Source organism: Carettochelys insculpta, chromosome 2, assembly GCF_033958435.1.
Source record: "Carettochelys insculpta isolate YL-2023 chromosome 2, ASM3395843v1, whole genome shotgun sequence".
Taxonomy (NCBI): domain Eukaryota; kingdom Metazoa; phylum Chordata; order Testudines; family Carettochelyidae; genus Carettochelys; species Carettochelys insculpta.
Genome location: NC_134138.1, coordinates 113517180 through 113799606, shown reverse-complemented (window position 1 = coordinate 113799606; position 282427 = coordinate 113517180). Strand labels below are relative to the sequence as shown.

General features: G+C 42.7%; 1 protein-coding gene across 1 annotated transcript; it reads right to left on the bottom strand.

The window, feature by feature from the left end:
- Positions 1–59617: 59617 nt before the first annotated feature.
- On the bottom strand, positions 59618–249280 carry CTDP1 (CTD phosphatase subunit 1). Its single transcript, XM_074987564.1, has 13 exons — positions 248705–249280; positions 228865–228948; positions 227292–227385; positions 225368–225496; positions 224268–224418; positions 201285–201375; positions 200217–200383; positions 197795–198883; positions 182744–182885; positions 179311–179541; positions 156644–156806; positions 125278–125453; positions 59618–60872 (listed from the first exon to the last, which is right to left on the bottom strand). Exons 1-13 carry the CDS (start codon positions 249007–249009, stop codon positions 60731–60733), a joined length of 2964 nt encoding a protein of 987 aa, XP_074843665.1. The 5' UTR covers positions 249010–249280; the 3' UTR covers positions 59618–60730.
- Between the last annotated feature and the right edge of the window lie 33147 nt (positions 249281–282427).

Below are 282427 nucleotides of genomic sequence, written 5' to 3'. Positions count from 1 at the left end.
GAATGGATTGTGTGTAAGAATGGTGAGTCAGAATGCAAGGGAGGGGTCAAAACCTCAGCGTCTCAGACTAAGACTGATCTAATCTCCACAGCTTCTGTTGTGGGAGAGCTCCCTAAATGTATTGCCTGGGTCAACAATAGATGTGAGAAGTGTGAGTGCACTCAGGGTTCATCTACACTACTCGTCAGATCGACCCAGTTAGGATTGATCTCCCAGTGTTCGATTACCCATGCCTAGTGGGGGATGCACGAGATCAAACTATCAGGGTCAACAGTCCTCAACCTCAGGAGGAGTGAAGACAGCCAGATAAGTCGATTGTAGATATGTTGATTCCAGCTGTGAAATTGCCATAGCTGGAATTGCATATCAATGGTGGACTTTAAGGCTGGCCTCAGACTCAGACATCCTGAGTTCCCTTTCCCATAGAAGGGCTTATTCTGCTAAAACTTTTCTTTTTTGTATTTAGTATTTTGTGGAAAGCATTTTTTTTATTTGTAGTTAATTAAAATCGTAGTTACTGGTACCCATGAAAATAATTCCTGATTATGGGGGACTGCATCATCATAATAGTGTACCCCTTTTCCTCTTCCTCCTCATTTCTCTATTGTCTTCTCCTTTTTCTTGGGACATGCATCCACTGAAAGCCACACCCACTAGACAGAGAATGACATGAACACCTGCTCTGGAGCATGTTGGACTATGACATTCAATCCAACGTGGGGCAATATTTGGAAAGTCACAGATACACATGAAGCTCCAGAGATTATTACTGTGTGGTTCACAACATCATAGATCAAAATGAATGACATTTGGAAACCGTATGTGTCATATTTTGCTCCAATGAGCGTGCAAAGAACAATCACGGTTGGAAACGTGGGATGCAAAAAAAATCCTGTAGTAGTTGCTACCTGCTGATGTCAGAAATATTCCTTTTTTCACAAGTATCTTAAATTGGAATCTCCTTCTGCATTATGCTCCAAACAGCACTGTGTGGAATTAACATGACTTTAGTTGGTGTGGATAAGGCCTAGACTATAGGGCATAATAAATGTTTAGAGCAGGCAATCAGATCCTCAACTTCCTGCTATGATCTCAACCTTTACCTTGTTTTAGAAGAGATGAGGAATAACTTACCTGAGCAAGGAGAAGAATAAGGATATATCTACACAGCAGCCTTATTTTGAAATAAACTGTTCTGGAAGAGCTATTGCAAAATAGCTTATTTTATAATAACACAGCAAGGCCACATCTATACTAGCACTTACCTTCAAAATACATTTTGAAAGGAGGGGGTGATTTTGAGAGTCCCCATGGAGTGTCCAAACACAAAACTCTTAATTTCAAAAGCCAGTTTGAAATAACACAGCGCTCATTTTGAAAACCCTACCCGCCTTCCCGTTTCAGGAAGAGCGCCTCATTTTGAAAGGCTATTGCAAAAGAGAACATGTGTGGATGCTCGCGGGTTTCTCTTTCAGAAGAGTGGGTCTTCCATGGTGTGCATGTGGAGATGCCCCTGCCAGCACAAGCGGGGCGCTGTGCTCTGAACTGCCGACCATGTTTAAAGATGCAGGGACCCAGAAACCCCTAGGCAGAAAGCTCAGAGTATGCTGACAGCAGACAGAGCACGATCTCCCACCAGCATTCCCTCCAAAGCAGCCAACCGGTCCCTGAGCTCCTGCAGAGCATTAATGGCCAGCAGCCAGGAGTCTAGCACCCCCCACACAGGAGCCCTCCTCCACCCCATCAGAGGGGTCCCAGCAAAGCAGCCGCAGGCAGAAGGAGGGCCCCCTCATGGCGTGAGGCCGAGATCAGAGAACTCTTGTAACTCTGCGGGGGATGAAGGGCTGCTGCTTCACGCAGCCGGGCAGGGCCACAATGCAGCAGCCTTCAACCAGCTATCCACCAGGCTGATCTCCGGAGGCCACCCTGCCTGCACTGGTGCAGTGCAAGGTCAAGATGCTGTGGCAGGCCTATTGCCAGGCTCACGACACATCCAACTGGTCAGGGGCAGGGGCCACCACCTGTCCTCACTACCCGGAGCTCCATTACCTCCTGGGCCCCAAGGAGGCAGCTCTGCCTACCTACCTGCTGGACACTGCCGTTCCGGAGCCAGAGCCAGAGCCCGAGAGCAAGCTACAGGAGATGCCAGGAGCTGCTGCAGGCAGCAGCCCCCCCGCACCCCTCCCGACGGGCCCAGAAACAGAGGCCCTGAGCGAGTACAGGTTCTCAAGTGATGGGGCCCTCATTATCGTGCTCCTCTCCGAGCTGTCCGGCCGGGCCCTCTTCAGCTGGGACTTCCCCAAGCTCCTGGAAGACCTGCAGGTATGTTCCGTGTGTTTCAGGCACCCTGGTACGTGGGGAGGGGGTGCCCACCTCTGCCACAGCTGGCAGCAGGCCATTCACTTGGATGGCAGCTGTGGTCGGGACACTACCTAACTGGCTGTTCTCCACAAGCCCTGGCAGGGGCAGCTCACAGCACTCAGCACCCGCCTCTGTAGCATGCACCACAGGCCATGTGCCCCGGTGTGAGGCAGGGGGACTGCCACCTGCGTGTGACCCACCCCCATGGGGACTCCTAGCACCCCAGATCCCACAGGGCCCCCCATGGCAGCAGACAGGTGGGGTGGGGGTGGGAAGAGGCACGGCGTCCGAGGCCAGGACACGGTTCTGATGGCCCATCCCTCTGTCCCCTTCTGTCTCCACAGCTCCACGGTTTGCGGGCAGGCCAAGCCCCGTACATGGGCTGCGGAGCCCTGAACCAGGGAGCGAGGGGGCTGGGCCCACACCCCAACCACCACCTACACAGGGCCCGGGGCCGGGCCATGCAGCAGCGTCACCATGGGGAGGAGGAGGATGCTGACAATGCTGCCCACTCTGCCACCGTGTGGGACATGACCGCTGTCACGCAGGAGTGGCTGGCGATGGAGTGGGTGGCCTGGGATCAGGTGGCAGCCGGCCTGGACACACGCGATCATGCTGTGACCACCTGATTGACTTAGGCTCCTGGTCCCTCAGTAGCCATTTTCACAGCCCCACTTGCAGCCCCCCCTGCAGTGGAAAGCCCTGCTACCACCCGATCTCACCCCAGCCTCCCTACTGGCTCTGGCCCAATGGCTCACAGCCAGTGCTGCTCAGGACAAGCCAGCCCCTACTTCTCCCTTCAGCCCTCCCTGCCTCTCTTCCTCCTGTGAGCCCAAGCCTGCAGGACCCATACTGCACCTCAATCTCCCTGTACTCTTGTCCCCATCCCAGCCCTGACGGGGACCCTAGACCTGGGGTGGTAAGGGGTCCCATGGCCAGCGTGGGTCCCAGCCCTTGACCCCAGTGGAGTGGTATGGTCCCCACCCCCGGACGACTTCCAAGTTCCATTGCCTCCACCCCCAACCCCAGGACCTCATTGTATATAGTTCCCCCCAGTCTCTCTTGTAAATAGTTACAAAACCCTTTCTCAGTTTGTAATTGTTTGAGAACAGTTCAGTAAATAGTTTATTTGCCACCACTCCTGTGTCCCTGGTGTGTGTCGAGGGGGTGATGGGGGTATGGGAGGGAGTTCAAGGTGGGGGGGCGGTGAGGGGTGGGTGTGCAGGAGGAGGATTGTCATTATGAGTGCATGGGGGCTGTCAAAGGGGCCCCCGGATGAAGGCCTCCCCCAGGACCTCTCTGACCTGCATCCTGTCCTGCTGCACCATGAGGCAGCGGCCAGCTGCTCGAAGCCCTGGCTGACCTTGGCAGCCTCCCCCTGTACAAAGGGATTGTGCTTCACCTCCATCACGTAGTGGAGGATGCAGCAGGCCCCAACCGCCACTGGCTTACTAGGGAGGCCGACCTCCAGCCTTGTGAGGAGACAGCGAAGGTGCCCCTTGAGATGGGTGAATGCCCACTCAACCCTGTTACGAGCCCAGCTGAGGCGCTTGTTAAAAATGTCCTGGGTGGGCCCAGTATGTACCATGTCGGGCTGCATGAGCCACGGGTGCAGAGGGTGTGTGGCGTCAGCCATGATGCAGGGGGCATGGTGATGTCCCCGACTGGGAGCTCCCCTGGGGGGATGTGTCCCCCTCCCCCCGCATCCTGTGGCTGAGCCAGGAGTTCTGAAAGATGCGCACTTTGTGGGCTTACCCAGACCAGCCCACGCACACGTCCATGAACTGCCCCTTGGCATCCATGAGGGCCTGTAGCACCACAGAGTGGTACCCGCTGTGGTTTATGAAAGGCTTCTGCACTGCGCTCCGGGACCTGGATGGTGACATGGGTCCCATCCAGAGCCCCAAAACAATTGGAGAAGCCCAGCTCCTGGAACCCCGTGTGGGTGACATCGAGGTCCCCCGTGCAGATGACTTGGTGAAGTAAGATGTGGTTGATTGCCCAGATGACTTGCATGGGTTGGAGGACAACGCTCCTGTTAGTCATGGAGGGGTGCTCCATGGGACCCTCCTCCCCTCCCCCACACACCTGGCCCCATCCATCACCCTGCCACCTTATCCCCAGCCCCCACTTATGAGGGCCCCCTTCCCTATCCCCAGGCCCCATGCTCCAGCCCCCTACCCAAGTCCCGGTGGGTCCCCCTTGCCCAGAACGCCCTCCCCCGCATGGTGGGTGTGTGACCCAAGCATGGCTTACCTCCTTGAGGACAGCCCTGACTGTGGCCTTGGCCACCCCAAACTGGTGGCCAATCGACCAGTGGCCGTCTGGGGTGGCCAGCTTCCATATTGCAATGGCAACTCTCTTCTCCAAGGGCAGCAAGGGCCACATCTGAGTGTTGTGGTGCTGGAAGGCTGGGGTGAGCCAATGGCACAGCTCCAAGAATGTCCCCATGCTCATTCGGCATTTCCAGAGCCACTGGTTGTTGTCCCCCAGCACCAGCCAGCGCCACCACTCATGTGGGGTAGCACTGTGGGTACCAGAAGATCTGGGAGAGGGGGTTCCAACATCACCCCACAGGGGCTGCCTGTACGGGGGCAGCCATCAGGGTGGACCCCCTGGAGCCACTGGAGGGATGGTGACTAGCACCAGGGCCAGAAGGCTGGTCATGGCCTTGAGGATTATGGCATCAGGGAGTTGCTCAGGTTCCATGGTATGCCACAAAGTGTCTTCTCCACTTGCTCGGGGTCTCGGTGCTGTGGGTGGCAAGCCAGCCCTCAGCATGTGCAAAGCTCATCTCCTAATAAACTGGGTACTTTCAGATAGGCCCAAGAAGGTCAATAACAGAACACCACTTGTCATTACCTGTAGCCCCCAGCTCAAACCCCTGCAACACGTCATTAAAAACCTACAACCTCTTCTAGATCATGATGCTACATTCTGGAAGGCCACAGGTGACACACCTGTTCTCGCCTATAGGCAACCTCTTAACCTAAGAAAGATTCTCACTACTAATCACAGACTACACCACAATAATACTAATCCTGGAACTTTTCTTTGCAACAAACCCCATTGCCAACTTTATCCACATATTTATGCTGGGGATACCATCACTGGACCTACCCATGTTAATTACAAGATCAGGAGCTCATTCTCATACACCTCAACCAATATTATACATGCCATTATGTGATAGCAATGCCCCTCTACAATGTACATTGGATAAACTAGGCAAACTCTTTGCCAAAAATGAGTGGACACAGAGCAGACATTAGGAAGCTCAATACACATTAGTCTGTCGGTGAGCATTTCAATGGAGTGGGCCATTCTGTTAAAGACCAGAGAATATGCCTCCTACAACAAAGAGACTTTAAAAACAGATTACATACGGAGATTTGTGAACTGGGGTTCATACTCAAATTCGACACATTAACACTTGGTATGAACAAAGACAGCAATTATCTCACGCATTACAAGAACTACTTCCCTTACTTTGATGTTCGTAATTATCCCAGGCAAGACACTTAACATCCCCCCCTCACCCACGCACCCCCATCCTTCAGTTCATGTATTTGATTTGTCACTTTTTATTGCAATTTTTTTGGTCCTCTGTGCTATATAAATGAGTCTGGACTGGAAATTCTATAGATCTGAAGAAGTGGGTCTGTCCCACGGAAGCTCATCACCTAATAAATCATGTTGTTAGTCGTTAAAGTGCTACATGACTGCTGGTTTGTTTTGTTAGAAAACAGACTAACACGGCTACATCTCTCAAAACAAAAAAGCAGTCCAGTAGCACTTTAAAGACTAACAAAACAATTTATTAGGTCGTGAGCTTTCGTGGGATAGACCCACTTCTTCAAATCTGAAGAAGTGGGTCTATCCCACGAAGGCTCACGACCTAATAAATCATTTTGTTAGTCTTTAAAGTGCTACTGGACTGCTTTTTTGTTTTGATAGTACATAGACTAACACGGCTACCTCTCGGCTACCTCTCTGTTACTATGCTACATAATGTACAGTCATCTGTGGACTTCACTTCAATGGGTCACCACAACAAGTAAATATAGGGGATCTTTGAAAGGCCAGATGACTTTTTGACTATGAATAATATTTTCGGCTTCCATGTGTAAGATAGGAATGTTACAGAGCTATGCAATCCTAATGCCTGACCATACAGGGTTCAAGAAGGAATGTTCTGACTCTGTTTTTAGCATTGCATCAATTGGCCATAAGCATTATTGTGATTTCTTTTTTAGCCTTGTATCATGCAAATGGAAACAAAACATAGTTTGATGCCTTGTTGTATTAATCATTATGAAAATGCAATAGAAGTGCATGTCACTTTACAGCAATAAGAATGACAGATTTACATTGTGTAGGAAACACAGAAGGGCATAGTGCTTGTGTCTTTGCTTGTTACACAGGATTAAGAATATGAGGAAACCACATGGACATAATTGAACGAGTACATACAAACACACGGTGCTTAATGACGTATATTACCTGTATGTTCATATTACAATCCAATAACATGTACACACACACACACAGAGCTGCTCTGGCAGGGTTCTGGCAGCTTCTGCAATAGAAGACAGGGCGGCTCACTAGATGGCTCACAAACTATTTAAACCCTGTCCACTCTACCATCAACCACTACCTGGATCAGTCCACACAAGAGATCCACTTCCTGGATGCTACTGTGCAAATAAGTGATGTGCAGGTGAAAAAGCCCCTGGTGGTGGGGTTGATGTTAGGTCCTGTGATGATATCGCTGGTGTAGATATGTGAGCAGAGTTGGCAGCGAGGTGGAACGTAAATACCACCCTATAACAAAAACCCAAGGACCACAGTGCTTACCTGCACGCCTCCAGCTTCCATCCAGGGCACACTGCATGATCCACTGTATACAGCCAGGCACTAAGGTACAACCACACTTGCTCCAATCCCTCAGACAAACATCTACAGGACCTTTACCAAGCTTTCCTGAAACTACACTACCCACCTAAGGAAGTGAAGGGACACACTGACAGAGCCAGACGTGTTCCCAGAAGCCACCTGCTACAAGACAGGCCTAGCAAGGAAAACAAGAGCACACCACTGGCCATCACATACAGTTCTCAGCTAAAGACTCTCCATGCCTCATGAGTGATATACAACCCATCCTGGACAATGATCCTTCACTCTCACAGACCTTGGGAGGCAGGCCTGTCCTCACCCACAGACAGCCTGCCAACCTTAAACAAATGCTCACCAGCAACTATAGACCACACCACAGTAACTCTAAACCTGGAACCAATCCCTACAACAAACCTCGGTGCCAATTCTGCTCACATATCTACACCAGTGATTTCATCACAGGACGTAACATCAACCACACCATCAGGGGCTCTTTCACCTGCACATCTACTAACATAATGTATGCCATCACGTGCCAGCCATGCCCCACTGCAATTTACATTGGCCAAACTGGACAATCTCTACGTAAAAGAATAAATGGACATATGTTTGACATCAGGAACCGTAACATACAAATAACCTGTAGGACAACACTTCAATCTACCTGGACACTCAGTAACAGATTTAAAAGTAGGTGTCCTACAACAAAAAAATGTCAAAAATAAAATGCAGAGAGAAATGTCAGAGCTGCAATTCATTTGTAAATTTGACTCCATCATGGTTCACACCGCCACATTAGCAACTGAGAATGGGCCACATCCCCCCTGACTGAACTGACTTGATTTCTCTTATCTTGATGTTCATAGCTCCACCTTAGCTGCCGATAATGGGCCACACCCACCCTGACTGAATAGACCTTGTCAGCGCTCGCCCTCCCCTTTACCGAGACTCTGTCTTTAAAGCCTCCTCTGAAACCCCCAAATCATGCATGTGTTGAAGCAGGTCTTTGTCCACAAAAGCTTATGCTCCAAAATATCTGTTAGTTTATAAGGTGCCACAGGACTTTTTGGTTTTTTTGAAGATACAGACCAACTTGGCTACCCCTCTGATATTTAAAGGGTGAGTACCTAATTTCTGTACACTGTAATGGCAATCAGAGAAAGAAAGGGGAGGAATGTGGGAGAATGAAAGTTAAAACAGGAAACAATAATGAGATGCACTTTGTATTATGTATGCAGTAGTTATAATCTGATTTAACCTTCAAAGGGTATCAATTAATTTAATAGCTTAGATTTAATGGACAGTGTCCAGGCCAGAGCGATGGCCAGGATGAGGGGAGATTGAGGAACGGAAGGCAACTTGGCAACTCATCTCAGTGTGCTTCCTACAAGTACTGCCAAGGTTCATATTAGCAGCGTGCTCTGAAAAAGAAATGGGAAGGAGAACAGCAAAACTGTGAATTGTGTTCTGAGGTTGGGTAGATATGGCATCAGAGCTGTGGGATGAAGCGCTGTTTAAAATATTGTGCTGGTGCCAATGGCTGAACTGTAGGGGAAGGCAGAGCAGAGAGTTAAAGCCATCCCTGTCCAAAATGTGAAATAGTTAACCTAGGGCTATGTCTACACTGCAGAGATCTTTTGAAATAAGCTCTTCCAGAAGCTCTCTTCCAAAGAAACTCCTGTCAAAAGAGCGCATCCACACACAAAAAAGCAGATTGAAAGATTGATCTGCTCTTTCAATAGAGAGCATCCACACAGCCCCAATGCTATTTCAAAAGAACAGGCCAGCGATTGAAATATCTAGCACCATGAGGACTGCTCTTTCAAAAACAAAGCCTGCAGAGAATCTACACAAGGTTGTTTTTGTTTTTTTTTGTTTTTTTTTTTGAAAGAGGCTTTCGAAAGGAGGTGCGCTTCCCGATCAGTGAGCGGAAGAAGGCAGCGGGAAAAAGACCTGCGTTCTTTCAATTTCAAATTCAAAGAGCATATTTTGTGTGTTGGCACTCCACATATTCTTTTGAAAAGGGCCTGATTTTCCAGAAGAATTTGCTAGTGTATACATGGCCCTCGTGTATTTGCAGAATCACTTGTCCTAGGCAACGTGTGCTAACACATTGTGCATCAGTGTCATGGCCCACACCGTCATTAAAAACAGCTGGGAATTGGAATTTCCATTTTGTGGGCAAATGTATTATTTTGAAATTTGTTTCCATTATGAATCAGAACAAAACATTTTGAAAGCTCCCACAAAACAGAATGTTCAAAATATTTTATTCCGAATTAAAACATTTGGCAAAAATCAAAAGGTTCAAAGTAAGCATCTTTTTTCAAAAGTTCCATTACCTCTCTCACGATGAGGGGTAGCAGAACTGGAATAGCGTGCTTGAAATAGCAGTGGTAGTCCAAGCGCAGGGAAAAGCCACAGGGTGCTATTTCGGGATATCGCTGTATCTCAAAAATAACACCTGCAGTCTAAATATAGCCTCTTAGACAGGCTTACAGTCATGTAGTAGGTTTGCCAGTTGTTTGGTTTTTTCACCTGTAACAGCCAGTTGAGAAGTGACCCTGGCAGCTACGGTCAACACTTCTGACTGGGCCATTAAAAGTCCAGTTGGCACAAGCACAGTGAGGCTGAAGCAGGCTCCCTACCTAGCTCTGCCTGGCTCCCAGGAAGGCCGGAAGCAGCTGGCATGTCTGGGAGGCATGGGGGTTGAGGGTGGGCAAGGGCTGGGGGTTGAAGGATTCCACGTGTTGTCTCTGTCCAAAGCATCAGCTCTGCAGCTCCCATTGGCCAGGAACTACAGCCAATGGGAACTGAAGGGGTGGGGCATGCCAATGGGGATAGTGTGCAGAGCCTTCTTCCACCTCCCGGACATGGTACACACTTCCTGTCTTCCAGGAGCCACCTGAGATAAGTGCCACAGAGTCTGCTTCCTGAATCCCCTCCCATACCCATCTTCTGCCCCAGCCCTGAGGCCCCTCTCGCAAGCCAAACCCTTTGGCCCCAGCTTGAAGCCCTGTCTTTCATCCCAAACCCCTCATCCCTGACCCCATCCCAGAGCTGTCACCCTCCCACACTCATGCCCCAGCCCAGAGCTTCCCTCCACAGACCTCATTTCAGGCCCCACCCTAAAAGCTGCACACCCCCCCCCATTCAGAGCTCATACTCCCTCCCACACCCCATCCCTCTGCTTCAGTCTAGAGAAGGTGAGCCAGGGTTGGGCTGGGGCGGGGGGCGGGTGGAACAGAGTGAGCAGGGGGCATTGTCATAGAAAAGAGGCAGGGCAAAGGGCTTAGAAAGTTGGCAACTCTATCATCTAGTGCTTGGGAAAGATGTAAAACATGGTGCTTGCAAAATGTGCAAAACTGATACACTCTCATACATGGATGGTAACTAAGTCTGTTCCCACCCCAGGCCATAAGTTTTTTGAGTAATGAACTCCTATGAAGTTGAGCTGTTGCCCAAAAGGTGAAAGATTCACCCATTAGCATTGCCTCAAGCCATAATGGAAATATGGCTGTATCATTAATTTAAACAGTGCTTTTATAACCGTTTCTCCACTATTTGAGAATCCTTTTCTAAAGAAAAGCTCTCTCACATCCCTTTTCCTATTTGTTAGATGCTGCACACTGAAACAACATTTTTACTGAAGTGTTCACAATAATCCCTCAGGAGTTTCTTTTTTTACTCAGAGGTGATAGCTAATTGGGAGCCTAACAGGGTGTGTGAAAAATTAAATGAATTCTGCTACCATGCTCTGAGCAAATATCCCAACATGGTGCAAAAACAGACTTTGCTTCGCTGAGGAAGGAGACCCTAGAATAGGGTGTCTCTTTTCCCTGGGGTTCAGTCATGAATAATACCAAGGTGATGGATTAAACTTCACCAGCAACCCTTACTCTTTTCTCTGTAATTAATGGCTCTCGGAGTGACTAATGAGATACAAGTCATTAGCAAATCACTCATAATAAAGACTATTATCTCGTGTTTCATAATTTCAGCTCAAGACTGAAAAACATCCTTCTGTAACCCAAGCACAGCCACAAGCAGAAATTCAGGTCCCTTAAATACAAAGTCTGTTGCCACAAATTGTATAGCAATTGAGTTTTGGTCTCTCAGGAACCCAAAATAATTTCCTAAATGTTTCAAACTGAGATGCTCAGTGATAGATTTAGATTTAACATCTAAATGAGTAACTTGATTTTCGGAGGTGCTGAATGCTTGAAGCTACAACCAGCTTCACTTGGCTTTTTGGGTGCTCAGCAATTCTGAAAGGCAGGCCACTCTTCTTCTGGTACCTAAGTGTAGGATTTAGGAACCTAATGTTAACCAAGCATCTATTCCAGGCTGTAGAACTTCCTCAGTCTTATAGTGCCAGTCAGAGTGTAAGCTGCAGGCCTACCGAAGTGTTGCTTATAAAGAGTAGAGAGACAAGCAGGCACAACCTTTCTATCCTTTAATAGAGTCAGATAGAATTCTGCGGGTCAGAATTAATGGATTGTAAAAGGAGGTGAAAAGCCTGTACATTTCAGCAACTGGGCAGTTGGCAGAGTAAACATATAGGTGGGATCAGAGCATATGGAGGCATTGTTGAAAGAGGACAGAGTTAAGGTTGCACGGACAACCTTAATTGTGCAATGATTGGTTTTCAGAAGTTTGAATATTACTGAGTGCAGTGTTCTGCAAGGGGATGACATACCACAAAACAACTTTAAATGTGTGTTAATGTATTTTGCCATTGGTATGATATAAGATATAAAACCATCTGCCCCCAGCACCACTTTTACCTTGTGCTATTTGATGTGGATTTCAGTAATAGCTTTTTAATGATGACAACTGAAGTGGCCATCTCATTTCTAGGCTTTTTCTTCATCATCATCATCAATAACTGTGGGCTCAGCACCCATTGGTGCTTGATGCCTCTCTCACTCTTTCCTTCCATCTTTCCATCCAGTGCAGAGTGGGTTAGTTTCTGTAGACTAGCTCTGCACCAATCTACTATATCATCTATCCATTCTCTATGGGGTCTGCCTCTCCTATTCAAACAGTCCATTATACCGAATACCAGGGTCTTGATATTTCATTCGTTGTTCCTTCTGCAAATATGCCCAAATAGTTGTAGCTTCCGTTTTATAACCTTCTGCAGCAGGTTCTCTTTTGGCTGTATCTTTCTCTATAATTCCTCATTAGTGACCTTCTGTATCCATCCTATTCTCAGAATCTTTCTATAACAACTCCTATCGAATGCCAATATTCTTCTTTTCGAATCTTTTGTTATCACCCATGTCTCACATCCATACAACATGCTGCTGAATACGTTTTCAAGACGCTCTACTTCGTTCTTAAGCTAATTGCTTTGCTTTTCCAGATCTTAACCATCACCTTCAAACTCCCTCTTGCTTTCGCTATTCTAGTCACTATTTCCTTCTTACAGTCTAGATCATACGTTATGTTGCTCCCCAGATATGTGAACTTCTCTACATTTTCTACTTCAATACCATTGACAGTGATCTTCCTTCCTATTTCCTTACCTCCAAATACCATTGTTTTTGTTTTATCAAATGTTCATAATCAGCCCGTACCATTTTCCTTCTTCGTTTAACACCTGCACCATTTTTGCTCGCTTCTCCTCATCTTCCTCAATGATAACTATACCATCCGTGAACCTCAAGTTGTTAATTCTTTTCCCGTGCACAGATACCCCTTCTACCTCTTCCTTGATCTTGTCCATCTCTGTCTCCAGATGTGCGATGAAGATACTTGGCAATATTGGATCTCCTTGTCTCGTACCTCTCCTTGTTTTGAACCAACTTCCCAACTCCCCACATGTTCTCACCGCTGCCTCCACATTGTCACTGATACCCTTCAACAACCGTATTAGTCTGCTATCCACTCTGTATGATTCCAACACCATCCAATTCACTTTCTGATCTATACTGTCAGATGCCTTTTGAAAATCAACAAAGCAAGTGTATATGTTCTTGTTCTGTCGTCCAGCTTTCTCCGCTATCAGTCTTGGTGCCAATATCTGCTGTATGGTACTTCTATCTTTTCTGAACCCCGCTTGCTCATCTGCTCTATGTTCTTCTATCTGCAATCTTAGTCTCTCAGTCAGTATCATCATCAGCACCTTGCCTAGATGAGTCGTTAGGGCAATTGTTCTGTAGTTCTTGCACTCCAATGTACTTCCTTTCCTGGGTATTGTCACTAGCACAGATCTTGTCCATTCCTTAGGCATCTTCCCTTCTTTCCATGATATATTACATCGTCAGTGTATTTCCTGAATCATGTTTTCTCCTCTGTATTTGATCATCTCTCCCGTGATTTTATCATTTCCAGGGCTCATGTTGTTCTTTAGTCATTTCACTGCTTTTTCTCCTTCCTCCTTTGAAATATCAGTCTTGCTTTAGATGCTTGGTGAAGATGTCTCTTTCAGTTCTTCAATCAGTCTCTCTGAGGCACTCGGGTCCAAGTGTGCTTTGTACAGATCAGTGCAATATCTCATCCATCACTGCACTATCTTCTCCCTGTTCATCAGCACTTCTTCGTTCTCACCTTTGATCGCCATCTGCTTTGGTTGCCATTTCCTATTAATATTCCTAATAGTCTTATACACCTCTCTGGTCTTACATTTGCCGTAATATCTCTCTGTGTCTTCACATTGCTTCTCTAACCATTTCTCCTTATCCTTTCTGGCTGCTTTCCTTATCTCATTGCATTTCATCCTATATTGCTGTTCTGCCATCTCAGAAACATCTCTTCTGATCTTCAACGCTCTCTTCTCTTGAACCAACTTTGGTGTCTCCTGGGTAATCCACTTCTTATTGATCTTTTCTTCTTCTGGAACAGTCTGCTCAATTGCCTCTTCTATGATGATGGCTATCCCTGCAACTCTTTTATCTAGGTCTTTCTCTGTGGCGATATTCTTAATCTTCTCATTGAGCGCTGTTCTGTATGCATTCCCTGTTTCTTCCTCACTTACCTTCACCACGTCTCTTCTTTTCTTAAACTGTGTCTTACATTTTCTTTTGAGTTTTATCTTGATGTTTGTGATCTGTGGTCTTAGTCTATATCTGCTCCTTGGAAAGTTCAGCACTGCTCTACTGATGTTATCCATCTTCTTCTTATCAAAATCATATCTATCATGTTCTTGGACTTCCCATCATTTGATCACCATGTCCACTTTCTACAGTCCTTTTTTTGGAATCTTGTGTTGCAGATCACCATCTCATGCTCGTAGCAAACTCTAACAGTTTCTCACCTCCTTCATGTCTTTCTCCACATCCAAACCTTCCCATGACTCTCTCCCAACCTTCGTTCTCTGTTCCAACCTCCACATTCCAATTTCCTCCGATGATCAACACATCATTCTTCAGTATCTCCTCCATCGTCTTTGTCAGGTCTTTATAGAATAGCCCAATCTCTTCCTCCATACCGTCCGACATGGGTGCATACACCTGAATGATTGAGATGTTGAACAGTTTTGCTTCGAATCTCGCTACCATCATTCTTGCACTCACCAGTTTGTATTCTAATAATGCTCTTCTAGCTGTTTTGCTAAGAAGGAATCCAAATCCTGCTTCACACTTTGTTTCGTTTCCTGGCCAAATGACTTGTCAACTGCATATCTCTCCTGATCCCATCCAATGCATTTCTGCCAGTCCAAGTATATCGCACTGGTATCTCCATCTCCTTCCGAAGCAGCTCTAATTTTCTGGTCGCCCACAGTGTTCAGACATTCCATGTTCCAAGGGATAGCATATGCGTTAGTTGTAATTTTCTTGCTTTGTCTTGCTCTACATTTAAACAACATACATACAAAGGCTGTTGTTATCCTAATACTCAGTTCAGCTTATAGTGAGATAATGCTGACTAGCCAGCAGAATTTACTTTTGATGTACTGAAAAAAAGTAACTTGCCCTACAAAACTTAAAAGCAAACATTACAGTGCAGGCCTTAAACTTTTCCTGAAAACCCTGTCAAAATTAAGGAAAAATTTTGAAAACAAGGGTATGAAAACTTTCTTTGAAGGCACGCTATTCCATGCTGTTTTATACATGGTACACAATTATATATTTTATCATAGTATATGAGTCTTTGGGAAAAAACACTTAAAGTTGAACTAATGCTTCTCAGCAGCGCCTCCTTGGTGAAGGGTGGTGGAACATTAGGTGTCAAATGGCATCCATTGAAACACATCCCAAGAGCGTATTCTTTAGAAAGGACAGCAGAACAATATGCCTGATCAGGTAGTTTTATCACATTTATGTAGAGGCCTGCAAGTCTAAATTAATGGGATTGAATGAAGATTCTTCTCTTTCCTTCTCAGGTTAGTTAGCCAGCACAGATGGCACTGACACCAAATGGTTCCACTATTAGTACCCTTATTGCTAAATGTAGCTTAATTACTAGATCGGTGTATTGAGCATGTTTAATCTCTTAGACAGCAGAAATCAGTAAGAGTTGAGTCTTCTGAGAAACTACAGCCTCAGGAAAATTATTACCCTTATTATTAAATGAGAGACCCAAGAACACAAGAAACAGTTGCAATTTATTTTCATTAACAAGCCCATTAAATAAATGAACAATCCCACAAACACTGGAACAGTGTTCAGCCCTCACTCACCTTTCATCTCGGGAAACCCTAGAAGAGAACATTTGAATTGTGAAATTGCAACAAGAAGCGTCACACTGGACCATACCAAGGCCCACTTTCATCAAGACAGAGTCACCCCACCCAACTCCAAGGACAGACAGGAAGCTGGATCCTAGACCATGAATTTGAACCTTGAAACAAGGCAAATTTTGAGGTACAAGGGCACAGAGAAAGATCTGGGATCATGATTTACCTGAGGAGACTAGAGACGAGTGTTGACCAGCTATTGCTGGGAAAGGAAGTTCAGGGAGGAAATGACCCAGAACAAAGAATGTGGCATAATTTAGGTTTCAGCTATTAGAAAGTATACTTTTACTTTTGTTTGTAACCAGTATCATAATTTTTCTACTTGGCATCACTTACCCTATAGCCTTTTGTTAATAAACTTCTTTTATTTTTACTGTAAACCAATTCAGAGTAGTGCTTGAAGGGAAGCATGTGTTTAACACCTTGGTAAGTTAACAAGCTGTCATGTACTGACTCTTTAAAAGAGCAACAAAATTAGCATCTTCTGTATACAGTGACAAGAGTTGTGTATCACACAGGCACATCACTGAACCTCCTGAGGGCTAGAATTCAGGGACTGGTACCTGCTAGGCAAAGTTAAAACTGGTAGTTCTAGAGGCATTTCCTGGTGAGGAAGACAGACTGGTATGGCAGGGAACTCTAGAAAGTCCACATCAGTCAGCTCCCAAACATGGTCTTGATAGAAAATTTTGCTCAGTGAATTTCCAGTGGTACTTTGCAATCCTGGAAGATGGATATTTATTTGCTGGGCTATGCACCAGATCCGTAGCTTCACTGATTCTTCACAAAGGGATCCAACTTTTGCTCCTTGGTGGTAATTATATGTTATGGTTGCTCAGTTGTCCAACATCTCTTTGACACACAGGACCCCAGAGGAGAGGTAGGATATGATGGCAGGCATAGGGGATCACTCAAAGTTCAAGGATGTTGAAGTACAGTGACAACTCTCAAAGACTGCCTCAGCCTACGATGGGGTTAGCTTGTGAGTCCCTCAGCCTAAACAGGAGGTGTCATCCGTGGTGACGTGTGTGGGAGCTAGGTGTCAGAAGAGGATCCACATGCAGACTTTTTGAGGGCTCTTCTTCTTGCTGATTTGAGTACTGTCTGCAGGACTGACTCCTCCCTGAACAGCTTGCACTGAGTCGTACAGAGCAGGCTGCTGAGGTTGTTTCCAGTAGCCATTAGTCTAAGGGAGATATACTCCTAAGAAAGGAGGAAATGGGAAAATTGGTCTCTAGAAGATGAGTGACTGGATGCAGCTGAAGATCTCATGAAAGAGTTTGTTGCCTCGGTCAAGGCATCAGAATGATCATTTGGATGAGGTAGCCATGGAAAAGGTGACAGTGGAGGATGGGCCTTTCCTGTGTGGCCTAAACTTCTGTCTGGGTGCCTCAGTGGTTCTTCTGGTGCCTGATAGGGGTAGTCGCAGGACTGCAGAAGTGTGTATGGGAGAAGCAACCACATCCCAAAAATCCAACTGAAACATTAGGCTTTTTTACTGTATTCAAACCATTTATGAAAATAGCTACATTAGAACAGTAATTATGAAGAAAGTGAAGAAAGACAGGAAGCCACAATACAGTCAAGCCAAAGAACTTCCTGGAGTCATTTACTTTTTAATTATTACTATGTAACTTAGCCTAGAACTCTACAATACCTGAATGCTGGTCCCTGCACTGTACATCTCATGGAAACATAACCTACATGAGAAAACATTCCAAACTATAGTTGAATATGATTAGACTACTAAAGTAAGCTATATTGCTTTGCAATACCATTCATTTTGGATAGTACTACTACTAGTAATATTAAAAGCAACTTAAATTAACCTGAAAGTCTGTGACTTCCATTGTTCTGTCACTGTGGAATTCAGTCTTTTCAGTCTTTCCCATAGCTTCAACAATCATCCACCCCTGTTTGTAGAACCATGGGGAACAATATACAAGTAACAAATGGTTAAAATTTTGTCTTCTTTAGTGTCCTAATATAAGAAAATATTTCTAATTAATCCTGCTTGCCATGAAAATCTTTCCTGGCAAAATTAAACTCACAAAATTACCTGCTGATGTCTAAATGTAGCCATCATGTCCTTATATTTGTTGAGAAAAATTACACAGTTCATTCTTTTTTGTGACCTTGTAAATTGGAGGTAATTTTTTTATTCTTTGCATGCCAGAGAAGCTATCTCAACTATTGTGTACATAGGTACTATGAAATGGAGGTGAATGAGTTAGTCCACTTCAGAAATGTTGACATGCCCTCTCATTAGCACGAGCTATTTCTAAAATGATAGACAATTTCAACACTTTGTTTATGCTGGTTGTCCCTTGTTGGCATTGGTTGTTTTGTTTTCAGCAAACCCTTCATTATCATCAAATGAACATATGGGCAGACAAAATCAAAGTAAACAGCCTCTAAAGTACAGATTTCATTCAAGACTTCAACGATATCACCCCTGTCAGCTGAAATCACAAGATTCTCCATTTGGTGAAGCACTTGGAGGATTTCCTGATTAAACTTCCAATACAATGGTAAAATGTCAAGCAGTTGAATGACTTATTTATGAAAAATGTCTTCAAGCGTATTAAAGACATATGGTATACATCCAACACCCAGGTGTCTTGATTGTTGTCAGATCTGTTTTGGCAATGAAACTGGGTTAATCACATCATTTGAAGCTTACCAAGCTCCTGACTGAAGTTTAGCAACGTATGCTTCTGAACATAAACTATTTAAGTGTTCATGAAGGGTGACAACACAAACTGGGCACTCAGCAGTTCTGCTGTTTGTCAGCAGTACTTAAGCTACTTCTTGACAATTGGAAAAATACGTTAAAGGAATACGTTCAGTCCAAAGCATACATCAAATTTTTTATACGTTAACTCGATCCTACTTTCCCTCTATTGCTTTAATTTGGTTTTTCCACCTTTAATGGCAACAGTATCCAGAGTGTCAAGGTTTGCCCAATAACTTGTCAGCACAGATTTGATAGCTTGGATTCATGATGTCCACTTTGAGACGAGGATTTTAAGGACTTAAGATTGGCTAATGAAAATGCTGCCTGCATGATTTTAAATATGGATAGCCTTTTTGCAAATATGTGGATTGTGTTATGGACTTAATGAACTACTTGCAATGTGCTTCTAGCCATTAGCCAACTACTTCTTGCAAAACAAGGTTGAGGCTATAATTTAAGCAATGAATCAACACAACTTGCCAGTTTTATTTCTTCAGAGGTGGTCACCACCATGTCTGAGACTATCAAAAGTCTTTTCCCAAAGTTCACTGATATTGTTGGAAGCCTTTTTGTGGATGTTTCTGAGGTCTTATCTCATTCACATTAGTATGTGTACAATTATATTCAAATAGAGCTATTATATTCATTACTGGGCAACTATACAACCCAATACATTTTTCTGCAACCTCAATTATTACAGCAACCACATTTTTTCCATGACTACTCACATCAATAGTTTCATCAATAACAACAGAAAATATTTTGATTGCGTGACTTTGTCCATAAGTTTCAAAAATGCCTGACAATAAATTTCTGTAATTTGTGGAGTGACAATGTTGTGCAAAGTCCACCAACATTTATTTTTTCAACCATTGCATAATTTTTTTCAAGGCTGTTGTTTGTTGAAACAATGTCAAAAAGCTTCTGAAAATTTCTTTTGGAATCCATATGCTCCCTTACAACCAGCTGTTATTCATAAGCTACTGGATGCACCTGAGTGATTTGGATTTTACTTGACTTCTTTATTGCGTGCTAGCTGAACATCTTCATTTACTTGACTGGTGTAAGTGTGCACCTTAGAAACAATGTCCCTGTGGTAATTCAATTTCTCATATACATCTAGTTTTCCAGGACACTCCTTCCAGTTATTCATGCCAATCACAACAAATGCATCAGCTTCTCACTTACCAAATCTTGGTTTCTGAACTGTAGCAAATCAACACATTGTACAGAAGAAGAAGTTCTTGCTTGTTTTACAGAGCACAAGCCCACTCTATACCAGTCAAAACTGAAAAAGTTCCCTTCTGCACTGACAGCAGGTCCATATTCATTGAAGATTGCTTTTGAAACAGTCTGTGTGTTGACCCCCGAGTTATGCATAGGTTGCATTCCTGGGCAACCATGTGTATGTAACACAAATTTCGTGCAAGTTGACTGGCTAACAATCAGTGCTGGTTATTTTCCTGGCTCCAGGGAGTGGTGGTGAGCTGGGAATCAAGTGGCAACCTGGCTCCCAGCTCCCCTGCGCTTGCAGAGCTGGGAAACTGACCAATGCAGTGCTGATCAGTTTTCCAGTCCCAGAGTGGAAAACCACTCCTGTTAGGGGTGGCTGCCTGACAGGAGCATGGAGCCTGACAAGTGCAATGGCTGGTCAGTTTCACCGGTCCTCTGAGTGGTGGAGAGCTGGCACAGGGCAGCCCACAGCCAGTTCCCACCACTCAAAGTTGCATTAATCCAAGGTACACACAAGTTGAGTGTGCATATCTTGAGATTCTACTGTATTTTACGGAAGGACAACCCAGTGAACAAATGGTCAAAAATGCAATGCAAAGTTAAATAAGAAATAGAACTTTGAGCCAGCCACCAGATCAACCTGAAAAAGGCAGAGGAGTGAGAAATGCTGCAGAGCAATGATGGGAGTGGCACAGATGGAGGAGGCAATGCCACATCTGATCTGCTTCATGCATGTGGCTTTTCCTTCAACAGAAATAACAGAGATGAAGCTTTCCAGTCCAAAGCAGGAAATGTGCAAGTCTGCCTGATGTGTGAGTAACAGCACATATACGTTCATCTATTGCAGGGATGTGCAAAGTCGGGGGGATTGGCCACTTTGGGGGGGCATGACATTTCATAAGGGGGCGCAGCACAATTGGCTGCTGGGTCTTAGGTTCATGCATGTCATTAAAATATTGATATAAGTTACTGTTTTTATGTATGTGTATTCATATTTGTCAGTTAATAAAGTTTTTACAGTCTACATGCTTATTTTCTTACATGTGATGAAAAGGGATTTTTTTTCATATGAATCTAAACAACTCTTCTGTCAGTTTGGATTACATTAGACAGGTTGGGGACCTAGACAAAAAGTGGAGCCCAATATAAAAAGTCTGCTCGCCCCAATCTATTGCACATTTAATAGTTTCTGCCTAGCTAAGAACTTTCCATTTGATTATTTTCTGTAGATGAAACTATTTGGCCCCTTTTAAAAAAAATGTGATTCCCACCCCCCTGCCATTAAAGCTAACAGTCCCCAGCTCATGGAAGACAAAGAACTTGCCTCTGGCTGTGGGTGATAGATGGTGTTATATTTTTCCTATTGTTAAAAAAAAAAAAAAACTGAGGAAATCCATTCAGATGCAAAAGGAGCTTAGTCTGTTTACTCAGCACTAAATTTAGATTCCAGCGCTAAGAAGGGCAGCCACAGACTGATGAAACATTGTGATGGCAACCACAAGTGGCCCAAGGGGAAATATTTTGGACACTCATATAGATGACACAAAAACGACTTGAGAAATTTAAAAAAAAAAAATCAATACTGAATAAGATAAGGTGGTTTGTGCTTTGCCCCAGGCTAGTTCAGACAGTTTTTATTCAAACTATCATTTGAAAACGAATGGGTGTTTTGCTTGGGTAAGGAATGAGTAAAAAAACTAGGCGCCTTAGGCTTGGACAATAAACTTCAATACATAGTTGATAAAAGTGATAATTATAGTAGTAAAATGGAATGGCCTGTGTCCCTTCCAAAGTAAGCACCAAGAAAGACTGGTCTAGAAGTCTAGTCCACAAACTTAGGACAATTAGGTGGAGGTAAGTACCTTAACTTTGGTTTCTTAAATGACCCTCTAATAAAATTTCAAAGACAGTATACATGGGCCCTTTCTTAAAGCTTCTCCCTCCAAGCTCAGTCCATTTTAACCCAAAGCTTGCACCTTGTTACTGTCAAGCAGAAATGTAACAATGTAGCATTTTGATACATGATACGATGGCTCCCACAGCTATCTGGTGAATTCTTAAAATCCTGCAGCCCTAGATTACAGGACGCAGCCCAGCTCTATCAAATAACAGCACTAGGTATGGAGGAAAGCAAGGATCTAAGTGAGGATTAAACAGATTGAAATGTGGGGGCCCACAAAAGGTGAACCCTGGCCTAGTGAATGGAGAGGCTGTTGGAGCCTGAACCTTCTTTAGCTGTGCAGCTCAAGCAGTGGGTTGGCCTGGGCTCTGAGATGCCTTTCAGCAACGTTCTTTGGTTTTAATTTTTTTTTCTTTCTGCATAGAGATAATCCTGTTGGGAAAGAAGCCCCATTAAAGTTCTCGCTGAAAATGTGGCTCCATTGAAGTCACTGGCAAAACGCCTGCTGACCTCAGTGGGACCAGGATTTCACCCAGGTCAAATAAGGGTACGGCTCAGGCACCAAACGGCCGTGTGTTAACGCTGGGGAAAGATGTGAATATGGAGCAGCTGTGCGCATGCCGAAGTTATCTGTAGTGGCCTGGGAACTTTCTATAAGTGTGTGAGGGGCTGACATCCCATCCTCATTTCTGTCCTTCCCCCTGCCCAAGCTGAAGATGGGAGGAAAGACCTGTCATGCAGGGCCAGCAGCTGGGACCTGGGGTGTGGGGCTGCCAACAGAACACACAGGGCTGAAGCAGAGTCTCCTGGTGTAAGGGTGGACAGCTGGAACCTCAGACCAGGAGCCATCAGCAGAGCTCCAGGCACATGTAGCAGCAGCTGGGTCCCTGGGCACAGGGCCGGCAGCACAGTCTGCAGCAAGCAGGGCGGTAGCTAAGCCCCGGGGAGCTAGTTCAGGAGCCCAGGGATGCTGCGGCAGCCTCCATGATCCGAATTCCCATGCCTATGGATATCTATGACCCTGAATGCTCAGGAAGTTTCTTAGGCATGAGGGAAAATGTACTGAAGCAGACATCAAGAAGGAGCATTATGTTTGCCTTGAAGTCATCTCCACACAATGACACGAGGGGCACAGCTGCTGTGACGGACTGACAATATCCTGAACAAACCTTATGGAATGAAGATAAATTTTAGTGACTTTGCATTAATACCTCTGGGTCCAATGCATCAAAATATAATGGGTAGGTGCTATTGTGTGCACCTTCTCTCATGTATGTGGTAGTGGTGAGGAGAGGCTAATATACTCCTTCTGTTGCAAGCCTTTGAAGTCCCCACCTGAGATGGTTCAAATGGAATTTTCCAGTGGCACAATGACAAATAAAAGACCTTTGAATAAATAGCCTGAATTTAAATAGACTTGGAATCTTCTGCCTGATCCAGTCAATTGACAGGGCTCTGATTCATGGACGGCCCCAGCCCTTCGGCAAGGATTGGAAGGACTTGGAGTTTGTAAGACTGCGCTTGTTCTGAGCTGGACTTGTAAATCACAGAAAACCCCCATGGTGTGATCTTGAAAATCTGTTTCTGACAGAGCCCATAAATGCGAGTAAGCTTATTAGCAGGCAGGCCCAGTTTCTCTCACAGTTTGCACTGTTTTATCTGCAATGCTTTTTAACCTTAAGAAAGTCTCAGTTAGAAAAAAAAAGTGTAGTAACTTACAGGTGTCGCAATCATTAGACTCCGTAGAGAAGGCAAGCAGCTGCCTTTGCTAGGAAGGAGAGTCTGTAGGACAAGCAGCTGCCTTTGCTAGGAAGGAGAGTCTGTAGGACATGCAGGATCTCCGAGAGGTGGGTGCTTGGCTTAGTGGAACCCATTCCAACAATCAGCCCATTGCTATGCCCCTTTCTTACCTCATTTTTGTTCCGTTTTGGTACTCAGGCTGTCATGGACTGGGGCACAGATGGTCTGGCATAGTAATAAGAAATCAGGAATCAAGGATAAGAGCCAAGGGTCAGAGCAGGAGTCAGGAACCAAACTGGGGAGAGGGCGGGGCTGGGGAAAAGGCAATCAGAAGAGTAAGTAAGGAACAGCTAATTACCCCATCACGTTACACATGAACAAGGGGACACGAAAGGAAGTTGTTAGGCAGCAGTTCAAAACAAACAAGAGGAAGAACTTCTTCACCCAACGCTAGGGGCGATACGTGGGCTGCCTGTTCTGCACGGCTAGGGCCCGGTTCCACACCTTCTGTCAGGGCCCCCTCCAGCCTCCTTCCCTTCCTCTTCAGCCCACTCCCCTCCCCCCCAACCCCCCAACCCCAATGTGGCTGCCTGCCCCAGCCCTGGGCCACCTCACTGGAGGGATTCCAGCCCAAGAGCATCAGGTGTCACAGCCCCTGTGTCTGAGTGCAATGCACCCTCCCCTGCCTCCCCCCAGTGCTGGACAGGCCAGCCTGCCCTCACCCCAGCCTGCTTCCATGAAGACGAGCAGCCTGACTTGGCAGGGACAAAAACAGAAGACAGCCTTGGCATGAAACACAGGCCGGACTACACAGGGTTGTTTGTGGAGAATTAGCCTCCCCTGGCCTGTGATACCTGTTGCCCATGCACAGCATACAGTCAGGGATGCAATCGCCATGCTTTTAGTGTCCTGAAAAATTGATCATTACAAGTGGGCCCTGGATGACAAGGGATGGATCACTCAGTAATGGCCCTGTTCTGTTCATTTCCTTTGAAGCTTCTGACACCAGCTACTGCTGGAAGACATGATACTGGGTGAGATGGACTATCAGTCTGATACTGCCTAGCTCTTCTTATGTTCTGACATTTACTCTCAGTCTACTCGTCGGTTGTGAATTTGCGAAGCACTATGAGTGCATACGTGACTTGAGTTCCATTTGAAAGACTTACTTTCCATTTTATCTTTCAGCGGCAAGCCAGGGTTTTACACTTCCATCTATTCAAACGTTTTGTTCTATTTGGTTAATTAATAGTTCCACATCAGGGTTTATCCACCTTAATGATACCAGGGACTGGTATCTGCCTTCCTAACTGTGTCAGGAAGATCTCAGGGACTGGTGTCGGTCAACCAGTTTCCGACAAACACTAGTTTATATCACACATTTTAACGTCTTCAGACTTCCTTGTTCGACGAATGCCTGGGTACTCAGATGTCTGTCGAAGCACGGCCATGGTCTCTGATGATTATGGGGAGCTCATACTTTTGACGTATGAAATAACCCTATGCCTCATTCTCCCTTATCCCACCTAAAGCCTGTCACTTAACTCCCTTTTCTCAATCTCCTCCACTGACAGCACCGACAATCTCTTCCCCATGAATAACACATTTGCCCTCTTGGCATTAAAATCTCACCTGTCACCTCCCATCTTCCTACAGCTTCTTGCCATGTGGGCCTTTCTGTTCAGACTGTCAACAAGGATGCCAATTAATGCCAATAGCTGTGATGGATTTTGTTATTTGGACACCTGTCTGCTGGGACCTGGGCTCAGCCCACATAGGTCTTAGTACAGATGGTTTGAGCAAGTGCCCTAGAGGTAAAAGGCACAACCTCGCGTTACCGAGCCTTTCTATCATTTACTCTTATTAGTTATGCAACTTATCCACCCTCCCTGGTGGCCTAGAAATCATCTTATGAATAAACATTGAGAGATTATCACAAAATTGTTTATTGCATGCTAAGAAGTGCAAATACTCTCCAAAACTGGAGAACAGAAAGAGCATCATATAATGCAAGTATCAGGCCAAAGGGTGATAGAGTGGCTAGGAAGAAGAGAAGCTCTATACCTATATTCTCTCTCTCTCTCTCTCACACACACACACACACAAAAAAAACAGTCTTTTGGTAGTTACTTTTCAAATTCTATTTTGGCTATTCTTTTACATTTGATTTGCCAGAGTTAATGCTCCTCTCAGTTTTCCTAGGTAGGCTCTGACTTCCGATTTTTAGACCATCTTTTTGTCTCTAACTGCCTTGTTTACTCTGTTTAACCTTGTGGCCATTTTTGGCCCTGTAACGGGGTGCACCTGGCCTCTCGTGAGCAGCATGTACCTGCATTCTCTCTCTCTCTCTGCTTGAGGTGGGTCTTCCGTGGCTCATTCCTCCAGCCACGTAACAGGCAGTCTGTACACGAGAAGAATGGAATCCCTGTGGGATATAAACCCAACCGAGCCTCTCTCAGTGGTGTCTGTAAAGTCCCTTAAGCTGCAGCCCTATCTCTGGGCTTGCCCTTTGATCAGCAGGGCCTGTTGCAGATCCTACTTGAGTGGTTTCTCAGCCCCTTCTGGATTCCCTTCAATTGTCTGTGCTCTTCAAGAGGTCACCCTGGTGTGTGGGCCTGTGTCCCCCTAGGTTCAGTCCGTGGAGACTCTTCTCCTCCGTGGGCCTTTCTGGCCCTAGCTCTTCAGCTGGGCCACTCGAGTTGAATTCCACTTCTGGGGTTTATCAAGGTCCAGGACACTTTCCCAGTAGCTGGGGTGGGGGACTCAGGACTGCCCTCTCCACTGTGTCCCAACCTAGGGACCCTAAAGACAGCAGCCCTCTGCCACATCCCAACTGCATTGCAGCTACAGTTCCTTGGACCCCTTCTCCATGGCCCCAACTCATTCTTTGCCCTTACCTTGGGGTCCTTCCTGGTCAAGTCCCAGCAGCAAGCCTGGATCACCTTTGCTTTCCCCCTCGTTCTCTGCCAGCCTTGCTCTGTCCAGGCTCCTGTAGCTCCCTCAGCCATGTAGGAACAGGTACCTACCAGCCACACTCCTATACCTCCAGCAAGGAACAGATCTCACATTGGTCCCACAGCTGTTCTTACGCTAGCCTGCTGTGCTCTGATTGGCAGTTTCTCACACAGCCACTTGGCAGCTTGAATGACCTCTGTGCTGCCCCGTTTTGGGGGCAGAGCTTGGCAGGGCCATCAAACCTCTGGTGGGAGAGGGCCTCCAAACCTACTCCACCCAGTCAGAGGTCCTCTTAATCTTTTGTCTTATTTATGGTATAGTTTGAGTGCATATTAAATAGTTTGTAAACACACTGCATGCATATCACTCTTGTGACGGTTTCTTTTAATTTCTATTTAACTAACTTCTTCATTTTTGTGTAATTACCCCTTTTTGAAATTAAACGTTGCTATGGTGGGTTTCTTGGCATTTCCCACCCCTGCAAGCATGTTGGATTGAATAACATTAAGACCGCTGTTAATGAGCAGTTCAGCCATATTCATCTCTTGGACCAGTTCCGATGTGCCACTTAGGACTAGATCAAGACTTATCTTTCCCTTTATGGTTCTAGGACTAGCTGCATCAAGAAATGGGAATTAATCCTGTCTAGCAATTTTCTCTCTTATCCCATTCTGAAGTGATGTGCCCAGTCCATATGGAGATAGTTGATATTCCTTGTTATTACTGGGTTTTCTATTTCTGTAGCCTCTCTGATCTCTCTGAGGATTTCACATTGATGATCAATCATCTTGGTCAAGTAGGTGCTTGTATATTTCTCTTACTATACTCATTAGGCAAGCATGGGATTACTATCCATAAGGATCTTATGGTACAATTTAATAAATTTAAGATTTTGACCATACAGTAAACCCTCAAAAGGCACCACTTCGAATTGTGATTAACTCATATTAATGCCAGTTAAGCACAACTCAAAGCTGTTCTGCAGCTGTCTGCCCACCAGCCTGCCCCAGCTGGAGGAAGCCAGTCAGACAGACAGCCACCACCACTGAGGGAAGCCAGGGAGAAGCGGTGCCTGGCTCCTAGACTGGTGGTGAACAGGGAACCAGCTGCCTTGTTCCCTGCTCCCTGACACTGTGGGAGCCAGGAAACTGACTAGCCCTGGCTCCAGCTTGTTTCCGTCTCTCCTGGGCTTGCAGGAGCTTGGAAACTGACTGGGGTCCCACTAGCAGCAGGGAGACAGGAACCAGGTGGTAGCCTGGTTCCTGGCTCCCCTGCACTGGTGGGACCCAGGAAACTGAGCATCCATGTGCTGGTCAATTTCCTCTGTCCCACAAGTGGTTGTTGGGGGCAGAGCTGGGAACCAAGCAGCGGCCTGGTTCCCAGCTCCTGCAAGCACAGGAGAGATGGGAAATGGGCTGCTTCCTGGTTCCCATCTCCCCCAACTTGTGCAAAATTTGAGTAATGCAGGGATTGCAAGGAATGCAACCCCTGCCTAACTTGGGGGTCTACTGTATTTGGCTTGTGCTTTCTTTCATAGCCAGCATCCCACTCCTACCAGCACTAACTACTTTGTCATTTGTATATATTTTTTACCTTGATATTACTGTGTCCCATTATCTCTATTCCTCCAAGTTTCTGTGCTCTCGATTACATCAATATCAGCATTTAATACCAAGTTAGAGACTTGGAGAAGAATGTTGCATTTGAAAGAGTGATGTACAACAAGGCTATAATCCCTGTATGTAATAAAGTGGCAATACACAAGCGGAACTGAATGAGAAAAAAACAAGATAGGTTCTGGCTCAGTTTTTCTGAGTAAATCAAACTTTTCGGGCACATCCACACAGCAGCGGGGAGGTGATTCCCAGAGTGGACAGACATATGCAAGCTAACGGTGAACAAACTACTGTGCTAACTTCTGCAGTGGGTTGGGCTGGCTGCCAACTACAACCATGCATACTGCAGAGACTAGCCTGAGCTGCTACCCTTACACAGCTATTTGTAGGCACCAGCTTGGGCAGAGCTAGCCAATGTATGTTCGCCCACACTGGAATTAAACCTCCTAACTGGTATAGGCAAACCTTTAGCTAATTGTACTTGGAAAAGTCACTAAGGCAAAAGTTTTCCCTTTTGTATATAGTTTGCCCTACACTGTGCCTCTACTACTAATCCTTCAGCCACATTTGTTATATCAAGAGAAAGTGTGTTAATATCTTCCTTGCAAGAATTGCATTTAAACACAGTTTGCTAGAGGCATAGGCACTGACTCTCTCTGTAGCTGGTTAGTTCTTGATGCCCCAACCCCAGCCTGTTCCAGACTGTACCTACCGTCCATCCCTCCCCCCACGCACCTGCACTGCCTCTTGCTGCCCTTACCCCACCTCTTTGTACCGCCTGCCCCAAGCACACCACATCCAGGCTCCTCCCCTTCCCTCCCAGAGCATCATGAATGCTGTGAAACAGCTGTTCATGTGCTGGGAGCGGAGGGGAGTTGATCTGCAGGCTGCCAGGGTGTAGGACGGCAGAGGGGGAGCTGGGCACTTGTGGGTTCCTGATCATTTTTCTATGTGGGTGGCTACAGCCCCAGCAAACCCACCAAGTCAGCACCTATGGCTGGAGGAATGATGACAAGATTGCCGAAGGGCTGTTGGCATAACTACAAAGCCAGAAAATTAACTTGAGAAAATAGAAACAACATAATTTAAAATATGTCTCAAGAAAGTTGTTGAAACAGCAAAGCAGCATAGCTAGGCCCTTAGAGAGCAGGGTTTAATAATTGGGTCAATATTCTATTTTTAAAACTCTTAAATGACCTGAGCATTTGTTCTAGAATGGGAAGTCACGAACAGGTTGTGACTCAATTTCCAAGTTGTTTAGGAAACCGTCTTGGATAACAGGATTCGATTTTCATCATTGTAATTACCAATCTGCCATTGAAACTGATCTAACAAATTGGCCATTAATTTAGAAGTTTCTGAATTTTGATTATAAGATTAACAAGAGTCTTGCGAGACAAAAGTTAATGAAATGTCTCCGAACATCTGTGCAATGGAGAAAACAGCAACATTTACAATCTTCTGTGTACCAAGGAGATGCATGTTTCATCCACTACAAATTCACCACATTAGTCAGAAAGATCACGCTTTCCTTTGTCTGGCCACAATTCAGCAAAGCGACAAAGGACATGTTAATAGTTAAAGTACAGCTGAGGTGGCTTATGTAGTGCCACTTAAGAAACAGGGCAGCTGAATTCAGAAAGAAGATAAGATTCCCTCTCAGTTACCTATTTGAGAAGCATAACAGCACATCAGAGACCCTGGATGTAGGCTGCTGCCCTGCCTTTAACGACTTCTGTTTGTTTGGGGTTTTTTGTTTTGCCATTTAAATGGTTTACTGTTTTAATAAAGGGAGGGGGGGCGGCATGTAAAAATAAAGCTTGTAGGGGAAGGCAAATGATTGCATTTCCTGTGTAAGCATCCTGGATTGAGGATGCCGAGACAGGAGGTTGAGGATAAACAGACACAACCTTCTAATCAAACCTACCCTGCGCGCGGTAGTGGACTGAGTGGGCAGAGAAGCTGAACACCGGGACACCACTTGTGATGGCCACTCAGTGCTTGTTAATTGAATGTTGTGTCTGGTTCCAATGGGCTATGCATGAAAACAAGAGCTTCACAGCACTCTGCCCAATCTCAACCCTTACAAAAACTCTGCCACCCAAGCCCATGCACCAGCTAGCTGGGTTCAGACCGAGCTGTAAGTAGTACACTTGCTTTGCTAGTTCTTCAGTGCTCATGTGATATACAGGACTGAGTCCCCAAGGTTCAGATCTTCCATTTAGCCATACAATGGAATGACCCAGGCCATGCCAACGCCCCCCTCCCCCCCCACAACGTACAACAGGGGTGGCCAACTAGTTAGGGGCTAAAAGCCACAGACAGATAAAAATAAATATATAACACATAGCTCTTTGCACTCTATCTATTTCGTAGATGGATAGATAGATATAATACATGGCTCAATGCACCCCCATCCCCCAGAGCCAGGCACTCCCAGCACCCTGCCCTAACCCGTTCCCCATCCCCCTCCTCCAGAACCCCCCAGTTCCCATGACAACCCAATCCTCCTTTCCCAAAGCCAGGCATTTCCAGCCCCCTAGCCCCCCCAGCTCTAACTCAATGCCCTCCCCGTCCCCCAGAGCCAGGTAACCCCACTTCCCTGCTCCCCACTGCTCTAACTCAAAGAACCGCCCCCCCACTGCTCTAACGATGCCAGCAACTCAGTGCAGCCACCACATGGTTCTCCCACTACGCGCTAGGGCACATGCACAGAGTGGCGGATGGCACTTCCCATGCATGGATCTCAGGAGCCGCATTTAGTGGCTCAAAGAGTCGCATGCTGCAGGTTGGACACACCTACTGTATCACAGAACAACTCAAGCCTAAGACTGACAACATCTCAGTTTACTTTGCTCGGATGGCTGTGTTGTGTTTGTTGTGTGGCTGTATTTTGTTAGTGCAGTTTAGGCTCCCTTTTCTTCTTTAGAGTTGGGGGAAGCAGAAATATGCAAGGCTAAGCATGGGCTGTCTTCTCAGACGTTTTATTATTGACCTATTTTATTATTTACATGATTAATTTTTTTTTAAATGGCAGCATAGAAAGAACAGCTAAGGCTGTTATATTTTATAAAGGTATTTAAAAATTGATAAATATTAGTATACAATTTAAAGTATAAATACTTCAGGGCAGGGATCCAGGCTGCATTTTTTGTTTTTACAGCGTTTAGCACAACGTGGTACTATGGAAAACGAGCATATAATAATTAACTATGATCATAATAAATACTGTGCCTTGGCCCAATGCAGTATTATTGATTATTTTTACTATCAAACAAGACCTGAAAAACCCAAAATCAATATCAGAGGGGTAGCCGAGTTAGTCTGTACCTTCAAAAGCAAGAAGTCCTGTGGCACCTTATAGACTAACAGATTTTTGGAGCAAAATCTTTCGTGGGCAAAGACCCACTTAGTCAGATGCATGAGTTGGCGGGGGCGGGTGCAGAGTTCCAGAGGAGGGTTTAAAGAGGGAGTCTCAGTCAAGGGGAGGGCCAGAGTTGACAAGATCAGTTCAGTCAGGGTGGATGTGGCCCATTATCAGCAGCTAATGTGGAGTTGTGAACATCAAGAGAGGAGAAATCAGGTCAGTTCAGTCAGGGGGGATGTGGCCCATTATCAGTAGCTGATGTGGAGGTGTGAACATCAAGAACATCAATTTACAAATAAATTGCAGCTCTGCAGTTTCTCTTTGGAGTTTGTTTTTGAAGTTTTTTTGTTGCAGGATGGCTACTTTTAAATCTGTCACTTTGTGCCCAGGGTGACTGAAGTGTTCTCCTACAGGTAAAATTTGACACCATCAACCAAAGATTGAACAGAGGCTGGGAGCGGTTGGCCAACTACAAAAGCAGTTTCTCCCTTCTTGATGTTCATACCTCTGCATCAGATGCTGATAATGGGCCACATCCTCCCTGACTGGACAGACCTTGTCACCTGTGGCCCTCCCCTCGACCGAGACTCCCTCTTTAGAAAGACCTCTGAAATCCCCCCCTCCCACCCCACCACCCATGCATCTGACAAAGCAGGTCTTTGCCCACAAAAGCTTATGCTCCAAAATATCTCTTAGGCTATAAGGTGCCAAAATCAATAGGTGTCTTCCAATTGCTTTTTACTGACCATAGTCACTAAGCAGCAAAATTAATTGGACTACAAGTCTCCTCCATATTAGCGCAGATTAAAGAAGTTGAAATCTTTGGTGCAATCTTTTCCTCGCAGGAATAATGACTGTTAGTTCATAGCCTTGGAAATGTGTCATGTGAGGCAGCTACACATTATTATGGAGAAAGAGGAAACACAAAGTCAAACTGAACTAGCAGGATGATGCTCTATTATTTATAGATTTTCTCCTGAGTAGAAAATCATAGCTGACTTGAGAGAAAATATTTCCTTTGTGAGACCTCTCTATAGAATTAAATGAAATCAAGGTCTAACTCACATGCATTTTCAATAATGGCTAATTATTACCAGTGGACTATTTTAGTATATATTAGTGATTGGTTGCCACTGAGAACATATCTTTTAGATCTCACTATTTACTCAAAACTAACTCCAACCTTTATTGCCACTGTGCATTTTTGAACTGGCATTTGATTTTACAGTGGCAGTTCTGCTCTGTTTTGGAAATGCCCAGTTGTCTCTTTGGGGGCCTACAAACCCTTACTCAGCCAATATGACAATTTGCAGGAGTGAAGATTACTCAGCATCAAGCTCTTAGATAGTTTAAAACCTCTTTTTACTGGTGTTTGCAAGAACAACAACTTTATTATGCCATTCATAAATTATAGAGGGGCTGAAATGAATGCTGCATGGGAAACGTCTGCGGTACTGAATTCCAGCTTAGACAATCTGTTGTCAACAAGAAAAATAAAGAACTGAAACTTGGACAAATAAGAAGGAAGTGCATTAAAAGACATGTTAAGAAGCTGATTTGTAAATACACAGGCAATCAGTATGAATGATATGCACAGTGGGGCACTACTACAATTTAATTAAAGTCAATCCAAAGTCTTCCGTTAATGTCAAAGGAATTGAAATGTGCCACTGCTTTTAAAAATATCTTGGATAACTCAGGGAGTGCCAGATTAGAGAAAAGCAAATACAACAGTGGATTTTCAAAAACAAAGCGTGCAATTCTACTCCCATGTTGAATTTCTGCCCCAATAACATAGTTGAACAATTAACACTGACGAAACTGCGCTTCTAGATGCTCAATTTAATGACCTGGGGTCTGTCTGCTTAGAGCTGAAAGGTGCAATTGCAAGCACAGGTAAGCACTCCTGCACTAGCTCCAATCAAGCCACCTTGCTAGAAGCAGACAGCTAGCTCTGGCAGTGCAAGCTGCAGGAAGGGCTGGCTACCCTGTGTACCTACTCCCATGTGAGACAAGATTATTCTTGGGGCAACTAGTTGCTCCTGCTGCCCTGGTGGCCGTGCTCCTATTTTTAGAGCTCTGGCACAAATGGGTTTACAGCTTGCTCAATGCACCAATCCAAGTGCCCCTTCCCTACCTCCTTCCCCAAAGCCACCACCCTGTTTGCTCTATCCCATCTCTGTCCATTGCTCGCTCTCCCCAGCCTCTCTCATGTTCTCTGGGCTGGGGCAGAGGGTTGGGATGGCGGGTGGCAGGAGTTGAGGGCTCCAGCTGGGGGCGGGGCTCTGGGAAGGGATCAGGGGTGAGGACGTTGGGGGTGTGGGAGAGGGCTCTGGGCTGGGGTGAAAGCTTGGGAGGCAGGAGGGAGTTTGGAGTCCTGACAGCACTTACCAGGGCTCTCAGGGAGTAATTGCCAGGTCCACATGGCCCCAAGGTACAGGGAGGCTCTGTGTGCTGCTCTTGTGCCTGCAAGCACCACCCTGGCAGCTCTCATTGGCCACGCTCCCCAGCTAATGGGAGGTGCGGAGCCAGCACCTGCGGCAGAGGCTGCACAAAGTGGCCTCCTGAGCTTTTGTGCACAGAGCCGGGGACCTGCCTCAACCCCAGCTGCTATGCTGACCGGACTTTTAACAGCCAATTAGCAGGGTCTCCTTTCGACTGGGTATTGGGGTTGAAAACTAGACAGCAGGCAACCTTATAGCACAATGACAGCCAGGGTGGGCATACCTACCTGAGCTGGGAATTACACCTCCCAACTCCAGTGTAGACATAGCACTAGACTCACGGGGGACAAATTTGGGCAGCGTTTTTAGATAATAGAGTCAAAAATCTCAGGAAGAGAAAGTGCCACGAAGATGTGAGAGAAGGAACTGGTGTGGCGCAAGCAGTCTCCCCTCACCTGTCAGGCTGGAAAATAAAATGTTAAATAATACTGTGGGGAAAGGGTATGCTAATTCTACTCCCTGAAATAAATGGCACAAACAGCCCTTCCTCGCTGTTGTTGTATGGTGGGGCCCATCTGCAGGATAAGATTTTGCCCTGGCCAGATCTAAGACCAGAAACACAGGCAAAGTGGCTAGAATTGGGTGTTAGCAGGGAAATTAGGGAGGTAGAACAGAGGAGCAATACTGAACTGAGAGTCTGGAGCAAAGGGGCTGATGCTGAGTTTAAGATCACTTTCTCTTCATTCTCCCCCACCCCACCACCACCCCACCCAGTCTGGGCTGCTTCATGGAACCCAGTATAATTTAGAAAGCCCCGAGGACCTGTCTAAATTACAGCAGCTTTCCCAGGCAGTCTGTGGGCTGCGGCATTGCCCAGAAAGTCCACAGTGCAGGGCTCTGTGACTCTGCTCAGCCCATCCAGGACAGACTTTCTATGCCAGGACTTGAAAGGGGGCCCTTGGAAGGTAGCATTATGGCTGTCAGATATTCCCACACTGGGGGATTCCATCTGACAGCATCCAAGTATGAAATCTTGGCCCCGCTCACATCAATGGCTAAATTTCCATTGATTTCAGTGGGGACAGGCAGGACTTCACCTTAGAGGAGGATTTCCAAAAGTGCTCAGTGTTGACCTAGCTCTGCTCTCACAGAAACCAGGGCAGTGTTCCCAGAAACTTCAGTGAAATCAGAGAGCCTAGTGCTGAAGTGTTTTTGAAAAGTTCAGCCATAGAATCCAAATTTCTAGCTATCTGGAAGGGTGGTGTAACAAAAGCAAAGTGATGTTTTTTTCTCTGCAGGTGAACATTATCCTTCTACAAAACGAGAAATGTTACCTCCAAAATACTCATAGGTTGCTTGCTGAGGTTTTGTTTTGTTTTGCTAGATCAACAAACAACAGTAACAGTAAAATTACGAAATTAGTAGCTTCTGGGAAAACAACTGATGTAATGTACTGAACTATTGTTTATTGTATTATAATAGAGCACTCTATAGTATCTTACAAAATCAGCATGAATTGAACCTGTCACAGCTTTGTGAACAAGGTGGAGTATAAATAAATGGTTACTACAAAGAGCAAAGGATCAATTAGTGTGTCTAGGGAGGTACGGCGGAGACCTCTTCACTTTTATATTACATAGCAGTTTTCTTAATCTACTAGAATAAGGAAAACAAAGCACATTTCCAGATGTACTAAACTGGGAAGAACTGCAAACACCAATGATTGCAGAGAAATAACAGAAAGGGAGAAAGAGAGAGATAAGAAACGTAGGAAGAAAGCAAGAAAATGGAATTCATTTTGGAAATAAAGCAGTTACTCTAATTCAGGTAGGATGGGAAGGGAAACAATATGAAACCTCTACAGATAACAGGAGAAACCTGGAAAGGAGTATATTTTTAGTACATTTACAAACAATGTGGCACAAAAAAATAGCCAAGGTCTCATAGCAAGAAATGTGGGATTTAAAAGTTCTTCTGTATGTGGCAATTGTACAATCACATCTGGAACATTTTGTTCATTTCTTCAGGTCATGCTACCTGAAAGACACTGGACAAAGTTCAGAGACAAGTAGTGAAAATAGTTTGGAGGACAGATGGATTGGTTTACAAAGAAAGATTAGAAGACTTAAACATGTATAGCTAGGCTAAGTGATAGCTAAGGCCAGGTGAACAAAGGAACACATTAGCTATCTGAAAGAGGAATTGTTTAGCAAATTCAAAGGAAGTGGAAATAAGAGTGAACAGATGAAATTAAGAAAGGAAAAATTAAGAATGTCAGGAAAATCTCCCTGAGAATAGATGATTCTGTCAATTTGAAGAAGAGTCTCCCAAGAGATGTGGAAAAAATGTCTCATAAACCCCCCTCTCCCCCACCCTCAAAAATAAGGGCCACAGACAAATACTGATAAATGTACAAGGGAAAATAATATTGCACTAGCAGATATAGATGGGATAAATAGCACAGTGGTTCTTCTCCACCTCTAGATTCTGTGGATGCTGAAAGTTGTAATACGCTGTGTATCAAAGGCCTGGAGTAACGTAATTATCAAAACTTGTTAATAAAAAGCAAAGTTCAATTGTGAGCAAGAGGTAGGCCCTGCTCACAGGAGATTCTGGCAAGAACAGATCTGACAGTGCCAAAACTCACATTCCTAAGAGGTACTAGGCACCAGTCATACAAAAACATTCTGGGATAGTTCCAGAACACCCCAATCCCAGCACACTCCCCAAAACATAGACCAAGAAAAAAGTAGGAGGTTAACAGAATACAAGACCTTTGCATAGGTTGTGTCCTCATACAGCTTGATAAGTCAAAGTTCCATAGATGACCCAGCATTCCTGCCAATACACAATTTGCACTCAGAAAGCATCATTCTTATTCCCTTCTTCAAGTGGAATTTTGCATTTCCTGGCTATGTTGATTCCGTCAAATTTTCTTTGATCCTCATAAAGTTCAAAGTCAGGCTAGTCCGTAAACTGTGAAATGTTTGGACCTCAGACTTCTATTACTTACTGCAGCTTGCTGCTCCATAAGGCAGCCCCAGAAGATGTGTCTCTCTCTTTACTCTCAGTTTCTCAAGACATACGAGAAAAAAAGAAAAAAAAAGAATGCAGAAGCAAAAAATATGGAGCTGTTGGTACCCGTTGTCCATATTTTCTCTTCAATAAATAAAGCCCGTTGGTTTTCTGTTTTGTTGTTCTCTGGTTTTCTGATGTAGTTAAAAGAAATCCCAAAGTAGACACTATATTCTGACAGCTGGACAACATGCTTTGTTTTCTATGCAAAATTCAGAATTGTCTAGTCCAAGTCCAGAAGTCAAACTGTCCAACAGATGATAACAGAATTTGAAAGTGTGGCAAGAACAAGAGCTTTCATTTAAAACAATGTTAAATTTGAACAAGAGCTCATGATTACATACTTTAAATAATGACCCCATCCTTACATAGAATAGCAGCTTTACGTCTGTATTAAAAACAAAAGATGAGGGCAGGGGACAGAGACTGAGTTACATAATTAGGGTACCAACAGTGGTGACATGGTTTGGTTTGAATATGTTACTGAACCCAAAAAAATGCTTATTTAACTCCTGCCATCAGTGATAGGATTAGAATTTAAGCAACAGAGGATAAAGAGTTGCTGTGGGTGAAATCTGGTTTATTCAGCTCCCTGATCCAGAGGAATCTATTCCTAAGTCTTCATTAAATTCAGTTGTTTATTTCTATAAATATTTAAGCACCGAGAGCTTGCTACTGGATTTCCCAGCTCATTAGGGCCAGCAAGAATATACAACGTACAATATGCCACAGCACCACAATTTTTAATTCCCTGGGACAACTTTTTGTAGTCATTGGAAAATGTATTTTGTTCTTCATTATTCCTTTTATTAACACTCTGCAGGCAATCTCTAACTGCACCTGCTGTGTTAATGATCGAATAGTGTATAATGGCATATGTACTTTGGGAAATTAGGCATATAATGTGGGCAGGAGAACAATTGACTGGACATTTTAAATTACTAGCTTATAGCCTTGCTACTAAGAGAAAGTCAATAACATTGAGTGAAAACCCTGAAATATCATTTTGTGAGGAAAAGTTTGCTGTCAATGAGATTTAAAGCAGCAGCAGAAAACAAAAAAGACTTCTTGGCCTAGATGAAACACTTTCATTGCCTTGACAGTGATACTCTGTTTATAGGTAGGCATTTTTTGATTTTCAGTTGTTTAGTACAAGGTTTTCAGACAATGACCAAAGTAAGATTAAGTGACCTTTTAGTATTTTTTCTAGTGAAAAGCCTGAATCAAACCCCCAAATCCAAGTGTCAAGGCTGATCCCCACTCTGACACTCTGGGTGCAGAATATAGGGGCCCACAAGAGACCTCAACAATACCTTGCTTCTATAGGCTTCTGCTTAGAAGCTTCCCAAAGTCACAGATTCCCTGACCCTAGGAGGGAGCTGCCACCACCCAAGTGAGAAAACTCCTTTTAAAATTCATGAAGACATGCTTGGGATATCTCCCTGTGGTAACCCCATGCTCTTAACCCTCCCTCAGGAGAGACCTTGAAAACAAAGAGAAAACAATTAAGTTGAAATTTGGTCATTGACATTTTGGTCTTAGTCAACAAACCCTTCTCTAGGACACAGGAATCAAATCATTGCCTTAAAGAGGCAATTTAATAACAAAAGATAAAGTATACCGAGAAAGTGAAAAAGCATATTTGGCTGCTAGGTGTTAGAGAACAACTTAAAAAATGGTAGATAAAAGCACAGAGAATTACTTCCCCTGGATTCAGTTTAGAAGTTACAATGTACCAGGAGATACACCAGCAAACCTGAGAAGGCCCACACCAAACCCAAAATAAAAAATAACCTGATTTTGTCTGACAAAACTTTTCTACTTACTTATTTAAATGGCCAAACCGCCTAAATAGTTTGTAGTGACTTTGCAATTGCTTTTTATGTAGCCTGTTGTAAACCTAGGTAAATACCTAGATAGGCTTAAGTACCCCCTGAAAGATGTACCTCCAAGTGTACATGCAGCCCTGGTTGAGACTCGTGGACCTACAGTATTCATTTTGCCAGAATCACACTCGCTATTTGCCAGGGCAGAACTGTGAGTTTAATGGTAGTCACAGGGCATAGCATGATACTTTTGTGCATCCAGGCCAAAATTGGTTACCCTCTGAGTCTATTTCCTTTTTTGCTTATTGTTATAATAATAGTAACTTTAATTATTGCCTTTAGTGAAGGTGAAACTTGGGGATGCACAAGACAAATCAGACTCCTAACAAGGTAGTCTGGCAAGCTAATGAGCTTCCCGGAATGGAAAGCAACCGTTATATTTTTCCCATTGTCCATTGCTGTAGGTTAATTACTTGGAAGGGTGATTTAAGGATAATAATGGTGGCCACTGGGGGGCTTTTGCACAATCAGCTCTGGAATTATACTCCTATTTAGCAGCAACATGTATTACCAGGACAAGGCTATCAAAATAAGCTACAAAATGAGCAGGGGGAGTGATTTAGAAGCACTGTCAAGCCACAGTTTGGTTGTGAGGCACATGACCACCAGCTACTTGGCATGTCAAGAATGTAACCGCTCAGGGAGGAGGTGGAACTGCATGCCTAGCCAAAGAAGGAATACCTAGGAATAGTGGAAAGAAATGGAGGGGAGAAAATATAGGCTGAATATTCCTGAGTGAGCGTTGCTAGTAGTCCAAGAAGGGGTTGACCTTCCATCACTTAGGAGTCCTTACATTTGACCAGACAACTGTCAGGTGACCCTCTTTCCCAGCTCCACTGCCAGGGGAAGACAAAAGGGGCGGTTGCCCAGGGACCCAGTCATACAAAAGGCCCTGGGCTCCCAGCCGCTGCTGTGGCCAGGACCCCAGGACCTTTAAATTGCTGCTCGAATGCCACACCATACTGTCTGGCCACGCCCAGCCCCGCCTCTTCCAGGGCGCAGAGCAGGAGCCCCTCCTCCACCGTGCCCAGGCAGTTGGCTCCGTTGCTTTTTTGGAAAAATGTGACACAATGGGGCAGTGGTAGCCCAAGCCCTGCACCGCCATCCCCAACTGAGGGCTGGCATCAGTCCCTGATTGGAGGGGCTCCTCCCCCATGCCAGGCCATGCCTCCTACCCCCTGCCTCTGCCAGTAGCATGGGGCAGTTTGCACCACTCACCCCACAGCCTGTGCCAGGACGAACCTCAGCTACCTGCCCCACAGCCAGGCCAAACTTCTCACCCCCAACTCAGATTCGGGCAGGGCCTGCCCATGCCACTCAGGCCCTCAACTCAAGCTGCTCCTCTGAGCCCTCCCTCCCGCTGTCCCTTCCCACACTGGGTGACTTCACTCCCCTCCCCACATCCCTGCATGTTCCTCTGCACCTGGTAGAGGTCACTTCCCCCCACACACACACACTTTTTTTTTTGGCAAATATGAGCATTTGTTCTGTTGTCTTGCCCGATGAAGATCTGCTGCCAAGAGCGCATATCACAAACGGCCAGTCTTGCCCAAAAAATCAGGATGGTCAGAACAGACCTTAAAAAAGGGACTTTGCTGGCCAGTCTGGGACATATGGTCACCCTGTGGACAAGGCATTAGCCAATGAAGCGTCGGGAGTAACGCTGCCATAAGAGGAAGCTGGGATGGATGAGCTAACACGCCCCGGGCAGTTGTAGCTTTTATGGCTCTAGGCAGTCCGTAAGAAGATGGTGCTGAAGGGGCCTGATGGAAGCATCATCCTGATAAAACTTTGGGCACAGCTATTCCTCCGCATGCAGCTTTGCACGGATGATTCCCAGTCAGGCTCTTTCTGTAGTTGATCGGTGGGTGTGTGCAGGCATTAGTACCAGAAACGTGCTCACAGAACGAGGCACGTGCACAGAAGCAATTTCCCAGGGGAGCCGACAGAGTGCCAGGCCCCTGGGCAAGGTGGGGGCCGGGCCTGGATCTGTGTTCCCTGAAGGGGCAGGGCCTCAAGTGGAAGGGGAGGGGCTGGGACAGCCAGGCCTCAGTGTTGCCTGGAGTGGGCCACACCAGCACCCCTCCCCCCCCCCCACACGGCCTCAGAGATACCTGGAATGTGCCACGTGGCTCTGGGGGCAATTTAAAGGCTGCAAGGCTCCAGCTGCTGCTACCATCACAGTAGTGGCGATGGTGGCCCCCTCCCACATCAGCAGACTTGTTCCTTCCTAATGTACTGAAAGCACTAAAGAATAGACAGCAGTGTCAGGAAGTCACCTGTAACAGTGGGGATGGTACAGATGAGCTTTAGCCATTTCTGCTTCTAACTACCCTAAGGTACTTAAAAATAGCATTCCAAGCTATGGGCAGGTACAGCTCTTGGATTTAAATGCATCTTTTTTTGGCCAGTCACATTGCCATTTATCAAAGCTGTGAGAGATGCCAGAACCTATTCCCTCTAGATATTTATGCAGCCTCCAGCACTGCAGTACCTGAGCGCCACAAATAGAAACTGCAGCACCACTCTCTCTTTCTCCCATGCCAGCCAAGAGGAGAAATACCTTGACAGGCTTACAGGTGCGAAGGCTTTCATGTGGAACACACACACCGACTCCATGTAAACCCAGGGGGTGAACACGGAAAGCCTGTGATCATTTCTCCCCCCTCAGGTACAGAAGTGTGTAGGTTTGGTCCCTATAAGAGTTCTGTCTCCTATGCTAACGCCCCTTTTAATGTGTTTCGTAGAATCATGGGCCCAGCTAGACCCAGCTGGGCTGAGACATTGAGGAAAAGGCAAGCTTCCAAAAAAGCTGTGAATTGCGAGAAAGATTTTGAATTGGAGGGTACATTCCAACTGCTCCAAGCCAAGAGAGATTCCTGCTGTGAATAGCGCACTCAGGAGCTGTGCACTGGCATACACTAGCTTTTAAAGTTATAAGATCAAATCTTGGCCACATATAAATTAATGGGAGGTCAACTGGACTAGCATTTCACCCATAGCATGCAGAACACAGAGGACGCCATTTGCAAACCTGGGTGCCTAAACCTAGGTTCCCAGATATCAGGGACCTGATTTTCCTATGCAGCCACCACTGACTTGTGATGTAGAACAACATGTTGGGACAATAGGAGTTGCAGTTGCTTCAACACCTATGTACATCAGACCACTTCTAGAAAAGCAAACAAACATTGTGACAGAGTCAAGCCAGAGGGCTACAGGAGAGTCAATAGCAGGGAAATAGATTAGCCCCAGGTTACATAGGGCCCTGTTCCCAGGATAAACTACTAATAGAGGTTAATCAAGAACTAGCAGGAATTTGCCAGAATCTATCAGGGCAATCAAGCTAATTAAAGCACCTGTAGTCAATTAGGAGGTTTCCAGAGTCAAGTGAGTCACACTAATCAGAACATGTGGGGCCAAAGAACCACCAGCTGAGACTGGTTAAAAAGGGATCCTCTTCTGTATGCTCAGTGTGTTCCAGGAGCTGAGGAGAGAAGGTGCTGTGGGGGCTCTGGGAAGAGCAAAGACAAGTAGGTACCAGAAAGAAGAGCCTGTGGTTAAGAAAGGTATTGGGGAGAGCCATGGGGAAGTGGCTGTCACAAGGCTGTTACTGGTGACATTTCCAGGCAGCTTCTTTTACAAGGTTCCTGGGCTGGAACCCAAAGAAGAGTATGGCCTGGATTCCTTCCGCCAACCTCTCCCCATTTAAACATGGGACAGGGGCTGGCTTTGATAAAGGGTTTGTCCTGCTCTGTGCCACTTGACTTGGAAGGGCCACAGCGACCATGGAATTTAGTTTCCCCGCTTTTCCCGGGGAGTGATGAGAGTAGCTCAACGAACAGCAAGCTGGTGCCCTAGAGACAGTGCCTGAACTGAAGGGCTGCTGTGAGCTTCTGAGGCCAGCAACCCACCTAGACGTGTGGGACCTACCATGGTTGAGGAGAAGCTTTGTCACTACATGTATTTGGGCACCTAACTCTAGGCACCAGGTTTGGAAAGTACAGCCTTTGGCCAACAGCTTGCTAAATTCTGGTCTGCGCACTACACAGCCCCAAGTTTTGGTCCTCTCTGGCATGACTATGAAACGCTATTGAGACACTGATAGAAAACCAAAGCAGAAATTGGCACATGTAAAAATGTTTAAAAGCAAACAAGAAACCAAAAGAGCTCAGACCTGGGAAAAGTCTCCACTTCTTCAGGGGCTGCCTAAGCATTTGTGAATCAGGAGATGCCACTGCAGCAGGCTCAGCTGCAGAATCAGCCAGTCTGGCATTGGCACCTGGCAGATACACTGATAAAATAACAATAAAATCAGATGCAACTTCTTGTTAGTTTGTGCAATATTTACCGTTGCACGTTAAACATATTTCTTGGTCCTCAGCAAATGCATTCATAAAAGAGCTGAGTGCCTGGAAACAGGCTGGGGGGTTTCAAGCAAGTAGCAGAGTGATCCTTGAAAAGGACGTCACGAAGGGAATGTCAGGCAGCCTGCCTGTCTGATGCACCAGCAGCTGCCTTCAGCGCCTCTTGAAAATGATCTGTCGGTATCAAAAAACAAAGCTGCATTGTCAATCAGATCTTTGCTGCTCTGCAGAGAAGGCAACAAGAAGTTTCCTGGCCTGAGTATCAAGTTAAGGTCAACTGAGCTCCATGATGCACTGGTCTCTCCACGCATAGTGTGGAAAGCTCTGGTGATAGAAAATGATGGCTTTTTTCTTAAGTGCTGATCTACATTACTTCACAGAATCATAGAACACTAGAACTGGAAGGGACCCTGACTGATCAAGTCCAGTCCCCTGCCCTCACGGCAGGACCAAGCACTGTCTAGACCTTCCCTGATAGATGTCTATCTAACCTGCTCCTAAACGTACTCTGTTGTTTACATTACTGGCTTTGCTGTCTAGCCACGCCTGAGGTTTGCCTATTCTTTTATATTTTCATATTATACTACGGTACCATTCTGAGAATAGACAGGCCTGAAATATGGATAGGCATCAAAGCCAGTGCTACAAACTGCAGCATTCAAGTGGGCATGATGCAAAGAGACATCAGTACAAAGGATTTTGAAGTGTGTGTTATATGGGATAATTCACTTTTGTTTCTCGCAGAAGACACTGGCCTCACTCTTGGCAGGTTGGATCTCACAATCCCAACTGTACATAGAGGTATTGCAAATTAAAATTACCCTGCATCCAAACTTTGGAAAACATGTTAGCTCACCCTGAATGCTGGTAATCGTTCACATAGCTCAGCAGCTGCACAATGCAGAATAGGTGCCAACTACAAAGGCCCTGCCCAAAAGAGCTGAGAAAAAGCCCATTAAAGGAGAACAACAAACAAATCCGAACGGAGAGTAGGAGGAATAGTTGTGGTTAGGACATAAAATTGGGTCTCAGGGAATCTGGCTTCCATTCATGGCTCTGCCACAGATTTCCTGCGTGACCTTGGGAAGGCCAACTAGTCTGCGTGCCAAGTATGCAGTACATGCTTACTTCACAGGCTGTTGGGAAGCTAATCCATCACTCTTTCAAAATCAGTTGGAGACCCTTGGAAGGAAGACGCTGTAAAAGGGCATAACGCCATCATTCTCTCTGGAATGCTTCAGGACAGAAATGGGCCCTCCTGTGCTTCGAAAAAAACAGAGGGGTTGGGGGGATGGCCCTTATCACATGGAAACTAACAGGCTTTTCCAGGTGTGGGAGGTGGCATGAAAGCAGGTACAAGCTTCAAGAGGGGAATTTGCATGTGGGATTACAACAGCAGGAAACCACACTCAGTATAAATGCACATGTACAGAAGATTGGCCAAGTCGCGATTTTCCACAAAATGAAACGTCTACTGAAAAAAAAAATCAAATAAATTATCAAGTTCAAAGTCACTCTTCAGATCAATTTGAATATGCCACAGGTATCTTTGCATAAAGCCCGGAAGCTAGGAAACGCTTGCCAATGCAGCGGGTTTGGTGAATTAGCTGATAACAATAATCCACATTGGAAGATGCTAACATGATAAGTCATGGGGCAGGGTAAGCAGCAAAAACATTCTATTATTTACCCTTCAGGTGCTGCACATCAGCAATTAGAGGCTAATGCGTCAAAACTAACCCAGCTCAGTACTTACTTCAATTCTCAGTAAGGAAGAAGGAGCTGAAAGTAACTGAACAATCTTGCAGAAGGAATCCTCCCAGTGCTATTATTGTAAAAGTATAGCTCTTAATAATCATTCCACTGTCGTCTTCTGGAACAACCTGCCCACACACTCTCCCTGTCTGTCAGGAAGACTGGGGAGAGAACCTTATTTTTATGTATTCAGAAATCACTAGCTAAAGTTTGCAACATTGACATTATTTAACATAACGAGCCATGTTTTTAGAGGGAACCTCATAAGGGGCCTGAAAAACAAAAGATTGCTGAGCAAACAACATTAAGATGACTAGCTGGCTGGTTTTGGGCACCCACAGAGAGCTAGCTAATACATGTTGTGCCCACTAATATGACATTGCATCTACATTGACTGTAGGCATGAAATAAAAGGATATTGTTGCTCCTTTTCAACCTGAGAAGCTTGCAGAAGTTTGAGGCTTGGGGCATGGTCCAGTTGGGAGGAGAAACTGACACTAGGTATTTCTCAAATGCAATCTTGTTTATTTACAAGGACTGTACAAAGTCCTGCGTCTCTGAATGCAGAATGAATCAAACAGGAGGAAGCAGCTCCTTTAGCTCCCTGCACAAAGAACACCCTTTCCAGTTTTTGCCAGACCCAAAAATCTCTCCCCAGGTGCCTCTGAGTCAGACCTTCAGCTGTCAGCTGCTCCTCCTGTCTTTCGCCCTCTCCCAAGTTTTTGTCTGTCCTGCCTTCCCTCCCTCCGCCAATGCCCATCTGGTCACAGTGCCCAGTTGAGCCCTCTGCTCATGTAGCGCTAGTTTCTGAGCAGACTAGTGGGTGTGTTTACCCTGTGCCTCTCAGCCTGGGCAGACAGACTCAGCATGCTAGCTCTGGGTGGGGTTTGCCATGGCCTTGTAACCAAGTCACCATCATGCCCCCGCCCCCATCCTACAATTGCCTGGCATGCAGGGGGCCTCACGCTGTCTCTGATCCAAAGCAAATTTTGGCAATGGAGAAAAGTAAGATTCCTGCCATGTTACAAATGAGGTGAGTGTAAAAGTTCTCTCTCTTTTTTATGCCAGCGTCTGTCTGTATGCAGGGTTTATCAGGCAGCAGGCTGGGGTGTGAAACTGAAATGCATTATTTGTAGCATCTCTAGTCCAGCACCCTCAGGACCTGACTGGTGCCGAACGAGAGAATTGGCCAGACTACAGGAGGTCAGTATTGTCTAGTAGCATTACCAGCACTTCCACTGCTTACTGGGCAGCTCTTAGGGTAAATCTATACTTACTGCGCATTCGACGTGCTGCGATGGATCCTCTGGAGTTAGATTTTGCCACATATGTGAAGATGTGGCAAAATCTCTCTTGCTGGGCTCGTCCCTCAATCCTCGTACCCCAGGCTATTGTGTGGAGTAAGGAACATCTGCACAAGCCCAAAGAGCCCTGATCTACACCAGGGAACGAAGTTGATACTGCTACGTCGATTCTAGCTACGTAGCTAGAATTGCGTATGCAGGATCGACTTTGTTCCCTTGCGTAGCCAGCTTTAGAAGACATTTAGGGCTAAATTAGAGCTAAATACCAGCACAGAACACTGAGAGCCAGGACTGGAAATAAACTTTATGGGACCATGGGAAATTTGGCCACACCCATGATAAGTGGTTGTCAGGGTAACTAAAACTATGCTGGAATAGGGATGTTGTAGGATGAGAGAGGTTCAACTCGTTCTTTGAAGTGGAATAAGGAACTTTTACTGCCCCGTAACAGTCACATGTTACTTTATGCATCACAAGGACAATTCCCCCACCTTTGATATGCTCAGGAATATCAAGGGTGGGGAAATTGTTCTTGCAAGGTGTAAGATAATTGAGATGTCTGTTAAGCCCTAGGTTAAATGTGATTTCTGCTAAGTTCCACAACGATGCATTCATTACTAGATGAAAGTGCCAAGGAACCAGTGATATGGTGGTGTCATCAATGCACCCCAGAACTCTAGAACAGTGTTTCTTAAATTATGTTCTGCCTAACACTGGGTGTTCCTCGAACAACTCACAGGTGTGCAAGGAGTGTCTGACAGTTTTTTAATATCATGCACTGATGATATATTTTCTTTTCCTATTATTAAAACCATATACACTGTAACTTCTTCATTGCTATGATCCCTGAATAAATTACCATTGTGGTTATCCTATATGTGTTGCTGTTTGGTTGGTGGTTGTTGTTTTGGTCTGACAATTTTTTTTGAAGACAGTATTGTTTGGTGTTTTGTGGTCTCAAAAATGTTTAAGAAACATTGCCTTAGAGCACCTGCTACTTTTGTGGAACTTTGTTTTTAGGGAAAAAGCTAGCATCTAAAATGATCCAAAGAGTGCTCTCTCCATTAGCTAAAATATTAGGCAGATTCAGAGGCGCATCTTTTCTGTAGTAAGAGAGTTGAGAAGGCTTTATTAGGTGACCTCTCTCTTCAGGACTATTCATATTCCTTGAAGGTATCAGCAATCGCGTTTCTCTCTCTCTAAGGTCTGAAAAACTCTTGATATATGACTGTGCCATAGCACAAATTACAGTCTTACCCAAACCCGTATTGCTATTCTCCTTCACTGAAGCCCTGAATCAGATCAATGTCTCACACGTACACCTCGGGCCTGCTGCGATAATAGTCTTGAAATTCTCTTCTTTCTAGTGTTCGTTAATCCCAATTGCCTAATATGGGCATCATCCATACTGTGGGGGCCTTACTAACAAAAGCGATATGGAACTGAAGAGGCACATGTGCATTCCATGCTTCATGCATTAATATGGTCATTTCTAACTAGGTACTTATGATGACAGATATACAAATCTTACAGCAAAACCCACTTCTCGATCCATTATAGGTCCCACTGCCATTTGGAATATTCTACTTCAACAGCTTGTGCTGGGGAAGCAATCCGCTATTGATAAGCGTTGCTTTGTGCTACTTATGCATGCCATTTGAATACATACTTGCTGCTCCATCTCCAAAGCAGAATTTTCTTCTGTGCTGGGCAATTTCCATACCGTCGAGTGCTTTTCTGGTCTATTTTAACTTCTCAGCTTGCTTACTGAATTTTAAAAACGCAGAAGTGAAGGCAATGCAAAGAATAGAAACTTCCAGAAAAGATAATTACACAGTAGGGATGACAAAAAGAATCAACTCTTAAAAAATGCTATCAGGGCTCCATGGAATCAAGCTGACAGATCAGTTTAGGTATTGCACAAAATACAGTTGTCGAGAAACTAGCTTGCAGTAGTTTCAATAGCTGCATACCGCACAGCCATGGTTCAGGAATGCATTCGGAATTTAGCCATTTATCAGGACGGCAGCTCAAGCCAGAATTAAAAAGGATGTTAGGTGAGTGACCTTTTATTGTCCAGCTAGCACAAAGTTACTGCGCAAGTGGCTGCCCGGGGCACAGGCATAGCTTGCATGGGAGTGTGCGTGTGACAAATTCCATGCCTACCCTGGGATTCCCTTGTGAGCAAATAGAGAAAGAGAATCGGTGCATTCAAGGACAGAGGGAGACAGCGTACAGACAAGCTCAGCTTTTTCTTTTCCACTTGTCATTCAGTGTCAAGGAAGAGAGAGTTTTATTGTGGAATGCTGCAGAAAGAGGAGAAGAGACAATTAAGTGATGATAAAGTGTGTTCACCCAAGCACAGGTTGAGCCCTATAAAGGCAAAACTACATCCATTTAATTAAAACTAGCGAACTTAAAAGCCATTTATGACACACATTAAATACTTTGGTCCAAAAGGGCCATATATTTCCACGGTGATAGATATAAGCAGAAAATGTAAAAAGTTTACCTAACGTCTCACCGAAGTCTGTGCCAGCAGTGTGAGTCCTTGGCCTGACAGTGACTGATGCCTACAGGCTGCTGACAGATGATGGATAATTTTTATTTAGGCATGTGCAGCTTGTCTCCTGTGGGAGCATGCAACCGACCAAAATCTGGGAAGCGAAGTAGACAAACATTCTTGGCAACTTAGTGGTGCCGATCCGACCATTCAAGGGAAATGATGTAGGCTTGGCCCTTCTCAGCATCATGACTTTTGCTAATATTGCTTCATCTCTCCTGCAAGCACATTGGCCTACATCCATAAAGGAACTTCAGTGCTGCAATGATTGAGGTGCCTGGAAAAAATCAAAGGAACAATGTTGCGACCTACAAAGCCAAGCTTAGCTCCTCAGTTCCCCATACAACAAATGAAGAGAGACAGGCCTGGGCAACGTGTATAATAGGCCAGGGAAGCTCTGCCTCCCTCTGGTGCTGCTACAGTCACCAGACCCAGCATTGTGAGGTTTGGTGTGTGTGTGGCGGAGGGGAGATAGTTTTTGATTTATTCTGCTCCATGCACTTTCTGGGGAGGCTGGGGCGGCAGCCTGTCTTGTTTAGCTCTTGGGCTCATCAGTCAGAGGTGCCTCAGTAGTTTTGTGGATGAGAGCCACTGTCACTCATTTTTCCAAGAATGAACCTTTTTGAATACTCTAAAGAAGACTATCCCCTATTCAAAAACAAAAAACAAACAAAAAAAAAAAAACCAACACAAAAATACCCCAACCAAACAAAAAAAAAAAAAGAGTTTAAAACAAAGTGATAACTCTCCTGTAGAATTCTGCATGACGGCTAAGGATAGAAAAGCTCTGCTAAAGTTACAGGATTTTGCAGTAATTTCTCTACATCCCTAGTGATCACATAAAGTTCATCTCTTCATATACACACATATATATATATATATATATATATATATATATATACACACACACACACACAAAACTGTGATCTATAGGGTTCATTTTATTGGTGCAGGATATAATGGGATGACATACTTTACAAACCCATGCAAAAATGGTCTATAGAAAAAAAATTAAATACTTGAGAGTAACTGCAATATGGTCCTCAAAGACAGATAATAATGGAAAGGGACTCATCAGACATTTCTTTTGTATTGTCTTTGCCCACCTTATGAACTGAGAGAGGCAAGGGCAGTCAGGCTATATCTACATGGTGAAATAGCAATGTCGTGTTTCCCCCCCTCCCGTGTATGAAATAACGCTGCCATTTCACACATGGTATTCCATTTCTAGTACTGCTCGTTGTACAAGGGGTAACAGAGCTTTTGGAATAGCTGCTTATTCTGAACTTTGGTGCCATTTCGACAGCACCAAATTCAGGATAATGAATTTTGAAATAATCTACACAATCTGCGTAGCAAAAAACCCGCATACATTGTTTTGAAAACAATTTGCTGTGTAGACGTGGCCTCACTGAACAACCAGATGCCTGGAGAAGGGCTTACACCTTGCTATACTCCTTAGGGGACTTTTCTGCTTCTTAAACAGAGGCCCTTGACAGCTTCTAGACATAGATGGCTGGGTTGCAAAGGTGTCACCAAAATGCACTCTCTGGCCAGGCAGTTTGATGGCAGCTTGCCAGTCTGCAGCCTTCAGATCCCACACAACTGTCTAACTGTGCTACATTCTCAGGACTAAATTGTAATATGTTTATAATCTACTGAATGAAGAGCTCCTCCTTGTGAGGAAACAATCAGAACAGAGAGTGGGAAGAACAATGGTCTCATCACGGTAGGAACATTTTCTGTCATCGCTGGCTGGCTGGCTGAGAGACTGCATTGTATCTTGGCACAAACTGTGCTAGCCTCATTAATACAGCAGCACACTCTATCTGGGCATAAAAGTTACAGGCTTGAGACAAGTACAACTGATACAGAATGAAGCACTGCATATCCTCAGCAACATTAATGCAAGCACCTCAGACCCGTCTTCTGTTCCCTACACATGGGTCCTGTCAAATATTAACTTTAACTGTAGCACTAGGGAACAGTCTTTTAGACTGGCAATAGGACAGTACAGAGGCCTGTGTAGAAAGGGTGAATAAAAACCTCTTCTGATGTAAAATGTAAATGTCTCTGCTCACACAAATGGCTAGCAGGAAATCTAGAAATAACTGATGGGATTCTGATGTACACAGTAGGTGCTATTCCTATATGGATTATGCCTCTCTCAGAAGAGAGCTTACCTTCTCTAGTCATGATGCCCTCAGGGAGAATATCTGAGAACTGAAAATACCCTTCAATGATTTTCTCAGTTAGGATGGAGAAGATCTTCAGGAATATGTCCAGGCTTGTCTTATTTCTTCCCTGGATTATCCCACATAAGGAGAGCTTGGAAGTCCTTGGCATGCCTTAGAGACTGATTGTCTAAGAACCAAGCAATTACCTGAGGGAAACACATTTTTGTTAGTAATTATTGATCCTTTAAATAAATTTGGTGGAAACTTTCCTTCTGTAGACCCAAATAGTATTAGCCATGGCTAAAGTCTTGGTAGCCCACGTGTTCCTGATGGAAACTACTGAGGTAGGTGGATCAAACCAGGGGATCCTTCCTTCACCAGAGATGATTTAAAATCCTGTACAGCTCTCTTGGGACCCTTCACGTTCCACAGCATCCAAAGGCATCTGGGCCAAGGAAACAAATTACACCACAATAATGTTGAGGAAATTAGTGGGGCCAAATGGGGAAAAATAGCATGTGATGTTATTCTAATTATTCTGATGGGTTTGTAAGCTACTTCAGCAGCCATTGCTCCCATTTGAAGCTGTGACAAGTACTGAAATGAGGCTTCCTGAACAGTGAACATGGCAAGCAAATCCAAATCAAATTGAAGGAGTGAACTGGATACTTACCAGCAATAACTGTGGGACCACATACATCAGAGGCATTTTTAAATTGCAGTCAGATTGGGGAACGCCCATACCTATTTTGATATGGGGCACACATTTGGTAAGTCTGTACCAGGATATGCTATTGGCATAGGCTAAACCACCATGCAACTTATGTCCTCACTATGTGTTGATAAATTGAGTTCCTCTGTGTATGAGATTGAGATCTAAAGAAGAAAGAAGCAGGTAGGCAGAGTATACCACAGAAATCAACTATATTTGTAGCAGAAAGAATTCTTTGCAAGCACTACAAAGAGTTGGTGCCCAACCGTCAGGGAGCATCCAGACACTGTTCAAACTGCTGCAACAGCTGGAGCTCTGCCTCTTTCTGACGAATAATGTTAACTTACAACCTCCAGTTTCCGAAACTGAACTGCAGCTGGAGAAGGCAAAAGAACATTGCTCTTGGACTTTAGACAGATTTTCAGAAGCAGCCTAAATAGGAATACTTGTGCAGACTATTGTTTCCACAGTTTGATGTAGAAAATATCCTGCTGCTTTGAGATCAGAATAATTACATTATGATGCAATGCTTGGATGAAAATACAGAAGACCTAAATGACATGTTCTAACCCAAGTTTGAAAGGGTGTTCCCTTGCCTACTTGGACTAGGAGAACATTTTGGTTAATCATCACCAATGTTGTATATTGTGTAGATATTGTGTTGATGTAAAATTGGGATTGGATAGATCTGAACGATTTGTCAGGCAAAGAGATATGTACTAGTAAATCTTTTATGGAATTCTGAAAATAAAAACAATAGATTGCATTTGGAAACCCTTGGTGTAGAATAATTCCCGCTTTACCTTTGTTTGCTATCGTGCATCAAAAGGTGGGCAATATGTAGAAAATAACAGCAAGAATTGGAGAAAGCCTTTGTTTCCATTATTTTATAATGGAAAGAACAGAACTGCCTTTTATAGACTGGAAAATCGTCTTCACTGTTTTCAGCTCTGTTAAGGGAGGTGGTTGCAAGACTTGTGTGTTCAGGTAATGGTGTAAGTTCTGCCTAATGGCATTTTGTCTAGTAGTTGGAAGAATTGAATGCAGTGCAAATTCTGTCTAAATGTGGAATGACAATCTTTCATCCAATAGACCTCAAAGAATGAGACTTGTAGTCATACTAGGCCTTTTGATCCCATCAAAATTATATGTGATTTTTGGTAAAGCTCAAACTGCCTTTAGCCAAATATGACCATAATAAAGAAAAAAATGTCAAAATGTCTGCAAGTAGACAAAGGTCCAAATAATGGCCTTATATCACTTACTGATTAATCAGCCTCAATTTAACCACATTCCAGTGAGTATAAGCTTTCTTACTGGAATATGAAGGAATTTTCCTTTTGCAAGAATACCAAAGTAGCCTCATTTTTTTTTTTTGGTACTGCTTGGGGATAATTTATTAGCAATGAGTTGAAGATATGTTCCAGTTTGGGACTTGACCACACTCATCATCTCTAGTCTCCTAGAAAATGAGAGGAATTAAATACCTTGGGAAGAACAGGATCTTGTTTCAGGTTTGTGTAAACCAAGAATGTCTAGTTGGAATCATGAGGATGTGGACAGAATTAAAGAAAGAAACAAAAAATGTTAATTATGCATTGCAACAAGAAAGCAACAAAGTACTTAACCCACTCTTATGGCATATAGTTTGGTTGGCTCAAAAAGACGGATTTACAGTGTTTAGTTTGTGTGAAATTGCTACATGGTTAAATTAATGAAACCCAGATAAACATTAAGGAATTAATTGCAGTCCACGATGATCAGACCAAGAAATTACATGAGAAAAGAAATAATTTGTTCCACATATGAAGTATACATCATAGACATAACGACTCAGACATTACCAAACATGGAACTGGGAAAAGTACTTAATCTGGTTAAAGATAAACAATTGTTGAATTAGTGTGGGCCTAACTGCATTTATAAATATGAAGGAAAAAAGTCTGGATAACTGCAAGATGAGGCAGATGTCATACTGCTTTCACTCTGGTGGCCTCCACTGCCCAGGTTTTCAGACTTCATGAACCAGAGCCAGAAGCTCTGGTGCCTTTCAGATCCATTTATTTGAGTCCCAATCTTCTGTCACTCTGAACACCTCAGCCTGAGAACATGGAAATGGACGGGAGATGCAACAGAGCGGAAGGCTGATGGAAAAGTGTAATGCAAGGCATTGTAAATTACCCACAACACACATCTGTATCTCTGTGATATTTGCTTTTCAGGGCACAGCAAAGGAGTATCAGCATCCGTTCCTGTTCTCTGCAAGATACGCTGGACTTCCTAAGAGCTTCAAAAAGTGCCTGCAGGTCATGGACGTCACAGGCCACTCACTAGCACTATGTACTGCCCATGTGAGCAAGGTGGGTATTGCTCAATTTCTCTCTTTTGGGTATACCTGCCACCTGACAGTCTCAGAGGAATGTCATGTCTCTGGTCAGTCAACAACTCCTCTTAGGAAGGCAGGAGGCTACTGATCTAAGCATCTGATGCTTTTCACTATTGTGTGGTACCCAGATGGTCTATTTTTCTCCTTTAGCCAGCGGTGTGCTTCTACAGACTCCAGTACCAAAAAAAAAAAAAAAAAAATCACATACTTTAAAATCATTTCCCCTTTATAACACTATACATTTGTTTAATGCAGCTGTTTGCACAAAGAAAGCACTGTGAACTGATAGGCGACTGCTTCAGAACACTGCCATTCAGTCCAGAGCTTGTCCAGAATTCTGTGAGAAGTGAGTTTGCTCACCCGGTGCTTTCTGGACTCTCTCTCCTCAGTGAAGCCCCAAATAGCTCAACAGGCATCTGAGTCTTGCCGCAGTTCCCAGCCTTTATCTTTAAATTATGTGCTCCCAATTAATTACATCGAGATAAGAAACAGAACCCAACTGAACTCTCTAGGTTTGAGCCTCTGGGGCAGTTACAGATCATTTAATTTAGTGGAGGGCTGTGAATGACACAATGAGTAACAGAGTTAAAGACTTTATTTAAAAGAAAATAGTTAAAGCAAATGGGCATAACAACATATCCACACACTTCATTTAAGCTCACATTCCAAGATGAACTGGAGCATCCACGCATGGTCACTCCCTGCAGGAGAATGGGGGGTAAAAATCATACCACTAACAGTACCTGGATGGTGGAGTACACCAGTGTTCCCTGTAATCTGAGTGCTTGGGAAACAGCCCGGAAGAGATTAAGGTGCTGCTCAGCTGATTAGCAGAGTGCCCATAGCATCCACAGCTCGCAGTACCTATTTCCCCATATGCCTGAGTGCACATAATGATATTTGTGCTGTCCATGAATGGAGAAAGTTAGAAGGAACCCTGGAGTCTGCTAATCCAAAGTTAGTGAACCACCTTTTTCATAACCTATTATAAACCACCCCTTAATTAATTAACCCTACCCTTTACTCTCTCTCTCTCTGTATATATATTTTTGCTACCATATTTAATCTTCCATACTGTAAAACCCCTTATCGTCTATTTCTTTCTCCATTAACATCAAAACTCATTGTAATTACAATTTATGTCAACAAAAATTCTGTGGGTACCAGTATTCCAAAACATCCAAACATTCCCCTACAAGACCCCTTTAACATAAAAAGCATACTTACTACAAGACCCAAGGTTATGCCTTGTGTTATTTCTATTAATATCTTAGTCACTCATGCTAATATTCTGAGCTTTAGCTAACATGAACTCTAATCTTTAGGTGTACATGCTTGTTCCTTCTTGTACTTCACCACATTTTCAATTAGCATAAGTAAGCACTATGACACAGGCTGCAGTTAAAAGGAACCCAATGGCCATCTGCACTGATAATGACCGAAAGATTTGGGTCATATGAACAGGAGTCGGTTAAAGCGTATGATAACCAAGACTAATGGAAAAAGGAGAATAAGACTTAGCAGGAAACAATTTCCTCAAGAGACAAGAATGCGTACAGCATGGCAGGAGGCCAAAGAATGGGATAAGCCCGAGAAAGATGATCGAGGTAAGCCATGAAGTGACTCAGTAGGTGGAGAATGGAAAGGGTTTGAATAAATGAGGAAGACAAGTTACAGGAGACTATCCGGAGTGGACAGAGAATTGAAATCATGCACTTTATGTGCACAAGAATCTACACAGGTCTATGCATGGGCTTTCAGTTTTCTCACTGAAATACTGGAGAGCAATTAAATATAATGTACTTTACGTATTTATTTTACCTGTGTTAGCTACAAGTAACTATTTCTGTATTTAAAATTCTGCTTTATAGTATTTCTGCTTCAGGAATGTTATAAAAATAAATGTATTATAACATAAATAAATAAATATTTATACATTTTTCTACTAGATAAGCATAAATTAATAGTTTATGGACAGGCAGAGTTGCTAAAAAGGAAACTGGAGATTATTCAGCTTCTGTCGGTTGTTACCATGTTGCAATGACCACAAAACCTGCTAGCAGAAGTATCTGTATACCTCAAACTTTTCATCTCAGTCTTCTACCATTGATTAAAAACCCTTCCAGTTACTTCTGAATGGATGACTGCATGGGCATCACTTGATATCAGCTTCATTATAATACCAGAAGTATCATAAGGCATCCACTCAAAAATATGAAGACATGTCACAGTTCTATTAAAATAGGAATTGTTTTTAAGTATTGCTTGAAAAAAGGAGGAAATATTGAATGCAGCTACAGATCTTAGAATGAAAAAAATTGTTCTTTTTTCTCTTTCTTGCAAAGTTGTTAGAATTCAAGAAAGCTGTCTCCTCAGGAGAATTACAGAAGTGACATTGCTCAAATTGAGAGCTTAATAGGGCAGCATATAGTGTATCCTTGTTCTGTGGCCGTTTCCATGCCTGATACCACTAGCCAAAGCCGCACTGCACGGTCAGTTAAACTCAGATAATCTAAGTGTGATTCTGCTTTTTTACATTAGCACTAAGAGTACCCTTCTGGCAGCAGGCTATTGTTGAGGCTCTAATGCACAGAAGTAGGTCAAGCAGATGGCTTGTTTTTTCTAAATAAAATTGGCTCTTTGGATGTAAAATTACATTTACCATAATAAGCCAAGGCACATATGTCATTTTAATAGGTATTTTAGAAGCCATTTTATAAAGGACATTGGTAACCTGTGTAGATTACTTCTTGTAACTTGAAAAAAGGCAGAAGTTAGTTGTAGCAAATGACAGTTTCATACATCTATTGTCTTTATAATGGCAGTTTAATAAGAACATTTTATTTGTGGCCTCCTGAAAGTTCAGTTACTATCACAAAAGATATTTGGTGTCAGGCTTACAAGAAACACCTCTTGGAATGAAAGTGACATTCTGCTTTCAGACAAAATGCATGATTAATCTCTCCTGAATTGCTCAGATAGGCCATTGATTGGTATGTTCTGAAAACCCGCTGGTAGCTCCACGTACTGAAATGTATTTATGCTATTATAGCTATCTGAACACATCATGCCAAAGAACAAAATATTCTGTGAAATACCTCTAGCCTTTTTGTAATTTGCAGGACTGTCTGGCTTTGACTTCATTTGCGTTCCATGGATCTGACTTCCCTGGCACTGGCGTCCAGGCATGTATTTGGTATGAGATATTTTGTAGTGCTAGCTCTAGGCTCTTCCAAATCCTGTATCCTACTATAGAAGCTGATGTTACCATGGATGTAATTTTTACTCTTTGATGGAGATTCCTGTTTCAATGTTTGCATGGGACTCCCTGTGATCTTGAGCCTGACTGAAGCTTGATCATTTATAACATCCTTGCTTAGACACTCACTACTGGTAAATCCTTAAGTGGTGATCATCAACAAAACAAGGAAGGGGAGGAGAAAATCTCTTTTTCGGTTCTTTATATTATTCCTCAATCCAAAAAGCTTTTCAAACTTAACAGGAATCATTCCACCCACCAATGGAATGCAGTAACCTTGAAGTCAAATTCAACATCCACATAGCAGCTTTCAACCATATGACATAACATTGCTTCAATGCTATCTGACAGTCATTGTGCAACCCCTCCACCCCAGATACGTAGGACTTCTTAAAAATCGTGTCACAAAATTAGCCTGACTTTTTTTCAGAGGTTCTTAACCTCATCACTTCATGCTGAGAGATGGCTTTAGAACAGCACTCTACATTACAGCCAGAAAACAGCAGGAGTGTTTATCCTTTGAGACTCAACTAATTGAAGTTTAGCTGTGTGGTCCCTGTGAGTCTTTACACTAATCTCAAAAGCCCAACATCATTGACATAATGACATGTGCCAAACTTGACAGGCCATTCAATGCTAAAGCTGACATTCCATCCTTAATAAAAACCATTGTGTTTCTAAAAGGTAACACTTATTTAAAACATAAAGAAGCAGGGAATGCAGTCTAAAAAATGATGCTTTGCTTAACCACAAAAGAACCTCATCTATTACCTGAACAGGATGCATGATATTACATAAAGCTTTTTGACTGCTATGGGTCTTCTCATTTTGCTGACAGATGAGTTAGTAAGCATTTCTAGATGCCCTTTTTCAATCCGCTTGAAGAGGCATTCAGTGTTTTCAGAAAGCATTTCATTTGATAGGTCATTTAAGGCTTGGGCTGTATGGAGAATGGTATCACCCTTCATTTCTCAGAAAGAGGATATTAAAATTAGTTACTAACAAATTCACAAATACTTCTGATTAAGAAAAATATTTTCTAGTGCTCCCCATTAGGAATATTGTTCTTGTATCTTGCAGATATGCAAGGCAAATGGAACTTCTAATCCTCCAAGTGGCTCTAAACCACTTTTCCTCTGACGTACTTCACCAGAGAAAGGACACTGGCCTGGCTCAAAAGGTAAAAGCTTGATTGGAGCACCTGATGTTCGCTTCTTTCAGATACTATTTTCATTCATCTGTTTCCTATCCAAAGTCATTATGTCAATATACAGTGGTGGTAAAATGGGAAAATATTTTCCATATGTACAACTTAGTTCATACAATGGATGGAAAACAAGACCAGAAGTTCCTAATTTGAGGGAAATATAGCTCCCAAATGCAAGGAGCCACCTTTTAAAAAAAAAAAAGAGTTTGGGGATAAGGAATTCTTATTTTTTTAAAATAAATAGCTTTGGACTGTGTTTCAAATGAATCTTTTCTCCTGTGACTTTCCCACCTCTTCAGTGAAATCAACTTTGCTGTAAAAGCCTGGCAGAAAAAGGCATGCTACTGGTAATTTCAGTGCTGCGCTGCAGCAGAGTACAGCCAACTCTTAAGCAATCTCAGTGATGCCTAATTCATAAGACCAAATTGGCAGCCTGCTCTACAGCTGATAGTAAATCAATACAATGTGTATAATTCATTGGCACAACTCCCCCTTCTCAATAACATAATATATCAGTTCAGTTACATACATATCCTTCAAGGAGTTAAAGACCAAGCCAGCCTCTTTTTTGCACTAGAGTCAGTACTGGTTTGCTGTACTAGTCTCATAAATATCAATATACTTCTTAGTCCGAAACCAATTGCAGTAAGGGATGTAAAAATGAATGAGAATCCAAATGTTATTTCATACTGATACAGTTTTCACCAATGACCCCATAGCATGTTTTATGCATCCACTATATATATAATTTTGCATGTCAACAAATGTGTTTCATCTGACATCAGAAAAAAAAAATAGCTGTAGCATTTTAACTCTTTGCTTCCTCTGCAAATACTCTTCAGTATACCTGGGCCTTCTATATTTTAATGGCAGTAAATATTTATATTATCTGCATCTCTTCGACAACTTTATAACATGTTATACAGTACTTACACATTTTTGAAATTACTGAAAATATATGAAAAGAGCAATAAAAGTGCTCTTCTTAAATAATCAAAGAACAGATCGTCTGGTTGAATTACGTTGTAACTGTTCTGTGTTAGCTTAGATAACAAGGACACAATGTAATTTTGGAAATTTTAGTAGCTATAAAAAAACCTAAAGTTTGCTGTTGCTTCAGATGATACAGAATAATGCAAAGCTGAGTAGGTGAGTAGTTTCTTGTGTGATGGAAACGGGTGAAATTTAGTAACTGATTTTTGCAATTCATGAAATGAAAACAGAATTTACAAAATGGATTTTTATTAAATGAAAGAAAATCTGTTTTGTGGGTCAAATATGAAATAGAATATACAAAAACTTTACATCAGCTCTCTGACAGAAATAAAACCCTATCTAGAATGAAGCAGCACACATTCCTTCCAAGAACAACACAAATGGGTGAATAAGCTCCTTATGGCAGTACAGGATCACACAGTATGCTGTGCTAATATTCCAGGTTACAGAGAAGCAAAGTTAAAAAACTAAGTGGTCTCCCTAAAGAACCCAACTAGCCCACAAAGTAACTTAAGAGCATGAAATTCAGTCATTTTGTATTCTCTTAGAAGCCAGTGACAGGTAGGTCAAGTGCAGAGTTCACAAAGCTTGCATATTACATCTTCAGTTTTTATACAAATATAAATTGTTCTTTTTTATTTTAAAAATCCTTTTATATTTGATAGCATTTAATTGTGGAAAAAAGTATGACCAGATCATCAGGTTCCTATTATTCAAGCAATTCCATCCTCTTTGTGGCCTCCTTTTCTTGAAGCCTGTTACCTAGAACCACACATACAGATATTTAAAAAGTTACTGTATGTTAAATCATAAACCTTTGTACTACTGTCCTGGTATATGAAGGTTTCGCAGAGCTCATAACATGTCTTTGGCATAGCACACCAAGTCCCCCTTAATACTTTTCCTTTTAAAAAAGTATATTTTCCTTTAATAAAACACCTTAAAAACATCTAGTTCTGATTTTGTAAAATAGTATGTCACCTCTTGTGCTGCTTTGCAAAATATACACACATTTTTGGAAAAACCTTGAGTACTGACATAAGGGGCTCATTTGAAATTAGATCTGTTACAAGAAGGAAAACATAGTTACAAATCCCCTCTCATATGAATGTCACATGAAGTCATTCAATTCAGCTTCAAGTGCTGCTGCCATTTCATCTGCCTCAGAACTGCTACCTTCCTCATCTTCATTGCTGGACTCTTTACTGGATTCACTGGCAGCATCATCTTCACCCAGCTTGCGCTTGTGACCCCTGTTAAGCACAGACAGAGAAAAATACATGAACACTATAATCTACTTGCCCACAAGAACGGCACTTCAAGGGAAAATATGCAGATAAAGGTTTTTGAAGCTTCTATCAGATCTAGACAAAAAATAAAACATGTACTTCCTAGAAAATATAACTAGATCAAACATTTGGCCTTTGAATCACTACTCTAACATTTTAAGCTTGATAATGTAAAATTGAGCTTCTGTTAGTTTAATATTCCTAATTCTGAGCAACCAACAAATCAAAGTTTCAGAAAGTTGTTTTAATTTCCTTCCATCTCTAGTCAGAAAAGAGAAAGAAAAGAAGTATTTGTTCTATCATTTGAATACCAGCAATAAAATACAACTAAGGTAATATCTGACATATACTTTAGATCTATTTGTAAAATCAAATTCAAACTGTAGAGCAAAAATATGACTGAGGAGGTAAGAATAATTAAAATGGTGCTATGTTAGCACGTGCCTCATAGAAAATACAGAGCAACGGGCATAGATAAAAATATCAAAGAACAAAAATGGAAGCAAGAAAGATTTGAACTGAGATTGGAGACCTTTCTAGACAATGAAGAACTCAAGCGAAGTCAACAGTTTTGTATTTGAGAGTCTTGTAAACTTCTAGTCTAAGCGGTAATTAGAAATGAACCTCAAAAAGATGAATCATCTCATTCCCATTTAAAATGTTCGAAGCAGGGTGGATTGCAAACCTGCATCTTCAGTTTTACTTCTCACCTTGAAGTGAAAGAGGCCTGTTTTCCTGATTTTAAGGTACAGCTTACAGAAAAACGACAAATCTCTAAAGGTCAGATTTTTGCCATTTTTGTTCAAAAACTCATAAGATTTTGATGATGTAGTTCAGTTTAACACCAAACCCTGGTCAGTCTCCTTTATTCAGCTCTCATAGGTAGTAAACCTCATAAGATACGCAGAACTCGCGATTCTTAGGTTAACATGACTGAGAGTCAGGCTGCTGTCCCTGACAGGAGCAGGGACAGCTGAGATGCCACCCCTGACAGGAGCAGAGAAATCACTCCTGTCGGGGTGGCAGTGATTGGGCTGCCCCTCCTGTCAGTGGCAGCTGCCAAGAGTCAGCTGCCACCCCTGACAAGAGTGGGGAAACTGATGATGGCACCAAGCCCGGTCAGTTTCCCGGCTCTGCAAGTGCAGGGGATCCAGGCTGCCTCCTGGTCTCTGGCTCCCCTCCACTTGCTGGAGCCAGGAAACCAACCCGGGTGCTGCTCTCATCAGTTTCCCGGCTCCCCTGAGTTGCACAGGAAATCCGACTTATGCAGGGGTTGCGAGAATACAATCCCCGTGTAAGTGTGTGTGTGGGGTCCCACCGTAAATGCAAAAGAATGAACAGTATAGCAATACAGTCCTTCATGGGAACTCAAACACATGATAAAATCCAAGGGAGCAGACAGATATAAAGAGAAGAATTAATGATCCTCCCAACAAAAGCTACTTTAACTGTCAAAGACAATTTGTTAGGGAGGAGCAATTAATCACTTCAGTGTCCTATAACAGACTCCTCTGGAGCAGCCCAAAAAACAGCACAAATCAAACTATTAACTTTCCGTTTTCCACCCTGACAGGAGGAGCAGTACTTTTTTGTGAAAACACCAAATTTGGGATGGAGAGAAATACGTTCAAATGGAATTTTCAGGATTGGCAACGCTAGACTTTTTGTGCATAATGCAACACAAGGTGCCAGATGTTCAGAATGATGGACACAACAGTTTCAAGTTGAACGGTGTCCATGCTAGGCTTGCTATGGCATCTGCATGGACAGCCAGCTAAAAAAGTGTGCAAAACCACTGCCAATGCTTTCAAAAGGGAGGGAGGGAGGAGATAAGTGCACTAAGGGAGGCTGAGGACACGTACCCAGAACCACCCACTGCACTATGTTTGTCTCATCAGACACTGGGAGGATACGCAGGAAAGCAAGAACAAGAAGTAGTCCTGTGGCACTTTACAGACTAACAGATATTTTGGAGCATAAGCTTTCGTGGGCAAAGACCTGCCTTGTCAGACCCTGATGAAGGTCTTTGCCCATGAAAACTTAAGCTCCAAAATATCTGTTAGTCTGTAAAGTGCCACAGGACTACTTCTTGCTCTCGAAGATACAGACTAACACAGCTACCTCTCTGATACAAGAAAGCAAGGGGACAGCAGAACTGTGGTACAGGTACCCACAATGCATTGCTGACAAAATCATCATCATGCGTACAATGGGGACATGCACCCTCAACTTTACAAAACAGCATGCTAAAAACACCCAACCTTAATAAATTTGACCTAGTCTCCAACTGTAGACAGACCCTAAGGCAATAGCCAGTAGAAAGAGACGCTTCAAATTCTCTGGTCATCAATAATGTCACCGAATTCTGAAATTTTTCTAAGCTTTGTGGGAGGTCCTTTCTATAACAGAGTCATTAGGCGGTAGGCATGCATGAACTGTTGTTCCTATTCCTAACTGCTGTCCAAGGTAGAACTTGCATGTTTTCAGGATCTTTTTTTCTCCTCTACACAAGACAGGCAGTTCTGTCTTGTGGGGAGGTAATCCCCCTTGAGTTCCTGCAGTCAAAGAAATACCTGCTTTGCCAGTCTCTTGTTTACAGAGTGCAGCTGGACCTATCTGCAAGAGATTCTCCTTGTCTAATAGAGAGTTAAATTTTCTAGTAAAGCATAGTGTGGGAGAGGTTTTTCTGCATATTGGCCAATTTCTAAATTTGTGGGCTTCTGCACAGGAGAGGATTTACCACGTTCCTATCTTATGTAATAGCCAATTGCTTATTTTGTCTGTTTGGATTAATTCTGCTAGACTGCACATCAAATTTCTGAGTACCTCCGAAGAATTAAGCACAATCTTTACAGGAGGTTGAAATGCATCCGAGACTCCGCAAAGAATCATGTTCCAAGGTATGAAAAGCTCACCAAGGACGCTCCTGTGTATCAACCATGACGTATCCATAATCAAAAGGAAATGGTAATGAGACATTGTGATGTGTTTCTTTTGCCAAAAAGGGAATTTGATGGCCACACCAGCCAAGGACAGAGCTGTGTGTACTTTGGTCTGTTTGGGCTTGAAATGTACCGGAAATAATACGGAACCTTAGAGATGTTATCGCCCTGGTGGTAATGTGTACCAATAATGAAGAGAAACATGTACAGTAGGTTTCTCAAATTAAGGGACACCTTTTTTTTAAACCACTAAGTAGGGTAATACGGACCTGTGCACATGTCCATAACACACAAAACAGTGAATACTCCTAGTTCAGTCAATATTTACCAATGAATCAGCAAAAAAGGAGAAAATAAAGACATTTATTAAGAGTGTTGACTGTGTAGCTTCAAGAGTATAGAGATGTAGTATACTGCAACAAGGACACCGTGAAACACGTTATTCAGAACAGTGCATTCCAAAAACAAAGAAACACGAATAAACGCTTGTAAACTTGTCAGAAAGAGAACTTGAGGGAGATTCAATATATTTTTCTTTTTTGGGAATGGGGCACACTGGTGATAATGGCATGTGCAGGCATGCTGAGTATTGATGTTTAATTTTGGTCCAGAACACCAAACAAGGCAACAGAAAATGAGGTGAAAAGCTTTGTCCAAAGCTAATTGTCATACTTCATTCCTGTAAGGAATCCTACCCTTTTTCAGGATTGGGGCAGGACGAAGGGTAATGCAGTGCACTGGATACAGCCTTGGACACAAGAAAAATAATTTTACAGATGTATTAATCACTCTACACAGCCTATATCAGTACACAATTAAGATGAAGAGCACTGTGACAAACTGCCCAATAAATATCTTTCAACACTCTCATTAAACACTGTTTAGACATGTGTAGTTAGAGTTTTGTTTGCTCACTTCATGTTGCTTTCAGTCGTGGAAGACACAGTACTCTTTTGGTCATTAAAGATACCTATTAGTTGAGCAAATAACTTGTAGACTTAACATTTTTAAAAATTTCCACCCATGTGTAACAACATTAAACAAGTAACTTTTTCCCCCTCTGAAAGGGAGTAAAAAAATCCCTTCAAACATAACAAACATGAAATGAGATAGGAACTAATGTCAGGTCTTCACTACTGAGCTAAACTGGTGTTACTGTAATTGTTGCAGTGGCATTGATTAGTGGGAGTGGTGAAAATGTGCTAAATCAATGGGAGAGTGCTCTGCTGTTGATTTATGTACTCCACCACCCTAAGAAGAGTAAGGGAAGCTGGCAGAAGAGCATCACCCACTGACACAGCACAGCATGGAGACAGTGGTAAGTGGATCTAGCTACACTGACTTCAGTTATGTTATTCGTGTAATTTAAGTAGCAGATTTTAGATTGATTACAGTGGTGGTGCAAACAAGATCTAAGAAATCTAAAGAGCTACTACTCAACAAGTCAGGAAACAGAAAAGTTGGCTTTCTTTAGCAAGAAATAGATGGAAACAAGCAAGCTTCTCGGTAACTGAAAAAAAGATATGGAGAGCTGCTGTCATAACAGTACACTGGTCCTAGTTAAAGTTTCTATGTAGATTCTTACTGGCACTTAAGAGATAACGGTAAATACAGATGGACTCAGCATTAAGTACAAGGTTGACAAGCTGTAACAATATCCTCCTTATCTGTATAAAAAATCACTATATAAGATCTCATAATTAAGATTTGCAATTGCTGCAGTAAAGGAGCTGGAACAAGGAGATTCTGAGAGCCAGTCCATAATATTTACAATGGAGAGCACCTGAATTGAACTCCAGGGTATTGTGGAATAAATATCTGGGGGGGGGGGGGGGGGAATGGTGTCTTAATGCCAGTTACTTTCTCCTAAAACTAAAGAACTATTTGTCTGTTAAATAGTTAATTTCTAAAGAATGGAGATATTACCTGCAAATGATTTGGACTCTTAATATAAAGGTTAATAAATAGCAACTAAACTTCACTTCAGATCTGACAGTTTTCTATTTTCAAACAATGCACATCTGGATAAACTTCAAAATACAGAAACTTGTATATTCTTTATGACTAGCTTATTAAAAATCAGAATTCCATTCTACAAATTAATTTTCACAATGCTTATGGAATACTGCTGACATTTCTTTCCCCCACTCAGCTGTACTGAACTGTGCCTTTGGAAATGTAAAAGATTAAACACAATATATCCTGTCAGTTCACAGTCCAATAAAAAAAGGATAGAATGACAGCTCCACTCAGATGAATTTAGATTTGAAAACTTCCTAACTCACTGAAAAAAACACTTTCAAGCCAACCACCAGTCTTCTGGTACAATGCAGGAAAAACTCATGAGATGTGTTTGCTCTTTTGAAGACAAACTTCACAATTTGTGCAGTACAAAATGTACCTTTACAGCCACTCTAAAGCGATTAAATTAATATTATGAACTCCAACTACAGCTAATTTAGGTAGAGAAAAGAGGTCATCAATAAAATAATGTATTTTTATATTTTATATATATAGACAACAGATAACACTATGTGAATAATTTACCATACCTAGAGGAAAGAAGCACATTCAATACTACATAAAACAATCCATTAACATGCATGTTGAAATGTGTATTTTCCTCATGATTTCATGTCCACTCCTTGTTCTTTCCAATTTATATGCTATGTTGTATTACACTTTAAATGGAAAGGATTTTACAATAGGGTTCTCTCAACAATAGACAGAATAGATCAGCCTTATGTGTGCAGAGACTATATTAGCTTGCCTTGCTGTTAACAAAACAGAATCATAAAATAAAGAAACAAAATAAACTGACAGGTATTCCCATAAGCTATCTTGAGCATGCATTTTAAAATCTTCAATAATATTTACTCTGCTAAGATTAGCTAATTGCTATTTTTTTCTTTTAAACTCCAGGACTGATGGATTCAAATGGAAGATTTGCAAAGAAACCCCTTCTCTTCCAGAAACTACTCCCCCAGATTTTCACTCAGTTTATTCATTTTCTGACAGAATTATACCTCTGTGTTCACACCCCAAGCACTATTGCAATCACATCAGTAACAGGTGTACCCTGCGAAAAATTATTTAAAAACTCAATTTGCTGATCAATAATATGGCAAAATTCAGTTAGCAATATTGTATGTGAAGTTATAAACATGAATTAAAATCATGACTGTAAGTTTCCTAGCAAAATCTGGGGAGTGGCCAATCCGGTTCCTGAGAGACCAAGGGAAGCTGATGTCAAAGCCACGTGTAAACAAGTCTGATGGACTATTACCTGCTAAGTGGACATTCTGTGGCAGGAAAGTGGACAGAGGGGAAAGAAAATCTGTATCTTTAGCAGAGAAACACACAGGAATTTCCTTCCGAACAGAATGCCTGTAGCCTTGCTTCTAGCTGGAAATGTCTTTCAAGATGGAGACAAACTATAAATAGCAGGGGCAAACACCCCAAAACACCACTCTCTTGCTCTCCCTACCCATGGCATACCCTCTACATCTTACAAGACAAATGAAGCAGCTGTTGGGACTCCGGTAAGGGAGTTACTGACATAAAGAGCTCGGTCTGTAAGACTACTGCAAGCATGTGGTGAGAACTTTTTAATGTAATTTATTAAAGTAAGCACCAATAAGCATTTTATCTTTGCTTATTTATTTTAAAGGAATAATTGGATTTAATATATTTGTGTGTCCACAATATGGCTGGGAACTAAAGCTCATACATTTCTGGGGGATGATCCAGGAGTGGGGGGGTGTTGGTGTTACCAGTCTTGGTTACAATGCTGGGTAAGAGCCAAGGTTTGCTGGCTGGCCACAGCACACAAACATATGATTTACATGCTGGAGTCTTGTTTATATACAATATAGATAGGAGGCTATTGCAGCAAGACACTGTAAAAGACACTCCAGGTTACAGGGCAGGTGCAACAAAGCTACTCATTTGTCTGGAGTATATCCCTAGTATGTCACACTTGTTTAGGGGAAAAAAATTTTGTTTTTATAAAAGGTTATGCTAATGCAACTGTACTACGGTAAGCTGATATTTAGAGGCAAAACAGGAGTTTTGCGCTTCAGAATGATTTTGCAGCTGTGGAACTGGAATCTTAATGGAGTATTTATCTCTTTAGGGTCAGCTATGTAATGGTTACCATTAGTTCTCATGCTGACTTATGGACAGTGTAGAGGCCACCGAACATGTTATGTGCGTCCGTCTACAATATTCTGCCTGAACCAAATCTGGCCTGTTATGGGATAGGATATCTGTTCTCTATCAATGCTGTCCAGCCATTGTGGCTTAGACCTTTGGGTTGAAGTTGAAGATGATTCTCACAGGGAAGTTGGTAGGCGTTCAGAGCAGCTAAGCATAGCACATTAGAGTGTGCTGAGAAACCTTTTGAGAGTGGGACCTATTTAGTTAGAAGAACGATCGCGTAGTTTGATGGTTTTGATCATTCAGAGATGCTTCATCTAAAAATGCCGTCTAAACTCTCTGCAATTTTGAAAGTGGCTTTACTTCAGTTCCATAGATCCAAATACTGAACACTATTTATCCTCAGCATCAGCTCTCTGCTCAGGTGATGGCTTGCCAAACATGTTCTTGGCGAGGTACCCTAGTACTGATGATGGGTTTTGCAGTGTGGACTTAAAATTCTCTCAGTGCCACCCATCTTATGGGCCACAGAGTTGTGGTAAATGCACCGCCAATCTTGACTGGGTGTTCACCTGCTAAGAAGCTAGAGTCTGCTGTGTGTTTGAAAATGTTGGTAATTTTCAGGCAGACTTTTGCTGCTGATCTTTCTGGGGCTTTAAGTGCCACAACTAACTATTCCATTGATTTGGTAACTAGCACGAAGCTGAGTGTCTTGAAAACGTGTGTATTCAGCAGCATGTTGTACAGATGCGAGACAGGGGTGACAACAAAAGATTCGAAGAGAAGAGTATTGGCGTTCGAAATGAGTTGTTATAGAAAGATTCTGAGAATAGGATGGATGCAGAAGGTCACCAATGAGGAATCGTATAGAAAGATGCAGCCGAAAGAGAACCTGCTGCAGAAGGTTATAAAATGGAAGCTACAACTATTTGGGCATATTTGCAGAATGAATGACGAACGAAAAAATCAAGACCCCAGTATTTGGCATAATGGACAGTTCGAACAGGAGAGGCAGACCCCACAGAGAATGGATAGATGATATAGTAGATTGGTGTGGGGCTAGTCTACAGAAACTAAGCCACTCCGCACTGGACAGGGAACGACGGAAGGAAATAGTGAGAGAGGCATCAGACACCAACAGGTGCTGAGCCCACGGTTATTGATGATGATGATGATTATGACTATGTTGCTGGAGAAATCTACATCAGTAAGGTTCTTACCCTCAAGATATAACCTAAAATGAATTTGCTTAAGGTATGGTCAAACACATAGACTATAACAGCACTGAAGACTCTGGGGTTTGCAACACATCCTTGTCACATCTGGAGGAAGGAGGTTCTTTTCTGATTTATGAGACCAGTGCTTGAACAGCCATCCCATGGGAGACAGAACACATAGTAGCTATGGACTAATTAAATTCTGTTCAGGTGGCTGGAATCTGACTATACCTTCAAGTCTTTGAGAAGACAAGGGCAGGTATCTGTTGTTGACCAGCAGCCACAGAAATCTTGTAGGGAGCTGCACAAGTCCAAACCGAACAATAGGCTGACAGCTCTTGAAGTGGAGTTGGCAGCTAGGTTGCAGGTCTGCCCCAATATATCCCTAGGCAAACAGAAAATGGAGGGAAAAAGGCAAAGCCCCTCAGCCCTGTAAAGATCACTGCCCTCTGTGGCAGTTCCATAAGAATTACTACAGTATCAGAATTCCTGTAACCTCTGAGGAGTCTTGAAAGGATAATTTAAAGGCTTGGTAGGGAGAAACTGTTTGGCATGAGTTCACTGCCCCTTCCTGGGTTACAAAGGTCCAGACTGCAGGCAACAGAGAAGATTTACAGCACTCCTTTCTGTTACTAGATTAGTTTGTCTCATGTGGAGATCCTATACATGGAAGACAAAGATGCCTCTGCCTTTTACTTCCATGTAACGTGAGTCATGGGCTCAGCCCTTGGCATTTTTGAAGGGCACTGAACTGATATCCCTCCTACAGTTAATCTCTGGACAGGTAACACACAGACAACAGCAATCAAAGATTGCCTACACTGCCCCAATCAGGTTTCTGAACTCTAATCTGTAAGTGTTACCTCAGTCTACATGACCAAATAGTCTATGGCAGTGGTTCCCAAACTTTTCAGCATTAACGCCCCCCACCTTTTGACTTTTGAGAAACCCACACACCCCTCCCACCTCTTCTTTACCACCATCTAACCCCTCTTTTAACATAAAATTCAATTAATAATTTAAAATAAACAAAAACTTGAAATAAAAATGTTATTTAAAATAAAAAATAAGCACAAATAATTTTTCTTGGCCCTTTGCAGGTGCCTGCTGCAGCTCCAGCTGCCTGAGCCCTGTGCTAGCAGCCAGGGCTGCAGTCAACCACCTGAGCCCTGCACTGCCAGGGCCAGCCACCCGCTCCAGCTGCCCGAGCCGCTCACCCAAGCTCCATGCCGCCCGGGCCAGCTGCCCTCCTGCCAGCCTCAACTGCCCAAGCCCATTGCTGCTGGGGCCAGCTGCTGGGGCCTGCCAGCCATCTGAAACCCACGCTGCCGGGGCCAGCTCCCTGCCCCAGCTGTGGACCAGCCACCTAAGACGCCCACCCAACCTCACACTGCCCATGCCAGCCACCTGTCTGCCAGCCCAAGTCCCGCACTGCTAGAGATAGCTACCTGGGCCCTGCAATGTTGGTGCCAGCCGCACAGGCCCCATGAGTCCCACAAGCTGGCTACCTGCTCAAGACCCTCCCCTCCCACAAAGACAGGCACCACCAGCTCCTGGCTCTTACCCCATCCCTGTCACCTGAGCCAGGCACCCCAGCCCCGCATCTAACCCCTCCTCGTCCCCAACCCACACACACTCACCTTTGCAGGAGGCAGCTAGCTCCCCATGGGTCTTTGCTGACTGCCTGCTTTTTATAGCGGCTGTGCCGGGTCACCCATGTAAAATGGCAGGGGCTGAGAGCAGGAAGCAAAGGCCGGCTCTTTCTTCAGGTGGGGAAAATTATGGGGGGTGGGCTGGGTTGCCTTGCGTCCCCCCTGGAATTTCTTTACACCCCCCCCAAAAGGGGGCATGCCTCTCAGTTTGGGAAACCATGGTCTGTGGCCTTCATATTGAATCAAGATACAGAAGAGAAAATAGCAAAGGTAAGACTGGTGATATGTTACCCAGTGCACTAGGAAAATGACTGACGGCTTGCAGACACAGTGCTTGAAGCTATATCTACACTACAACCAGGATCATTGTTCTGAGATCAATCCACCAGCAGTCTAGTTAGCGGGACTAGTGAAGACCTACCAAAATGATTGCAGATCAGTCTCCTGTTGACCCTGTTACTCTACTCTGGATGACAAGGACTGAACCATTTCAATATAGACCCACTGTAACTTAAGGTATGTTGACACCAGCTACATTATTTATGTACCTGGTGTTGTGTAGCTTAAGTGGACTTTCTGCTGCAGTGTAATTGTAGCCATAGTCTGCACCACAGGGATGCAAATTTATGTCCACGTTAGCATGTCAAATGCTAACTAGTCTGTGTTGACCCTGCTGGTATGCACTAAAAATCCCTTAATGCACATGTAGCCTACCTTCAAATAGTACAGGTTGACCCTCTCTACTCTGGCACTCTCATCCAGCAACATCTGTGGTCAAGCATGATTTTAGTTAACCAGATGTCCATGTGTCATGGGAGTGGCCAAGTATCCACAGTCCCATCAAGTTTTACAGCCACCAGTCCTGCTTTTCAGTGTTCTGTGCTGTAATTTAGCTCTTCTCTCTAAGGGTGTGTCTACACTTGCATCCCTCTTTCAAAACAGGTGTGCAAAGGAGGTAAATCGAAAATGCAAATGAGGTATAAAGTTGCATATTCCAAACCTCATTTGCATATTCTAATTGCAAAAGAGCTTCTTTCGAAAGGACTGTGTCTACACGGGCACAAATCTGCGAAACAGCCTTATTTCGAAGATTACAAATGAGGCGCTGAATTGACTATTCAGCACCTCATTAGCACACTTCCCGCCGCGGCGCTTCGAAAGCACGTGGCTCGGTACGGCTACACGGGCTCCTTTTCGAAAGGACGCCGCACCTTTCAAAATCCCTTATCCCGATCACTGATTGGAATAAGAGGATTTCAAAAGGTGAGGGCCCTTTCGAAAAGGAGCCCCGTGTAGCCACACCAAGCCCTGCACTTTCGAAAGTGGCGCTTTTGAAGCGCCGTGGCCGGACACGTCCCAATGCTTATGAGGTGCTGAATGTTCAATTCAGCACCTCATTAGTAATCTTCGAAATAAGGCTATTCAAAGATTTGTGCCTGTGGAGACACAGCCCTTTTGAAAGATGCTCTTTCACAATTAGAACATGCAAATGAAGTGCTGAATATGCAAATTCATACCTCATTTGCACTTTCGATTTGCATCTCTCTTTCAAAAGAGGAATGCAAGTGTAGACACACCCTAAGTGTCTTCTAAGAGCCCAGTAAACAGTCAAAGTGTTAGTAATGCGCTAGACCGGGGGTCGGCAACATGTACCTCTTGAAGCAGTCAGTTGCAGCTATGGGCACGGCCGCTGCTGATTCCTCTTGCAGCTCCCTGCCCTGCCAATGCTGAAATAATGGAACTAAATGTAATTGGTTTAAGAGCCGGCAGGGTGGCAGGAGGGATCCGGCTGTTAAACCAATTAAATTTAACTCCACTATTTCAGTGGTGGTAGGGAGCCACTTGTCCTGCAGGTGGGGAAGCGCTAAGCCCTGCAGAAGACCTGGGAGGAGGGGTGGCCAAGTCTGCCCTGCTGCAGCCAAGCATCCTTACTGAGAAGGAGGCAGAGGCTGTGGAGGAGCAGCAGCAGGAGCTCATCGGCTGAGGTGGGTTAATCCTGGTGTGTGGGGGGGCAGGTTTGGGGCTGAAAGGGGTTAGGCCTGGGGATGGGTGGTAGGTTTGGGGCTGAGCAGGGTTAAGACTGAGGGGGTGGGAGGGCGGGTTTGTGGGATGGGGGCCAGATTTGGGGGCTGTGGAGGGAAAAGCCTGGGGGCAGGCTTGTGGGCTAAAGGGGGCAGAGTCGGGGAATGGTGGGTGGGGGGACAGGTTGTGGAGGGATGATGGGAACATTGCTCTTTCCTTCATAAGAGACTGTCCCCAGGTGCAGCATTTTCCTCGTCCTTATGTGCTCTCCAATCCAGGGGGGAATATAAGTTTTCTAAGTAGTACAAATCATTGTGTGCACTGTTCTTAAAATAGGGGCTGCAAAAAGTAAGGTTTGACATTACTTGTTAAGGACTGTCTCATATTCACGTGCATTGCAGCTCTTGAAGTATGAATTTGGTAACTGAATTTAAAAAAAAAAAAAGTGTCTCTTCTTGCTACTTTGGTTGCAGACCCCTGTGCTAGACAATACTGACCTCCTGTGGTTCAGGGAATTCTCTGAATTGGCACAGGTCAGGTCCTGAGGGTGCTGGACAAGAGACGTACAACTTGTACTATGTTAATAGTCACTGCTCGTTAGGGAACACTAACTATGCACCAGCAGATTTATCTAGGCCAATTAGCAAACACCACTTTACCTAGAAATAAAACATACACCCTCTGATGGGGACTAAAGCACCAAGTAATTAAGCCATGTGTGAAAACTCATTTAGAGAGCCCAGCCCTCCTGTAGTAACATTTACCTTTCAATCACTACTGAGCTGGCATAAATTAGCCCCAATCAACTGACCAAAAATGTTATTTCGTACCATTGTACAATTCAGCCACTGCCCAGCACTTGGCATGGATTAAACTCAAGAAGCAGAAGCTTCGAAGGGATGTTGGCTGTACACGTTCTGGGCATTAGCAGTTTTGTCTTTTTTAGAGGACAAATTACATAACTAGCTAACAACCAGATACGCCAATTTTTATTTTCTTGACATAAGATAAGCAACACTACCTTTCATGTATATTTAATGAAATTTTAGCTAATAATATACAACGTCAAAGGCACAGTATCACTGAATGAATATTATATATCTATATCCTCTAATCTTGTTACATTTTTTACCTCGCAGGCTCAACTAAAAATTCCTGCAGGACTGGAGAATGGTATACAAGAAAAACACTCAGAGAATATTTATGATATGCTATTAGCCCTGGCAGAAACTGATTTTTTTAAAATAGTATAATTGAATAATGTTGATGGTTATTTTAAGGAGTTATTTCAACTTTTATCAATGTAAATTTTTGAATTTGTGCAACATTATAGGTTTTAAGTCATTTAATTTTTATCCATTTAAAATTTCACGCTTCTGTATCATTATGGGGGCAGGTCAGAGAATTTTATGACACTAGACACAGATTCAAAAAGTTAAATTATCAACATCACATGTCAAAATATGCAAAGTAAACACCCTTAAATCAAACTTGAATAGATTCATAGCAACATTTTTTCTCATTTTGCCCAGCCGTAATTTTCATTCATCATCAATGGAACTATTTTTTATTGGTTTGTGTGGGGCCAGGTTAAATCAATGTTTACTAACACCTTCTGGTAAAAACCAGGTCCTTTCAACCATATACATAAAGCACTCCGAAAACTAATCCTGAAATTAGATCTTTGCTACCGAGATTCTTACTGTTCTGCATGTTTCTAATTTTAACAAATTTTAGAGAAATAGTCCTCACAGAAACATAGTAATTTTACATGACAAATGGTGTGTCTGTTTTTACCAAGTATAACAGCCAAACATAAGCAAATTAACTCTCTCGGGTATGAACACTTAAAATGATTTCAGCCAGTATTCATGCTTTGAAATTGTTAAAAAAACTTAAACATATGCATTACTTCAAAATTAAAAAACTATGCCTGGTGAAAAATTTGTAATGTATTATTTTAATAATCATTATTATGTTTTAATATAAATTCTAAACAACAACTAATTTGAATTAAGCATGTTAAATCAGCAATCAAGTTACTTAAAGTTAGTTCTCTGGTTCATAAAAAACAAAAAAATGTAAGAAAAGTTCATACTTGAATACAATGTCTTTTTAGGTATACTTCATGAATTTGGCCGAACTTTTCCATTTTGCAAATGTAAGTTTTTCTTGACTACAACCAAAGTGTTTCCAGAATTCAAATAAGCTACATCTTTAAAATTTTACTCAAATTTTGACAACCACTGATTATTAATAAAGTGTTAGAAAAATGTTTTACTTGTTACTAAGTGCTGATCTTCATTTACTTTTTGCAATTATCTTAATGGTTAAAGAAAGAGAAGTTACTCACCTGTAGTAATGATGGTTCTTCGAGATGTGTCCTCGTGGGTGCTCCACAACAGGTGTCAGGCTCGCCCGGCGCCGCAGATCGGAAATCTTCCAGCAGTTTCTCCTGGATCGCACATGCGCCGGCGCGCGCCGCCCCCCTGCGCGCCCCCAGCCGTGTGCACGATCCAGTCCCCGCCAGTTCCTTGACCAACCGCCTCGGATGCTCCTGAAAAACACTAGACAGAGATCCGAAGCAGGGAGGATGGGCAGCTGGTGGAGCACCCACGGGGACACATCTCGAAGAACCATCGTTACTACAGGTGAGTAACTTCTCTTTCTTCTTCGAATGGTCCCCATGGGTGCTTCACAATAGGTGACTACCCAGCAGTAACCCAAGTAAGGAGGTGGGTAATCGGTTTACGTGCAGCTTGCCCCCGAGAGGACTGCTGTCGACAGACGGGTATCCTCTTAGAATACCCGAGGCAGGGCATAATGCTTGGCAAAGGTGTCATAGGATGACCAGGTCGCCGCTCTACAGATGTCTGTTAATGCGATGCCCTTGACGAAGGCTGTTGACGCCGCCACCGCCCTGGTGGAGTGAGCCCTGGGCGGGGCCAGCAGAGGAGTCTTTCGAAGTTCGAAGCACATTTTTATACAGGACACAATGTGCTTTGAGATTCTCCGGGAAGAGAGACCTCCTCCTTTTGACCCGGGAGCAAGAGAGACTAGAAGCCTGTCCGTTTTCCAGAAGGACTTAGTTCTGTCTGTGTAGAAGGCCAACGCCCTCCTCACATCTAGGAGATGCAGGCGTGCCTCCTTGCTGGAGCTGTGAGGCTTCGGGTAAAACTATTGGCTCGTTAAGATTGGACTCCGAAGAGACTTTTGGAACAAAGGCTGGGTGCAGCCTTAAGATTACCGCCTCCTTTGAGAATACTGTGCATGCGGCGTTGCCATCACTGCCGCGAGCTCACTCACCCTGCGGGCTGACGTAGTTGCAAGGAGGAAGGTTGTTTTTATCGTAAGGAGACGTATGGGAACTGTGGCTAATGGGTCAAAAAAGTGGACCCGATAGCGTGCTGAGCACCAAGTCCAAATTCCACGATAGTGGAAGCGGTTTCCGAGGGGGGGTACAGGTCTACCAGTCCCTTCAAGAACCTGGTAACGATAGGATGGGCGGAGACCGTGAGCCCTTCCTCCGTATGCCGAAAGGCTGATATAGCAGCGAGGTGGACCTTTAGCGAGGATAGAGAAAGCCTGCCTCTCTTGAGGTCCAATAAGTATTCTAGTATTACAGGTATAGGAACGTCAAGGGGAGCTAACTGCTTGGCGGAACACCAGGCTGTGAATCGAGTCCATTTCTGCTTGTAAGTCCTCCTGGTGGAGGTCCTTCTGCTACACTCCAGGACTTGTTGTGCTCCCTCCGTACATGTGCTCTTTAAGGAGCTGAGCCATGGATTAGCCATGCTTGTAGGTGCAGACCCTGAGGGTGCAGGTGCACTATGGACCCTTGAGCCCCCGTGAGTAAGTCCGGCGCCACTGGTAGAGGGAGCGGTGGGCGGTCCGACATGCGCAGAAGCAAGGCAAACCATTGCTGCCGATCCCAAGCGGGACTATGAGTATCATGCGAGCTCTCTCCCTTCTGGCTTTGTGCAAGACCTTGCAGATAAACGCTGCAGGGGAAACGCGTAAAGCAGAGAGCCCTTCCATGAAAACATGACCAGGGACTCCTGCCCCACTCCTGCCCTGGAGCAGTACTGGGTGACACTTTTTTTTTTTTTTTTATTGTACTGGGTGGCAAACAGATCGATCTGGGGAAAACCCCCATGTACGAAAAATGCGCTGTAGCAGATCAGAGCGGATCTGCCATTCGTATGTGATTGCGAAGCGCCTGCTCAGCTGATCTGCATTCACATTGTGAGCGCCCGGCAAGTACGAGGCTTTCAACGTTATGTTATTGGTGATGCACCGATTCCACAATCGGAGTGCTTCCACACATAGGGTACGGGATTGTGCTCCTCCTTGTCGATTGATGTAGAAACATAGAGGAGGTATTGTCGGTATTGAATCCCGACTACTTTGCCATGTAGGTAATCTCAAAAATGTTCGCAGGCGTTGAACACTGCTCTGAGCTCCAGTATGGATATGTGCAGTGTCTGTTCTGCAGGGGACCATAGCCCTTGCGTTACCTTGTTGCCGATGTGTGCTCCCCATCCCACGTGGGAGGCGTCGGTAGTAACAAAAATAGAAATGTGGTTGGTGAAAAGGCACCCCCACTAGCAGATTCTCGGGGTTCTCGCACCATGCCAGGGATCTGCGCACCTCTGTTGTGGGCGACACCACCCTGTGGACAGTGTGGGATGCCGGTTTGTAAATGCTCGCCAGCCAATGCTACAGGCTTGACACGTGCAACCTGGCATTCTGTACCACAAACGTTGCTGCCGCCATGTGGCCCAGCAGCCTAGGCACGTTAAGACCGGCACTGTGGGGCTGTATGTAATGACTTGCACCAGCGAACTGATTGCACGGAAGCGGGCGTCGGGTAGGTACACCCTTGCTGTGATAGAGTTTATGCATGCCCCTATGAACTCTATATGTTGTGTGGGTTCAGACTTTGACTTTGCGAGGTTGATGACTAGGCCCAGCGAAGAAACGTGTCCGCTGTGACGCGTATCATGTGTGAGACCTCTGCCTTCGAGGTCCCTTTTAGCAGGCAGTCGCCCAGATATGGGAAAAATAAACACCCCCGTCTGTGCAGGTAGGCTGACACCACTGCCAGGGTTTTGGTAAAGACTCTGGGGGCTGAGGAGAGGCCAAACGGAAGAACCCTGTGCTGGAAGCGCTCCTGGCCGACCATGAAGCGGAGGAAGCATCTGTGTGCTGGGTGGATTGTAATATGAAAGTAAGCATCTCTTAAGTCGAGTGCTGCAACCCAGTCTCCATCGTCCAGTGCCGTGAGTATCAAGGCAACTGTGATCATCCGAAAACTGTTGCTTGCGCAAGTAACGGTTGAGGCCCCGAAGATCTAAGATGGGCCTCCAGTGTCCTGTTTTCTTCCCTGGTAGGAAGTAGCGTGAATAAAAACCTTCCCCTGGAATTATTCCGGCACTCTTTCCACTGCCCTTATGAACATAAGGTGAGTCACCTTGTGCTTGAGCCTTGCCTCGTGGCAGCGTCCCTGAGGTGAGGCCTGGTGGGAGGCTTCGTCGGTGGAAGCGACTGGGAGGGGATCACGTAACCCGTGGCTATGATCTCCAGCACCCATATGTCTGTGGTGATCTTTTGCCATTGGGAGTGGAACGGTCTGAGGCGATGATGGAACATGAGATGAGAGTGGCATTGAGTGAGGGTACTGATAGTGCAGCCCCCGACATACCCATCAAACTTGTTGCCTTTGGGCCTGACCTGAGGGCGTACGGCTTTGTTGAGAACGTCACCTAGGAGTTCTGTACTGTTGCCGCGATTGATAGCACCCTTGGCCATAGCCCCATTGATATTGAGCACGCTGTGGTTGTAAGCGTAGCATCTTTGAGGATAAAATTTTTCCCTCCTGTATGGGGGAGTATAAATGCGCGAGGTTCTAAGTGTAGCTCTCGAGTCCTTACTGGAGTGAGGGACTGAGTCGGTTGAGCCTGCAAACAGCTTTTGTGTATCAAAGGGAAGGTCCACGATCTTCGCCTGTAGGCCCCTTGAGATACCCGACGTCTGGGGCCAGGATTCTCTACACATGACCACTGCTGTAGCTGTTGAACGTGCCGCCATGTCCGCCACGTTCAGGGCGATCTGGACTCCTGTCCGCGATGCTGCGTAGCCCTCTTGAACAATCGCCTTTAACACTGGCTTTTTATCTTCCGGAAGTGGATCCATGAGGGGAGTAAGCCCGCAGTAATTATCAAAATTATGGTTTGCTAGGTGTGCCCATAATTTGCCATCTCAATAGCAGGATAGGAGAGGAATATACCTTCCTGCCAAACAGCTCTAGCTTCTTAGCATCTTTGTCCGATCCCCCGATTTGTACTGAGAAGCCTTTGACCTCTGCTGGGACGACCCGACCACCGAAGAATTTGGTTGTGGGTGGCTGAAGAGGAACTCCATGCCCTTTGCCGGGACGAAGTATTTTTTATCTGCTCTCGTTTGTAGGCGGAACAGTGGCCGGAGTCTGCCATATAGTAGTGGCTGACTCCAGAATGGCTTCGTCCAGCAGAATAGCAATTTTGGATGAAGCCGGGGGTCTCAAATTTTTCAGGAGTTTGTGATGCTTCTCCTGCACCTCTGCCGTTGGAATGTCTTGCGTGAAAGCCACCCTTTTAAACAGCTCCTGAAACTGTTTAAGGTCATCAGGGGAGAAACATCCCTGGGGGCCATGGCCTCATCTGGGGAGGATGAGGAGGAACCACTAAGGTAAACCTCCCTCGAACCCTCGGATTCCCGCGGCCAATGATACACTTGCTCGCTGGAGGATTGTGAAGGAAAGTCTCGGGGTTCTAAAATTAACTCCCCTTGAGACAACTGTGTTTCCGTCCCCGATCGGGAGTGCCCACGGGGGTATTGAGCGGCCGGGGGGGTACCTGCCCCTGGGTGTAGGCCTGTGGTTTGTCTGTGTCCAGCATGATAAGGACCACCATGGCAGCATGGGCAAGGTTCCGGGGATGGAGACCTGGACCACTCACGGGGTGTGTACCCCCGATGTCTGGGAGAGTGAGACCTCTGCGACGACACAGAGGTGAAACTGGCTTGTGATAGCACTCCAGCGGATCCAATACCAGAAACGGTGAAGGTGGCCCAAGCCATGGTGACATTGGTTGGAGGAACGGAGAGGGAGGCTTTTTTTTTTTTTTTTTGTTTCTTTTTTCCGGATGGGCCGGTGGAGACACAGGACTTTGGTGCGGCGTGTGTACCACAGGGGGAGGGCTTGGTGCTAACAGCAGTGCAGGCCTGTCCAGAGATGGACTGCGGTGCCGGGTTTTTGATGTTGCCTTGCCTCTCCGCTGCGGGGCCGGCACCGCCCCCTCCTGTGCCGGGGATCTCGGCCCCGCTGTCAGCGCCGCGCTCGGCACCGTCAGCTGAGGTGCCGCACGGTTATCCCCCTCCGGTGCCCGCAGGCTCCGTGACTGGTGCCCCTGCACTGCTGGTGCCGCGGGGTCTGTGCCGCTTGTGGTGGTGCCGCCGGTTCCGGCGCTTGCCTGGCTGATGCTCTAGGCACCGCACTTGCCGGCTGTTGTATAACCGGAGGCTCAGCCTCTGCGACGTGCGCTGCCGTGCTGCTGCTTGCCTGAGTGTGCGGCTGGTGGCTGTGTGCTCCGCTCGTCCTGCTCGCTGCAAACGCACGGCAAGGATCGAGCCAGGGAGAGTTTCCTCCATTTCTCCACTGAGGGGGTCAGAGAAAAACTGCCCTCCTCTTATGCAACCCAGCAGGCCGTTCTGGGTGAGGCTTCTCCGGCAAGTCCGGCTGGAGAGCCTTATCAACAAGAGCATTTTACGCCTCATCGCTCTGTCCTTCCCGGCCCTGGCTATGAGCTTAGCACAGTGAGAACGAGTCTTGGTAGCCTGTAATTCCCCCACGCATCGGATGCCTTTGCTATGCCCCACGGAGCCCGGCATAGCTTCACAGCATGACTCCCGCTTTGTAAAACCTGAGGAGGCCATTGCGGTGAGTCCTTTATTGTTAATAGGGTACTTAGCACTTAATCCGTGCCTTTCCACCCCAAATAGTGATCACCCGCCTGCGGCAGCGGGTGGCCTAAATGGCCTTCACGTCCGCTCTTCTCTTCTCCACTCCTCTCTTTTTCCTTTTTTTTTTTTGCTGATATTCTCTTTGTCTTTGCTTTCTCTCCTTTTTTTTTTGTTTAATAACCGAAAACAACAAAATTACACGTGGAAAAAAACCACTAAGTAATCTGACTCTGGCCTTAGCCTGAGTGGATTCCGTCTGCAGCCGATGGCGGTTGAGAAGGAACTGGCGGGGACCGGATCGTGCAGGCGGCCGGGGGCGTGCAGGGGGGGCAGCGCGCGCCGGCGCATGTGCAGTCCAGGAGAAACTTCTGGAAGATTTCTGATCTGCGGTGCCGGGAGAGCCCGACACCTATTGTGGAGCACCCATGGGGACCACTCGAAGAAGAAGTGTTTACAACATAAAATTTTGAAGTTGAAAATACTCCTTTAAAGGGAAAATGAAAGAATGGTTAGTTTAAATAAAAACATGAATACAGCCCTGCACAGATGCAAAACTGGTGTCCACATCTGCATCTGCAAAATGATCTGTGGATAGCCACAGATGTGCAGGGCCCTAAATACAAACACCTGGAATAAAAACACAAAATTACATATTCCTTTCAAATACGCTGTTGTTCATCTGACACTGTGTAACTGACGTTTTCATAATGGCAATACAGGGATGCACTTGGGCATGTAATCTCTCAATACTATTCACCTTATCTATGCACACACCTGCTCTTGTGCAGAGCAAGCTGTTTTTATTTAAACTAACGTCCTTACATTGCAAAGGTACAGCTAGACAAAAAATACAGTCTGCTAATCTCTCCTTTAAAAACTACAACACAACTGGCATTCCTTATTTGAACAAAATTCTCTCTCTAACCATATCTGCTCCACAAATATCTGTTGTTGACAACAGGTATCAGTTACTGTTGCAACAGACCCAGTGCTGACCACAAAATTAGTTGCCAGCATAGAAAAAACACAGAACATGCTTTTTGAAGACACCAAACACCCTCTGTCCTTGTCTGTACTTGCAGTTAAATAGCGCCTAATACTAGTCCCACTGCACCCACTGTGAATACCCATTTCTACCAATAGGCAATTTCCATAGTGTAGGTAAGTCTCTGCATATTAGCATGGGCTAATGGTTATTTTATAGCCTTCCCACTGCTCTCTCTCAAAAGAGCTAATTACTACCCTACTAATTATGGAGCAGTGGTAGAGTAACTGTACGTCCATACGTCAAGGGTCTTCAACTTTTTGTCCTCCCAACATGCAGTCATACCACTGATACATGCCTGTGAATTTGGATAAGAGCCTCACTCCTGCTCCAACCCCTTTAGCCAGGTAGAAAAGCCCCACATTTGGCGGAAGATTCTCCTGGAACTGCAAAAGATACATTGAGCGAATCCCTCTCAAATCTTGGCACAGAGTACATACTGTGAATACGACTGTAGAGTGCAGCACTCTGGCTATTCACTAGAGACGCTGCCAGAACTTGGACAAGTACAGTAAACCCTCAAAATACATGTCTTGAAGTTGTGCGTAACTCACTTTAATGCGAGTTATGTACAACCTGAAGTTGCTTTGTGGCTCTCAGCCTGCCTAGCTGCCTGCAGAACCCTACAATGAACCCCTGTGCATCTCACACCCAGGTTGTCCCACCTACATCCCTCTCATTACACACCTGGATGCCCCCTATCCCTATTAATTCTCTTCAGTCTTAGATGCCATCGAACTAAGCCTTCCTGCCTGCACTTGTTTCTGGAAGAGGCCTGGCATCTGAGCTGTATCATGGTCAGGTGTAGCCTCTGCACCAAGTCTGTCTTGGAGTTGGGGGGCAGGGGGAGGGAGCTGTAGAGTAGTTTCCATCCTTTATGCAGCCAGTGGCTGGTGCCCCCCCCCCCCCCACTGTCATACTGGAGTCTTCACATTTGACAAATAAACTTAATAGAATTTTAAAACACTGTGCACAGATTTTTATGTATTTATTTTTGGCCCTGGAGTAAGAGAATACGACCAACTGACAGTATGTTTATTATACCTTTCTGAAATCTGTTCAAATTTTCATTCACAGCTTTGAACAGACAGCTTGGGTTTTTGATTTTCTTACACCACGTTTACAACTTGAATGACCTTTTGAAGGGGTATACATGCTAGCACATACAAGTTATTTTTTCCACCACCATCACCACATCATCTGATTTCTTAACCAGTCTCCCACACTCAAAAGCAGTCTGTTCTTCGCTCTAGCAAAATGACAACTGCATTTGACTATTAAATGTCTGGCTGGAGGATTCAACTGGAAAGATTCATGGTATGTCTCAAATTAATTCTATTCCACATCAAATATAATTAGCATTAGTTTGTTGATTCAGCCTGTCCTAGTTAGGAACATGAAGTCGAACAAACAATCCTTTTCTGAAAGCTCGTGCTTCTAATTTTTCTATTCCAGAAATATTCCGATCCCTGATAGATTAGAAAGCTCTATTATTGCTCAAACATCATCTCCCAGTATGCAGAATGCACATGCCACATCATAGCTGTTGAGTGGCTTTAAAACAATGCCAAAAGCCTGTGTATTCAAATGAGGTTAATAGTTATTACTTCTATGTCTCTAATGTGTCAAGTCTATAATTTTCTAAAGTGCTCGAGAACAATAATGAGCAACGTAATCTTGGCCGCGTCTACACGTGCACGCTACTTCGAAGTAGCGGTGCCAACTTCAAAATAGCGCCCGTCACAGCTACACGTGTTGGGTGCTATTTCGAAGTTGAAATTGACGTTAAGTGCCGAGACGTCGAAGTCGCTAACCCCATGAGGGGATGGGAATAGCGCCCTACTTCGAAGTTGAACGTCGAAGTAGGGCACGTGTAGACAATCTGCGTCCCGCAACATCGAAATAGTGGGGTCCGCCATGGCGGCCATCAGCTGAGGGGTTGAGAGATGCTCTCTCTCCAGCCCCTGTGGGGCTCTATGGTCATCGTGTGCAGCAGCCCTTAGCCCAGGGCTTCTGGCTGCTGCTGCCGCAGCTGGGGATCCATGCTGCATGCACAGGGTCTGCAACCAGTTGTCGGCTCTATGGATCTTGTGTTGTTTAGTGCAACTGTGTCTGGGAGGGGCCCTTTAAGGGAGCGGCTTGCTGTTGAGTCCGCCCTGTGACCCTGTCTGCAGCTGTTCCTGGCACCCTTATTTCGATGTGTGCTACTTTGGCGTGTAGACGTTCCCTCGCAGCACCTATTTCGATGTGATGCTGCCCAACGTCGAAGTTGAACGTTGATGTTGCCAGCCCTGGAGGACGTGTAGACGTTATTCATCGAAATAGACTATTTCGATGTAGCGTGCACGTGTACATGTAGCCCTTATGATCAATCACAGCTTGTTATTGATTGATATTGAATCCAGTTTCATCAGTACGACTACCTGGATATGCACTGCCACTTTCACATGCTATACATAAAATGCCACCAACTTAATGTGTTTCTTCAAATTAGTAAAAATAAAATTCACATTGATTCAAATTGTTTTCCCATTTCTGTTCTACTGATGAAGAGCCCTCAGCATAAAAATCAGACTCAGATTAAGAATTTTGGCAGGAATTAAAGATAATGCTTTTGCTACACCACAAAACTAATGTTTAAAAAACAACCTTAAATATTGCAATACTTCTATTCTTTGTCAATCCGAAAAATAAGACTTTGAATCCTCTCCTGTTAATAAGTAGCTCTTATGTCAGACAAAAATGAATGTCCCCATTTCACTCAATCTTCCAAATTGAAATTTTTCATACCACCTCACTATTATATGCATGACTGTACTTTGCCGTCTCTACACTTTGCTCCCTTGGTTATCTTTAGAGAGGTAAAAAAGTTATAACTGAAGTCTGGCAATCTAGATATGTGAAAGTAATTTGAAAAACCTAAGGGAAAATATTCCAAGTAAATCTCAATTCAGCAAAAACACAGGCAAGGAAGAAACTAGCATTTAAGATCCACACTCATTTCCAGAACATATTGTTTCAGCACTGTTCCCTAATAAACAGTAGATGATCACTGAGAAACAAGTATAGCTGCTTTGAATGTGACTATGTTAAGTTATGCTTGCCTGAAAAATTAAAAAAAAATGGAAATATACGAAAGGATTATCTCCGTAGTTTAGATGAAGATGTGTTGTCAGAGTCTATAGATTTGGAATTTGTATTTCTTCCCTCACTTCTGTGGCTGTGCTTAAGCTGTGTTATAAATTACATATATACGTCAACAAGCATAAGTATCTATTATTTAACGCTGGTGAACTAAAGCTGTTTTGTAGATTGTCGAGCTCAATTTTTTCAAATATTTTATTGTTGGCTGTATTATCTTGACATTGTTATCAATATATTACTGAGGTTTAATTACAAATACATAAAATACTTAGGAAAAAACCCAAACAAAATACATGTTTAGCATATTTATTAACTGAGGCTAGGTCTACACAGCGTGCTGCTGCCATCAGGGTAATAATGCAAGTGAGGGCACTTGACAATGCAAATGGCCGTTCATTTGCATGGTCACACACCTCATTTGCAGTCACGCGATATCGCTGTCCCAGCAGAAGCTTCTGTTGTCACAAAACAAGCTGTGAAGATGCGGTTCTTTCGACCAAAACCCCCCTTGTCAGCAGCCCTTTATTCCTGGGAAAAAAAAAAAGAGTAATAAGGCGCTCTCAACAAGGGGGATTTTCACCAACAGAACCCTGCCCACACGGCTTGTTTTGTGACTATAAAAGTTTCGTCAGTACGGAGACCTTGCATGACTATGCAAATTAGCTGCCATTTGCATTGTAGAATGCCCTCATTTGCATGACCCTGCTGGCAGCAGTGTGGACATAGCCTGGGAGTTTTTATATGAATGCTGTACCCAAAAGAACAAGAAGTGAAAATAGCTCAGTGAGTTCGTAGATACAGCGGACAACAACAAACCAAGTCATGAACTCCAGCAGAGGGGAAAGATGAGACTTTGTGGAATATCAGCAAACTGATGGTAGCACTAACAGCATCTATTCTCTTTCCAAACTGCTCTCCTTGATAGCCAAGAATCCAGATGGGGGAAGATGTGTTTTCTTTGTAAATACAATTTTAAGATTTTGGGAATACACTCACACCTAAAGATTGGACCTAACATAGCACTCAACTGGCAGTGCTGTGTCTTTCAGAAATCTGAGAACTGCCCAATAGGAGTGCTATATATCCCTAAGAGCATACAGGACACTTTCCCTTAAAAAAGGCAGAATCAGTTCTAGAGGCACCAGTTTAGACTTTTTCTTCTAATTGCTAATTACAGTAGTTGAGGGGTTTTATTTAAAATATAATATGAATCACAATCTTATTTTAAATCTCCCTTCTCCATGGAAGTGTCATGGCCTTGATGCAGGTGATTGTGTTTTGGGATACAAGAGCAGAAAAATAAATGAAATTTGAGTACGGATAAAGTGCAAATTATTTTTTCTTGGGCAAGTGGTGATGAAAATAATGGTATTTTAAAATAAAACTTACATTACTTCAGATTTGCAATTGGTAGACCATGTTAAGAGAGTAATTCTGTATTCTATGCAAATACATTGTGCACAAATGTCTTCCAGGTGATCTCAGAGTTACTTTCAAATACATTACTATACTCAGAATATGACAGAGGGTGCTTCTACACTAGCTCCCTCCTTTAAAGGGGACATGTTAAGCAAGCAGGTTGGAGGAGGCTAATGAGGTGCCGCGATGCATATACAGCACCACATTAGCATAATGGCCACCTTGGGAACTTCAAAGATGCTAACTTTGAAGCAGTCAGCATAGCTGTGGGTGCTCTGAAGTATGCGCTGAACTTTGAAGTTCCCTTACTCCCAAAAAGAGAAGGCCGCCACTGCGTCAGAAAAATGCCAGCAATAGAGTTAATCTTTTAACAAGATAAGCGTGGAGGTTAGCATTTCAAAAGAATGTAGTGGAAGAGAATTCATGGTCCTATCTTTGCCACATTATTTATGCCTAGTTAGCTTGACAATGGCTGTTACTTGGTCCAAAAAGTTCGTATCCAAAGAAATTTGCCTTCAGCACTGATCTTTGGTTGGTTTAATTATAAATTAGAACTTCTATTTTATGTGTGTTTTGACAATAGGTTTTAGAAAATCCAGAAAATTAAATGATTAGCAGATGAAATAATATTAATGCAAGTAGTCATCTCCTGGGACAGCAAGTGTTATATACTTCAGTTTTTAGCATTTTGGACCAGTTTTCTGGATTAACATGGGAAACACATGAATGTTGTATCAAGGCTTCCATCAAGAATAAGGAAACAAAGAAAGGGCTCTTCTAGGCTATGTCTACATCAGGAGATAAATTCAAATTTAAGGCAGTTAGCTCAATATTACAGTGTCCCTGTCTTCACTGTAAATACCATTAGCTCAATTTAGTGAGCACTAATATCGATATAATATCGTAAGAACCAGCTGGTTGTAGTGTCTTGTCTTCATATGCTGATGTTGCCAAAATATTTTAAAAAATAGTCAAAATATTACTCTGATTTGACTAGAAAACACTGTACTTGTTCCCTATCATAAAGTAATTCTTAGTTCAAGATAAAAATTAGGAAAAAATAATGACCACACATTCAGACTCTCAGAGGAAGAACCTACTTTGAATTTAACCATACAATAAAGTATATACTGTGAATTATTCAAATAAATTTATTACTGTGGATGACCTATCTATATGTTCTGCTTTTGGGAGTGTTCCCTCTCTCCAGTCAGTATTTTTTCAACACCAGGTTAGTCAGACATTTTAACTGTTTGTGTTCATTGCTTTCTAACAACCATTAAAGACACGCAGTGGTAGGGACTAATGCACTTCAGTAATCACAATATAGCTAAAGAGTACTTTAAGTGTTCATTAGGCAAACCAGAGAGCAACCATAGGCTACCTATACTTCTGAACAACTTGTCTCATTTTTGTATTCTACGGACTACAGGTTGAAACTCTCTAGTCTCGCACCTTCAAGGACCCTGCTTAACAAGAGAATCTGCCAGATCACTGAAGGTCAATATTGGCTAGCATATTACCAACACTGCCACTGCTCGCGTGCCTTTCAGAAGACATTTAGGGATAAATTACAGCAAACAGCAGCACAACACTGAGAGCCAAAACTGATGGCTGTAAATAAACTTTATGGGATGGTGGGAAACTTGTACAAACCCATGATAAGTGGTTGCCCAGCTAACTAAAAATAAGCTGGATTACTGATGTTGCCGGACAAGAGTATGTCGGACTAGGGAGGTACAGCATGTACCAATGCTCTTATTACAATATTATGTTTTAATATAGGTATAAAATATAGGATTAAAAGCTTTTTTAAAATAGCTGCTCAGTACTTTAAATGCCTCCCTGCTCTCAAGAGACATTTAGATCCTTGTAATTTTCATTATAAAACCCTTTACGTGCTAACCAGAATACAAAATGCACTAAAGCATCCAACTTCACTGGAGGCAAGGATGCCTGTGTAAATTATCCTAAGGCAAAAGAGCAAGGTATTTCTCTTAGCCTTCATATCAACCTGCTTATTTTAAGGGAACCTGAAAAACTATGCTTGTCTCTCTCTTCTAATAATTATTTTCAGCCATGAAATCTGAAAAATTCACAGACTTGGCTCCCATAATCCATTGTGTTTGATCACCTATTGTAGCCATTATTCCTTATGAAATACAAAATGGTCCCAGAACTCTCAGTATTTACAATAAATATATATAGCCAAAGGCATGTCTACTAATTAAAGTGTAGAACAAAACTATATGCAAAATAGAAACAATACATAAAATTGTTCTTAGAGTTTCTTATAACATGCAGCTCATATTTGTGAAATACCAAGTATGTTGTTTCAGTCTCCCAGAAAAAAATTTTGAAAAGTGGTAAGTCAGAAGAGAGACAAATGGACATATATACGTACAAAAACAAAAACCACACAAAAAATCCCCAGCCAAGAAACCCCTAGCCCTTTACATCAGCAATTCGTCTGTTTGCTCCAGCCACAGTCTCCTTAAATGTACTGGTAAGTTCCTACCAATGAGGTGTGGTGCCATTAAAGTTATGCAACAGCAAGCTGTAGTCTACTCTGCTTCATCATTCAAATAACAGACTCCTCATTGTTGGTGACGGTGATGCATGAAACAGAAAACCAGTCTGACATGGAAATGGAGCAGAATTGATGTTTACATTATTGAGAATATAAAGATATATATTTTTAAACACAACACTTTTCAGACTCAACCCACAAAAATTTTAAAAAACACCTAAAATATTAGGAGTATTACTATTTGAACTTCTTTAAGATTTATAAAAACACCTGAATCAATCCATAGGCAACACCAAGACTATAATTTTAACACTTGATTTTTGGTCTACTTTTAATCTTGCACAGTATGTCTCCGATCAGGACACTGTTATTGTGATTATTAATTCTCCCCACCCTACGCAAGTATAAAACCTATCAGTTCTATCAATCAATGTAGATATAAATGTTTTAAGCATATACTGCTCATAAAGCACATGGACAAACTAGTAATCTTGTAAGCAAACAACAGACTACTACTAAGGAACAAGGAACAACACAAATCACTAAGATCTCTCTTAAATGTACTCATCAAGATTTATAATTACATTTACTTATCCATCATCAATTATTTCAATAACTCTCAAACATTTATGACACTAAGTAATTCTCCAGAGTACAAGAAGGAAGTGTTTTTTTAAAGCCATTTGCTTAGCCTCACAGCCAGAGGTGATAGCAGGTGGTTAGAAAAATTAAGATAAGTACTGGAATGAAATCAAATATCAAAACCCATCCTGAAATGGAAGGAGTGGTAACTTAACTGAATTCAAGATGTTCTGTCCCTAAGGATGCACCACCATGATACACATGTTCCTGTGCACACTCAACCAGAGATAGTAGTGTGGGACACTGTCCAGTGCTCCCATATTTGGATATGAAAGGAGGCACAGACCTAATGCCACTCAGTTACTTCCCAACCGGAAACTTCACTTCAAAGAAGGAGGAGCTTTTCTCTGGTACCGAGGAGCAAATGGTAATGGAAGATGGTCTGATTGTATCTTTGAGTGGGATGGTACTGGCAAGTGTTGGTGCCTTATCTGAACTCAGAGTCAGGCAAGATCCAACTTGCCAAGCCTTTTGAATTGACACGTCTGACAAAGTGGGTCTTTGCCCATGAAAGCTTATGCTCCAACATATCTGTTCATCCATAAGGTGCCATAGGAATTCTCATTGTTTTTTGCTGATACAGACAAACACGGCTTCCTCTCTGATAATTGAATTGGCTTGTGGCCCACTCCAATGGTATCCCAAGGCAGGTTCTCTGCCTGCTGCAGCCCAAGGTTGCTCAAACTGACTGGCAGCTCCCGCTCCGCACAGTGCGCTCCTTGTGGGAGGAGGAGAGAAGAAAGAGGGCTTTACAGCCCTACCATCGCAGCTGCCATTGGCCAATAACCATGTCTGCTGGCCTCCTCAGAGTAAGAGCCAAAACGGTGTGATGCTATGTCTCCTGCACAGAGCCCGTATGAAGACCCAGAGCCTCTGAATGTGTCATCCTCAGGTAAGGCAGAGTGAGGACTGATGTGTCTGAGGGATGGGGGTCTGATCTTTGCCCAGTGTGGGAGGGTTTAGGCTGCAGTTGTCGAACTGGTACTAGGGAAAGGAGTTCTGCAAAAGCCCTTTAGGAAAGGAGGCTGTGGCTCCTACAATATGAGGAGGTCCTACTGGGAAACAAATCTGGAGGGTATTGAACGAGTTTCCCTGTGTTGCCTAAGAGAGAGCTTCTCTGAGTGAGATTTCTTATGTTGTGACATTTCAGTTGACTTCTGCAGGATTCAAGGTCTGCTGAGAGTTATACATATAAGCTGTGTCTACACTATAGAGTTCTGTCGAAAGAAGTCACTGTCGAAAGATATTTCCTGACAAAACCTCTGTCTACAGAGCACGTCCCCACCTAATACAGGCTCCCGCGTCAAAGCCCTTTGTCTACACTATTTTTTTAGGGCTATGCCTCATATGGTCAAGACAGAACTCTGCTGGGAAAACAGCTGTATTCTGTCAAAGATTCTTGACAGAACACACTCGTAGTGTGGACACTTCCTAGTTTTGCTGGCAGAAGACCTCTTCTTTTGCCAGAACTTTGGAGTGTAAACCCAGCTACAGGGTGAACCACCCCTTTTCTTGGCAGGGGAAATGTACTGTTTTTTTGCCATCTTCTTCTCTGGAGCTGCTGGGGCTCAAGCAGTCACGGAAATGGCCTCAGATATTGAGGCTGATATATGAGAGGAGGAAAGAGGAATCCACTGAAACTAGGGAGGATACCATTTAGAGAAGCTTCTACCTAGCCTCTATTCTTTGGAGACCTTACTCTGAACCTGTGCAGACTTTACACGTTGATGGGACATAAGTGTGTCCTGAGACATTGGAGACAGCTAGAATGCCCCATGTTATAGACAAAAGACGTGCGGCAGGTTGGCAGGGACTGAGCACTTGGGTTTTCAGTGCATCCCAAGGAAGTACTGAAGCTCTAAAAAGGCAATACAGAAGTGGAAGAGAGCAATGGCCTTTCAAAACACAAACACGCTGAATTTAAGAAGAAAAACTTCAGAGACTAGAAGATTCAAATTGAGAAAAAGGGAAATGCTCACAAGAGCAGATATCAAACATTCTGCCTTGAGCCACAGGCAGTTGAAAAGGAACTCTGTGTGTGTGTGTGTGCGCGCGCGCGTGCACGCATGCGCATGCATGAGTACTTCCTTCAATGTCCTGATGGCAGCATGAGGCACTCCATTACACAGGTGCAAATCTGCTAATGCTACTTTTATAGTCTTTGTTGAGGGTGCACAGTCAGTCACAAATCCTCCAGAAGAACACCCGCAGACACATACACTGGAAGAATTACCTTTGTGTGGCTAAACATATTACTTGCATTAATAGTTGCTGGATAGGAGAAATATTATATCAAGAAGAAAACTGGAAAGAAAAGGCTGGATACTACTACTATTTTTTCTTTGGAAAATGCAGGATTTACAGTGCATGTAGTTGATTTTATCCATAAAATATTGTGTGGAAGTTTAATAATTTATGTTGAAATTCTGAAGAAGGGGGGAAAAACCCTATGATCTGATACAGAAATAGCGCAAATATGGGTAGAGGACCACTTTCTATAACACTTCGAAAAATATTTCCTGAAAAAAAAAGATGATCACACCTTTCCCAAATATATACAGAATCCTTTCCAAAAATTCAGGGTGCACTGCACATACTGCTTTTAGTTTCAACTGTAAAACACGAGCAGAGCCCAAAGTGGTGTGTGAAAATTCTCAGTCTAGTGTTCAGCTGAGATAACTTCAGACCCTGGAACACAAAACTACTTTCACTTTGTTTCACACCAAACGGTTTCAGTATTTTAAACATTATCTCTCGCATGCATTTATGTTGGCACTACAACATCATTCTGACTGGAATGAGATGCCAATGTATTATGTTTGGGTATAACATACATAAATAGAATCTCTGGGGAGAAGCAATAAAAGCTTTTTAGAATCAATGTGCATTTTCCCATAAAAATAACAAGGAGAGAAAACAATAAGCCAAATCTGCTTTTCTCAAGGCTTTTTATAAAACACTGCTCAAAAGTAATTCTTAATATTTGACACTGCTCACATCATTCCATCACAGCTGCTTATTTTCTTATGGTTTTACTCTGCTGGCAGGGATGGTGATGCGTCACATCATCATTTGCCTACTAATATTGCTATAAAAGGTGCATCTGTCTATAACGACTCCAGTACTCTTGGCTTAAAATGTTTGCCGTTTTACAGTGATCTGGTGATATGCTTTGTGATTGGTACATGCAAAGCAGAAAACTCACCAAATACAGACATGAGAAGTAGCAAAACATACTTTGCTGGGAATTTTCTATTTTGTTCTGTGTTTTCTACTTATAACTTAACTTTAAAGAATCAAAACGCCTCCCATTAAGTACCTGGGTTGCCAGGGGCAAATTATTAAATACTGAAAAGTCTCAATTACATTCCCAACCTTTTGGCTATGGAGTTACATAAAGCCAGAACTCTTGGATTTCACTGGAGAAGAATTGCAGATGGGTAGAGCTTACTCCTACCATTGCTGAATATTCTGAAATTATTGCTTTGGAAATTAATTAAAAAGAAAAAAACAAAAACAAAATGTCTCAGATTACAAATGATGCAGATACCTGGGTTTTTGGTTGTTCTGAAATTAAAATACACTGTCTTCTGTAGAAAAACAGCTCTGACCATTTCGAAGCTCTGCATCTATAAAGCTGTCAGTGTTCTCATGGACAGTGCTGTTTTTGTAAACATGAAATAACAGCAGAACAGTGATTCATGGAGTATATTTTTGTTTCTGAGTTGATGGGTTGAGCCTTAGCCTTTGCCCCCCTCTAGTGACAGTTCTTCCTTCTTCACTATTCCACACCAGTAACGTTTACAGATTTTTCAGCATTTGCCAACTATACATTGAAATATTTTATGTGCACTCTCAAAAACACTATCATTTTTAAGGGAGAAAATCCTGCAGGAGAAATCTGCAGCAATACCAGTTGTTTTGTACAGAATCTTTCTTGCTGTAATTCCATTTTTTAACATGTTCCCGTATCCATACTCCCCACGTTGAATCCTACGCATTCTACATAGCTATAGTGGCTTGCATGTGTTAGAGAAAACAGGAATGCTAACAGCCATCAATCTTGGTTATTGTTAAATCTGTCTTTTAACTGAATTTTAAAAATCAAAGACAAAAAATATTTAAACAAAAGCTACATTAGAAGAATGTAAAAGTAGCACGGTAACGCATTCAGCAGCCAAGAAATACCAAAGATAAAGTTGCACGCACAGGCTTAATTCAGTCCTGCTCTGACTATGCAATATGACGTAAAATTTCTCAAGCTATTTAAATATACTATTTTCTCTAAAACTTTAGATACACATGTGTATTTCAGTGTTATGTGCTATTCTATATGCATCAGGCAGAATACTTGAAAGACATTAATAATACATATTTTAAGTGAAATTTTTTATTTCATTCATCCTACAAAAACAAAGTGCTTCTTCATGGTCAGGGGTTGACAGCCAAAATAGCAAGATGAGCCTTTTTTTTTTTTTTTTTCAAATTCAGTAAGAAAGTCAGTAATTCAAGAGGTGCAATGCATGTGAATATGAGATAGTTCTTAATAAATAACATCAAATCATACTTTTTGTAACCCCTGGTTTAAGTACAGCACACACACAATCATTTGTAATGCAATACATGTTTATTGCAGGATGTTCACAAACTTTTTACATATTCTATTTCTTCACTCTTTATGTGTATGTTTGTACCACTATCTTTCATACTTTCACTCCTGAACCTACTTTAATTAAGACAATTTTACTTCACGTTTAATTTCAGTTTTCTCTCTTAAAATGAGCACTGCCCTTCACAGCAGGAATGCCACAAGCTTCCTTTTCCTTTTCAAAATCAAGACTTCATTAGTAATATGATCAAAACACAGATAACAGTATCATATCTCACAATGCTCTGCCCATATTAAAGGGGGAATAGGCCAATGTTTCCAGATCACATATCGTTTGCTATTTAGATCTGAGTTGTTCGTTGTTGGGCTTTTAGATGTTCACTGTTTATTGAAAATAATCAGGAGGTTTGTTTTTTTTTGTTTTTTTTAAAAAACATGCTTTGCAATTATAGTGCTGGGAGCTACAAAAGTCCTTAAAGAGCCGCATGCAGCTTCAGAATTGCAGGTTGCAGACCCCTGTTCATGGTAAAGCTGATACCTTGGCCCAAAATAGCATTATGGCTCGTATCAGGTCCATGCCTACCACCCATTTTTTTTTTGAGGGACAAAAATAAGGTTGTTCATATCTCGTATAGACATTATAGAGCTTTTATCATGTAGACCATGGTTTCCTAAACTGGGGAGTGTGCCCTTCTGGGGGGGGGGCTGAAGAAATTCCAGGGGGGGAGTGAGGCAACCCAGCCCCCCCCATTATTCCCCCCACCTGAAGAAAGATCCGGCCTTTGCTTCTGGATCTCAGCCCCTGCCATTTTACATGGTGACCCAGTGCAGCTGCTATAAAAAGAAGGCAGCAGGCAAAGACCCACATGGAGCTGGCTGCCTTTTGCAAATGAGAGTAAGCGTGGGTTGGGTTGGAGGAGGAGGAGGAGGATGGGGTTAGATGGGGAGCTGGGGGTGCCTGCCTTTGTGGTAGGGCAGGGGAGGCCTTGGGTGGGCAGCTCGCAGGGCTTGAGCGGCTCCAGGTCATGGGACTCGTGAGACTCAGGTGGCTGGCCCCAGCAGAGCAGGGCTCAGGGGGCTCGAGATGGTGGGTGGGCGGCTGGCCTTGGCAGTGTGGGGATTTGGTGGGCGGCTTGGGTGGCTGGCCCATGGCTGGAAGGCTGGTCTCAGCAGTCTAGGGCTCGGGCAGCTGGTATGCAGGTAGACGGCTGGCCCGGTGGCAGGGGGCTTGGGTGGGTGGCTCTGGCAGTGCAGGTCTCAGGCAGGTGGGTGGGTAGCTGGTGTGGGCAACTCTGGAGCCTGGCATGGGGCTCAGGCACCTGGCCAGCTGGGGCTGCACCAGGCACCCGCAAGGGGCCAAGAACAATTATTTGTGCTTATTTCTAATTTTAAATAACATTTTTATATAACGCTTTTATGTTTATTTCAAATTACAAATTGAATTTTTTGTTAAAGGGGGGTTGGATGATGGTAAAAAAGAGGTGGGGGAGCATGAGGGTTTCTCAAAAATCAAAAGGGGAGGGGTGTGATGCCGAAAAGTCTGGGAACTCCTGATGTAGACAGTTACTTTCAAAACTATTTTCTGCATGTGTACAGCAGAGTTTCATGCCAACATGCCTAAGAAATTACACTTCTGTGTTTTATTCATATCTTGTCACCATCCCAGTTTACTCAAGACAACCATCAAGATAATTCTGACTTTCATATGTCATAGGAATTACATTATTAAGGCACATCATTCTGATGGCATAATAAGATTGACAGCACCGACTTAAAAAGTGAAATGGGATGTAAGGGTTTTTATGAGCATCCTTTAAAAATATTTACTTCCCAAGTAATTAAAACAACTTGGACAGCATTGTAGCCTGACGAGACAAGGCAGATCACAGACAATACTTAAAGCAGAAAATCAGTGATTAAATGTAATAAAAAACGATACAAGCTTCATCAAATCCACATAAATAATTCATTCAACACTTTTATGTCTAGAATATGCTATGGCATTTTCTACCCAAAAGAGTGGTTTCATATAATTGGAAGTCTATTCAAATTACAGGGCTTTTAAAGGGAATATAAATAAAGATTGAAGAGAGCCTGCCTCCAAAGGAAGGCACTATATTACATGAACAATATTAAGGTATTCAGTGGAAGAATACAGTTCAGAATCCCTGCTTCCTTCAATTAAAGAGCAACAGAATGAACTTTTAAACTAGCTGCATTTTTTTCCTCCTAAAAGGCTTGTACTCATCACATAACATTTTATTACAGTAGAAACAAAAAGCTGCAATCAGGACAATGGCTCCATTGTCCATGTATATAACACATGATTTGGACTAAGGGAAGCATTGATATTTTTTTAAAATAAAAACCCAAATCTTTTGTTTTCCCAAGCTAGCATCCTTGCCAAAAGTTACCTGAAGACCTGACACTTCTAAATTACTTGAATTTTTCTAAATTGTATCAGTCGATGACTTGCCTTTTTGTTTTGAGAATCATATTAGAAGCAGAAACAAATTATGTGAACAACCCAAAGAGACAATAAAACATTCTAACACAAATTATATACTGTACTTCAATGTAATTGTGTAAAAATGTTGTTCTTAAAATATAATTTTCTGAGAAAACCTAAAATGTAATAACATCCTTAATGAGTTTCTTTTGTTTATTAGTGAGTGTATGTTTTGAAATGGTTACGCTGACTTAAGCCAGGTGTACTCTAGCTGGTACTTAGAATACACAAATCCAGCTACGAGAATTAAGCAGCTGGAGTCGATGTATCTAAAATTGATTTTTCTTGCCTTCTACACAGCAGGAGGTCCACAGGAAAAATTCTCCTGTTGACTTCCCTTGCCCCTTGCGACCGCCAAGAGAATGCAGCAGTGCCCGTGACGGTTCGATTTCATGCATCTCCTCTGTGTGTGCTAAATCAAAACCCAGAAGATCAATTGCCAGCAGGTGCATTTTCCCTTAAGTGTAGTTATACTCATACTTAAGAGAGGTAAAGAAAGCAATTGAGTGTGCTTCACATGGAAATCACCGTAGCTCAATTGCCAATGTAATATTTTCCCCATTATAAATTTCCATTGATTTGGCAATTGTACGGTCTGGTTAAAAGACTGTTTTAAAATGCATAGAAGAGGGCTGTATGTTTCTTCATTTAAGGATTTCAAAGCACCTTACAAAAATTAAGCTTTGGCACTCTGAGGTAATGTAGCATTTTCTTCATTTACAGACAGACAAACAGAGGTACACAGGTTACACATAGTTGCTGAACTGGGAATAGAAACCAGAATCGCCCAGATTCTGCAACAAGTAGATTATATTGTATTTACTGCATCTAAAAAAAATTGAAGCAAATACCATTTATTTTATATTATGAAACTTTAGAATCCATTTTTGTGACATTTTAGGGTTATGGAATTATTGTATTCTGTTGCATCTACAGTAAGCCCTCAAGTTACATGGGGGTTGTGTTCCTGCAACCCCCTGGGTAACTCAATTTTTGTGCAAGTTGAGGGGAGATGGGAACCAGGCTGCAGCCTGGTTCCCGGCTCCCCTGGGTTTGCAGGAGCCAGGAAACTGACCAGTCCATCAGGGCTGGCCAGTCTCCTGCTCCCAAAGTGGCAGGGAGCTGTGAACTAGAGGCAGCTGGGCTCCAGCTCCCTTCCACTCCTTGGAGCCAGGAAACTGACCAGGGCTGCTGCCCTGGTTAGTTTCCTGGCTCTGCAAGTAGAGGGGAGCCAGGCTGCTGCCTGGTTCCCAACTCCACCCACTCCACAGACCAGCAACTCACTTTTGTCAGAAACAGCAGCCTAACTCTCACTGCCATCCCTGACAGGAGCACGAAACCACTCCGGTCTGAGGTGGCAGCCAGGAGTCAGGCTGCTACCCCTTACAGGAGCAGTTTCTCCATTTCTGTCAGGGGTGGCTGCCTGACTCTTGGCTTCCACCCCAACAGAAGCGGTAGTTGCATTAACTCAAGAAATGCGCATCTTGGTTGTGCGTATCTCAAGGGTTTACTGTATTTTAGTGTGAAGATCAGCACCCATCATTTTTCAATATACAGTGTACACACAGTAAACAACCTCCTATAAACAACCAGATATGGCAGTGTATAGCTAACGTATTACAAGAATGCAGGCTCAGTTGTTATGACTTGTTCCCATAATTTGTTATAAAATGAGAGGCTGGGATAAGCCTCAATAACTATCAGTCACACTCTAATGTCTATTTAGTTATATGGAGCCACAGGTGAATTTATTTATTTTGTGTATGAGAATTGTGTAAAAACAAGCACAATCAATAGCTAGAAGTCTAACACATACCATTTATATTTGCATTTTATTATGTAATAGACATACCTCTAGTAATGGCCTAAAAATATAGGCCGCTATATTGACAGAGAAATAGCTTCAAAAGTATGGAATTGCCGCATCCAATTAACTCAATGCTGAGGTATAAAACTAAGTCAGATATACACAATTATATAGCTGTTACCATTTATCATATCTACCCATTTTAAGTAAACAACCAAAAAAGAAACAATTAAACATGAAGTAAGAGTGCTGCAATGTATCATCTTTGAAGCACACTGACAAACTTTTTAAAAACTGTGACGGTTACCAATTACTTAGAAAGACAATACTAACTTTCAAAAATGGCAATAAAAGGAAACACCAAATGTCTAACAAAAACCTAGTTTAAATTGTAAAGTTAAACACTGATTTATTTTCCTACTTGTTCACTATAGTCTATAGGTAGCCAAGAAACACGTTTCACCTTGTTTTGTCCTGCTGTATGCTAGGTATTACTTTATACTGCCCTCCAACCACCCATTCAACCCAGTTGGTTCCCAACCCTCAGTTCAGGAGGATTTTCTTAAAATTCCCTCTCTGCCCTGTTCGCCTCTGACTTAATTGCTTTCCTTCTCCTATTCAGTTTGTTGCATTATCACCAAATCTTGGCACTTCCCTTTAATTTTTGTTTCCTGTTTCCATGACCATTAACCTTTCTGGATAAAGACAAGGAAACAGACTTTCTCCACCACCACCACCTAACAGTTTATCTTCTCATACTCAAAGCTATCAATCATGTTATTGGCTCTTCACCTTTGACACCCTCCTTCTAACTTTAAGTGTCACCTGTCCGCCCCACATTTTGCAAATTTCTTTAAAGAAGTTAATATGATCCATCAAGAGTCCTTCTTCCTCCCAACCATACTACTTTCTTCAACCCAGGCTCTGACTGAAGTAGCTTTTAATCAAATTGAGACAGACAGCAACTTGCCCTGATTGCCGGGAAATCATTACATCATGTTTCTCTCAGACTCCCAATCTGTAAAATAGAGCTAATACAGGTTGAACCTCTCCAATACAAAAGCCTCGGGACCTGATCAATGCCAGATGAGAAAAGTTGCTGGACCACAGGAGGTCAATATTGTCTCGTGCATCACCAACACTTCCACTCCTTACTGGGCTCTTAGGAGATATTTAGGGGTAAATTACAGCATAGGACATGGAGAATCAGGACTGGTGGCTGGAAGCAAACTTTATGGGACTGTGGAAAACTTGGCCATATCCAGAATAAGTGGTTATCCAACTAACTAAAATCATGCTGGATTACAGATGTTGCTGGATGAGAGAATTCTGGATTAGAGAGGTTCAACCTGTACTTGACTACTTCAAGGATATAATGAGAAGTACCCTAATGTTTGTAAATATAAAAAACTCTAAAAAAAAAAAACCTGGCTAAGTATAAAACTTTATATAAAGTGTTATTAAAATTGCTTAATGAAGGACAGTAAAAGCTCTGCTATCTGGCACTTGGATAACTGGCAAATTTGGTTAATGCGCATCTGCCACACTGGTCCCTGGCAGCAGGGCCGGCTGCCTGGGTGGACCCAAAGGAAGCAGAGCCAGCAGCACAGCTTGAATAACCACCACATTTGATTATCCAGCAACTTCCATTCTCCACCTATGCCAGATAATCAAGCTTGTATTGTATAGTTTTATTGTGGGACTGAAACACTCTTTGATCACGATTTTGCCATACCTGTGTATGAGCTGCTACACAATAAGTTCAGCAGAAACTCTCAGATGATGAATCAATTTCTGAATCCTCAGGAATAGCAAGGTGGGTAAAAATAAACGTTTTAAAAAATAAAATATTTTTCCCAATGTTATTTAAGTAAGCTTTTCTTTTAAAAATAAACTTGTTGAAAATGAAATCTGAATTTAATCCAAAATATGTTACAGCCTAAACATCCCATAATTTCTTAAAACATTTATATAAAAATACATGTATGGAATATATAAATATGAACCTGCATCAAAAACTTTGAATTAGAGGCTGCTTTTCTATATAAAGAAAACAACAAGGGAAAAATAAAACCCATCCAACTTTATTAATCAGGCTTTGTAAATATAGTACAGTAGGTCATGTACTCTGTTAAGGACTTGATCTTGCGGAGATGCAAGGGCTACTGGGTGCTTGAGACTGGCAAAGTCATTACAAATGTTGGGACCCAGACTTCCTTTACATGATGGTATTGTGTACCCATTAGACTCATCCACTGAGCACACCTGGGTGGTCTCATTCTCCTGTTTTATAGCCTCCCTGTACAAGAGCTGTGATACTTCTCATATTCATCTCAGGGGAAAACACTGATTTGCACTGTAACCATCAACCTTTTCTTCTGGGTACATCAGACAAATGGCCTTGCTCCGTCTCTGTGCATGCGCACACAGACAGATAAACAAAAAATCCATTAATTTCTCAACTACCTGCCTGTCTTTACATAACAATAATAATACCACACAAAAGGTTGGGTGATAAAGGGATTACACAAGCAGATGTCTTGGACTTAGCTGTTATCCCCAGGGGGAAGTGGTGATGGGGTTATATAGCAAGGGAGAAGGAATACGGTGTGCAACCAGAAAGGTGTAATACTAGTGCCAAAGCAGAGCGCTGTGGGAAGTTACCACAATATTCTTCAGGATACAGTGTCTGGCACTGATTTCAACATCTGGGAACTGGGGAAAAAACTGCTATGGCTGCAGGTCATAAAGAGAGACCCTTTTTGGAAACAGTTTAAAGAAATTATTATACTTCTGGGTTAAAAAAAAAAGGAATACCTGCCAAACAAACAATGCAAGAAATAGTACAAGGTCTGGTTGTCAGAATGAATCAATGTTATAAAAAGTGATCCGCAGAAGGCAATGACTTTCAAAGTGATGAGGTGGACAAGTCTGAAGAATCAAGAGCTATTACTTAGTAAATTTAGGGTTGTACTATTCTTAAGGACTGCCTACTATGTATTACTATGTTAGCACAATGACAGATTATTTTCATAAATGTGTTTTGGCTGTATGAATCCTTATGAATTTCAAAATGATTGCGTTCAGAACATAATTCATTTGTTAGCTAGTTATGGGAATATTTACTAATTACATTTTTACTGTTATTACTGGACTTCTGAAATTATTTCTATTGCTTCTTAGGTGAAGATTTCCTGCGTAAAAGTAAAATTTCATTAGACATTTATGAATCTTAACATTTAAAAACATTTTTCCCCCCGCCCCAAGCTGTTTGGCATGTTTGTTACAATTTATATAGATTTAGATAATACTAATGATTTCATAATTATTCTAAACTCTGCTTAACAGGGAAAATATACCATTTAAAAAGTGGTATGAACTGCTGCAAAAGGGGGACCATCATTAAGTCTCATTTTTTAAAGGTGTGCACTAAGTAACAGGGTTATGAACATACATCACCTGAACTATCTACAATTTCTGTCATCTGCTAATGCCACCAGCAGTACTGCACTAAATGTAAGTCAGTTAATTATCTGTGACTCAAACAAACAATAAAAAAAACTTTCTTCATCATCCAGTAAAATCACAGATGAGTTCATAATTAAGACCAGAAAATTCCAGCAAGACTGTATAAATGAATAGAATTACACAAATTCTCGCTTTTGTCGTGTTCAGAACAAACATTTCATGAACCTGGTTCAATCAGTATGACTAGGGTACACTCAGCTGGCACAGCACACATTACTGGAAGGTTGTTGGATATAGTGTATGAAAAGGAAATTGAACAGTGTGTATAAAAACAGTGATGGAAAATGAGATAATCTGAGTTTTGATGGGTGGAGCATCATATACAATGATCAAGTAAAAAGTGGTCATGCAACAATAAAAAAATAGAGTTGTCTGATTTACAGAAACAAGCAATAAATACACGAGGAAATATCCATACAACAGCATGATACTTGGAAAGTAGTAGTAAAAGCATAACTGAACAAAAATTTAATTCTCAAGTACATAGTTTTGTTACAGACTATGGTTTAAATGTAGCAAAGATGAGAAGAAATCTAGAAGACGACAATGAAGGAAACCTGAAACGAATATAGGTGTAGTGCTCATTTAATGCATCTTACACCAAAAACGTCAGTATAACTCCAGAAATAAAGGAAAATGATGCTGAAATTGCAGAATACTTCCACAACGGCCACTTTGCGTCTAGTTCATTGAGGAAGGCCAGAGGATCCAAACTAATTCTCCTCCAAGATGTAAAGTGAAATTCAGTGGTTGATTACTGTGAGCTATTTATTAAAAACTGGCCTATTCTGATGACAGCTTGTGAAGAAAATCATGATGAAACAAATGGAACTAGTCACAGCCAAAGCAGTCATCATATTAAAGAGAAACATAGAAGATCTATTTAATACACTGAAAACGTCTTCCACAGCTGTGGACAAAACACAGAAAGATGGCTGTTGCATTGTCAGTGCTGCTGACATTTGGAAAGAACTTCAAGAGATATCAAAGAAAGAAATCCTGAACAAAAAGTTAAACAGTAGGCAATAAAGAAGTGAATGGGTCACACACTTACTCCACTTTATTTTCTTGTTATTGTGCTCAACCCAAACTACCAGGGTAAAGGACTGATTGAAGAAGTTGCTGTAATGACCTGGACATCTAGTAATTACCCATCTATCATGTCAACCATAACAAATTTTAGGTCTGGAGCTGTAGGATTCAAGCAGGACAGGTTGGTTGATACTTTAAAGAAAGCTGTACAATTGAACAGGTGAAGTCATTAGCTAAGCACCCAACATCAAGGATTGCTGAAATGTCATACCTGCTTTTGAGAGCAGCAATTTGTTTTGCGAGTAAGGGAATTTCAAAATTGGGAGCATATTTTCAAAGAACCTGCATCTAGACTGCCTGTCAGCACTTCAAAGTCAGCAGTTTTGAAAGTCACATGGCTACCATTATGTTAATGAGGTGCTGCATATGCATGGAACTGCCTCATTGATATTACCCAGTCCATGTCATTTCCATGACCTCCTTCGAAGAAGGGGGCTAGTGTAGACATGGCCTCTATTTGTCTGAAAACCAAAGGCAAATGCATAACCTGAGAAATCATTAATTATAATTCAATTATTGATTAATACAGTGATTATACTGAGTACTTCAGTTTTCTGAATATCAGCTGGAGCAATTTATGTAACATTATGGTATATAACATGCCAAACCTGGCAAAGAGCAAAAATGTTGCATAATTTCTATGAGGGCACATGTTATAAATTTATTCCACTGGGAATATTTTTGATCTATGTTTCGTACAGAGAGAATAAAACATCACTGTAGCAAGCCACACAGAAGAAAAATGCAAAAAACAAGAAGAAAGGAGAAACTGAACAGAATGTTTCCCTTTCTTCAAACTGATAACTGACAAAAACACAGAAATCAGATTAGAAGACTTAGAAGAAGCCAGAAGAGGATTCGCTCTTTAAAATGCCCACAGGGAAGAATAACTCAATCAGCTATGATGCAGAAGCAAATTAATGGAAAAAAATTATCAAGACATGGCAGTTTAATTTTTACTTGTGGTTAGAGTATTATTTCTGAAAAACAACATTAAAAAAATCAAGGACTTCTTATATAATTACGATATAGTTGCCTATTTTGTCTGGTCAGCCTTATGTTTTGAGCTATGTATACTTCACAATTTATCTGCAGGGATTAATTATTTTACCTAATAAAAAAAAAAACCTCCAGAAAGCCTACTAGAATGTAACTTGTCTCCATGACGCTGATGCTCTTCAAACCTCTAATTTAAGGCATGTTAAGAGGCTGATTTTTTTCCTTGGATTAGTACGTCCATATACCAAACTACAAGACAATGAAAGATAGCAACATCAAAACATTTATTCTCCTAAAATATACATCTATTTAAAAATAAGTCTTCGCGCTTGTCCACATTTCTACATCTTTATAGAAGTTTAGAAATGTAATTTCCAAAATAAATATGGACTTATTACAGACATCTTTTCTTCAGTGCCAAAAAAGCAAACATATACACGTCTCCACAAAATATTTTCAAAGATTTTTTTTTTTTAAAACACAGTAGCTAGAATGTGTGTCAGCAAGAAAAAAAACTCCACTATCTTTAAAGTCTTCAGAGGCAGAAAAGAATAACTAGTTTTTGAATGCACTCATTGCGATTTCCAGCAGAGACAGATTTTTGTGGAAGTCCTGCTAGGTCAGATTAAGCTCTAATTCCATAGGTTTTAAATTTAAGGCACTGTTGCTCACCTTAACAGAAACTAACAAGTTTATCAAATTTGCATCTTTAGTTCAACTGAACTTCTTAGAAATAACTATTTTTGGGAACAGTTTATTTTTTTAAACTCATCCTATTAATGCAGAAGCACTGGTTTGTTTAATAAAGCAACTCTGCAAGGTTGGCCACTCAATTATTTAGCATCACCTTCTCAGCATCATCCCTACAATTAGGAGAGAAAATACTCAGAATACCACTTCAGTAAAACAAGAAGTCCTGTGGTACCTTATAGACTAAGGCTACATCTACACTATCCCAAAACCAATATGGCCATTTTGAAGTTTACTAGTGAAGTACTGAAATCCATATTCAGCGCCTCATTAGAATGCCAGCAGCTGTGGCACTTTGAAATTGCCGCGGCTCATGCAGACGGGGGTCCTTTTCGAAAGGACCCTGGCAACTTTGAAATCCCATTATTCTTATCTGCTGATTTTGAAGCGCCCCGGCTGCCGGCATTCTAATGAGGCACTGAATATGGCCATTTCGAAGTTTTGGGATAGTGCAGACATGGCCTAACGGACATTTTGGAGTGTACGCTTCAGTGGGCAAAGACCCACTTCGTCAGTATCTGACGAAGCAAGTGTTTTGCCCACGAAAGCTTATGCTCCAAAATATCTTTTAGTCTATAAGGTGCCACAGGACTTCCTGTTGTTCTCGAAGACACAGACTAACTCAGCTATGTCTCTGATACATATCAGTAAAGTGACAATGAACTTCCCGTAGCTCAAATGAATAACTCAAAAACAGATAAAGCACACAAGTGCAAAGCTGGTGTCTTTCTTCATCTCCATTTCTCTGTAAAGATTATGAGCGGGGTTTGTACTGCTCAGGTACGACCATGCTCATGACAAACAGGCGTATTGTGTGCTCACCTCATCTGTGTGATTAAATAAGAGGGTTACTGGTTTTGTGTGGGTATGAGGGACAGAGATCACCTAAATTAATCACAAGTTTACCTCAGAAATTATCTTAAAAATCATGTATAATCATTTCCCTATAAGACTCCATTAATGCCTGTTGGCAACTGCCATAACTGCCACTCTGTGTTTAAAAATTCAAAATCTGGTGCAGTCTTCTATCAGGTTCACTGTACCTGAGGAGACCTGGCCTTACCATACATGGTCATCCTTCTGGAACTTTCTGAATAATAATGAGGACTGCCTATATAAGATTGCACCTCAGCAGCACACTTACTCACTCTCGAGAACTCTTGAGAGCCAGAGAGCTGAAGTCACTTACGCTGATGGCATTTTGAGCCGCAGCTGCTACCTGAAATCACTTTCCTGTTGGAGGAGCCTCGACTGCTGTTGCACCGCTTGCCATCCTGAAAGCCCAGCATTCGAGGGAAAGCTGCGGAGTCAGCAACTGCTGCTTCGGTGCGCCCAACAACGCAGCATGCCCCGCTTCTGGCGCTGACCATCGTCTTTGGCTGGTGTCGCCTGGACCTGCTGCCTACAAGCGCTGCTTTTTGGTGCCACTGCTTCTACAGAAGGCCATGCCTTACGCAGCGCCCTGCGCCAGTGAGGCAGGCCTCTCAACTATTGGCTGTATAATAAAGGCCTCATGCCCTGATTCCAGGCTTTTTAAAGCTGAAGACTATATCCTTTTAAATATTATTTATTATAATTGTTATTTAATTGTTTATTATAATGTCTAGTTGTTAGTATTAGTACAGGTAGGCTAGCTAGTCTTAATTAGGTATAGAGAAATATAGAAATAAGTAGTATTCATGTAATTTAGTTATTATTATGACGGGATAACTACCTGGTGTCAGGCGAATCCTGCACTATATACCCCAACAGCGGCATAGCACACCACTGACTGTGGATAGGCCCTGGCCTAACGAGCCAGGAAGCCCAAATACAGCTCATACAGAGCTTTAGGGCATTTTAGCCTGATACATTAAAGGCTCTTAGCCTGCCTAGGGTAACCAATCCTTATATACCTCTCGTGCGTACAAGGCACTCTAGCATGTCTCAACCGGATATACATTAACTAATTTTTAGTTATTCCCGACAGCTGATTACTGTGACCTCTGGCAACCAGACTGTCAACTATGTTGCTGATAGTAAGTTACCAATGATGAGTCTTATATCCTGCATTTGTTATTGTTGTTGTCTTTTTGTATTCTGTTGTTGCATGTAAAACAATAAACAGCTTTGATTCGTTCCAGCTTAACATTGATCTCACACTCCTCATTGCTCTCTCAATCCCTGGGCACAGGTACGAACTGAAACAGTGTCTGTCTACACTTATCCTCACGTTACATCTGGGCTATTCCGGTCGGGCCAAGGCTACCTGAGCCCGCTCCCGTAGAATATCCCTACGAGGCATTTAATTCGGCCACCAATTTCCTGCTTCTCCTTTCCCATCAATTGCCTCGACATTCTCCAATGTCACTTTAATTTACTACAGTTTTGAGAAACAGGACCTATGGGACCTCTTACGTGCCTCTGTGTTTTTCTTCTCATTGGTTTAAATTTACAATAGACACTAGGTGTCCTGTTAGGAACAAATAAACTGAAAATTGAGTGGCAGGGACTTCTCAATCACTGGCAATTTAGAAATTAAGAGTGGGTGTTTTAGTAAAAGATATGTTCAAGTTCAAATAGGAATTAGTTTGGGGAAGTTCTCTGGTCTATGTTATGAAGATCATACTACATTATCTCTTCATCAGTGTAATCAACAACAAAAACTACTTTGTCCATAGGAGACTACTGTAAAAATATATTTTCAAACAACAAAAATACAAGTACAGAATCTATTGTATATGAATGCACATAAATTATAATGGGGAATAACTACATGCTTTAGTATAAAGCTCTTTGCAGATATATTATGTTAAGAGACTTTGGAGAGTTGCTATCTTTAAATCACTATGCTGTTGTTTCCCTATATTCATCCCTAATTGATGGATAAAATAAACTACCAAAATGGCAGAATATTTTGGATTGAGAGAAATGTTGCATGCATATGATTTGTCTTTTTTTAAAAAAGTACTAAAATTTCAGCATACAGGGAGTCAATTTAGAACATATTTTAAAGGGGATTTACCCAGTTTGAAAACATTCTTCTGTTATACAGCAAACCCTTGATTTTATGGACCCCAACGTAGCGGACTTTAGGAACAACACTGGGGTCTGTACAATTAACACACGCCCCCCTCCCCAAACAAAAAAAAGGTTAAGAGACTTACTTTACTGCAGCCTGGAGGAGCTGATACCTCCTCCCCTGGAGCTACCACACGTTCATCCCCGGGGTGGGGTGTGTACACAGGCAGACTGGCACTCATGTACCGATCAGAGGAGCAAATGGCAGCTCCAGCGGCAGCTTCTCCAGGCCATGTGGTAGTCCTTCCAGCCACCTGGAGGGGTCCAACAGCCCCTCCAGCAGCAGTGGTGGCTCTGGTGAGTGGCAGGGTTTTTTTGAGGGGCATGGGGGAATGGGGCTGAGGGAGCCTGGTGGGGCTGGGAGGGCAGTAAATCCTCACACTGAATGGACTTTCAGGAATAGCAGACACCTCCCCCACTAGTCTATTAAATTGAGGGTTTTATTGTATTACAAATGCTGCCTCATCCTCTCTTCATCGCTCCAAGTGGCTGAGAACTGTTGAAGCAATAGAGAGCAGCCAGAGAGGCCACCCAATTTGCCCACTCAACTGTCCCTTACAGGAGCTCAGGATTAATAGCAGCCCGAACCCATCTTGGCTCATCAAAAGCCTAGCTAAATGGTGACATTCATGCTCAGCTGCTGGTAAACATGAGCACATGACAGACAAGACCTGGCAGGGGAGAACTTATATGTTATGTGGCTTAGGCAAGCCACTTCACCTCTCGGTCCACTCCACCCACTTATGAAATGAAGATAATAATTAGCCTAACTCATAAAGGACTGATTAGTTAATGCTTGCACAGTGCTTGGAAACACTAAGTGGTGCTGTCTTTTTAAAAAGCTTTTAATTTCAGCAGTTTAGCAACTGACATACAGATCTTATTTGATATGAACATATACCTTTGCATTTTTCGAATGGAAAATGTATGTTTAAGAGATTGTTTGTTACACACAGAGCTGAAGAACCTCCCAGGATTTTCATTAATGACTGAGAGTTCAGTATAAATGATTGAATCCTGAAAATCAAGTGCAACCAACAATGTGAACAGTACCCACTGTCATAAATGAGGCAGAGGTTCTGTGGGAAAAAGAAATGTGAGAACATGTACTTAAATATGGTGAAAATGTATTAAGATACAAATGGGGACAAATTAAACTTCCACAGGAAACTGGAATCCTGGCAGTTCCTTCCTTCTGAATCCTTGCCTTTGCAACCTTAATATTCTTTCAATATAGATTGTGGCTATAATTTCCTGTTTAAAAAAAAAATCAAACTGAAAAAAAGAATTCCATAATGGGTTATCATACTGACACCCTGTGGTTTATCACAGGATTGGAACCTTTAGATCTACCACACCGACCTCTGCCACTTGAGATAATAGAGTAATTGATAGCAAAAGCAGGTTGTCATGCTCTATTTGGACAACAACTAAAGAGGATAAGAAACACATTGTGTCAATAGATTTCCCAGATACAGGTTGAACCTCTCTAATCTGGAACACTCTCGCTTGGCAAACTCCATCATGCGGCATATTTTAGTTAGCCACATGACCACTTATCCTGGGTGTGGCCAAGTTTCCCATGATGCCATAAAGTTTGTTTGCAGCCACCAGTCCTGGCTCTCGGTGTTCTGTGCTGTTATTTAGCTATACTTTACCCCTAAATGTCTTTTAAGAACCCAGTAGGCAATGGAAGAGTTGGTAACATGCAACAAATTACTAACCTCCTGTTGTCCGGCAAATTCTCTCGTCTGGCACCCATCAGGTCTTGAGGGTGCCAGAAGAGAAAGGTTCAACCTGTACTTGCTGACAGCAGAGGAATGGAGATTAAAGGGCATAGATTATTCTATCCCATTCCCTCTTTTGCTCCCACCTGTTCTGTCTCGTCTCTTCCCCAAATCTTGCTCCTTGTCTCAGTCCTATTCTCTTTACCATGTGCTGCCATTTTTGAAAGGCTTTCTACATGGCCAAATTTGAGCAGCTTTTCAGAGAGAAGGCAAAAGGCACACCCCTGACATAAATGCCACATTTCAGATCCCTAATTCAAAGCACAAGGGGTTGGGGTGCGGGGGAGGGCAGTAGAGTATTTCAAAGAAAAGATCAAGTATTTCTGGAAATAAACAAAACATTTCCCCCTACCCCCACCGTTGCTGAAATGGTTGACCTGTTTTTTTTTTTAATTTAAATCAAAACAGGTGCAAACACGGTCTTAGAATACATAGCATCCAGCAACATTAATAAAAAAGTGTTACTAGCCTTTTCTATGAAAACACTGCAACTTTATTACAGAATCGAATTTCACTTGGCAAGCATAAATTACTTTTCTTTATCTATCTCTTCTAGAAATGTGCATCTGTCTGTTTGTCCATCTGCAAGAGCATTTGATCAATAATTCCTCCTAAATGGTAAGAGCTACGACAACCAAACTTGGTACGCAGCTTCCTCTTATTATAACTTAAAACACGGTAAAGGAATTGTTTCTCATAAGGGTCTGGTAGTATGGAATTATAATGCAGAATGACCACAGGGTGGCAGCAAGGGACCAGAGACTGGGACAGCTATAACCCTACAGGGCCAGCAGGGTGCAAAGGTTGTGAAAGACGCAAGCTGCCTACCACCATATATTTCAGAGAGTTAGTTTGTTTATCTGTCCTCCAGCTGGCTATGCCTGCTGCAGCATCGATGAACAGGTGCTTCTCACCTGGCCTCAGGCTGCTGCAGTTTGAGAGAGGGCTGGGGCTGTCCTCTCTCCACAGGACTGGCTGCCTACCGAACCCCTACATCTCCATCCCCAAACCAGAACAATGATTTAAATGAAGAAAAACAAAGCTTACCTGAGTTGAGGACCCAAGCAAAGCCAGTTAAATCCTCTAGTAAGAAAAATAATGTACAAGAAAATGTTCTGCAACATTTAGTGATGGCAATGAAGACGTAGTACTTTGACAACTCAGGACAACATATTTTCAGAGCAGTTAAAGGTTAGACCACAGGTCAGCAACCAGACTAGCAAGAGCCATTTTAGAATAATAGACTTGAGCAGTATATAACTAAATATAAAATCTATCTCAACTACAATGAGAAGATAGAACTACTAATCATTTTCATGCAAATATAATATTTTTGCCATCAGAGGAAAAGGCTGAAAGTCTTGGGTGCATGTAATTAAATATGAAAGATGATGAATGGAGCAAAGAAAATTCTACACGGAAAGTATAAATTTAAATACAGTAGATGTCCTTTTCCCATCCAACCATTAACTAAACTGGCTACTGTTTCACCAACAAGGCATTACAAATATAGCTTCAATGCCATAAAACTAACATTTAAGATAATACCGAAAACATATAAAATGCTGTTGCAGTATGTTTAACCTGACGCAAAATGTTAGACAACAAATGTTGGACACACCTAATCTTGAGCATTGTGGCTTTTTCACTTATTCTCATGTACTCTCTCTGGGTGAAGTCAACCACCAGCTCATGTAAAGAATGGTAAAATTTTATGAATCAAAGTGTATCTGCACTTTTAAACTTCCTGCATTGACTAAAATTTTTGGATAACACATTTTCTTACATAAGAATTTAAACTTACTTTAAAATTTAAACTTTGAGAAAACAACCTTTTAGTCATCATTCCACGGGCACAATCACTTTTCATGTTGTATGGTTCAAAATTTGGCTCTGAAATTTGTGTGCCATACTTTAATACAATTAATCTGCAGATCACATATGAAGTGCACATAATTCTAGTTCACAGACTCTATCAAAAGTCTTGTGCTGACTCCAAAGGAAGCACTTATCAAAGGCCTATAGTTAATTTCACCTGACACACAACATATTCTGTATTGTTTCTGACCAGGCCATAGCATAAAAATGATTTTTAGAGGTATAGTTATGGCCAGAAAACAATTATAAAATTGGCATTTTGAAATGGTGTTCACCTGTTTACTGACAGCAAATGTGGTGAGAAAAGGAGCCCAAATGGCTTTTGTAGAGTCAAAATGATTGTTGAGTTAAGTACTTATGCTGAATTTTGCTGTATGAATCCACATTGGTTTAAATTTATATTACAGGCTTACTGTTGTGTGATCTTATATGGAACAAAATATTAGAGACTAAGAGGCTGTGTCTAGACTAGCCCCCATCTTTGAACGGGGCATGGTAATTAGGGTGTTGGGAGATTCCTAATGAAGTGCTGTGGTGCATATGCAGCACTTCATTAAGTTAACTCTCTCCTGCAGCAACTTCAAAGTGCAAAACTTCGAAGTGCTGGCTTGCATGTAGCCATGGGTCAGCCGCAGGTATTCTGAAGTGCCCACACTCCTTCCAAGTCCCTTCACTCAAAATTTTCACACTTCAAAGTTGCCATGGTGGAGAATTAGCCTAATGAAGTGCTACACATGCACCGCAGCACTTCATTAGTAATCTCCCAGTACCCTAACCAAAGAGGAATAAGGGGCTTTTGAAGTTTAGGGGGGGTCCTTTCAAAAGGATGCTGTCTACACAGGTGGCACATAATTCGAAAGCAGCATTTTCGAATCACAGCAGCTGCCATTATGCTCATGAGGTTCTTTATATTAATGGAAGCGATTCATTAGCATATCCCAAAGTGTCTTATTAGCATCCCCCTATCGAAAGGCGGTGGCTAGTGGAGACACAGCCTTAGCAACTTTTCTTGTGTCCAGAAAGTTTTGTTTAATGCTCTACACGTTTAGAGTACTACACATTTCAAATTTTATGAACTCTGTGTAAGAAATCAGTGCAAATAGCCACAGCACTGATGTACATTTGCAATATTGTTCTTGCAGTCATTAGTATAGTATCTCAATATTTCTAAAAAGAGAAGGAAAGAAGGAAGGAAAATCACCTCATGTGTTGCACGGTATTTTCACTCCAAGACAACTTATTTTGTATGAATCAAACATATTCAAAGAAAATAAGACAAGTGTCACAACTATGCTATCCAGGGACAACAGTCCTCTGTCCAGTAAATTACTATAAATAATGACCTGCGTATTGGAACACTCAAAGAGTAGATTAGAAAGTGCCACATCAAAGACAGACGAAGTAACTTGCAATCAGTGTAGATGGGGTGATGGGCAGTAGGTTTCAAATATTATTTGTCCTAATTTTGAAAGTAAATGTGGAGCCTTTAATATTTCAGATTGATTTATATATCAAAGGCTTGATTTATTTAATTCTTATTTTGAAGAGCTAACAACTTTATATCCTGATGCATATGCAGGACAAACATTGCAGGGTAAACAACTGGCAAGACATATAAGTGTTGCTGAATATTTCTGTAGTGTTTTGTTTAGATTATAATTTAAAATTGTATTAGTTAACATGTTAATTAATTCATGTTGAAACATGGCTAAGAATGTAATTCTTGAAGTACCAGAACTCTAAAATTTAAACAATTGAAAAATATATTGACTTGGCTCTTATGACAAACACACCAAAATAGATATAAAATCAAGTCGGGTTTGTCTAAATCACAAAAACCATAAACAAAATCACATGCTATATCAAAAGCTGTCAAAAATTTATAAGGAAGGTTAAAAGTTAACTCTCTCATTAACACATTTCCTGTTCTATATGCACTTGTACTCAAGACAGTGAATATATAACAGGACTGGCCAAAATACAGTCTGCATCTGATGGCTCGACAGGCCAAATCCAGCCCACAGACTCGGTGGGGAACCTCTGGCAGGCCCCTCTCACCCACTGCTCAGAAAAATGGCTTCAAGGCCCTGCTTGGTTTTCAATAGCTGTGAGCCGGGGGCGGAAGGGAGAGGTGTCACAACCCCATTGGCTCGTTTCTGGCCAATGGGAGCTTCGTGTCTGAAGCACCCCTAACTCTTAGGCTTATAGCTATTCACAGATGCATATGGCCCCTGCCATAGCCAGGCAGGCAGGAAGTCTCCTAAATAAATCAGTTGGGCTGCTGGCAAGGAGTCACCCAGGTAAGTCTCCCAGCCAGAGACTGACTCTGGCACCCCAGACCATCCCTCATGCCAGTCCTCTGTCCCCCACTCCTCACCTCCCACTCCACATTAACACAACTCCCTGCACCTCCTTCTCCACCCATATGCCATGTAACCCCAAAACTTTGCCCCTGCACCCTTACCCCCTCCCAGACCCTGTATCCCAATCCCTTGCACCAAATTCTTGAACTGTCCCCCATCAAAATTATGGCCCACCCCAGACTATAAAATATATTCCACGAAGAGACCATTTTTGAGAAGAATTCATTGATTTCAGAAGACCCACTTTTATCCATTTTTTCTTTCTAGCACTTGTTAGCTGAATAAGTCTGCAAGGATCTCACATATGACAAGCTCATGAATACTACCATATGTTGATTTAGGGCTGGGTAACTTGTAAGAACTTCAGTTTGGACAAATGACCAAGAAAGTAATTAAGGAATGCCACTCTGAGCACTAGTCAGATAAAGAGATTGGGAGAAGACAGAATAATTTTATATATATTTCCTCTTATTTATGAAAATACTTTGATATTGTATTACTTATTGCTGACTGTATACTACTGTTTTTCAATACACAATATACTTAAGTCTATGCTAGCTTCTCCTGCTGTTTACCATTGGTATTTAATGCTGTGGCACCAGGATCTTGAATATTATGGTTTGCCAACACTGCTGGCAATTAGTTCCAAAGGGTTACTTTGATAGGACTCAGAGGATTTCTTTTTGATCTTACTAACAGTAGAGCATTTTAGAGCAAGAATCCAGAACGTTATCTTCGGTCGGAATAAACGGATTAGTTTAAGAAACTTCAAAAAGCTTTTATCAGTGCTGAAAGCCACATTGTTAATTCTTTTATGTAGGGATTTTGGATAACATAAGAAATTTTAAGTAAAACAGGTTTCTAAATGGTAACAATGTTATTTTTCATGTTAACAATGGACCCGCTTTTAAAACTGATAATTCTCAATTAAGAATGGACGGTTAAGTACAAAATGCTGCATATTTAGAGGCCCTCTCCTCTTAAAGGCCCTTGGCAAAATCTCTTTCAGACACAAGTGATGGCAGAATACTGCAAAATAGCCTGCACATGTGAAAACAGCAACTGCAACAGATGTCAATAGAACAGGATCCTGAACTTCATTCTGGAGCGCATCACCTCTGCTTCTGGGAAAAAAACCTTACTGAATAAGCAATAATTTTTAATTTGCTGATGTATTCCACATACAAGGAATCCAGTTTGTTAGAAATGTGAGGCACTCCAGTTGTTATAAAGCACTCTTCTGGGTGCTGCAACTGTGTATTTTATTTATATCAGGAATATTTTCCCCTGCAATGTTACATGTATGATACAACAGGAATCTATCCCTTCAAACTGGAACATCTGATTCAGAGATTTTTTTTTGGCATTTTTAACTTTGGATGTTTCAAATACATTACGTTTGAATGCAGTCATGTAAAATATTATGCTTAATTTCAGGAATACTGTGCAATACTCATAAGTCCAAACACTGTAGTTACCATTAACAAGACGGCTTTTTAAACAGATCTCATGTAGAGTTACAGTTTGCTATATAGTAGTCCCTTGAATTACGCGAGGGTTGTGTTCCCATGCACCCTCCCATAACTCGAATTTTGCCTAAGTCAAGGGGGGCTATTTCTTCCTCGGTGAAACTCATGTTCTGCAGCCAGGTAAGCAGCAGGAGCACCTGGAGCTCCTTTTGAAAGGTAAGTCCTGGGGCTAGGGGCGGGGGGAGGCGCTACTGGGGAGGGTTAAGCCTGGCTTGGGGCCATTGAAGAGGGGTTAAGCCTGGGGTGGGTTAGGGCTGCAGGGGGAACAGGGGAGTGGAGTTGAACCAGAGCTGCATGGGGCGGGGAGGAGAGTGTGGGTGTGAGCTGAGCCGTGCGGGGGGGTGGTGAGCTGGGCCACGGGGGGTGTGAACTGGGGTGGGGGAGGTGAGCCGGAACAGAGCGCTGAGAGGGTGTGTGTGTGTGTGTGTGTGTGTGTGTGTGTGTGTGTGTGTGTTTGGGGTGGGGGGGGAGACTGGGGCCACATAGGATCAGGGGGGTTGAGCCAGGACCAGGGAGAGGAGGATTTTGAGTTGCACTTAACTTGCATTAATGGCAGGAAATCACTGAAATTGTACATTTTGAGGGTTTACTGTATTTAGAATAGGAATACTTCTGTGAACTGTTGACAAGCTTATTTAGTGGCACCCACTGCGTAAGCAAAACCTATAATAGGACATAAAATAATGTTATTCTCTCCAGTTAGTGAAAATTTGAATGTATATTTAGAACTATTTAAAATGTAGTCCAGTAATGTTAAGGAAATAAGGTAATAATTGCACATTAAGTATTAATTCTTGACCTCTGTGGAAAAATCACGAACTACAGTAACCGGGCCTAAAGAAAGCATTTTCAACACTTGACTTCTACCAACAAACATTTAAAATTAAAAAACACCAACAACCAAACAAGGCAAAAAACAAACAAACAGTGCTGGTAACCCTTATAGGGAGTTCATGAGAATCACACTTACCCTAACATTACATGGGATAAAGACAGATGTGTTTTCATGCAAATCATAATAAGCATGACTGGAGTAAGTTATGAACCCAACTGACTTTTGGCCTCCCTGGCCTTCTGATATGCCTACTGCAGATCCCTCTTGTACCCCTTGTTTCTGCAACCCTTGTGCAATCTACTCACAGATGTCCATGTTTCTGTGGCTGATGCACAGCTGTGCCTGCCCAGCCTCTTCTTTACACAGGCTCAGGAGAGCCAATGTCTCCTGTGTACTCCAGGCTGAAGCTTGTCAGCATGCATTTAGCTAGCATGGTCAGCTGGGCAGTTGCACATAATAATGGAGAGCTGCTAGGTGAGCTCACCAAGCTGGAAAATCAGGAAAAAGCATATAGAAAATTCACAGGGTCTTAAAGGAGAACATGAGCAGTCAGCATTGGGTGTTTTGGGACAGGAGCTGGAGAACTATTTGGTCAACATAGATAGCACATTCCTGCTACATCAAAGTCAGTATATTGAGTCTGCCCTCCTCTACTCTGGACCTGCTCCATCACTCCAGTGGGAAGGCGCTAGCACCGCAATCTCAAAAGGTGCTAAAGGCTAACTGCCTTACACCCTGACCCTTCTGCCCTTGGCCCCACACCTTCCCTGGGACAGACCCTCTCCCACCTTGTCCTGGGGACTAAGGTGTCTGTCAGCCCCACTGAGCTTAGCGCAGTGCCATTCAGGAAGCTGGTATTAATGCACCGTCACAACGGTGTGCTTACATCAGCAAGAGACATTTTTGTGTGGACAAAAAACAGCTAGCTCTATGCCAGGGGTCTTACATTAACCTAACTTCATAGTGTTAGATCAGGCTTAAATCATTACTCATACAGCAAATTTAACTATAAATTCAGTCTGCAATTAAGCATTATTTTATAATAAAGGAATTTTGAACAATACTCAGAATGAATTCAAAAGGTTATAAACAAAAAAAAACAACCTTCAAATATTTCTAGAAGAATGCCAGCAATTTCTGAGATTTAAACACCTTCCTCTCACACACTCCTTTTCTTTTCTGGATAGATTTAAAGCATTATAGATTTCACTCCATCAATCACCTAGAGCTATCAGCCATTTCATTAAACTAGTATTTGTCATGTGCCCAATTTTCTCCATAAATTACAGGAAATGAATAGGCTTTAGTGACAATCTGCCTAGGAGCGTGCAAGGAACTGAGAATGTTCTGAAGAAATTTAAACCTCTATTGTTTCAGTTTAAGTAGGGTGGAAGCTTTATTATATGAAGGATTTCTGAAAAACATTAAATGTTTTATCACTTGGTGGTGCACCAGTGTGTTAAGTATAGGACTGAAGTCCTTGAAGAAAAAATATCTTCTGGCAACTGCAAATCAAGAATGTGGAAAGCTTTTTTCAATGTTTAGCCACAGACAGACAGACAGACACACACACACTTTCTTATGCCTTACGGTTTACACATTTACTTCTAACCCAAGGATTGATATGAAAACAAGAAATACTTACTTTCTCTAAGAAAATACAGATAAAGGTGTCTAGAGAGATTATTTCATAGTTGACCTCTAACCCTTATTTATGCAGAAATTAATCTCTAAGACTTGCAAAGGAAAAATTGTCTCCCCCAGCTTTCGTGTATAGAGTTAATTCTAATTTCTGAAAGGAAAAGTGGGATGGTACTGGATTGGGCTTTGCTGTTTACTGTGCTGGTGTCTCCTTGCAGGTGTCAGTTTATAATGGAATTGTAGAATATCTGCTTCCTGAGATGAAAACCGCCATGAAAGATCTACGACATATGGTTCAAAGGCTTCTTGTTTTATTTGTTAAGTGAAATGTAATTCTAAGTAGCTATTGTTCATCACTGGGATAGATTGTATATTGCAGTAGAAGAGCTCCTCCCATCAGCATAGGTACAGTCTTCACTGAAGCAGTGAAGATGTGTCATTATAGCAGTTCATGTACAGACAGGCCCTAATATGCTTTTGATCAACAGTAAAATGTTTAATGTTGATATATAAATCATCATTGAGCATTTAAGTTAACACTCCAGGGAGGTGAATAAGGCAGTCCCTACATTCATAGCTAGTGTAACAAGCTCTCCATGGACTCAGGCATCAGTTTAGACTCATTTAGTGTTGCCAAGGTTTCCTCCACAGCCATAATGGCTAGAGATTAAGCCAGTTGATTAATCACAGCTAACTCACACTACTAACTCAAAAAATTAAAAGGAAATTAATAGAAGTTTTAATTACCTTGTTAAACAGAATACCAATTGAAATGAATTCAACACTTTGTATGTGTTTCTATATTATCAAATAGAGGTTGAACCTTTCTAATCCAGAACTCTCTTGTTCAGCAACATCCATAATTTGCCATGATTTTATTTAGTTTGACAACCACTTACCATTGGTGTGACCAAGTATCCTGTGGTCCCATAAAGTTTGTTTCCAGCCACCAGTCCTGGCTCTCAGTGTTCTGTGCTGTTATTTAGCAGTAAGTTACCCCTAATCATCTTCTAAAGAGCCCATTAAGCAATGGAAGTGTTGGTAATGTTGCTAGACAATACTGACTGCCCATAATCCAGAAAAGTCTCTCATCTGGCACCAGTCAGGTCCTGAGGGTGCTGGATTAGACAGGTTCAACCTGTATCTTGATTTCAATAAGTGCATAGAATAGAAAGTGTACAGTGTTCACTTTATATTAGTTTACTGTAAATATTTGCACTATAATAGTAATGTAAAATAGTATTTTTCAATTCTCCTCCTACACATATTTTACAGCACACCTCTTCAATAGCGGTTGAAGCACGAAGCGCCATGCAACTTTACAGCTTCTGTCATGTAAATATCTTCCAACTCCAGTTACAAAAGCGCTATGTAAACGCTTATTCCCACTTTCAGGTGTCCTTGTAAAATAGAAGCAGGGAGATGTAAACTTTTTTTATCTATGTGATTGGCTGAACAAGAAACAGGACTGAGTGGATTTGTAGGCATTATCGTTTTAGACTTATTTTTGAATGCAGTTATATTTTGTACATAAATCTACATTTATAAATCTTTAATGATAAAGTAATTGCACTACAGTTAAACAAAAATAAATATAAAGTGAGCAGTGGATGTTTTGTATTTTGTGTTGCAACAGAAATCAATACATATTGAGAAAAAAAAATCACAACACAACACATTTACTTATAGCCATTTAACGTGATTTGTTTTTTTTCAGTCATTTGACAGCCCTGCTGGAGATAGTGACATTTAAAATGAAAGCTGAGATTCTAAAGAACAAGACGACCATGTAAATGTTTACCTTGATATAGCTAACTGAAGTAAACCTCAGGTGCAGGGTATGGAGTTACTTCAGCTCGCTAATCATGGCTTGTCTCCACTAGAATAGCTCCACTAGAGAGCTATTGTCAGACTTAGCAGAATTCAAATTTTATATGTTTTGATGGATAATATTAATGTTCATTTTTAACCATGCTTTATTTTATGGATTTGAATTTTCAGAGTAGTACAAAATTAGGGATTTTAAGCATTTTGTTCTACTTTTATTCATTCAGCTTTTCATGATTGTGGGAAACTAATGAGGGAGCTAGGTAACTATTTAATGACACTAGATGTTGAGATTCAACAAGTTCAAGTTTTATAACCATTAACATACTAACTGTCAACATCACATATGTGCAAAGTAAATATCTTTAAATCAAACTAAGTTCTCAAGCAGCATTTTTCTTACTTTGCTGGGTTGTATATTTCAATTATTGATGGAAACTTTTTCTTATCTATGTGTGGGCATGCACGCGTGTGAGCTTAATCTTTGTTTAGTAACGTTTAATGATAAAAATATAATCCTTCCAATCCTTATCTTGATGTATTTAAAAAAAAAAAAAAAAAGAAGGTGAAAAGTCCCGTCCTGTCCCGTCCCCCCCCCGAACTGAATCTAGATCACATTGTGGCAGAACCACTATCTTTTTCAGTTTCAAAAACAATTCCATTTTCCACATAAAATTACTTAGTGTATAGAAAACTTAGAAAAATGCAAGCCACATAGCTCAATAACAGAATGGTCCAAAATAAACAAACTACCAACATCACCACTACCAACAAAAGCTAGTGTTAGACTCCAGGGCCCAATTCTGTGAAACAGAAAAAACAGAGGAATGACAAAGTCACTACATTTAGCAGAAAGTTTGACATTTTCAAAGCCTTAGGTGCAACACAATTTTCAGTTCAATAAACTTTGCATCCTTCCATGGATCCCACTATACACAAATTTAAAATGTATACATGGTATGTAAAAAGAAAATAATTTGCTTTTACTACTCCCAGAGTCCTCACTCTAGAAGTCAGTTACAGAAACTTCTTGTACTTGAAAAAGAGCAAAATATTATTCCCTTAATGTAAATGAGGCTCAAATATATCAAATATTTTGATAGATATTTCTTGTTGTCACAAGCATACACACTGTACAACTGGAGCTGACTAATTAGCTGCTTATGGAGGAAAATGCTCATGAATAAATGTACATGAGTCTCTTAAAAAGCTTTTCCATATCAGATGACAACAATCATTACCAACAATTACTGAAATGATTGCTGAATTTCAATAATTTATAACCGCTTTTTCAAGAATGATGGCAAGAGACTGTCTGGTGAGGGCAGCTGTCAGAAGCATCGAATGGGCAGTGATGCGAAGGAGCCACAACTGGTGGCAGTAGAGACAATTGGAGGGTGGCCAGCAGGATAAATAAGATGCCTCTTTTCCTTCCTGCACCCAGGGTGAAAGGAGAAATCTGAAGGTGCTCCTCTGAATTCTGGGTTTACACTGACCAAGAGCAGCAACTGTTAATGGGGTTCAGAGAAGGCTTGGGCATGTGCAGGGGATTTCTGTGTTCCTGAACTTAAGAATCTGAGAGAAAAAGGACACTACCCAACCTAACTGGAGTGGGACTTTTACTCATGGTTTACGTTTCTGAACCCTGTTTGCAGTGTTTTCCCAAATTAATGTCAAGTTTCTTCTCTACTGTTACTAGGTTTAATTTGTGCATGCAGATTCTGCACTTGTGAGTGAGGAAATATTGTTTTTTAGAGCTGCCCATGGGCAGGGTGTGTAAGTTTCCCCCCAGGATAGGGTGTTGTGGTGCTGGTGGGGGATCAAGGTAGTTCTGTGTTGGATGGATGAAAAGGAACCCCTAGATGCTGAATCTGACCCTGGTTGCTGCTGGCTTTACTTGGCAGAAGGATTATACATGAAATATATTTACTTTTCAGTGTACGCAAGCAGGCAGTTGTCATCAAGTATAAAAAGACTCAGAGAAAAAGGCTTGCATTTCATTAAGAAGCTATGATTTTTAAAGGATCCTACAGAACATGGCACAGGCTGCAGCCATGTACTTATTATGACTTGCTGGAGAACAGAACACAAAAAAAGATGCTCTTTTTAATATTCAGAAAACTGATAGTCGTTACCATTTCTAAAAGCCATTATTTTTCAAAGAGGTGTTCAACCACTGATTAGAATTTGAGAAATGGTTCTCGAGTTCAGAGGATTTCCTGAATTTTTCGTAATAGCTGAGCACAACGTAATAAAGCAAACAAATTTACATTTAAAAGGCAAACAAAGATGTTCTTTATAACTGCATTAGATTGTTTAGCTAGAAAAACAAGTCACAGTCTGACAGCACATTTCACCATGGCACGCTACATATTTCAATGCTCACAGCATTGAGTACAGAGCAAATGTTTTATAATGCACAGTAACTGGAATGTTGGGGCACAGTGTGAGTACATGAAGCACTGTTATGTACTATAAGTATACCCTATTCTTGAAACTTATGTATTTTATATACACTGTATTTCAGATCACAATGATTGCACAGCTACCAATGCCGTAGTTATTTTTGTGCCCCAAATAGTACACATCCCCATGTGCAATACTGCAACCTCAGTATCCATGGTATCATGATGCTATGTGTTAGTTGTGAAGTCCAATAACTCTCTCTCTTCTGAAGTGGACACCACATATTGGGAAATAAAAAACCAACATCAGATTGGTGCCCATTTTACAGCTAACATCTCTAAAGCTCATCTTTCAGGTCTTTATGGTCAAGGTGTTACCAAGAGTTCTATAATAGTCTAGGACCATCCCCATCTTTTAAAGCACTGCATTCTTCAAGGACCCAGCATGCAATACTCCTTAAGCAAATAGATGTACAGACTCCCTCCACATTAAAGATGAAACCTCTGCAATATGTCTTGTAAATATAATCCTCTGGTACCCAGTACATTGTGGAGGTAGTCTACAGGTAAATGAATGTTAAGACATGTTGTAAGACATTTATACATTAACTAATGGCAATTAAAAAAAATCAATATACTGGTTAATATCCTTTAGGAAATTTCTATTTGGGTCCTGCCAAACCACTATAAATTACTAAAATAATATTTTGAAATTAAATCAGTTATTTATGCCATCAAGTAATTTAAACTTCAACCATATTGCCATAGATTAACAGATATCTGCATTAAGCAGTCATTTTACTGTATTTTAGTTGTAAAAGGAAATTATGACAGCTTAATTTCCCAGCAGTAATGCTGAGTCAGCAAAGGTTAAACAATTAGCAAAGTGGTGACCTGGAAGCAACCCTTAAGGATGTAATAAAAGGATATTACTGCAGTAAATAGGGCCATCCCTTTCAGGTTGTTACCAAAGCCATGTTAGACTAGAATTTTTAACATGTCTGCCTGTATTTTTAGAGAATCAAAGGGTGTACCATGAGTATATCTGTGTTTACCTGTATCACGTCAGAAATGATCAGCATAAACAGGTCAGTCTGTAGATGCTGGTACCATTCCATGTCTGAACTGCGTTATATTATGGCTCAATTAACTTTAAGATCACAGACTTAAGATACTATATAAACTAACACTATTTATGTTGTCTTCAGATTACCTGTGCTATAATGAAATAACTTGATAGTCTGAATTGCTAATTGTCTTATATGAATTAACGCAGCAAGTTTCCTGTGTATGCACAGAAACAGACTAGCCACAAAGCAGCAATATACACCCCCTATTCTTCATCTGCCATCGAGAGTTATCAGCTTGCTAAAAGATTATAAAGAAGCAGTCCTAGGCCTGATACTTTTAATTTCAGGTCGTCTTAAACCTTGAAGGGAAACATCTAAGCCACAAGATTGAGGTCTTAAGATTTACTCTGGCAGTTTGCATAGAATTTGAACAAACTCTACACCTGGACTGCCAACTGGACTGTAATTTTCACATTGATTCCAGAAAGACTTACACAAATCAGCAGCCTCACCAACTCTGCTAGGTGATTGACCTTCAGACTTTAAGCATATCTATGTGTATCTTTTAACCACAGCAACTCTTTTCTTACTACTTGTTTTATACAATTAAACCTTTAATTTTAATAATTTAAAGAACTGCTATCAGTGTAATTATTGGGTACTAATGGAGATTCATACTGACCTGAAGATCAGTGTCTGGTCCTTTGGAACTGGTGGACCTAACATACAGTGAACCTGATTCTCATTCACTGCTCACAATATTAGACTTGGCTGCAGACATAGTATCAAGGGCCGGGATGCTTAAAAGGGACTTTATTTTTGCTTCTTTGTAACCAGTATGGTACTTTTGTTACTGGCTTGCTGAATCTAATTTTAGAATAAACCTCCAGTTTGAGACTGTATGACATATTCCTTGCAGTTTGCCTTGAGAGAGTATTTTCAGCGTAGCCCTTCCACGTACTCAATCACATTAGCTTACTTGACGAATTTAAGATATCATATGTATAAATGTAGGATCCCAGAAGTTAGGATAACAAGTTTTATAAAGGTTCTCCGTATAGTTCCTCAACAGTGACTGACCCATGGCAGTCCTGCTATCCCAGCTGTGGTGCGCTGCATAAGCACCAACTGTGTCAAACCATGTGATGGTTTTCTAATACATACATACACTACTAAAATAACAGTGAATTTGCTTTTGGCCTAATTCACATGCAAATGTAAGACACAATGTACAGATGCCTACAGCCGGCATTTAACTCATGGACTGAAGTAAACGCCCTCTGTATAGAAAGGTTTCTGAGTTATGATTAAAATATTTTGAACAGGTGATTTAGGCAATCAAAATTGACACTCTAAAATTTACATTTCTTTTCCATTACAGAGAAGTGTATTTGCACCCATGAAGACTTACACTGTTGATCTGGGATTTAAGAAATCTAATTTCTTATAAGCAATCACCAAAATGGACACCAAAAGAAAAGGAAAGGAAAGGCATAATGAGCATCCCCATGTCACGCCCCACTATTTGATTCTTTACCACTTGGTGGTAGATGGATACTAACTGCAACAGTTGGAATTTAAGACAATAATGGGTCTCATCTTGAAGGTAATACTTGGTTTCTATAGATCTTCAGACTTGGAAAAATTGCATTTTAGTGGGCTTCAAAGGTAGGACAAATCAAACCCAATAGCATTCCTGTATTATGTAATTTATAATTTTAAAGCTAATCCAGTTTTAACAGAAAACTGGTTAGTTGTTCTACCTGTCACAATGGCTGGGTAGGAACTTGTGCTTAAAACTATTTGTTTTTAGAAAATAGAATACAAAGCATAAGTGAATCCCATTTTAAATATCACTTTGTTGAATTTTTGATATAAAAAACATTCTTACATTAAAAGAACTCATACCTGGGTACACTGCCTGTTAAGCTCCTTTCACTTGATGATGAGGATGATGAGCCAGGCCTCTGTTCTATTTTCATTCCTAGTGATTCTGTTGTACTCTGGGGTTTCTCTCCTTCTTCTTCTGTCTTCTTTTTCTCACTGTCACTATCATCACTGCCTTCTCCTAAGATGTCATCAACCTGCCAATTGGTGAAGAGTCAGTTCATGCTTTACAGAGTTAATCATATAATTCTCTTACAGTCACATTAGACTCATCTTAATTATCCATTTTTAAATGAATTAATTGCTTCCTTGATCTTTTTGCTTAATATCCTCCTCCTAAATTCAGCATCTTTTGAGATTTCCACAACATTCACTCAGTTTTGCAGTTTAAACTAAGTTTATAACGACTGAAGTATGATATATCTCAAGCTACAGTAACACCACCATTTTAATGACTTTTAAAACAACGTATAAGAGTACTACTGAAACAGCCATGAAGCCATATTACTGGTACTAGGCAAACTATTTCAATAATCAAAGGGACAAATTTTGTACCACCACTATGATTCACAGCTGGTGATCTATTCAAAACATATATTGATGAAAGTCTTCAGTTAAGAATTTTGTTCAGCTATTTCTATTTGAAAACCTTATTTTAGTGTCAGTTTTTTTCCCCCCAAAGGATGCTATGTGAGAGGAACGAAAGATATGGAAGACATGGTTATACTCAGATTCTGTCTAGTTGGCCATTTAGAAGGCAGGTCTCTCAAAACACTGGTACGTTTTCGTAAACAGCAGTTCGTCTTTTGCTCCCAAGCAATTAGCATGTGATCTTCTACTAGTCTAAAATATCCTTATTCATACTAGAAGGCTTGCAGCTGTTGAAATAAACATTAGAACAAGTCCATGTGCTGCACTGAGATATCTCAAAGGGTTCTGTATTTTTAAAAATCAGCATTTGAACTACAGGTGAGGAAGAAACAGTAAGAAGGTGTAGGTGGAGTTACCACACGCTACTTCTCAATGAAAATGGAAGCAGAAAATGAGAAGGGAAGGAAGACAGTTGAGTTCTTTGGGACTTGAAACTGCATCTATGCTGAATATTAAATAGGCATGCGAGGCAGGAACTCAGCCCCACTCATACTCCCCCATGGAAACTGGAGCTTACTTAAAGCCCGGCCCGTCTACAGATTAACAAAAGACAAGCTAATGCTAACAACCACCACCTAAACAGTAAACCTCTGCATCTTAATTTATTTATTAATAAAGGTGTAGTAAGTAGGACTATTAGTGGCTTTCAAAAGTATCACCAGCACTTGGACCATATAGAGAGATCAAAAAGGTCAAATTTTGGCACTCTCCCTCAGAGAGGTTGCTGAGCCCTGGTTTAGATTAAAAGTAACATAGAAGAGCAAGGATGAAAAGTGGTAAGTAAAAATAAATATAGAGATGGTTATAAGCAAGTAAAAAGTGAAAACATGCATTTGCAAGCCTGAACTTAACACAGTCTTTGTTCAAGGTGGTTTCTCACCCCATCTTCCTTCCAGCTTTTTACTGGCTAACCTGACCAGGATCCACCCCAGAGATAAAACTGTTTGGTTTCTATGTCTCTGCACAGGCATGCCTGGTTTAAACACTTTTTAGTTACAGAATCAATGAGTATCCATAATTTCACATACAGCTATGTTACATACCCAAAATATGCACTTAGGACAAACTGCACAATTGCTCCAAAGCTTCAATATGCCCATACCATGTTCCTGAAGGCTACAAGTGCACTCCTTCTCCTGACAAAATGGCTTTGTACACGCAGAGTAAGAAAATGAGTACCTCCTGAACTCAACGAGAAAGGGCAGGGATTTTGCAGCAGCAGAGAGCGGATCCAAAGAGGGTCACTTGCTGCTGATTCTTAAAAGAAATGCTGGGAATTAACTGCTTAGAGCCTCAAAGTGCAATCTAGGTAATTCTCATCCTCCAATCATACTGATTTTAACCCAAAAATTAATGTGTCTTTCAAATGAGATTGCTTCTGCCATATTTCAGTCTAACTCATAGCTCTGTGGCACTTGTACAAAAACAGAAATGCAACTAAAATTTTCTTAAGTCTAAAATATGGCATGTAAGATAAAAATACCCATTCATTCTTGAATGTGTATTTTTAACAATAGCTTTAATACCTGACCATCTGAAAAAAATCCCAAAATATACATTTCTCCAATTATTTCAAGATAAAAATTTCAAAATAAGGCAGGAGATTACAGTACAGTGTATTCTAGGTCACTTGGATAACACTTAGTTTTATGGAGCACATTGGACATGAGTAACCATGACACAAAAACATATTACTCATGTTAATCAGCTCTGTTATAGTACATCCTTCTGATTTGAGCCTAATGTTCTCACCACAACTGAATGTGATGACCGTGTCCCCCGGGGCCTGAGGACTAGCTCTCCCTGCTGCAGACCCAGGACCGATGGAGCTGGCTTTCCTTTCTCCCTCCACAGCCAGAGGAGCACACTTTCACTCAGCAGCTAAAAGGAGCTGGTCTCCCTCTGCAGCTCCAGGGCCAGAACAGCTATCATCTCCTGCTCTGTCTTAGAGGAGGTCACGCTCCTTCCAGCTGTGGAAGAGTTTTGTGTCCTTGGTGCCTGGAGGTGGGGGGCACCTGTGCCCCTTCTTGCCCTCTTTGTACATATTCCTGGACTGGATGGGACTAAGCTAAGAAAGGTAAGAGCTGATGGCAGCCCTCCCAAGTAGATGAAAAAAATTAAGGAAAGAATGATGACCTGCACTGAACAATTTACAGCTTATATTTCCTAATATACTGAGTGAATAAATGTGTAGTCTAATTAAACAACATCCATTGTTTTTTCGTCTTTCTTCCTTTATGGTCAGGACAAGGAATTTACCTGCAGGATAACTTCTCTTACAAGTCCCAAACAGGAGGTGCGACGTCTTAAAGCCATTTGATACCAGATAATATACTGCACTAAAAGAATCTCCTGGTTTATTTTGCTTATTTTAAGTGTGGCTATTCTCACAGTGTACAGTAGCCAACATTATTCTTTCCTTTTGTAGAGTATTTTTTACGCAGAGTGAAATTTTATAGGTGAACTTCATAAAATGTACATTGATTAACTCAGTTTTACACAGACTCTTTTCTTGACACTGTTGCTTTAAGATCTTTGCCTTCGAAGACTTTTTACTCAAAACACATCTCATTTTGCTAACAAAACTTGTAAAAGAGCCATAATTAATTTTTACTACCTATTACCATTATTTTTCAGCAACTACATGTGATCTCATACACTTGTAATGTCTTCATTATAATGTTAAATAAAACTGCACTATTCAGGAATTGCCATGTTAGATCAGACCATGAGCCATGTAGCCCAGCATATTGCCACCTAACACTGGAAAGTACCAGATCAAAAGATGAGGGTTAGGAGGACAGAAGAAAATTGAAAAGATGGGGATGGATAGCATACAAAATTAGAAAGGCCAAAACGAAAGTACACAAAATGGTATACACAAGAGAAACCAGGACCTTCTATTTACTCTCTTTATCTCAAAGAGCAGAAACAACAAGACATTCGCAAAAATGTAACAAATTCAAAATGGACAAAAGGAAATGCTGTTTCACACTGTACACATTTTGACTGTGCAACTCACTGCCACGGGATGTCACTAAGGCCAAGAAACTGGGCATGCGGTCATAAAAGTAAATATGAAGAAAAAAGCTCTGGAAAGGTTCATTTAAAAAAGCTTCATTTATATACCGTGTAACATGTCCAAAGACGCCCAGCCCCTTGGCCTAGGGCGGGCGGCAGCAAAAGGGGTTAGAGCACCAGCCCGTACTCAGTTCGGGTGGTCAGCGGCTCACCGCTACAACACCATACAGGCCCCAGCCCTCAACGTGGGGCGGGGCCGCAGTTCACAAGAGTAGTATAGTTCTGGGCCCAGCCCTCAGTCCAGGACAGGGCAGCAGTTCACGGGTGATAGTACGGTTCTAGGCCCGGCCCTCAGTTCAGGGTAGGGCAGCAGTCCCCAAGTACTAGCACAGTTCTGGGCCCAGCCCTCAGTTTGGGGAGGGGCAGAAACACAAGGTTTAAACACAAGCCCAGCCCCAGTTTGGGGCGGGGCAGCAACACAAGGTGTAACCACAGGCCCAGCCCTCAGTTTGGGGCAGGGCAGCAACCCAAGGGTTTAAACACAGGCCCAGCCCTCAGTTTGGGAAGGGGCAACAACCCAAGGGTTTAAGTGCAGGCCCAGCACAGGCTGGCCCTGCCAAGGAAGGGGGGTAGGGGGTCGCAGGCCCTCCCACTCCACTGCGACCCAGCCCGGGGCCCTGGGGGTCGCTCACACGCAACCCCGGCAGTGGGGATCCAGACCGCAACACACTGCCATTGGTTCGTGAGTGTTGTTCCCCGGGCCACTTCCTACCTCACCCTCTGCTGGCGGAAGGTCCCAGTCCATCTGGTCGAGGGGGCCCCCTAGGTCGGTCTCCTCTGGGTTATCCACCTTCGGGGGCTCCGGCCAATCGTCCATAACAATGTCGTTAGGGTAGTCAGGCGGCGGCAATACAGGAGACGCAAGGCGGTCCTGGGTCTGAGTGCTGTAAGGATCCGCCGGGACTCTGGGGCAGCCCGCTCCCGGGGCCTCTTCCAAGGCGGGGGGTCTCCGCCGGCGGGAAGGTCCTGGTAGGTCTGGGAAGTCCGGGTAGTCTCCTTGGGGCATATGGACCCGGGATTGCTTGGAGCCTCTGGGGGCCTGCTCCTCTGGCCTGGCCGGGCGGCCGCAGGCCCTCTCCCTTTGGTTCCGAGGAGCTCGTGCAGGCACGTCCTCCCTGCCCGGAGGCCCAGGCCCGAATGGGTCCTGAGTCCCGCCTTTGGCTCTTCTAACCCTTGGCCCCGCCCTCTGAGGGGCGGGCCTCTGGTCTCCTGACTCCGGCCCCGCCCACCAGGGCCTCTGCATAGCCTCCCCTGCCTCCGGGTCTGCAGGAGGCCATACTGACTCACTACATATCTCAAGCAGTTTAGTATAACTCAAAAAGCACATTAAATGAATATGGCTTGTTAGACAATTCCAAGAGCCATCCACTTCTCCCTTGCTAAAGTGAAACTGATCATGAGCTTGGCTAAGGTATAAACAAATCTGTACTGTGTACCAGTGCATAAACAGGGACAGACAGAGTAGATTTTAACATCTTCCTCAGAAATATCCATCACTGCCTACTGGTCTGACCGATAAAGAGTTGTTTTTATACAATAATCATTACGTTCATGATATAGCAAATAAGGAACTCGTGAGATGAATATCTCAGACAATTGATTTTATTCATGTTTTCCTAACAAAACTGCCTCAGTGGAAAATAATATTCATCCAAAACCAAAAAAGCTACATGTACCATGACAAACTAAAGATAGATAACTAATAGAAGTCTGGTACAGTACTAAATATACACTATACATTCGTATGACGTATTAGAATTTAAATATTCTTATGACAAACAGATTGCATAAGGTTAAAAAAAACTTATTTTGTAAAATTAATATATTTTATGTCCTTCCAGAAAATCTGAATTTAGCGTTCAGATAAAACCTACATGTACTAAGTGATAACTACAAGCTACAGAACTGATCACTGCAGAGATTAATTTTTTCTGTAGCCTTGAAAACTTCAGAATGTATTTTATGAACACTGAACTATATACACAAAAGAGGAAGAGCACACTTCTAGGAAAACTAGAGCAAAACAACAGGCCACTTAGTGATAAGAGGAAACTGGAGGGGTACGTCTACAACTAGGAACTATCTTCGAAGTTAGGCACTACATCGAAGTAGCCACCAGAGAGTCTACACACATCTACCCTAACTTGGAAGTTAACTTGTGAGTCTTACAAACTGGCATGTGGGTGTTGAAACAGAATGCTCTTTTTAGTGATGGCTGCTACGTGTATCCAAATTGCAGGGTGCACACGTGTACCATGTGTCTGAGTCTGGAAATGTTTCTCAGTGGTGTCCATTCTTCTGCACACACCCCCAACTTTGAAGTCCTTAATCCATTCCCAGGAATGGAGTAGTGCCCTACTTTGAAGTTCAACTTCGAAGTAGGGTGTGTGTGTAGACTCTCAAATTGGAAGTTATTTTTGTAGTGTAGACATAGCTGAGAGGAGTTGACCTGCACTTCCTATTATACCACTGGCAAAGAACATGAGGGGTGTGTGCAGATGAATGGACACCACTACGAAACATTTCCATACTCAGACGTATGGTACACATGTGCACCCTGCATGTTGAATATACCTAGCAGCTATCACTAAAGAACATCCTGTTTCAACACCTACATGTCAGTTTGTAAGCCTCACAAACCCTCAAAGGTAAGATAATACTCAATTTTTTTTGTTCATTTTATTATTTTAAATGGTACTGGATCTTCTGACCTTGTTACTGTACAATATCAAAATTAAACGATAAGCTTGCCTAGGTAAATATCTGCAATCAAAACAATACCGTACGTGTAGCAAACTTATGGTTATGATAATCAGTTTTCAAAACAGAAGAAATTTTCAGAAGCGGCCTGATCTGTTATGACTTGTACAAAATATTGAGTCAACTAATAGTACCTTCGATTTCTATTTATGTTAGATTACCAGTCTAAACAGAAATGCTGCTCATGGAACTTTAGAAGAAAACCTTAGTAAATAAAGCTTTTTACTGACATACTGTACAGGGATTGCCTATTTAGTTACCACTACACAGCTGGTTATTAAGATGATAATGATCATCCATTTCACATAATCCAGCAAATCTGATTCATGCTGAAAATGTGATTACTGCTTGATGTCTCCCTTCAAGAGGGCAATTTGTGTCTTTAGCAAAGAAAATTAAAAGCCTTCTGACAGACCCTTTAAGTACTTGCCTAAAAAGGGAAAAAAAACCCCACACTTGGCCAAAAGAAAAATAAAGCTACTTCATATCTTATCTTTGAGAAAACTAGCCCAACACTGTTTCATAACCATATAGAATACGAAAAACAAATTGCAGTTAAGGTTTTAAAACCTCCTATTTCAAATACAGCACTCAAGGCTTTGTGGAAAAGAACATGCAAATTCTTTTCAACAGTGTTAAGCCCCAACAAACTATTGTCACGAGAAAAAGGGTTTACATGAGAGACAAAGTAATTTTACAGTTCAGATGAATTAAGCTACTGGAATGGTTTACCAATATTTTAACCACATTAAAAGAAGAATGTGCAACACTTGTAGGATGGTTGTAGGATAAAGGGTTAAGGTTCTTAGCTGGAATAAGAAAAATATATGGAGATAGCTAAGCCAATGTAACAAGACCCCAGAAAAATAAATTCGACAGTTAAAAGGACTGTGGCATTTAGCAAGGTTAGTTTTTGGAGCACATTAAGCTTGGAATACCAATAATGACATAAAAAGATTTCTAGAGAAAAGACCTCTAATTTACAGAAGGTTACAAACTGGTCCTAACAGACAAAGAGAAGTTGTTTTGTAATATGATAAGCTGATAGTACACTCAAGCATGCCATATTATCTTTATATATATGCCAGTGTGAAAAGATAATACAGGTGCAGCTAGATTTAAGATAATATGAAAGGAGGAGACCCAAATACTGTACCATGTTTTAGCCATTGCTAAGAAAGGCTCATATTCAAAACAGTCCAAAACTATTTTTCAGCTAAGATAATAACTGTTAATGTGATATCACTTGTTTATTGCGCAGCAATAAAAAGCAGCAGACTTACTGTGATATTTATAAGATCCTATCTGATGATGCAGGAGTAAACCAGAATGAGTGTTCTATATCTTGGACAGATCCATTCATGTGTATTTGGAGGAAATTATTTATTTATTTAAGTTTTTAAGACATGTTTAGAGCCATTTTGTGACTATCATTTGGCCTTTAGATTTAATAAAGGAATTTCTGGTTAAATTAATGTATGGTAGTACCTTGTATTCATAGAAATTAACAATTTCAAATGCAATTTACAGGGTTTGGGGGGAATCTTTACAGAACTGGTAAGTCCATATTTCTGTTTTACATCATCTGGAAAGCAGTACCTGGATACTCACTAAAGTTCTAGCAGCATAAATATAAATCACTCAATTTAAGAAACAGATACAATCAAACCTATAGAGGAAAAGGATTCGTAATGATTCACTGCTCCAATCTTTAATGAATAAAGTTTAAACTTCAGTTTGTACAGAACTGAGAAATGAGATAGAACCATAGAGCAAATACAGCAGAGAACAGTTTGCTTTGATACTTCATTTCGCTCAGATGGCTCATATTGATATACAAAACTTCCTAAATGCTTGACCTTGTCTAATAATGGCAGCACTTCCCTCTTGTTTTCTGAGATTACACAGACATCTTTTGGATTGGTTTCACAGAAAAAGCCTTGTCTGTTCATCTCACCTCAAAAAGGAAATAATAGAACTGGGAAAGTTTCAGAGAGGGACAAAGATGATCAAGGGTATGGAATGGCTTCAATACAAGGAGACCTCAAAAAAAACAGGCCTGTTCATCTTAGAAAAGATATGATTGAAGAGTGATCAGACAGAAGTCTACGGCTATGTCTACACTAGCCCCAAACTTCGAAATGGCCATTTCAAAGTTTACTAATGAAGCTCTGAAATACATATTCAGCGCTTCATTAGCATGCGGGTGGCCGCCGCACTTCGAAATTGACGTGGCTCGCCGCCGTGCGGCTCATCCAGATGGGGCTCCTTTTTGAAGGACCCCGCCTACTTCAAAGTCCCCTTATTCCTATGAGCAGATGGGAATAAGGGGACTTCGAAGTAGATGGGGTCCTTTAGAAAAGGAGCCCTGTCTGGACGAGCCACGCGGCGGTGAGCTGCATCAATTTCGAAGAGCCGTGGCCGCCTGTGTGCTAATGAGGCGCTGAATATGTATTTCAGCGCTTCATTAGTAAACTTCGAAATAGCCATTTGCATGGCCATTTCGAAGTTTGGGGCTAGTGTAGACACAGCCTATGAAAATCATGAACAGTTTGGAAAAAGTGAAAAGAGAAGTGTCATCTATCTTCCCACAACATAAAAGCCAAAGGTCAACTGATTAAACTAATAACGAATGCCAACAAAATGTAATACTTTTTCACATAGTACACGGTGCATAACTCATTGTGACAGGATGCTCTGAAGGCAAGAAATATAACTGCGTTCAAAAAGGAATTCGCTGAGTTCATGGAACAGAATAGATCATCACTGGATATTAGCCAGAATGATCTGTCTAAAACCTCCACCAGAAGCCAGAAGGTAAAGACGAGCTGTTCTTCCCAACAACTGCCCTCTTCTGTACACTCCCCCTGAAGATCTAGTATTGGGCATGCTAGAGACAGAATACTGGGTCCAACAGACTATTGGGTTGACCTAGTATGGCAGTTGTCATGTACTACAAAACTGACCTCTTTCTGCAGTTGACTTGGTGCTACATGCAAGTGTAGCCAAGGACAAACTACATTTCAGCATAATAACTAATAAATTTTAACAAACACATTGTGACATGTTGCTTAATTAGGTTTGTCTTTGGTTATAATTGTGGCTAAATCATGTTTAACACTCATTCATCTGCATATGCTGATGGCAATGGGCACTTTATTTTTGCAGTGCAGAAAAGCCCAGTATATGAACTCCAATAGGATGTATGAACAACATCAAATGCCTCTGTAAGACTCTCTAAAAACTAATATGCAGTACAGAGAACAGGCATAAAATTAAATAATTTATTAGGTGATGGCCTTTTGGGGGACAGACCCGCTTCTTCAGATCTGGAAAATTCCGATAAATGAAACTTCATTTATTTTATTTCATAAACTGCACTCATTTTCCTTTACCAGAATTTTTCAGATCTGAAGAAGTGGGTCTGTTCCACCAAAAGCTCACCACCTAGTAAATTATGTTGTTAGTCTTCTAAATGCTACAGGACAGCTTTTCTTTCTGTGATGATACAGACTAACATGGCTACCTCTGTTACTACAGATCATGGTTTCCCAATCTGGGGGGCATGAAGAAATTACAGGGTGGGGGTGTGAGGTGACCCAGCCCCCCCCAATCATTCCCCCCACCTCAAGAAAGATCCAGCTTTTGCTACTGGCTCTCAGCCCCTGCCATTTTACATAGGCAGTCCGACACAGCCGCTAAAAAAAGTGGGCAGCCAGCGAACACCCAGATGGAGCTGGCTGCCTCTTGCACAAGGGACTGAGTGTGGGTTGGGGAGGGGAGGGGAGAAGGAGAAGAAGCATTGGGTTAGATGGGGGCTGGGAATGCTTGGCTTGCAGGAGGGAGATGGAGTGAGTGGAGGACTGGGGATGCCTGGCTTTGGGGGGGAGGGGAGGGACTTGGGCAGGGGGGCTTACGGGGCTCAGGCAGCCGGCTTGCAGGGCTCGTGGGGCTTGCGTGGCTGTCCCTGACATTGCAGGGCTTGGGCACCTCAGGCTGGTGGGCAGGTGGCTGGCCCTGGCAGTGAGGAGTTTGGTCAGCTTGGACGCGAAGCTCTGGCAGCACAGGGCTCAGCTGGGCTGGCAGCTGGTGTGGGCAGCTCTGGCAGCTGGCACAGTGCTCAGGCAGCTGACCACCTGGGGCTGCACCAGGCACCCACAATGGGCCAAGAAAAACTATTTGTACTTAATTTTAAATAACATTTTTACATCGAGTTTTTGTGTTCATTTTAAACTACAAATTGAATTTTTTGTTAAAAGGGGGGAGTTGGATGATACAAAGAAGAGTTTTGGGGGAAATGAGAGTGTCTCAAAAATCAAAAGGAGGATGTGATGCTGAAAAATTTGGGAACCACTGCTATAGATATTTACAGCACAAGGCACATAAGACCTTTTTGCAGCATGCTTAGATACACTGAGAACATTCCTGAATGCATGTCCTATTCAAATTGGTGGAAGGAATTAAGTGCTACCCAGCAACAATGAGGTTAACTTTTTGATTACTAACCCTCTCCTCACAACTTTACAAAAATCTTTTTTTTTTTCCTCCTTGGATAGCTCTGCTACATTTTGAGGATGATCCATTGTTTAATAAACACTACATCCTCTATTGCAAGACCAACAGCTGTTAGACAAAGCAAGAAAAACACCTAATTTATTTTAAAATAAGCATTTGGGACTTGATTACTTTCTAAATTGTAGGACAAAGAGCCTAAATTTGTAAATATATTAGGTACATTTAATAAAACTGCTCTAGGAATGGCAATTATGAAGGTAATTTTATATAAAAGAAATTAGCAGGTGCACTTCAAACACAGGCACTAGAAAAATTTTATGTGCATACTTATCTAAGTCTATATACTGTAGACACAGAACATAGGACTGGGAAATAAGGATTTATTTTTTTGCCCCTATTACATACTATCTGAGCACTCCACAATCTCATACGCAGTTATATCTTAACAAAAACTCCTATGAGGTAGGGAAGTGGTTATCCTATTTTACGCAGGGGGAACTGTGGCATGGACATTAAGTGACTTGCCAAAGGTCACAAAGAATGTAGGTAACTGAAGCTAGGTCTTGCATCAACCACAGGACCATTCTTCTTTTCATATCACAAGTGTGCTCCACTTCTTCTAAAGTATTTTTCTTCTTTTAAAACATAGAAATGTAAGACCAAAAAACTATAAAGTAAGTTCCACATACCTCTCTTTAGAGATAAGTGGAGAGAACTGGGTACTGTAACATGCACCTTGGTTTATCTGAATTAATATCATGCTCAAAAATGTATACTTCTGTAAAAAAATATATATAGCTGTGATTTTTGTTATTGTTGTTTCTTAATGCTATTAATAGGAGATTGGTCACACAGCATAATCAATGAAATACTTTTATTCTTGATAAAAATAATAGGGAAAAATTCAGTGGGTGGTACTGAAACAAAAGGGTAGAGATGAGGGGGAATTATCCACAGTAGCTGTAGGCAGAGCACTACATTAAAACCTAAGAAAACTCTATAACTATACTTGGTGCACAAGTTAAGAGGAAGTTTAATATGTTTAGCTTTGATGATGATTAAAACAAACTTCAGTTGCTCACATTAAAAAAATATGAAAATAGAATCCTTGGGAATTTGTAATGAGTTTTCAGAAACTAACAGTTAGTTTCAAAGCAAGATGAACAAAGTAAGTTGATTTTTTTTTAAATGAATTGCTACTCCAAGAGAATGGAAACAGAGTTGCATGATTAGCCTCAATACCAAAGTGTCAGACTAGCATTTACAGGAGAAATCTGTTTTATAGACCACTGAATGTGTAAACTGCAATTAAAACCAATAGGTGGTATTCTTGAAGTTAACAGCTTAAGAGCCATTGGAGGCTTTAACTCTACTGTTAAGTCAATTTCTCTGTCCTCCTCTCTGCGCCATTTAAGGAATATATAAAATAAAAGAAATTATAAATGCAAGAATGAAGACAGAAAACAGCGTTCTAAGTAAGAGACAGATACAAGTTATTATATAGTGATGGGCATGAAAATGTCACCTCCATGTAGAGCCTTACGATGATTTCACACACAGAGTTACAGAAGAAAGACAATACAGAAAAAACAAAATGGTGAGGAGTTAAAAGTGAAACAATGGTAAACCATCCTCAATTTACTGTGAACCACACCCAAACAGGATATGCTACTTGTGTGACTAATCATAACACATACATCAATTTATACTGACAAACGCAAAAGAAGACCTGTTCTGTAACTGGTGTTCTTCGAGACGTGTTGCTCATGTCCATTCCAAGTTGGGTGTTCGCTGGCACATGACCAGTTGCCAGAAGCTTTTCGCCCTAGCCGGTAGCCATAGGGTTGGTGCAGCGCCCCCTGAAGTGATGCCTGTATGGCAGCCCATATATGCACTGCCCGCCCCATCCCCTCAATTCCTTCTTGCCGGCTACTCCGACAGTGAGGAAGATGGGAGGATTTTGCAATGGACATGAGCAACACATCTCAAAGAACACCAGTTACAGAACAGGTAACTATCTTTAATTCTTCAAGTGACTGCTCATGTGCATTCCAAGTTGGGTGAATACAAGCCAGTGCCTAGGAGGTGGGGTCGGAGCCCTGAAAGGAATGTAGGACAGCTCTGCCCACCGCAGCATCTTCCTGTGCATGCTGTGTCAATGCACAATGCACTGTAAATGCGTGAACTGAGGACCATGTGGCTGCCCTGAAGATGTCCTGGAGAGAGACTCTGGCCAAGTATGCTACAGAGGATGCCTGCGCCCTGGTAGAGAGAGCTCTGACTGGGGGAGGGGGCACCTCCAACAGTTTGCAACACTCCCTGATACAGGCCACTATCCAGGAGGAGATCCACTGGGAGGAGACTGGAAGCCCCTTCATCCTTTTTGCCACCACAACAAACAGCTGGAGACTTTCTGAAGGGTTTGGTCCTGTCCATATAGAAGGCCAGTGCCCTCCAAACATCCTAAGTATGTAAACTCTGCTCCCCAGGGGAGGCATGAGGTTTTGGATAAAACACTGGCAGGACAATGTCCTGATTAACATGACAAGGGGATACCACTTTTGGCAGGAATGCTGGATGGGGTCTCAACCTGACCTTATCCTTGTGGAACACCGTGTAGAGCAGGTGCACTGTCAGAGCTCTTGGTTCTGACACCCTCCTGGACGAGGTAATGGCCACCAAGAAAGCTGTTTTGTAACTGAGAAGTAAGAGGGACCAGGAGGTGAGCAGTTTGAAAGGGGCTGCCATAAGCTTTGACAATATCAGATTGAGGTCCCACACTGGCGGGGGGGAGGGGGGGGAACCGGACTTGTGAACTGACTCATTCCATCCCTTTAATGAACCTTTTTACCACAGGGTCTTGAGAAGACCGGTGACAGCCCTGCCTCAGCGTGAAAGGCCGAAAAGGCTGCCAAGTGCGCCTTTATAAAGGATAGTGACAACACTTCCTGGCTCAAGGACAACAAGTAGTTCAGAATAAATGGTATTGGGGTCTGCTCCATGGATAGCCCCTTTTGAGTTGCCCAGAGAGAAAATCTTTTCCATTTGGCTACCTGTGCTGCCCTTGTGAAGGGCTTCCTGCTGATTAACAACACGTCTTTCACAGGTTCCAAGCATGAGAGTTCCACTGCCCTCAGCCATGGAGCTTCCATGCCTAGTGAGGTTGTGAAATATCTCCAGAGATGGAGATTCAAGAACAGGTTAGATAAATGTCTATCGGGGTGGTCTAGACAGCGCTTGGTCCTGCCATGAAGGCAGGGGGCTGGACTCGATCACCTCTCCAGGTCCCTTCCAGTCTATGATTCCATGCTGTGAGATGTAGCGCTTGGAGACTGGGATGCTGCAGTCTCCCCTCCTCCTGTGTCAGCAGGTCGGGGTGTAATGGGAGCGGCACTGGGTTGCAGACAGACAGATCTAAGAGGGTCGAGTACTAGTGTTGTCGAGCCCATGCTGGGGCCACCAGGATGATTGATACTCAGTCTGATCAAATCTTGAGTAGTGTTCAGTAGATGAGTAGTACTGGAGGGAAGGTGTACAGCAGAGGCCCTGACCAGTGAATACTGAAGGTGCCTGCCCAAGAGCCAGGACTTCAATTCTGGTAAGAGCGGAACATCTAGCACTTTGCGTTGAGATGAGTGGCAAAGAGGTCGACCTGGGGACGTCCCCACTTCTGAAAAATTAAATGCAGCACTTCCCGATGTAGTGACCATTCGTGGTCCATGAAGCACCTGCTGAGGTGGTCCACCAGGGAGTCGTGGGCTCCTGGAAAGTAAAAAGGTTTCAGGAGAATTTGGCGCAAGATGCAGAACTCCCAGATTGCAAGAGCCTCATGACACAGGGGAAAGGAGCATGCGCACCCTTGTTTGTTTATATAATGCATCGCTGTGGTATTGTCTATGCTGACTGCAACACACTGCTCCTTTAAGTCGCTCTGAAACACTTTGCATGCCAGCCGAATGGCTCTGAGTTCTCGAATGTTTATGTGGAGCTGAGTGTCGTCCTTGCTCCACAGGGCCCGAGTTTGGCGCTCCCCCAAATGCGCTCCCCAGCCCAAGTCCGAAGCGCCCGTGACTAGGAGAGCATGGGTTGAGGAGGGTTGCAGGGTACTCCTGTGCAGACCAACCGGCATGCAGCCACCAGTGTAGTGATAATAGCACTCGTGGAGGGACTGTCACTAATGCTTCTATGTTGTCCCTGACAGGCCAATACACTGAGTCAAGTCACAACTGGAAGGGACGCATTTGTAACCTGGCATGATGGACTATGAACATGCATGCTGCCATGTGGCCTAACAACCTGAGGCAGCCTCTGGCCATTGTGGTGGGGGAACTTTTTCAGTCTGCGGATGCAAGATGCCATAGCTTGAACCTGGTCTGAGGCAAGAAGGCCCTGGCTTGCCCCCCCGTCCAGTAGGGCGCCTACAAATTCCATGGCTTGAGTTAGGGTCAGCACTGACTTTCTCTCGTTTACTATGAGACCCGGAGTGTCGAACGTCTGTCAAATCAGCTGCATGTGCTGCGCCACCTGGCATGGCGAGCAACCCCTGATCAGCCAATCGGCCAAGTAGGGAAAGAGGTGCTCACCCTTGCCCGCGCAGGAAGGCTGCCACCACTGCCATTCATTTGGTGAAGATCCTCAGGGCTGAGGAGAGACCGAACAGAAGGACTGTGAACTGATAATGGTCCTTCCCCACCACAAACTGAAGGAACCTCCTGTGGGATGGATAAATTGCTATGTGGAAATACATGTCCAGTAAGTCGAGAGCCGAAAACACCAGTCCCCTTGTCCCAGCATTGGGATAATTTGGCCTGGGGATATCATATGAAATCTTATCTTTTCCATGAATTTGTTTAGGTTTCAGAGGTCCAAAATGGGCCTTAGTCCCACTTCTGCTTTAGGGAATAGGAAATAATATAAATAAAACCTCTGTCCCCACAATTGTTGGGGAACCTCTTCTACAGTCCCCCTGTTGTAGGAGGGACTGTACCTCCTGCTGGAGCAGCGTCTCATGAGAGGAGTCCCTGAAGAGGGACAGGGAGGGAGGGTGGGAACGGGGGCATGAAGAAAATTGGATAGTGTATCTTCTTTCTACCATGTGAAGGACCCACTGGTCCGACGTTATGCTGCACCAGGCATGGTAGAAGGCGGATAGGTGGAATGAAAATAAAATTTGAGCTGGAACTGAGGTAGTGGCAGGTGTGTTGCTCCCGACTGCTCCATGAAAATTGTTGTTTAGGCCCCGATGGGAGTTTTTGGTGACTCTGGCCCTGGGTCTGCTAGTCCTGAGGTCTCCTACTGGAGCAACCCCATCTCCAGCTGGTATCCTGGTGCTGCTTCAGGAATCATCTAAAATGGGGCCTCAGGATGCAGTGCTGTCTCTGAGTTTCAGGGGTGTACGGGCCCAGTGAATGGAGTGTGGCCCTCGAATCCTTCAGGCTGAAAAGCCTTATATCTGTGGTTAGCTGCATCCACAACAAGGGAGCCAGGGGGAGGGTGGGTAAAAAGATGTTCGTAGCCCTGTGCAGGAACAAAGTACCAGTGCTCGTTCCTTCTGGCTGCGGGTAGGGCTCAGGCAGGGGTCTGCCATGATACGTTTGCCATATTGGCAATTGTTTTAATAATGGGCAGTGCAACCCCAGCAGGCCCAGAAGCTGTAAGATGTCTGTAACTGGGTCCTTTTCGTCCCTGACCTCCTTTGCCTGCACGCCCAGGCCCTGGGCCACCCTTTGCAGTAACTACTGGTATGCCCTTCCATCCTCCATTACGGGGGATGCCGAGGACCCCACCAAGGCCTCATCTGGGGAGGACAAGGATGACAGCCCAGCACCCTCCAAGGCCATCAGCATGGGGGGTTCAAGTTCCCCTGTTTGTGTCCCCAGCACCGTGGTCTGTGGTGCTGTGCTCAGTGCCTGGGGTGGAGCGTCCCATAACAGAGTGGGCTGTAGTGCTGTCATGCTAGAGTAGCTCAGCACCTGGGATGGCACCGGGCCTGCTGGTGCCATCACCAGCAGCACCATAGTTCCTGATGCCTGCAAAGGCAGTGCCCAAATTTGGGTCGGTGCTGACTGCACTGGTGCCAGTGTTGGTGCCGAAGTCACGACGGGTACCTCTGGCACCATCGGCACCTGAGACTGTTCTCGCGGAGGTGCTCCCAATGAAGCTGACAGTGCTGTCCTCAGCACCTGGGGAGTGCCAGGTGCCCTAGTTGGGAGTCCCATGACCTGCCCTTGTGTTTCATGGACTGCTCACGGGGTCCAAAAGGGCCATTGGAGGCACCCTGGGAGAGCATCTGCCAATCCCCCACTGCAGGGCAACGAGACTGGTGCCGACATCCACTGCATCATGATAACCTCAAACTCCTGCTTCGAACCAAGCTGGAGTAATAAGAGTCTGACTCCAACAGGGTCCATGACGCATGCTGACTCCTGTGTGCCTTGTGTCGCGTGATACAGGGTGCTGAAGGAGGTCACTGCTTGTGGGGGCTGATTTGGTGTCAGGAACCGTGCTGGTGCCCCTATCAATTGTTCTGGCGCCTGCACCTGGGATGCGTGCTCCTGCAGTCATGAGGACTCCCGACATGACGTCGGGCCCGGCACCTTTATCTGTAAGAGGCCCTGCGCCACATCGAAAGCCTCTGGTGCTGAGGGCAGCCTCAGAGAGCATGGGCTCCCACCTCACACTGGCATCAATGCCCACACCTCATGACCCCAGTCATGGTGCCATGTGGAAGATGCCTTAGAGGGTTCTCCATGTCTCATCCTCTCATAGGACCGCCTCTTTTTCTTGAGAGGCACAGGGACTGGCTTCTATAGTGCCATGAAGTGCTAGGCGCTGAGTCCTGGTCTCGGAGTCGGGAGCTTTCTGACAGCACTGACAGTGCCGGGGTGCTCTGCACTGATAATGTACTGTTGTGAGCTCCCACAGGGGAAGCACCCAGCTGCAAGGCTGCTTCCATCAGTAAAACCTTCAAGCATTGTATTCTGTCCTGCAAAGTTCTAGGCTTGAAGGCCTTGCATATGGTGCACTGTTCTCGGAGGTGTGCCTCCCCAAGGCAGCTCAGACAAGTCTTACATGGATTGCTTTTGGGCATTCATTTGCCACATTTTGAACAGGTTTTGAAACCTAGAAAGCCTGGCATCCCCTGGCGCCAAAGTGCCAAGAGGGATTAGAGTCCCACCTCAGCTCACTAACCATTCAGTAGAACTCTTTACAATTAAAAGGCAATTATCTAAACTATTTACACTAAATTACCAACTAGTTTACAAGTAAATGCTGCCAGCCAACTACAAAAGAAGTGAGAGAGCAGGGGGGAGGGGGGTGAGGTGGTGCATATATGGGCCACCATTCAGGCACCTCTCCAGGGGGTGCTGCACCGACCTTATGGCTACTGGCTAGGGCAAAAAGCTTCTGGCAACTGGGCGTGCGCCAGCACACACCCAACTTGGAATGCACATGAGCAATCACTCAGAGAAGCTGGAATTACCTCCAATTAAAAAGATAAAAATCACAAAAGTCAGCAACAGAAATTACACAATGCCCAAGGAAACAGGAAGAATATGAAGAACTAGACTAGAACCAGTCCATGATGCTAGCCCTGTGCTCAATCCACTACCTAAACCACACTGTCTCTTCAAGTACATGCTACAAAGGCAACTACTGGAGATATTGATTATGCTACAAAGGAAACAGTATAGGCAACCTACTACTGTAAGACTCAAATGAAAGTGAGAATGTAAGGACTAGAAAGGGGCAGTGGGTAAGGCAAACGCTCATCAGAAATACATTCGTCACAAAGGAAAAAAATCGTGCAACTGTTCAACAGATTAGAGCATTGAATCAAGGCCAAAATTTGAGGATAAATTAATGCAACCAAGCATATTATAAATGTGATTTCCAGTTTTTGGTTCTTATTACTACCTATTTGCTGAATTTCAGCTACTTGAGTGGCTTTTTATCACCTTAGATAGGTTATTTATTTTTTGAATGAAACCTTTCGATGGTTACTCGATTATTTAGGAAACAACAGATTTCTGCTCAAATGCAGACAACGTAAAACATCTTTTTTTAATTTTCAACTTATCTTTGCATGCTGCATGTAAGCACCCCAAAGAGCCACTTGTATTGTTATAAGCAGTAAGAAATAAACCATGAAGTGGTAAAGGCTGTGATTCAAGCCAACAAAATATTACTTTAAATCTACTCTACTACCTCTTCTTTTCCCAGTGGTTCTTTATTTTTGTTTGTTTTGGTAGGGTCTGGGAGAGGGGAGGAAGGAAGGGAAGGGTTTTGTTACTTAAACTGAAAACTTTCCCAGTTACACCGTAAAAACTGGCAATAGCAATACATGAGAACGAAGATAAAATATGCACATATCACGCTGCTATGTCCCATTTACTCACTTACGTGAAAAAACTAAACAAAAGAGAAAAAAAGTGTATGTACACAGGCGTGCCTATACACCACAGAGCTCCTCCTTTGTATTCAGAGGAAAAAACAATTATGTGAAGAAAAACCTTTTAAGTCCCATATTGGGACCACACCAAGAACAGGTACGCTGAAAAGGGTAAACAACAATCTGAAAATGTTGTAAGAAGTAGTGTAGAAGAGTTCTCACTGGCAAACACCAGAGAAAACACTAAGACCCTTATATGAAATGAGGTGGAGAAGCAGCCCAAACAGCTGTAGATAACAACTCTGTGCAGTAATGGCTGTAAACACTGCAGTAAATTTTACTGGACTCCAGGGAAAAGACTGTATTCTTGAAAAAAGATATTACATGATAAATCTGAGTAGTTCACACTAAATTGGCAGCATAGTACTACTCACTATCCACTCGCAATACACAAATGGCACTGAAGCAGCAAATTTCACTTTGTTTCAATAGGTTTTACCATAGGGCAGGGTTTCCCAACCTCCACGGTCAGGACCCAAACATGGGTTGTGATTACATTTCAAAAGGGTCCCAGGCTGGGCTGGGCAGGGCAGAGCAGGTCAGCTCCACAGGTGACTATTAAGAAGCCATTCACACTCCTGAAGTGGTTCTCAACTTCTTAATTAATTCAATCAATTACATTGAGAACTGTTTCAGGTACAGGGCAGAGAATTGCATACCTGAGGAGCAGCGCCCAACACAGGTAAGGTGGGGGCCTGAGCCGGGGGGGGCGGGGGGCGGCAGAGCTGATCAGCTCCCTGGCTTCCAGCCTCTCAAACAGATGGGGTCCCCACAGACCCCAGCAGAGTTCCTGCAGCTGGCACTGCTGGCCAGGGCTCTGCATCCCATCCTGCTTCCAGACATGGGGCTCTCTGTGCTTCCTCTAGCTCCCTCCAGCCCATGAGTGACTCCTAGCTCCAGAGTGTGATTCCCCTAGCCCCCTCTAGGTCCCTACAGCCCGAGTGTGACTCCCCTAACCCCCTTCAGATCCTGAGTGACTCCTAGTCCCCAAGCGTGACTCCCCTCACCCCCTGCAGCCCTGAGAGTGACTCCTCTAGCTCCTTTAGAACCCTCCAGCCTCTGCGTAACTCCCCTAACCCGCTCCAGCCTCCATGTGTCACTCTCCTAGCCCCCTCCAGCCCAAGTATGACTTCCCTAGTCTGCTGCAGACCAAGTGACTCCTAGCCCCCCCAGCAACTCCCTTAGCCCCCTCCAGCTCCTGAGTGGCCATTATTACACTAGCCCCTGCCTTTTGAAAGGGGTATGCTAATGAGGCACTGCCATGAATATGGGAAGGGGCTTTCAAAATCTGGGGGGTCCTTTCGAAAGGCCCGTCTAAACGAGCAATGTGCATTTCAAAAGCAGCACTTTCGAAATGCGCATGGCTATCATTATGCTAATGAGGCACTACATATTCATGGCAAGGCCTCATTAGCATCTGCCGAAGTGGCTCATTAGCATACCCCTTTCGAAAGGCGGGGGCTAACAGCCACAGCCACTCAGGGGCTAGGGGAGTCGCACTCAGAAGCTAGGAGTCACTTGACTGAAGGGGGCCAGGGGAATCACACTCGGGGCGACCCATGTTTGGGTCCCAACCCGTAGGTTGGGAAACCCTACTGCAGAGAAAGAATTATACACTATTATGAAAATGTACAAGAAGCTGACTTTCATTAGTAGCCCTGTGCATTAACGAACAGAAACATTTATCTTCACTTGCTCGAACTTCCTTTTGAGTAATTAATTACAAGGGATTGTACCTTAAGGGCTACTGTGTCAGTGGCAGGAAAGCAATGCCCTGTCCCCTAAGGTCTTTCCAGTCGAGATAATTCAAACCAATTTCCTTAAATTACAGATTGTGTTAATTATATTTTGAGGGGAATTTTTTTCCCCCACTGCATAAAATAGAAAATTATCTGAATAAAGCAAATTCAAATCTTTGAACATCAATTTCTATTTCTATTCTGGAAGAGTCTACTTTTCCTCAAAGTGGGTCAGACCTGCAGACCTTATTATTCAAAGAAAAAAAGGACATTTTTAGATAAGCAGGAGTAAGTGCTCCTATTCTTTATTGTGCAAAGCTCCACAGATCCATTACAATGGATTTTTTTTAAACCATTTACATTTTAGGTGGGAAGTAGGATGAGCCCTCTAATACAGGACTCCAAAATAATTTAAATAATTATCTTTGTCTTCTCCTGGCCAGTGAGATATGAAGAAAGCTTCTACCAAAATATTGGGTTGATTAATCCTATCTTTTAGCCAATATATAGTTTTGGCAAATGTATGTACTATACCTTTACAGTACTGGGCTTGCCCCAGGAAACTACAGACCAGTCAGCTTAATTTCTGTGCCAGGAAAGATAATGGAGCAAATAATTAAGGAATACATTTGCAAATACCAGGATGAGAATAAAGTGATAAGTAACAGTCAGCAAGGATTTGTAAAGAACAAATTATGTCAAACTAACCTAAAAGCCTTCTTTGATAGGATAACAAGCCTTGTGGATAAGGGGACAGCAGTAGATGTACACCTGGACTTCTGTAAAGCACTCAATACAGTCTCATGTGATCTTCTTATAAACAAACAGTGGAAATGCAATCTAGATTGTGCTACTATACAGGGAGTGCATAACTGGTTAGACAACCATTCTGAGAACTAGGTCTACACTACAGCACTCTTCTGAAAAATGTTCCTGAAGATATTACCCACAAGATCATCTTTCAAAAGAGCATGTCCACACAAAAAGCAGATCAATCTTTCAATCCGCTATTCTGAAAGACCAATCTGCTCTTTTGAAAGAAAGCAACCACCCAGCTCCTGCTGCCCTTTCGAAAGAACAGTGCAGGAAATGCTGCAGATGGGGTTGCATGGCTGCCAAGCCCTTCCAGGATCAGGGCCAGCTGGTCCTTTAAAGGGCCCCTACCAACACACACTGAGACCTGCCAAGCTGACCAAAGCAAAGCAGAGCCAGTGCAGAGAGCAGACAGCCACAGCACAGCCAAATGGATCCCTAGCAGCACCCAGAGCTAGACAAAATGGACACCATGGTTGGCCTGCTGACCACTGTGGTCACAGCTACGCTCCACCTCCTTCAGTGGACGAACTTCCCCACCAGGGCCATTGAAGCCCTTCTCTCTATATACAATAATATAACAAGCCTAGATTTTGAAGCCTACATTTTCTATAATGAATCTTCATAATCATTTCAGTACTATAGCATTATATGGATTCGGACATGGTCTTTGGGGCATGGTGTGTCAGCTACACCCAGCACTCTCCTGACACTTCTGTGGCAAAGCAAGTGATATCTTAGATAGTCACACTTACCCTAAAGCTCAAGCACATATCTCTTAACATCATGTTTGCTCCATCACAGAGGGGATACTGGATACAGCTGCCATATCATGGTGTACAAATCAAAACCAACATGCACCTTATTATACCCAAGTTATTTTAAAAAGATCCAACATTGAAGTGAATCCTGGTAGCCTCTGTTTCATTAAACTAGCAAAAGGACTGTGCCCAGTCAGTCATTGGAGCTACACAGTGACAGCAGTTTCTTCATAACAGCAGGGTGCTCCAGCCCTTAAGCTCTTTACTACCCATACCTATGCAGAGTGCAAATAATCTTCATAAATGCTGACGCAGTAATTAGAATTCCTGCAGTTCCAAGATCATACAGAGGAAGAAAAAATGCTGACTGGATAATTCAGTAAAATTTTCCCTGAGATATGCAACTTTGACAACAACAAAAATGAATGCTGACAAACAAACAAGGGGAACAATATATTTCTTTAAAACATATTCAACTAAGTAAGCCATTTTTAACTTTGTGTAACATCAAAATCAAAGTAATTTATGGCATGTGGTGGAGGAAATATTACATTTTTCCATGAGATCCTGAATAAACAAACATTAACTGCATGTTATATTTACTTAGTTTATAAGTAACTTGATATAATATCTAACAGCTTTTTCTTGCATTTTATATACCGAAAATTCTTACACATTTTCAGTTTAAAATTTCAATTAATCTACTACAAACTGGTATTATGCATGTTTTCTTTACATTAAAGTATACTGGAATAATTAGAATAATACAGAACAAAGTAAGTTAGAGAAAACACATGAACAGACAACTACAATATACCAGTAGAATAACATGCTGGAATTAACCTCTCTCAACTAAGTAAAGTAATAAACAGATATGGTTATTCAGATCTCAGTGGTTCAGATGCCAAATTAGTTATCTGCATCACCCAAAAAGAATCACAGTCGTGTGAATTCATTGTTTCCTTTATTATACGTTCCTCAAAGAAAAATGATGGATTCAATATCCTACAATGTATTAACATAGTAAAAAGGACCTGCTTGGTAAATAACACATTGGAACAAGGTGTAGTTTATTTAATTAACCAAGATCACATGTTGCAAAGAGCCTCAGGAGTCACAGTAAATAGCCACTTGCGACTCCTGAGCTCCACTTTGAGTATCAGGTTATCATCATAACCTCCAAGTAAACAACTTTTGGTACTTGTGATGAGATGCAAAACCTTGTCAATATATTAGCTGAGTGGTTTAACACAGCTCAGGATAAAAGACAGTTACCTGTTCTGCAACTGGTATTCTTCAAGATGTGGGGCTTATGTCCATTCCAAACTGGGTGCGTGCTGGCACATGCCCAGTTACCAGAAAGCTTTTTGCCCTAGTCGGCAGCCCTTGGCTTGGAGCGACAATATATGCACCACACAACACGCCTCGATACAGTTTCTTCTTGTTGGCTATGCCAACAATAGGGAAGGTGGGTGGGTTTTGGAATGGACATGAGCAACACATCTCGAACAACACCAGTTACAGAACCAGTGTAACTTTTCTTCTTTGAGCCATTGGTGCATACCAAACTGGGTGAATACAAGCCAAATATCTAGGAGATGGGGTTGGAGCTCAGGAAGGAATTTAAGATAGCCCTGCCCACCACACCATCCTCCCCTGTGTGCTGCTACAGTGCACAATGGGATGTAAACATATGAACTGAAGACCAGGTGGCCATCCTGCAGATGTCCTGGACAGGGACATGGGCTCAATATGCCGAAGAAGATGTGTGTGCTCTAGCAGAGTCAGCCCTGATCAAGGAAGGGGGAACCCCCAACTGCTTGTAGCATTCTCTAATGCAAGTCACTATCCTGGAGATCTGCTGGGAGGAGACTGGAAGACCCTTCATTCTATCCTCCTCCACCACAAACAGCTGCTGTGACTTCCTGAAGGGTTTGGTCCTTTCAATATAGGAGGCTAAACCCCTTCAAACATTCAAAGTAAGCAGAAGGCCCCGCCACTGCCTCATCTGGGGAAGAAGAGGAGGAAATGCCTGCTATATCAGTTTGTAAAAATAAAACTGGCAGGCCCAAGTCTCCCGCTTGGGGTCCTGGTACCATCTGTGGTACCTGAGACATGGTGCCTGACACCAATGATAAACACACTCAGCACTGGGGCAGACTGCACTGAGATCACATCTTGGGACAGCACCTGGCTTGGCACCTGGCCTGCCGGTGTCAGCAACAACGGTGTCAGGGGCCCTAGGACTGATGAAGGCGATGCCCACAATGGCTGAGATGCTGCCCCTGCTGGTGCAGATGATGTTGGGAGCAGGTATGCCGTAGGTTCCAATGAGGAAGCCTCTGACCTGCAGGGCAGATCCTGCAGCTGTTTCAGTAGAGGTGCACCCAGTGATGCTGACAGCACAAAGTGTGGCACCTGGGAGGCTCCTGGCACCCTAGATGGGAGTCCTACAGCCTGCCCCCACATTTCATGAAATGCCCAAGGGGTCCAAAAAGGCCACTGCACTGCTCCCTGTATGTCCGGTGGCCAACTACCATTGTCTGAGCTTTGGCTCCGGTACCTATGATGGCTATAGTGCGATGTCCGTGCACTCCCACTCTGCACTAAGCTGGAATAATAGGAGTCTGATTCCAATGCCAACTCCAACGCGGAAGACCATGGCGGCGCCATAGGTCCTGGTGCCTGTACTGACCCCTGCTGGACCAGCGCTTGTGCCACTGTTGTCAAATAAGGTATGTGAAACAGAGCTGTTGCCAGTGCCCTAGGCTGCTGAAATGACTCCAGCACCAGGAAAGACGATGACGAGATCAACAGAGAAGGCACCTGTGTGACACCCTGGGTTGGCGTTGGCACTGTGGGCAGCATCTCATGCATGGGTATATTTGCCTCCAGCAGTGATGGGCCTGGCACTGTGATCTGTAGAAAACCCTGCACCAAACTGAATATCTCCAGCAGAGAACAATCCAGGTGAACATGGGCTTGTGCCAGCGTCGATGCACACACCCTATGCTGTAGTCCATTGTGTGGTGGATCAGAGTTCTTGGGAACATCTCGGAGCTTTGCCCCTAAAGGGGATTGGTCCCTATCATTCCTCTTTTTCTTCCGAGGCACTGGTTCTTATGGTGCCTTGGAGCGCTAGGCACCCATGCCTGTTCATGGCGCTGAGAGTCTGAACGGTGCCAACCCCAACGACGGCACCGGTGCCCTCTGCACTGATGAGACGCTACTACAAGCCCCCACTGTGGACATGTCCAGTTGCAGGGCCACCTCCATGAGTAGAATTTTAAGTTGCTGCACTCTCTCTTTCAGAGTTCTGGGTTTAAAAGTTTAGCAGATGGATCAAACTATCTCCAAGATGCATCTCACTCAGACAGCTCAGGTAACTCTGGTGTGGATCACCATTGGGCATCTGCTCACCACAGAAATAGCAGATTTTAAAAACTGGAGAGCTAGGCATCCACCAACACCGAGGTGCCAAGAGGGGTAGAAACTCCTGCCTCAGCTCTCTCAACAATAGAACAGTTACAATAGAACAGTAACTACTAAACACTACAAACTATTTACAACTCATCACAATTTACACTATGAACAAAGGCTGCCTGCTAATAACTAGAGAGAGAGAGAGAGAGAGAGAGAGACAGAGACAGAGAACTCCAGCAACTGACAGCAACAGCTGGGTGAGAAGGATCTGAGCCCGGGGGTGAGGGGGAGATCGGCGGTGCACGTATTAGTCTCCATATTGGCATTACTTCAGGGGTGCTGCTCCGATCCAATGGCTATCAGGTCAGGCAAAAAGCTTTCCGGCAATTGGGAATGTGCCAGCGGATGCCCAGTTTGGAATGTACGTGAGCAATCACTCGAAGAGGAATTCATTTAAAACTCTGTCAGGCTAGCATTAACAGGGTAAGCTGGATTTGGTTTAGAAGTTAAGTTTTAGCCTACGTAGATACATATATACACACTAAAGCATGGTTCTAAACTCCGTTTCAACAGAGTGCTACCTTATCCTTGCTGGAGAAACAAGCCAAGCATAAACAGACTTATGTTTCACTTAAAAGACTTACGGTAAAAATACCAGGCACAGAATTCTACCACCAATCAAAAACCAAGGTGGGAGAGAAAAGAGTTGCCAAAATATACATCCATAGTCAAAACAATTTTTGGGTCCCATCTGTTTTAGAAAAGGACATTCAAAAAAACAATACTTCTTTACACTGCTTCTTTGTTGGGAAGGCACCTATGAAAGAGCTATCCTTCATTCTACAAAAAACAGTAAGTGAAAGAGGCTGTAGAACGGGAACTTTCAAGAAGGGAACTACAGAAGAAGAGAGCAGGAACATGTGAGGTATTGGAAGCAAAAACTAGGAAATACATAAGTAAGTAACAAGCTATACAAGTTGTTTTGGGAAACTTATTCTCATGCTGGTTGTCATGTCACCTAAACGATGCTTAGTTGAATGAGCAAGTTAAATTTATATCAAGAATGCCACAGGACTGATGGACTTAAATTGGTTTGAATCTTGATATATGACAGTCCACAAAGCTTACATCAAAATCCTGAATTTATTGCTTAGGGCTGAAGCACAGTCAAACAAAAAATCACCCTGAAAATGTTCAGTTAAATGCCGACGCCCAGAAGATATTTTCTTGCCTGGCAAAAAAGCTCAGACAACATCACTGCTACAGGAAAGAGTTAAGTGAAGTAGAAAAAAAAATCTCAAAAGTTTCAGCAACCTGCACTAAAGCTCCTAAAAGCTGTGCTTATTTTTTACCCTGCACCTGTTGATGGTGGGTTTAACCTTGCTTAATTCGATTCACTGCTTTAACAAGAATTCTAGGCTGGAGACACGCTTATAAAAATACTGCTAAGGAAACAGACTGGACTTTGATTGAGCTGTAATTTTGGAACTCAGTGGAAGGAAGAATCTCCCATCTTCCCAGGCTAGCTCGCATTGTCTGACGTTCCAGTGAACTCCGCGGATGCAGAGAGAGCTGTGTCTAAATATGGACAAGTGTTTTCAGCACAGAGATGGAATGAAGAACGACGCAGTTGCAGGATGCCCATGCTCATTTAAAACCAGAACTTTTTTTCAGCTGCTTTTGTTAACTTAAGGTCTTTATGTGCTTCTACTTAGCCATTTTAAAATATACATTCATGCTTTGTTTCAATACCATAAAATTTAAGATTTTAAAAATTCCATGACCGTGAATTTGGTAGAGCCTTGTGCAGAAGTGAGCTCAAGGTAACTGTCATTTTACAATAGAGACACATCCATCTCATCCAATTAATATTTTAAACTAAACTAACCAAGGGGTTGGCATTCACTGAGATAACAGCTGTCATTAAACTGTGGGAGGAAAATGCTGATCCTTAATTCACAGCAGGTTACTTATAACTACATTTACTAATATGAAACACAAAGAAGACATCCCCACTTATAATATGCTTACCAGGGTGGAAATAGTGGAGACACTGGTAAAACGGACCAAATGAGTTACAACTTTCCGCTTATGTTAACCTTTGTATAAGGTGTTTGAGAGGGGGGCCATTTCCCAGTGCCCATTAGAAGCAAAATCAGTAGCATTTTCTGTTTTGTTTGGTGGCAAACAGATCCACGACAGGAAATCCCCACTTTTCTAAGACTGCCCTGGCCATGGATAAAACTACTTCCTTTCACCCCTTATGAAAATAGGCAGTTGAGGTTTCACTACAAAGAGGTAGCAATTTTCCAGACCCACCACCTTACACAGCGGTAGCAGAGAGCCGCCCTGGCAGGCATTCAGGACCTCAACACATCAAACAGAGCATATGCTGGCTCCTTGAGTTCCACCACATGAAGTCCCAAATTGGGTGTGGACACCAATGCTGAAACCTTGAAGCCGAGCATTGGAGCAGGAATCTCTGCCTCTGTGTGAAGTTCCAGCACAACTGTACCTTTCCCATCTGTGACGACACACCCTCTAGGATTGCCACAGGGATGGTGGCCAGGGGTGGAGTCCACTGACCCAGAGTGGGAGGGTCTCTGAGTTTCTGGTGCTTGGTGGGAAGAGGGCCAGGCCGAAACAACTGTATGGGACCTTGGAGAGTCGCATGGGCAAGCAGTGATGGAAAATGATGTTTCACACCTCTCAACATTTGCTCAGTGCTGGGATCTGGAAAGGGATTTTGACCTAGAGCAGGATCTATGGTCCAAGGACCTACTCAACCTGGAAGATCAACAGGGTGGATATTGGTGCTGATGTGATGAGGACTGATGGCAACTGACCAGCAACTGATCAACTGATGGCAACTGACCAACTGAGCAGCCTCAGGAGTGGTACCAGCGTCTCAGGAAAGGAGGTATGGGCTTCAGCCCATCTATTCTGGGGGGTCTGGTGAATGTCACCCGAAGTCTTGCCTCCTGCTCCCAGGCTCAAGGGAACAGAAGGTCACTCAAAGCCTACCTCCCACTGTCTGAGGCCTGAAGACTATGATTCAGGGCGTGCCGATGGGTCAATATATTTGCAGGGGACCAGAGTCACTGGAGTGGAGATGCTCATACAGGGCCCAACATATGCGTGCCTCAAGACCATGATGCTGTTTGACTGAGTGCCAGTGGTACTCGCAAGGCCACGATTTTCTGTGCTGCCTGAAAACACCCCTACTGAAGATGGCACCTGCATGTGCCAAAGGCCTTCACTATTACTCAGTGTTGGCAGCGCAGGATGAGGGAGGGCTGGGCTGCTCTGCTTGAGCTGACCCTCACCTCCCAGAGGGGGATGTCAAGTTGCCCACCATGAGTCTTCTGGAGCCTCCCCACACTGGACTTTTATGTTTTCTGTGCCAGGGAAAAGGAGGGAAAACAGCACTCATCTGATGGCAGCATCAATAGAGTACCCAATGCTGATGTTATGGCACTTGAGGCCAAGTCTTCAACACAAGTAAACCGGCTGGAGCACAGCGGTTGCCATGCACTATCACTGGTGGCAAGAAGGAACTGAGGGTGGAGGAGAGCATGTGGCACCCCTTATACTGTGCAATGGAGGCACCATTCCAGGGATCAGTAGAGCTGCTAGCCCTGTTCCCTATGGACACTGCTGAGGGAAAAATTTCTGGCACCAATGCAGGTGGCAAGCACACACGGCTAATGTGGAATTGACATGAGTAGGCACTTGAAGAAGTGAAAGGTTTACCGAACAGGCTGCACAGGACTAATTATTCTATGGTATGATAATTTCATGGAGGACTCTGCTGAATGAGAAAGCAATGGAGCCAAGGAGAAGTTTGGCATCTCCTTCCTCTATGACAAGCCCCAGAACTTGGTTTCCATACAAATCTGGTGAGCCAGATCATCCTGGTTCTTTTCTAATCAATAGTTCCAAGAGCGGGTCTGCTGACAAGGGTACAAATATGTGCTTCATTGTCTTCTGCTCCCATTTCAGTCTGGCATGGCTGTGACAAGAGAGAAGTAAGCAAGAGCTAGGAGGCTGAAAAGGAGACCATGGTTCCTTCAAGGTCACATACTAGGGCTACATCTACACTACAGCTATCTGTAGACAGAAGTTTCTATTGGATGATATTTTCCAACAAAACTTCTGTCAACAGATTATGGCCAGACATGAAAGCGGATCGCTCTGTCGATCTGCTCTGTCAGAGAACGGCCAGACTGCCCAGATGCTCCATCGACAGAACAGCCAACCAGAAGCACAGCAGACAGATAGGGTTGCCCAGTGTCCCGGAAGCTCTGTTTGTTGACAGAGAACTCCCCCTGGAGTGTCCACACTGGCTTTCTGTTGACAGATTCTGTTGAAAAAGGTGTTCTGCTTCCTTGGAGAATGGCAGAATGCTGTAGACCATGGGTGTCCAACCTTTTGGCTTGCCTGGGCCTCACTGAGTGAAGAGGAATTGTCTTGGGCCACATATAAAATATATAATATAGTTAATATATATAAATCACATAATAATGTTAAAAGTTTATGATCTTGTGGGGCCGCATTACTAGCTGTCCAGGACCACATGCGGCCCACGGGCCGCAGGTTGGACATGCCTGCTGTAGACAGAAGTGAGGTGTTCTATTTACTGGTGACAGGATGTATTTGTGATGTGGATGCTCCACAAGTTTTGTCAACAGAACACTAGTTTTGCCAACAAAACTCTCTAATGTAGACATAGCCTAGCAGATGAACCCTTTTTTTTGGGGGGGGGGGGGGGGGGCGGGAAATCAATGCTCTTAAAAGAGTTTTTAGGGCCTCATTTATATAAAATTCAATGCAACAGTGTACAGTACTTTACATATGTGCATCAATTTAAGATCCTATACATTTTCTTTTGTGCCAAAATTACGTTAATGTGAAATAACTAATTTATAGGCCTACTGTTCATGACAGTATTTACGGTGGCTTAATTTAAATCTGTTTCACCGCTCACAACTATGTACGGATCTTTATTTCTAGGTCAATTAAAATATTTTGTTTCAAGTTACTGTAACTTAGCATGTTATCAAGTGCATGTACCTACTTCTTGGGACAAGCCAAAACATTTCAATTTATGTGCATACTTAAACAGAATTTAATACTATTATGCATAACTGTAACTTAATACTGTCAGAACCCTCACAAATAATTTAGCTCACCTCTTTATCCATACTCTCTAAATCTTCTTTACATAGCGTGTAGAGTGGCATTGTCTCGGACATACTTGGCTGGCGTTTTCGTTTGGACGGACCAGGCTGATCTTCATTCTCACTTGCTGGTAACTCCTCTTCATCAAACAGTTGTTGATGTGGTTGAACAACTCTGAAAAACATTTCACAGGTATCCCATGAAAAAAATCAATTTGAATTACAATTTCCATACAACTGACTCAGATTCACCATGAAGTGTATAGTGATGGTACAGCTACAGTGTCACTGAAGCACAAATACACCCAGATGTTGCTACATCAGACATTTCTGGGGGAAAGCTGTATTTCCTCTGTCCCCATGAAGACACCACGCAGACTTTCATTAAATCACTAATATGGCAAACACAAAGGCTGAAGGAGAAAAATTTAAAATTAAAAGTAGATTGCAATTTTATTGGGTGGGGGGCAGAAGCTTTTTTTTTTTTTTTAAATAAAAAGATAAGAGAAGAAGAGGTGGAGTATATTGGCTTTAAAAGCAAATTTTAAAGATATTTATTCTTGACCTTGAGTCCAAACACTAGCAACAGTAATCATTTTTGCTTGTGTGTCAAACAAAACTGGTAAAGAATGCGATTTATTCTGTCTACTACAACAGAGGGGGGTGTGTCTTATTACAACACTGGAGACCACTGTTCAGACATTTGGATACACTTTCGTCTACAACATGGACAATACTGGTAGTTTGTGCTTTTCAGATCTTATTTTGCAAAATATGGGCCAGCCTGAACAACAGAACAAAGCTGTTTTTGCAAATTTAATCAATGTGAAATGTTTGAGTCCTTGAAGGCAGAATATATTTATCCAAACACATTGATCATACAAGAAGATGCAAAACACGCTCACCTCATCCTAGAGAAGACAAATTGTATCTGTCTCCATGGTTGTTCGTTCCTTGCCCTCTCTGTCTCCAACAAGTGCAAATTGCGATACTTTGTATATTAGAGAAATGTGCTGCGTACAATACCAGACCACATTTTGAAATAGTATTTAAAATAAGAAAAAGAAAGTAGTGTACTCATGCTATGGTCCCTATTGAAGCAAGATAAAAAGGATAATTGTTAAAAGGTACAAATCTCAGTACTAGAGAGCTGAAGATTCAGAGCAAAGCCCTCCACTGTCCTTATGTACACCATCTCAGATCACTATGTTTCAGAAAGCAAGAATGCCCAAGAATAGCATGAGTTTATTACCACCGCCTATTCTATTTATGTATTATATATTATCACAATACGGGAAACTGTTCAAAATCATTTTACCTTAGAATAAAGTGGAGCTGAAATACAGGGCCAACTTCTGCTAACTGCTAGTTTTGGCCCATCAAAACGTCTAATATAACATCTATCATTAGTTTAGATGCTTTAGGTTATTATTGTGATTTTATTTTTAATCAGGACTGACAAATTAGCATGTTGTCATATTTGATTTCTGTAGCCCTATTTTGCTGCCCCCTGTTCGCTGCTTACCTTGTTCACTGGGAGCTCCCTTCTTACAGAGAGAGCTGCTGGCTGGTCAGGCCTGGCTCAAAGCCTTGCCTCCAGTCTATTCAGCCCTTGAAGGCTCACCTGGCAGGGAACTCCCCCAATTCACACCTTGCAAACTGCTCTTCTCTGCACAGCACAAGCTCAGGCATCCACCCAGGCAGCTGATCAAAACTGCCCTTCTCTGCAAAGTAACACAGCTGCACAGACAGACAGACATTCACCCACCAGCTCACCACACAGGCCCCCAAATCCCACACTCACCCAACGCACCTAGAGGAGCTTGGGTGAGTGTGGGATTTGGGGGGCTGTGTGGTGAGCTGGTGGGTGAATGTCTGTCTGTCTGTGCAGCTATGTTACTTTGCAGAGAAGGGCAGTTTTGATCAGCTCCCTGGGTGGGTGCCTGAGCTTGTGCTGTGCAGAGAAGAGCAGTTTGCAAGGTGTGAATTGGGGGAGTTCCCTGCCAGGTGAGCCTTCAAGGGCTGAATAGACTGGAGGCAAGGCTCTGAGCCAGGCCTGACCAGCCAGCAGCTCTCTCTATAAGAAGGGAGCTCCCAGCGAACAAGGTGCAGCAGCGAACAGGGAAGGGAGTTTGCCTCTGGGAGTTTGCCGAGGGAGGAGCCCTGTATTTTGTTGTCCTTTTCAGGTATGGTGTTCCACCTGTGCCCTGCAAGGCAGCACTACCAGGAAAAGGAGTCTCTGAAGAAAAGAGCCTGAAGAGCAATGGGGGAAGGTGGACCTGGGGGCACTGAGAGCAGCTGGGGGGATAGGAGCCAGTGCAGTGAGGAGGGCAGACATGGGAGCAGATGGGGGTAGTGGGTTGGGGAGGGTCCTATCATGATGGCAGCTGCGGGGGCAGGGGGGGGCGAAAGGTAGGGAGGAGGGTCCTGGGGATATGAGGTCATTGCTCCACAGGGAGCTGTGGTGACAGGGAGGTATGAAGTAGTGGGATCCTTAACCACATTCTCCACACCCCACTGCCTTGTGGGTTATCCTGGGAAGGAGAAAGGCTAAGGGAGTAAACCTTGACAGAAAATCCGGAGTGGAGTCCAAAGGCGGTTCGGTGTCAGCTTCTGGCACTGTCCCGGCAACTCCTGCAGCTGAGCTGGTACCAGACGTGGAGGTTATCCTCTCCTTTGGACTATATCAGTAAAGCCGAGAGGGGGACACTGGTGTCTGGGCAGCCCAGAGTCTCCATAATAAATGTCCAGGCTTGCGCTGGAGAGGTACTCCAGCATCGCTGAACAGCGATGCGTCAACACGGGAGGCAACAGATACCGGTTATAAGCTCTTGCTCGATTGGCATAGAGAACAAGCGCCAGGGGTTGCCTTCGACGGTGGGAGAGATCCTCGCATCTCACTGGACAGTCAACGCCCGCCTCAAGCTGGGCAGCCCCCAGCCAATAGGTACTGTCCCGCCACAGTTCACCTGCCTCGCTGGGTGCGTGAGGCTTAAGGTTCCTGAACCTGACAAGTGACTGAAATTTGGGCACCAGGCAAACCGATAAGAAAATCGACAAGAAATGAGAAACTTCAACAATTCAAACTTGCTTGCTGGAATGTGCGGACCATGCTGACCAGCTTGACTGAAGATCTTCAGGCCATCAGTGACACCCAAAAGACCGCCGTCATCAACGAGGAACTGAAGAGGCTCAGAGTTGATATCGCTGCACTGCAAGAGACGCGACTCGCAGATTCGGGATATCTAAAGGAAAAGGACTACACCTTTTTCTGGCAGGGTAAAGCCCAAGAAGAAACCAGACAGCATGGTGTTGACTTTGCTGCCATAAACACCCTTCTACAAATGGTGGAATTAGTCATGGGCGGATCAGAAAGACTTTTTCGGATCACACTTCAAACTTGCGCCGGTCCTGTCCACCTGATCAGTGCTTATGCTCCAACCCTTTACGCCACACCAGAAGTAAAAGACAAGTTCTATGACGTGCTTAGTGCTGCTGTAGCGCAAATACCTGCTCGTGAACAACTGTACATCTTGGGTGACTTCAATGCAAGAGTTGGAACTGATTGGGCCTCATGGCCTTCCTGCTTAGGACACTTCGGTGTGAATGACAATGGACAGCGTCTCCTTGAACTGTGCACGTACCACAATCTGTGCATCACAAACACATTATTCCGAACAAAGCCACAGCACAGAGTGTCGTGGAGACACCCACGCTCGAAGAACTGGCATCAACTAGATGTGGTCATCACTAGGCGTAATAACCTCAAAAACGTCCTTCTGACATGCAGCTATCATAGTGCTGACTGTGATACAGATCACTTGCTAGTTTGCTCCAAGCTCAAGCTGAGACCCAAGAAGCTGTACTGCTCTAAACCTGCTGGAAGGCCCCGCATTGACGCCAGAAAGACGGCAAACTCGGAGAAAGCTGAAAAGTTCAGAGAGACCCTCCAGGAAAATCTGCGCAGCAGCCCTGGGGGCGCCGATGCGACATCCAAATGGCAACATCTGAGGGATACAGTTTACAACACGGCCTTGTCAGTGTTTGGAAGAAGAGCTAGAGACACGAACGACTGGTTCGAAGCTAACTCTGATGAGATGATTCCAGTCATTGAAAAGAAGCGCGCTGCACTCCTGGAGTACAAACGCTCACCGAGCCAGAGTACCCAGCAAGCGCTTAGAGAGGCCAGAAGAACAGGACAGAAGGCAGCCAGGCGCTGTGCCAACAACCACTGGCTCCAGCTATGCAGCAGCATCCAGACCTGTGCCGACTTTGGTAATCTCAGAGGAATGTACGAGGGTATGAAGAAGGCATTAGGACCCACCCAGAACAAGATGGCACCTCTGAAATCCAAATCTGGTGAAGTCATCGCTGACAAAGCCAAACAGATGGAGCGCTGGGTTGAGCACTACTCCGAGCTGTACTCACGCGAGAACGTTGTGGTTGACGCAGCCCTCAATGCCGTCGAGCTCCTACCAGTAATGGGCGAACTAGATCAAGAACCAACTGTGGATGAACTGAAGAGAGCCATCGACAGCATTGCAGCAGGAAAGGCCCCTGGTCAGGATGGTATACCACCAGAGGTAATCAAATGTGCCGCGGACATACTCCTGGAACCCCTACATGAGCTACTGTGCCTGTGCTGGAAAGAGGGTGAGGTTCCACAGGATATGTGCGATGCTAACATTGTATAAGAACAAAGGAGACAGAAGCGACTGCAACAACTACCGTGGAATCTCCCTCCTAAGCGTCACTGGTAAACTGTTTGCTCGCATCATCCTTGGCAGACTCCACAAGATTGCTGAGAGGGTGTACCCCAAATCGCAGTGCGGATTCCGCGCAGAGAGGTCTACCGTTGACATGGTCTTCTCTCTAAGGCAGCTGCAGGAGAAGTGCAGGCAGCAGAGAAAGCCACTCTACACAGCCTTCATCGACTTGACCAAGGCTTTTGAGTTGGTCAGCAGGGGTGGTCTGTTCAAACTGCTCCACAAGATAGGCTGTCCTCCACGGTTACTCAAGATGATCCAGTCGTTCCACGAAGACATGAGAGGAACCATCCAATATGACGGCGCATTATCGGATGCTTTCAGAATCAGGAGCGGCGTCAAACAAGGATGCGTGCTTGCTCTGACATTGTTCGGGATCTTCTTCGTACTCCTCCTGAAGCATGCCTTTGGATCTTCAACAGAGGGCATCTTGCTGCACACAAGATCTGATGGGAAACTGTTTAACCTTGCAAGGCTGAAAGCTAAGTCTAAGGTGTGAGAAGTCCTCATCAGAGACATGCTGTTCGCAGACGATGCTGCTATAGTGTCTCACACAGAAGACCAGCTTCAAAAACTGCTGGATCAGTTCTCCAAAGCGTGCAAGGACTTTGGGCTTACCATCAGCCTAAAGAAGATGAACGTACTCGGTCAGGATGTTGCTGAATCCCCATCAATCAGCATTGACAACTATACACTGGAGGCCGTCCACGAGTTCGTTTACCTCGGGTCCACCATCACTGACATCTTGTCATTGGACACTGAGCTAAATAGGAGGATTGGAAAAGCGGCCACATCTCTGTCCAGACTCAGCAAGAGAGTGTGGAATAACAACAAGCTGTACACTCACACCAAAATGCAAGTCTACAGAGCCTGCATCCTCAGCACCCTCCTTTATGGCAGCGAGACTTGGACCCTGTATGCCCGCCAGGAAAAGAGGCTGAACGTCTTCCACTTGCGCTGCCTCAGGTGCATCCTTGGAATATCATGGAAAGACAGAGTGACCAACACCGTGGTCCTTGAGCAAGCTGGAATCCCAACCATGCACACCCTCCTCAGGCAGCGTCGACTCCGCTGGCTTGGCCACGTCCACAGGATGAATGATGGAAGGATGCTAAAAGACATCCTGTATGGTGAGCTAGCCTCTGGCAAAAGACCTCCCGGACGCCCCCAGTTGCGTTACAAAGATGTCTGCAAGAGAGACCTCAGAGAGGTAGACATCGAGCTGGACAACTGGGAAGAACTAGCAGACGACTGCAGCAGATGGAGGCAGGGGTTACACAAGGGCCTTCAGAAGGGCGAGTTGAAGATCAGACAGCTAGCAGAGGAGAAGCGAGCGCACAGAAAGCACAATAAGGACTTGCCAGACACCCACTACATCTGCAAGAGATGCAGCAAGGACTGTCACTCTCATGTGGGTCTTCATAGTCACAATAGATGCTGTAAATGAAGTCCTCAATTGAAACTTTAAAGGGCGCGATCGATAGTCTGTGCAGACTGAAGGATGTCTACTACTGCCTACTAGCCCTATTTTATCTCCAGGTTATCCAACTATCGGAACTTATAAGTGTGAAGACCACATTTCAAGCTATATTTACCCCTTTCCCTCCCCCATAGAAAAAACAAACAAAAGAAACCCCACAAATCCCACAACCTTATATCGATAAATTCTGAGAGCAATGCAATGTTGTCAATGCACCAGTGAATTACTCAGGACAATCTATTTACACAAGAAGCATGACCTAAAATAAAATACTTATTACAGTGCAGAAGAAATATATCCTTTTGCCTGGAACTGATATAAAAGCTATATACCATGTTCCTGATTCTTTTCTCACGCTGGATTTATACTGCTCTAATGCCGTTGTCTTGAATGGAGCCATACCCAATTTTACACCAGCATGAAAGAACTGGGTTAGCACAAAACCTAGAAGAGATGCTGGAGAACTCAGCTACAAGGTCACACACACCGTTCTACCAATACTGTTTTGACTCAACAACTTGAACATCTAGGCTACGTCTACACGTGAAGCCTACATCGAAGTAGCTTATTTCGATGTAGCAACATCGAAATAGGCTATTTCGATGAATAACGTCTACACGTCCTCCAGGGCTGGCAACGTCGATGTTCAACTTCGACGTTGCGCAGCACCACATCGAAATAGGCGCTGTGAGGGAACGTCTACACGCCAAAGTAGCACACATCGAAATAAGGGTGCCAGGCACAGCTGCAGACAGGGTCACAGGGCGGACTCAACAGCAAGCCGCTCCCTTAAAGGGCCCCTCCTAGACACAGTTGCACTAAACAACACAAGATCCACAGAGCCGACAACTGGTTGCAGACCCTGTGCCTGCAGCATGGATCCCCAGCTGCAGCAGCAGCAGCCAGAAGCCCTGGGCTAAGGGCTGCTGTCCACGGTGACCATAGAGCCCCGCAGGGGCTGGAGAGAGAGCGTCTCTCAACCCCTCAGCTGATGGCCGCCATGGCAGACCCCGCTATTTCGAAGTTGCGGGACGCGCAATGACTACACGGTCCCTACTTCGACGTTGAACGTCGAAGTAAGGCGCTATCCCCATCTCCTGATGGGGATAGCGACTTTGACGTCTCGCCGCCTAACATCGAAGTTAACTTCGAAATAGCACCCGACGCGTGTAGCCGTGACGGGCGCTATTTCGAAGTTAGTGCCGCTACTTCGAAGTAGCATGCACGTGTAGACACGGCTCTAGTGATACAAATATTTCATTTCACTACCTCACAAATGGTCTATATATTGAATCCACAGGCATAAAACTGAAAAGTAAGTATGGATGTCGCACCAGTGGGAGCTTTTAATCTAGAAAACTTCTACATTTAGAGACTTAACATCTTTATTCAATAGCTGGTATAGCTGAGAGACAGTGTTAGGTTCTAACCCATCCTCTTCCAATAGTTTTTGCCTGTTGTCAGATAGGACTTCTGCTGGCGGAAAGCTGTATTTTAATTTTGAAAATATGGCAGGAAAAAAAAAGTGGCCAGAATTATATTCACTGGATAATTACATGAAATAAACTAGATAAAAAGAGAAGAGGTCTTCAATATACAGTGAACTCTTTCATATCCAGAAGCCTGAGGCCCGGAAAGTTACTTCTTTGTTACTATCCTTTCATATCTGACAGCCATGGGACCAGGAAGTTGCCGAATATTCAAATATTCTGGATAATAGAGACGTTTACCTAGCAATGCGCAACACTAAAGAAAAACAAAATTAAGAAATAAACAAAAATGTATGCAGAGTACTTTATATTCCAACAACAGTGGTATTGCACACTGTACACTTATACTGTATGTGCTGTATTTATTTTTGTTTACTTTAACTATACTGTACTTCTGGAAAACAACTACAATTTACTTATGTTAAAGTTCCAGTTATGGGAGAGTTCCGGACGATAGACCGCCTGACATGACTCCGACACCACCGGTCCCTCTGCGGCTCAGACTGCTGCAGTCATGGGGTCCCTGGAAGTGGCTGAGACTGCCCCTCCCCCCATTAATCCGTTATATTGAGGGTTTGCTGTATTTATTATGTATTGCACAACTAAGAATACAGAGTCAATTTTCAGAAGAGACAAATGGTAATTAGGCATTTAAATACTATTTAAAGCAAGGCATCTAACTGCCATTTAGGCTTTCGAATATCTTCCCGTTATAGCTCATTTGTACACAAATTAAGTTATTAGTCAACACTACAGTTATACACACGTAGCTCTGATGACTTCACCTTTAGAAGTCGGGTACTGTCTTGAAGAATTTTCCTCTTCTCTATCCCCTAATAATCACCTCAGGTTTTCCAAAGTAAGCCTTTGCGAGAAAAATCACATGCCACTGAACTGGAAAACAAATATTTAAACCTTGCAAGATATTACCTCCTTTATAAAATATGGTCCTGAGTACAAGAGAGACTTGGAGTCTAGTCCTGACTTGGATATTACTAATTTGTAACTCAGACATATCAGTTTGATCTCACTTTCCTGACATGGAAAAATGGGATGTTTTGATGTATAACCCAGGAGAGAGTCATAAGCTTAAAATTTGTGAACGCTTTGGATTCTCACAGCAGCCACTGAGAAATAGCAGATTATTTTCAAAGCATAGCGTGCATGTATGGAGCCCAGCAAATCTGTGGCTGTTCACATTCGTGGATTACGTCTGCAGATACAAATTTTGTATCCACCAAGTGCTCCACAGATTAAACATCTCTGGAATTTAGCACAATTTAAGATATGCATTAATAATATCAACTGCATACTCCTGGTGCAGAGAAGGACTTGTATGCTTACGTTTGACTGTTCTTAAGATTTGTTACAAAGCTGAGTCTTGGTCCCTCCTTCCTTGTCTTCTTTCTGAGGCTATGCCTATACTAGACAAAAAAGTTGACTACAGATATGCAATTTTAACTATGCCAATTGTGTATCTAAAAATCAATGCATCTGTGCTCAGTTAACTTGTCTGTCATTACAGGGGAAGATCAACAGGAGAGTTTCTTCCCTTGACTTCCCTTACTCCTTGCATCTCACAAAGAGTATGGGGTAGACTTTGACCCCTGAGAACTCCAATTTCACATGTCCAAACTAGACACAGAAAATTGAACCTGGGAAGATTGAACCTGAGCACGTCAATCTTCTGCAGTAGTGTTGATGTAGCCTGAGCAGCTTTGGCACTCCAGTTGAAGTAGAATGCTTCCAGAAAGCAGAAGCTGTTAACCCACACTGTCAATGTTTTGAAACAATCTCTGTTTGCATGCAGTCTCCTGATAGTTTATCCTTACAACCACCAGCTTTGCAATTTCAAATCCTCAGTCAGCTCTCTAGTGCCTGTAGCTGGTGCTTGCATCCTCCAAAATTAAAGCATGTCTTTAATCAACAATCAGAGTTTGCAAGAGGTTTCCAGCAGCACTGGTAGAGTCTAATTCTGTGACCTTGCACTTGCTACCTTTTCACCAACATTAATCTGTGTTTTGGAAATTAACCAGACTTTTCTGCATGGTATACTTATATTACAAAGTAGAATTTTACTAGTTTTTACTACTGCTTTATGTTTATCAGCATATATAAATTACACATGGCAATTTCAAAAGAATGTTTTTAAAATACCAGAAGTATTAAAACAGATTCAGAACACGTGCCACTGCATGGGATTTGCTGTTTTAATCAATTCCCAAAGGAAAAAGCTTGATGACATCTATCAAGACAGGATAAGTGAATTGCAGGCACAAAAAGGAAACAGGAGGACATTTTCATAGCTCTTAATTAAGTTTATTTATTTATTTGGTTTAGTGCAATCTCACTAAGAAGGAGCTGTGGAATCTGTTTCCTGTGAGCCAAATGTTTAACTGTTCTGCAAAGCATTTTAAGCCCCCATCATGCATCCAATCATATGGCCTCCCTCTAATGTAGACCTATATACTGGACCTTTGGCACAAAATGTACCGGCCAGCTGCCTAAGCTCTCAAGGATTCATACACACAAGTATAGACTTGTAAGTATGCCCTGGGTGACATTAAGGGTAGTACCCAGGGTACCAAGAATGGCTCAGACACATGAACACAACATTGCAAGTCTGGCTTATTAAATCATTAGCCATTTCAAAGCATCAGCACTGGTTTAGGCACCAATATCAATACACTGTTCTGGAAAGCTGTATACATTTATGAAATTAACCATATGCTCTCCATTGGCAGAGCAACAGTAAAAAACAACAGTTCCTTGCTACTCTTTGATATACAAGAGGTGCAGAAGTCTGGAGTGAGCATATACGTATGCATATGCTCAACTTCAATGGGAATACTTACATGAGACTACTGTGCACATGGACAAATGCATGCAAGATCAAGGCCTACTTTTTTAAACTTTAAATCAAACATCTACACTATATTCTGAGGAAAGCCAGCTAGATGTCAAGTTATGTGTCTCTATATAAGTTCTCCCTTCAAAGACCACAAAATTTGAAAGCCAGATGGACATCAACTAATCTGACTCTTTACAAGGGAAAAGTAATTTAATAGTAAGAAGCATCATCACCTTACATGAACACTCAGGAGAAAGAGGACAACTTTGGATTTCCAAAGCTATAAAAATATTCGGGCCTAATTTCAAACTGCAAGAACTCTGATTTTTTGCTGAGATGTGATTAATATGGAACTGCAGTCTCCTGCCAATTGAATACTATTAATTAATGAAAAAAATTGGAAAATACAGCAATATAGTACAAATGCTGTCCTTTTCCTCTTACAATCTCAAATACTGTATGCCTTCACATAAGCTGGAACTTTCAATGGGGTTTAAAACAGTTTGATTAGCTCATTGTGGACTTCATGTTGTGTGACAGATTTATCTGGCAAAGGGAGAAACACATGTTCTAAAAACTTCCATCTTGGAAAGCAAATGTAGTGGAGAATATTGTTTATGCTTAGAAAAATACAGCAGTTCACATGTATCCTCTACACAACCATTGGAAGGCAAATAAGCAAAAATACTCATTTTTCATTCAATACTCTAGCCAACAGGAAGTCTGATGGCATTCATATTCCATAGCCAAACTCTCTTTCAAAAGGAAATGGCAAACCAAAACTACAAGCGTACAAATTGGTTTGGAAGCTTAACCATATGACATGCCAGAAAGTTACACTTTAACTAATCATATGTAGTAGCTGGGTCATTTTATCTCACAGCCAATAAAATAAATGTAATGGTCTCTCTGACTGATGAGCTAGATGGCCCTTCCATGTCAGAATTACAAGGTCACTTTGTCTACTTCCAAAACTAAACTATATACCAAAAGGCATAGCCTGAAAGTAATTTTCTTATAGTCTGAGATGATATGATAAAATAAATATAGCTGATGACCTAAACGTATGTCTGCGCACAAGGGATGCAAAAAAGTGGACTGAGTTTTGTAGAGATCACATTGAGCCTAACAGTAGACAGAATTCATGTTCTAATCCATATTGATGTATATTCACAGTGATAACAGCACATCCTGAACTTAAGAGGAAAGAAACATACCTGCTAGTGACTGCTTGGCATTGTCAACATTTCTCCAACATTTTTAATCTTAATGAGTACTACCATCATGAGAATAATAGGTTTTACATCCCTGATGTCACATCAAACAATACCACAAAACACAAGAGACTTCTCTGAGACTTGTAATGAGGACAGCATTTTTATTTTATTAAAAATACTTTTCAATCACCACAGTTTCCACGGAATAGGTTGAATATAAGATGAAATGCTAATTCTAGCATTTTTTTAAACTGAATTCTGCTCACGCATGTTTCAGGAACATTTTCAGAACTGGAAGCACATTTTGAACACATGCACGTGCATGCACCTGAAGTGTCCTTTTACATATATGCTCACTAATGTATTAGTGTCCAGGGTGCATGAACACACATTATAAGATGACAAATATCTTACATTCTTCTACACCAGCAGAGATATCAGTTCAACAAGCTAAAATGACGCTAAGGAAAGGATTAATAAAAACATTAATCAAATGTTACTCTTAAGAACAATGGCAACAGAAATAATGTCGGCAAAGCAGCATTAAAAGCAATTCTAAGTAGTCATTTTAACAGCAATGAACACTAATTCTGACAGCTGCACACTAATAACTGCATGCATTCAGTTAATTTAGACTTTGTGGGCACATGCACTTCATGCAATTGTGTGATCCCATTAACAGGAGTATAGGATGTTTATGGGACTGGTATAAGAGCTTTTTTATGACCTTCCAACCATGTAATTTTATTCATATGAATTAAGAGATGCAAATATTAAGCAAAGGCAAGGTTCTCACGTCTCTTCTCCACTCAGTTACACTGCAGACCATATTGAACATATTGATATAAATGACATGAAAATTACCATGAATTTAGTATTTAAAAAGCTGCTGTCAAAACCTTACACAAAAATGAACATTTATTTTTAAATTAATTCAATATTAATTTCAGCTATAAGTGCTTGCACCTCAGTAAGTTAAAATATCTGCGAGAACAACAAGAAGTCCTGTGGCACCTTATAAACTAACATATCTGGTGTTTTTTTCTTAGTGGCATTTAAAACCCCAGTGCTACTCTTTTGCCTTTCACATGTAAATTATACCCATTTTCTAACAAAAGTCTGCCTTTTTCTTTTACTGTGTTATTAATGTTCACTGTGGTTTACTTTGTTCAAGTCCAGGATGCCATCTGCAGCAGTTTTCAGACAACATTTAATTACTTCATCACAAGAATAGTTATAGTTCTTTTCAAAAATTACTTTAAAAAACTATATTAAAATACCAATTGTTAGCACGCTTGCATATAAATAACTTTTAATAAGAATCTTAGCTAATCCCTACTAAAAAGAGTGGTCACTAAACTGCTGTGACCAACCCTGACCAACAATTTAGAAAAAAAAGGTCCCTCTAATAACCATTACAGTCAGGAAAGTTGGTATTATATTTAGACTGAATTTCTCAGGGCAAAAATGAGATGGTTTTATGAGCCTGGTACAGATTTGACCACACTGTCAGCAGTTACAGCTCGCTATACAAACTGAACTAAAGTATCTGAATTAGCTGCAATTCCCACCTTTAATTATTTCCGCACCAATTTGTGCTGGCATTCTTTTTTGGACCAAGTGTGTCGTATTTTGATTTAACTTGATTGTTTTAATCATTTAACTTACGTTAAAAAGACACATTCAATCCTTTCAACGCACTGAAACTAGTCCCAAAATAATTACAGGTCGGAATTACAATTAATCCAAAGTTATTTCAGTGGTTGTATCTATATACGCCCATATTAAAATTTTCAATCTAAAACTGAGGTGCTATTAAGATTAGAAATCTTGCAATATATGCTTTCAGACTTAGGATCTAATGTTATTGCCATTATACATTCAGAATTCCTGTTACAATATTATCATGGGGAGAACTCACTTAGCCACCATCAGGTCCTTTTACCACAGACAAAGTAATAACAGTTGGCATTAAGAAAAATTTGTAATGTTGCAAAGGATTAGGATTTCAGGTAAGTGGAGCAGTAGAATCAGATAAACTCTTAGATATTCTTATTTTGTTTATTTTATCACCAGTAACTTCAGTATAAAGTAATAGTATAAGAACTTCAGAAATAATATAATAGGCCACTGATCAGAAATGTTATCCTTATGAGAACTAGTGGCTGAAGCATACCAAAGGTTTGGCAAAGGGGGTAAGATGGATCCTTGAGCAATTCTATAGTTGAGCTTCAAAAAACTGCTATGACTAAAGAGCATCCCACTGAGATACCCTAGATAATCCTCATAATCCTTACTTGCAAGATTGAAGAGTACACTGCAACTGTTTACATTTCAAATGTTTAAAAGACTAGTTATTTCAAATAAGAACCACAAATGTTTGTTAAAAAGGAGAGATTTAAGCTTCTTAAAGGGACAGCAGCACTCAAACCGAACCACTGATCTTTATTAAATTTGTGTTCTCTTTCTAGAGATTGTGCTTCACTGCACCAGCCCACACGGAGACTCCTAGGATGTGTACTGTACAGTTGTATACCTCAGGCTATGTCTACACTAGACAGAGAAGTTGACTACCAATAAATCGATTTTAGCTATGCAATTGGCATAGCTAAAATTGTGTATCTGCAAACTTCCATGTCTGTCTACACGATGGAGGGTTGACAGGAGCATTTCTTCCTTTGACCTTCCTTACTCCTTGTCTCTCATGAGGAGCAAAGGGGTTGGCTTTGACCTCTAGGAGCATCAATTCACACATTCAAGAACTCGAACCCCAGAACATAGACCCTGAGCAGCACAATTTCCCCAGTATTGTGGCTGTACCCTCAATGACTGAAGGATTGCTAATGTGAGGCTAATTTTTAAAAAGGGATTAAAAGTGATTCTGGCAATTATAGGCAAGCACATCTAACTTCAGTACCAGGCGAACTGGTGGAAATTAGAGTAAACAGAGTTGTCTGATACACAAACAATTTGTTGGGGGAAGAGTCAACTTGGTTTTTATATGGGGAACTCATGCCTCGTTAACCTACTAGAATTCTTTGAGGAGATCAACTAGCACGTGAACAAGGGGGAACCAGTAGATACAGTGTACAGTAAGCTCTTCCATATCTAACAAAACAAACCAGCAGTCATGCAGAACTTTAAAGACTAACAACATAATTTACTAGGTGACAAGTTTTTATGGGGAGATGTGAGAATGGAGGTCTACCCCATGAAAGGTCATCACCTAACAAACTGCTAGTCTTTAAAGTGCTACATGACTGCTAGTTTGTTTTGTTAGAATACAGACTAACAAGGCTACCTCTTAGTTACTATTCTCTCATATCTGGCAGCCACGGGACCAGGTGGTTGCTGAATATTCAAACACTCTGGATAATAGCAAGGTATACCTCGCAATGCATAACACTAAAGAAAAACAAGATTAGATATTAAGAAAAACAAAAAAAATTGTATGCAGAATACTTTATTTACCATCAACATTAGTATTGTACACCGTAAACTTATATTTGATGTATTTATTTGTATTTACTTTCACTATACTGCACTTACAGAAAAAGTAACAAAAATTAATTATGATCAAAATGCTGGTTATTTGACAGTTCTGGATAATAGAATGCTGGATATGGAAGAGTTTACTGTATTTATTATATATTGCACAACTAAGAATGAAAGAGTCAATTTTCAGAAGGCACAAGTGGTAACTAGGCACTTAAATACCACTTAAAGCAAGGCATCTAACTGCCATTTGTGCCTTTGAATATCTTCCTCTTAGAGTTTATTTGCACATATACACAAATTAAGTTATTAGTGAACACCACAGTTGTACACAAGTAGCTCTGCTACCATCACCATTAGAAGTTGGGCAGTGTCTTGAAGAGACTTCCAGACAGCCCTTGACAAGGTCCCTCTTACATAAAAGTAAGGTGTCCTGGGATAAGAGGAAAATCCTCTCATGGATTGAGAACAGGTTAAAAGCTAAAATTACAATGGATAGAACTAAATGGTCAGTTTTCAAAACAGTGCTGGCTTGTCAATTTCAGCAGTTGGCGGCACTGGTGCATTGCTCGCTGTATCTTCTTTTCCTGCTTCCTCTGCAGTTTGGGGACAGTGGCTGTACCAAATAGACATACCGTCTTGTGTGAGGAGGGGTGAACCCTCTCCTTGTCACCTTCTCTGTGAAGGACTCAACGCTGCCCCCTTAACCTGAGGGAGGGTGGCAGCAGCCTGGAGCATGTCAATTTCACCACTGGGAAACAGACTGAGGTATGAGATATTTGTTAGCTCCATGGGATTTCCCCTTATCTCTATGGCTTGGCACCATCAAAGCCCTGTCAGAGATCTCGACCCTCTGTGGGCTATGCCTGATGGGGGATTTGGTGTGGTCTGTTGGTGTAAGAGCGTGCTCCATCTGTCAGATCTAGACCTGTTGCCTTCTCGCTCTCCTGGACCTTTTAGTCAGTTTCCTACAGCGTGGGCAGCAGTCTGCCTTGTGGTGCTGACCCAGACCCTGTATGCATGAAGAGTGGCTGTCAGACATTAAAATGGAGCACTTTTCAAAAACCCTGAAAGCTGGGTGTAAATGAAACTGACTAGGCCTGGCTTGCTGTGGAATAGAGTAGCTAGAGCCGCTTCAGCTTTCCCTCGTTTTCTGCTTGTTTTAAATAGTTGTTTCAATCTGTGACTGAAAATGACATTGACTTAGGAGTGGCTGCACTCTGAAGCAGAGCCGTGCTGCAGCCACTTGAGAGAAACCACATCTGTGGCTTTTCTCTGTGGTCTCCTCTTCCTTGTATTTAGTTGTTCCTTGACGGTTAAAGTTACTGATTTGATTTGAAAATTTTTCTTTTTTTTTTTTTTTCCGGGTGACTGAGGGAGGAACTACTGGTGGAACTGACGCCGGCAGCAATCAGAGAAGAACTACGGAGCTGGCTGTTCACACACGCGCAATAAATGCTACAGGCATCTCATACCTGTGCCCAGCATGAGCAGACAGCCGAGGGAGGGACACTACTACCTACAAATGTTCAACCAGTGGGCCCAGCTGCTCTCATTCACCTGAAGGTGGAGCACCGATGGGGACACTCCGAGAAGAAAGGTGAGTTATGCAGACATGAAATAGGAAACAGACTTATGACATCACCATTACGGTCTGTGGCTATGATTTCCAAAGTAAGTGACATATTACATAATATAAAAATAAGAAAATGACACTCAGTGGCAACTGGCAACTTTTGCTTTATCTTACTGCAGCTTTCTTATTGATTTATATTATTGCAGTTTCTAAACCTAATTAACTAACTTATACAAGCCATATGGATTAGCTAAACTAAACTTTTTTTTTCCCCTAGCAACATCCAACACAGGAAATAGGTTGGGAATTTAATGTCAAATCAATATGCTAAAAGGCACAGAGAGAATATGGAAGAATGATGCATTGCAAAGTGAATTATTTAAGTTATTAACCAGTTGAACCACTAAGTCACATCCAAATAATTTTCTCCCTATATGTAGTTTTCCTTATGATCTTTCATCCTTGCAGCTAGGCCCTGCATCATCTTCTTGCACTGCTTACACTAGACACATATTCTTTTTCACACAGGGAGTGAATTTTTTCAAAATATAATCAGGGTCACTCTTATGCCCAGAAGCCATGATGGTTTTTCTCTGGTAAAAGTGTGGGGGAATATAGGACACTATGTGTGCGCTGAATAATATCCTCCTTTTCTTTTTCCAGTCCACTACACTGCTCCTTTCTATGCCACCTCTATTCTTTCCTACATATTGTGCCTTTGCTTTTAAGACAATGTCTTAACTAACTCCCCTACTGTGCATGACCAAGGTGCACCACTACATCAGCACAGAACAAACGCAGTCCTATCCAACTTGTGACTTTCTTTGCATGTGCTATTTTTTTAGTCTGTTGAAAAGCTAATTGAAAGCCCAGAACTTTAAAAAAGGAAGAACTGGTCATTAGACTGGACAGACTACAGCCATTTATTCATTTTTATGAAATTAACTGTATGTGTAGAATGTTTGTGATGAGATTTACTTGTAACTTATTTTTAAATTAGAAATTTAATATTTTATTGATGATTTAAAAATATCAAATTTAAATAAAGAAATCTGTTAAGTTTTTATTTTAAGAAAATCATCTACTTGTATTCACCCTGTCTTATAGTTACTTTAAAAAAGTAGGTTGCAAAGTCAAGCACAGTGACAATGCAACTTTATTTCCTATTCTCAATGTATTTTGATACAATTTTCAGTTAAATGATCATACTTTCCCCCATGGGTCTCCTGGTTCACTCAAAAGCTACAGTGCTCATCCATTCAGTCTTCTGGTTTAACCCCATAGTTTAACGTCTTGCTCTATGCTCGCATTTTACTTTCACACAATACAAACCCTGCTCCAAACACTGACTCATTCTTTCCTTATGCTCTGTTGTCTAAGGCTGTCATTTATCTCTAGTTATCTCCACACCTCCCTTGTAGGACAACCATATTAATATTATTCCCATTTTACTCACAGAGAAAGAATTCCCTGAGGTTACACAGTGATTCAGTGCCAGAGCCAGGATTCGAACTCTATACAGAAGAGAGATATTGCATAAAAGAGTGGTAAAATATATGGTGAGGTTGCACCAACTGGTTTCATTTTCTTGAATATGATGCTCAACTTAGAAACAAATTGAGGGAAAAAAATTCTTAACTTTCCCGTAATTGTTGTGCAACTTATGTTCAAGAGCAGCACAGTTGGGGAAAGGTTCGTAATTATTTCTTCCCCTAGTGATTTCATACATCCAGTCCACTGAAGGTAACTCTCAAACACTCGCAAGTGGCGGAGGGTTAAGAGTTTATTTCAATGACTGGAAAACAACTGTGCAGCTTTAGCTCTGTCTCTAGACTGCTGATACATACCATTGCAAGAGGCAAACATGAATGACCAGGTTTGCATTGAAAATGTCTAATAGGGGTACTTTAGCCAGAAATGCCACAGAAGATGTTTGTGATCTAGCTAAAAGCCTCTATATTCTACTCAGACTTGCTTATTTAAGTCAACTATTAAAATGTGAATACAACTGGAAAACCATATGAAAATCTTTGTGACATGCTCTTGTTCATTCCGTCTGCAAAATCAATGACCGAGGCGAAGACCTGAAAGCTTTCGGTCATTCCAGATAAAACACTAAAGCTCTCCTAAAGTCTAGAGCAGAGGTCATCAACCTTTCCAAGGTGAAGTGCTGAAATATGACTTTTTGACCTCTTTGTATGATTAGAATGCTAGTGATACTTTTAAGAGTCACTAATAATTCCACTTACAACAGCTTCATTAATAAATTAAGATGCAAAGCTTTACAGGTTAGGTGGTGGCTGGTACCATTAGCTAGTCATTTATTAATCCACAGGCAGCATGGCTGAGGAACTGCAGGGCTCAGCTTCCAACTTATGTGCTGATGAAAACAGCATATCCAGCAGCATAACCAGCCCCACTTTTAGGGAAGAAATAATGGAAACAATTGTGACCACAAGGCATTTAGGTTTTTGGAGGTTTTAGAGCTTGGTAATCTATCATGGATCTAAAATAGGCATGAGGCCCCTTTTGCCTTTGGGATCTAGAAATATCAGCAATAAAACTCCTTTCCCTTGAACAAATGAGGAATCTTCTTTATAGCTGTTGCATGGAGGAGTGCTTTTTATTTCTTGTAGTGACTGTCTCAGAGCACACATTGAAGAGGAATGGAGATTCTGGGATAGAAATAAATCGGGGGTATATCCTGTTTTCACCGTGCTTAGAACCCACCAGTCTATTGCAATGTTGGCACAACTATGACAGAAGCAGAACAGATGGTTTGCAAAAATGGGGAAAAGCAAAAAGATAGCACTCTTGTAACTGGTAGATGGGTCTCCACCTACCCATTAACATGAGTTCTTAGAAAATGCTTCTGGTCTTAATGAGCTAGTGGCTGCTGAAGCAGAGGGTGGTGGTGGTGGTGTCTCTTGTATCTTCTACTCCTTCTCCTTGGCAGGTCTTGGGCCTGTGAGACAAACACCTCAAAATACTGGGACTGATGAAGATGGAACAACTTCAATTTCACTGCTGGTATGTTAGTGTCCAAAGGAGTTATAGCTGCTCTGGAATCTGAGATTATGAAGCATCTCATCCAGAGGAAAAAAGATAAATCCTGGATTACTTGCTGCACCTCTGTAGGAGGGCGAAAGAATGTAACCAGAGCAAGCATCTCATCATTGTAACAGAGGCCCTGCTGCAAGTAGCAGAATCTGGTGCATTCAGACCTCTCTGCAGAGCTTGTCCTGCAATCAACTTTGCCGCCTCAGTTTAAAAACTGGGACTCCTGTTTCATCTCATCTGGGAGTTTGTCTTTCAACTCAAACTGTATCCTACAGGGTGAAATCAGAACACCCCAGTAAAGCTTGCTGGTTTTCAATATAAAGCTCTAACCTGCCTGTGGAATAAAGATTCCTCCCAAGAAAGTCTACCTTCTTGTCTGGTTTGACATCTTGTGCCATTGTCTCTTTTTCACTTCCTGCTGACAGTACAAGGGAGCTGGGAAAGGCACTATTCAGGTTCTCGAACCTCAGAGGGGACATGGTACCTCCTTCTACACATTTTTAATTCTTTTTGGCAAGAAGCAGCAGGGAATCTGGGGACTGACAGGATCTTGGTAGGCACTAAGATAGCTCACCCTATAACTGAGATTATTCTGTCTGGAGACACAAATGTCCACCAGCTTGTGAGACTTTTCCTGGGCCTCCTTTGTGTGTATATTTAAAGGCAATCACCATCTTCCCCAGTAATTCCTCATGAATATTAACATCAGTGCCAGGCAAGTATTTTTAAATGGTAGTGACAGTATCACTCTGTGGTACAATGATGTGAGGACACAGCAATGGTGGTGCTTTGAGAGCTGATCAAAATCTGACTTCCAGCCATGAAATTTATCATCTTAAAAGGCATGACCTCATTATTTGTATTTTAAATTTCAAAATACTCCTATTTAAAAATCTAATTTTCTCCTTATGAAATCTTTATTAAATTCTTACATATTTCCTTCTCTGACAATTTGTAAAATGTTGGACATAACATGCAGTACTTCTGGCTACAACCAAAGTAGCCCAATTGTACCATGATCACTGGCTGTCCGGACTGCTGAAGAGGAACAATCATGATTAAAAAGAAGAAAATTTTCCAAAGGCCTACTCTGGGACTGGTTTCTCCCTGCTGAATATACCAATGTATGTATGCCTTTTGGAAGAGAAGGCTTACATGTGGTAGAATTTTTGCATTACAAAGCAAAGTGAAAGTAGCTGTGTGGATGTCAGTATTTGGCTCAAGTATCAGGGAGGTAGCCATGTTAGTCTGTATCCTCGAGAACAACAAGAAGTCCTGTGGCACCTTACAGACTAACATATTTTGGAGCCTAACCTTTCGTGGACAAAGACCTGCTTCAGTACGAAGCATACAAATTCAGTATGAAGCAGGTCTTTGCCCATAAAAGCTTATGCACCAAAATATCTGTTAATCTATAAAGTGCCACAGGAATATTTGGCTCAGTAATTTGTAAACTTGGAGAGGTAGAAGGGAAGAATATTGAGATTAAAAAAAAAATGTTCTGACCTTTGACTTTGTTGATAGATACATTAACACAGCACAAACCTTTCCATACAAACTACTTTAAGGATGTCATACATGAACTCAGTCCAACGCTAAAGTTTTCCAACTTCTTGAAACTTGGAGACAAATTCCTCAGCCCCAATGTCAGATTATGAACAACAAAAGTTCTCTCAGAATAATTGTTGTCTAGATTGTTTCTTTCTTGCCAGTTCATTTAAAAGAGTATTAAAATGAAATGCAAGCGGAACAAGTGGTGATTAGGAAAAGGTGATGAAAAGAAAACTGCCTTTTCACGTATCAGAATGCAACTTGATAAATTCATGTCAGGAAGGGCAAGGGAAGTGAAGGAGACAAAAAGAAAGACCACGAAAGCGGAAAGGAGAAGTGAAAGCACGTAGAGGCTTCTGATAAAAAGAAAAGATGATAAGATTTTTGTAAAACAGAGACTTAAAGGGTAGAAATAGTGAAAAGGAGAACATTAAGAATTCACGTTGAATTTCAGCATTTATTGTAATGCTTTATACTTCTGTACACCTTTGAGGATCTCAAGTGTTTTCAGTGATAATTAAGTTAATCCCAATACTCCATCAAGTAATTATTTGCTATATTTTATGGATGGAGAAACAGATACAGAGGTGGTGTCTAAATTTCGTCAAAGTAATTCAACAGGAATTACTGAGTGCACAGCACTTTTGAATATTAGGTCAGTTATTTAAGAACCTCAACTGTATACTTTGGAGCCATTTCCACCCTGACTGAATAGACCTTGCCAGCTCTGGCCCTCCCTTTTACTGGGTCCCCCACTTTAAATACTCCTCTGAACTCCCCCCGCCCTACTCATGCACCTTAGGAAGTGGGTCTTTGCCCACGAAAGTTCATGCTCCTTTAAAAAAAAGTAACCTCAAAGTAAGAGACAAGATTACTCTCCCATCTGAAAGTATGTGTATGAGTAAGCAAAGAGGAAAAGTTCTCAAACAAAACTGATATTGATGTCAACTGTATTTTATTTGATAGCCAAACAAAACCAAAGTAATGAATAAATCATATTTAAAACTGAAATTCAAAGGCAACACCCACTAGGTTGGTAAGATATTGCAAGAGTTGAAACCATTTTATTTTTGAAGAGGTAAGTTAACTATGCCAACTGAATGAAATGTTATCAAGCAACAAAAAAAGTGAGACCTTAGAACAATAAAATTTGAAAATAAGCATAACTGATCCTTAGCTACACTTTCATGTACCTGAAGGATGAGTGCTCCCCGTGGACCGATAGTGTGAGGGGAGGAGCTGGAGACTGGATATACAGAGATTGGCCAGAAGACTGAGATCCCTTCCTGATTAGCTTTCCAGTGTTGGGGTCATAAAGCCGAACTTCAGGACCTGGCTGAAACTTTGGATGGATGGGCGTCGGGTGAAACAGAGCTGTCTGGAATGCACTGTGAGTATCAGGAAATGTGGCAGGACTGTTCTCTCTGTTGAATGTAATTTTTAAAAAGTTACATTAGAAACTTAAACATGAATTATTTGTAATGGGAAGTGGAAGTATCACGATTTCCCTTTCAGACAAAAAACAGATTCTGCCAAAACAGAACTGGAGCAGTCATACATATTATTTCAGAGCAAAACGAATCTGCTTTTTTTTTTTTTTTTTTCCAGAACAGAAAATGTTCTCAGCACATATATGAAAATCCCAGAGAACTTAGTGGAAATAATGCATGTATATGAAGAGAACAGATTTAATGTCATACTTCATAGCCACTAAAATGAGAATATTCTAAAATATTTCTCAACATTTACGAACAGAAATATCTTAAAATTCAATTTCCTCTGTAGCATTAAAATTAATATAACATTTATCTGTCACCATAATTTATAAATATAAATACAAAACCAGATAAAATGCACACACACAGACATATTCATTGGTACCAGTGATTTTTAGAATATTACAAATGTCATTCAATACTACTCCTAAAGCAAAACAAAAAATTAATACACCAACTTCTACCACATTAAAATTATTTACAAACCACAAAATTAATTTGCAATTGCACTAAGTCACGTAAATGGTTAATTTAGGAAAAAAGTATTTACAGTTTGAACCTCTAGTCTGGCACCCTTGGGATCTGACCAATGCGAAACCAGAGAATGTGCTATCCCACAGAAAGTCAATATTGTCTAGCACATTACCAGTCTTTCACTATTTACTTGCCTCTTTTTGCTTCTTACATTTAGGGGTAAATTACAGCTAAATAGCAGCCCAGAACACAGAGAGCCAGGACTCCTGGCTATAAACAAACTATGTGATTATGGGAAACTTGGCCACACCCATGATAAATGGACATCTGGCTAACTAAAATCACACTGGGCCATGAATATTGGCCAAACCTGAGAGTGCAAGACTGGAGAGGTTCAACCTATGATAATGCCACCAAATACAGCAAATTAACAGATTAGTAACATGTGGGAACATACAGTAACATGGACAGAAAAAATTAGTTATGCATCATATAGTGATGTAAGAAGGAGGCAAACCTATCTTAAGAAGGTTGCTCAGCAAAGGTAAGTTAATCTCCTATGCTTACACATGCCAACCATTTTAAAGATCTGCGACAACACTGACTTAAGTTCAACAGGCACTTTATGAAATAGATAGGTAATAATAACTATGAAGTATCTTCAGTGTTCTTAATAAACTCATTTTTATGTGTAAAAAGGCTATTTTCTTAGAATTTCTGTTTCTGTAATTTATTCATCACCCAAAATTGTACACCCTCTAGGATAGCAATCATCGTAACAAGTAACTCTTAGACCTTGACTACCTTGGCACAAATCTTCGAAATAGCCATGCTAATGGCCTTTTCAAAGATTACTAATGAGGCACTGAATTGAATATTCAGCGCTTCATTAGGATTTGAACACTGACGACTGTGACACTTTGAAAGCGCTGCTTTCGAATGCCTGCGTCTTGGCATGGCTACACAGGGGTCGACCCCACACATTTCAAAATCCCCATATTCCCCTCAGCTGAGAGGAATAAGGGGATTTCGAAATGTGCCAGGTCCTTTCAAAAAGGACCCACATGTAGCCGTGCTGACCCACAGGTGTTCAAAGCGGTGTTTTCAAAGCACCACGGCTGGCAGCATGTGAATGCTAATGAGGTGCTAAATTGAATATTCAATTCAGTGCCTCATTCGTAAGTCTTGGAAATGGCCATTAGCATGGCTATTTCGAAGATTTGTACCAGTGTAGACACAGCCTTAATGGCAGAGAATCTGACTTCAGGAAAACATTTATATGCTGCTAAACATGAACAATTCAAGTTCTAGTTTATATTTTAAAAGTCTACAAAGAATATGCAAAACTATGATGCTAGAGCAATATTTTACTTAAAATTAATGGGTTCAATACATGGAAGTGAATACATTTACTGCATCTCAGTGAAACTGAAGTGAGAATTTTAAGTAAGCAGGAAGGACAACATTTAGATCTTAGAGGAAGTGACGGGCAATTCACTGAATGTCAGATTGTTAAGGATTACTTTCAATCTGGAAGTGTCATTTTAAAAATCAAAAATCACAATCTATTTACTTTGGAAAAAATATTCTCAGTTCCTGCCTCATTTTTAGACATACTGGGTAACCATAAATCCTATTTATGGTACAAATGTTAATCTACACATGACTTTGGTTAAATCTTTATCAAAGGATGACACCCTCCAGGCAGTAAGAAATCCCAAGGCTGAGGCTATACATTAAAATTGCCAACATCACCTTTTGCAGCACTGTGAATTTTCCCAATCAATTCAAGAGAAGGTCAGGCTTGTCCAATTTGTTTGCAAGATTGACAAGATTATCTGATGTACTGCAAACTAGACCACAGATAGGATTTACAAGGCTTAGGACAAGAAGCAAAAGCAAAACCTCCATTGAAAGCTCCTTGCCATCAGCTATTCCAGTCATATCACCTCCTTTGAGGGGGCCCATCATCTCTACGGGTCTCTGTACCCTTTGACATTTTTCTTTAGCTTTTCTTCTGTTTCTCCTCTCCCAACCAAAATTTATTCTCTTCCCATTTGACATTCACCCCACTCCATTTCTTCCTTTCTGACCACCCACGTTTTATTTCACCCATCGGTGTTTTCTCCTCTACTCTCATATTTATCCTCTTTTCACTTCTTACATTGTTTGTACCCAAGTGTTCTCCCTTTCCTTCTCCTGGTTACGAAGCATAAAAAGGCTAGCTGCTCAGGCTTTTCATACTCTGTGAATCTGTACACTCACAGCGTATGAGACTGCATAATTATGTTATGCTGCACCTCCATTCCGGGTGCCTGTTGGCCCTTCCCAGCATTAATTATTCAGAACCAGTGGTCAGGTCTGCTGTTGCTGTTTTACTAAAGTCCCCACTTGAGGTGCTACTAATCCCAGGAACATACAAAGTTTGGATCAACTACCTCACACTGGTAGTCCAGCGCATACAAGAAATTGGCTGAAATACGGTAAGGAATTTTCTTAAACACACCATTTTCACATACGGTTCTGTGTTTATTATACCTTATGAATCAACTCTCTCTCTAGAGAGAGTAAGAATAACATCAGTCTAATAACATGATCAACTTATCTTGTCCCCCCCCGCCCTTTTTTTTTTCTTTTTTTGCATACTAAATTTTACCTTTGTGTTTTGATGTAGTCATCCTTCAAGGGAAAGAGCTGCTCCTCTACTTTGTCCCAACGCTCCAAGCAGCTCCACAGCCAGTCAGGATTTACAACATGGAGGTGTTTACAGTCCAGAGCTTGCCGTACTTTTTCTGTGCCTATTGTTAAGTCAAACACAACATTACAGTGTTCTGAATGGAAAAGAGACTTACATTTTTAAACAGGATATTCTGTGACCAATTTCAAAAATTATCAACTGTCAAAGACATTACAGGTCATGTTAAAACAAGTTGTAAGCATTGGCTGCAGTAAGGTATTTCACATAAAGTCTTCTTTGCAGTGAAAATTTGTGAAATTCCTTACTGCAGACACAGCAAGAATTCTGCTAAAACTCATTAAAATGGGAAGTGGAACCAATCAGTTCATAACATGTGAGCATTACTACATTGAGCAAACAAAGAAAAAAAGGTACACATTTCCACAAACATATCCTTGTATCAAAAGATATTACCGTCTAAAGCAGGAGTGGTCCTTTCAGCCCCCTTAAAAACCTAAGCATGAGTGCACAGTTCTGTTATTCCACAACAGTTATACCAGATTAAAGCTTGTCTACACTGAGGCTATAGCTATACTAGACATAGAAGTGGACCATCGATATGCAATTTTAGATACGGCTGACTTCTCCTGTTGACCTTCCTTAATCCTCGCCATGAGGAGTTCCAGGGTCAACTCTGACCCTGGAAGGCACCATTTTGTGCATGTGTGAAACAAAACCCTGGAAGATTGACTGAGCGGGTCGATCAGCAGTATGCAACAAAGCCTTAAAAGTGTAAGTGCCTTCACAGGCAGCACTTTAATGTGGCAGAGTGGCTACAGCAGTAGCACTGGGAGAGAGCTTGCCTAAAGCTCCAGGTAAACCACCTCCATGAGGGGCATGGCCACCTGCACTGTGAGTGCAGTTTCCAGTGCTCAACCTTGGTTTCAACTGGTGTTTTACAGTAATTTGTAACTTGCTGTGTTTGGGGGCAAGTGGTGTTTCTTTACACACCTGAGCCAGAAAGTTGCAGCACAGTATAGTAGCAGTATAGACTTAGCCTTACTCTCAAGCACACGGTCACCTATTTGATTTGCCACGAGTTTGGCAGGAGCTTACAACTATACTAAAGCAGAAATCGTGGCCTGTTAGTATCAAACCATAGAACTATAGAATCTTGGGGCTGGGAGAAGCCTCAGGAGGTCATCGAGTCCAGCCCCCTGCCCAAAGCAGAACCAACCCTAACTACATCATCCATGTCAAGACAGAACTTAAAAACCTCTAGGGATGGAGATTCTACCACTACCTCTCTACGTAATGCATTCCAGTGCTTCACCACCTCCGTGGTGCAATAAAATGGGAGTACTGAACGTATACATACTTAGTGCAGCCAAGCAAAGTCTCAAAATGCACCCTGGGATAAGGCAACACATCAGAAAAAGAGAGAGACGCAACCCTAGCATCTTTGTCGCAAAAGGTCTTGATTTATCATGCAGTGTAGAATAAAACTGCTATGAAAATCACTTGACAGAGCAAAAAATGACCTAGGCTGCTACAGCTGTCTCCAGAGAATTATCACAAATCAGTAGGCTCAACAAGTAAAAAATAAGCAGCTCTCTTCAGCCTACTACAAAAAAACAAAACATATACATTAAGGCATCTGAAATTACGTGGGCAAATACAAAAAGATGAGGTATGAGTGAAAGAGAGGACTAAGATCTTGATGAAGAACAGGAAGCAGTTCTTTACCTTGACTGAAAACAAGTGGCTAGCAAAAAGTCTGAGGACTACAACGATGCAGTCTCATTTACTAGGTACAAACAATTTTGTACTATTGCGACAAAATACATTTTGGGTTTGAGCAGACTACGTTACCATAATTAAAAAAAGATAAAAAGCACTTAATGAATAAGGTTCCCCAAAGGAACCGAAGATTTGTTGGATGCATGACGCTCCTGCACATATAATGCCTGGCCTCACATTGTGCACCATCATTTCATTTCCATGGATTCTAAAGGGGAAATTTGCCCACTTTTAGAAGAGGTAAGTTTATGTAAAGCATTTGAGAGATACCCCCCTCACCCCACACACAGACTGGAAAAAAACTGAGTTTAGCCACATTCAGAGCTCCACATATTGCAGAATCACATATTCCTGTGAAAATGAACTCCAGAAACTAAGCGTCATTTTTAGCCCTCAGGATTGTGAGGAAAGCAATAAAAAACAAAAACAATTTCATACCATATTGCCTTTAATTTGTAGAAAGCCTGAAATAGTACTTCAGAAGTATGAGCAGCTCCCATTCATCTTTATACGTTATGAACTCTGAACACTAAAAATGTCACTCCATGCTCAAAAAAATCTTACTGTCCCCCACTTGACCAAAAACTTTTGACTTCCTCCCTGACAAAATCTACAATGTAATTATGCATAGTCTTTACATTACTCTGCATCATTCAGATAACAGAAAACACGGAACAAGGCAAACACTGGTTAAGCTGAGGCTGTTTTGAGGACTGTTGTCAAGATTTCAGTTAAATTATAAGAATTAAAATATTTACAACATACATGACCCATTACATGACCCTCCTAGAGTGAAATTTAATGGAAGTCAATTTAAATTGGACAGAGAGGGTGTGTATTACTTTCCATCCTTCATCCCCTGCCCCATATACATTTTTTACTTTTAGGTCCACTCACATTGAGAACGTTATCAGTCTAAAATAAAAATAATATTCTAGCTCTTCCAGCTCATAACACTTCTGAAGAGTTGTGGAACAACGACTTCAGGCAGATAGATATTTCAACTTACTCTTTATAAATGTGTATCCTTTGCAGATTACCCTCTCTCTCCAGTCCTTACCAAAACAACTGTTAGGCTTCAAATGGAATTGAATCTATCCCTTCCATGGGGCGGGAAGCGGGGAAGAAGAGGTAGATGCGGAGGACAATTTATATGTCATGATGAGAAACCACACAGGAAGTCATAATGGTTTCAAAGGGGGCAGAACTGCATTTATATAATATTGGGGGAAAAGATTCTTTATTTTTAAATTCTATGCTGCAGTAATAAAAGGAGATAGAGCTTGCAGCAGTCTAAAAAAATTGCCTTTATTATCTTAATACATTCTGTCTCTGGGAAACAGAACAGCTTTGGGCTCATAAACATCTATTCAGCTCTCTGCAGCTAAAGAGCAAGTGGTTTCATGAATGCACAGAAACCTTTCCAGCACATGAAGACAGCTTTGTGATCATGCCTAGAACTTTACCTTGGATTCTGCTTTAAAAGAATACCAATCAAAAGGTGCAAAAGAAATATTTTTAGATTAATGATAAAAGCACAACTCAGATGTCAATTTAGGTATAAAAAATTATTCATGAGTTTTGTAGAGAAAAGCAACAGCATAGGACATCAGATGCAGAAAGCAATGTCTTTCTCTGAACTGTTTGATGTCTAACAAGGAAGGTAACAGCAGTTGCACTCATATTGATGGTCACTATCAGTTTAAAGGGGACGAACAGAACTACTGCAGACAACCCCACACAATTTGTAACTAACAAATAAAAGCAACAATGGAATAATTTTTATGCGTGATCTTTGGATTATATACATTTTATTGTTCTAGACTTCTGGGCAAATATATTGACAGGAGATTATTTTGGCACATCTGAAATACAAAATTGCCTAAATCAGGGGAGGCAATTATTTCTGATGAAGGGCCATTCCAAGAATTTGGAAAGCTGTCAGGGATTGGACTCTTCCAAGATATTAATGGAGGAGGTGCTGGATCTGGGATGGCGGTTGGGTGCACAAGAGAGCTCAGGGTAGGGAATGGAGATGCAGAAGGGTGCGCGGATCTGGGAGGGAGTTTGTATGAAGAAGGAGGGGTTGTGACCTGGGGCTGGTGATTGCAGGGCAGGAAGGGGTGCACGGTCTAGGAGAGGATTATGGATATGTCGGTACAGGAGAGGATTCTAACCTGGCGGAGGAGTTTAGGAGGAGGTGCAGGATTTGGGAGGAGGCTCTGACCTGGGGCACAGTGAAGGGATTTGGGTTGTGATCTGGGACAGAGGATGGGGGTGCGGGTCTGAGAAGGGGCTGTGACCTAGGGCAGGGGTGGTGGGGTTTGGATTGTGACCTGGGGCATGGGTGCAGGAGGGTGAGCAGGGGGTTGGGGGTGGGCCAGGAAAAAGGGCTGGAGTGACAAGTGCAGACTCTAGCAGGGAGGCTCTTACCTCGGTGACTCGTAACCAGCAGTCCAGCAGGCACATCAAGCAGGTTCTCTGCCTGCCATGGCTGCACACACCACTCTATGCTACTGGCTGCAGGAGCCATATTCTCTGTGCACAACAAGCCCCTGGGGGGCAGGGGAGATGGGCAGAGAGGCTTTGCATGCTGCCTAACTCACAAACATGGACCAGGCCATTCCTATTGGCCATGAGATTGTGCTAGGGGCAGCGTGTGAAGCCTCTTCCTCCAGGGGCTCATGATGCACAGAGCACATGGTGCTTGCAGCCAGACACTTTGGCTACGTCTACATTAGCACACTACATCAAAGTAGCATATTTCAAAGTTAGGACATCGAAATAGGCTACTTCGACGTGTATCGTCGACATGTCCTCCAGGGCTGGTGCCATCGACATTCAATGTCAAAGTAGCAACAGGGAACATCAAAAGGAGCCGCTCTGGAAGTAAATGCGTAGTGTCCACACACACAAGCGCTCTCCGTCGAAATTAGGGGCCAACAAAGCCCCAAGCCACTCCCTTAAAGGGCCCCTCCCAGACACACTTGCCCTGCACAGCACAAGATCCACAGAGCTGACAACCGGTTGCAGACCCTGTGCATGCAGCATGGACCCCCAGCTGCAGCAGCAGCAGCCGCCAGAAGCCCTGGGCTAAGGGCTGCTGCACGCGGTGACCATAGAGCCCTGCAGGAGCTGGACAAAGCATTTCTCAACCCCTCAGCTGATGGCCGCCATGGAGGACCCCGCTATTTTGAAGTAGCAAGACGCAGATCATCTACACACGCCCTACTTCAACGTTGAACGTCGAAGTAGGGCGCTATTCTCATCTTCGGATGGGAATAGTGATCTTGACATCTCACTGCCTAACATAGATTTCAGTGTCGAAATAGCACACAGTGCGCGTAGACATGAAGCGTGCTAATTAGACGTTGTGCCGGCTACTTCGAAGTAGCTGGCTCGTGTAGATGCACCCTTTGAGTGGTGCACACAGACATGACAAGCAGGGATGCTGAGGCAAGGCTCCCACCACAGGTCTACACATTGCAGCAGCTTGAATGACTAATAAGATGTTAAATTTATTTTTATGGACCAATTTTTTCTAAACTTCAGCACTATTTAAAATATTAAGCTGCCCTACCAGCTGTTTCATATCCTGCTCCCAAAGCAAAAGTGTGTACTTTCCCTCTTCAGGCAGCAAGGGCCTGTAATATATATGTAAACATGCCTACATTAATAGCCAGATCCTGAAAATTTTAAGCTTTCATCTTAAGACTAACTAAAATTAATGACAATCCAGAATTTTGCCCTAAGTGAATTAATTGCATATGATTCTGAAAAATTATATCTGGACTATGAGAGGAATACTTAGCTCATTTATGCTTTGCACTGGAGTCTGGGCTGGAGTTGTGAATCTGCACAGTGAGAGATTCTGTCATGCAAGACTTTGATGGTGACCTCTTTTACCAACAGATTCACACTACACTGTCATACTCTCTCTTTGGAAAGTTATCCTTCTTAAAATGGCTTAAGTCCCAAAGATTTTGTGAAACAAAGCAAGTTGAATGAGGTTGGGAGGTATCAGGGTAGTTGACTCCTCCTTTCAGAGGGAGAGAGGTCTAATGTGCCTGTGACTGATCATCTACTGTCCAACTGGGGTCACAGGAAAGCAACTTTTATTGCGATAACATAATGCTAACATTCTATTTACATCATCAGTAACACAGTAAACCTTAGATCAGTAATACAGCAGAGCTGATGTTCAAAATAGTAACATTTTAAACCAGAAACAAAAGTCCTGGTCTCGAACTTCAGTGTATAATTTTTTTTTTTCTGTCAGACCCTTCTTTCCATTCAGAATCAGTTACCCTTTACCACTCATGATTTGGAATCTGAAATAATCCCTTAGGTTATTGTTGCTGTTTCTGGCTGTGCTGCCTTCAGAGCTGCCTTCTAGGTGCCTAGAAAGTGGTTGATGGCCAGGGCATTGAAACCCTGCACTGCTGCTGGCGGTGGTCATGCTATTTGCAACATGGGAGGAGTATTTTATTTAATCCCACTTCTGTTAAGCAATACTCCCTATTCTTATCCACTCCTGCCTTTAATGGTTGAATAACTCCTAGTGGCCTCTTCACGGGCTTAAATTTGACATATTTAACATCTTCCAAAGCCCACAAATGATCAAAGAATCACACGTTTAATCTCATGTTTTAGACTGTTCTAATGCATTTTTAAAAGGAAGCTGGAAGAAAAAAGTACTACAAAAATATTAGTCACAGCACTTTTTAAAAACAGTCTAAACAACTTTATATTATTTTATCACAAACTACTGCAAAAACTCAGGTGGCTCAAAGTACAAGCATTTGGAATTGATCTAATTCCAAACACTAATATTTCCTCCCCTCCGCCCCCATTAAAGTGAAAATTCCAATAAAACTTTACCCGAACTGACTGTAGTGAAAAATTCAAACATAACAGATGTCCACAAAAAGTGAATATGGCTTTCAACATTGTAAAGCACAACATATAGTAACCCACTGCATATTTAGAAGGAAACATTCAAGTTTGTTGACAATGCTTACTAATCTCTGCCATTATGTGGCAAATCGCAAGGTGATGTCCCTTGTGCTCTCTCATCTATCTCTGATAAAATGAGACTTTAAAGAAGTACACAAAAGTCTCTGTAGGTTGGAAACTCATATTATTTTGCACCCACACTCATTGATCTGGATTACAGTTTTGTTGTGATACATTTATGGCTGTGCCTGCTTCAAAAAGTTTATATAGTCAAAGAATGTATTAAATTCTCACTGTGCCTCACTCTCCAACTGAGAGACACGAAACAAAATTCCAGGTAGCATTTCACATCTTCGTCTACTTAACAACTACTCCAAAGTGCACAACTTATGGACTCCTGAGTTCACTCCACTTTCCTTTGAGTTCTTGTGGCTGTTTATTGTCATGAACTTGATGTTACAAAATGCCTCCAAGCATATTACTTGTTCTGTCACTTCTTATATCCCATACAAGGAGCCAGGACTGCACTTCAAACTAATTGCCAGCCACAATTACCTGCAAATCCCACAAGCACCTCTCTTCATGTGGTCTTTTGATACATTTGTCAGCACTTGTTATGAGGAGTAAAAAGACATACAGTATCCATGTAGGAACACTTAAGAGGCAGGACAGCCTGAGGAAAAGACAGATCTACAAAACTTACACAGACCACCCATAACATAACACAGCTGCACAAGACAAATTCACTACCAGCCAGTAAACAGCCACAAGAGAATGAGTACGAAAGACACGAAAGACACGTAGTCAGCTGAGTAATCACATGTCCAACTATGTGGTACGGGCAGTTTTCAACTAAAAATCTCAGCTCAGCAATTCAAAATTTTTTCCACTCTGAAGAGCAAGATGGAAATTGCTGTGCTCTATCCATACACAGAAGAGAAAAAACAACTCCACAGCCATATACAAGTTGTATGACTCAAATGTTCTGCAACAGGTTAGTGGGGAAGATGATATAATGGTGTTACCTTAGTGCAAGAACCCCTTCCCGCCACTGGTATGGAAATTTGCTAAATTATTATGCAGGACTACATCCCTGATCATTAGGTTGTAAAGATGAGCTCCCCCCTCTAGTATTTAACATTACACAAAGTGAAAACTCATTTGTTTTGCAATAACTTAACATGCAATATTGTTAATTAGATTTCAAAATTTCGTAATAAACTCAGTTCACATACTATGATGTAGTATGTTAGCACAATTAAAACCTAAAGTTTAACCTAATATTTATATTTAGCTAACAGCCATCAGCTGATATCTGCGATATGGTTTTGCAAACGAAGTTCTCATTTAGCCTCTTTTTAAAAAAAAAAAAAAAAAAAAAAGGTAAAAAGGCACCATACATGATTTACAATATCATGTTAGCAGTGAAATAACACACTCCAGAAACAATAAAAAGTAATTCTTATGATGATGAATTATGTGTCTTACTATCCAGCTAGCCTTGCATAATCCTGATATTTTCAAATAACAAAAGTTAAAACAGATGGCAATTTTGCAAAGAAACAATAAATATGTCCAGAAGGTATTTGCACTACTGTTTGCAGAAACAACCAGAATTGGAAATCAATGCATATTTTTTGCGACAATTTTGTTCAGAGTTTACATGTACTCAAGAAAATATTTCTAAAGTTTAGTTTGTACACAAGCAACCACAAAAATATCTACATTTATTATTTGCATTATGGTAGCGATCATATACCCCAAAGAGATTCACAGCCTCACTGGACACAGTAACAGAGAGGTAGCCGTGTTAGTCTATATCTTAACAAAACAAAAAGGCAGTTCTATAGCACTTTAAAAACTAATTTATAAGGTGATGAGCTTTCATGGGGCAGACCCACTTCTTCAGATCTGGAGACAGCCCCACCTGGGGCCAAATGTCGGGAAAAAACCCTTCTGTTGGAGACATCCCTTCTTTCCCATGGAACAAGGCGTACAGGGATGGTGACAGAAAGCTCTCAACTGGCAGGTCTCTTCTGACAGATCTGCAGTCTGGGCGCACGCACTGTCAACAGGAATAGGAATAAACTACCAACCACCTGACTACAATGGTGACAGTGAATATGAAACACATATATCAGAGGCTACCAAAACATAAAACTCAATAATAAAGGGAGGGAGGGAAGAAACTTTCAACTACCCTTATGTTGACTGGGTACGTATCACCTTTGGATGGGATACAGAGATAAAAGTTCTGGATACTATTAGTGACTGCTTCTTGGAGCACGCAATCCTACTACCCACAAGGAGATAGGCAATTCTTGTTTTAGTCCTAAATAGTTTATGTGATCTGGTCCAAGAAGCAAAATATAGGTGAAACATTTGGTAACAGCAACAATAATATATTTAACATCCTCAAAGGATGGAAAACGGCAAACAAACCCACCACAATAACACTGACCTTCAAAAAGCAGACTACTACAAAATGAATAAGCTAAATAAGGGAAGTTAAAAGGAATTTAAATATTCATAAGGTTTTGAAATCAGGATGGACTGATTTAAAATCAAAGCAATTTAAATCATTGATTTAAATCCCACATACAAAAAAACCCCAATCACTGATTTAAATCAAGTTACCAAGAAATCTAAGACTGTGCTGAAAGTGCACCTAATTTTGGAGTAAGCCTCACTGAACTCATGGGAACTTGTGTTCTTTTGAGTAAAAGTAGTATAGAATGGGGTTCCCTTGGGAAAGCTGAGTTATGCTACAGGGAAAATAGGAAACAAAATTATGGTCTCACCAGTGTTGTCTGTGGCTACGATGTTCCAAAATAAGCAGCACGTATTATGTAATACAGAATAAGAAAATGGTATTCAATGGTAACTGACAACTCTAGATTTCTCTTACTGCAGCTTTCTGTATTATATACCTGAGTGAAATTCTAAATCTGGTTATCTAATCAAACAAACCGTAAGGATTAGCTAAGAAATTTTCATTTCCAGCAACTTCCAGAAAAGCAAACAGATTGGGAATTTACTTGTCAAATCAAGTCTTATACTGAAAAAGGCATACAGTGTTGAAGAATGATGCATCGCAAGGTAAATTACTGAAGTTACTAACCAGTTGATCCACATCTTCATCCACATCATTTTCTCCTAATTAGCAGCTTTTCATATAATGTTTCATTCTGGCAACTAGACCCTGCATCATCTTCTGGTACTGTTTACACTTGACACATTTTCTTTTTTACCCAGGGAACTAATTTCTTCAAAATAGTCCCACACAGTGGGTCTCTCTTATACCCAGAAGCCATGACAGTTTTGTTGTAGCTAAAGTTTGCGAGACTATAAGAAGCTGTGTGTCTATTCTCTTTTCTGTCCACTCCACTACTCCTTTTCTATGCTGCCTCCATCCTTTCCTATATATTATCTCTTTATCTTTAAGACAATGTCTTAACTCCTTTGCCATGCTTGGCTGAAGGCCACTACCACATAAGCACAGAAAAAAACCAGTCCTGTCTAGCTAGTATCTTTCTTTGCATGTTTTACTTTTTAGTCTGCGAAGAAACAGAAATTGAAAGCCTAGAACTTTCAAGAAGCAAGAGCCAGTAGTCAGACTGGACAGACTAGATCCATTAATTCATTTTTATATGAGACTAAGAGTATATGCAGCAAGTGTGTGATGAGATTTAATTGTCACCAGTATTTTTAAATGAGAACTTGAGTAGTTTGTTATTTTTTTAAAATCAAACCCCCATTTTTATTTTTTTAAATCAGGTATGTATCCACCCTGGATGAAATGTCTGCAAACTGCATGGAAGCTATTTAAAAACACCATAATAGACTCTAAAGCTAAATGTATACTTTACATCAAACAAAGAAAACCAAAAGAACAGCATATGAGTACCAAAATGCAACCATGGGTAAAGAGCAGAGTGTAAAAAAAGAAACAAAACAAAAATTTGCTAAGTATGTCAGATGCATGAAGCCTGTCAAAATCAGCGGGGCAACTAGATGATCACAGTGCACCAGAAGCATTAAAGGAGGACAAGGTCATTGCATAGAAGCTAAATGAATTTGCTATGCTGGTTTTCACAGCAAACAATTCATTTAAGTGACAAATCTGAGGAAGCGTCCCAATTCAAGCTATCAGGAGCAGCACATTAGGGAACAAAACTGACTAAACAGTAAGTCACAAGTACCAGATGGCATTTACCCAAAAGTTCTGCAAGAACTCAAATATGAAATTGTTTAAATCAACCTCTCCACCACATAACTGGAGGATAGCTAACGTAATGCTGATTTTTAAAAAAAAATTCCCTTTTGTAGAGCGAAATTATGCCTCACCATTCTATTAGAATTCTTGGTGAGGATCAATGGACACTTAGCTAGATGGCTCATTGGTCTGACCCACTAGGGCCATCCTTATGTTTTAAGCTTGCAAGGCTAAAGTCTTCAGAGGCATGCATAAAAGCTACATAGCATAAAGTATTTGAAGTACTAATAGGTAAGCAATACCACATGTTTACTCTTGACGTAAGTGAAATATTGAGATCAAAATAACAGAAACCACCAACACAGTCTTAGTTGATATAGTAAGAAGAGAACCTGAAACATAAGGCCATATATCACAGGCCTGGTGTGAGGCTTAGATAAAAGTGTTCAAGACTTTGCAAATACAGGTGCAACCTCTAGTTCAGCACCCCTGGGACCTCACCCATGGTGAATGAGAGAATTTGCTGAACCACAGGGAGGTCACTATCATCTAGCAGCATTACCAACACTTCCACTGCTTACTGAGCCTCTTGGAAGACATTTAGGAGGTAAATTACAGCCAAACACCACAGAACACGGGGAGCCTGCACTAGTGGCTGTAAAACTCAATGGGACCACGGGAAAAACTTGGCTGCACCCATGATAAATAATCATCCAGCTAACTAAAATCAGGCTGGATTATAGATATTGCCAGATGAGAGTATGATGGATTAGAGACATTCAATCTGTTCAAAACTGAGTTGCGAGCAAGAGGCCCAACACAGAACACATATACCAAAGAGGTACTAGGCACAAGTCAAAACACATTCCAGGGGGATGGGACCAGAACAACTCATTAGAAAAGATCTTGGTAGCAATACATTCCCCACAGATAACAGGGCCATAGGCTTAGCCAGGTTTCCGATATCGTCAAGATGACAGCATAACAGACAGCAATGTTTTGATCAAAATCACCCTATACAAGGTAATGGGTGATAGCCATGTTAGTCTGTATTCTATCAAAATAAAAAAGCAGTCATGTAGCATTTTAAAGACTACCAAAATAATTTATTAGGTGATGAGCTTTGGTGGGAAAGACCCACTTCTTCAGATCTATAGCCTTTCCAGAACAGAACAGTCTATAGATCTGAAGAAGTAGGTCTGTCCCACCAAAACTCATCACCTAATACATTATTTTGTTAGTCAGTCTTTAAAGTATTACATGACTGCTTTTTTGGTGATAGCTAGGTATGTCAGAGGGAGGCATCCTGATACGTCAGGAGTGATGTGTAACTTGTTTGTATCTGTGTACAAAGATGTATCACAGATGGGCTGTCCTTGTCCAGCATAGCAGGCAATGGAAAATCCCACCACTGACTGAGAGGGTCAATTGCAGCATGTGTTCATGTACCAATAGAGACTGAGTCAGGACACTGGGACTGGGCGTCACTGACAATGAACCTGGCCTGGTACCTTCATCCAATACAGTGGTCCTGGGGGGGGAAGGGGGTCCTCTCAGAGTCTGCTGCGCTGGCTATCGGTGCAGAGCAGACGCATGCAGTGAGTTATCACTGAATACAGCAAGTTACTCATCACTACACTGCACCTGTGACTTCTGTCCACAGGTGGTTTGTTTTATAGTTTGCTTTCTAAATTATGTTACTGAGAGTCTGGGGATCTAGAGCCTCATCTCAAAAATCAGATGAAGTTAAAAATGTCCATTCACTAGTCAAGAACAGAAGCTCCTCATGATGAAGGTGAGAACACAAGCCATCTATTTCTGAAGAACTGAAGTTTTCATGTAAAATTAAGGCTAACAATCGAAAAGCAATCACAAATAATGAGATTAAAAAGCAGTCCTGAATAATCTCAGTTTAATTATGTTTCACAGTAAAATTAATTTTTGGATATGAAGAACAGCCCCAGAGAACAAGATTTTTATACCCAGCCCTACAAATTAGACAACAAAATACATGAGGACATTTTCCAGAAAACTGATCTTCAGTTCCCTTCATCTTCATTCTTATTGAACAGCAAAGCAAAAAGGGTTAAATATGGATACTATTAGGACATCAATACTTACTTTCTCTCTCCACTCTTTTATATAGCTATTCAAAACTACTTTACTTTTGATTTATCTTTTACTTTACACCACTAAGGGGGTGACAACAAGAACATCTACAAAAAGCAAGTTATTAAGCTAGCTTCTTCTATTCTTTCATCAAAACTTATTTCACTCAAACATTCAAGCTTTGTTTTCCCCTCACCTCAGCTTTCATGCAGCAAAATGCAAGTGTGTAATTATCGTGAGCCACACTGTCATGGAAATATTTTGGTCATAAATTCAGGATTACTGCTTTTATGCCAAAAAAAAAAACAAAACTGATTAGAGGCCATAAGAGGCAAACCCCCTTTCAAATGAGACATTTTGTAATCTGTAATGAAAAAATCTGAATAAGCACAAAAGATTTAAATTAATTATTTTTATTACTATAATACTATAAAGCGATTTATATTTCCAATGGAATGTGGTTCACATTTCTTGTTTCTTAGCTGATGAAACTGCATTGACATCAGCACAACTCCAAGAATAAGATCTGCTCAGCAGCAACTGCGGTAGAATCTGAGGGATCAAGCTTTCAGAGGCGTGCACCAAACATTCACAAAACGGGAATTATATGAATGCACAATCCAAACTAGTAAACCAGCAGGGACTGGTGTCCCCAACTCCACTCAGTTCCCAAGCTGGATACTTTACCTACATGTTCACTGCCAATAAAGTTGTGTATTAAGACGTAGTAACTAAGGTGCGCTATTACCCTGTAAAAGTCTAGTGGAAATAAGGAACAAGTAGCTTTTATCACAATGTACCTAGCCAAGATCAGCATGACATGCAAACACCCTGCCCACTGATCTCTTACCTGGCTCTGACACAGTAAAAGTTTACCTCTGCCTTGTCTCCACTAGGATTTTGCAATGAGATAATTAATCCAAGCTGGTTATATAACTATAGTAACACCCCTTTTTTGGCAGTGAAGACAAGACCTTAATTACCATTCATCCAGCCAAATGGTTTTTAAACCACTGAAACCAAGATCAGGATGAAAAAACTGCCTTACGTGTAGCAAAGACCAAAGTTTGGGAACCTAGAAATTACCACTGTTTCAGTGCAGAACTCATGATGAACATAAAAACATTTCCTTTTCAATAAAAAGGAAGACTGAATTGGTTGGACTACTAAAGTGGAAATATTATGAGCTTTCACTGAAATTATAAATTTAGGTGGAAAAAGCTTCATCACATGAACAAAAATAAGCTATTATGTTTTAAAATACTGTTAAAGCTTTCAAATGAAATTTCCTATTTTTTGCACACTCAAATCTTATGAAAACTAGGTAAGCTATGGAAATAAATTGACGGTTCCTGAAAAGTTTTGACTCCTATTCTTTGCTTCTTCATGTGTATAAAGAGGAACTAAAAGGTGTTTTTATTTTTTATCATGTTAGGAATTCAGGTCTCATCTAGCCTGGAAGACAAGGATAAACTGAGAATGGAATGAAATGACCATAACAGAAGAAACACAAATGACAGTTGAGCAAGTGAGAGGAGAACTCTAAGTCAGGACTGCTTAGCACTTATTCTGTTTCAGTTACGCCTCTTCAACAATACATCACTAACTATAGAACAACCTAGTACCTCCTCCCGTTCAATCAAAGGATGAATGCTAACAATACACTTCTCAACTGACATGCTCAAGACCATGAAAGATCAGATTTGATCTTTGTTTTTCTTTTAAAAATAGCAATTTAAAAATTTCTTAACCACAAGGAAACAAAAAGGATACAGGACGTTTTAAAGCTGATTTGCAGTAAATCTTTAAGCTATCCTGGCCCCCATTGAAATCAATACGAAAGGTGACCAGCCTTTTCAAGTCTTCAATCAACTTTCTATATAACCAAAATCGTGAGGGAAAATAACAACTAAATTAAAAAAAAAAATGGATGAATTTCACCTACTTACCTGCCCTTGCTGCAATCAGATGGGTTGGCTTGTTGGGGTCATCAGCATTCAGTACTAGGTTCTTTGTAATTTTAGCTCCAAGTGCTGTAGCATGGTAATGCTCTCGGGTTCTTTCTATTGGGAAATTTGTCGGATAAAGTCCACTAAATATTATGGTAACATCTGCCAATACCTTGCTTTTCAGTTCTGGTACAATTTTTCTTATGTCTGGAATTTCAGGGATCTCCTTTTTCAGATATTTATCGTATTTAGTATAATAATCAGTGTGCACCCGAACAAGGATCTCTTCGAGGTATATCAAATGGTCATCTTCATCTGTGTCTTCTTCTTCCTCTTCTTCCATACTCTGATCTAAAGACTCACCCATTGTAATCCCAGACTGCTCACTATTCTGAGACTCTGTCTCTGCCTCTTTCTTGTCTGCACACCCATTTCCCAGATCACAAAGGCTGACTTGTTCACCTTCGTCTTGCACTTCAAGATCAACTGTCTTGCCATGAGGATATATGCTAGGAGGAGCTGTCACCTCCCCAGAATGGTTCACTTGAATATCTTTTACTCCACTCATGTCTGTGCAACACTCTTGTAGCAAATCATCCTGTTGTACAGGCTGCTCTGATTTTTTCCAGCTTCTCTTTTCCTCATTTTCACTATCTGATGATGAGGATGATGACTTCCTAGCATCTAATCCACTGTCATTTTCACTATCACTAGACAATTCAAAGTCCAAGTCATTTCTTGCCTTGTCTTGGGTCTGCTGCTTCTCTGTAACAGTCCTATTACCTTGTTCTGAAGAGATCCGAGACTCATTAAGACGTGCCAAATCATTAACGATGGCAGCAGTAGTTTTGTGATCAATTGTATCCGTTAAGGAGTCTCTAACATTTAATTTATCACTGGAATTCAACCCCCAGTTACAAGTTTCACTGCTCATCACACTACTACCATTTGTAGTACATGTCTCTTTTGTAGATTTCTTAAGACCATTGCTTTGTTCATCTGCACATGTAACGTTCTTTGCTTCTTCAGAATCTTTTCCTGTTACATCTGCAGGATCAGATGCTTCAGTTGTCTTTGAAGAATGATTTACTGCAGAGAGATAGACACACACAAACATGACATATCCACGTTTTAGCTTTCCAAGAGATTTTAATCATGCTTTCAGAAACTCAAAATCCTTCCTCCCTTCCATATATTAAATGAATTCAACCTACAGTGAAACTTATCTACGTACTCTCAGCTGGGATTTTCAAATGGCTTAAGAGATTTGCAGGAATTCAGCTCTTAATAAAACTTGAGAGAAGTGGAGTGCCTAACTCTCAAAAGCCTCTTTAAAATTCCCCATTTATGTTGCTCTCACATTGACTCCCTCAAAAAATATAATGCCTTTACCTAATTAGGTAAGGAAGTATCATTCACTTTTAGATGGACAACACACATTAAAAATGACTTGCCAAAAGTCACAGACGGGGAGAAAACATATTTCCAGAGGATCAACCGTAACACTATTCCTCTTTATGACCCTGCTAGTGCTGCCAATGTTTTTCCCCCACCATCTGTTTTTCGATCTGATTGAACATACAAATAAGAAAATACTTTAGAAAGTGAAAAAATATTTACTACCATCACATTATATTGATCAAAACCTTTATGAAGGCAATAAGTGAGATGCAACAAATGAGAGCAATGTGCTCACATGCAGAAAAAGGATTACTCTGTACATAGTTTTTAGACAAGATTTTTGGGCAGCTGTCTGTAACGAGAAAGAACAGTAATCAACCAAACAGCAGACATGCAGTTAATATTCTTGGCAGGAATAACCAAGACCATTCTTAGCAGAGATGACCATATCTTGCTCATAAAAAGGTATACACGTGACCTGACAGCCCCTTAATCACCATTACTCCCAATACAGCATGCTGATCTCATACTATATTTTAAGACGTAGACAGACTATTCCTTCCTCCTTGTAGACCTTTCAATCATATGAAACATTACCAGAGTAAAATAACACAACCAAATTAATTTCTAGATGGCAAACATGCTCAGCAGGAACTAAATGCGTACAGAAAAATGTTACCTATCCTAAAAATGAAAGCTTCTCTAAAATACCCTAACTGCAAAAACATTAAAATTCCTCTTCAGTAAATCCTGGATGTATTGGGCTTCCCAGGCATCACCTTTGCAGACCTATTTTCCTAGGTGAAAACCACTGTTGTAGTACGTGTTCTTCCACTGTTTACGGTACCCTCTTAAGATTCCGAAAACAAATTGTCTGTCAAATACAAAATGGATGAGCTTGGTAGACACTGAAACCACACCATACCATTAGTTTCTTGGTCTTAGACGAACACTTTGTTAGCATGGTTTTGGTTTGCTAGTCAACTGTCGCTCAAAAAGTATATAAATAAAATGGCATTACCCTTCTTTTTCATCTGAGCTTCCCTTGATCCAGGTGGTGCATTAATATCGCCTGTGCCCTGAAAGTATACATATTTCTTTACAGTTATCAAATTGGGTGCAAACTTCCAAACATCCTCTCGGTCATCAATAATGCAAACCATGGAGTCACCACAAGGGAAGAGATTTCTAAAAGAAAAAAAGTGGCTTGTATTTACTGTCTGTTAAGATAACTATTTAATGCATACTCTGCGCTGACATTCCGGTTAGTTGTGTGTGTCAAATGGGCATGGGCACTGAGCATGAATGATTTTTGAAAAAAATTAACATATTTATTAGGACTCCTGATGAGTCAATTAATATAGCTGTATCTGCTATCATACAATCGGCAGTTCTTTGTACTAGTTACTCTACCAATCACCTTTGTGGTTTTTAAAAGAAGTTTTCAAGTTAGTTACACAGAAATATTTATTATACAAAATACAGCAATTATATCTTGTTTGTTCCCTTCAATTCTAGTGGTCAAAAAATATGAGCGCACCAAAATTTAAATTTTGCAACACATCCTGTATGACTCTGAATTTCAGGATTAGGAGCTTTTACTTAAATACTACAAAATAAGTCAGCAATAAAGGAACAGGAATAGTATTGCAAAGTAACTTGTTCACAAATTCATCCCAGAGAGGATTACATCTAAGCAAGAAGTCTTAGTATTTACTGATCATAAACCTGACAGGAGAATACGCATGACAAATTCAAAAATATACCCGGGATAAGAAAGAAATATAAATTTGCTGTGATGAATCCTCCTCTCAAAGCAACAGCTCCAATATGGCAATGGTTTTGAAAGTCAAGCCATGTAAGTACCTAAATACTAATGTAGGCATCTAGTTGCTGGTTCCAATTTTGGAAGATGCTACTATATAAAAATGCACAAATTATATCATGAAACAAACCACAAGATGAAATAAAATAGGCACAGATTTAGAGGGTACAGCGGAGAGAGACAATTTCTTCCTTTAACATTTATGTTCCCAACATTCTGCTCTCTCACATAATCTATTAAGAAGTTTCATGCTACCATACATACCTAAGATTCCCAGTTTTAGAATATGGATCAATACATTCATCTCTTGACAATATCCGATGAGAAAAAAGTTTCTTTTCAGGGTCCAAAAATCCTTTTGAAAGAAGAATTTGAAGTTAAGATTTCTTCACTGCAGCATTTCATCCCTGTTACTCTACATACTCCGCTTTCATAGTCTGTGACATCATTCTACATTGAGCCCATCTTTATGCATTAACAGCAGAACAAATGAAGCAACAATGATTTTCAATTTGAAAATTAAAATAAACTTTGCAATATTAGTGTAATCAAAAAATGCACTGAGATACCTAAGCTCCAAAATGTATTCATTTTATACCATGCAAACACAGTAGATTGGATACCTGTCACTAATTCAGTGGGACACTTATTTTGAATATCCAATATCCTAATTCTTTGAACAAAGAAACAATAATGAAGTTACAAAATTAACTTGTGCAATCAGTGAATAATTAAGGTAAAAGGAATCAAGCGCAGGTGATAATTAAGTAAGGTTATGGCAACTTCCATTTATAAGACTACAGTATGTTCTTAAACACTAAATCCTGTCCTTAGCACATTGTGCCTAGGTTCTGCAGAGGAGTCTTTTGTGAATTAGCAAAGTACTGCAATGCTTAAGCATAACGGGTAAATTAAGAGGCCGCTTCAGCTTATACTCATGCATTTGTGGTTTTAAATTGTACCTACAATATTTTTAATGCATTTGTATTAAAAATAAATAAAAGGATTTCTTGAAACATTAGTCCTATTTACATAAATCTTTGCTGACTGCGCTTTGTTAAGAAGGAATGCAACAAGGTGTCTTAGCTAATTTAAAGGCAAGATAAAATACAATCCATTCAGCAAAATTTCACATCCAGGGTACATAAAACACTAGAACATTTTTCTTTCAGAGTAGTCATGCAACCACAATGTCCCTTAAGAAAGGCTAATTAGATTGACAGAGAGGTCAGCTGCATTAACATATTTGCATATGGATGTATTTGACATTTTGCTGAACCTATTTTATTATAAATCTGCTTTGAGATTATCTTGAATTTCTCACTACTCCTTTAATAATTACTTCTTGCAAAAACAATATTTAAAAGAAAGGTGGCCATGTTATATGCTATTGCCCAAGTTTTCAGACATGACTATTTACTTCAGGAAAGCAAATCTGAGGCTCGCTACAGGGGCCATAAGGATTTTCAAAGTGTTTGTACTTAGAACTTTCTGAAAATCAGGATCCCTTTTAGATGTCTCAAGTTGGACAAACTAACCTCTTTTGAAAATTTAGAATTTGTGTGTATCATAAATGTACCTTTGGAATAACTTAAAAATCATAAAAGCAAGAAAATTCTGAGTTAAGGACAGAGGTTCAACCTTAACTCACCCGACTATGCTTAAGAATTGCAGCAAACGCATGTAGAATCATCCCCTGTAGAGAGACCCTTGCAGTACCTAGGCATAATGAATTGAAAATATTAACTACAGAGAACCATTGCCACAAACCGTGATAATGTTTTGACAAGTTGCACGAAAATTATACACCAAATTTTATTATTATACAAATGCCATACCACCTGCTCTTCCTGCCCCATGCCAATCATCTGAGTGAAACAAAAGCTTTCTATTCTCATTAGTAAATTCCTGCCTGATTTGTCAGTGAAACCACAATGAAGTACTTGCTATAATGTCATATTGAATCGGGTAAGAAATCTGAATGTAGGTAGCGCTAACAGTCAATGATGATGGAAGATGCAGAAGAACACAGTTTACTTAACTGGGCTTTGGTAAAGGTCGAATTAATTTATTCTTTTTCCTGGCACTTAATGGTGCGTAAAAAGACAACTGAGAATACAGTTCGTATTTGAAAAAAAAAGTCAGGTCCATTACATCTTTAAGAAGAAAGCAACAAAGTTTAAGTTTTCATATGACTTTACCAGTTCTTAATACAGCTCAATATGGATTAAACAAAAAAATTTCAGTGAAGCTTCATAGATTGGTATCAAATTGAACAAAAACTAAATAATCAAAAGACAATCTTTACTATGGAGCATCCCTCTCAAATTTATTTTTCTTAAGCAATGCCAAGTCAATGAAAAGTCAAAAAGTGTAACATCCATTTGTTTATATATTTCACAGAAATGGCATATGGGAAGTACACAGTATTTCATTGATGGAATAGGTTAATTTGCTTTAAGAAAATCATCATCATCAATAACTGCGGTCACAGAGCTTCTTAGTGTCCGATTCCTCTCTCACTATTTCTTTCCAATTTTCCCCATCCAGTGCAGAGTGGCTTAGTTTCTGTAGACCAGCTCCGCGCCAATCTATTATATCATCTACGCATTCTCTGTGGGGTCTGTCTCTCCTATTCAAGCTGTCCATTATGCTGAATACCAAGGTCTTAATTTTTTGTTCGTCGTTCATTCTGCAAATATGCCCAAATAGTTGTAGCTTCCATTTTACAACCTTCTGAAGCAGGTTCTCTTTTGGCTGTATCTTTCTGTATAATTCCTCATTGGTGACCTTCTGCATCCATCCTATTCTCAGAATCTTTCTATAACAACTATCGAACGCCAATATTCTTCTTTTCGAATCTTTCATTATCACCCATGTCTCACATCTGTAAAACATGCATCTGAATACACACTTTTTCAAGGCACTCAGCTTCATTAAGTTAATCTCTTCGCTTTTCCAGATCTTACCCATCGCCTTCAAACTTGTTCTTGCTTTCCCTATTCTAGTCGCTATTTCCTTCTTACAGACCAGATCCTATGTTACGTTGCTCCCCCAATACGTGAACTTCTCTACATTTTCTACTTCAATACCATCAACACTGATCTTCCTTCCTATTTCCTTATCTCCAAATACCATTGTTTTTATTTTATTGATGTTCAAAATCAGTCCATACCACTTCCCTTCTTCATTTACCACCTGCAGTTTTTCCAGCTTCTCCTCATCTTCCTCAATGATAACTATATCATCCACAAACCTCAATTGTTAATTCTTTTCCCATGCACAGATATCCCTTCTACCTCTTCCGTGATCTTATCCATTGCTCTGTCCAGATGCGTGATGAAGATACTTGGTGATATTGGATCTCCTTCCCTCGTACCTTTACTTGTTTTAAACCAACTTCCCAACTCCCCAGATGTTCTCACTGCTGCCTCAGCATTGTCATTGATATCCTTCAACAACCGTATCAGTCTGCTATCCACTCCATATGACTCCAACACCGGCCAAGTCACTTTCTGATCTATACTGTCAACTGCCTTTTGAAAAAAATCGACGAAGCAAGTGTAAATGTTCTTGTTCTTTCATCGAGCTTTCTCCACTATCATCTGAGTGCCAATATCTGCTGTATGGTACTTGTATCTTTTCTGAACCCCACTTCTTTGTCTGCGATACGTTCTGCTACGTGCGATCTTAGTCTCTCTGTCAGTATCATCATCAATACCTTGCCTAGATGACTTGTTAGGGCAATCATTCTGCAGTGCTTGCACTCCAATGTACTTCCTTTTTTGTGTATTGTCACTAGCACGGATCTTGTCCATTCCTTAAGTGCCTTCCCTTCTTTCCAGGCTATATGACGTAGTCGGTGTATTTCCTGAACCATGCTTTCTCCGCCATATTTGAGCATCTCTCTTGTTATCTCATTTCCAGGGCTCTTGTTGTTCTTTAGTTGTTTCACTGCTTTTTCTACTTCTTCCTTTGAAATATCGGTCTCGCTCTCAATGCTCAGTGAAGATATCTCTTTCAGTTCTTCAGGCAGTCTCTCTGCGACACTCAGGTCCAGCTGTGCTTTGTATAGATCAGTGCAATATCTCGTCCATCGCTGCGCAATATTTTCCCTGTTCACGAGCACTTCTTCATTCTCATCTTTGATCATCTCCTGCTTCAGTTGCCATTTTCTATAAATATTGCTAATTGTCTTATACACCTCTCTGGTCTTACATTCGCTCTAATACCTCTCTATATCGTCACGTTGCTCCTCTAACCGTTTCTCCTTATCTTTTCTGGCTGCCTTCCTTACCTCACTGCATCCACCCTATATTGCTGTTCCACCATCTCAGAAACATCTCTTCTGATCTCCAATGCTCTCTTCTCTTGAGCCAACTTCAGCGTCTCCTGAGTAATCCACTTCTTATTGATCTGCTCTTCTTCTGGAACAGTCAGCTCAACTGCCTCTTCTATTGCTGTGGCTATGCCTGCGACTCTCTTATCTTCTCTTCAAGTGCTACTCTGTATGCATTCCCTGTTTCTTCCTCATATAGCCTTGCCATGCCTCTTCTTTTCTTAAACTGTCTTACACTTTCTTTTGCGTTTTTTCTTGATATTTGCGATCACTAGACTGTGATCCAAGTCTATATCCACTCCCTGGAAAGTTTGGCATTGCTGTACTGATGTTACCCATCTTCTTCTTACCAAAACATATCTATCATGTGCTTGGACTTCCAATCATTTGAGCACCATGTCCACTTCCTAAAGCCCTTTTGTTGGAATCTCGTGTTGCTGATCGCCATCTCGTGCTCCCTCGCAAACTCTAGTAGTTTCCCACCTCATTCGTTTCTTTCCCTATATCCAAACCTTCCCATGACTTTCTCCCAACCTTCGTTATCCGTTCTAACCTTCACTTTCCAACCTCCTCTGATGATCAACACTGTCTTTGTCAAGTCTTTATAGAACAACCCAATCTCTTCCTCTGTACTGTTCAACGTGGGTGCATACACCTGAACGACTGAGATGTTGAATGGTTTTGCTTCGAATCTTGCCACCCTCATTTTTGCACTCACCGGTTTGTATCCCAATAATGCTCCTCTAGCTGCTTTGCTAAGAAGGAATCCAACTCCTGTTTCATGCTTCATTTCATTTCCTGACCAAACAAGGTCGCAACCGCACATCTCTCCCAATGCTGTCCAATGCATCTCTGCTAGTCCAAGTTCATCGCATCGGTATCTCTACACCTCCTTCTAAAGCAGCTCTAATTTTCCAGTTGCCCACAGCGTTTTGACGTTCCACATTCCAATTGATAGCATATGAGGTAGTTGTAATTTTCTTTCAGTGACCAACTTATTGAACCAAACTCGATCGCTTGATTGGTGTTACAGACCTTGTTTGTCTGGGTGACATCCGAGCCAGCATCTTTTATCATTTAGTCATACTGGCATTAGATTTCATTTGTATTCATTCATTTAATAGTCTATTCATATATTTAACAAAATGCCTGTCCTTAAATCTTTAAGAATAGAACTTTTTATGAATACAAGATATACAAGAACAACTGAGATATCACGTGGCTAGACCACGTGTCAACAGAACCAGCAATTAATTCACCATCAGGTTCCTTGCAGTTCCCTGGTGAATGTTTACTTCCACTTCACAAGAGTTAAAACTACATGCATTTTTCTTCTTGGTGGAAGTATGTCAGAAAAAGTCATGGAAAAAATGTAAAACTCTTAATAATGTTGTTAGTTATCATGGCATTCACTAGAAAGAAAAAACAACCTGCCTTGCTTGTCTTCCACAATGAAGCCATAAATATCGTTGCCTGTTCAGCTACAATAGTTACCTTTCACTAGTTAGCATACATTTTCTATATTTGGTCGGGGAAAAGAGGAGCGCACTCCATGATGGAACATGGCAGCCCTCAGTACCACCAGGACCACAGCATACATCCCACCCTACCTGCCTGAGCATGGCACTTCAACAGTGATTTAAAGGGCCCATAACTCCAGCTGCAGCCACAGTAGCATCAGCAGCAGCTGGAAACTCTGGGCTCTTTTGTATCACCAGGCCCCCAAGGCAGTTGCTCCTACTGGTCCAGCCACCCATGGTGGGTGAGCCTGTGCCAAACAGACTGTTAAAGCCTTTAACAGACCCCAAAGTGAATGATATGGAGGATACAGTCCTAACTGAAGATACAGTCCTAACCAAAAACAATAGGTTTATGTACATCTACTTCCTATTTTACTGTAGGCACCCATTTATTGAATATAATTTTAAATCAATTACATATTCCACTGTACAAAAATGATAATCAGCTTTGCTCTCCTGCTTTTATATTTCTAGAAGAATCTCTAAAAATGACATTATACTCGCAGATTCTAAAGAAATCCAAAACTAAGTGACAATCATTACACCTCTCTTTTCCCATCATCCTGTCCCCCAGCTGTTTGAACTCACTGAATTTCTTTCCATGCTACAAAATTGCATTAAAAACACCCACAAAATTAAAATAAAGTAATAATAAGCAGTTTTAAAATATTCAAAATTTCAGCTACCACCACCACAACATGGGAAGGAGACAATACCAAGTACAGCACCATGATGTACATTATTTTTCAACTTCATGATGTTCAGGCACAGTGGTGATGGACACAATATAAAGCTACAGAGAAAAGAATTTAGTTTCCTACTGAAAGTGTAGCATTCCATTATCTCTAAGTTTATAATTCACAATTAGTAATTAATTTTACAACTGAATCATTTCTTTTTTTAGATAAATGAATGTAGAGCGCAGGGTACATAGCACACTTTTAAAATGCTAAATATCACTATTATAAATCTGACCTTCTTAATACACTTTAAAAGCTCAAATAATCAATCAGATGTCAGAACAAACAAAAGTATTATGTCCGGCACAGATATCTCCAGGAGGTGTAAGAGAAGGGAAGAGGGAATGTATGCAGTTACAACCCTGTACTTCTCACAAACTAAAAAAAAAAAAACAACAAAAAAAAAAACAAAACACTTTCACAAGCTAACCTAGGGAGATAACATATGTAATTATTTTGTATAAGCCTCAAGGAAAACTAGGACGTCATTGAAAGAGAAATACCAAAAATGTAATCAAGATGTTAATGAAGTCTCAGGGTACAATGGATGAGTCTATCTACTTTATTTTGGTTCTTCAGCGAGTACAGCAAGAGAGGACTGCTGAAAGATCGCAGTGATAGAATATGGTTAATGGAAATACAGATTCACAGCTGAATGAAGGATACCAGGAAGCGAGACAGGCATCTTTCTACTACTGTTGGTCTCAGTTCAGAGGGGATTCCCAGTGCCAGTGTCCCCAGTAGGCCTCTCTGACCATCCATGGGAATAGTTTGAGCAGGAAAGCTCTTGACACATCCCTTGCATTCTTGTGCATAACTAGTGCTAGCTGCTTCAAAGAAGCAGTCGTTCTCTAAAACATCTAACAGGCAGGGAAACCAACAGAATTCCTGGGTCTCAGGGCACAGGCCAACAGAGAAGATTTGTTAATTAGACCATCAGTGTTTGAGTAGGGGAATGCCTTTGTTCAAATTATGGTACTATGTTTTACACATTACCAGGTCACAACAACCAAGCAAAGAACCAGACAGGCTCAGCCACATGGGACAGTACCCCTGCTGCATGGTGTGCTTCCTTCCCAAATCTCACACCTTATTCCCTGTGCCTCACATTTCAACATCCCCATACTCATTCACGTAGTGAAAAACTACACTTGGCAATCTCTCAGTGACTTACTGTTTTTTTACCTCCTGCACCTCTGTCATAAAACTTACTAAATTGCTATGCCAAACTTTGTAGCTTTACTCACTGGGGATTAACACACACATACACACAATGGGCTTTACTACAGAAATTACATTTCAGCTTTAATTCTGCTATTCTCTTATTTGCCACAGAATCTTGCAAGAGTTACCAACCTGATCCTGAAGTGGGAATCAAGAATCCTCAGCCCCTTGTGACATACTTTGATCCTAGGACAGCCTACTTTGCCACAGATCAGGGCTAGCCACACCTCATGACAATCAAGACATTCAAGAACTAGAGATTCTGCCACTTAGGAGGTGCCTGTTGGGGCTTCAGAACAGCTCCTATTGAAGCTCTGAGCCCTGCAAGATGTGTCCCATGGGGCAGAAGCCCCAAGTTCCTCATCCCTGCTGGGCAGAAACCAAAGGTGATAAGTGTGTGTGTGTGTGTGTGTGTGTGTGTGTGTGTGTGTGTGTCTCTCTCTCACATGGAGCGACATATTCCCTTTCACCCCAATTTTTACCAGGGTTTGAGGGCCCCGCTCAGTCAAATGAAGCTAAAGCACAGTCCCCTCCATTGCTCCTAACTGTTAGACACCGCATTGTCATACAGACCTAACACCTCAGAGATGCAGGGAGGGCCCATTGAGAGTGAGAGGAAGATGTGTCTGGACAGGAGTCTAAGTCAAGCTGTTGGAGGGGCCCCAAGGTTTTAACTTTTGCCTTTTCCACCCTCAGCAGGCACCAGTCCTCTCTGGAAAAAACATCTAGCTCTACAAGTCTGCTCTCTGGCAGAAGCCTTGAGCTCCTTCCCCACAGTCTGGCAGGCAGAGAAAGGAAGTGGGGCTCAGTGAGCCTCATTTTAACTGTTAGTGAGTCATATGTGGCTTGTGAGCCAAGGTTTGCCTACCACTGCCGTAGATCACACTACTTTGAATGCACGAAAACCATGAATATTTTAATTTTTACTGCTGCAGTGATAAAATGGAATAGAGGAACATAATACATAGCAGGGAAATACTCCTCTAACTGCACATATAGGTATATCCATTATCACAGCACTGCTTTAAAGGACTATTACTGTAGGACGCATCAGAACCAAACTCAGCTACATTAGGGTAACCTATAGTCATAAAAGGTCTGCCTACACTAAAGTATTTTGAATGAGTTTACTGGCAGTCTTGACATGAGTTGTCCAAAATATCACATGCAGATCGGTTATCTACTATACAGTCATTCATTCCAGGTCACAAAAATTTGTATATTTACCTTACAACCTTGCTAATACTTGGAGATAGGTCAATTATTTGTGTGTTCCAGTTTCTGAAGAACATGCTTCTACACAGAGCAAACTAAAAACAAATTTTACACTTTTTAATCACATCAACACATGAAGACAGGGATTCTCAAAATGGGGTTTGGGATTCCTTGGGGGGTCAAAAGGTTACTACATGGGGAGAGAAGGTCACAAACTATCAACCTCCCCCCCAAAGCCAAATTTGCCTTCAACGTTTATAATGGTGTTAACATACACATTTTATTTTTAAATTTGTACAAGGGGGTTGCACTCAGAGGCTCACTATCTGAAGGGTGTCACCAGTATAAAAGTTTGAGAAACACTTTCATAAGATATTCAACATGTGTAACAAATTATTGCTCAATTAATTTATAATTGGAAAGTATGAACTTATCTGCCTTAAAATTCTCCCATCTACAGTACTTACAGTTATAGGCAAGCCATGCTATTTTCTATTCTAATTTAACACACAGGCCAAATGTGTTGTATTTCACAGTCTTAAAATTCTGTCAGTCATTATGCTTTTAACTGCTAAAGTGGCACTCTCATTGGGTGATCAACTAGGGATGTAAATTGTCATTTAGTTAGTTAACTGGTTAAATGTCAAGTTTAACCAGTAAACCAATTAAGCAAGGACAGGGAGCCACTGGCTGTGTCTACACCAGCCCCAAACTTCTAAATGGCCACGCAAATGGCCATTTCGAAGTTTACTAATGAAGTGCTGAAATACATATTTATCACTTCATTAGCATGTGGGCGGCCGCGGCACTTCAAAATTGACGCGCCTCGCCGCTGCGAGTCTCGTCCCGACAGGGCTCCTTTTCGAAAGGACCCCGTCTACTTCAAAGTCCCCTTATTCCCATGAGCTGATGGGAATACGGGGACTTCGAAATTGACGCACCTCGCCGCCGCGCATCTCGTCCCGACGGGGCTCCTATTCAAAAGGACCCCACCTACTTCGAAGTGCCGCGGCCACCTGCATGCTAATAAAGCGATGAATATGCATTTCAGCGCTTCATTAGTAAACTTCGAAATGGCCATTTGCGTGGCCATTTAGAAGTTTGGGGCTAGTGTATACATAGCCACTGTGAAAGAGAAGTTACTCACGTGTAGTAACGATGGTTCTTCGAGATGTGACCCCGTGGGTGCTCCACAATAGGTGTCAGGCTCGCCCGGCGCCGCAGATCGGAATTCTTCTAGCAGTTTCTCCTGGATCGCGCATGTGCTGACGCGCGCCACTCCCTTGCGCGCCCCTGGCCATGTGCGTGATCCGGTCCCCGCCAGTTCCTTGACCAACCGCCTCGGATGCTCCTGAAAAACACCAGACAGAGATCCGAAGCAGGGAGGATGGGCGGCTGGTGGACCACCCACAGGGACACATCTCGAAGAACCATCGTTACTACAGGTGAGTAACTTCTCTTTCTTCTTCGAGTGGTCCCCGTGGGTGCTCCACAATAGGTGACTACCCAGCAGTAACCCAAGTAAGGAGGTGGGTAATCGATTCATGGGCAGCTTGCCCCTGAGAGGACTGCTGTCGACAGACGGGTATCCTCCTCGAATACCCAATGCAGGGCATAATGCTTGGCGATGGTGTCGTAGGATGACCAGGTCGCCGCTCTACAGATGACTTTTAACGCGATGCCCTTGAAGAAGGCTGTTGACGCCGCCACCGCCCTTGTGGAGTGAACCCTAGGCGGGGCCAGCAAAGGGTCTTTCAAAGCTCGTAGCACATTTTTATACAGGACACAATGTGCTTTGAAATTCTCTGGGAAGAGAGGCCTTCCCCTTTTGACCTGGGAGCGAGAGACACCAGAAGCCTGTCTGTTTTCCGGAAGGACTTAGTTCTGTCTATGTAAAAGGCCAACGCCCTTCTCACGTCTAGGAGATGTAGGCACGCCTCCTTGCAGGAGCTGTGAGGCTTCGGGTAAAACAAGGGTAAAACTATTGGTTTGTTAAGATGGAACTCCGAGGAAACGTTTGGAACGAAGGCTGGGTGTAACCGTAAGGTTACCGCCTCCTTTGAGAATACTGTGCAGGGCGGCGTTGCCATCACTGCCGCGAGCTCGCTCACCCTGAGGGCTGACGTAATCGCGAGGAGGAAGGTTGTTTTCATTGTAAGGAGTCGGAGGGGTACCATGGCTAATGGTTAGAAGGGTGGTCCCGATAGCGTGCTGAGCACCAAGTCCAAACTCCACGATGGCGGAAGCGGTTTTCGAGGGGGGTACAGGTTTACCAGCCCCTTCAAGAACCTTGTGGTGATAGGGTGGGCGAATACAGTGGGCCCTTCCTCTGTATGCCGAAAAGCTGATATAGCAGCGAGGTGGACCTTTAGCGAGGATAGAGAAAGCCCATCTCGTTTGAGGTCCAACAGGTATTCTAGTATTGCGGTTATAGGAATGTCAAGGGGAGCTGTTTGGCGGAACACCAGGCTGTAAATCTGTTCATAAGTCCTCCTGGTGGAGGTCCTTCGGCTACACTCCAAGACTTGTTGTACTCCCTCCGTACACGTGCTCTAAGGCGCTGAGCCATGGATTAACCGTGCTTGTAGGCGCAGACCCTGAGGGTGCGGGTGCACTATGGACCCCTGAGCCTGCATGAGTAAGTCCGGCGCCACCGGTAGGGGGAGTTGTGGACGATCCGACATGCGTAGAAGCAAGGGAAACCATTGTTGCCGGTCCCAAGTTGGAACTATGAGTATCACGCGAGCTCTCTCCCTTCTGGCTTTCTGTAGAACCTTGTGGATAAACGTTGTGGGGGGAAACGCGTAGAGTAGAGGGCCTTTCCAGGAAATCATGAATGTGTCCCCCAGGGACCCCCGCCCTATTCCTGCTCTGGAGCAGTACTGGGGACACTTCTTGTTGTACTGGGTGGCAAACAAATCGACTTGGGGAAACCCCCATGTACGAAATATGCGCCGTAGCAGGTCGGAGCGGATCTGCCATTCGTGCGCGAGTGCGACGCGCCTGCTCAGCTGATCTGCCTTCACGTTGTGTACGCCCGGCAAGTACGAGGCTTTCAACGTTATGTTGTTGGCGATGCACCAGTTCCACAATTGGACTGCTTCAGCACATAATGCACGGGATCGTGCCCCTCGTCGATTGATGTAGAACATAGTGGACGTATTGTCGGGATTGATCCCGACTCCTTTGCCATGCAGGTATTCTTGAAAATGTCTGCACGCATTGAACACTGCTCTGAGCTCCAGTATGTTTATGTGCAGTGCCTGTTCCACAGGGGACCATAGCCCTTGCGTCACCTTGCTGCCAATGTGCGCTCCCCATCCTATGCGGGAGGTGTCGGCAGTAAGAAAAATAGAAATTTGTGGTTGGTGGAAAGGCACCCCCACTAGCAGATTTTTGGGATTTTCCCACCACACTAGGGATCTACGCACCTCCGTCGTGGGCAACACTACCCTGTAGACAGTGTGGGATGCCGGTTTGTAAACACTCGCCAGCCAATGCTGCAGGCTTCGCATGTGTAACCTGGCATTCTGTACCACAAATGTTGCTGCCGCCATGTGCCCCAACAGTTGCAGACACGTTAGGACGGGCACCATGGGGCTGTACGTCATGACTTACACCAGGGAGCTGATGGCGCGGAAGCGGGCGTCGGGCAAGTATACTCTTACTGTGATAGAGTTTATGCGTGCCCCTATGAACTCTCTATCTTGCATGGGTTCGGTCTTTGACTTTGCGAGGTTGATAACTAGGCCCAGAGAAGTAAATGTGTTCTCGGTGACGCATATCATGCGTAGGACCTCTGCCTTTGAGGCCCCTTTCAGTAGACAGTCGTCCAGATATGGGAAAATAAACACCCCCTGTCTGTGCAGGTAGGCTGATACCACTGCCAGGGTTTTGGTAAAGACTCTGGGGGCCGAGGACAGGCCGAACGGAAGAACCCTGTACTGGAAAAGTTCCCCGCCGACCGTGAAGCGGAGGAAGCGCCTGTGTGCCGCATGGATTGTTATATGAAAGTAAGCATCTTGTAAGTCGAGGGCTGCAAACCAGTCTCCATCATCCAGTGCCGTAAGTATGGAGGCAACTGTGATCATCCGAAAGCGTTGCTTGCGCAAGTAACGGTTGAGGCCCCATAGATCCAAAATCGGCCTCCAGCCTCCTGTTTCCTTCTCTGTTAGGAAGTAATGTGAATAAAAATCTTTCCCTTGGAATTGTTCCGGCACTCTTTCCAGCGCCCCTATGAACATGAGGCGATCCACCTCCTGCTTCAGCCTCGCCTTGTGGGCAGCGTCCCCAAGATGAAGCCAGGCGGGAGGCTTCGTTGGTGGAAGTGACTGGAAAGGGATCGTATAACCTGTGGCTATAATTTCTAGCACCCATTTGTCTGTGGTGATCTTTTGCCATTGGGAGTGGAACGGTTTGAGGCGATCATGGAACATGAGATGAGAATGGCATTGAGCGATGGTATTGATAGTGCAGCCCCCGACATATGCATCAAACTTGCTGTCTCTGGGCCTGTCCCGAGGGTGTACGGCTTTGTTGAGAACGTTGCCTGGGAGCCCTGTACTGCTGCTGCTGTTGATGGCGCCCTTGGTCGTAGCCTCGCTGATATTGAGCGCACTGTGGTTGGTAAGCATAGCGTCTTTGCTGAGGATAAAATTTCTTTTTCTTGTACGGGGAGTATAAATACCCAAGGTCCTAAGTGTGGCCCTCCAGTCTTTGCTGGAGTGGAGGACTGAGTCGGTTGAGTCCGCAAACAGCTTTTGCTTATCAAAGGGAAGATCCACGATCTTCGCCTGCAGGTCTCTGGGGATACCAGACGTCTGCAGCCAGGATTTCCTACGCATTACCACTGCTGCGGCTGTTGAACGTGCTGCTGTGTCCGCCACGTCCAGGGCAACCTGGACTCCCGTCTGCGACGCCGCATAGCCCTCTTGGACAATCGCCTTTAACACTGGCTTCTTGTGCTCCAGGAGCGAATCCATGAGGGGAGTGAGTCCAGAGTAATTGTCAAAGCTATGGTTTGATAGATGTGCCACGTACTTTGCTGCTCTCAATAATAGGGTAGAGAGGAATAGACCTTCCTGCCAAACAGCTCTAGCTTCTTAGCATCTTTATCCGCCCCACCCCACCCCCCCAATTTGTACTGAGACGTCTTCGACCTCTGCTGGGATGATTCAACCACCAAAGAATTGGGTTGCAGGTGACTAAAGAGGAATGCCATGCCCTTGGCTGGGATGAAGTACTTCTTATCCGCTCTCTTGTTTGTAGGCAGAATAGAGGCCGGAGTCTGCCATATGTTAGTGGCTGACTCCATAATGGCTTCATCCAGCGGGATAGCAATTTTAGATGAAGCCGGGGGTCTCAAATTTTTCAAGAGTTCATGGTGCTTCTCCTATACCTCTGCTATTTGAATGTCCTGCGTGAAAGCTACTCTTTTGAACAGCTCCTGGAATTGTTTAAGGTCATCGGGGGGGGTGGGGGGAACATCCCAGGGGCCATGGCCTCATCTGGGGAGGATGAGGAGGAACCACTGGGGTACACCTCCCTCAAATCCTCTGGCTCCCGAGTTCGGTGATATACTTGCTCCCTGGAGGACTGTGAAGGGAAGTCTCGGGATTCTGGACCTAATTCCCCCTGAGACAACCGTGTTCCTGTCCCAGAGTGAGAGTGTACACGGGAGTATTGACAAGTAGTAGGAGAGGACCTGCCCCTGGATCTAGAACTGCGGTGTCTGTGTTCAGTATGACGAGGACGACCATAGCAGCATGGGCAAGGGCCCGGTGATGGAGACCTGGACCACGATCGGGGAGTGTACCCATGATGTCTGGGAGAGCGGGACCTCTGCGACGACAGATAGTGGTGAAGCCGGTTTGTGATAGTACTCAAGGGGCTCCATGCCCAAAAATGGTGAAGGTGGCCCGAGCCACGGCAAAATTGGTTGGAGGAACGGAGAGGGAGGCCTGAGATAAGCCGGTAGAGTTACAGCCCGGCGGTGTGGCATGTGTATCTCGGGGGGGGGGGGGGGGGGGGGGGTTGGGTGAGAAGGGCAGCGCAGCCCTGCCTGGAGATGGACTAAGGTGCCGAGTTTTTGCTTTTGCTTTGCCCCTCCCCTGTGGGGTGGGCGCCGCCCCCTCCCGTGCCGGGGATCTCGGCACCGTCAGTGGCAGTGCCGCGTGGGTAGCTTCCTCCGGCGCCAATAGGCTCCGTGCCGGGTGCCCCTGCGCCGTCGGCACCACGGAAGCCGGTGCTGCCGATTCCGGTGCTTGCCACGCTGGTGCTCGCGGCACCTTCCATGCCGCCTGTTGTGTAATCGGAGGCTCGGCCTCTGCCACGTGTGCTGCTGCACTGCCGCTTTCATGAGCTCGCGGCTGGGGGCTCTGCGTTCCACTCGTCCTGCCCACTGGGCCCACCGGCAAGGATCGAGCTAGGGAGAGTTTCTTTCTCTTCTGCACAGAGGGGGTCAAAGAGGCTGCCTTCCTTTTATGCAACCCAGAGGGCCCTTTTGCGTGAGGCTTCTCCGGTGGTTCAGGCTTGAGAGCCTTATCAAACAAGATCATTTTGAGCCTCATCTCTCTGTCTTTCTTGGCGCTGGCTGTAAGCTTAGCGCAGTGGGAACACTTCTGGGTAACGTGCGATTCTCCCAGGCAGTGAATGCATTCACTATGCCCATCAGAGGCCGGTATAGCCTCGCGGCATGACTCACACTTCTTAAACCCCAAAGAAGCCATCGCGGTGAGTCTTTACTGTTAACAGGGTACTTAGCCACTAATCAGTGCTTTCTAACCCAAAATAACATTCACGGCCTTCAGGGCAGTGGACGGCTTAACAGCCTTCTTGCCCACCCCTCTCTCCTTCATTCCTCTTCTCTCTGCTGTCTAATATTCTCTTTCTTTCTCTTCTTCTTTTTCTTTTTTTTAAATAGTGACAAAACAAACGAACTACACTTAAAAAACAACTATCTTATCTGTCTCTGGCTTTAGCCGGAGCGGATTCCGTCTGCAGCCGATGGCGGTTGAGAAGGAACTGGCGGGGACCGGATCGCACACATAGCTGAGGGCGCACAAGGGAGCGGTGCGTGTTGGCGCATGCGCGATCCAATAGAAACTGCTAGAAGAATTCCGATCTGCAGCGCCGGGCGAGCCCGACACCTATTGTGGAGCACCCACGGGGACCACTCAAAGAAGAACTGCCCTATCACTTAGCAGGGAGCTGGAGGGCGCATTCTCCAGCCAGTCTGGAGTGCCCCTGCCCATGACATACGGCAGTGTGAGGATTACAGGTTAACAATTAACATCCCCAAAATCATTAGATTTATCATGCTACTTCTACAGTACCAAATTGACAGTAGCTGTGTCATGAGCCTAAGTAAGTCACAAAAATTTTGTACGTATTTGTGGATAACGGGTAAATTAATAGGCCGCTTCAGCTTTTACTCATGAATTTGTGGTTTTAAATTGTACCTATAATATTTTTAATGCATTTGTATTAAAAATAAATAAAAGGATTTCTTGAAACGTTAGACCTATTTACATAAATCTTTGCTGATTGCACTTTGTTAAGAAGGAATGCAACAAGGTGTTTTAGCTAATTTAAAGGCAAGATAAAATACAATCCAATCCATTCAGCAAAATTTCAGATCCAGGGTACATGAAACACTAAAACATTTTTCTTTCAGAGCAGGTATGCAACCACAACGTCCCTTAATAAAGAAAGGTTAATTAGATTGACTGAGAGGTCAGCTGCATTAACACATTTGCATATGGATGTATTTGACATTTTGCTGAACTGATTGTGTATTATATAATAAAATTAGCAACAGCAGTACCTATAGCAGTTATATCAATTTAAAAAAATCATGTAATTTTCAATAAAAAGTCTTATAATATGAGGCTGAAAGTCCAGATATCTGGAGAGTTTATGCAATTAATTTATTATACTGATTGAACATTTGATGCCATTTCCTCACCCGACAGAAAACATCCAGGTTATAACACATTGGTAGGGCCCTAACAAATTCAACAGCTGTGAAAATGTGTCATGGACCATGAAATCTGGTCTCTCCCCTGAAATCCGCTGGAAAGGAGCCGAGTTTGGGTGGTGTAGCTGAGGCTTCTTACCATGCACTGGACTACAGCTGTTAGTCCTGGAAGGGATGGGACTTCCTCTTTACTTGCAAGGGCTGCATCCAGGACCAGATCAGATCCACCTTTGGGAACCTCTCTCAACTGCAGAAGCCCTCCCCCACTCCACTTCCTGCCACACCACTCTCCAGTCACAGGGAGGGTCACTGCACAGGTAGCAGCCATGGAACTACATGCAGCTAGAGGGATCCCAAAGATGGGTCTGACCCAATTCTGAGAGCAGCGACTGCTGGAGAAGACCACATCCTGTCTTCCCCACCCAGCTGGGATTAGACGTTGGAGGCAACCTAAGTGTAACCACCCCAGCTAGGGCACCTCCAGCCAAGAGCACCAGAACTGGGAAGGCCAGGAGGCCATGCCTCTCCCTTCAATATAGGCCCAGTTATTAACTTCCCTGCATGAAGTGCAGTTCCTGCCAGTCCCCTTCCATGCCTGGATGAGGCTTGCAGTTTGCAGGGGAAACAACTGCTGTAAAGTAACAGTGTCACTTTGCATCTGCAAGTAGCTTGCAGGTGTGAGGCAATCACACCTTCGCCCCCCAAACTATGTCCATGTTAAAAGGGGGTGAGGATGGACTGGATCTGGGGAAGCATATAGAAGGTATATGTGAAAACTGTCAAGATAAAGCAGTTTAAGATTTTCATATCAATAAAATGATCCCTTTGTTTCATCATCTTTCTCTCCTTGTCTCATTTAGTCCCTTCCAACTAACCCCTACTCCCTTGTAAATACTAACTGCAGGTTTCCCACTAAAAATTATTTCTCTGAACAACACTGCCATCAAGTGTTCAACATATGCAGAAACTATGTCTAGTTTCATACTGCTGTAACTTGGCCATCACTGTCATACTAACTTTTTCTTCCTCTCAGCACAGAAAACTGCAGCATAAACTAGCAAAAGTTAAAGAGTGCCATGTTATCACACTAAGGCTATGTCTACACAAGCCCCAAACTTCGAAAAAAAGTTTACTAATGAAGCACTGAAATACATATTCAGCGCCTCATTAGCATGCGGGCGGCCCCGGCACTTCGAAATTGACGCAGCTCGCCGCCACGCGGCTTGTCCCAATGGGGCTCCTTTTCGAAAGGACCCCGCCTACTTCGAAGTCCCCTTATTTCTGTGAGCAGATGGCATGGCCATTTCGAAGTTTGGGGCTAGTGTAGACACGGACTAAGTGTTGAAGTTTATCGTGCACAAGAATCAAGCTTAAATTTCATTTCCTTGTTCCCTGAGCAAACTAGAACCATACTCCATCAGCAAAAGAAAAGTGTGTTAACACATGATCATTTTGTTCTATTCTGTGCAATAAAAACAGTCCCTGTCGCTTGTAAAACAAAAGACTGGTGGCCTCCAAAGTGGGAGTCTCTAAATATAATTTGCCACCAAATAATGAATTATGCAGAATCAATGGGGAACAAGTCTTGTGGTTTAAAAAAAAAAAAAAAAAAAAAAAAGTGGATGAGAGCGTTCCCTTCTCCGCAGAAGTTCTTTGATACTATAACTAAATCACTGATTTCAGGTTACAGAAGACTCCTGCAATCTTTAAGCATATCAAATTATATCTTCAACGCCTTACTCTACAGTGGGTCAAAAATTTCTGTAAAATCCCAATTTTGCAATTTGTTGTCTCTTGTGAAGAGCAGGTCATTATTTAACACTGGCATCTAACAGAGCCCCAAAGTCCTCAATAAAAAACAGCCCTGTTGTGTCTTTTGTAGAGGCGAAGCACAACACAACACAACAGGAGGGACAGGGGAAGAATATGGATAATAGCAATAGGTGCAGTTCTACTCAATGACGATGCTCACTAGATGGAAAAACAGATTAACACCTCTTTATTTCTTCCATCAGCGTCACAAGCTAATGAATTCCTTAGCTGCCATTCATTTGATCCTAACAGAATATAAAGAGTATTTTAAAAGCAAAAATCTAACGAAATTTATAAATACACTGAAACGAGAAGTGAGGGAGAGTTAAAAACAGCCAAATTTACAATTCCATCACGTAGCATAGTAACAGAGAGTAAGCCGTGCTAGTCTATACACTATCAAAACAAAAAGCAGTCAAGTAGCACTTTAAAGACTAGCAAAATAGTTTATAAGGTGAGCTTTCGTGGGACAGACCCACTTCTTCAGACCAGAACAGACTCAATATTTAAGACACAAAGAACCAAAAACAGTAAGCAAGGACAACAAATCAGAAAAAGATAATCAAGGTGAGCAAATCAGAGAGTGGAGGGGCGAGGGGGAAGATGAAGAATTAGATTGAGTCAAGTATGCAGACGAGCCCCTATAGTGACTCGGAAAGTTCCCATCACGATTTAAACCATGGGTTAATGTTCCGAATTTGAATATAAATGTCAGTTCGTCCACTTCTCTTTCTAAAACGGAGCGATAATGTCTCTTCAGTAACACTCATACCTTGAGGTCATTGACAGAATGCCCCATTTCATTAAAATGTTGATTTACTGGTTTGTGGATCTGGAGTGTTTTGATGTCTGTTTTGTGCCCATTGACCCTTTGCCTAAGTGAGTTAGAAGTCTGTCCAATATACAAAGCATCTGGGCATTGTTGGCACATGATGGCATATATGATGTTAGTAGCGGAGCATGAGAAAGTGCCCATGATTCTGTGAGTAACCTGGTTAGGTCCAGTGATGGTATTTCCAGAGAAGATATGTGGACAAAGCTGGCAGCGGGCTTTGTTGCAGGGAAAGGTTCCAGGACTGGTACTCCTGGGGTATAGACTGTGGCTGTTAGTAAGGATCCTCATGAGGTTGGGAGGTTGTCTGTAGGAGAGAACAGGCATGTCACGCAGGGCCTTCAGACTATGAACAGGAGGCAGCCAGACAATTCTCCAACACCACATTTTACAGACCTCTCTCCACTGATCCCACTTTGGAATTCCAAAAGAAATTACAACAACTACTGAGGGAACTCCCTGCTGCTACTCGGGACCTCATTAACTCAGACACACCATCTGAGCCGCAGCCTGGATTATTCGATTTACTTCCCAAAATCCACAAACCTGGAAACCCTGGACGCCCTATCATTTCAGGTATTGGCACCCTTACCACCGGACTATCCAGTTACGTGGACTCCCTCCTCAAACCCTATGCCACCAACGCTCCCAGCTATATCCGAGATACCACTGACTTCCTCAGGAAATTACAAAACATTGGAAAAGTTCCTGATAACACCATCCTTGCCACAATGGATGTAGAGGCTCTGTACACTAATATTCCACATAAAGACAGATTACAAGCAATCAGGAACACCATCCCTGATGCCACCAGAGCCAATCTGGTGTCTGACCTCTGTAACTTTGTTCTCACACACAATCATTTCCGTTTTGGGGACAATTTATACCTCCAGATTAGTGGAACTCCTATGGGCACCCGCATGGCCTCACAATATGTTAATATATTTATGGCTGACCTGGAACAACGACTCCTCAGCTCTCGTCCCCTATTACCACTCCTCTACGTCAGATACATTGATAACATCTTCATGATTTGGACCCATGGTACAGAGGCTCTAGAAGAATTCCACAGAGACTTTAACAATCTACACCCCACCATCAACTTATGCCTCGATTACAACATGCAAGAGATACATTTCCTGGACACTACAGTACTAATCAAGGATGGCCTGATCAGTACCACACTGTACCAAAAGCCTACTGATCGTTATACTTATCTACACCCTTCTAGTTTCCATCCTGCACACGTGACTAGATCCATTGTTTACAATCAAGCTCTTAGGTATAATCGCATTTGCTCTGATCCAACTGACAGAGACCAAAAACTACAAGAACTTTACCAAATATTCATAAACCTGAATTACCCACCAGGAGAAGTAAAAAAACAAATCGACAGGGCTGGACGCATACCCAGAAACCAGCTACTCCAAGATCGGCCCAAAAGAGCCAAGAACAGAACACCACTGGTCATCACCTACAGCCCCCAACTCAGATCACTGCAACGAATTATTAAAGACCTACAACCTATTCTTAATCAGGACGCTACACTCCAGAAGGCCCTGGGTGACATGCCTGTTCTCTCCTACAGACAACCTCCCAACCTCATGAGGATCCTTACTAACAGCCACAGTCTATACCCCAGGAACACCAGTCCTGGAACCTTTCCCTGCAACAAAGCCCGCTGCCAGCTTTGTCCACATATCTTCTCTGGAAATACCATCACTGGACCTAACCAGGTTACTCTCAGAATCACGGGCACTTTCTCATGCTCCGCTACTAACATCATATATGCCATCATGTGCCAACAATGCCCAGATGCTTTGTATATTGGACAGACTTCTAACTCACTTAGGCAAAGGGTCAATGGGCACAAAACAGACATCAAAACACTCCAGATCCACAAACCAGTTAGTCAACATTTTAATGAAATGGGGCAGTCTGTCAATGACCTCAAGGTATGAGTGTTACTGAAGAGACATTATTGCTCCGTTTTAGAAAGAGAAGTGGACGAACTGACATTTACATTCAAATTCGGAACATTAACCCATGGTTTAAATCGTGATGGGAACTTTCCGAGTCACTATAGGGGCTCGTCTGCATACTTGACTCAATCTAATTCTTCATCTTCCCCCTCGCCCCTCCACTCTCTGATTTGCTCACCTTGATTATCTTTTTCTGATTTGTCGTCCTTGCTTACTGTTTTTGGTTCTCTGTGTCTTAAATATGGAGTCTGTTCTGGTCTGGATATGGTCTGAAGAAGTGGGTCTGTCTCACGAAAGCTCACCTAATAAACTATTTTGCTAGTCTTTAAAGTGCTACTTGACTGCATCATGTCGCAGTGATCATGTCTGCAATACTACCCTAATATATGTGTGTCTAGCATTGATTAACTTTCCTTTGTCTGTTGAAAAATGGTACCATAAATTTCTCTTTCTTTTTAAATGAAAACATTTGGAAACAAGTTTTCATGAGCTTCTGAGAATCAAGATCTGTGACCTGAAGGGAATGGATGCAAAAACACTGTAAAATACAAATGCTATTCTCTAGTAAATGCCAGTAGCCAATCTCAGCTCCAAGAGAAATGCACAAATAGAACTACCAAAGAAGCACCTCTTTGAAATCTCCATATAAACACCTCTTCACTATGAGTAGAGATTAGTAAGACTGGGATGCTTCAGTTAGGAAAAAAGAGCTAAATAAGGGAGTGGCAGAAGGGGATATGATAGAGGTCTATAAAATTAGGACTGTTGGAGAAAAATAAAGAAGGAAATGTTACTTACTCCATCAAATGGAATTAATAGGCAGCAGGTTTAAAAACAAACAAAAGGAGTGTTTCTTCACACAAAACACAGTCAACCCGTGGAACTCGTTATCAGAGAGTGAAGGCCATGACTATTAGTCACAATGGGCACAGATGATGTTCCAAGCTTCTGTTTGCCAGAAACTGGGAGGGATAGATGAAAGGGACTGAAACATTTAATGGTTACCTGTCCTGTTCATTCCCTCTGGGGCACCTGGCACTGACTACTGATGGAGGATAGAATACTGGGCTAGATAGAGCTTTGGTGTGATCCAGTAAAGGCATTCTTATATTCTCATGTCAGCTGATTTGCCAAGTGACACTAACAGTAATATTTCAATAGAAGGGAGACAGAAAAAGAACTTTTATACTGTTCATTCCCTATCCTGAAAATAGTGTTGCTTCCAGGCTGAGAAAGGCATAGAATGAAACCCATATGCATCATTTAATCCACCCTAATGACCTTCTTTAAAACACAACGAAAAGTTGTAGCTCATTTCCTAAAAATAGAACTACAGACCTGTAGCTAAGTAAAAGAGAAATTAATACTCAGAATGGGTTCCACACAAACTAAGAATTCTAACTCAATTCTTTAAAGTCAGACAAAATTGTCAATTAAATATTTTCATTATTAGCTTACAGTTTGGGGTCTTTAATGGCATTATAGTTTGCAAAGAATTTCGTTTAGAGGTATAGGTGGACAGAGATTTGTAAAGGAAAATAAAGTCAAAGACACACTGTATTTTAAAGCTGATTACTCGAAAAGTCCCAGTAGCGTGCTACTTACCTGCAATGGTATGTGCATAAAGTCTGCTACCAAATGTGAAAACATGTAATTCATACAGCTTGGCAATCTTTTCTAAGAATTCCTTGCAATGAGGACGCAAACGAGTATGCAGCATAGGCTCTCCTCTACCTAACTGAAAATGGAATATTCCCTAAAAGAGAACAAATAACCCCATAAGATTACTTGTAAAGTAATTAAGCTTAATTAAGATAAAAAATGCCTAAAAACACCTCTTTTTATCTGTTTTATTCATAGATCCTACTGCAGTCCAATTGAGCCGAGTAAGGATTATCATTTAAAAATATATTCAACCAGAGCATATTTTGCTCTTTGTAATACAGAAGTCCCTCTCTGATGATGGAAATTTTAACAACTATAATCTACTAGTTACAAGTAACACAAGAACTGTATGAGGGACAAAAGAGAAAGTTAATTTTTAGTTAGTTTGTGTACAGTCATTTTCCTGTACATGAAACCACCTTTTTCGTAGCAATAAGAGACAGAAAAACATTAAATTCGATGACAAAACCCATGGAATAAACAGACATACACAAGTCGATAGGTATCATCCAAGACACTTTTAACTCCTTTTTGGTTTTCATGCTGAAGATGTGCCGCTAATTAAGAAACTAGACGCTTATTCCAAAGATATATGAAAAATACATGACATAAGATGGGGGAAAGTCACCCTGATATGAACAGAAATCTGCATTTTATTTTTAAATTAAAAACATTATGTTCAACTATTTTGTAGTGCTGTGAACCTGAGAACACAACACTATATTAGCATGAAAACCAAGAATTAAAAATGACTCTCTTAGCTTTGTTGTCTAAGCTAACTAAAATAGAAAGCACAGAACTATGTATAATGGTGGAAAGTAAATTAGTTACTTTAAAAATAATTGCAATTTAAATAAATCAAAATGTTTCATTAATGACAAAATTTTGAAATACATTTCCTATCTAGACTGTTCCTCTTTGATAAGCTTTTCTCCTACATTTTAATGTACAACATACATTCTTACACACCTGTCATTCATTAGAAATTAATAGAAAACTTCAAGCCAGATCACACAAACATAACAGCAAATAATATTTACTTTATTAGACATCTGTTGGCAGTGCTGTTCTGTCGTATGGATTAATGTCTGGTCCAAATCTACCATCAGCACCAATTTTCGGTTTCGGTGTAGTCTCTGCTGGTCTTCCCGTCCTAATTGTTCAGCTTGCTGTAATAAAGAGATTTAAAAACTAAGAATAATCTGAGACAAGTCATTGAAAGTTTAAATAAAATCAAAGTATGACTCACTGTAAGTCCAAACGCTCAGTAACTTCTCAATAGATTTTGCCACCAACCCACTTTAAATTTTGCTTGCTTTGTCAACCATTTTTCAATAAAAGAAACTCCATAATTTACATATATAAATCTGTCAAACACTGTTGCTCTTTTAATAAAAGCAACCAATCTACAAAATGTACCAATGCACTGAAAATTATTAAAGGCCAACATTTTCAAAAGCAACTACTGACAGTTTGGTGCACAACTTCAAATCTATCAGGGGGACCTGATTTTCAGAAAAAGCTGAGCACATTAAAAAAGTCAGATGTTTTAAATTGCGCATCCAAGAACTGAAACTAATTTCTGATAATGCTCCCTTATTCCATAGGCTCAGGACACAATTAAAGTATCCAAGTTAAAACTAAATTAACCTCTACATTTCAGTGAATTCTTCTATCATTAAAATTCCAGGTAGGGAGAATTCACATCACTGCAACTTTGACAGCAATATTTAAAAATGAAAATATATAAGTTGCAAATAACAAAAAGAACAAAATAAGTCATATGTAGCTTGTTCTCCAAAAGAGAGAATAAGTGTAAGGAGGAATAACTGACATTTATCAAATGGAACAAAATAGATTCTACAAATAATTTTAAGCTCTAAAGAAGAGTGTTAAATTCAATGGCTAGTAAATTCAACATTATGAAAAGCCATATTTAATCACATTTGTCTGAACTAAAGAGAGACATTTTATTCCTTTCTCATTTAAGTTTTAACATGGTTATAAATTGCTAAAAGCATCACACAGGAGAAAAGGAGTTACCATTAAACACAAATCACTTAGTTAGGTCTAGTAGTTTACTGGATTTCTGGGCACCAGTCAGATGCAAGCAATTTACACAAGTTCAGGTTGTGTGTCTAACCACAATTTGAGCCTTTAGAGCGCTTCACTAAAATTGGCATCTTTTTAGACACCTTCCCCCAAACTACTTGTTTATGAACTTCTAAAATGAAGAGTAAGAAGATGAAAAAGTGAACAAAGGAGAAAAGCTAGAAAGAAAAAGGAGAAAGTTAATATAATAAAAAGTAGTGAAAAATGAAAATCAGAGACGGTGTTTTTGATCGAGTTGATTATGTTCAAGACACTTTCCCAAAAAAGGCCAATGACACGGGACATTGTTTATTTTAACCTCTTTACTGCTCAGAAGTTTTATTGCAATATTTAGGCTGTACAAGCTTTTCCAATACATAGTCTATGTCCCAGACACTAAAACATTGTTGAAAAGAATGGGTCATTTCTCTTTTCTTCCCTTGAAATGTGAAGAAACTGGATTTCAGAAATATTTCAGCTTTTGTAAGTTGATAAGTGCTGAAAATAAGACTTGCATCAACTGCTTATTTCTGAAAAGGCAGAAGTCCCCTGGAAAGCCAAAGATTTTAAAGCTATCATTGAAAGGCCATCATAGCCTTGCAAGTAAGTAACATTAAAATACTGCAGGATCAGACACAATGGCTAATGCTGATTTATAACCTATATCATGCTAACACTATTAAGCAAACAATTATTTAATTCAATACATGTATATAGTGAAGACTTACAGATCTGAGTTATGTTAAATGAAATCTCAGCTTCCTCTCAAAGTGAGGCCAATCCAATATTTTATATTTAACGGGCACACCTCTTTGAGGAACCTCCAGCTAAATGAAATCTCAAACTGTGGAATAATAGTGCAATTCAACTTGCCTCAGAGCTAACCATCAGTTCTGGAACACTATGAACCATAGATACAGTTGCTGTGGATAATGGCACATTCTGTTTTCCATTCTTGTTTTGTAGCCTAATCAAACAGGGAAGAAAAATTTTCAGTCATGTACATTTCAGCATTATTTCCATCAGTGAAAGCAGTTAATCATCAAAAACTGCAATATCAAACCAGCCAGCCATTGTCACATATCTTGATTTTGTTTCAATATGCTGATTCAGTGTGATGCACCCTTTCTTGGGGTATCCATTAAAGAAGCTATTACTGAACAAAATGGATGTGCGAACCCAAGAGACTTGCTCATTCAAGTATAACTATTTGCTGTAACCTTTGTTACTACAACTCTTCAGAAGACTGTACTATATAAAATATAAATAGTAAGTTACATTTAATTAAGTTTTACATTGTTGCATTTACTCTATTATACACGTTTTAAAACTCCTGAATTCAGATTTAGAAGGATATCAACAAAAAAGCTTACTTAAATTTGAATGATTAAGTTCAAGAGGTACGAAATTAAACTCCTCCAAATTAGCCTTTTGAAGTTACTTGGAGTTATTTAAAATAACTCATTCCCTGAAGCACATAATGACTTACATGCACATATGTAACCATATGGGCAATGCTATTACATATCAATAGCACCATGGTTGCACACTTTTATTCTTTCAACAAATAATGTAAAGAACTACTGTACATGCCTTGTTCCTCCGTACAGGTACCTTCCACAGAACAGATGGCAATGTCAAGTCTTCAAGGAGTGACACCACAAGGTAGCATATTGGTAACTTCTACACCAAACGGGTTAGTTTGCAAGTAACTGCCAGCCTGGCAACTTCATCCCAAGATGTCTGCCTATGTCAATACCCTATGTTGATGCCTCGCCACCCACAACAGAGATTCAGCAGACCAAATTTCATCCTTTTGTTTTCAATCATATTTCACAGGAGTTACTGAGGACAAAAATCTCGTAGTGCAACTGGAGTCAGAGTTAAGTTCACTCCCCCATGATGAGCATCTTGTATTAAGCACGTAAAAGGAAAAAAAAGTCTGAGGAGGAAATCCCTCACAAAAGCAAACCTGCACATATATTGGAAATATACCATTTTCAAAAGGACCCCCGTGTAGCCGCACTGAGCCGCGTACTTTCGAAAGCGGTGCTTTTGAAGCTTCGCGACTGGAAACATCCTAATGCTAATGAGGCGCTGAATATTCAATTCAGTGCCTCATTAGTAATCTTCAAAATGGCCATTAGCATGGCTATTTCAAAGATTTGTGTCCATGTAGACACATCCTTTCTGTCCCAATGCATCAACTTTTCTCTTACAGAGTATCATGAGCACAATTACATGAATTTCTCCATCAATAGTTGGTACAATGTTTTCAGATTCCAAGTTATTCTTATGTACCTAATTCTTAGCTATAACCATAGCTTCAGAAGGGACAGGGAATGAAGAAAATCTAAAGAAACAACAATCACTAAGATTAAAAAAAAATTTTAATTGTGTGTCAGGGTAAACAGGAGAGAAAAATAAAAGCCTAAATAATACTTACTGAGTCAAGTCCTGGCCACATTCTGCACATAAACCTTTCATAACAACAGGATGGCTACATCCTTCCAATCTCACCAAAATGCCTCTGCAAACACAAAAGCAATTCAATTTTAATGAAATGCTGATTTATGAAACATTTGAATTAATAGCAATTCATCAAAATTCATAAACCTAATGAAGTCTGAAGTATACATTTCAAGGCTTTGAATAGCCCACTCAATAAAAGATACATACTTTGGCTCAAAGATTTAACAAGAGGCAAAGTAAGATCAGGTTGAACCACTGGGTCCAGCAGCATCTGTGATCAGGCATTTTAGCAAGCTGGGTGTCCGCTTATTGTGGGTGGAACCAAATTTACCGGGCTTCCTGTCCTCACCGTCGCCAGCTAGGGCCAATGCTGGACGCAGCATCAGAGCCACAGGACATGGCTGGTCTTGCATAGTTCAGCAAATTCTCTGATTCAGCATCAGCCAGGCCCCAAGAGTGCCAGATCAGAAAGGTTCAACCTGTCTTACTAATTGAATTATCCAATATAATCTTTTAAAAAAAAAAAAAAAAACACAGTATGCAATAGTGCCAGCATTATCAAGGGCAGAGATTATGAATACCGTGTATTAACCAAAAATATGAGCCAATTATAATTAGATAATATTCTTGTTACTTACACACGATGTCCCACTAATCTTTACTTATTTCTTTTTCTTTTTTTGTGGGTGAGGAACATCAACTGGTCCAATCTTTTTACATGACTATTTTCCTTCATGACATAAGCGTCCCTGAAAACCACACTGCATCCACATTGTACATTAAAATCAAATACTGTAAAAACTCAGTTATCCATTTACCTGGCTGGGGACAGCTAACCAGGCAGTGGCAGCAAAGCCAGTAGAGCAGGGCCATTGGCCCCATACCAATATCCAGCACATTTGATTATCCAGCACCCTCCAGTTCCCAGGGGGTGTTGGATAAGTGAACTTCTACTGTACACACACGACCACTTAGATTCTAGGCAATTCATGAAAAAAACAAATGTAGAAATTGACATTTAAATGAAGAGACTGTCATTTACCTGAAGACCAAACCTTGTCTATAACACAAGAAGCCTACATCCAAAGCAGACGGGACTCTACTGTAATGTGTCAAAAGCGCTTCATACATGCATGTGTGAATATCCTGAATAATGCAAGCATGAGTGTCAGCAACTGGCTGAAATTTTTGTTTACAAACTGACCACTGAATGCCACAAAAAGGGCTTGCAATAAAATTAGACAACATTAACTAAGGATGCTCACCCTCCCATTTTTTTTAAACCAACTTGGGATTGCAACATTTTAGAAACAACCGTTGTACTACAGCTGCAGATTTCAAGACCTCAGTAGGTAAATGTGAGAAAAATAAATGGAGTAGGGAACAGGCCGGACTGATTTAAATCATTGAGGAAAATCACTGATTTAAACCAAGTTTCCCCCTAATACTACTTCACGTACTACTAAAACAATGGTGCAAATCTGATCCCTAAAACATATTAATTCACAACTCAATACAGCATTTTACAACATCTAGGACGGTATATAGCAGTTCATTCAGAATAGTAAACACTAAATCTCTCTCCCTCCCTCCCTCCCTCCCTCTCACACACACACACACACACACACACACACATTTTATTGAGCAAAACCTTAAATGTTTTGCGTTTGCAACTGCGACAGTGTCTCCTGATTTGCCAGCCGAAGGTGGTCTTTAACCTGTTTTTTTTAAATTTCAAATTGTATTAATTCTGACAAGTCCCCAGAACAGTAAATGTATGGTATCCTCAACACTTCTACAACCAGTTCTCATTTTCCCCATACCCATTGTCATTTTGATTCATCGGCTGAAACACAAGTTCTCCTGCATTTTCAGCAGCCAGTCATTAGCTCTGAGTAAATAATACCAAACACTGAAAATATTCTCTCTATGCCTGCAGTGGAAATTACAACTGTGACAAGTTCTGTTAGCAACTCAAGGAAGTCTGTTTCAGGCTGAGATACTTCCACCTATTTTAACAGTTTTCTTTACAAACTCTTATGAGAACAGGCCCGTTGTTAATAAATTATTTAAAACATTCCAGCACAGAAACCCATCAAACATCTTGAAGAAGAATTAGTTGGATCCTCCTGATCTCTTCAGTGAAGCCGAAGGGAAATTGTTTGCTACAGAAGTATTATTAACTTTTTCAAGAATAAAAGAAAATGTTTTTCAAAACATACTTAAGTCTTTAGCTGAAAGATGCATTAAATGGGCAATGCAACCGTACGTTTTTAAGGAGCATCCTTCCATTTTTTCTAAGTATCTTATCCCGGCCACATTTGCAGCATTGTCTGTGACAACACTGTGCACATGACAGTTGAACTTTTGTTCAACTTATTACAGCTTTCACTGCCACTTCTCCTAAATACTGTTATGTGGGTGCTTCCTGCTGTATCTACTGTTTCTGAAAGATATGCAACCCCAACAGCACATGGGCACATTACTAGATCATTGGATACGTTGATCCACCCATCAAGGCTTAAACTGGCAAAGTGCCTCTCAGTACTTATTGTACCCTGTTCAAGATCCTTCTCATACACTATATCCAGCACCTTCCACCCAATGTCTGCTCTGCCAGATGGAGTATAGCTTGGTCATAAGGACTCAACAATTCACACTGCATTGACAGGGTTAATGCAAAAAGGAAAATTTGTGGCACAAATGAATAGCGCAATCTTTCTATCTATGGTGTCTTGTGGATAACTGCTGGTCCTCACTGAAGACTTCACGGTGGTGAGTTCACTGGATTATATAAATCTTTTGCTTGCTACCGATACTTTGTTGTCTGAAATAGGTTTAGATGAAACACGGCTGCTAAAAGTACCAACGGATAACTCTGAAGTTGAGATTCTGAGTGTATCAATAAGTTGTTCTTCTCACTCTATTATTCAATTAATCATTTACATTTTTTCCAGCAAGGATGCAGACTGAATTCCAAATGACCAAAAAACACTCAGATTGTGCTCAGAGTGCACTTAATTTTGGAATAAGCCCCACTGAACCCAAGAGCACTTCTGTTATTTGAAAAAACAAGTACTCAGTGGGGTTTCCTAGGGAAATCTGAGTTATGCTGAAATAAAATAGGAAAGAGACTCAAAGCATAATCATTATGATCTGTGGCCATAATATTCCAGAATAAGGGGACTGTATTATGGAATATAAAATATGAAAATTATACCCAGTGGCAACCAGCAACTCTAGCTTTCTTTACTGCAGCTTCTGAACTGTGTACTTGGGGGTAAAAGGGTCTGAATCTAGTTAATTAAACAAAACCATAAGGATTAGCTAGGCTAAATTTCTCTAGCAACATCCAAAACAACAGACAGCTTGGAAATTTACTTGTTAAAACACACTTATCCTAAAACGCACGGCGTCTTCAAGACTGGTGCACTGCAAAGTGAATTAAGTTACAGCTAACTAATCCACATCCAGACATATCCATGTAACATTCCCCCCCATGAGCGGTTTTCCTTATGATGTTTCATTCCTGCAACTAAGCCTTGTATTTACCTCTTTTGCATTGCTTACAATTGACACATTTTCCTTTTTTTACCCAAGGAAGGAATTTCTTCAAAATATTACAAAAGAGGGTCTCTCTCATGCCCAGAAGCCATGACAGTTCTTCTGTGGCAAAAGTGCAGAGGAATACAGGAAGCTGGGTGGACACTCAATGTCTTCCTTTCCTCCTTCCAGACCACACCACTGTTCCTTTCTACTCTGCCTCCATCCTATCCTATCTTTTTGTCTTTAAGGCTGTGTCTTCACATGTCCCTTCTTCCCGAAGCAGCACGGTAATGAGCTGTCCGGAAGATGCTAATGAGGCACGGATGTAAATTTCCTGCGCCTCATTAGCATATAGGCACATGAGTCAGAGTCTGGAAGAAGCTGTCCCAGACTCCAAAACACACATGTAGACACACAGCTGGCGGCAATCTTCAAAAAGGAAGCCCTCCTTCTGGAAGCCCCTTCCTTCCAGAAAAAATGCTGGAAGAAGCAGCACATGAAGATATAGCCTAAGTTCTTAACCAACTCCACTGCTTTGTTTGGATCAGTTCCACCACCACTTAAGCACAGAACAACAACAATCCTGTCCAGACTATGTTTATTTTTTGCAGAGAAACAGAAATTGAAAGCCTACAACCTTCAAGCAGCAAGGGCTGGAAGTTAGGTCTCAAAATAAATTAATGGCTCTAATCTGTGCAGCCTGCATGTAGGTTTAGCTCTGGGGTGTCCGCCATGCGGCCCAAGGGCCAGAACCCAGCCTGCTGAGCTGGCAGCAGCACCATTTTTAAACGGTGGCTGGCCATCTCCAAGCTGCATGTGGCTCTTTAGAGAGCCACTTGCGGTTCCTGCCGCCACTCCCTCCTCTGGCTCCCCTACAGTGTGTTGGGGCAGCTCCCAGCGCCCTACCATGATGTACATGGGGGGAGCCACCAGGGGTCGATAAGGATAACACAGACTCGTCCCTGCATGGCCTCCACAACAAGTAGCTCCAGTGCCAGCTTGTTCACTTGCTCTCTGGCTGTCATGTGTGATCAGTGCCTCCCGAAACAGATTCTGTTTTCCAAGTTGAAGGACAGTAGAGCACTGGGGGCCAGCAGAAGCAATATAAGGACATGCTGACGGCACACATGAAAAAGTGCAGCATCGGTGATGACACTTGGGAGAACCTTACCCAACACCAGCCCCAATGGGAAATGATAATCAATGAGGGGGTGGTGCAATTTGAGAGATCCCACTGCAGTGCAGATGAGGAGAGGCAGAGAAGAAGAAAAAAAGAGCATCAAAAACTGCCCCGTGCCCCTCCAACAGCTACCAACACCCTCCCCTTCTGTGATAATACCTGCAGCTCCAGAATAGGGTTGATCAGCCATCAACGGACTCACAAATAGGAGGGAGACATGAAAAGGTCTTACTCATTATCAAGTGGCCACCAAGAATATGTGATGAGATTTAATTATAACACTTTTCAATGAGAGAATTTAAAACAAACAAACAAACAAACAAATTTTTATTTTTATCCATCCTGTTAGGGAAGTCAACAAGTATAGCATGACTTAGTGCAGCACAAAATGTCTATGAATTATTTGGAGTCGAGGAGTTAATTAAAAAAAAATTCACAAAACTGAACACCTTAAAATTAAAATACATATAATATGTAAGTCAGTCACTGAACAATTAATAAATTCTATACAGAACAAGTGGTAACACCATTTGTTAGAAGCTGGGAGAGAGCAATAGGGAATGGATCACTTGATTACCTGTTCTGTCCACTGCTCCTTGAGCATGTGGCACTGGCTACTGTCAGGAAAGAGGATACTGAGCTAGATGGACTTTCAGTCTGACCTAGTACAGGGGGTCCTTGTTATAATTCGATTCGCTGTAAGTGATTCTGCATATACATCAAGTAATTCAGGAAAGCAGATTCATTACAAAAATCACACTGATCTGCACTTACGTCATTTAGAGGCTGACAGGGAACTGCGGGAAGCTGGCTTATCTTTTTCTATTTATCTTATTGCTATTATTATTTATCATTATTTATTTCTATTTATTGCTTTTTGTGGGCTTTAGGTACATTAATGTTCCACACGTGTGTGAACTGTGTTTGCTGGGAATGTATCTCATGCAAATTATATTATTCCTTGTGGATACTGATTCCCCTTTATAAAAGTTATTTCACTATAAGTTGCATTATTTAGGCTTGTAACCTGGACTTATAACAAGGGCCCCCGGCATGGCCATTCCTGTATTAACACAAAAAGCAACCCTGATTTTTCTGTTGGAAAGAACTGAATTTCTTTGCCGTCAAATCTTGCCATCAGAGTCATCTTCTCGTTCAACGGCATCCTTGCAAACACAGTACATCACCACCACCACCATTCATTCCTGTCCAAGTTTCCTTCCTCCATTATTGTCCAGCCTGGTCAGGTATTTCCATTTAGTTGTTGGTCAGGTTCTATGTCAAGCAGGACTAGCTTACATTTGCATTGTTTTCTTCGGCATTCTATCTTCTATTTGTCTTCTGCCGCATTTCTAATGTCATAATAGTCTTGACTCCCAATCCCCTAATTTCACATTCTGCTGTCTTAAATTCTCTAGATGATTTTAAAACAAATGGAGTTATCTCCACTGTCTCCAACCTTCAAGAGTCAGTTTCATTTAATGCAGTAGCTTCCAAATCAGTGACCACAAAGTAATACTGATGTACACTGGTTTAACACATTTTCACTCTGGTAACAGAAGAAACTCACCCAGTTATCTGTTCTCCAAGATTTATTGCTAATGTCCAGACCACAATAGGCATGTGTGCTCTCCACATGCATCAGTGCCAGAACTTTTTCCTGTATCAGTACCCATATGGAAGTACCCTGAGCAACCCTTGAAGTGGCCCCTCCATAGCTTGGTATAAGGGGAACTGTTCACTCCCCTCACTGTTGGTTCCTTCTTGCTGGAGGCTTCAACAACATAAAGGACATGACACAAATAATCTTGAACACCAGTCACAAAAGAGGCACAGTAACAGTCTTTTCTTCAAGTGCTTGCTCATGTATGTTCCACAATAGATGATCCTTTGCAGTATTGGAACAAGGCTGCAGTACTGCTCTGCTGAACCCAGTATCCTCTCTAGCCTGGGAGACAATGGCAAAGCATGCAGCAAAGATGTGTACCAACAACTCCACAGATGCACAAGAAGTGTCCTGGACCAAAACATGAGCTGGAAATGCAGCTGAAGAGACCTGCACCCCGCTGGAATGGGCTCACACTATTGGCAGTCGGAGTGTGAGGGGGGTTTCCTGCTCTCAAAGAGGACCTGGTGGGTACCCTCTGAACAGGCCTATTTCTTGGGGTTCAGTTGTGCAGCATCCACACCATGAGGTGGGGGTATAGTAGGAACAGGAGTTCCAACCAGTCTAGCTTTGTCCATGTTGGGAGGGGAACACCACCACACAATAGGGTCCCAAACAAATGTTGCTAGGGCCATCTAGGTTTGCTCAACATCAAACAAGGGAAACCTCATTGGCAGAAGATCTGCTGTAAGCAAGAGAAAGACATATGATAAGGAGCATGTGCCCAGACCCCATGTGGGGCAGAACTGAGGACAACAGCGGTTCTGCATGTCTGCAAACAGATCCATTCAGGGAGTCCCCCACTTCTGGAAGATCACATGATCAACCTCCACACGCAGAAACCACTTAAAAAAAAAATCTAGGCTCAAGTATTCTGTGAAATACTTCTCTGCAACTGGGAGCTTTCAGGAGGTCTTGGTCATGTTTGATACACAAGTCCCATAGCTTGAGGGCTTCCATGTATGGGCTTCTCTCTCCCCGCCACTGATGTAGAACATCGAGGATCCATTGCCTGTAACGATTCTGACCATCCTGACAGGTGAAAGCAGAAGGTCATGCAAGCAACATACACTGCTCTGAGGTCTTTGATGCTCACATAGTGCCTGGACACCGTAGGCCCTGGGTCTTGACACTGTTGAAAAGGCCTCCCCAGCCAAGACCTGACACATCTGACACCAGTTTGTCAATGGGAGGACAACTCTGGAATGAGACCATCAAGGACAATGAATCAGTGCATCACTAGAATGGAAGCAAGTACAGTTTCAAGGATGGTAAGAACTTTGTCCAAACGATCTCTGGACTGGGAGAAGTCCAAGACTAGCCATATTTGCACAGGATGCATATGAAGTCTGTCATTGTGGAGGACATAAGCATATGCCATCATACATTGCAGGAGGTGCAAGCGATCCGCGAGCATCCCACAAAAACAGGTGCTTGAGACCCTGCTTGCCCTTGCATGAAGCCTGGGACCAAAAGGTGCACTTCTTATAAATTCCTATTTGGCTTGTCTGAAGGTTCCTGACGGGGTTGGCTCCTCTGACTTGGGAACACCCCACCCCCCCAAACTTAAACTGTGTATGGGCAGGAGCCAGGACATAAAGACCGAGTGTCTTAAATGTCACGCGAGTCTCTAATCCCACGGAGCTTGACAGATGTCTGTTGCTATCAAAATGGAAGATCCTGAAACAAGCATTGTGCCTTGAGAGGGAGTCCAGACAGAAGAACCCATGACACTATGTGCACTGAGATCACTAAGGCCAAGCTTCAAGCAGCTGGGTCTACCTCATCTGAAGCCTTCTGAACAGCTGCGTTTGCCATTGCAGTATCTTTCTCTAGGAGTACGTAACAACATTTTTATCAAACTCAAGAAGGGAGACCTCCAACTTCAACTTATTCTGCCACAGGTCAAAGTCATACTGCCTTAAGATGACCTGGTGGTCCACCACCCTCAGCTGGAAACTGGATTACCAAGTTTGCACCCAATTAAGTCCAGTACCTGGGAGTCCTTATTTTCATAGGTTGCTGTAGACTCATGATGATGCTCCCTGTGATTTCCAACTTCCACCACCAGAGAGTTAGAGAGTGGGTGAGAACAGGGGTATTCCTGGCCTTATAGTGCATGAAATGTTCATATTCTGCATTCTGGAGATATGGTCCAGGGAAGAGAGAGTTTGCCATAGTGGTTCAGTGATCTCTACCAGACCATCGTGGACTGGCAAAGTCATCCTTTCCAGTGCTGCCACACAAAGCACAAGGAAGAGGGAGCTGGGAGGGTTCCTTGAGTTCCTCCGCCTGCAAGTAGAGGTTGGAGAAGACTGTCTTCAATTAACTCCTGATGGTCCTTGGTACCTTGAGGAACTGTGAGAACCTCATTCAGAGATGACATGGACCTTGGAACTCCACCCAGTACAGGAGATTCCAGAACCCAGACCTCCTCTGCTTGCAGGGGCATGAAAAGTCTCTTTCACAGAAGGTTCCATGCAGGACTGACAGGTGGGAACTGAATGACTATCTGAAGTCCTGTCCACTGACAACTTGTGAGGGGCAGGTGAGACTCTGTAGAGTTCAGTGGTACCACATGGCTAACCACGGGCCCCTGGTGCCATTGTACTGGCATCAATGTCGGACGTCCCACTGGGAAGGGTTGGTTTGTTCCCATCGGACTGAAGCAGGGCTGGTGCACAAAATCCCATTGTTTGGCAATGGGGAGTCCATTTAGGCATTTTGAGATCAGGTACTGGGCTCATGACAGTGAGTCCACCACTGAGGAACGTGATGCTCTCCGGTGTTTGGCAATCTATGCCTTGCACTTCACAAGTGGCGCCACAACCTGGTCCATGAGATGAAGTGTGATCGGCACCTGCAACTAGTTGGAAGCCAAGGGGAAAAGTGCCCATATGAGGAGCTTCATCGTTCACATGAGCTGGTGCCATGACTGTACCAAGGACTTGGAAATCTTTGGTACTGGTGTTCCCATCATTGGTGTGGGGCACATGCCTCCAAAGGCCTGGGCTCCCATGCTGGAGAGCCATGCTGAAAACTAATGTCTGGGTTCCTAGCTCAACAAATGAAGAGCAGGTTATTGAAGCCGGTTTGGTCAGGGTTGACTCCTAGCCGTTGTGTGCCTGGGAGCAGTGCCTGGACTCATCTCTGGATATAATCCAGTACTGTCATGGTAGGACTCACTTGCATCAAACATGTGCTTGCCCTTAAAACATGGAACCACTGAGGCCTGGGTGGCTGGAACCAGCAGAGTCAACGTGTCCTGCACAGCCTGTAATGCTTCTGGCATGGAGCACATGTGAATGTTGTCTGGGGTCCTATTCATGTCTGGAGAGGGATGGAGAGAGGGCTTGGGTGCTCAGTTCTAAATAAGCTGGGCCCCACAAACCCAAGGGGGACTGAGTGCTGCACGACATGGCTTTATGCTTGTCTGCCACTTTATCCTACTCTTTTTGGGATTGGGGTGAATGACCCCTCTCTGTCCTCTTGATCTTGTTTTCTGGAGCCAGAGAGGGAGGATAGTGCCAGGTGGAGGGTGGCACCACAAAGGCACTGTGTGGTGCCTATGCAGTCCTCTGTGCTCAGCTCCAAGTCAGATCACAGCTCCAATGCCAGAGCCAGGGCCAACATCATAATAAGGGTCAACTATGGGGGTGGGGAGAGACAACAACATGAGAAAAGGCTACAGTGGACAGCTGGAACAGAGCTATTCTGTTGTTCCACCACTGTGGGCAAGAAGGAACTGAGGGAGGATGTAGTGTGCACTGCCCCTAGCCTGTACTATGGAAGTACAACTCTAAGGGTTGCTAAAGGGACTCCTCTGTGGGTCCCTAATTTCATTAGCTTCTGTGCAGCATTGGTGGCTAAGATACCTCTGTTTTTAAGGTTAGCCTTGATATCAAACTATTACCACCAACAATAAAGATTTCCAGATACACATAAAAGCCTATTTGGCCTATAGTGACACAGTTGCTGCAGTGCAACATCATCTATTGTCTCTTTTTCCAAGATGCAATGACTTAATTGTCTTGACATTTATTTTAAATCCCAGGTCAACTATACCAGTTTTCCAAAATGGCAAAGAATATTATCATAATTCAAATGATCTGCCAGTTGCACATCATATGACAGTTGCACAACATTAATTCTAAATCATGGTGTCCCAAACTTGAGGGCATGAAGAAATTCCAAGGGGGCGTGAGGTGACCTCCCCACCCCCCATCATTCACCCCACCCAAAGAAAAAGCTGGCCTTTGCTTCCAGCTCTCAGCCCCTGCCATTTTACATGGGCAACCCGGGGCAGCCACTATAAAAAGCAGGCAGCTAGCAAAGACCCATATGGAGCTAGCTGCCTCTTGCAAAGGGGAATGAGTGTGCATTGGGGAGGGGAGGGAAAGGAGGAGGAGGTGAGAGAGTGGGGTGGCTGGCCCTGGCAGTGAGAGGCTTGGTCAGCTTGGACAGGTGCCTCTAGCAGCACGGGGCTCAGGCGGGAGGGCAGCTGGCATGCTAGGGCTGCACCAGACACCTACAAGGGGCCAAGAAAAACTATTTGTACTTAATTTCAAATAACGTTCTCATATTAAGTTTTCATGTTTACTTTAAATTATGAATTGAATTTTTTGTTAAAAGGGGATTGGATGATGGTAAAGAAGAGGTGGCGGGGGCACGAGGGTTTCTCAAAAATCAAAAAGGGGGGTGTGATGCCAAAAAGTTTGGGAACCACTGCTCTAGACTGGCTTTCGACCAGTTCTGAAGCGGTAGCCGCTATGGTGAACTGACCACACTATTCTGATAATATATTTATTGTTCAAGCCAATCAGCCACCACTTAACCCACCAAATAGTTATATGTAGCTCGTGTGCAGGAATACCAAAGCTAGATCATCAGATATGATGTCTTACAACCCCTCTAATATTGCTAAAATTGCTAGCTTAAGACGCTGATGAAAAATGACAGTGATCCTATGCTCCCTTGCCTTACACCATAACTTGAACTGAACCTCCTGCTTATTTTCGAGCACTAAAGGAGTCTTCAGGCATGGCTTCTTTCATAATTGCAATTTCTTATTTGAAACATGTAGGATTTTACTATTTTCCATGATGTTTCCCTCCAAATCAAATTAAATGCCATCCTGAAGCCAATGAAAACCTACTTGTAATCTATATTCTCATTTTTCCCCCATGCTCAGTCAAAATGTAAGTATCCGATTAATCCAATTTGAGCCTAATCTGAAGCCACACTGTTCCTCACCTATTTGTTCCATACCGGCTTTAATTTGTTGACAATTACTCACATTATTTTTCACAATATTGTCACTTCTATAATTATATGCATCAGCAGGATTGGCTTTCAAAATTAATGAAGTTATTGCCTTTAATCTGTTATCTGGTACCTCTTCTTGTAACCTTCTAATGCTCTGATAGTATGTGTTTTATCAGCTTTTTGTTCCATGACTATCAATATTGTCTGTTCCTACAGCTTTCCCATTTTTAAGTGCTTCATATTTCTATTTCTTCTTTTCATGGCAATTCAGCACTGATATGCATTTGTCTTTGAATGGTGCACTGTTCATCTAGTATGTTTAGTTTAAGAGAGTATCAAAAGAAGAGTCACCCAGAAGTTCGCTATTATATAAAACTGTGTGACTTTTAAAAACAACTTTCACCTTCATATTCTGAAGCAGAAACTTGATAGAAAAGAAAAATATCTCAGTAAGTCTGTACGTCATGGTACAGTAGAAATCCATTTTCATTTGTCAAGTCTTGTCTTTATTGAGCGAGTAAAAATGTATTTTACGCATGCACCATGGTTTTAACACACTGGCCCTTCGGACAACCTACTCATTCATGAAAGTTATAATTTTTCATTGATATGTCCCAAAAGTAGAAGTAACTGCAGAAACTAAGTTTGCACTTACAGCTTTTATGGTTGGAAAAAAAAAATTCCAAATATGAAAGCAAGCAGTGCTCTAACTCGGACATGTGCAGACAGATGAATCTCCAATGCCCCGGTGTGATGGGAGGGGGGTCGGGGGCACAAGAGTAGCTCTCACAGGGTATGGAATCCCAGGACAACTAGATAAAGAGAGGGGTTGACCCTGGCTGCCTTTTTTTTTTTTAAATTAGAAGCTCAGGCATTTTAGGGAGAGAGTTAGTCTGAGGGTGGGAGAGGAACAGAACAGGCTGGATTCCCCAGGCTTGAGGTTCCTTCTGGGGGACTCTTCCACTGCAACATGGGTTGGACTGACAACTTCCACTTGCCGTACTGGCAAGTCCGTACCACACTATATCCCTGTTGCCTAGTCAACCTCCTATTGCAGCTGCTGAGTGAGAGTCATTCCTGGCTGCGGATAGGGTGCAGAGCTTGGGAATGCCTGAACTCTGTTGCACCCTGCACATTGCTTACAAAGCCGCATGAGAGTGAAAAGAGACTAGAATTCACTGGTATGATCTCGAATCTGATTAGCAGCTGCTTAACTAACAAGTTTCAAATTAATTTCAATCTGGGACTGCTAAGCAGCAGCAGTAAGCCAGTATGGATCTATTCATCATGGATGGTAGAACATGAAAGATACCCCACTGACAGCCGAATATCCCAACAACTTTTACAAATTCCAGTCACAAGTGTGAGCTTGGTTTCTTACCCCAGCAATACCTCTTAGAAGGTCACCACCATCTTTCATATCTATGGCTGCTAGGTTCAGCCCTTCAAGACATGTCCGACAAGCAAGTGTCCATGTCTCATGTAACAGGTGGAAGACTGAGGCTATGTCTATACTACAGGATAAAGTCAATTTTAAGGCAGTTAGCTCCATTTTACAATGTTACTGTAAATATTGTTAGGTTGATTTTAGGGAGCACAAAGTTCAATATAAAACCATGGAAAACGAGTCTATGTAGTGTCAAGTTTAAATTTAAAAGTTTGAATTAAGGTTCGTGTGGAAACACCACATCTTTAAATGAATTTTATTAGCCTCCAGAGGTGTCCCATGTGTACCTCACAATGCTCAATGGTTGCCCACTCTGGCCACTTCCATATCCTCTGCTCTCCAGATGCGCAGGAATTAGGTAACAGGAAGCCCGCAAATTTGAATTCAGCCTGTAGCAGGTACACTGTGGGGGTCATGTTTGTATGAGAAGCAGAGAAACTTCTTTTGTTATCATCAGTGCAGTGAGTGCATCTACCCATTAAAAATAGCCCCAACACAGGGTTGTGGCTTCTTCCCTGCACATGATACAGCAGGCGAAGCAGAGATTTCTTTTTCTGTGCCGGTACCAGCCCCTGCCACACATTGTACCACATGGTGGCTAGGCTGTGGGGTTCATGCTTTTATAAAGTAGTCAAAAAAAAAAAAAAGCTTATTTTCTACAGTTCACATATGCACAGGGGCAGCCTCCTCATCCCCGGCCCCACACAGATGCCATGCAGTGGGGGGGTCTATCCCACACCCAAACACATCACATGCCTAGCCCTCAAGCCAATAAAAGCACGTGCCTGAGGTTCAGTGCAGCCAATGCCAGACAGCGCCATGTCTTAGCTTGCATGTAGTGAGGGCTCTAAAGGTGGCAAAGATTTTCAGTGGCTGACTATCATCAGTGGGAAAGTCTTCCCCTGTGGCAATGATTTCAGGGGCTGGTTTCTGACAGGTAAAAGATCACAACTTGTGATATCCTACATCCCATGACACCCCTTAAAAAATATAGGGGGCAGCCTCCACAGTCATAAGCAATTCAGGGCTGCCCCCACCCCCACCAGAGCAACACACTGAAGGGACCATGTCAACAGGCCCTTCAACCAATTTCCCCACCCACCCCATGACACCCCCCATACAATGTGGGGCATGGTAGGTATCACAAGCTGCAATATTTTCAGAAGCATGGGTGTTTTTAAGGCATGGGACAGAAGAGGCTGGAGGGCCAGTTGAGATAATAGACATTTGGATGATCCCAGGGCAGAGAGTCACTCTGGAATGTGGAAATTTGGCAGGCTCCATGAGCCCTGTTGGACATGTCTGTGTAGTGAAGAGGGAACCCAAAACTCCTGCAGCACAAATTGCCTTCTTTCCCCTGCCTAAGGGAGTTGGCTTTACTTGTTATGGTTTGCTCTTTCCTCAACTTTACTATCCTAATCTTTCCTTGAGCAGTCATCTATTCCTGCATATTTTCAGGGAGGATGTTTCTGATTTCAAAGTGGGTGGACAGAGTGGCTGGAGTGCCAGCTGAAATGGCATAGTCACCTGGGTGATCCCAGGGCAGTAAGATAGTCCTCTGGCAGGCACACTACACCTTCACCTGGGATGCCCTACTTTTCCTTTTTTCATTCTGAAAAAATGGCCATTTGCTTTCCACGAGAGGAGAATGAGGGCAATGCAATGTGGGAAGAGGACATCATATACCCAAAACCACTTGTGGGGTCTTGTTTCCCTCCATACTGCACCAACAAAAAATACCCAGAATGCTACAGGGCTTAGGGAAGTGTGAGATCGCTTCCCATGCTACACTGCTGCAACAGTAGATGTTTGTGAATTTAGTGAGGCAGCAATAAGTTGACTTTGTAGTTAGCAAGATAGGGAGATAGAAAACCAGCTTCACATTAAATTCTGTCTTTTTAATATACATAAAGCAATATTCTAGTACAATACCTAGAAATACCAGCAGCCCTTTTAACATTAATTTCTGGGGGAACAGCTGGCATTAAGTAAATTTGCTTTTTTATTTAAAAAAGAAGACAAAACACTAAACAAAACAAAAACCAGCAAAGTATTTCCTAACAATACACAGAGTGCACGCCACCAATTTTTAGCATTTTCTTCATCGTTTCTGCCTTGGAAGTTGCTAAGAGTTCTCTGATGTCAACACACAACTGCTATTGCCATGCCTACCACTTACAGTCCTAAGCGGCTTCATCTTTCTGGCACAGTTTTTACATTTTCAGGTACACCATCACCTCCATGTAATATATTAATCATAACTTGGTGTTAAGAAATTGCCTACCTCTCAAGACCCCAATATGCCTTGCTTAAATAGACATTTATGTTAAAAATACTGTTATTTTGTTATTTGCCTGACTTAAAGAGAAGTGTAAATTATTAAAAAGGAAATAATTCTTTAAAAAAAATGTAAATAGATAAAGTTTGTAGTCTTCTGAACCTGGACAGTAACAGAACAGTCAGTCAATCTAACTTGTTAGTTGTTTAGGTTAGAAAGAACATTTCCCTGCAGTGGTTTTAAATGCAAACCTTAAAATGCAAACCTTATTCTTTCCATAAGTACGTTCAGAAACAAATACCTTCCCCCCACCACACACACACACACACACACACACACACACACAGAGAGTTTTTAACAAAAGACAACTGAATCCAAATCTCAGCCAACTTCACTCATCTGAAAAGCCAGCAAATCCTTCCAACTCTTCAAGAGATTAGTGTATAAACATGCAATTTTTCTACGTAGGTACTAATACGGCTTCCATAACTGTAGAATCTCAACGACTTACAATTTTTAATATTTATCCTTACAAAATTCCTATGATGCAGGGAACTGCTATTATCACATTTTCCAGTCTGTGACAGAGTAGGAAACAAGCTCTTTAACCCAATTCCAGACTACAGATTGATCCTATCTAATCCAGAACTCTCTCAACTGGCAAACACTACAGTCTGGCAGGATTTTAATTAGACAGACAATTGCTTATCATGGGTGTGCCCAAGTTTCCAAAACTGACTTTAAATATGCCAATTTCATTTTTAATTTCAAATTCTCTCTTAAAAATCCAGTTGCCCTCCGCAGCACAATGCTGCAAGCTTCCTTTTCCCTTTCAAAATTTGATGATTTGATTAGCAACACAATTAAAATACAGATACATACAGTATCTTATCCCACAATGCACTGCACATATAAGAGGGGAGAGTTATCCAATGTTTCAAGATCATATATCATTTGCTATTTAGCTATGAGTTGGGCTCATTTTGAGGTATTTAGATGTTCAACATTTATCGAAAAAAATCCAGAGTGGTTTTTGTTCTTTTCAAACGTTGCAATTATAGCATCGAGAGCCACTAAAAAAGTCGTTAAGGAGCCGCATGAGGCTCAGGAGCCGCAAATTGCAGACACCTGCACTAGACCATGCACCTTCTCAGCTACAGACTGTCAATTTTTTTTAGTTATCCATAAAACACTAAGGCTGTGGGCACACTATCCCTTCCTTTCCGGGGGGCATGGTAATGAGGAACTTCAGCAGATGCTAATGAGATGATGCCATGAATATGCAGCACCTCAGTAGCATAATGGCGGCCGCGCGTGCTTTGAAAGTGCCACTTCTGAAACACATACCACCCATGTCGGCGGGGGCCTTTAGAAACGACCCCTGGATTTCAAAAGCCCCTTCTTCCCAAAACCAAATGGGAAAAACAGGCTTTTCAAATCAGGGGGTCATTTCAAAAGGTCTCCAGCTACATGGGCTGCATGCGTTTCAAAAGCGGCACTTTTGAAGCACATGCAGCTGCCATTATGCTTCAGAGGCACTGCATATTCATGGCAGCATCTCATTAGCATCTGCAAAAGTGCCTCATTACCGTGCCCCCTCCAAAAGGAAGGGACAGTGTGGCCACAGCCTATGAAACAGCAACCTGCAGACAAACGTACTAGCTGAATATTGCAAACACCAGATGACAGTTTGTCCCTAACCAATATCAGACCACAAAGCACTACTTACAAGGCAACACTGAATCAATAACAATCAGTGTACAGTATTTCTTTTCTGAAGGGGATAACAAACATCTGTTAATTCCAATCAAGAGGATAACTCTGAGTCCAGCACACAAAGTGTGCACACCTAATTTTATGCATACCCTAACATAAAATGTTTATGCTTACTGGAAATTAACATAAACCCACACAACTAGTTTTAATTTATGTGACGTGCTCCAAAAATATGTTGGCTCAAGTGACATAAGCCTAAGTATGTATTAACATAACTATGACTTAGAAATAAAAAAAAAAGACAACTATAATGCAGATGATGTTTTTGATTAAGGTACAGAATTGCATCTCTCTTGCATCATCTACATACCAATTTATCATGTCATCTTTTAGTTCTCATATGCTCTGTAACCTTTCCATCATAAAGCCCTTGAACAACTTCAGCAGACACCTCTGGTGCATGCTTGTTCCAAATTAGTATTGACAAAACATAAAAATGTTTTAAAAATAAACTTGCCATGTAGTGAAGCAGCATTTGTAGAAACCTGTAGTTCTATTCACCCCATTCACTCCTGCTCAGTTCTACCACAAGAATAAAAATTGCTAAAAGAAAGTGTTGTCGATGAGAAAAAGAACATAGTGGGGGGGGGGGCTTTTATATAATATTAACTGATAAAAACAACTTGTTCCTATAGGCTTTGATACCAGATTCTTGGATCTTAGAAAAGATACAAAGTAAAGTTACATAGAGGTTCTATAGATAAACACTGCTGATTTTCAATAGAGAAAGTTTAGGCCTGGCTGCATCTCCCTAAATATCAAAAGAATGGCAATAAAAGAAAATAAACTCATAAAACAAAGGAAGCTGAAGGTTTCAATGGCTTCCTGTTTAGAAAGGTCTGTTTGAAGTGTAGGGTAGCAAGCAATTAGCTCAATTTAACCCAGAGAGCTGAAACGTGCTATTCACAGCGAAGAATGCAAAGAAAAGCAACTTAACTTTTTTTAATACGTTAAAAGGCAGTCAACATGATATGAATGTCGTTAAGCAATGAAAATATGTCATTTAATGTCTCTCAATGTTGACAACTAATCACTGAAATGTATTGATATAGTTTACAAATATTTTAGTACTTATGCCAATTATGCTGTTGTAAATTCTATTACAGAAAAATTCACCTCCAGATTAAACTACAACCTTTCTTATGTTAAAGAGAAAATCAGATTTCTTCACTATTTGATCTTCGCCCAGCAACATACAAAGCAAAGAGGAAACTAGGGCTTCAAGAATACGGTAAAAACTGCATGTATCTATTTGTACAGTTCTGTGTTAAAAGCTTTACTATATTAATATTAAATGATAATCCATATACAACAGTTTATTTCAGGTGAGTTCTAGAGCAGTGTTTCTTAAACCATGTTCCACTGAACACTGGTGATTCACTGAACAGCTCAAATGTGTGCTGTGAGAGTCTGACACTTTTTGACATCATACAGGGATGGTATATATTTTCTGTTAAGTCAGATTCAATGTTACTTTCTTGTTGCTGTGATACCTGATTAAATTAATTTAGTTTTGCTTTCTGCATTGTTGTTTGGGGTTTCTGGTCCAAAAACAATGTTTTAAAGAAAATTTTCATAGAGGTTCCACATAAAAATATCATTTTGCGTTCTGTGGTGTCTAAACGTTTAAGAAACACTGGTCTAGAGTATATGCAGAAGGCGTGTTTATTTTATCTTCAGCCTCTAGCCACTGGACCATGTTATCCCTTATTCTACTAGACATGCACCAACATAAATCTTCATTCCGCTTTTCTGTCACACTCATCTCCTTCGAATCTGAGCAGCTCACAAATAATGAAGTAGTTTTGCCCAAAAATAACCTTGAAAAGTATAGAAATATCCTATTCAGCTTGTAAGTTTCTTTGTATGTTAGTTTGCTCAAAAACAGAAATTGAAAGCCCAGAACTTTCAAGAAGCCAATTAGTAGTTAGGCTGAACAGAAGAGTATGCGTGGCATATTTGTGATGAAGTTTACTCATACTGTTATTTTAAATGAGAAATTTTATTGGATTGATTTTTAGAAAATCCCATTAAATAATAATTCCAATAAAAAGATTTTGTATGTACCTTGATTTCTATTGCTCACCTTTACATTCTCCTCAGTATAAGCATGTCCAGAATCATACACTAGGCTACTGTTCCCCCGCAACTCAGGATGACCGACCTACCTACATCACTGAGGACAGCGAAACTTTTCTGCTGGGAAAAAAATCTTGTATATACCAACTGTAAGTGGGGATGACTGTGGTGTTTTACCCACTGGCAGAGGCGCTCAACGCACACCGCGCACACACAGCAAACAGAAAAAGGAGATCGCAGAAGCCAGAACTTCAGCAGAACAACTTCCACCGCCCTCCACCCTGCGACATCGCTTTTGCGCCGCTACCCCGCGGCTCTGGCGGCTGGCACGAAGTTGAAGCACACACGAGAGCAGGGAGGCGGAGACACGCAGGTGTTCGAGAGACCCCGCGGCTCCCACAGCCCCGCCCGCCGCTTACAAGGCACAGTCTCGCCAAAGCGCTGCCCGCGCCGCGAGGGCTGCAGCCCGGCAGGGACGTTCGAGGCGGGGCTCAGCGGGGCCGGGGCGATGCTCCGGCTACACCCCCGCCTCGCGCGGCCCGTGGCGCAGTAGGGCAGCCGCGCCCCCCCCCCTTACCCGGGCGCGATGACCTGTCCCGGCCGCGCGCACAGCTCGCGCACCACACCGGGCCGCTCCGCCTTCACTCGGCGCTCGGCGGCAACTCGCGGGGGCCGGGCGCCGGGGCCCTGGGCCGGGGGCGTGGCGGCCCGGCCGGGCGGCGGGAGAGGCGCGCACAGCGCCAGCAGCGAGCCGATCTTCACCGCCGCTCCCGCTGACACCTTCCACTCCAGAAGCCGCAGTGCCCGCGGGCCCGGCACCCGGATCTCGGTCACTGCCGTCCCGGGGCCCTGGGCGGCCCCTGCTGCTTCCGTCTCCTCCATGGCTCCGGCCGCGGCGGCTTGTCCCGGCCCTGGGCCGCCGATGGGAAGGTCGCTATGGCAACACTCGCGCCACTAGCTCAATAATAGGCTCGAACGCTGAGCTGTTATTTTCGCTCCCCCCCTTAAAAAAAAAAAAAAAAAACTAAACAGTCACGAGTGGCGCCGACTGGGCGCGAGGTCACGGCCCCAATGCGCACGCGCAGGACACCCTACGCACACGCCCGTCCAGGCTTAAAGGGACAGTACGGCTGAACTCGCTTCTCGGAGACCGCGAGGGAAAGTCTCACGCACATTGCCTCTTCCCGCTTCAGGGAAGGAACGTGAAGGCCACGCCCTCTCGGGCCCACACTTCCGGCACTACGTGCTGATCTCACAGTCAGCGCTTAACAACGAGCGCGTGCTGCCAGCAGACGGCTCTGCACCCTGGCCTGCGCGTGCGCACAGATGCCCCCCCCCCTCCACAAGCCCCTCCTGCAACGCGACGCAGACGTACTCTTCCCGGCATGCAAAGCGCCATATTGACCTCAGCAACTACACCTCCCAGCATGCATTGCGCCAAAGCTACCCCCCGCGCATCACGGCACTAAACCAGCTGGGAGGTGTCTGAGCAACGCCTGCAAGGAATGGTGAGCGGGAAAGGCGTGCTGCATGCTGCGCTCTGCAGCGACCCGAAGTACCTCTTTGCCTGTCAGCCTGTCACTCAGCATAGGTACTGGAGCTAAGGGTGCTGGGGCTGTAGCACCCCTGTGCTTGAAGTAGGCTCCATTATCTACAGGGTTTCCAGTTAGGTTCAAAAGCAACAAGTCCTCCAGAGGTAGCCGGGTTAGTCTGTATCTTCAAAAACAACAAGAAGTCCTGTGGCACCTTACAGACTAACAGATATTTTGGAGCATAAGCTTTTGTGGGCAAAGACCCACTTCACCAGATCCATGAGACCACGTCTCACAGAGCAGGTCTTTGCCTATGAAAACTCATGCTCCAAAATACCTGTTAAGTCTATCAGTTGTCCTGTGGCACCTTATAGACTAACATATATTTTGGAGCAAAAGCTTTTGTGAACAAAGACTCACTTTGTGAGATGCACGAGTGGGGGTTCCAGAGGAGGGTTTAAATGTATGGGCTTATGAAAAGAAGGGATCTCAATCAAGGGGAGGGTCAGAGTTGACGAGGTCTGTTCAGTCAGGAGGAAGTGGCCCTTTATCAGCAGTTAATGTGGAGTTGTGAACATCAAGAGCAGAGAAACTACTTTAATTGGCCAACCACTCCCAGTTTCTGTTCAGTCTTTGGTTGATGGTGGCAAATTTGCAAAGGAATTGCAGTTCTGCAGTATGTTCTTGTTGTTTTTGAAGCTACAGACGAACTCGGCTACCCCTCTGATACAGTTAGGTGCAAGAGCTCTCAGCATCCCCACTATCAAAATTGTTCCAGTGCCCTTGCTGGATTTTGGCCACACAAAGTACAGTTAGAACCCACCTGTCAGCAGCATGAAACAGCCATACAGATGTGAAAGTAAGTGGGTGCATCCCGGAGCATAACCCTGGCAGAAGCCAGCAGGGAGCTATTCAATGAGCTGGCAGGGAGTTGGGTTGCAATAGGACAGTATCCGTAAAAAAATTTAACTCATTTTCCCCCGTCCCCATCCAACTCCTGCAGAGGGCTGTTAAGCTGAGCTAAATCCCTATGTAGCACTTTATGGACAGACGAATTCTCCCATTGACCTTTGAAATACATGGAGATACACATCTCATAGAACTGGAAGGGACCTTGGGAAGTCATTGAGTCCAGTTCCCTACCCTCATGGCAGGACCAAGCCCTATCCCTGACAGCTTCCCCCCCCCATATCTGTTTGCCCTAGACCCCTAAATGGCCTCCTTAAGGATTGAGCTCACAACCCGAGATATAGCAGGTCAGTGCTCAAACCACAACCTGGCACCCAGCTCTGGTGAAAGTAGGTTACTACCCTAGGATAGCACTGGAGGTAGTGTTTACAAGTGCCCCTGTTCTGGTGCTGGGCATTTTAAGTGTAGACAAGCCCTGGGGCCTTGATACCAGTTGCTGTTTTTCAGTATAATTTTATTAAGTAAGGCTTAGTCAGCACTACAATAGGCCATCCGTCTAAGTTGTGCAACTTCAGCTTTGTGAATAACCCACCCCCTGCATTCCTTCCACCAGCTTCTGTCCAGTCCCTTGTTCCTCCTGCCCATATCACTTGGTAGAAATGGGACTCCTCGTGCCCCTTGCACACATTGCTCCTGTTGCAGTAAGTCTACATCTGACACTCTCCCATCAACATGACTGGCGCTTCTCATTCTGGTCAACAGCAGAGCACTCTGCAGTCGATTTAGCACATCGATACTGGATGCGATAAATTTTGACCCCTTGCTAGATCAATCGAGGCCTGTAGCTCTGGCAGGTAGTGATGACATGCCCTGAGAATGAAGTGGCTACCTGGAACTGTTCTGTGATTTCAAAGGGTTTCTGGTTCTGTCCATAAGGTCCAGAAATACCTGTCTTTTCAGTAACAGACTTTTTTTTTTTTAATACATACAAGGCTGCAGCACAGACTATTGCCTTAATTTCTGACTCAATATGCTCCCTGGTTCTATTATACATCTTAGGCCAAACTGGTTGAATTGCTTTTTGAACCAACTTCCACAGGTAAAAAGACATGCTTCTGATTTTACACAGGAGCTTCATATAGCCCAAAAGCTTGTCTCTTTCACTGATAGAAGTTGGTTCAGTAATATACAGTACCTCATCCTTTTTGTCTCTTGTATTCTACATCCTGTTATACAAGATGTTGCACTGCTTAGGCCATTGCAAAACAAAGCAAGCAGTTATAGTGAGAATCTGAAGAAGTGGGTCTTTCCCATGACAGCTCATTACCTAATAAATAAAATTGTTAGTCTTTAAGGTGTACAGAAACTGCTTGCCTTGCTTTGTGAAGATAGACTAACACAGCTACCCCTCTGAGACAGCTTAGGCCGTTGTAAATTGAAGTTGAAGCTCCCTCTTATGGGTGCGAATTGTCATTTGTGTTGATTTTGCTTATCTCTTCATGTTGTTGGGTAGAAAGTTCAAGTAGTTCCACTGCTGTCACATGTGTTAGGTAGCAAATTCAGCAGCACCGGAGCTACTGCAGGCCAAGGTGGGAGGGGGGACAGGCTCCCCGCCCCAGAAGGGGTGGGGCCAAGGTTGGAGGTTCAGGGCTTAGAGCAGTTAGTCCTTGGCGCTCCCTCGCCTTACACTCCCTCAGAGCCACACGTGGAGAAGTGGCAGAGTGCTCCATGGCATTTCTCACAGCACACCTGCCAGACAGAGATGTTTAATTAACTTTGGGTGACAGAGGCACTCAGAGATTACAATTAAAATAATCAAAAGTGTTCCCTAATGCTTTGCATGCTCAGTTTTGAATTTCACACCCAATGTGACTCAAGCTGGACATCCAAAAAATTATGTACCAATAATTAGTGGTCATTTCTGAAAATTCAGTTGGAAACAAAGGTCACACCAAAAGCCTTTGGTAGAGTTGGGGCAGAGCAGCATTTCAGTCCAGAGTGCATGATTCATAAAATTATTCTCTTTCACAATGCCTGGTTCCTCAATTAGGTACTTAACTTTAAGCATATGTGTAAATCTCATTGCCTTTGAAGTACTGTACCAACTAAATCATTTCCACTCTGACCCTTAACATCAGTATAAGTGAGGTGCAAATTGAATATAAAAGAACTTTTGAAAAGTCAGATGAAATCAAAATAGCCAAATGGTCATGGCAAACAGGGATTTCATTGCACAGGTTTGCTAAAACAAAGTTTTTTCTCATAATTTATTATCTTTACTTAAGAATACCAAAGCAAATACACATTTGTATATACAGCAACTCTTTCATATCCCGCATTCTATTATCCAGAGCTCTCCAATAACCAGCATTTTAACCGTAAGTAAATGTTAGTTACATTTTCCGTAAGTACAGTATAGTAAAAATAAATGCAAATAAATATAGCAAATACAGTATAAGTTTATAGTGCACAGTATTACTGATGGCAGTAAATAAAGTTCTCTGAACACATTTTTGTTTGTTTCTTAATATCTAATCTTGTTTTCCTTTAGTGTTGGCATAGCGTGGTATACCTCTCTATTATCCAGAATATTTGAATATTGGCAACCTCCTGATCCCAGGGCTGCTGGATATGAAAGAGTTTACTGTAGAAACAGCCTCTGTGTGGAACACCTTGCTCTTCATTTGAATGTTTTTCTGCTATTGCTCAGACTGCTTTCCATAATTAACAATAAAGCAATGGAAATGTTCACTTCCTGTTTCAAGTATTGGACACATCTGTGTTTGTGTTCACTGTCAAAACATATGATTCTGGATCACAACTGATTGGAATAAGAGACATAAAAACATGTTAGTTTCTATCAATCAGCAATATGGTATTCAAATGATATAGCAAATTGACTGGTCTAGAGGTCATGATGCACAAGCCAGGCTCACATTTTGAACAAGTCTTTCAAGATCTATTTTATGGTAACATGGGCTCTTTTCCCATACACTTCCAAAGTACTTAAAATCAGAGAACAGAGCAGCCTTTTTCATTTATAGTCACTCCATTCTAAGTAATAGAAATAAAACTGAAAGCCCAGGAAAGCTCTTATGTACATATATGTCCCCTTATCCTTGACTTGTATAAAGGGACTGGCCTAAAGAGTCGAATAGTGGGGTCATGCTATATGAGAAGACCCAGGAGGAATTCTGGCTGGTAAAGTATTCTGGAGGGCCAGTATCACCACCTCGTGGGTTACACTGTAGTAACAAATCTATGGTTAACACCAAAGGGAGGGATGAAGGGCCCTTTGTAGATGAAGAGTCCCTGCATATATCCTGGCTATCCTCCTATGTAAGGCCAACAGACCCACATTATCAGCAGGAGGGACTGAGCCTGCAACCTGAGGGGCTAAAGCCTCGTGCTCTACCACGTGAGCTAAAGACCAGTTGTCTCTCAGCCAAACCCTGTAGAGCAGAGACTTCACTCTCCCTATTATATGGTCTCAGTGCCTCTGGGGTTACACTTAAAAGCTCTCCTAAAATGCATGCTCAAGCAGGAACTCTGCCACTCTGTGAAAGCATATGCCTTTCCTCCCAACTGCAGGCCACATCAGAGCTGTGTTTCTGCCCTTCCCCTCTGTCCCCTGAAGAGCCTAGTAGAACTGGTGACTCGAGACAGAAGTGAATCCACTCCCTGGAATTGGTAAGAATTAGGCCAATTCAGAAAACTAGTCTAAACTGTTTGATTGTCCCAAACACTGGCTCAGTGCCCAGAGGTTGGCAGGGCATAAAAACTGCCAGCCGCCCTCTTTATAGCACAGACTCAGGAGTCCCCACAATTACTCCACCACTGAATGACTCCTTTATTCTTGTGAAATCCTCCAATGGCTAGGCTTGGTTTCAACTTTTTGGCCCAACCACTTAGCCAATGTTCAGAGCCTTCCAAGTTGTTTCCTTTGGGGGGCAAAATTGATGATGGAGCCAGCTATTTCTTTGATGCCATCCTGTTTATTTACAAGGTGTACTTAAATTCCTGTTTACCTGAACAATGGCGACAGGTAAGATTCATTACCTTTCTCACAGTTCCAAACCTGCTTTTCCAGCCAGCTCACTGCTCTAAAATCCCTCTCCTGTTTTCTCGTAGGGCCACGTTATATGGGTTTCTTTTGCTGTCTCATAGTTTGCTGCTGCTGTCTGCCTGCTTTGGGTTTGTTTCTGACACACACTGCTCTTCCATTTATACCTTTGTTCCAGCATTTGGTTCAGTCTCATCTAAACAAAGGAGCATCTAATTTTTCCAGCATTCAGTCTAAACAGAAGGTAGCTAGCATACCTGTCATACTCAGGCTAATGTCTACACTTGGGAGTTTGGAGTGTGACCTCTAGCACACATGGACATACTGGCACTACCTCTCATCAAGCTAGCATGGGAAAAACACTTAGGCTATGTTTACACTAGCAAGTTTTGCCAACAAAAAATCATTTTGTTGACAGTTTGTCTTAGATTCTGTCAAAAAAAAATTGTGTGGATTCTGGCGAGGCGGGGTTGAGGGTGGAGGGTGGCTTCTCTCGACAGACAGGCATCCAGAACAATGGGCAGCCCTGTCCACTGTGCTTCCAGGTGCCTGTTTTGTCAAGAGAGCAGTGGGGCAGTCCGGCTCTCTGTCAACAGTGCAGAGGGCTCTTTCGATTGGCTTTTGTGTGTGGCCACACTCTGTCAACGAAAGTTTTGTTGGGAGATCTCTTCCCACAGTGACTTCTGTCGACAGATCGCTGTAGTGTAACTGTAGCCTTCGTGTAGCTGTGGCAGTACAAGCAGCAGGAAGTGCCTTCAAAAACAAGCCCACATGATTTCTGTGGTTATGTACTTAGGATGTGCCACAACTACACAACTCTTTTTGTGTGCTAGCATGTCTAGGCACCCTGGAATGACACCCTTAGTTCAAAATGTAGATCTAGCCTTAGTGAGGCCTGTGACAGCACATAGATCAAGGAAACATGAGCTGGGAGCTACCTAATATCCAGCATATCCTGTCGATAATTTCAGGACAGGTTTGTACAAATGGAGTTCTGCAAAGCTACTTCATTGTACCAGAGACTCAGGGCAAGAGGCTGTGAATTTTGATTCCAATTTCACCCAGGACAGTAGTATCTGAGAGGCATTACCATCTCATGGCTGTTCAGTCTACAGGAAATTATTATGTTGTCAAAACCGTCAGGTCACATCACAAAAGCCACAACACTAGATTTGAGATTTAGTAGCACCTATTTTGTGGTTTTAGCAGAAAGGCCCAAAGACCGTGTACTGAATTACCCTATCTCACACACAAAGGATGTGTCATCAGGTGAAAGTGAGGCCTGTTACATGAGAAAGCTTTTGCTGCTGCTTGTACCTATTTTCTGGATAATCTATGAAAGCGTTAGTCCACTGCTGCCTTTTCACAAGTATTAAAAATTCTCTTTAAAATAAGGAAAATATAAATAAAATAGATATACACAGAACTCTGAATTATATACAGGCTGATAGCTTCACTAACTAGAGTGGAATGGTGCCAGATAGGATAATCAAAAATTCAGATAATTAGGATAATGTGGAGTACTTGGGCTGTCAAATCCAGGTGATGGGACTCAGTCAGTCAGCCCCACTACCTAAGGCTGACTGCCCACGCACTGCTTCCTTGTTCAGTTAATACGGATAGATGGATAACGGAAGATCGGATAAATAGGGATCTACTGTGTTAGGGTTGCCCAACACTTCCCATTATAAGACTGTTTTCAGTTACTTATAATTTTGCTGAACTTTATGCAGGCTGGAAGTTTCCACATTGGGCATCTTCCTGAGACTATTTTTGTATTGCATATTTCAGCCAAAAATGCTCCGCCATTTCTAAAAATGAGAAAAAGTAAAATATGTTGTTTTGCCCATTGTGAAAATTCTATTTCCTTCTCTTTCAAGTGCTTTTGTACCCAGCCTCACCGGCTGCTTTTGAGCAGGAACTTGAAATTTGGCAGGAGTGTGGCCTTTCTGTCAGGGATGTGCCCTTTGCCCAAATTTGGCCTAATTGGAAACTGGTCTTCTTTTAGAGGAAAGGGGGAGTAACTAATCTCATTTCTGACAACTTCTTTTTAGCAATATTAGGGTTTTATGTAGCTGTCCAAACAATCAGGGTTTTCCATGTCTTTCTTTTTCTATATGTTATAATGAGTAACGTATGTTATATATGTTACTCATTACAGCACTGTATAATATAATGAGTAATCTCTTTTAATGTTCCCAAGTGTTCTTTAACATGGTACTGTTTCAAACAACATTATGTCGAAGTACACTAGGGAACCATTAGGATTATCAACAGGGTCTACGTGGACCAATTAATGTGCAACACATTAGTGCATGTGATAAATTACACCCCCATAGCTGCTCTGTATAGACGAGCCCTTAGATTCAAGTAACCATTTCCAGTGTTTTCGAAGAGTTCACTGGATTAACACCTATTTCTTTTTCTTTTTTCTTTGTTTTTGCTTTGGGAGGGGTGTTTTATTGGTTAGAACTAAAAGTCAGAAGCCCTTGTTATAAGCCTTTCACAAATCACAGGTCAAGCATGCTCGGCAGTGATTTCTTAGGTTTTAGCAGCTAAAGTCTCCAAAGGTTCTGTTTCCAATGAGCATGTTTGAGGCTTTTACAGCTCCTACTACTGGCCAGACTCTGCATTAAACAATCCCTGTAAAGCAATAGAGTGGGTATGTTCTTCCCTTTATGACTCCCACTCATGTGCCTCCAGGGCAGCATTCAACATCATGAATTATGAGACCCTCCTTACTCTCCTGGAAGTCCCCATGCTTCCTTCACTACTCACCTTCTATCCTGGCAGTCCTGGGACTTGCAAATAGTACACACCCTCTAACTTCCATCATAAATGATGCAAGAGTCCTAGTCCTACCAACAGCCTCTTAGCCAGCCCCCTCTCAGACCAGCATTGCTGGGAAAACAAGGGAGCCAAAACAACAGGGCACTTAACATAAATTCCAGCACAGCCTTTGAAGCTGTGAGAAAGCACAGGTGTGCTGCTACAACGTGCCTCTGGGAACATATACAACGATTAGGCTCACAGCAAACAGAGAAGCTGTGACAGACATGGCTCTTAGCCCCTACTAAATAATGTGATGCACACACACCAACATCCTAGGTGGGAAAATATTTACCCTAATAAAGGAATGTCCAGTAGTCGAAACTTATTGTTTCTCTCCCTTGCAAGTGTAAACTACTCTTGCGAGAGCTGGCGTCACCCAGACAGACCAGCCCCAATTTGGCATAAGAAAGGAGAAAGAGAATAAAGGAGTACAGAGGTATAAGTATGGGACCTACAGCACCATGATTTTTGAGTGCTTTTCACTATCTATCTGCTGGTCAGATAAGTGACAGCCTCCCAAGGCTTCTGCAGCTAATAGGGTCCCTAAGCCTTGTCCCTTATTCGTCTTTCCGTGGAATTGAGTGACCGATCCTGGCTTGGCACTGCTGGAATCGAGAGATGCAAGGAGGGTAAGAAGCACCCACACCTGATCTCCTATCTTTAGTGTACACATATTTTAAAATAGACTCTATACTTTGTTTTCTTTCTTTTGGATCGTGGCTTCAGTTTTGTAACTTGTTTGTGTGTGTAACATCTATACATTTAAATAAGTAGGCACTAGCAATTTTGTAACCACATGATTAGAATCTAGTTTAATAAATTTTTGGTAACCATTTGTGCATAAGCCTGACTAGTTTCTCTGGGTTACTGTAAAGCAGCCAACACAATTAAAGAACCTCAGCCATTTTGGCTATAAAGCCTGGCCATTAGGTGAGAGTACTAAGAGCCTAGCGTTGAGTTGTGCAGCCTCCATGGGGCAAACTCTTGGGGCGCCTGTCAGTCAATCCTGACTGCCCGCCGCAAAGGGACAGTGCGTCCTAGCGGTTAGAGTCATGGGTGTGGAAAGGCTCTTAGTGCTGCCATTGGGGCACCTGTCAGTCAGTGTTGACTGCCCACTGCGAAGGGGCTCTGAGCTCTAGCAGTTAAAGTCACGGGTGTTTAGGACCTTGGGGCATCCGTCAGCCTGGCCCGGGCTGCCCACCGCGAAGGGACAGTGAGTCCTAGCGGTTAAAGTCGCGGATGGTATAAAAGGGCATAGCTGGCATCTCACCAAACATCCTTGGCCATCGGCTAACAGTATGTTCTTCCCTTTATGACTCCCACTCATGTGCCTCCAGGGCAGCATTCAACATCATGAATTATGAGACCCTCCTTACTCTCCTGGAAGTCCCCATGCTTCCTTCACTACTCACCTTCTATCCTGCCAGTCCTGGGACTTACAAATAGTACACACCCTCTAACTTCCATCATAAACGATGCAAGAGTCCTAGTCCTACCAACAGCCTCTTCTACTACACAACCTTGCTTCCTTTCCAGAGCAGATCCATTCTGGTCACCAAACGAGACAGGGATCCTGTGGAAAAAATAGTATGTGATAATGTACTTGAAGACTCTACCATAATGTACATGTATATGAGGGCCAAATTAAGGTTGGGCAACCTTAGTTCTGTCATTTCTAACTTCTGAGTTCTTTACAATCTTAGTAAGGGTCTCCTGGCGTAGTTTTTCTGTGTGTAGAATAGCTGTGTAACTGAAAGAAGATGTGGCCACTTTATACAACATCTTTAAAAACACAGAGGAGTCTGGCCTGACTGTTGCTGGGGTATCTAGTAAGCAACAGGCATTTGGTCTTACAGCTCGGATGCAGTATGTTACACAGTGATCTCTGTTCTCCCTCTCATGCTCTCCCTTCCTCAGACTTTTTGGGTTCATTTGTTTTATTTTTGTTTTAATATAAAATAAAAGCAAGCATGATTGTAATATTCATACGTTGCTCTTTGCATATAAGAAATCAAAACTCATATCAGCAATGAGGAGAGTAACAGAACTAACTGGACTGAACTCCGAGACCCCAGAACCCAATGCAGATGAGCACCAATGGATGTGCTGGCCTGACCAGTCCCACCCCCATCTCTCATTCTGACAGATGAAAGTACGTCTTTGATAGTTGCCTCCCACCCCCATACCCCTTTTCTTCCTCCCACACTAAATAAGGCTTCTTCCTTCCTCTCATTCTCACTCACGGTGTAATAGGCAGCACAAAGAGCCAGTGCATGGCCAGGATGCAGAGACCTGCTCTCCAAGTTTGTGAGCCCCTCCATTTTCAGATTACCCTTTTTCTTCTGCGCAAGAGATTATAAAAGGGATCCCACAAATAGATAAGTTGCTGAGATCAAAGAGCTAAAAGAGAAGGAAACACATATCTCCAGGAGCAAGAGACCTGCTCAGGAAATTTCCTTGGGCTTCACAATAAGACAAGCGATGGCCTGAAGAGTCACTCAGAACACTCTGTCCCAACGGGAGACCTAACCATGGAAGAAAGGGAAAGAGCTCAACAATTAGCAATAGCATCCTCTGGACCTTGTGGGAGAGGAGAGTAGAAACCCAAGATCAGCACTTGAGTCAGGCAGTAATTTGTTTGGTTTCCACCACTAGCAATAATTCTGATCAGGTAAACTTGATACTTGAGACCACCTAAAAGTATCCCAAAACTCAACGAGTATAATTCTAATGGCCTGTGTTAGATCCCCTCAATCAAACGAGTAATTTATTGTCACTTATAATAGGATTCACTGTGTGGCGGTAAGATCCATCTGACAAAAACTGCAGAACCACATGATAAATGAGTTTCTCATGAGTGTTTGACAGTCACACCTGCTCTTTTGACATTAATTCCTCTCCATCGTTATTTATTGTAAACTGCAAACCATGAGCTACCCCAAACCGCTACCGTTTTTTAAAAGCAAACCCAATACAGAAGAGCTTCCTCTTTGTTCTCTATCTACCATCCATTCACACCTTCCTGAGGGCCAGAGTGGACAAGATGCAGACATTCATCAGTGACAATGTTTCTAAATGTAAAAATGTGATGATTTTAAGTCAGATATGTCATGGCCCTGCACCACTAGAAATGTCAGTGTTGTTCCATTGGGAAGGGGTGACTCCCAATAAGGCAAGAAAAACCTCCCTCTTGCTTCCTAAAACTCTGGTGCTTGCAAATTCCTGACCTCTGTAAAACTCAGCAGGGTAGTTTCTGCAACAATGCTAGATATTTAAATGAGTATTCCATATGTCAAATACTAATGAACTAGCTCAGCAACCCCTTGCCCACCCCCCACCCTCTCCACACACAACTGCATAAAAACAATTTTTGACTTTCTCTGCACCTGTAGCTGTGCAAAGCTAAGGCAGCATCTCAGCTGGAAGATTACAAGTTGAATCCTAAATAATAATAATTATTGTTTCCAGTTATTTTGAATTCAGTGACAAAGTCCTTTACAAAATAATTGCACTGATCAATCCCAGATAAGGTGCTAGGGAAAATCCCCAACTTGGTGTGTGCTGAGAACACTGGGAGGGCAATCTGTAATACTGTTCTGTTCAGCAAGTGTAATTCTGAGGCATATACTGTGTTAAAATGCTTGACTTTGTGTCTGGTAATAGCAGATGGTTTGCATTAAAAAGCAGATGTTTTCTCCAGTTTTCAGAAAAAGACATCAGAATTAACCACACCCATTTATTTAGCTGCATAACATGAACAAAGGCATGTGCTGTAGATACCAGCTTCATGGGACTGCTGCCTGTAAAGCACTGGGCTGATAGATACAGCCCTCTGAACAAAGAAGTTCTTCAAATGCTAGATGAGTGAAGGCTTTGAAGGACTTTTAAAATACAGGATTGGTTTCTGAGATGGTAAATAAGAAACTCCACAGTTAGCTTATTTAAGCTTTCATCTCACTAAAGTGAACTCCTCTTCCCTTGAAATAAAACACATCTTACCCTGTTTTAGGCATTCTGTCCTTAAGGAAGAAGCTTGAAATGTATTAAATGCAATCATTTTTTGTGCAGATAGGGTGACTTCAGTGGCTTAGAGGTGTCAAAGCATATTTAAATTGCATGGATGCCTTACTAGAGTGATTCTAGGGAGGTAACAGAGGACTAAGTGTGGAAAAACTTAATGCACAGCTTAGTTCAAGTATGTGAACACAGCCTACAGCCATTTGCATATGTTTCTCCTATTAGTACTGCCTTATCTGCATTGCACATACTGGGCTGGTTTAACTCACAGCCCCTAGCTAGTATGAATCACCTCAGAGAGGGCACACAGTAGTATCACCACATGTCCTGCCCTGGAATTTCCACTAGAGATGGATACAGTAAACCCTTGAAATGCTCACTCCTCGTCCCTGGCCCTGGCTCCGGCTCACCACCCCTCACATGTGGCTCCGGCTAAACCCCATCAGCCCCGGTTCAGGCCCCTGCCAGCTCGCCACCCGAGCGCAGCTCTGGCTCACCACCCCCGTGTACAGCTTCAGCTCAATGCTCCCCGCCAGCTCTGTGGTTCAACCCACCCTGTGCGCGGCTCTGTTTCACCCCCACCCACCCCAGGTCAAACCTCCCTGGATCCCAGTTCAACCCCCCCGTGGCCTAGCTCACAACCCCAGCACATGACTCTAGCTCAGCCCCCCTCACCCCAGTTCAACTGCTTCCACTGCACATGGGCCTGGCTCAACTCCACCCCCGCTCCCCCCACGGCCCTAACCTGCCCCAGGCTTAACCCCCCCCACCTCCTCCCCTGGCCCCAACCTACCACCAGGCTTAATCCTCCCCAAATGCCCTCCTCCCAACCCCAGGTGCTCCTGCTGCTTCCCCAGCTGCAGAACATGCATTCATTCTAGTGGGGAAAAAAGCCTCCCCTGAGTTGTGCAGTGTCACTGAGTTAATGTCACTAAGAGGATCTTAACTCGCATGCTACCTCAGGTTTGGTGTTTGAAAATGCAACCTCATTGCTGAGTTAGCAGTTTCTTTGCAAAATCGTCCCTGGTGAAACTTTATAGACTTCTGTGGAAGCATACCAAAGATTAATTTAGCTCCTCTTTCTTTCTTTCTTTCTTTTAAGGAAACCCGAAAGGAAAATCGATATAAAAGAAATGGATCCAAGAACAGGAGCATTTAAATGATCCCAACTGGGTCTTGTGCACTAAAGGGGTATTTTTATATTGCTGCAACTACACAGCTGTAGTGGTACTAATGCCCTTCTGTCTAGGCCAACTTGAACCTGGGACCACTTGCACTGAGCTTCATGTGGGAGCCTCTACAGTTTAAGCTAACAGCCAACTGGCTCTCAGCTAAGGCTGTAGAGTCTCATTCTTTCTCTGTGTGAGTGGTCTAAGTGCGACTACATGAGACAGTGAACCTTAGGTGTGTGGGTTACATATATGTGGTGCAACAGGTAAAAATTGACTTGTGCCAGTGTGGCTTATCTGTCTCAAGGTGCAAAGCATCTACACGAATGTAGCTACCACTACATTCCCAGTGCAGGCACGTCCTTAGGGCCTAATCTTGTAAATCCTTTTGGGAGGCATCCTTACCCATAAAAGCCTTCCATGAGGCTTCTTGCATGAGACTTCTAGGAGCTGGCTTTAGGCTTTTGAATCTCAAATATTTTTGAGATGCATTACACAGTATTTCTCCATTCTCCTTTGTCGTGCAGAGAGGTGTGACTCAGCAATTCCTCCTTCCTCAGTCCAGAGGTGAGACAGATGCAGCTCATGATAGAAGCTCCTGTGGAGTCACTGTATAGGTCCTCTGAAGTTCTCAACAAGTTCATTGATCAAAAAAGATATCTACAATAGACTAAAACTCAGTTTCAGTGCTGTTAACAGTGCTAGCATCATGCTGTAGACAAGACAGCCTGCTGGCAGGCCACACCATTTAATGCATTCTCTCTAGTAGACTTGCTCTCAACAGGTGAGATGAAATGATGTTTAGAACTATCAGACGCCAATGAGCTGTCTACACTAAGGCTCCTAACATTGCTAACCCATTTTGCAATAGTGGAAGTTTTCTGCAAAATTAGCCTGCTGTAGACGAAGCCAAAGAGCAGGGGGGAAGACTCTGACATATCCTTTTGCACGCACAGCTATGGGGGTGTTGGTGAAACAAACCAAAAGTGTTGGGGGGAATTTCTGTAGTCTACCTCCATGAGCTCCTCCTAACTACAATATTTTAAAGAATGGAGTAGACCTTTTCCTAAGTAAGATGAAATTAGTAAGACAAATATCTTTACAGACTTCTGCCACTGAATAAACCTTATTCCTTTTAAATATGAAAAAGAAATATTTTGAATACACAATCAAGAGGAGTTAATGGGAGTAGTGCAGCTAGATGCAGCTTGTGTTATTATCTGTTCCCACAAGGTGGCACAAATGGACTTCTTTAAAAGTCTGCTTATGATACAGTATTTGTCCACTGCTCTTCCACACAAACTGCCACAGAATGATCAACAGAGCTAGATGAAGTTGCAAACAAGTGGGTTTAATATCTCTTGTTTATGGAGAAAGAGAAAACAATGAACAATGGCTAAAGCAACAGAAAAGAACACATAGCTGGGAAAACACAGGCATATCTTTATACTAGTCGCAGTGAAGTATGACGAGAGAGGAGTGAAATAAAACATTTCTCATCCACTAATTTTAATAGGAAGATTTCAAGGTAAAATTTGAAGAGGTTTGCAAGGTGCTTTGAGGTGCAGACCCTTTTGGAAATCTTAGGCTAGATCTACATAGCAAAGTTATTTCAAAATAATAGCTGTTATTTCAAAATAACTATCCTAGCATCTACACAACGTAACTGCTATTCTGAAATAAATTTATTATTATTTATTATTTCAAAATTGGTAAACTTCATTCTGCAAGGAAGAGTGCCTATTTCAAAATCGCTATTTCAAAGTAGGTGCTGTTAAGACAGGGAATAGATCTTATTTAAATATTAGGCATAGTGTGCCCAATGGCTCTATTTCGAAATAGGCCCTATGGCTGTTTCTACACACGCCACTTTCTCTGAAAGTGGCATGCTGATAAACAGCCTGAAATATGGTAATGGGGCATGTATGTAAATTCCCAGCCCCTCATTAGCACAAGGTAACATGATTTGGAGTCCAGAAGAAGCTCTTCCGGACTCCAAAAGAGCGTGTAAAAACCAACCCCGGGGGAATCTTCCGGAAGGAAGTCCTTCTTCCAGAGGCCCTTCTTCCCTTCTACCCACTGTTTTGGAGTCCAGAAGAGCTTCTTCTGGACTCCAGATCATGTGACCTTATGCTAATGAGGTGCTGGGAATTTACATCGGTGCCTAATTAGCATGTTTCAGGCCTTTTATTAGCATGCCACTTTCTGAGAAAGTGGCTTGTGTAGAAACGACCTGTGTGTGTAGAGGTTGTATTTCAAAATAGCTAAGTGTTATTTTGAAATGCATTTTGTGTGTAGCAGTGTTATTTTGAAGTAATCTAATCCGGAATAGCTCTTCCTGAATGGCTTATTTTGAAATGTCTGCTATGTAAACATACCCTGAGACACAATCTACAGACCTCACAGGTACATGGACCACTGGTTGAAAATCACTGTCCTAGAATGAGAAACCAGATGAAGGAAAGCAAAAAGGATTAAGAAAGCTGTGCTGAGAAGGGTGATAAAAGAAGAGCATTTTCTTCAGTATCTTGTTGAGTAAAAAGACTGGCAACAGGATGATGAAGTGAGGAAGGGTCAGGTGAGGATTCTGCCTTTCAAAAGAGAGGATGATACCAGTACTTTTAAGTGGGATGGGGAAAATGTGTATACCTACAAGAGTGACCAGAGATGACACACTCGCTCTTCTCCTCAGAATATAGAATGCTTACCAGGTAGCGATCAGATGTCCCGTAGATATCAGGTATAGACCATTAGGATTAAGGGGCTGAAACAGTGGGAGTGAGGTCTTTCTGATCTGTGTTCACTACTAAATAACTTATTTTCTTAATATCATAGGCTGTGTCTACACTAGCAAGTTCTGTCAAAAAAATTTTCGAAGGAAGGGGGCTCTTTCAAAAGAGCCCGTGGAGCATCTGCACACAAAAAGCATTCTTTCGAAAGTAAATCGAAAGAATATGGTGCTCGTTTTGAAATCTTTCCCGTTTCAGGAAGAGTGCCCCCTTTTAAAAGCTTCTTTCGAAATAAAAGATGTGTAGACACTGTGCAGGACCCTTCTTTTGAAAGAACAGTCTTCATTTTTGATCCCTGGCCGATTCTTTCAAAAGAGCAGGGGGGCTGTGTGGATGCTCTCTTTCAAAAGAGCAGATCGGTCTTTTGATCCGCTTTTTTGCATATGGACACACTCTTTTGAAAGAAGTTCTTTTGGACGAGATCTTCTGGAAGAGCTTCTTTTGAAAGACCTCTGTAGTGTAGATATAGTTATACAGTGAGAATCACAGTGAGTTCGGCCTAAAATGGCTCCAGATCTTTCCTTTCTCTTATTTTAGCTATACATTCTGTCTCCCACATGAATGCCACCGGTTGTTTTTCCATTTTTTGTTTGAAAAAATGCTTCCACAGCTTGAAAGAGAAAAGAGTAGATCTCCCAGGGTATAGTACTCACCATACTAAACCCACATTTTTCTGAAATAGTAAATTGTGGTCTAAAGACTTCAGACTAAAACCATGTCTGCAGTGTCAGAGCACAAGTTAGAACTGTCCCCTGGCAGCATTCAGTTACGGACCAGACCCCCGGTAAACAGTCTACTTTTTAATTGCATATTTTGCCCATGATCTATATAATATTTCTATTTCATTCTTCCCCCTGCTGGCTGACTTATGTTTCTGTCTTATGGCTTTTTTCTTTTGTGCGTGTGTTTGTGTGTCTGTCTGTGTTAATTCACTGGAAAATAAGCCTGTGAAAGGAATATACAGTGATCCCTCAAGTTCTGCGATGTTTGTGTTCCCGCGCACCCTTGCATAACTCGAATTTTGCGTAAATCGGGGGTGGCTTCTTCCCCGGCGGAATGCAAGTTCTGCAGCCAGAGAAGCAGCAGGAGCACCTGGAGCTCCTTTTGAAAAATATGTCCTGGGGTGGGCGGGGGGGAAGTTGGGAAGGGTTAAGTCAGGCAGTGGATTAGGGCTTCAGGGAGAACAGGGGCAGGGTGAGTTAAGGCAAGTTAAGCGCAACTTGAAATCGTGCATTTTGAGGATTTACTGTACAGCATCTTTACAAAAGGGAGTTCAACCTGTTTTCACAAGTCTGCAAAAACATACACTCCAGCCTCCCAAGTAAACAATGCAAACAAAACAACCACCTCAAACCCTGCATATAGGGCCACGTCCTACAAAGGTCTCAATGCTTCATCTCCCCTGACTTCTGTGGCATCTCTCTGGAGACAGTCACATGAACTCTGTGAATCAGCTGTTTGTGGCTGTTCCAGCTCTGGGAGGGAGAGGGTGGTGAGGGGACAGAGTGTGACTCAGGTGATCAGCAGTGCTCCTGAAGTGCTGGGAGGGAGGAGAAGAGCAAGGAACTGTGGGGTGCATTGGGGAAAAGGGCAGCCAGAGGTGTGCGGGCTGCAGATTGCCCACCTCTGCTATACAGTGTGAACCAAAACTTTCTAAAACCATCATAGATTTACAGGTTTTTAACATAAAACAATTCCCTGTCCACAGTGGTCAGGGAAACAGGGCTGTAGAATTTTGTTTGCAACCATCATGCTTAAACCAGCAAGTTTCTGATCCCCATGTTACTAGTGCAACTGTGCCAGTGCAGGGCTTAGTGAAGACACTACCTACGCTGACATGAAAGCTCTCCCATCATCATAGGTGCTCCACATCCCCGAGAGACAGAAGCTGTGTCAATGGGCGACACCCTCCTGTTGGCATGGCACCGAATGAGGTAGTTATTGTTCCTAACATAGACCAAGCCATAGTGTCAGAAAGCCTGTCCTTCTCCCTTCATGCAAAGCTGATGGTGTCAGACCTTCATAACATTCCCAGTCTCCTATTCCAAGGAGTAAGACATCTATTGCCATAATCACTAGTTCAGTGCCAGGCCCGCTGATCTGGCATGTGAGGGAATAAGCTGGGTAACTTAATAAAGGTCTGGCATTTCAAAGGCTACGGCTATACTATCTAGTTATTTCAAAATAACAGCAGCTGTCTTCTCATGAAATAATTTTGAAATAGCGGGTGCCTGATGTTGACATTGGTAATCCTCAAAGGCTGCGTTTACACTCGCGAGTTCTTTTGAAAGATTTTTTCCAAAGAAGGGGGCTCTTTCGAAAGATCACACGGAGCAGCTACACACAAAAGTGTTCTTTCCAAAGTAAATCGAAAGGCTGCAGCACTCCTTTCGAATGTGCTCTTCCATTCCCGTTTCAGGAAGAGCAACTACTTTTCAAAGCTTCTTTAGAAAGAGAATGTGTGGAGACGCACCACAGGGCCCTTCTTTTGAAAGAGCAGTCCTCATAGCACTTGATTTTTTGATCCCTGGCCCATTCTGTTGAAAGAGCGGGGGCTGTGCGGACACTCTCTTTCAAAAGAGCAGCTCACTCTTTTGATCCGCTTTTTTGTGTGTGGACGCTCTGTTTCAGAAGAAGTTCTTTTGGAAGAGATCTTCCAGAAGGGCTTCTTTCGAAAGATCTCTGTAGTGTAGATGTAGCCGAAGTGAGAGGAATACCACCTATTTCAAAATTGCTACTTTGAAGTAGACGCTGTTAAGACACAGAGGCTGTGGCCACACTAACCCTCCCTTTTGGAAGGGGCAACCAGATAGGAAGAAGGGGCTTTTGAAATCAGGGGGATCCTTTCGAAGGGCCCCCAGCTACATGGGCAGCGTGCATTCCAAAAGCAGCACTTTTGAATCGTGCGTGACAGCCATCATGCTAATGAGGTGCTGCATAGTCATAGCAGTGCCTCATTAGCATCTTCCGAACTGCCTCAGTAACATGCCCCTTCCAAAAGCCGGAATAGCACTGTATCAAAATAAGCCATAATGGACTCCAGTGGCACTATTTTCAATGGTGCTATGTGTTCGGAAATGCTATTACGAACTAGCTGGGTGCTATTTCGAAACGCACTTTGTGTGCAGCTGTGTTCTTTTGGAATAAGATATTTCAAAATAGTTGTTTCAAGATATCTTATGTCAAAATAGGACCGCAGGATAGCTGTAACCAAAGCGGCCAGAGCTCCTGTGCACAGCCACTGCTGTGGCTGCAGTAGCAACATCAGTCCCTGGAAGCCCCAGGCCCATTTGAAACACCAGGGGACTGTCACTCCACCGCTCCAAGGGGCTTCTGAGGGCTGGCAGGGTAAGCCCAGCCCCACGCTTTGGGCAGCACTAAGGGCTGACTGCCCTGGGTTCTGCCCCTTCTGTCCAAGGCTCTGCCCCTCTGGTGGCAGTTGGCACAGAGCTCTTGGTAACTCTCTGCCAAGGCCTCCAAAGCAGTCCAATGTTCACATTTTGTCGAGAACAATCTAATACTATCGAGCTGGACAATATAACACCTTTTAGCCTTTCACCACAGGGTGGCAGTGCAAGATTTCAGTTTTCTGCCGCTGGGTTTGCAGTGTGTGTGTACGTGTCTTGTGTGCACGTGGCAATGTAGTTAGACAGAAAATTAAAAACAGTGATGCTTTTTTCCATTTTGAAAACAAAGATACAGTAGGCTCCTCTCAGATAGGGTTGGATTATAATATCCCTAATGGAACAGGGAAACGGTGCTGCTTGTTGCTGCTGACTCTGAGATCCTGTCATGAAGCATCATGTCTGAGTAACGCATCTCAGCCCTGAGTTTAGCAGCTCTGCAGACTATCTGATTGTTCAGTTACAACTTCACTGCATAAAATGGTTCTTAAAGTCAGGAGAGACTTGATATTACATTGTAAGGACTCCATAGATTGACACGAACAAATGCTTTTTGAGTCCCGGAGTTGGCGTCCAAAGTTATGTCCTCAGTACATTATTAATGAGTAAGTTTAGATAACTTTCAACCCCAGGTTCCATTTTTGTTGATTCTACTGATTTGTCATTGCATAAGCATCTTTCTGGCACTGCTGTTCTCAGCTACTAGCTTCGCATTAACCTCTGGACACATTGAAAAAGTAGCTTGCCTTCAGATTAGCGTGCATTGCAGAAAACATCAGCAAGGGTACATTAACGCCAAGAGCAGCAACAGCTATTTCATTGAACATGGCTGTCAATTTTCACTGAAACAAATTATGCCTGCGTAAAGTCCTTTAATCGGGTATAACTGTCTAAATGTTAGAGAGTTGCACTGATTTATCTACACCGATTTTTCTATTGATTTAGTTCAGTCAGTAAATGAACCACATGTAGAAAAGCCCCTAGAATTGGAAGTCAGTGTTGTCTATGCTTATGATTTTATTGTCTTGCAGTTTTTGTGATTTTCGTAGAACTGTACAGGCAAACGTAATTCCAATTACCAAAGGATTATAATATTTTGAAATTTGGTTCAATTTAGCTTCAAAATGAAGGAAAACATTTCAATATTCTCCACAAAAGGCTAATGTAGGTGCAGTCCACCTGTCTGGCTGTCTCAGGGCCACGGATCTTCGGGGCCCTGGCAACAGGGTCATCTGTCTAGCTGGCTGCTGTGAAGTCACAGACCCTAGATTTCCTTTCGTCCCAAGCGTGGGGGCTGGCAGAAAATGAAGCAGGCAGATTGCAAAAGCTTCCTGGGTTCCAAGTGAATTTTGTTAAAATCTTGCCCCAGAACATTTTAATAAAGATGAATTGGTAAATTTTACAGTTTTTAAGCCAATCTTTTGATTTTTTTTTAAGATTTGACTCATGATATTTGAATTCCTGGGGTTGGCAACATTCTTCTGATGCATCACCCCAACGGCAGGGGTCTGCTGAGGCAAAGTTGCAAAGAGACCTCAGATTTTTGTGTAGTGGACTGGACTCAGCGCATTCTCAGACCCTAACAATGGAACTCCTCACTCACCCTGGTAAAAAAAAACACCCGATTTGGATTACACTCAAAACATAAGCATGGCTCATCTAATTACTCAGACTTTGGTTTGAAGCACATGGTTTCAGTTATAATTAAAATGTTAAGGGAGTTCTTCTAGTGGTAACTGTTTATATTATACTGTATTTTTTGTTTCTAAATTGTTGTATATGTGTCCAGAGTCCAATGATTACATTAAACCAATTGAAAGATTAACTGAATAAAATGTACAGTACAAGTAGCATTGTTGGCATACAGAGGCTACACAAAACATAAAGGCAGCACTTACTCGCCCCCCCCCACATCCCCCATGAAGAACAACTCCATACCGCACAGGGTCTCTGAAGTCTGTGACATGGTCCTGTTGCCTTCAGCTACAGCCTGAATGTAATGGGAAAGCATGCTGCAGGACTTCAAAGGAGACAAGTACACTTTATAGCATGCATTATGCTGGGTGCCAGTCTTAGACTGGGTATTGGGGCATTCAGCAGATATTAATAAACTACTGGAATCTAGTATTTTCACTGCAGGACAGCTACAAATAAACTTCATTTCCATCTATAAAGTGGAGAATTTATCTTGCAGGCACCTCCTTCTCCTTCCCTCCTGGCTATGTAATAGTTGGGGTTATTTTCTTTGAAAGATCAAACAGAACCACCTTTTCAGCCTGAATTAGTTTTATTTTGGATTATGGAATACAGCACAGAAGAACGAGAGTACAAATGCAGGCCGTGTCTGCACTAGCAAATTCTTTTGGAAAATCAGGCCCTTTTTCGAAAGACCACATGGAGGATCCACCCGCAAAATGCGCTCTTTCGATCTGAAATCAAAAGAAAGCAGCTCCTCTTCTGGTAGCCCTCTTCCACTCCACTGAGGGCCGGACATCCCCAGATGTCGCCAAGGGACCCTCCGGTACATAACAGGAAGGGGCGCACACCTACTCCACAGGGTGGGGGCGACGCAACGGATAGTCGCCCGCACATGGGACTGGTGGTCCTGGGCCACACACAGGCCAGCCCCCACATGGAATGCAGCACCCCACAGTGGCGCACCAGCGACGCCCAGCACCCGCACTCAGTGGACAGCGCCGTAAGCCGCACAGGGGTGACGGCCAGTCGGTGCCAGATGGCGCCCGGAGCCTGCACACCGCAGGCCAGGAAGGGCCACCTGCAGGAGAGACTCCCGGATGCACCCCCAGGCTGAGAAGCCCAGTCTGTGAGGGGGAAGTCAGTGCTCCCTGGGGGGTCAGTGTCCCTTGGGAGGGGTGGGGTCCCCATGGGGTGGGCTCGGGCGGGTAGGCCACAGACGGGTCCCCTCTGTCCAGGGCACACTACTGACATGCTCTCCTCCTCTCCACATGGCCACACCATCCGTGGGCCAGGAGAGCCCTACGCCGTCCCTCGTCCCAGAGAGCCCCCCACCCAGCAGCCTTTGGAGGTGCCCAGATGCCGCCTCAGGCTGCGCACCGTTGGGGCCATGGCCGGAGGGCCCCCAGCCTGGCCGAGGAGGACCCAGCCAGCCAGTGCCAGGCTGAGGTGGCCGAGGAACACCTTCAGCTTGCCCGGGCTGACATGGAGTGGCGGACGGCAGCCTGGGATAGGCTGCTGACCACCCTGGAGGGCATTGGCCACGCTGTCCGGGACCATACAGCCACTGTGGCCCACCTCTTGGCTCCCCAGCCACTCCCCCTGCTGGTCTTGCCCCCTCCGCCCCCACCGAGCCCGGCCCCTCCACCCCCACCAGGCCCACTCGCTGGCAATATTTGCCAGTGCTACCTGCACCCTCCCCTCCCCGCCGGAGACCTGCACCCAGGGGGCCAGGGGCTCCAGGGGCTGATGGGGCTTGCGGCCCACCACCCCTGCCCTGGAACGAGTGCCTTGCCCCCCTCCGAGTTAGGTTCCCCCTGTACATAGTTACTAACATGACCAGTTATATAAATATTTCTTTACTGTTCACCACTCCATGCTTGGCTCCTCAGGGGGACGGTGGGTGGTGGATGTGCAGGTGTGGTGCTGGGGGGGCGTGGCAGGGACAGTGGGTGGCGGATGTGCATGGGATGTGGGCATGCATGCAGAGATGGCCATCGGCAAAGGCCTGCCTGAGGGCCTCCCAGATGCGGTGGCCATCCTGATGGGCCTGGCAGATGGGGGCAGGGCCCGGCTGCTCATAGACAGCGCTGGCTGGAGGGCCCCCCAGGGACATAGGCATCCCCCTTTCCCTCCACGACATTGTGGAGGATGCAACAGGTGCCCACCACCTGGGGCACATTGAGGACCCCGACCTCCAGCCACATGAGGCGGCACCTCCACCGGCACCTTGAAGCCAGCAACAGTGTTGTCCAGATCCTCCAGGTGAACGACCCTATGGAGCAGCATCACATTGATGGTCCTGACAACCTGCAGAGGGGGAAGGGGGACACGTGCTCTAGTGTGGGTGTGGCAGCCGTTGCCCCCCACCTCAGGCCCATTCTTACTCCCTCCCATCCAGCCCCTGCCCTGTCCAGCCCCTGTCCCATCTGGCCCCTTGCGGCGGAGGGTTCCCCTTGCCCCAGCTCCCCCACCCATCCGGCCCCACCTTACCTCCATAAGTACAGCCCTGACAGTGGCCTTGCCCACTCTGAACTGCTGTCACATGGAGCAATAGGAGTCCAGGGTGGCCAGCTTCCAGATGGCAATCGTGACCCGTTTCTCCAGGGTGAGGGCTGGCCGCATGCAGGTGTCCTGGTGCTGGAGTGCGGGGGCGAGCCAGTGGCAGATCTCCTCGAAGCTCTGCCTCGACATGCGGAAGTTCCGCAGCCACCTTTCCTTTCCCCACTCCCCTAGCACCATGCGCTCCCACCAGTCGCTGCTGCTGGGGTGGGTCCAGAGACATCGGGTCACCCGGGAGGGCGCCCAATGGTGCCCTGGAGCGGGGAGCCCTGCAGCCCCAGGGAACCGCCAGCCACCCGATGAGCTTGGGTGCAGCAGCGCGAGGGTGCACAGCACGGCCAGCAGGGCGTCCATGATGAGGGCATCCTCCTGCAGGAGCTGTCACTGGGCCTCCATGGTGGGCACAAGTGGGCTCTGCCAGGCTGGGAAAGGTTGGGCAGCACTCAGCTTGTGTGGAGGGGAGGGTGGAAGGAGAGAGCCTTTAAAGGGGGCAGCCGGCTGCGGCCCTGGAAGGGCTTGTCAGCCATGGGACCCTGTCTGTGGCATTTCCTGCCTCCCTTCTTTCGAAAGAGGACTTGGAGCTGCGTAGACACTCTCTTTTGAAAGACTTCGACGGCACTTTGAAAGAGCAGATTGAAGTGCCGATCTGAAAAATGGCAGCGGGTGCTCCCTTTCGACAGCTGCTATTTCGACTGCTGAACTTTGATTTTCTCCCTTTCGAAAGGGCACTCACATGGAGACACAGCTTGTGAGTGAAAATTTCCAGAGCATCCACTACCTGCTTTTGCAGTGTCTCATGTGGCAGAGGAGAAGCCACTGGACTTAGGGCCCAGGTATTGAAACAGAAGTGCAAACCGGTTCAGTGACATACACATGAAATGGAAGTCTGTAGCAGAGCTGGGAAGAGAACCTAGATACTCTGAAGCTTTGTTCTGTGCTTTTTCCACAAGACCATCTTTTCCGTACATTGTACCTTACACTGTATACTGCAATGCAAAGCCAGGATGGGCCAGAGTTAAGCATGAGGTGGCCATACGCCTCATGTGCAATCATTCCCTTCCGCCACAAATTTCTGGTTTGCTGTTATTTTAACATAGGCTTGTGTGAAATCCCTGAATTCCCGTAAAGTGGTCTCCTGCACCTCAGGCAGTTATTAGAGAAGGAGACACAAGCCTGCTCTTTGCCTGGAAACTAGAAACAGACTGACATAGAACAGGCATTTGAGAAGGAGCCGGCAGCCCTGGAAGGGATTCATGAACCACTGTGGCAGAATCCAATCATTAGACAAATGATTAAGGCTAAGGAAAGGGGAAAAAAGAAAGGCTGTCCTAGATGTATGTATAAAGCCAAGACGTTTGTAGAGAGTGAGCCATCAGAACAGTTGTCACAATAAAGGAGTAATAAAAAGATAAGATCTTTGCATTGCAATTTAAAGAAAACATAGCAGCAGGGTCAGATACTTTCACTAGAAGATCCCTGTCAGGCTAAGGATTTCTCTCCAAGCAAGAGACAAATAATACCATCTTTCATTTTATCAAGTATTAACACACTGACTCCTGAAGGTTAAAAAGCAGTTAAGAAGTACTGGAATTTTCTCTTGCAGGTTAGAAAAAATTCTAATTTATCCTGTGAATCTTGGGAAAGACTGGAGCAACCCATCACTACAGAGGAAAACCAAGCTATTAGAAGAATTGTATAAGGGGAAAGATCAGGCCCAGATTACTTTTTGATGGAGTTCTGTAAGACAGTAGAGAAGCAACTGTCAGCTTCACTTCCCACTTTCTCACCACTGTATAACAGCATAGTTTCAAGACCAGCCTCTGTGGTAGACACTATTTTCAAAGGAGTTCTCAAAGCAAGAAACAATGGGGGGGAAATCCACAAGTTAAATGAGCGGGTGACAGCATGTGACCTCATTAAATCTTTGAGTGATGTATACAGAAATGCAAGAGTCCTTAGAGCAAATAAAAAAAAAGTTTAGAATTTGTTTCCTCTTTCACATTGTAATTTATAAATGGCTCCATACTAATTGGAGTGATGTCAAAGTGCTATTTGTAGAGCCCTGCACAAATACAACATTTGTATCTGCATCTGCAAAAATGATCTTTGGACACTTGCAGATATTAAGTGGGCGTCTGCGGATTTGCAGGGGTCTGATTAGTAACACAATAACAAATTTACCAAAAAACACAGCAGGCCAGATTCTGATTCCCGCTACAATTGTTTTGCACACTTCAGGCAATGTTAAACAATCAGAAGGACAATCAATAAAAACAAACTTTCTGATTGCTTAACTATAGGGGCTCTTAGTGCATACTGCTTCTAGAACAAAATCACGAAATGTTATTGTTGCACATCAACAGTAAACTCTTTCATATCCAGCAGCCCTAGGACCAGGAGGTACCAGACATTCACATATTTTCAGTGATAGTGGAAGTATATCTAGCAATGCATAACACTAAAGAAAAACAAGATTATATATGAAAAAACAAACAAAAATATGTGCACAATACTTTATTTACCAACAACAGTAGCACTGTACACTATAAACTTCTACTGCATTTGCTTTATTTATTTGTATTTACTTTCACTATACTGTACTTAATGTAAAACGTAACTAAAATTTACATATGGTTAAAATGCTGGTTATTTGAGAGTTCCAGATGTTAGAATGCGAATTAAAAGAGAGTTCGCTGTATAAAGGTCTTTTAATAGCTTTTCTTCCCGTGACTGAACTTTTCAGAAATCATTTGAAAAATAAGAACCACTGAATTTCTCAGAAAACAATTTTAAAATACATATAAGCTGTTTTCAAAAATTTATTGTCACAGCTGTTTTCTGTGGAAAATTGGTGTGTGTGTGTGTGTGTGTGTGTGTGTGTGTGTGAGAGAAGTGTTATCTTTCCATAAAACAAATTTGGCACTGGTGCATCCACTGCTGGAAAACTGTGTCCAGCACTGGCGTTCCATTTCAAGGATGATGATCATTTGGAGATAGCTCAAAAAACAGACACCAGAACGATTAAAGAACTAGAAAAGATGGAGTGCAATAGTGACAGAGTCACAGTGCTTAATCCATTTAGTTTAACACAGAGAAGATTCAGGAGCAACTAGTTTAATGCCACCGTGGGGCATGAATACTTGAGTATATCAGCCTAGCAGAGAAAACTGTAACAGTATGATCCAATGACTGGAAGTCAAAGCTCGCCAAACTCAGACTGGAAATAAGGCATACATTTTCAAGAGTGAAAATACTTAGCACTGGTATAATTTACAAGAGGTTGGGACCATTCTCCATCACTGAAAATTTTTAAATTAAATGTGGACTTTTTTCCTCAAAAGATATAATCTAGGGATTGTTTTGGGGAAGTTCTATGTCCTGTGTCATAGAGGAAATCAAACTAGATCAGTGTTTTTCATCCTGGGGGGTCCACAGGCTATGTCTAGGGGAACACAAAAGGTTGTCATTACAGTAGACACCCCAATTTATGTGCAACCCCGTGAAAGTCAAATTTTGCGTTGCTCGGGGGGAGCCAGGAAACTCTCCTGTGAGTGGCTCCCCTGAGTGGCAGGCAGCCCTGCTCCCCACCACTCAAAGTCGTGTTAACCTGAAAAACATAACATTTTGATTTGGCTATGCCACTTTGCTGCCTTAAGTCAATGGGCTCATGTCCCTGTTTATTTTTCTCAGATTGTCTTCGTTTTCTGTGATGCACTGCCTCTTCAAAAGTGTAGTCTCGAGTGCACCACAGGAGACAAAGTCAGCCCGGAAGCCTGACTGATAGAGGAAGATGGCAGCATGAAGCACTGGAACCAGTACTCCCCTGAGGAACTACAGTGGCATTTCTGAATGAAGTGTTTCCTTTTTCAGTCAAAATATTTCAGTTTTACTGAAAAGTTGAATTTTTCTATTGAAAAATAGAATTCTGACCAGCTTTCTCATTCATCAGTCTCTTACTACCAGGACATATCCTCTCATTTTTCATTTTCCTCAACACTTCCCTAATAGCTTTATTATCTTCCCTATCATTGGCTCATTTTTCTTCTTAGGTACTGGCATAAATGAAAAAATTGTACATCTCCTTCGGTCTGGTTCTTTACATTGTCATTACTTTTCAAATATATTGCAAAAAAGGCCAGCAGGTTATGGTAGCTGTCATTTGTTTCAGGTCTAAAATCTAAACAGATATTCAGTACGTTCTCTTATTTTTTTATGTTACAAACTAATGCTTAACTATATTTGGCACAACATAGATTGGTGAGTGAGTAGCTCTACCACAATAAATGCTTATGGAGTTTAAATCCACCTTCAGAAGGCTGGGTTTTAATGCCTACATCTACTGTGTGTGTCAAGCATGCTACTTTGAAAAGTAGTTAAGCACGCTCCTCAAACCCTTGTAGACATCTGTGTTAGAACTGGTCTGTTATAAATTCTGTACACTTAGGCTATGGTTACACTAGCGAGTTTTGCTAACAAAAACCTGGTTTTGTCAACAAAACTGGTGGAGTGTCCGCATACAAAATGTGTTTTGTCGACAGTTTGTTGACAAATCTCAGCACTTTCGTTGGCAGCGGTCTGCCTCTCAGCCATGAGACATAACGCTGCTCTTGACAGTTTCTGTCAACAAAAAAAGCTGTGTGGATACTTATATGTGTGGGGAGGTGGCAGGGCTTTTCTTGACAAACACGGCATTCAAAACAATGGGCATCCCTGTCTTTTGTGCTTCTGGTTGCCTGTTTTGTTGATAGAGAGGCTGGACAGTCCCTCTGCTCTGTTGACAGAGCTGAGCGCTCTTCCAATTGGCATTTTGGTGTGTCTGCACTCTGTTGACAAAAGTATTGTTGGGAAATCTCTTCCAACAGTGACTTCTGTCGATAGAGTGCTGTAGTGTAACTGTAGCCTTAATGGTTCAGATACAGATTCCTCGTGTGTAGTACATGAAAGGGTTTCCATTCTAGTCTTTCACTATGGTCAGTGAATGTGACGAAGTTATTCGCACGTGGGGCATGTCCAAAACAGGCTTTAACAACCACTCCCTAAGAGGGAGATGTCTGCCCCTATCTGGACCTTGTCTTTTTGCAGAAGTAGATACTAAATATTTAACATATTTAAAAGCTACGTATGTTAAAAAAAAAAATCAAAAAAGGCCTCCAGTACTGAGTGGACAGTTTTTTTAGCTGAAATTAAATGAAGTTGAATATAAAATGTGCTCACAATTGCATCCTCTCAGATACTTAGATCAACATTTCCAAAAATGTCTACTGATTCTGGGTGCTCAACCTTAATACTGTACTGATTTTCAGACATGCTGAGCATCCACAATTCTAATTGGTGTGAATGGAAGTTGTAGATGCTTGGGACTTCTGAAAAACCAGGTCCAGGGAGGCCACTTATGAAATTTTTGGTTTGAACCACCTGATTGTATTGAGCTGTCTCACTGAGTGCAGCAGGGATGCAAATCTGCTTGTAATTTTACATCAGCTGAATTTATGCATGTGCTTTACATACTCTCCTGATCTGGGACCAATAAGCAACCCTGCTGTTCTCAATAGGTATGAACACACTACAGAGATATTCCAGAATAGCTTCTTCCAGAGTTATCATTCCAAAATAAACTATTCTAGATTAACACATCTATGCTACAGGGAAGCCCCAAAATAAGAAAAATTTATTCTGAAATAATATGTCCACGCACAATAGACCCTATTTCGGATCCAAAATACCATGTCTACACAGCAGAGTTATTTTGGAATAAGATATTCCAGAATAGCTTGTTTTGAAATAGCCCCTATTGCTTGTCTACACAGCCCCTAGTCTGAAATATCTATTTCGGAATAGGTGCTATTCTTTGTGGAATGAGGTTTACCAAATTCAAAATAAGGCATCCGCTATTTCAAAATAGCAGTTGCATTGTGTAAATGCTTGCAAAATTATTTCAAAATAGTGTCCATTATTTCAAATTAACTTTGGTGTGTAGACATAGCCCAGGGGATTATTCTCAGGCACCTATTCAGCAAAGCATTTAAGCATGTGCTTAATATTAAGCATGTGCTTCAGTCCAATAGCAGCCGATGGGAGTTAAGTCAGTGCTTACTGAAAAACACCCTTACGTGATTTGCTGAATTATGATTACAGTACTTAAAGTTAAGATCCTGCATAAATCCATGCAGGATTAGGGCTTAAGTCAGTATCTTTACATGGGTAATTTAGTAGGCCCTTGGTCATACAAAACCTCTGAGAAATACATAAGTATTAGCATACTTATTTTTCACAACAATATCAAGGCACAAAGGGCCTCAAGTAACTAGCCAACATCACACACAATAGCTGTGTCTACACGTGCACGCTACTTCGAAGTAGCGGCACTAACTTCGAAATAGCGCCCGTCGCGGCTACACGCGTCGGGCGCTATTTCGAAGTTAACTTCGACGTTAGGCGGCGAGATGTCAAAGTCGCTAACCTCATGAGGGGATCGGAATAGCGCCCTACTTCGACGTTCAACGTCGAAGTAGGGACCGTGTAGACGATCCGTGTCCTGCAATGTCGAAATTGCCGGGTCCTCCATGGCGGCCATCAGCTGGGGGGTTGAGAGATGCTCTCTCTCCAGCCCCTGCGGGGCTCTATGGTCACCGTGGGCAGCAGCCCTTAGCCCAGGGCTTCTGGCTGCTGCTGCGGCAGCTGGGGATCCATGCTGCAGGCACAGGGTCTGCAACCAGTTGTAGGCTCTGTGTATCTTGTGTTGTATAGTGCAACTGTGTCTGGGAGGGGCCCTTTAAGGGAGCGGCTTGCTGTTGAGTCCGCCCTGTGAGCCTGTCTGCAGCTGTGCCTGGCACCCTTATTTCGATGTGTGCTACTTTGGCGTGTAGACGTTCCCTCGCAGCGCCTATTTCGATGTGGTGCCGCACAACGTCGAAGTTGAACATCGACATTGCCAGCCCTGGAGGACGTGTAGACGTTATTCATCGAAATAGCCTATTTCAATGTTGCTACAATAAGCTATTTCGATGTAGGCTTCACGTGTAGACGTAGCCAATCAGTGGCAAAGCAGGGACTAGAACCCAGGCTCTCTGGCTGCCAACTCCTTTGTTATTATCAAGCTCCCTTCCTTGTGATGCACACAAGAGAGAGCGCAGTGACAGATGGAAGCTCTAGCAACAGTTTAAAAAATGCACAAAAATGTGATGATGAAGTATACAAGTCAAACAAGAGTAAAAAAATTAAAAATATTTACTGAATCTGTAACATTTCCATAATGAGTTTTTGTTAATTTTCCCACTTATTTTTGTTAAATATATTTGGTGCATATTTTTACATTTTCAATAATAATATTTACTTTAAACACTAGAAGCTCATTGAGTTTTTTCCTGTTCCAAGTTTATTATGAACGCTAGCACATGAAGAGACCCTCTCAGACTTGACTCATCTGCTAGCTGCAAATATTTTGCACTAAATTAAGTATAAAATCAGTCAGATACCTTGTACTCTGGAAATATAGCTAAAACCAAAGCAAGCATGATAGCTCAGGAAACTGAGCACTAAGCAGCAGCAAGCCTTCAGACTTGATGAGTAACAGGAAAGATTTGTCATTGTTTTTTACCATGAAAGAATTTACAGATGATCTCTTCTTTCAGAGACACATAGGCACTATACATTGCTGCACATAAGCACATTTTCCTTAAAAATACGGGAAGGACATTTTTGAATTAAAAAAAGGAGAAGTTTAAATCATGCTTATTTTTTTCAGCTTGTTCTAAACAGGCTGTTTCCCTTTTTTCTTTAAATAGTTTTCTGTGCGATTGGTGAAATGTCCTTTGTAAGACACTCAGACCAGGAAAGCCCCTGATAGTTTTGAAATGTCATTTTATAGAGATAGTTTTAATAACAAAAGAGAGAGAGAAAGAGATCAAATAAGCACACCAGCCAAGGATACATCTTAAGACCCAGATACTGCTGAAAATTTTAGAAGAGCAACAGGAAAGATACACCACTAAACAGGAATTATTAGGCCCCTCTAAAAATGTTTTCTTCTAAATATACTACCCTTCTTAAACAATATTGTAATGGTGATGGCTAAAGACTGACCTCTCTGAAGACCGACGTCTTTTTGTCTAGCCACAGGGCAGGTGTGGCATGGGCAGTTGTATGCGCCAGCCTCTCTGCACCCCTCTGTTACAGTTCTTGCACTTGTCTCTGAGAGCCCAATGTAATGTCTTAGGAAAATCTGTCCCAAATTTTAGAAAGAACTTTGGAAGAGCCAATGAAGAGACTGGTCCCTGGAGACAGTTACATATTGAGCCCTCTGCATGCTTGGAAAGGGCTTTGGGATGTTAGCCAGTGATAGCCGGATGCTCATCTAGTGAAAGTGTGGCCAGTAAATCTCACAGTTATTTTACCTCTCTATAGAGGCATAACCATGTTCGGAGAGGGGCCTGGGAATTCAGATTGACAACCCAGCTCTTTGCCTCTCTTGGCCGTGTCTCCTGATGCATTATCCTGGTAGATGAATTTCACACAGTGCTGGTTTCAGGCAGGACAAAATATCAGCACAGCTGAAATATGCCAATTGTCAGCTTCCACTTAAGAAACCATCACTTGATTTGGGGGACTGAATTATTGTTCAGTCTTACATTGTCTCCTTTTGGGATGGTGACCAGGAAGGTGATTAGTGAACAACTCCAGGACGATCTGGCCTGAATGGGATTCAGGCCACAGTGCTGCACAGAAAAGTTGACAGTTAGGATGATGTTGTCTGAGAGCCAGCTTTCCATAAAAGTAGCATTAAATCTCTCAAGCTGCTTTTGATATCACTGACTACCTGGTACTGATGAACTCATTGCTTCAATTAATTGGATCAGACGAGATCATTTTAGAGTCTGTTATGGGTTCAAAGGAGGCTTAACTCAGTGATACTGAGTAATAAATCATTTCCTTCAAGAGCACTTCCTGTATACAGTAGAGGTTGATTTTGTGATCTTTGTTTGTCATGCGTATAAATTCACACCGAGAGCTGATTCAGTGTTAGGGCCTGAGTTAACATGAGAGCATTGATGGTACCCAGAACTGTACTATCTTCTCCTGACCCCAGCAATAAGGTCCATTTTGTTGTCTACCCGAGACTACAGAGTGGATCTAAAGCAGCTGAATTCAACCTTGATAAATAAGAGGAACAGCTTGTGGTCAGAAGGAGCATGTCCAATGGCTGTCGCCCGTTCAGTGGCAACCCTCGCTATAGAAGTGATTTGTCTCAAGGAGGTTAATAGAATTTACAATGCGAGAGGTGGTTTTGTTGTTGGTTTGTTTAACTGTGTGTTCAGCATGGAAGCCCTTG

What these genes read in the sequence shown, in the direction of transcription:
- CTDP1 (XM_074987564.1), bottom strand. Translation starts at nt 249,009, where the DNA reads ATGGAGGAGACGGAAGCAGCAGGGGCCGCCCAGGGCCCCGGGACGGCA. An exon ending in TCTGATTGCAGCAAGGGCAG is followed by an intron (nt 182,886 to 197,794) that starts GTAAGTAGGTGA and finishes ACTTAACAATAG; the next exon opens with GCACAGAAAAAGTACGGCAA. An exon ending in TTAACAGGCAGTGTACCCAG is followed by an intron (nt 60,873 to 125,277) that starts GTATGAGTTCTT and finishes TGTGCTTAACAG; the next exon opens with GGGTCACAAGCGCAAGCTGG.